This window comes from Pimephales promelas, chromosome 18 (assembly GCF_988280905.1).
Source record: "Pimephales promelas chromosome 18, fPimPro1.hap1.1, whole genome shotgun sequence".
Taxonomy (NCBI): Eukaryota; Metazoa; Chordata; class Actinopteri; order Cypriniformes; family Leuciscidae; genus Pimephales; species Pimephales promelas.
In genome coordinates, this window is record NC_142786.1 from 29,728,065 (window position 1) to 29,982,581 (window position 254,517).

General features: G+C 37.1%; 17 protein-coding genes, 1 long non-coding RNA gene and 5 other non-coding genes across 44 annotated transcripts; 17 read left to right on the plus strand and 6 right to left on the minus strand.

Annotated features, from left to right (window-relative positions):
* Positions 1–10,732: 10,732 nt before the first annotated feature.
* On the minus strand, positions 10,733–12,303 carry med10 (mediator complex subunit 10). The gene is made up of 4 exons (XM_039680509.2): positions 12,054–12,303; positions 11,773–11,856; positions 11,454–11,556; positions 10,733–11,094 (listed from the first exon to the last, which is right to left on the minus strand). Exons 1-4 carry the CDS (start codon positions 12,173–12,175, stop codon positions 10,999–11,001), a joined length of 405 nt encoding a protein of 134 aa, XP_039536443.1. The 5' UTR covers positions 12,176–12,303; the 3' UTR covers positions 10,733–10,998.
* Positions 12,304–13,165: 862 nt separating this feature from the next.
* Positions 13,166–19,494, plus strand: ube2ql1 (ubiquitin conjugating enzyme E2 QL1). Its single transcript, XM_039680956.2, has 2 exons — positions 13,166–14,190; positions 18,825–19,494. The coding sequence occupies exons 1-2, from the start codon at positions 13,483–13,485 to the stop codon at positions 18,954–18,956; spliced, it is 840 nt and encodes a 279-aa protein (XP_039536890.1). The 5' UTR covers positions 13,166–13,482; the 3' UTR covers positions 18,957–19,494.
* A 17,145-nt stretch (positions 19,495–36,639) lies between these two features.
* Positions 36,640–52,480, minus strand: nsun2 (NOP2/Sun RNA methyltransferase 2). The gene is made up of 19 exons (XM_039680957.2): positions 52,250–52,480; positions 51,831–51,988; positions 51,315–51,419; positions 51,122–51,227; positions 50,555–50,626; positions 50,338–50,422; positions 50,040–50,232; positions 48,585–48,659; positions 47,389–47,519; positions 46,538–46,611; positions 46,302–46,432; positions 44,979–45,075; positions 44,323–44,531; positions 43,831–43,923; positions 43,227–43,362; positions 42,395–42,475; positions 40,591–40,729; positions 39,262–39,301; positions 36,640–37,300 (listed from the first exon to the last, which is right to left on the minus strand). Exons 1-19 carry the CDS (start codon positions 52,331–52,333, stop codon positions 36,985–36,987), a joined length of 2,325 nt encoding a protein of 774 aa, XP_039536891.2. The 5' UTR covers positions 52,334–52,480; the 3' UTR covers positions 36,640–36,984.
* A 389-nt stretch (positions 52,481–52,869) lies between these two features.
* On the plus strand, positions 52,870–59,815 carry srd5a1 (steroid-5-alpha-reductase, alpha polypeptide 1 (3-oxo-5 alpha-steroid delta 4-dehydrogenase alpha 1)). Of its 2 annotated transcripts, XM_039680493.2 has the most exons (6): positions 52,870–53,287; positions 53,426–53,592; positions 54,190–54,291; positions 55,533–55,683; positions 56,458–56,531; positions 56,914–59,815. In XM_039680493.2, exons 1-5 carry the CDS (start codon positions 52,977–52,979, stop codon positions 56,522–56,524), a joined length of 798 nt encoding a protein of 265 aa, XP_039536427.1. In that variant the 5' UTR covers positions 52,870–52,976; the 3' UTR covers positions 56,525–56,531; positions 56,914–59,815. The 2 variants fall into 2 exon arrangements, with proteins under 2 accessions (XP_039536427.1, XP_039536426.1); XM_039680492.2 differs by having other exon boundaries at positions 56,458–59,815.
* Positions 59,816–60,470: 655 nt separating this feature from the next.
* Positions 60,471–77,437, plus strand: tent4a (terminal nucleotidyltransferase 4A). Of its 8 annotated transcripts, none has more exons than XM_089123369.1 (13): positions 60,471–61,902; positions 65,909–66,032; positions 66,126–66,172; positions 67,018–67,138; positions 67,285–67,392; positions 69,405–69,533; positions 69,778–69,991; positions 71,217–71,343; positions 71,434–71,540; positions 71,832–72,013; positions 72,990–73,099; positions 73,209–73,364; positions 75,087–77,437. In XM_089123369.1, exons 1-13 carry the CDS (start codon positions 61,208–61,210, stop codon positions 75,109–75,111), a joined length of 2,145 nt encoding a protein of 714 aa, XP_088979495.1. In that variant the 5' UTR covers positions 60,471–61,207; the 3' UTR covers positions 75,112–77,437. The 8 variants fall into 8 exon arrangements, with proteins under 8 accessions (XP_088979495.1, XP_088979497.1, XP_088979498.1 ...); XM_089123371.1 differs by having other exon boundaries at positions 73,209–73,262; XM_089123372.1 differs by having other exon boundaries at positions 73,209–73,262; positions 75,090–77,437.
* A 5,683-nt stretch (positions 77,438–83,120) lies between these two features.
* Positions 83,121–139,652, plus strand: adcy2b (adenylate cyclase 2b (brain)). Of its 2 annotated transcripts, none has more exons than XM_039680915.2 (25): positions 83,121–83,672; positions 96,815–97,012; positions 104,754–104,915; positions 113,896–114,045; positions 116,822–116,970; positions 117,968–118,079; positions 118,633–118,760; positions 121,533–121,691; positions 122,013–122,145; positions 124,253–124,429; positions 124,547–124,581; positions 124,747–124,827; positions 125,868–125,937; positions 126,094–126,191; positions 127,419–127,503; positions 132,782–132,919; positions 133,695–133,805; positions 134,555–134,745; positions 135,246–135,330; positions 136,320–136,478; positions 136,609–136,755; positions 137,550–137,657; positions 138,741–138,855; positions 138,976–139,100; positions 139,200–139,652. In XM_039680915.2, the coding sequence occupies exons 1-25, from the start codon at positions 83,313–83,315 to the stop codon at positions 139,350–139,352; spliced, it is 3,429 nt and encodes a 1,142-aa protein (XP_039536849.1). In that variant the 5' UTR covers positions 83,121–83,312; the 3' UTR covers positions 139,353–139,652. The 2 variants fall into 2 exon arrangements, with proteins under 2 accessions (XP_039536849.1, XP_039536848.1); XM_039680914.2 differs by having other exon boundaries at positions 83,257–83,672; positions 124,547–124,590.
* Positions 139,653–139,767: 115 nt separating this feature from the next.
* cfap90 (cilia and flagella associated protein 90) lies at positions 139,768–141,806 on the minus strand. The gene is made up of 3 exons (XM_039681179.2): positions 141,607–141,806; positions 140,277–140,393; positions 139,768–140,137 (listed from the first exon to the last, which is right to left on the minus strand). Exons 1-3 carry the CDS (start codon positions 141,763–141,765, stop codon positions 139,961–139,963), a joined length of 453 nt encoding a protein of 150 aa, XP_039537113.2. The 5' UTR covers positions 141,766–141,806; the 3' UTR covers positions 139,768–139,960.
* A 1,133-nt stretch (positions 141,807–142,939) lies between these two features.
* On the plus strand, positions 142,940–151,771 carry LOC120485061 (uncharacterized). The gene is made up of 6 exons (XM_039680584.2): positions 142,940–143,208; positions 143,702–144,226; positions 145,048–145,109; positions 145,296–145,426; positions 149,158–149,324; positions 150,166–151,771. Exons 2-6 carry the CDS (start codon positions 143,756–143,758, stop codon positions 150,334–150,336), a joined length of 1,002 nt encoding a protein of 333 aa, XP_039536518.2. The 5' UTR covers positions 142,940–143,208; positions 143,702–143,755; the 3' UTR covers positions 150,337–151,771.
* On the minus strand, positions 151,324–166,866 carry atat1 (alpha tubulin acetyltransferase 1). 7 transcript variants are annotated; one of them, XM_089123375.1, is made up of 12 exons: positions 166,048–166,866; positions 164,392–164,452; positions 164,203–164,294; positions 164,006–164,063; positions 163,777–163,890; positions 162,619–162,720; positions 162,246–162,291; positions 160,139–160,213; positions 158,294–158,513; positions 154,230–154,333; positions 153,911–154,132; positions 151,324–152,316 (listed from the first exon to the last, which is right to left on the minus strand). In XM_089123375.1, the coding sequence occupies exons 1-12, from the start codon at positions 166,137–166,139 to the stop codon at positions 152,234–152,236; spliced, it is 1,269 nt and encodes a 422-aa protein (XP_088979501.1). In that variant the 5' UTR covers positions 166,140–166,866; the 3' UTR covers positions 151,324–152,233. The 7 variants fall into 7 exon arrangements, with proteins under 7 accessions (XP_088979501.1, XP_088979503.1, XP_039536513.2 ...); XM_089123377.1 differs by having other exon boundaries at positions 153,911–154,111; positions 166,048–166,808; XM_039680579.2 differs by lacking the exon at positions 153,911–154,132 and adding an exon at positions 160,623–160,668 and having other exon boundaries at positions 166,048–166,761.
* A 119-nt stretch (positions 166,867–166,985) lies between these two features.
* On the plus strand, positions 166,986–169,715 carry LOC120485062 (uncharacterized). 3 transcript variants are annotated; one of them, XR_005623844.2, is made up of 9 exons: positions 166,986–167,364; positions 167,795–167,851; positions 168,089–168,151; positions 168,358–168,412; positions 168,629–168,686; positions 168,901–168,943; positions 169,035–169,098; positions 169,276–169,326; positions 169,504–169,715. It is a non-coding gene; the product is annotated as an uncharacterized LOC120485062 (long non-coding RNA). The 3 variants fall into 3 exon arrangements; XR_005623843.2 differs by having other exon boundaries at positions 166,988–167,364; positions 168,353–168,412; positions 169,509–169,715; XR_005623842.2 differs by having other exon boundaries at positions 166,990–167,364; positions 168,353–168,412.
* On the plus strand, positions 167,949–168,015 carry LOC148971004 (small nucleolar RNA SNORD52). The gene has a single exon (XR_016147488.1). It is a non-coding gene; the product is annotated as a small nucleolar RNA SNORD52 (small nucleolar RNA).
* LOC148971005 (small nucleolar RNA SNORD52) lies at positions 168,218–168,284 on the plus strand. Its single transcript, XR_016147487.1, has one exon. It is a non-coding gene; the product is annotated as a small nucleolar RNA SNORD52 (small nucleolar RNA).
* On the plus strand, positions 168,493–168,559 carry LOC120485472 (small nucleolar RNA SNORD52). Its single transcript, XR_005623896.1, has one exon. It is a non-coding gene; the product is annotated as a small nucleolar RNA SNORD52 (small nucleolar RNA).
* LOC120485473 (small nucleolar RNA SNORD52) lies at positions 168,763–168,829 on the plus strand. The gene has a single exon (XR_005623897.2). It is a non-coding gene; the product is annotated as a small nucleolar RNA SNORD52 (small nucleolar RNA).
* LOC120485471 (small nucleolar RNA SNORD52) lies at positions 169,140–169,208 on the plus strand. The gene has a single exon (XR_005623895.2). It is a non-coding gene; the product is annotated as a small nucleolar RNA SNORD52 (small nucleolar RNA).
* Positions 169,716–171,287: 1,572 nt separating the features above from the next.
* On the plus strand, positions 171,288–175,394 carry c18h6orf47 (chromosome 18 C6orf47 homolog). Its single transcript, XM_039680588.2, has 2 exons — positions 171,288–172,919; positions 175,223–175,394. Exon 1 carries the CDS (start codon positions 171,941–171,943, stop codon positions 172,889–172,891), a length of 951 nt encoding a protein of 316 aa, XP_039536522.2. The 5' UTR covers positions 171,288–171,940; the 3' UTR covers positions 172,892–172,919; positions 175,223–175,394.
* Positions 175,395–177,617: 2,223 nt separating this feature from the next.
* Positions 177,618–180,315, minus strand: ppp1r11 (protein phosphatase 1, regulatory (inhibitor) subunit 11). The gene is made up of 3 exons (XM_039680595.2): positions 180,182–180,315; positions 179,330–179,438; positions 177,618–179,042 (listed from the first exon to the last, which is right to left on the minus strand). The coding sequence occupies exons 1-3, from the start codon at positions 180,269–180,271 to the stop codon at positions 178,861–178,863; spliced, it is 381 nt and encodes a 126-aa protein (XP_039536529.2). The 5' UTR covers positions 180,272–180,315; the 3' UTR covers positions 177,618–178,860.
* A 404-nt stretch (positions 180,316–180,719) lies between these two features.
* Positions 180,720–198,473, plus strand: vars2 (valyl-tRNA synthetase 2, mitochondrial). 4 transcript variants are annotated; one of them, XM_039680591.2, is made up of 30 exons: positions 180,720–180,946; positions 181,337–181,553; positions 181,636–181,717; positions 181,895–181,995; positions 182,729–182,850; positions 182,955–183,021; positions 183,111–183,208; positions 184,187–184,268; positions 185,162–185,281; positions 185,367–185,475; positions 185,568–185,656; positions 186,966–187,056; positions 187,729–187,856; positions 188,070–188,173; positions 188,408–188,489; positions 189,193–189,269; positions 189,918–190,005; positions 190,125–190,221; positions 190,871–190,941; positions 191,047–191,172; positions 191,384–191,488; positions 192,620–192,688; positions 192,772–192,850; positions 192,954–193,081; positions 194,937–195,089; positions 195,200–195,436; positions 195,514–195,625; positions 197,158–197,345; positions 197,437–197,586; positions 198,205–198,473. In XM_039680591.2, the coding sequence occupies exons 2-30, from the start codon at positions 181,341–181,343 to the stop codon at positions 198,280–198,282; spliced, it is 3,246 nt and encodes a 1,081-aa protein (XP_039536525.2). In that variant the 5' UTR covers positions 180,720–180,946; positions 181,337–181,340; the 3' UTR covers positions 198,283–198,473. The 4 variants fall into 4 exon arrangements, with proteins under 4 accessions (XP_039536525.2, XP_039536527.2, XP_039536524.2 ...); XM_039680590.2 differs by having other exon boundaries at positions 180,764–180,940; XM_039680592.2 differs by having other exon boundaries at positions 180,765–180,940; positions 190,128–190,221.
* Positions 198,474–200,205: 1,732 nt separating this feature from the next.
* mgat1b (alpha-1,3-mannosyl-glycoprotein 2-beta-N-acetylglucosaminyltransferase b) lies at positions 200,206–209,942 on the plus strand. 2 transcript variants are annotated; one of them, XM_039680826.2, is made up of 3 exons: positions 200,206–200,558; positions 206,242–207,146; positions 209,093–209,942. In XM_039680826.2, exons 1-3 carry the CDS (start codon positions 200,549–200,551, stop codon positions 209,792–209,794), a joined length of 1,617 nt encoding a protein of 538 aa, XP_039536760.2. In that variant the 5' UTR covers positions 200,206–200,548; the 3' UTR covers positions 209,795–209,942. The 2 variants fall into 2 exon arrangements, with proteins under 2 accessions (XP_039536760.2, XP_039536761.2); XM_039680827.2 differs by lacking the exon at positions 200,206–200,558 and adding an exon at positions 202,375–202,462.
* Positions 209,943–214,195: 4,253 nt separating this feature from the next.
* On the minus strand, positions 214,196–224,231 carry ddx39b (DExD-box helicase 39B). Its single transcript, XM_039680736.2, has 11 exons — positions 224,128–224,231; positions 223,110–223,338; positions 222,896–223,023; positions 222,720–222,812; positions 221,344–221,527; positions 220,479–220,597; positions 217,181–217,312; positions 215,577–215,686; positions 215,343–215,487; positions 215,102–215,249; positions 214,196–214,754 (listed from the first exon to the last, which is right to left on the minus strand). Exons 2-11 carry the CDS (start codon positions 223,336–223,338, stop codon positions 214,738–214,740), a joined length of 1,305 nt encoding a protein of 434 aa, XP_039536670.2. The 5' UTR covers positions 224,128–224,231; the 3' UTR covers positions 214,196–214,737.
* A 6-nt stretch (positions 224,232–224,237) lies between these two features.
* On the plus strand, positions 224,238–225,748 carry polr1h (RNA polymerase I subunit H). Its single transcript, XM_039680737.2, has 5 exons — positions 224,238–224,378; positions 224,483–224,602; positions 224,847–224,950; positions 225,053–225,162; positions 225,601–225,748. The coding sequence occupies exons 2-5, from the start codon at positions 224,485–224,487 to the stop codon at positions 225,623–225,625; spliced, it is 357 nt and encodes a 118-aa protein (XP_039536671.1). The 5' UTR covers positions 224,238–224,378; positions 224,483–224,484; the 3' UTR covers positions 225,626–225,748.
* A 169-nt stretch (positions 225,749–225,917) lies between these two features.
* gtf2h4 (general transcription factor IIH, polypeptide 4) lies at positions 225,918–234,199 on the plus strand. Its single transcript, XM_039681249.2, has 14 exons — positions 225,918–226,057; positions 226,443–226,558; positions 227,246–227,350; positions 228,205–228,336; positions 228,413–228,598; positions 228,695–228,803; positions 229,394–229,462; positions 229,626–229,709; positions 230,765–230,933; positions 231,028–231,158; positions 231,269–231,316; positions 232,952–233,030; positions 233,623–233,684; positions 233,785–234,199. Exons 1-14 carry the CDS (start codon positions 226,055–226,057, stop codon positions 233,893–233,895), a joined length of 1,404 nt encoding a protein of 467 aa, XP_039537183.2. The 5' UTR covers positions 225,918–226,054; the 3' UTR covers positions 233,896–234,199.
* A 1,391-nt stretch (positions 234,200–235,590) lies between these two features.
* Positions 235,591–243,537, plus strand: sh3bp5lb (SH3-binding domain protein 5-like, b). Its single transcript, XM_039680466.2, has 6 exons — positions 235,591–236,045; positions 236,281–236,343; positions 237,520–237,648; positions 239,816–239,977; positions 242,145–242,318; positions 242,797–243,537. Exons 1-6 carry the CDS (start codon positions 235,800–235,802, stop codon positions 243,403–243,405), a joined length of 1,383 nt encoding a protein of 460 aa, XP_039536400.2. The 5' UTR covers positions 235,591–235,799; the 3' UTR covers positions 243,406–243,537.
* The last annotated feature ends 10,980 nt before the right edge of the window (positions 243,538–254,517 follow it).

Here is a 254,517-nt window from a genome sequence, read left to right on the forward strand (position 1 = left end):
AACAGCAATCCCTGTTACATTTAAAAAAAAGTCTAAAATCCTCTGCATATTTAATGAAATGCGGTATCCATATAGCATTACCATAAAAATAAAAGATATTAACGTAATTGTTCTAAACTGGTTTTGCTTCAGGATCCAGACATTAGACATCAGTATGCATATATCACTCAAAAGTCTATTATGCTCCATTTATTTGATCAAAAGTACAGTAAAAACAGTAATATTGTGAAATATTACTACAATGTTTTCTATTAGAATATATATTAAAATATTATTTATCCCTCTGAATTTTCAGCAATATTACTCCAGTGTCACATGCTCCTTATGAAACAAGATATCATATACTATTGCATACTATAGTATACTATATACTATAATTTTTATTATTATTTTTATTGTATCAGTCACTATTTTGCCATAAACTAAACTAAAGCTGGCTTAATCTTTAAAAACAGTAATAATTCAATAGAGGTTAAATTAAATTTTTACCAAATCTCAAAATAAACATCCATTTTTATAATGTGCATTATATTGTCGTGATGACAATTCACTTTTAGCATTTATTTTAGTGCTTGATTTTTATCATAGTCAGGTATCAGTCTGAATTTTAACATCATGAATTCTTAAAATCAGTGGAAAAAGCTGGAAAATAACCAATTTTAAATTCAAAACTAAATTCAAAAATACCATATTGATCACCCACTAATCTAAATGTTGGATGGCATGTGTCCCCCTCAATAGCTACGATGGTTACGTCCCTGCTTTCACACATTTTAAAAAATGCTGGGTTGTTTTAACCCATCTTTGGGTCAAATATGTTCAAACTCAGACATTGGGTTAAAGGGATAGTTCACTTTGAAATAAATTTTTGATATGTTTTAGCTTACCTCAAGGGCATCCAAGATGTATGCATCTTGGTTTCCACAGTATTTTCAATTTTGATATTTTTCGGTCAAACCGTTGTTGTCTATCAGTCATATAATGGAGGTATGGGGTCCACGTCAAAGAGCATGCACAGAGAAGTCAAAATTAAACATGATTGAAGGATACACATTAGGTCATCAATGTGTACTTACATTTACGAGTCATTCAATCATGTTTAATTTGGACTTCTCTGTGCTTGCTCTTTGACGTGGACCCCCTAAACCTCCATTATATGACTGACAGACAACAACAGTTTGACCGAAAAATATCAAAATTGAAAATACTGTGGAAACCAAGACACCTACATGTTGGATGCACTTGAGGTAAGCTAAAACATATCAAAAATTAATTTCAAAGTGAACTATCCCTTTAAATGTTTAACCCAACATTTGGGTTTGTCTATATTTGACCCAAATTTTGGTTAAAACAACCCAACATTTTTAGAGTGCAGTTTTAGGAGCCAAGAGAAATGACAAGGTGATTCATGCTCCCTCCTCCCTTCCAGCTGAAGGCATAAAGACTTGATGACATTCAGATCTGCACAGAATTAAACTGAGGTTGCCCCCCTGCACATCCTCCCTGTGGGACACGTGTGCAAGTGCGTAAAGACACAGAGACGGGCTGTACTGATGATCTGGGGGGCAGAGAGCAGAGGAGACAGAGATTAATTATCTTCAAATGACCATGCATAAGTCACATCTGCTGCACCTAAAGATCCCGAGGCACGAGCTGGATACAATGTGCCTGTTTCAGACTGTTAGACATGCAGGCGTCCATATCCTCCCCCAACTCTATTCATGCAGGGGTCCCTGAATCATGATGGGTGACCCCCCTGCAAACCTCAACCCCCAAACAACAGCAAACAAATCATTTGAATTAGATTTTTTTTAAAGAAGGAAATGTGAGGGTGCTTGCAAATGCAAAACTCACTTCTATAAAACCCACAGCTAGACTGTATTGACACAAGTAAAATCTGGCTTGGAAAATAGTTGCACGACTTTTGTCAATAAGCCACATGATTTTGAGGTGCATTCATCTTAAGTACAAATGATGCATGAGTTACATGACTCACATTTAATATTTAGGTGTCCCCCTCCTCCACTGTCTTCCAGGTCTTTAAAGTCTCTCCAGGTTTAAGTGGTATAGTCGATGAGGTACAGTATATGTTGCAATTGAGGTGTGTGTATAAAAACACATTCACACAAAAACACACGTGTCTACAAAGGGGAACAAATGGCAAGACAAAGGCAGGGTTGTGCCATAGAGTTTTATGGGGCTTGATGTACGTCTGACATTGTCCTTTCAGGACCAAAGGGGACATTCTGCTCACATAAGCGTCTGTCTTACGACACTGTGGAGTTATACATAAAATAAATTAGCATCCAGTTGGCATTTATAGCATGCTAATTACGACCCCTTCTGCTAGAGACTTCTAAATTAAAATCAGAGACATATTGTTCAGAGAACAAATGAAATTGTTTTAATGAAGGGAAAGAAATAAATATAATTTCATTTACATTTGCAAATATGTAACATGAAGATACATATGCACCATTTAGGTACAAAAGTGTACCTTTTGAAAACATATTTGTAGCATTAAGATACCAATAATATGCACCCTTTAGGTACAAAAGTGTACCTTTTGAAAAGGTACCGCCCCAGTGACGGCTTTTGTAACTTTTTTTCTGAGAGTGCATCTTAACACTTCTTGCCACCACCCAGCAAACAAATTTAGGTTCTGGGAACGTTAGTTTTTGGTTCCCAGAACATTCCTAGAGCTTTCCCTTAAAGGGATACTCCACTTTTTTAGGAAATAGGCTCATTTTACAACTCCCCCAGAGTTAAACTGTTGAGTTTTACCGTTTTTGAATCCATTCAGCCGATCTCCGGTTCTGGCGGTACCACTTTTAGCATAGCTTAGCATACATCATTGAAGGGCATAGCATACTCATAGTATGGCAGTGAAGTTTCCTGACTATTACGCAGGAATGAGAGTATAGGTAACACAGTCTCATCCCAAGAAGTCATATAACTGACGTCTTGGGACGTCTTTTGACCATACGTCAATATCCGCCTTTTTAGGGCCCCGTTAAACGTCGGTAGATGACGATCCCGGGCCGTCATACAACTGACGCTTTACCTTTACGTTACCAAGGTGACGGGGTAGGTTTAGGGTTAGGTTTAGGTCTGGGGTAAAGTTAGGATCCGACAACGTCATCTACTGACGTTTAAGGGGGCCCTAAAAAGGCGGATATTGACGTATGGTCAAAAGACGTCCCAAGACGCCAGTTATATGACGTCTTGGGATGAGACTGCGCTGATATAGGTCCTAGCCATATCAGCCTAAAAAATCGCAACTTCACATTTTCCGTCGGTCTTAGTGCACAATGTAACTACAGAAGAGTCAAGTTTTAAATAAAAAAAATATCGAAACACTTTGGTAATTTCTTTGGGAGAAATGCTAATAGTCTTGTGCACTTCAATGATGTATGCTAAGCTATGTTAAAAGTGGTAGTGCCAGAACCGGAGATCGGCTGAATGGATTCAAAAACGCTAAAACTCAACAGTTTAACTCTAGAGGAGTTGTAAAATGAGCCTATTTCCTAAAAAAGTGGAGTCTCCCTTTAATGTTCTTGTTTGGTTCCCAAAAAAATAACCTCATGGGACCATTCGGGAACGTAAGGGGAACGTTCTGTGTTTGCTGGGCAGTTACAAAATGGACAAAAAGTAGTAGTAGTGTGTAGCTTCTACTGCTGAACATAATCATGTTGGAGGAAATAAAAGACAAAAGCGAGACACTCTATCGGCAATGGTGTTAGGAGTGGATCTTCATGTCCTTAATTGTAAAAACAATCATATGAATTCATACCAAATCACCACCATGTAAAATAGTTACGTTTTCTGTGAGATCAGGTTGGATGCTTCACACCATGTGTCTTGTAAGTGTTCGCATTGCATCAAGTTTGTGCAAAAGAAGTGGGAATATTTTCAGTGAATGACAACGAAAAGTCTGTATATCACATGATTTTGTAAATGGGGTCTGACATTATCAATACCCATTCACTTCACTAATTGTATTGAAAAGAACAGAAAAAAAGAAACTGATGACATATATAATGGCTGAATGTTCATAGATTAGGAATCATGGGAGGGTGAAATTTTCTTACTCGCTTATTTGCACATACAGAACCACGAGACCTTGTATTCCCTTTAAATCTTTACACATTCATTGGAGAGAAGAGAACAAGTCAGGACAACATCCTGAGAATGCCCTTCTCCTTGGATATCACACTTGGATCACACTAGGAAGTGTGAGAATACTACGCATCCAGCAGAGCTGCACGGAGGACGAGCAGCACACAACCAGTCGACCCCATATTAATTATCCAGCTGCCAACATTACTCATCTGTAAGTACCTGTGTGAAACAGGGATGGGCACTGATAGATTTTACATTGGTGCAACAAACAACATAACACCATCATTACTCCTACAGGAGGACAGTGGTTAAAACCTGAAAGCTGTCAACAAACACCACTAATTAAGCCTGAGGGAACTCAAAGAGCTGCGTAAGCCTCTGTGCTCTTGCAATGCGCTAGATGCTTGTCAGGAAATCATGCTGATTGTATATTAAATAAGAAGCCCTGGGGCTGAGGGAAGATAGACAGTGAGGAAGGGAAGAAATTAGGTTTGAATCCCAACGGGCCTGTGATATTTCAAATGAATGCTGCAGGATGAGCAAACCAAAGCCTCTCCTTCTTGGAAAAGGGAAGGAGGTTTCTAAAAACAAGCCTCACTTAAATGTCTTAAAGGTGCCATCTGTAAAAATTGAGGTTAAAATATCCCAAAAATGAGCTACACGCATCAAAAGATTGAGAAGAAATAAGGTTGATGATGTCATTAAAAAACTGACACGTTATAGTGCTGCCGAGATATTAATCTGAATTAACATGCTAAATTACTAGCCCCGGCCCGGCAGGTGTCGTAATACCAGTTTCGACCATGGGAGGCGGTATGCGGGCGGGCAACGTTAGCACCAGCCAAACTGCAGTACACGAGTGAGTCGCGCTCGCGCCAGCTTGTGTTTACTTGAACCTGACGTCAGTCGTGTGGAAAATACAGCCCACTACTACATTTCAGTTCAGGGAAGAGTTAAAAAACAATAATTGGTCGATATTATGCATGAGGAATACATTTTGGTAAGTTGTAGCATACTTTATCTTTTAACAGTGTTCGTGTTCTTTTACCATTAGCTAGTAGAGATGATCGGTTCACGTGTGCTAGGGATCTGTCGTGTAAAGCGCCAATACTGTATTTATTGTTTGAATTGCATAATAAAATGAACAGAATCTGAGAGCTGAGATCGGTCTCCGTGTCCTTTTCTGTGCATGACAAAATTGATGTGTGGCGTGAGAGTGTGTGAAAAGTGTTGTGAGAGTTGGCAGCTCTGAAAGACGCTAGCGTGGTCCACATCAGGGAATGCTGTCTGTCAAATTAATTCAAACTAATGATAAAAAATGTAATATGAACAAATCGAATATCATAAAACTAGAAATAATAGCCTGGGCTTTAATTTTCCCATATCGTCGAAATGCACCGACTTGTCTATGAGACGGCCCTTATAATTTAGTATTGAGATGTTGTTCATTTAGTCTCTAATCTCTGAAAATCTCCAAATGCTCCACGTGAAACTGCGGTCTTCCAACCTTTTACTATCGTGTCAATTGATTTGATTAATATGCACGAGGGAGACAGAGCAACACAGCACTCGCCCATATTGTTTGAAGACATGAGAGAGCGCGTGGCCGTGGAGGTATTTCTGGAGGTATACTGCCCCCATCTGGTATGGAACATGTTGTATGATTTGATTTTAAATCCCAGAGGGCACCTTTAAAGGGAGAGTTCACCTAAAAATTCAAATATTGTTTACTAAGGGGGTAATCCATCAGCCGGAAGTTGAAGCCTCGCGGGAGCCGCCATTGTAGCAGAACTTCACCTGCTTTTAGCGTCCCATTGACTCATTCCATTCATTTTGGTGTCACTTTGACAGCGAATAATTTTACATCTGAGGCGGCCAAAGACTTCATTTGTCCATTATTTGTTTCTAAAGAAACATGAAAATGCTCCATTACTTGGTATCTTAAGTTACGGCCCCGTAGAAGCAGTTTTTTTTGTAAAAATAGGCTAACGATTGCATCATAACCATGGGACTTTCTGTCGCACAATAGAGACATTACCGTACAGACAGGAGGAGAAGCTCGCAGGCAATCTTTTACTGTCTTTGAGGCAATCGGGGGACATGGAGGCACAAAGTCAAGGGAGAAGCCCATAGATAGAGAGTCCATAAAAGCAACGGGACAAACGGACAACGGATTTGAGGAATTAGGTGATTCAGATTTGTCTTGGCAGATTTACAACTGTCAGACTGTCATCACACTCAGTTTGAGCCTGCGCAGTCGCTCAGACATCAGACAGGAAGTGCAATAATCAGGATTCAGTCTTCAGAAATCAATGGGGTCGCTGTGTCCATTTCTTTTACTGTCTAAGGTGTTTACTCACTCTTATGGCATTCCAAATTAGGCAAGACAAGTTCAACCAACTAAGCAACTGACTTGTCGATAACTACAAAAATGTTGCAATACTCTTCCCAGATGGCAAACTGACATTGAATCAACGTGGAAACATGACATCGAAACAACATTGATCTGACATTGTTTTGCTCATCGAATTAACACTGAACCAACGTCAGACGCGGCATTCTTTCAAAACTAACGGAAAATCAACTTGAAATCAACGTTGATTCAACGTTATGAAAGGAAACCAATTTTCGATTTTCATTTACTGTAGCTTTGAAGAATGCCGCGTCTGACGTTGGTTCAACGTTAATTCGATGAGCAAAACAATGCCAGATCAACGTTGCTTCGATATCATGAGAGACGTCGTTTCCACGTTGATTCAATGTCAGTTTGCTGTCTGGGTTAGCAGCACTGCTGTAGCTAGCATGCTAATAGCACACCATGCTTTAGCTGTTACACAGTTTGCAGAGTAAATCCTTTTAGAAAAGTTGCATCTTTAAATCCATCCGCTTTAAAGTCAACAAGGAATTAGTAGTGAAAATCTGAAAACTTAGACTGCTGTTCATTCTCTGAATACGTCATTTTTATAACTTGGCAGAACAGGAGGTGCGCTAAAATCAAGCCTCGTCTACTCTTTCTTCTCAGTTTTCTCTCATTTTACTCAAAAAGTAAAGTATTTGGTTGGTTACACTTTATTTCGATAGTCACGACTCACTTTAGACGTTGTACTAATTATAAGTAACTTTTCAACTACATGTCAAGTAACTCTCGTTAGAGTATTAGTATATTATAGTAGACTGTCAGTAGACTGTTAGGTTATGGTTTAGGTGTTAGGCTTTGGGTTAGGAGAATAAGTTTACTTGTAGTCGCCAAGTTACTTATAGTCAATTGAATGTCTTTTGGGGGACCAACAAAATAAAGTGTTGGCAGATATTAAGCTGACAGTCTACTAATACTCTAATGACAGTTAGTTGACATGTAGTTGAAAAGTTACTAAAGTGGACTATCAAAATAAAGTGTTCCCATTTGGTTCATTGCCTTTAAAGCATCACTGCTGCAAACATAAACATTCTGACAAACATCTTTTACCATTGCGTTGTTTTTTAATGTTCATCATGGTAATTGTGTTTGCGTGTTTTGTTCTATCAATTAATGCCTTACGTATATACCCCAATTAGAAACAAACAACCAATTACTCCAGTTAAACCAATTAATCCAGTTACTTGTTAAACCAATTACTTGAATCGTCATTAGGCAACTACAGATTAGTTAATATTGAAAGTATTTAGTTTGTTTCATGAACCCCACAATAATTGAATGATTTTTTTTTTTAATGTGGGAAAGAGCTGCAGGAAGATTCTTAAAAAATGTCTCATTTTGTATTCTACAGAGAAACAGCAATCTGGGTTAAAATCAGTATAATGACATCACTTACATTATGGTTTGAACTATTCCATTCTAGAAAACATTTGCATGGATATGTAAATGTTTAGCAATGTAAAGGTTGTTTTTTTCTCCAGTGAAAGGGTGAGATACGGGATCGCATGATCTGCCTTGGCTTTGTGCCTTGTCGGGATTTAATGAGGAAAGGATTGAGAGAGCAAGACTTGCATCTCCATGGAGACCAGAGAGATCAACAGCCTTGCCCTTTCTCTGAGCAACCCTCAAGGCTACACTTTCTACCTCCAAATGAGTCCACGTTCCTGGCACGGGAAAGTCGTACGCACTGACCATAAAAGCTGAACACCCACCAAGGAAACTTCCACCCTACGAATTTACGTATGAAGTGAGTCAAGTGATGTTAAATTTAAGGTTTGAGATGTTCGCTGCTTTGATATTAACATGCACGTCCGCACTTGCACGCTAAAACCTGATCCATTTCAGCTAATTCAGAGCTATTGCAACCTTTGACCCTAAAGGGCAAAAAATAAATGACAAACTCAAACACACATGGGATGTGCAGTTTGCTCAGAACATATGTGTGTGTGTCTGCTGAATATGCATCAGTTCCTTTTCCGACACATGCGCCTCCTTTCTCGTCCCCTCATACGGTGGCTTTTGTCTTCGTCAGTGGCAGGCGGGGTAAGTTGCTATGGTGACGACTGCAACAGAAGGCTGAGGGGTTTGACTTCCTCATGACCTTCACAGAAGGGGGTGATTGTCCTTGAATAGAGCCAATGCTCTCCTTCATGTGGAAAGTGTTTAATCAGAAGGAAAAGATGATCAAACTGTCCAGAGTTCTTCAGGATTGCAAGCACAACTGCAATCACAGTCGGTCTGCAGCATCTTTCATTAGCATTGCAAATCCATTAGATAATATTATCAAAGGTAGCGAAGGGGTTGCCGCTTGTGCTGGCGTCATGCAAAATGAGGGTCAAAGGAACATATTTGCTGCGGGTTAAGTCTCTAACAGTCGTGGTCTAGTGGTTAGACTGGAAGTCAGATTGGAAACCTGAAGGTTAAGGGTTCGATGAGCAAGTCACCTAACCCCCCAATCGCTCCCCAGGTGCCTGCACAGAGGACAAATTCTGTCCTGCAGTTCATTTGTTGCTGAAACATTTTAAATCCATTATTCAGTGAGGACAAGGACAAGTCATTGAACTGAATGTTTGTAGTATTGTTGTCAAAGAAGTTGTTTGATTATAAATTGTTTTGTATATATTTCATTTTGCTGCCTCACTTGGCAAGGACACGCCTGTAATTCTCAGAACGGTTTCTCTACCGGATAAAGAACAAATTAAAACAAATATTAATGATATCGTAGCAGTAAGTCATAGTATTAAATTTTGTACAGAACACTATTTAGGCCAATAGAACGAGACAGCTAGAATGATTTAGATGTTTTAGAATGATCACAAGTCAAAACTGCTTAATTAATGATATATTGTTAACTTCTTGCGGATATTGAATCACTAGAGTTCAATTAGAAGACGTTGAAGAGGTGTTTGTTGAAATGAAGGTCATAGTACAGAGAAAAACATGATTCATCTCATGAGTCACAAGATGATTTCACCCACAATGTTAAGTCTCTGAACAAAGCCTCCAGGTTGCCCATGCACACCACCTCTCAAAGACATGCTAAGATGGGTTTTTTTGTGCAACACTACTGCGTATGTCCTCTCACTACAGGTTTTGTGTTAGAGTGTTTACAAAAGATGAACTCTAAGAAAGAGGGCAGCTCAGAAAATGAAAAAGCATGATGACCTTGTTCCACATACATTCTCCCCCTTGTCGACCAATAATGTTTATCCATCTCTAAAATAACTTTGCATATATTTCTTGTAAATAGACTGGACATATTATTGGCATGGTAACACTCTAAAAAATGCTGGGTTGTTTTAACCCAATTTTGGGTCAAATATGGACAAACCCGAAATGTTGGGTTAAAAATGTAATGTAAAAATTTAACCCAACGGCTGGGTTAGTCCATATTTGACCCAAAGTTGGGTTAAAACAACCCAGCATTTTTTAGAGTGAATATGAACACATTTTTTGACAGTTTGAGCCGTTTAAATTTTGAAAATGTATAAACATAATGACATCACGCACCTGCCTGCTACATTCTTGTTGTATTTCATACTGTTTGTCATTGCATTATACATTTCCCATATGTTCCTTTTTTAAATAGGCAGAGCATACTATTCAGTGTGCAATGTACTATATTCCAATCCAAACATTGGCTAAAAGTCTTAGGGGAGTCCTTTTGTGAAGGGGAGTGACTAATCGTACAGCAGATGTTCTGAGTTTGTACAGTCTTGAAAGACTTAAAGCCTTACAAAGGAGTGACAAAACCACCACCGATTGGACCAAAGGTACTTCAAACACATGTTTAAAACTCCAGTCTTTGTTGCACCAGTACAAAGCTTTCCCCTACTAATGACCTTTCAATGTTCAGAAGAGATATTCATAAAGAACGCCTCGAATTTGTCGATACATGAAAGACGGTCCTTAAATTGTCATCTAGGGTAAAGTCCCACTGTAAGCTCCCATTCATGGCTCATAAATAATGTCATGTGGTTATAGGAGGACACGTACAAATCAATTCCATCACCACGGCACCAGACAAGTAGTGTGAGATTACATGCATGGTGAAAAAGGGCATGCCAGAAAGTAACTTGAGCCACTAGAGCCAATGAAACCGAATAAACACCCGATGACGGTTATATGATAGCTTGCTGAAACGTTTATAAATTCAGATCAAAAACAACATGGTGGATATAACAGAAAGACTAGTTGTTGTGATCACACAAAATAATCATTTATTCAACTGAAAAATAAAAAAATGATGCTGCGAAAATTACAATGCATGAAAAAAGAAGCTTTTCTCAAAATATCCCTCCATTTTCAAATTGTATTCTTGTGAATTACAAAGGCAAATACAAAGATGAAAAAGCTGTAAAAATTTGCATATTTGACTGATGAGTTGAACCTTAAAAAACATGTTATATTAATATCAACATATGTACATCTTGCGTTTGAAGTGTTGTGGCACTGGTAAATCACGAAGGAGGGTCATCTCCATGAATGGCCTTATATTTAGCCATCTCTTCGGGAAAAACCTTTCCCAGCTCCGAAATGAGGAGGCTTTTAAATTTCTGGAGGGAATAAAAGAAACCACAAAATATTGTAAGAGGGAGAGATTTGTGCCTTTATTTACATTATTTAAAACATATCAGGAAATTGTCTGTTTACAGCAGAAATGTATAAAGCAAAAAACTGTAGACTCTAGCAAAATATATATATATATATATATATATATACACAAGGACATATATTATATTTATATATTTACATATTTATATATTTATAGACCAAGAATTACTCTAATTACAATAACTATAAGCACAGAGTGGTAGCATTATTATAAAATACTAAAATAGTCCTTATATAACAAATAGCCTGCTGGCACTCCCAAATGAGTCATTCATTGTGTTAATACTGAACCAATACTCACTGTCAAGGTGTCAATCTTTCCTTTGACCTGCTCATTTTTAGCCAAAGCTCTTTCTAAGCACTCCTTGGTGTAGAGTTGAGGGTTACGACCCTGGTCAATATACCTGTGGGCACAATTCAAAACATCAATATCCAATCATAGCAATTCATGTTTATATGCAGATATGATATCTCATCTTTTTTTAAATATAGCAGGTCAGTTCATTAAATTGGTACATAGAAGGAATGGGTGTAAAAGAAGGGTATTTTTAAAATTAAATTACAAGAGGATTCAAGAAATATATTCTCAATGTCTCTCCATTATGAAATGTAATACTCACTCAAACACTTCCAACGGTACGTTGATATCATGAAGCTGTTGTCGGCATTTCTCAATGTCCTGCAGTCCTGTGATCATAAAATTCCTGAGGAAATAAATAACCTAATCGTTTAACGTTACAGGCTTCACTCGTGAGTCGTGACTGAATGGGACAATATTCCAGATATTGAGCCAAGGAAGTCTACTGCTAAAAACATCGCTATTACTTAACTTACTATTTGTTTAAACCAACATATTGTGTTGGATTCGTGTTCAAACAAACAGATTAACGTTACAACTCACAGTTTCTGATTGAGTCCTGTTTGACTGCTGGGCTGAAAATCGCTGACAATAATTCCCAGCTGTCGTATGTTTTCGACGAATTTCTCGAGGTGTTCCTCGAGATTATCGAACTTTTCGGCCATAACGTGCTGTATTTTTAAATAAAGGTTAATTTTATCAAGCTAAAACTATACATTTATTGACAAAAGACGAACATCAGTTCAAGCAACGCAGCTTCCATGACAGCGCACTGCTTTCCGGCTGCGTTTCATCCAATAGCGAGAGAGAATGGACTGTAACCCTGGTAACAGAATCCTTCGTTGTGCTGTAAAGCGTTTCGAATTGCTGCAAAATCATTGTTGGAAAAAATGTTCCACAAAATAATATTTTGGATTTACTCTGAAACCATTTCATTGACCAGTCTGACTGTATCACGCTAAATATGATTCAATATGTTACATGGATGACAAATAATGTATTGGTTGATGATAAACACAAATGATTAATGCAAAGTGGTGCACTTACCTTTTCAATGTGAGGTTTAAGTGGAGCGATTCATTTGAAGCTGATTAGTCATAAACTCGACCTCTTCCCAAACCAAACATTAGGACAAAGATGCATTATTTATTGAGATTTGTTTTAATGCTGATAGCATCTCATATAATACAGTGATTGTAGAAAACGCCAGGGAGAAAACAAACAAATACACGAGGCTGTACAATGACACTAAAGATTGTTTATTTGTACCCAACAACACACATAACATAAAGCAGGAATCATTTAAAAAAAAAAAAAAACTAGAAGAGATTAATTTTATATTTAAATTGTACGTAAAACCAAAACACAAAAACACCAATAATAAATAATAAACAAATGCAGAATAGCCGAATATGAATTGTCTTATAACAGAAAAAATGTACTAACAATACAAGCGTTAATAATATAAACGCGTTATTTATCCACCAGCATCCAGACAAGTCCAGCGTCCAAAGGCAGGATTGGCTAGAACGAGCTACTGCCAGTCTGTGATTGGACAGTTTAGAAGTCAATCACATAGTTGTTGCAACTCCAGCAAACAGTGATCGGGTCAAGGGCGGGACTTGTCGGTCGGAATACTAGTGTTAAGAAAAAACATAACTCGTACTCGTGCAGGACCCTTGATTACTCATTCCGTCCAGGTACAGCGGAAGCCAACCGACCCGAGGTGCTCCGCTCCCGCTATTCTAATTCTTGTATGTGTGCGCCAGATTATCGGTTCATTTTCTAGCAACGTTATCGCGCCTCTTGCAGCAGCCGCGGGTGTGCAGCCTCACAGGGAATTTTAGGAGTAGGAATGCGTATTAAATCTTGTGTTTCAGTGCACTCGCGGGGAGAAGTGATGCATTGAGGACGAGCTGCTTTGCGGGCGTCTTTTTTCCGAGCTCCATTACACGAACGACGAACCATCACAATGGCTACTCTTTTGAGAAAAATCGGGCTCATTCGACTGCACGACCGAGACACGGAGGACCCGAAGCATCACCACCAGGGCTCATTGAAAGGGACCAAAGGCAACCAGAAAAACAACAACACGAAGCACTGCAACACCAGCAACGAGACCAACAACATCCTCAGCACGCCCGAAATCAAAGCCAGGCGCTTCGACGTGTCCGGCAAGGACAAGCCAGCCGTCAAACAGGACAAACCGAGCAAGGACACGAAAGAGAAGCAGCTAACGGCTGGCAGTAAGGCGACGAGCGGCTCCGTGATGCCTCCGCCGGCGGCGAACCGACAGCACTGCACCCAGGTGCGGACGCGGAGGCTGATGAAGGAGCTGCAGGAGATCCGGCGGCTCGGCGACAACTTCATCACGGTGGAGCTGGCGGACGATAACCTCTTTGACTGGAATGTCAAGCTGCACCAGGTGGACAAGGACTCCGCGCTGTGGCAAGACATGAAGGAGACCAACACCGAGTACATACTGCTGAATGTCACCTTCCCCGACAATTTCCCTTTCTCTCCGCCGTTCATGCGCGTCCTCACGCCGCGGCTGGAGAACGGATACGTGCTGGACGGCGGCGCGATCTGCATGGAGTTATTAACGCCTCGCGGCTGGTCGAGCGCATACACCGTCGAGGCCGTGATGAGGCAGTTCGCTGCCAGTCTGGTGAAAGGACAGGTGAGGATGTGTTATTGCCGTAGCAGCGTTGATTTCTTCTCATCTCATGTTTCTTGACGCCATCCTCCATTTTGGCATCGGCGCACAGGTGAAAAAAAACATGCAACGTCCATTCACTCTGTTACATATGTAACTACAAAGTAAAACAGAATATAACATGCCTTCATGTCATTCGATTCCAGACCGCCCGGTATGGTTTTATTTCTACACAAGACATACATCTTTTTCCATACATCAGTTCTTTATGGCGTCAATGGTTCTGAACGAACCATGATTGCATGAAGAACATACAATCTTTCAATTGTATGTTCTTCATTCATGTTATTCAATTAATAAAAGGTTCTTCCTGTGAAAACCATTTGGATCCTTTATTTTTAAGAGTGAATATATAAGTAAATGGTGGCTGAGGCTGTTTTTATATTCCACGTCACACGAGTTTGGACAAGATGAGAATTGTCATTTCTATCTTCAGCATAGAACCATTGTTATCAAGAACCGCTTTGGCCCTCTATATAGGGTGCTTAATTTGGCTGTATGGGTCTGTGGGGATTATTAAAGTTCGTGATGTTCCATTGGTGGTTCTTCTGTATTGGTTCGTCCATTAATAGAGCAAAGCGATGACTTCTTGGATTTATTGAAGTGCTAGGACATATGTGATTCACTGAAGTACCATTACAAGGTTATCACATTGCACTATAGTAACTTAAAAAGAGTCTCTTTTGTCATCAGACACCATAGACACCTTTTATTTTTAAAGAGTATAAAGTGTGGGTTTTGTCTCCATCGATTGCTCTTCTGTTTTATAGGGTATTTCCTACTACATTGCAAATGCTACACCTCCCCTACACCTGCATTTAAAAATAAATAAATCTTCAGTCAGTGTATACATACATTATCTCCATTTTGCTGTGGTTGCAACAACAAGAATTATAATCCGGTGCTATTTCGGACCATTTTTCTCAAGAGTGTTCTGCAGCCTGGATCTTAAGTAGTAATGTGATTAGGTGGGTCCATAGATGGGTCACATCATCATTAGATATTCCTCTTATAAGGATGATTGTAAAGACCAGCGTGGGTGATGGAACTGGATGAGAATCCATAATGAAGCTAGAGACTAGCCATTAACCCTCTGCTGTAAATCTAAGAGGAAAGACTGGTTCATCTACCCTTACCTCAACCTGTCAAGAGCTCTATAATGCCAAATTCATGATGAGTCTGAGGCAGCGGTGACTAGATAACAATTTTCCCCAAATGACCCAAAGCACCCAAGGGTAATTACAGTTTTAGCTGCCACTGACACACAACAGACCCCCAATTAATATGCAGCTATTGTATTCTAAAAGGAAAGGACAGGCAACATTTTGCCTTTTGCTGCAGAGCATTCGTGGGTTTATCGTCGTTGGAATTAATAATTTGGAATTCAATTTAATAATTTCCTCCAGCTTTACTGAATCGTGCATTAATTCGCTTCATTCACTTTTACTTAATGTGCTTTGACAATCATTTTAATGTTAAGTCTTGTTATCTTAAGCGTTAACGATGTAGGCTCTTGCAATACCAAGGTCATGTTTGATTCCCAGGGAAAGCAAGAATTGATAAGAATGTAAATTTTGAACTTGAAATGCAATGTCGCTTTGGATAAAAGCATCTGCCAAATGTAAATGTTACATTTTTTAGTACGTCGTCTTTGGTTTTGGAAGATATTTCTGCATACCAAAGCTCAGAGATTTGCCGTTTTTAAGGCTTTTCTAAATCAGAATCCCACTTTATATTGATGTCCATTCTAACATTTAGATTAATAATTTGATCAAATGCATGTGATTTTACACTTACTGTAATGCTTAAGACCATAACATGCATTGACCAATAGTCTATATGTCATGTGTCTCTAATCAAGACTATATTCTGCCTTACTTTAAGAGATCAACAACATTATTCCTGCTTTGCGTTGGTAAATTTACAGACAACTTTCCTTTTGACATGAGGCTGTAAGCAGCATCAAACAGGTGTACCCTTCATGTGATGCTATGATGCAAAGCATCACTGTTTACTCTTATCTGGCACATGTCGGTGACATAATCCCTACCGTCTGTGTTGTCCCAGAATGCACAGAGGCCGAGCGAGACTATTGACTGATCTCCATTCACAGGATTACCCATCCGGCACTTCACACGGGTCGGGCACTGCATTGCACTCTATAACACACCAAACCAAAATAGCATAGGGAGACGTCAGTGATGCCCTTAGCATGCTGCGGGGAAAACGCTGATGCAAATAACCTGGATTAACATTGGCACGACTCCCCACGCATTCTCGCTTTCGTCCCTAGCGCTCTCCACCATTGCCTCTCAAGCGTGAGAGAAGTGATTTCTAAGAGAGACTGTAAACACAATAAAGCTTAATTAAGGCTCCATTGGCTCCTTTTAATCCAAAAATCACAGGCTTTTCTGAGAGGATAGGGCTGGCTTTTCTCGATTGAGCACAGGCGGTTACTTCTGGGCCATTAGATCTCATCCTGACTGATAGAGCCTGAGGGAAGAGCTGGCTATTTCTGTCTCACTGTCCCTGCTGTCTTACATCAGCATTGGCACTAGACTGACCTCCGTCCTGGGGCATCTGAAAGCACATCCTTTTTGCTCATTTAGTGGATGCTGGGTCTGTGAGTTCTCATACATAGTCTGTAGTGGCATATTTGGATGGTTGTGGTTTGCATGCCAAACCTAATCCTTCGACTGGTCTTAAAGGAGTAATTTACCCCAAAATGTATTTATTTGGTCATTGATTTCTATGGAAAAAAAAAATGATTTTAGAGCAGCTTAGACGTCCAATTTTGTGGAAAGGAATTTTGTGGATCTATCTATCTATCTTATCCATCCATCCATCCATCCATCTATCTATCTTATCCATCCATCCATCTATCTTATCTATCTATCCATCTATCTATCTATCCATCCATCTATCTATCCATCTATCTATCTATCTATCTATCTATCTATCTATCTATCTATCTATCTATCTATCTATCTATCCGTCTATCTATCTGTCTGTCTGTCTGTCTGTCTGTCTGTAAGACAAAAGAAAGGGGTATCCCATTTCTTTGCCTTGTAGCATTAACTTTGAAATCATCACTTCAGGGAGAAATGTCACACTATGATAGCTAGATGTTTGACTGTGGGATGCCACAATCATAGATGTACCATTGCATAATTTCTATTCACATTATCCTTTACCAGTGATCAAAATGGCTGAACCTGGTGTTAAAATGGTCTAGAAGCTTGTTTAAATAATTCAGCCTGAGGTTTTATCACGCACAGCCTCTTGATTTACTGTGTCTTCAAAGCTCAGAGCAGTCGGCTTTGAAATTGAAAATTGGGAAAACATCTGAAAATGGAGCACCAGGACCATTTAATCACACCATAGTCATCCGCACATCTGCTTCTGCATGTCAGTTACACAATATATGAATAAACAGGTAAATAAATCTGCCATCAGACTACACACACCTTTACCTCAACTCAAATTTGGCAGAATACGGATTTAACCATCTTTGATTCTTTATAGCAAACCTCAGATGGCTTTTCTGGGACTAAAGGATTCACTTAAGTACAATCATATAAATGTTTATAATTTATAGGGTTAAATTAGTTTTATTTGCACATGGGATAGTGCAATTGCAAATAGCTAATTCAGCTCAAAACATAGCATTGGTAAAATTACAAGTTGACATGACATGCTGACCTGCTTAACATTCGGAAAGACCACAGTGTTGGATGTCTTACGTATAGTTGTTTTTATATTAAACTGGCAAGAAACCAATGTAACAATTAAATTACACTTTACCTGTAAATTGTTGGACATAAATTATATTTGACAGGAAATATCACAATTCGTTAAGATCATTGGTCATGTTGAAGAATGATGCTTTTCTGCTTCCAATATAATACATCTACGTATAGTGTGTCTCTCTGTTGCAGGTAGATGTGTAATAGCTGAGAGTCATTTAGTTTGAACAAAATTGAAAAATCTGACTTTATAGTGCATATCCAGGAATCATAAACGTCTGACTTGCCTGTTAAACTATAAAATAATAATGAGAGAATTCCAAGACCAAAGCAGATTATTCAGGTGTCCTCAAAAAATCTCAATATCAAAAGTGCTTCAAAAATGTACTAATTAAATAATATTCTCTAATAACATAATATTCACCGCAAAATTGATCTCAGAAGTTTAGATACAATTTCTTTTACATGTTAAAATTTTTTTTTTTTTTTATTTATACATATATGTATATTCATAATATATTTGTTATATATTCAGCAGTTATACACTGATATGACTGTGAAGTATTCATTTTTAACAATATTCATATCCAACTATCCAAAAATGTTCTATAAAGTTTAGATACAATTTGTGTATTTCGTGTTCATATTTACATCATTTATAATATATTTATAACATATTTGGCAATTTGTATGCTCAAATGTATGCAATATTCTTTTTATTTTATGATTCGAATACTGTTTTGAACACCTCATCCAAAAATTCCATTTCCAGTGTTCCTTTTGAAGACATTTTAAAAATGTCATTTTGACAGATTCAAATCTTGATTTCTCCAAATGTGGTTTTCTCTTCAGGGTCGTATCTGCAGGAAAGCGGGCAAGTCTAAGAAGGCCTTTAGTCGCAAGGAAGCTGAGGCGACCTTCAAGAGCCTCGTCAAGACCCACGAGAAGTACGGCTGGGTGTCCCCTCCCGTGTCCGACGGCTGATGTCAGCATCTTGGTTGGCTTATTTCAGTTGGGTTTTCTTCTTTTTCATCATCAAACTTAACTAGCGCATCATATCTTACACAACAACGTGGCACATTCACCATCACCCCGTCCTTCACTCGTCTTCATCGAGGTGCCATGGATCTGACACTCGCTGCGACATCACAATTACTCATGAGTGGGCGTCACTGCAGCTACATACAGCTATGGACTCTGGATATTATTGAGGCTCCAAACAAAGTTAAATGTGCACCAATCCCACACCCTCACTCTATATCCTCGTTTATCCGTCCGTTTTGCTTATTTTCTTCGCCATCCATTCCAATCCCTATTTCCTTTTATAGCTGACAATGCATTGCACTGAACAGCATCAGACTTGCCCTCTTTTACATGCAAATGACTTTAACACTTAATAGATAAGCAGATCATTACACTACATGAGGTTCGGTTTTTCTGGTTTCCTCCTCATCGGCTGTGCTGTTTTTCACAGTTGGATGCAACATGATGATTGTAATTTATGTAGAGCTGTGCTCTTTCTTTTCCTCTGTACGCGTGGCAAAATGTAGACATCACTGTGTTGCGTAGCTGGTCATTGATTTCCAATGGGGAAAAAAATACTCTAGGTCTTTGTTCAGACAGGCAGCAAATATCTGATTTTTCAAATTCAATTGCTTTTTGAAGTCTGACCAGAAAAAAAAAAGAGATGAAAATCCAGTTTACAAACCCATATGTGTTCAAATACAATGAGAAAGTCTGGCTTCATGCTAATGCTTACATCAATACAATGGCAACCAACATAATCTGAACAAACACCAGATTTCATTACTTAGAAAACAACAGGACTGCCCGTCCAACAGATCGGATTTGAAAAATCAGTCAAGTCAAGTCTTCATTGCTTATGCAGAGGTCAAAGAAAATATATGTGAACCACCTCTATTGGTCATTCTATTATTTGTTTTTGGAGAAGACCAAAAGCTCTTAATTCTGATGATTTAGATACCAGATGGCATTAACGAATGTCGACGTCCCAATGGGATCTTAGTATTGGCGACAGAGAGAGGCATGTGACAGACATGGTGAGATGTTGAGTGTTCATCGTGGCATCTGTCCCCATGGAGCTCTGAGGGACAGGACAATGCCGACTGAGACAACATGGTGAATTACGGTAACTTGGCACCTTCACATGCCGATGCCCCAAACACGATCAAACATTAATTGTGCTGATTCGCTCGTACTATTTTGGCTCATCGATCGATACGCTCGTGGTTGTGGGCCCTGATTCATCCGCCTTTCACTGACTCTGCATCACTGTGCTGTGTGCTTGATCAATACTAGACTAGAACAGCAAACAAGACAAAATGGCCGACAGCCCTGGATATAAGTTCTCATGACTGTAAACATCGCTCTCGAACTACGTAAATAAACGCACATCTCAGTTATGACTTAAAACTTGGACTGGTTTTAAGCTGTTGACAAGAGTCAAATGAAGAAGGACAGAGGTGGAGAGGGAGAGAGACGCTGAGGGGGCGACGACTTTGTTCAGAAACCTTGAGGAATGAGGACGGCTCATTGATGCTCCGAGAGAGCTGAAGCTCGACACCTTGATGTTTATTGACTTCTCCTTCAAATGTCAGCGTGAATCCAGAACGGCTCAGACCGCAACTTGTGAGCGATGAGATGAGTGTTTATTTAAGACCCCACCCCACCCATTGTGCTCTTCATACGGTATGTGAAATACAAATGACACATCATGGGTGTTGTTGACATATGAAGATTCTGTCATTTTCTCGCCTTATATTCTTTCTTCAGTGAAACACTAAAGGAAAAATACTGAAGTGGGTACTGGCTGCTCTTTTCCATTAAATTGTCCATCTCGAAAATAGTCTTTCGAAGCCATACAATATGTTTATGAGAGCAAAGGCCTAGGTTAAGAACTAAGAAAGTATTGCTCTTCACTGTCCGTGTCCATTCAAATATTGGCACATTTAAACTCCACGAGTCAAATTTGATGTCACTGACATGATAAATCCTGATTTTGAAATTTGAATATGTGGAAATGAGGCGTATGAGGAGATGAAGATTATACAAGATCCCATTGGGATTTTGTTGGCCACCCAAAGTTACTAGTCTTCAGAAGACTAAAATATAGCATTCGCAACTGTTGACCAACACTATTATACTTTATGGTGATTTATGTTTGTCTTTTTTTGAAGCTTGACAGCCCAAAACATGGAGAACCACCACCTACAGAAGAATGTCGGATGTCAGTCATACTGGTTTGGAATGACATTAGGGTGTGTAAATGATGAAGGAACTGTCATTTTTGGGTGAAAATAAAGGTTTGAAAAAGTCCACCCTCAAGACATTGTTATGAGATGCTGTTTCATATGATATTTTGAAGGTAGTCTTCTCCTGACATTATGTGCCAAATGCTTCATGTACTTTGTCACCATTTCCTTGTGTGTTTTCCTGTGTGTAACTGCTGCGCTCTCAGTAGAAAGACTGTGTGCTATTACTGACGATTTCAAATGTTAGACGAGAAGCTGCTAATTAATTTAAAACGAGGACGAAGACGCTGATGTATAAATGATAAAATAGCAAATGCTGATGCCCTGAAGGAGGGAGGCGGCGAAACAACACTGTTGATCCGTTACTGATATATTTATTTCTGTCTAGTAGCTTTTTGTGTTATTGATATTAAGGTTCTCTAACGTGTAGTGCTTCAATCCGGTGGAAAGCACTACACTTTGCTATATACGATGATCATTTTATCCTGGTCGTCGAAATAAACAAAAAAAAAACACGCTGGTTACTGGACAAGCTGTAATTCATGTTCGTATCACTGCAGTGATTGTAAAATCATGCGTAAACCCTCGTGGTTGGCTTATTGCAGATTTCTGTCTAGTCGCAGATGGTATCTCTTATCATTACTGAAGTGCATTTGGTCTTTTCCAGACACTGTTTGGACATTATTGAGAAGTGGTCGTGTGTTTTCCTATTTAGCGAGAGGAGATACTATACCAAGGACTTATTATAACCAGTCAAAAATATCGCGAAATTGGATGTTTTCCGGTTTAAAGCATAATTTTGTGATATAGTTTAGATCAGTAGTTTGCAGAAACTAACTAACAGAGTTAATCGTCCAAATGAGTGAGATGATTCTGTTGTATTATATCTGCATGTGGTCTGTGATTGTTAGCTAGCTAACTTGTTTTCTTTTTCTTTCTTTTTTTTTTTTTTAAAAAAGCAAGAAAGTAATGAAAAAGAGCAGAAGCCGCTTCTTTGTATTTCTTTTCCCTCCGTTGGTTCGGTTTGTCCTAATTTTCTTTATTAATGTCCTTAAATGTCAAATTGTGTTCTATGAATGTGTTTTAATTTATTTGTAGTTTGCCAAAATGAAGATTTTGAAGCATGTTGCAGGCATTGTCACTGATGATAAAAAGAGAAAGAAAAATAAATGAAAAAATATAATATATGTGTACCTGAATTGAAAGGAGTCTGGTATATGTAGTGATCTCAGGCTTTCACAGGGTGAAAGGTAAAACTACAAGACAATGTGTTTTCTGCACTGCATAAACATCATGCCAGGATGTGGTCAGAGCAAAACCAAACAGGAATGTGCAATAAAGGCTGTAGGCTGATTCCACCCTGGAACAATTTTGTGTTTGTCTTCCTTGCTCTCTAGGATCTCTGCGGTCACTTAGGTTAGGGACATGCGGTTTCGTTCTGCGCAGTGGGTTCGAGGATATCAAATCACCCATGACGGTGAATGATAACACCAGCTTCTCACCAAACCCTTCAATGCAGTCCACATTTCACCTCATTGAGACCATATGTACATTAATATCTCTCACTTGTTGTCACAGTAATAATATTACGATATAACAACTGTTCATATTTGTTTATGTTTAAAACCCCTGAGGTAACAGCTCATTGCTATGCAAGAAAAATAATGATCTGCAATGGGTTCTGCACAGTGATATGTCTACCAACTGTTACTATTTTCTGAGTTTTAATACAACCAACCCAATTGTGATTCAAAACTCGGCCAATCAGGGCCAAAACTAGCCCAGTTGTGTACAAAACGCGTTCTGGTGTTTAAAATATTTCATCCCACTGAGGTCGCGTCAACCTGCGAACTAAAAAAACAACCCATGGCAACTGTGTAAAAGTATAGGTATAAATATGTTGCTACAAGTATAGCTCAATATTCCACACACTTTAAAAAAATATTGTTGGTTTAACTTAAAAAAGTAAGTAACCTGGTTGCCTTAAAATTTAAAGTTGATTGAACTGGAAAAAGTGAGTTAATACAATGAAGGAGAATGATTTAATCATCAGAAACTCAAAATTATATGTTATCTGAACTAAATAAATTATTTAAGTTGATTTGACAAAAGAAAAAAATGTTGTGATTACTAATCATGAAAATATTTTTTTTACACCACAGACTGGCTGCTGTGTCGACCAATCAGAAATTAGGACTGCAACTATATTTTATATTATACTGTATAGTGTGTATATCACTATATATATATATATATATATATATATATATATATTTATATATATATATATACACACACGATCATAAACGGTGTAAAAATGTAAAAAAGAGAATGACAAAATATCATTTTAAAAATAGAAAAAAATTATATTTTTGACCACTTGGAATTACGAGTGGAAAAAAAAGTCTGAATTGCAATAGGTATATCCTTCCAAGTGTGGAAAAAAAGTAAGATAAAAAGTAACAATGTACTTTTTTTTTTTGTCTGTGGCGGAAACAAGCTTCCAAAAATAGCCTAAAAAAACCTTTTTGGTTAAATTTAAAAAGTGAGTAACCAAGCTGCCTTTTAAATTTTGAGTTAATGGAAATTAAAAATTTTATACCATGGAGGAGATTGGTTTAATCAACAGAAACTTAACATTATGTTATCTGAACCATATAAAATATCTTGATTTGACTAACAAAAAATGTGATAAATCACATTTAAATAGATTTCTTTTAACAGTGTATGACCCTAACATGTTTATGAAAGGCTTAGAAAAAGGCTCATGCCTTTAATCTGCAATCATTTCATGTATAGGTGTTAAGATTGACTTATTACACGGTTAAATAATAAAAATACTTCAACATACATTTGAGACACACAAATCATCAACTAACAGAGACTTGGTGGAGGAGGGCTGGGGGTGCCCAGAAACACGGTTGCATGTTTACATGTAGCACCACTCAGCACCACTCACACTTCCTTCAGAAAAATGTAAATCTAGTTAGAAAATAAAATTAGCTCATGTCCCAGGTTAAATGTTCTCAATCGGCCTACCTGGTAAAATAAAGGTTAAATAAAAATGAAATACAGTTGGGTTGCAAGATCCAGGAACAGTCTCTACCGGAAGTAAGGACAGGTCTAGTCCCCTGTCTGCTCTGCCTTGGGCACAAGGACACTGATAAGTTAAGTGCGTACGGGCAGGTCATGAGGTCCGAAAACATTTCTCACCCAAACAAAACACGTGAGCCAGACAAAATCAAGCCCCACCGTACATTTCCAAGTTCGAGTTTCTTCAGATATATGTCACAATAGAGAAGAAAAGACTATCACAGCTTATATTTCATGCCTGTATTCAGTTTCTTTTTCCATGTAGCATGTAGTTCAACTGCTTACTTTATCTGAAGGGTGCTATTTAGATGAACTAATTTTGTTCTCTTAAGAAATGTGCATCTTACCTAACTCTTTAAATAGCTTGCCCAACACTAACAATTCTTTTAAGACCATGTCTCCATGCGTTCACGATAAACATAACGATTAAAAAGCCATACTGCATACTGCTCTCCCTCAAAGACTAAAATGGTTTATTTGAATGAGAACAGATAATCGATATGACAGAGAACATTTCATGTACAGCATTAAAGCCCCCCTGTACCCCCAGATCGCAATGCAGACCAGACTAGATAGCCAAATTCACTTTAAAATGCGGTAAACAAACACGGCTGGACAGCAAACAACTGATAGGCAGCAGACAATACAGCTCCAGCCTTATTTTCCAGCCCTCTGAAGGTTTCTTCTTCAAAGAGCAGACAAGCTCAGTTGGCTGAGATAAAGGAGTGGGTGAATTTCCATTTAAATGCTGTTGGGTGGTGCTAATGTGGTTTGCAGTGTTGCTGCACGTCCCAGAAGACAGTCACAATTCTGATTTCCTTCTGACCTTTGGGCCATGATGACTGTCACGGTCGGCGAGGCGTTATGAGCAATGAGCGTGTTTCAAATCACACTGCTCTTTAATATTCATACTAGGCCTTCAAAAAATTCTAGAAGCAGGCCAGAAGATCTGTGCAACCCCCACCCGAGTAATCATTGCTCATAGTGAAGACATAAGCTACATTATTAATGAAAAAGGCGTCCATCCATTTACATGAGAGGCGAGCAAAGAGTGGGAAGTGAAGTGAGCCTATGGGAAATATTTTTTTTTATTTTGTTTATTTTATTCTTCAAGTAAGCTTAACTTAAGTGAAATGTTCTAAATTAAAATATATATGCATATTTATCTAGTAAAAACGTTGCTGTGGAACGCATTGCAGCAGTCTCTGCAATATTAGTGTCCATGGAAATCTCTTTATTAAAGGAATGGCCCTGGTTCAACACAAATTAAACTATTAATAGTACTGCATGTGATTAATTAGCATAGAAAATTACTTAGGCACTCAGTTTAGACAACAGGAAATTTGTTTTCATTAATATACATTTAAGCAGAGCCAATTCAGAGGCTTTAAAAGCAAACTGGTGCAGCACATTTTTTAAAGCATTTATTACACAATTAAAATGTGTTTATTTTAGCTTTGGAGTTGTCTACATTTTCCTTTTAGCAGGGGAACTGCTGTTCTAGTGGTTTCTGGAACGTCATTTCTGTGTGTGGATGTAAAAAGTCAATCTTTTGTATCCTTGCATATATCAGGTTACAGCATCCATTGACTTTCAATAATTGAAATTGGATACGACTTTGCACAGACAACGTTACCAAGTGATTTTTTTTTCACATTTAGTCTAGTATACAGTTTGTACTACTTATAGTATACTACACTATACTATAGACTACTAAACTAAGAAGAATTGTTCTGAAGACTGGATTAATTGAAATCAAATATATAAAAAAATACAGTAAAAACTGCAATATTATAAAATTGTATTACAACTTAAAATAACTGTTTTCTATTTTATCTAAACCCTGGTCAGCATGAGAGACTTTCAAAAAAGTCATCCCCAATACTTTCAAACACAACAAAACCAAAAAAACATAAATTGAAGTCACCATTATGGTGATCGGTGTTTGTTTTAAAATTACGGTTTTCTCCTTCCGGGATTTTGCTTGTTAACATCAGGTGTCTTCAATGTTGACAATATAAAATAAAGATAATATAAAATAATTAATCTTTGACGTCTGTCTGTTATTCAGATATTATTTATTTTTTTGGTGTAAACTTTACTCATTTTAAATGGTTAACTTTTAAGGAATAATTTGATTAATTATTACTCAATTCTAACTTGTTACATTTATTTAATAATATTGCTTGTAATCTGTTGCCACAATTCTATTGATTAGATAAAGCATATTCATGTTTACAGTGCACAAAAGGTGATGTAATTTAGCAGAATGTTCAAGCTTCTCCTTTTGGACCAAGAGCAGCTTTGGTCCCTATTGACTTTCATTATATAAGAAAGAGCAGCTTTCACATTGTGCTAAATATCTTCTTTTGTGTTCCACAAAAGAAAAGTCATAGAGCTTTGAAGCCACATGATGGTGAGTAAATAATGACAGATATGTTTGTTTTATTTAATATTATATATACGCTTACAATTTACATACAATTTTCTTTGTTTTTGGAATAATGTTCACAGATTAGTCATTCATAATAAGACCAGGAACACGCATAAGCAAATATGAATGTATGCCTTGTCTAAAATATATTGATATTCAGTCTTGTTAGCTAAATGAAGCAGTATTTCTTCCTTTCTTTTCTTGCTGTCACCAAACAGCAGCCACATGCGAGTGTGCATTTAGTCATTGTCTGAACGAGACCTCTATATCCTACTCTATAATATATTGATGTGAATGTGTGAGAATGTCCTGGTTGTATAAGACTGCAGCGAGGAAACAGATCGACAGCGGGGCAGAGATGAAGAGCGCTAATGTCACCATGCACTGCAGCGTGAGGATAGACTGGCTGTTGATACGCATGTCTAAACCTGCGCCCTCATCTCAGACTGCGGCTGGCGTATTATGTAAGCGCATCGTCTCTCTCTCTCTTTTTCTCTCTCTCTCTCTCTTTTCCAGTGTTCTCTCTGAGCCAACAAGCTAGCAACCTTGTGAATATTTCAAGACTGTTGCGTCAACGCCGGTGTAGCAGATTGTGGTGGACTGTAAATGTTTTATGACACAGTGCATATGGGAAAATGTATTTTTAGAGCCTTGTTGAAATCATGAACGTACTGTAACTATGTACATCTCTCTTTTTTCTAGCCAGGATGAGGACACCGAGAGTAATAAATGAGTTGTTTTCCCGCTGCATCATGCAGGAAGTCTCGCTCAAGGTGATTCCACGATTCTTCAGCTTTCTGAAGGATTTCCGTGATTTATGAAATGCAGCAGTTTGGGTTGGAAAAGGACACAGAGGACAGGAAGGAGGGGGATTATAATGACATCACACAGGCAGAGCTAGGACACTATGATCTAGCGATGAGTGATAACATTTATTTTCTTTTTTTTTATCTGATACCAAGTACAAGACAAATTTTGAGAACAAAAATTCCTGTTTTCTGAGAGAGTATAAGCGTATATATATAATACTAAATAAAACAAACTGTCATTATTTACTCACCATCATGTCGCTTCAAAGCTCTATGACTTTTCTTTTGTGGAACACAAAAGAAGATATTTAGCACAATGTGCAAACTGCTCTTTTCTATATAATGAAAGTCAATAGGGACCAAAGCTGCTCTTGGTCCAAAAGGAGAAGCTTGAACATTCTGCTAAATTACATCACCTTTTGTGCACTGTAAAAATGAATATGCTTTATCTAATCAAGAGAATTGTGGCAACAGATTACAAGAAATATTATTAATTAAATGTAACAAATTAGAATTGAGTAATATTAACCAAATAAAAAGTTAACCATTTAAAATGAGTAAAGTTTACAACAAAAAAATAAACAAAAATATCTGAATAACAGACAGACGTCAAAGATTAATTATTTTATATTATTTTTATTGTATATTGCCAACATTGAAGACACAAGCAGAATCACGGAAGGAGAAAACCGTCATTTTAAAACAAACACCGATCATCACCATAATGGTGACTTCAGATTATGTTTTTTTTTTGTTTGTTTTTTTACTCATTTTAAATGGTTAACTTTTAAGGAATTAATCTGATTAATTATTACTCAATTCTAATTTGTTAAATTAAACAAATAATATTGCTTGTAATCTGTTGCCACAATTTTTTTTGATTAGATAAAGCATATTCATTTTTACAGTGTGTTTCACAGAATAAAGTCATAATGCTTCCTTACACAACTGAGTTAAGGCTGCTCTGTGCCTGCTCAAAATTGCCAAGCCAAACCTTATTTAACCAAGTGGAACATGTTGGATCAACATCTTTGTTGATCCTGGAACAACAATCCAATAAACCAATCAGATATAAGGGACAGGTTTACAGTTTCAAGTCAAGTTTAAGCTTAAAAGGTGTCTTCATCAGTGTAATTCACCAACCATTTCCCTCTGATTTTAGGGATATATAACTTGTGGTTATGTTTAGGGGGGATATGGTTAGGATTACATTTTCAGACATGAATATAGTTCCAGGATCAACAAAATATGCAGACCCAGGAATGCATCTCTGTAAAATCAAGACATGCCAATGCCACACTCTAACCCACTTCAGCCCCATGTATCAAAGTATAGAATTATAATTAATACATTTTTACCCTGAGCAGTATTAAATAGTCGTCAAGACACCTAAATGCGCTTCTGTGCCATCTTTTCAATATATATTTGGCAAGTATAGGTTCAAAATGACATGACGGTGAATAAATGATGAATGATTTTCATTTTGGGGTGAACTACCCCTTTAAATAAATCTAAATGGCAAATTATTAGATGTTTTGATTATTTTCCATTTAGTAATCGTAATCCAGTCCAAAGGAATAGGAGGACATTTTTTGCTTTAAATTTCAGGGTAGATAAATAATAAGACTAATAAATCATATTTAAAAACCTTAGTAACTATCAACATTATTACGTAAGGATTCAACCATCCAAACAAGCTCAGTTCAATATGTGTAAAACATATATTGAGCTGCTAATCTCAGTAATCTTTGCACCGTTTATGAGAAATGGACAGTGGTTTAACATGGGCGAAGGAGTTCATGCACACTGCACCTGTTGATATGGAGGTTGCTATAATGCTTCTGTCGTTTAGTTGAATAATCTCTGCATGTGAAGGACATAATCCAGGGTAATGCAGGTCAGGATAATCTGGGCTGGTTATATTGGGCAAATAATCTCACTGCATCAAAGTGCTGAGTAAAATGATTCTGCTCTGTAATCTTCAATGTGTTGAGTCAAAATGGAGCTCTGAGTAATGTAATAGGCTTATGTGGCAGTTTTCCATCTTTATATTTTAGATCTAACGTTAACGTTGAGATCGAACACTATGTGTTTACTGATGTACATACTCGGTTCGTAATAACACAGCCATAACGTGTTACACTCACTTCTTCTGGAGGTGCAGCAGGGACATGATTAGTTGGTACTGATTCTATTTTCAGGAGCAGCTTCTTAGCAAAACTAGCTTATACTGACCCTCATTTATAAAGCAGTCTGGTGAGATGATTCGCGCAAACATGAAAGCATTAACGTTGCTCATGGGGAATATTCCCTAAGAAAACAGGTCTCTAAAATAGTCTCTACCAGTCGATCTACGAATGCCGATCCAAGTGCGCTGGTGAGATGTGAATAAGGTGATAAGGTGAGCGCGAACAGTACTGTAGTCTACATGTACATATTGAAGAGAAGAAAACAGTTCGTGTTTGTGTTTCTTCCAGAAACAACGGACCATATGAGATTCTGCACAGTTCAGTGCACTTGGATCGGCGTTCGTAGATCGACTGCTACAGACTATTTTTCAAAGCTTCTTCCTGTATTCGCAAAGTTGACTGTGTGTATAAAATATCTTCTTATTAAACTGTATGGACACTGACAAAGTTCTGAATGCTGGAATGTAAGGACCCTTATTATGCTACCGAGTTACTGTGGGGCTATTTTGAGCCTTGTTAGTAGTAATAACAAGCGATTTTTATTTGTCATTACTCTATGCCCTATATACTAGCGTTATAGGCTAAACTGTTTTTAGAGATAAAACTATTTACATTCGGCAATCATGAAAACAAATCTCAGATAACGGTTGACTAGGTTACAATGTGTAATTAGACCAAAGGTTCATTTTGCACCGGAGTTCTCCTTTAAATCGCCTCAGATAAGTTTTGGGTTTTGGGGTGCTAATACAATGCTAAATCATAAATCAGATGTCATTCAGAATCATTCATTTAAAAAGAATATTCTGTGGAAGTCAATGGGGTCCATCAACTGTTTGGTTACCAACATTCTTCAAAATATCTTCCTTTGTGTTCAGCAGACGATTTGTCTGTTTGAAAAAAAACTAAGTGTGAGTAAATGATGGAAGAATTTTCATTTTGAAGTGAACTATTCCTTTAATATGTTAGTGGAAACAGTGATGCATTTTTTTTTCAGGATTCTTTACTGCCACTATAGATAAATTGAATGCATCATTGTGGAATGACCATAGTTTTAACCTCTTTTGAAAAGTAGAGTACATATATAAAATTAAAAAAAAAAAAAAACCTGGAAAAGTAAATTACAATATGAAGCAACAGCCTCTTCAGAGAATCAAGACTGATGCAAAACCTGCAGTCATAATAAACCCTCATGCAAAAAGAAAGTCGGTTTCAGATTTTCCTATGTTAGTTCAGGTGAGATATGAATGAATGCAGCAATACATCATCAGGACATGACAGCATGCAAACTGAACTCCAGACAGAAGTGCAGAAGAAAAACCATGACAACCCTTCGTCATTCATCATCTCTGTGTACAACAAAAGATTTCTTTGTAGCTCCCGCTCCACTTTTCTCTTTTTGTAAAAGATCCCTTCTCTAAAGCCCATTGAAAATATCACCAATATCAGAACATGAACACACTCTTCATTTCTCTTAAATGGCTTTTGTGCCACCATTAGAGTTTGTCAAAAGGGTGATCAGTCTGGGGGAGACTGAAGGTTTGTGGGGTTGTGAAGCTAGATGTACATCCCCTCTGGCCTCCACCCCCAACCTGTTACTCCCTGTTACTAGGCAACACCTGCGGGCATGTGCTAAATAAAGATTAGCACCAGGCGAACTGCCTGGCAGCGATGTAAAGGCTTCTGAGACAAAAGCACAGCTCCTGCTTTCTTACAACTTTCAACGTCCACCTCAGTCTCTTTCTTAAAATTACAGATTAACAGCCAAAAGCATATGTTCTAGTTCCTGAGGCCAGAAGTGTGATAATCAGTTTTAACCTGCATATGGCACGTACATACGACAGTGTACAAATATGTCTACCCCACCCCAATTTGCAATGCCAAGCTTATAAAAATAATTTATAATTTGAGCTGTCAATTTGACGTCATTCCTTTCTGCATGGTTACGTCCGTAAACAAAAAGAAGACCACCAAACTACTATGAGTCTGATGCCGTTATCGCTCGTTGATTTCAAACGAATTACATAATTAGGGAATATTTGTTTTCTATTTGAACAGGGTTTGGATCATTAGTTCATGGATACCGAGATGGCAGAAAGCATATCCTGCTTGTTGTCTTTTTTTTTTTTTTTTTACAAGAGCATTTTGACTGCTAAAATGAAAAAAATTCCAAGAGAATGCGCCTGGATGTTCGTTGACCCCACAGGGCTAAACTTCTAGAAAGGTCTAAACAATCATCATCTGGAGAATCACCTGTCGTCAAAACCAAACCTTGAGATTTTCAACAAGGAAAAGTGACAGAACCATGCTAAAAAAGAGAGTAAATATCAGCATGGATTTTGAGAGGTGGTGCCAACTTCGAGATCTGAAGGGATTGAAGACTGATGCAGACATTTTCCCCCCACCCAAGACATTTTCGGAGTAGCTCCGTACAGCAGCTTTAAGTACTTATGAACAAGAACAAACAACAATCGCAGACTTTGGGAGCACAAAAGACGTCAGAAACTTATACCATATTGATTGATGGTTGAAAAGGTGTTGATATGTAGTTTCTAGCATGTTTTAGAAAGTAAAATGATCAGTATTAATCATTATCATGTCTCTTTTGAACATGTTAAAGTGGGATGTCTTGGAATATTTACGATTGGAGTCATGTGATGTTTGAACAGGTGTGACTGGGTGTACAGGGCGGAACGGAGTGAATGTGAAATGGGAGAAATGGGAGTGAACGTGAGAAATATGCATGGATATTACTGCTAAACGACTGAAAACATGGAGGAAAAATGTATCTAATCCTCACGAAAAAGCTCATCCGCCGGTGCTCTCATTCTGTGCTTCAGCCATTGCATAACCCTTACATTACATAATCCCAAATGTACATTCATGACAGAGGTTTATCTTTAGCACTTTTTAGCATGAGGCATCTTGGAGTGTCCTATTTGAGAGGAGGGGAGGGAGAGAGAAAAAAAACGGGCCCACCAACACCCCCGAACGTCCTGTTTTAGCAGCAGAAGCATCATCATGATAAGGGGGACGCTCGAGTGATGCTTCACCCTCTTCCCACATACGAGGTTTGCTTTGAATTTAAAATAAGAGTATGACAAAACCAAACATGAACGTGGGGGCGTTTGCTTCAGGAAATAGAGACATTTAAAGCTGGAGAATATCTTCCAAAAATCATTTTGTCTGGGGCTGGTGTTAAAAGATTTAAACCAGAGAAAACAATAGGGAAAACATGTTTTCAAGTGAATTAAAACTACCCAATGAAGCAGTGTTGTGTACTCGAGACTCTGTCTCGAGTCCATATTTTAATGGTCTTGGTCTTGTCATGTCTCGTGTGCATTTTGACTCGGAATTGACTCATACTCAAACATATTAGGACTCGGACTTATTCCCGAGTCCCATTCAAATTATGTCATGATTATTGCTGTATGTTAATATTTCTTTAAATTGTTTGATTGAAACGTCCAATGATTGCTGAGTTTCTTGTGAGCAACTGCGGATGACTTGAGACTATAACGTTCGCGGCACGCAAATGCAGCAGGACCCAGGTCAGATGGTCTCTTTGGTCTCGGTCTTGACTCGGACTAGACTCTTTTTGTTCTCGGTCTCGACCCAGACTCGACTCTCTTTGGTCTCGGTCTCGACTCGGATTCGAATCTCTTGGGTCTCGGTCTCGACTCTCTTTGGTCTCGGTCCGGACTCGACTCTCTTTTGTTTTTGTCTCGACTCGGACTAGACTCTTTTTGTTCTCGGTCTCGACCCAGACTCGACTCTCTTTGGTCTCGGTCTCGACTCGACTCTCTTTTGTCTCGTTCTCGACTCGGACTCAACTCTCTTTGGTCTCGACTCGGACTCGACTCTCTTTGGTCTCGACTCGACTCTCTTTTGTCTCGTTCTCGACTCGGACTCAACTCTCTTTGGTCTCGACTCGGACTCGACTCTCTTTGGTCTCGACTCGGACTCGACTCTCTTTGGTCTCGACTCGGACTCGACTCTCTTTGGTCTCGGTCTCGACTCGGACTCGACTCTCTTTGGTCTCGGTCTCGATCCAGACTTGTCTCTCTTTGTTCTCGGTTTTGACCCAGACTCGACTCTCTTTGGTCTCGGTCTCGACTCGGACTCGACTCTCTTTGGTCTTGGTCTCGACTCGGACTCGACTCCCTTTGGTCTTGGTCTCGACCTGGACTCGACTCTCTTTGGTCTCCGTCAGGACTCGACTCTCTTTGGTCTCGGTCTCGACTCGGACTCGACTCTCTTTGGTCTTGGTCTCGACTCGGACTCGACTCCCTTTGGTGTCGGTCTCGACCAGTTTAGCCAATCACAACACACCGGCCTAAACTAACCAATCTGAGGCCACTGCCTATTTCTGAGGGAGTGGTTTCATACAATCAGGAAGTCAGCCAGTCGTTCACATGACAGAGGAGAACGCGGCTGACAATAAAGGTGAAATTTATGAAAAATAAGACTTAAAAAAAAAAAGGAATACATGTTATATTGCACCCCATAAACACAACTATGCAAAGAAAAAAAAGCAGAAAACCACCCCTTTAAATGGAGCTGGTATGGGCATGTGTTATGCAAATGACTAACCTCGGTCACATGGTCGCTCATTTAGAATACTCAGAATTCAACAACATCAGAACATGGTTAGGAACAAATTGTTAGGAACAAATTGTTAGCTTTTAGTGAGAGTTATATTAGATCTCTAATGTGCTGTGCTGTGACATTCCCTGCATGTGGTGGTTGTGTCGGAGTGGTTAATTATGTTCGAGCTCTCTGCAGTGACCATAGTAACAATCTCCACAGTCTGTAGAATCACTGCCTTGTCTCTAGAACAAACCAACACGCCAGAGAAAAGAGAGGGTCGAGTCTGTCAGTCAAAGCAGGAGACCAGACAGCTCCTGTCAGTCCGAGAGAAAGAACACTAACTGATAAACAGGAAGTGAGATGGATGGCTGCAGGGAAACAATCACCATGAGCTAACGAAGGGAGATAAACTAAACAAGAATTCAACCCAAGACAGTCAGAGAATTAAAGGCTAAAAAGGGGCAAGATTGTGATCATGCATTACCTTACCTGACAACTTTGAGGGAAGGACTGTGAAATAATTCTGAACGGGATTGAACCACGACAGACAATACCCTGATCCTGATGAATCTGTGTGAAAACCAGAAGATGGATACTTAAGAGACAGATAAGATCTCACAGACTTGCCCACCCCATACTGCTCCGTGACATGCTCACAAGGACAGGGCTTTTCAAACCTGTCCTAGAGGACCTCCCGCACGGCACATTTTTTTTGTACATCTCCTTTATCTGACATACCCAATTCAGGTCTCTTTTAAAGAGGTCATGAGTTGTATGACATAGAAAGACTTTACTACCTTTCTAGGGCATGAAAGGGATAATAACATTAGTCAAAAGGGGATTTGAAATTAATCTTTTATATGTTTTAGCTTACCTCAAGGGTATCCAAGATGTAGGTGTCTTTGTTTCCACAGTTTTTTCAATTTTGACATTTTTCGGTCAAACCGGTGATGCAGTTTTAGGGGGTCCACCTCAAAGAGCATGCACAGAGAAGTCAAAATTAAACATGATTTAATGACTCGTATACTCATACAACGTATACTTTAATGATTTAAAGTATACGTTGATGGCCTAAGACACGAAATGAGCGGTTTGTGTGAGAAAACGAACAGTATTTATATAGTTTTTTACCTCTTGTTAACAGCCGTTGAACTGAACTGAATCAGAAGTCCAACTGAACCGAACTGAACCGTCTCCAGACGTTACGCCGGAAGTGATCTCTCGCGCATCTACATCACGCATTGTTTACACGGAGATTTCAGAAGTTTTACCTTTCACTAAACATATTTACGGGAAATCGCCGTGGAAGACGATATGACATGACATGTCATTCTATATAGATCAGCGGTCAGTTGTCATTTATTATCACACATTCAGAGAGTTTTCAACCAAACAATGTTTTCTTTTTTTCTTTTTCAGGCATTTAAATACACAAGTAACGTTAACTTACTACTAGCGAACCATTTATAATTTGAGGGGGAAAAAAACACTGATGTCTAAGCGGAAATAATAAACCCTTCAAATGTAATTTTGAGACATGTTATTTTTCCCCACAACAAACGCACATTTTAGCCTATAGGTAACTATAAAGTCTTCTCCCTGTTCACCAGCCACTCACTTTCATGTCTTTCGGAAGAAATAGATGGATTTAACTTACGTTACGTTACAATTAACAGTTACTTTTATTTTTTTATTTTTAAATCTGCATTGCCACTCTTCACATTCAACCAATAAGACAACCAACCAATCAACATCCAAGTTTGAATAAATATGATAATATTATATATTACATCATATTTTAAAAGCCTTCCTGATATAAATTAGTATACATTTCATTTACTATAGTAATTAACACTGAGACATTCATTTGTGCAAAAAGCACTAATGACTTAAGACTTGAAGCTTAAACTCGAGGACTTGCAACTTGACTTGGACTTGTCTGTCTTGACTTGGGACTTGAATGCAAAAGACTCGAGACTTACTTGTGACTTGCAAAAACAATGACTTGGTCTCACCTCTGTCTACAAGTATGTGTTGCTTTTCCCCTGTTGTCAGTGTCCATTGGATGTGCGCATCACAATCAAGGGAAAAGTTGGTAATTCAGTTCAATTCATACTATTTTCATGTACTTTTTTTCACCTTCTATACATAGTTTGTAGGTAAGAATATTAAGATGCAAGGCAAGAGCTGAGTTTGATACACTGCTAGCACATCTAGCCAGCACACTGAAAAGTGGCATGTACACACACACCACTTTAAAAAAAGTGCCAAACTATACTAAGATATTGACAAATGCCGTTTATTTCAAGTATTATAACAATCAATAAATTGGCATAATGTACAGTGTAAATCATGTACAAGTGTCTGAGAAATCAAAATGCACTGTAGGACTGAAAACGCTGTGAACGCAAAACGACAGTTTAGCAAAGTTGACTGAAAAGTGACTTAAATATGTCCCTTAAACAAATACAAAGCAAATTATTTAATCAATATTAAAAAAGCTCTGATAAAATAATTGTTTCCAAATCAGTTCTTCAGAGGTTAGCCAACAAGGTAGTCCTGTACACGTGTATAGTCAGGAAAAACAGTGAAGGCTGCAGTCCATTTTTCTCCAGACCATATAGATGTCTAACTCATAGGCCCATCACAAGTGCTGCCGACAGGTTCTGTGCTAGTAGTGTTGGACTCTGAACCGTTTTGCTCCGTTTCTGCACCTTCCGGTTTTACAAGATCAGACTCTTGACTCAGGCCCTCAGCATCTTCTGTGCTTCCTTCCAGGGTTTCTGTTGAACCGTCGGTCCTTTTCCCTTGTTTGTCACGGAAGACTTCCACCCCCACCATGCGGAGGTAATGAAGACGCTCATTACGTGGGACGAAAGCCCTGATGGACGTTTTCCCCCTCCATCCGCACAAATCTATAGGACACTGAGGAGCATCATGATCTCTGGAGAGATAAGAAATTAAAAGTTAAGGTTGACACAAGAGGGAAAAGAGCCAACGAATGAGTGACGAAGGGGAGGATGAGAGAAGGCAAGACAGAAAAGGGGGGAAGGAAAACAAGCTAATTATTGATCAGCTGCAGCGCAGACAGCGCCAGGAAACGGTCTGGAGTGTGACGGCGGCCGTTGGGGCACATTTAAGAGCGTCTGTGATCAGATGGATGGAAAAAGAGAGTGAAAGATGATCAGGCGCGCTGTGCTGGAACAGGCAGTCATGTTTTCATATAAGGAGCCAACAGCACGCTGCCAACAAAGGAGGATGACACCAGAGCGCCACGCTCCAAATCACGGTGACATCAGAGCTGCTCTCTGCACTTAAGTCACTCACTGTGAGAAAAGCGTGCTTTATGGGGGCTTGTATTAATGGAAAAATAAACTGGCATATTCAGATCGCCTTGATGGTGTAGGGCTAATTTAGACATGTTGTATTAAGCAAAAGGAATTCAAGCATTGATGCTCTGCAGCAAACATTTAACAACAATAAAATATACAGTTGTTTTCTGTAATTTTTGGTGTTAAACAACTAATCACGGACTAAGTGCATCAGTGCAAGTTCATTCTATGGTAACATATGCCTTGGCTTATTGTAATCTATAATAACTTTTACTTGCCACTGCCAGTTTTTTTTTTTTCCTTAAATGTTTGCCCCCTTGAAATAATTTCAATGTAACCAACATTTATAAACGACACTTCGTCCAACATACAACATAGCATGTTGTACATTTCTTCAATTTAATAAATCAATTGTATACGGTGTCTAGAAAACATACAGATCAAATACATAAATATCAAATAATTAAGTCAATGAAAAAATAATTTTTCAAATAAACATCCAAGTAAATAACAATAAATATCAAAATAAATAAAAAAATAATTTGATAATTATCAAAAACTAATAAATAAGTTTAAAATATCAAATTATTAGTTAAACAAATAAATAAACATATCTAAAAGAATTATGAGGTTTTTGCGGCATGTATATATTTTAGAATAATTTCCTAGATTTGAAACCACAATCGGGTCAGGTACATTTTAAACAAGAAATTAGTTTGCTGCTGTGTGTACCGAGCATGTCTCGTGTTGCGAATTAGAAATGAATTTTTGTTGCAGATTGCATTTACCGATGTTGGGTGTTTTTGTGTGTGTGATATGACTAGGAGGACACACTTTCCAGCTGGATTGACTAGTTTTCCACACAGTAAGGGCCATCAATGTGAAACATGACTGTCTGGTGGGCCAAACAATGAGCTTTCTGCTGAGAGAGACAATCAAGAGCTATTTATCTGTGAAGAGGAAGCCGGGTGCATGAGTTCAAGCCCCTTAATTATCAGACAAGGGGCGTAATGGCTACAAAGCGCTCAATCTCCATTCATTTGTCTCCTGACTGGCTGATGAATGGCAGGAATGCCATCGCAGAGCCCTCTGTGTACGTACAACACTGTAAAAGTTCCTGCCCACCTAGCCAGGCGTCTACCTAGAACGCATTTTAAGACTACAACTGATGAAGAGGTCGCTTCAGAAATAAAGAAAACATAGGAAACAAAGCTGCTCCCTGGTCAAAATCCGGCACGATAATCATGATTATTTCAGCGTAATGACAGCGCAAGACAACGACCTATTTGTAATATTGGCACTAGTCTCTCTCACTTGTGTATACTAGTAGCCTTTGTATTCCAAACCAGAAACTTGTAGGTTGCATTTTGATTAGAATGATGCCTTAAAAGCCAGTTCACAGAGCTATGGTCTGTCTGTCATATGGAAGAATGAGACATATACAGCAGACTAGATCAGAACTCAAGTCTAAAAGGTTCTTTACTCTTGTTCCAAAAAACACCACCAAAAAAAAAAAAACAACAACAACAAAAAAAACAGTATGGTATAATGAATTATAAACACAAGCACTTACTTTGGATCTGGTAAGTATCGTAAAACAATGCTGCCCATGTCTGGAGAAAGAGAGAATGTAAATTTCAGAAACATATTTTAACATTAGTGACGTTAGCAACGTGACAAACATCACAACTTTGTTGTCTGAATCCCTTTTATAAAGTTCAGCATCATCTTACAAAGCCAATGGTACTGGACATATTGGCAATACCAATTACTATGACAATTAATACATGACAGGATGTATTTGCATAATAATTTAGTTAACTTTTTTTTTTTTAAGTAATCCATCCATCCATCCATGTACAGTATCTCACAAAAGTGAGTATACCCCTAGCATTTCAACAAACATTTTAGTATGTATTCTCAAAGGGCAATTTAGAAAATCAAACTTGTATATATTTTAGAATAGTCAATGTGCTGCTTGCACTATATAATTACCATTGTCTGAAAATAACTCAACATACAGCCATTATTGTCAAAATAGCTGATAATAGCTGCATGTCATTTAACCACGCAAAGCCACATGATCTATTCATCATGTTCAAGCTTTTGTCAGCTTGACAGGACCATACTAATTTGTGTATCTTGTATTAGAGCAGGTAAAATTTGTGTGCCTTGCTGAGGAAGCTGAAGGTGGAGTGGCCAAGTATGTCCAGACCTGAACCCCACCGAGCACCTGTGGGGAATCCTGAAGCGGAAGGTGGAGAAGCGTCATGTGACTAACATCCAGCAGCTCCGTGGTGTCATTATGGAGGAGTGGAGCAACAACCCGTGCTGTCTGGTGAACTCCATGGCCAGGAGGATTAAGGCAGTGCTAGATAACAATTGTGCTCAAAGAAATATTGACACTTTGGACACAGTTTTGACAATAATGGCTGCATGTTGCGTTATTTTCAGAGGGCAGTAAATATATGAAGAGTTCAGATGCAAAAGCCTCTAAATGCCATTTGAAATTTTCTTTTTTAATGATGATTTATCAAACTTGTATATTTAAGTTCAGAAATTTCACATAAATAACAATTAATAGGTAATTATCATTGCCATTTAAGTGAAATCACTGAACTTAAACATACAAGCTTGATAAAAATGATCATTCTAGAAGAAAATTTCAAATGGCATTTAGAGGCTTTTGCATCTGAACTCTTCATATACTCCTACACAAGCAGCACATGGACTACTCTAAAATATATCCAAGATTCATTTCTATAGTATTGTCCCTTGAGAAGATATTTTTAAATGTTTGCTGAAATGTGAAGGGTGTACTTGCTTTTGTGAGATATGATAGCATAATGGCATCTTTAGAGTTCACTCATCTCAGCATTCAAAATGCATAAATAGCACTGACCAAGTTTCTTGGCTTGACTGTGAGCATCATCTCCAAGCTTTCTGAGGAAGGGGTTCTCCTCCGTGAGAAGAACCTTCACGTCCTCAACACTGATGTTAATGATTCGGGCTCTGATGTAGGGGCATAATGTGTAAATACCCTGGAGAAAGACATCAGCATAGAGTCAAGGATTGCACACACACACACACACACACACTGAGAAAAGCATGTAACCTCAGGATGATTAAGTCTAGTTCTAAATGCATTTCCATATCCTATTAATTCAGGCCTGGAAAGTAGCAGACACATTTTAATCCATTTCTTCATCTATGGGAAGATGGAATTAGTACACATACACATTCAGATAACAGATCTTACTCTAGTTAAAAATCAATAGAATGTTGTGGAAAATGGAAATGGACGCTCCCTCTAGAGCAGACAGAAAGGCAAGCTGAGGTTATTAACGGCATGTTGAGATTAACTCGTTTCCCTATAGACCACTGAACCTAGTTTGAGCAAAAAAAACATCTGAGACATCTGAGCATTGCTTTAATTATAGACAGGTTATTGCTGTACGACTTAAAGAACATATTGCAGGTTACATTTTTTTTAAATGACTATATAATCTTATATTAAAAAAATAAGGATTTAAAACGTTTTAAACTGACATACAGGCACTAATTTAGTAAAGTGAGCGTTAAGTGGCTTTTTTTTTCCAACATCGCGTCATTAAGCCACGCCAGGGAGCCTCAGCTTCGGCTCAGTGCAAAGTAGGCTGGTAATCAGTGAGCGTGAAGGTCGTAAGTCAGTGTATTTTAGGTAATTTTTATATTTTAATTTATCATCATGGTAAATTATTCCGTTTGTTGAGTTTGCAAAAACTCCGGCCTGTCAGGACATAGAGTCCACAGGTTTCTATAACAAGAAAAGGGTCAGTGCTATATATATATATATATATCTTTCGTGCCTGGTGCAGTTTGTGCAGGTGAAGAGACGGGATTTCTCAACCGTGTCGGATTCGAACAAAGCGGTCGTGTGTAGCATTCACTTCAGATCGGAGGATTATCATCCCGGCGATATGATGGAGTTCAACATGGGATGCCGAAACAAGAATATTGACCGCCGTATACTGTACCAATGGCATCAAAAAGTTTGATATAGATAACTTAGTCATGCCCTAAATAGAGGAAACTTGTAATTTAAAGCCAAAATTACTAGATTGTTTTAATATTCAAATCTTTAATTTTCTGTTCGTGTTATAAGCCAGGTGAAAAATATGTATTAAAAATGTACTCGTATGTTTTTAGTACAATAGAAACATACTCAAGGATAGTTTTTATACATTTAATAGTATAAATCTACCCTAAACATACTAAACATACTAATGTCGGCTGGCCTGATATACGATCGTAATAATCTGTCCAATATTGTAACGGCCCCGCCCGTTACATCACGCCTGCCATTCCAATTTTCAGACACGAAAGTAAAATTCTCACAAAAACGACTCCAGGAGCTTCTGTAGCGCATTTATAAGAATATTTTAAAGTCTAGTTGCTACATTAATTTTCTATACATTGACTTGTTGTGTCCTCTGAACTGCAATATTCCCTTTAAAGATTTTTGGTAAAAATTGCATGTGAAATTCAACCACTATACCTTGCAAAAATATCTTTGGGATTAGAACGCTTCTCAACTTTAAAAAAAAAAAAATAGATTTTAAAATATATTTTTTGAATTTTTTGGTTGTATGCAATGCACGTACGTTATTCAAACACAACTACTACATAAAGCATTATTTCCAGCAAACTATTTTAAACACACCCACCTCCTGCGCCAGTCTGAAAGCACAACCAAACTGTTCTCCATCAGTATTTCTGGACCAGACCTTAACTCCCGTGTTTATAACCTGCAGAAAGACAAAAAAATGTGAAAACTCTCCATTGACAACAGAATATTACTTTATTATTATTATTATCATTAATTATTATATATATTATGAAAGAGTACATTATTACAAGTAATAGTAACAACATTATTTTATGTATATAATAATAATACAAATAAAATAAAATGTATATATTAATAAAAGTAGTATTTAATTACTACTAATTTTATTAATGCCACAATTAATATTATTTCAGTATTATCATATCAGCATCACCAGCAATTACATGGCAGATACTAAGGGTGTCACGATTTCGATTTAAATTAATTAATCTCGAACATTGAATTTAAAAAAATGGAATCGGTGATGCTGCCACGATTCTTAAAAAAAAAAAAATCAGGACCCATAAATAAGTCCATAAAAGTTTGCCCTGATAAAAAATGCTGTCTCATAACATAAAATGATAAATTTTAAATTTGATAAAATAAGCAGACAGACAGACAGACAGACAGACAGACAGAGAATGCAAAGGACATGTATAACTGTTTACAGTGTGGTTCTTTGTTCTAATGTATCTCCAGTGATGTCTGTTTACATTAGCAGCAGATGGTTGTTTCATACTTGATGAATGTGAAGGCACTAGAGCACAGATAGAGATGAGATCATAGCGAGGCTGCTGTCCCCATCTGCCTATACGCCATCTTCAATCACTACTAGCACTGATGAAGGACCTTCAGAGAGAGAGAGTGTGTGTGTGTGTGTGTGCTCTTGCCTTCATTCTCTCACTATTGTTGAGCAGAACATTGCGGAGCTCTTTAGACACCATGTACAGGTTCCTCTTCTTCCCTTCGTGGGTTCGAGTCAACACATTAAGCATGGGGAAATCTGGAGACAGGTCATAGAAAGCTCTGGAACAGACAAAGAAATATCACAGGATAAAAAAAATGAGGGGGAAAAAAAAATGCACATATGCGCACAGCGCTGAACATGCTGCGACATATGGAGCAGAGGCGTTGTCTCCCACAAGTCAAAATGGCAGGTTGCCAGCGCTGTGGCACTGTGCATCTGTGTAAGAAAATAAATAAAATTCATCACAAACAAAAGACAGTCACAATGACTGAATGATAATGATCACATCATCCATTCATGCGATTGGTCACATAGGATGAACAGCGCAATAGATATTTGTACACACAAACAAAGCTCCAGCCTACTCAGAGTGTATATATATATATATTTAGGAATCGGGAACATGGGCGTCAGATGAATAAAACATAATAATAAAAAAAACACACAAGCAAGAAATGAGTGGATTTGTAAAAGCAGCATGTGTGTTGAGCAGAGAGGTTTTGTCCATAGAGAGGAGAGGCACTCACTGGATGGGAGGAAAGATGGGGTCATCCTCTGTCAGAAACACAAAAGGATCCTCTTTGAAGCCAAAGAGTTTCATCTTCTTTGGAGGAGGGGGGCTGGAACAGACAGAGCACTTCATGTCAATAGAAAGCACAGTAAGTGCAGAAGAATGTAACACTGTCCACCAGGGGGCACTGACATTGACACTACAAGTGAGGCCTGAATATGGCTGTTTGGAATGGTTGCTGCCTCCTTAGTATGTGGTCACATAATCACACAAATATTATTCACATGAAATTGTGCCAGTCGCAACTCGTATGGCATCAAGATTTTCTTAAATACTGCTTTTATTTTCCCATTAAGGAGCCATTTATAAGTCTTGAAACATTTCACTGATGCTTTATTAAATGCACAGCACAGAAAGAACAAAATTAATGAACAGCAGAGAGAACAATAGGGTGATTGAACAAGGTGCCGCCGTACGCCCACATTTACACCTGGCTAAGGACACTCACCCACAGATATTGTCTTTCTTGACCTCTGAAGGGTCAGGAGTATCTGGGACAGACGGATTTTCCTCAGCAGGAGTCTCTCCCTCCACTGCTTCAACAGGGGTGTCAGGAGACAAGCCGTCTGATGGAGGGACCTCAGCTGGAGACACCCCCATCTGTAGCTCTTCTGCGGGAGCCACATCACTGGAGGCGTTCACATCCTTATTACGAAGCTGCAGAGACACAGACAAAGAAAGGACAGAGACAAAGGTATCGATGAGTATACGCTAGCTAGCTTCCAAATTCAAATGCAATGACAAATAAGGTGGATTCATCCAAGAAAATTGGCTTTTTAGTAATTGAATTGTAAATGAAGAGTTCAGATGAAAAAGCCTCTAAATGCCATTTGACATTTTCTTCTTTAATGATGTAAAATATATTTAAGTTCAGTGATTTCACTTAAATGGCAATGATAATTACCTATTAATTGTTATTTAAGTGAAATTACTGAACTTAAATATACAAGTTTGATAAAAATCATCATTAAAGAAGAAAAATTCAAATGGCATTTAGAGGCTTTTGCATCTGAACTCTTCAAATATAAATGCACTCTCTTACAACTTCAATGCTCTGTTTGCATTTTATATAATATGATGTATAAAGTCTGCATTTTCTAATACCTTTGGGTAACGGCGGTTCCACGGCATAGGCTCCTTCTTGACTAACACAGCCACAAAAAACCCGCCAGTGTTCTGGTGATGAGGCAGTATTCTCATACTGAAAACACAAATCAAAGCACCATAACTTAAAATCAGTATAAATTGGGTTCACACAACCCTGTTGAGAGTTTACTCAACATTCGTATTGCTCCACTTGTACTGTAGTAGTACACTACCATCTGGTGGAGGGTTCTGGTAAAACACACTACAGGCCTAGAGGCTTGTGAAAAGCATTTTGCATCATATACATGTAATGTACATATACACTCACCTAAAGGATTATTAGGAACACCACACTAATACTGTGTTTGACCCCCTTTTGCCTTCAGAACTGCATTAATTCTATGTGGCATTGATTCAACAAGGTGCTGAAAGCCATTCTTTAGAAATGTTGGCCCATATTGATAGGATAGCTTCTTGGTTTTTGATGGAGATTTGTGGGATGCACATCCAGGGCACAAAGCTCCTGTTCCACCACACATCCCAAAGATGCTCTATTGGGTTGAGATCTGGTGACTCTGGGGGCCATTTTAGTACAGTCAACTCATTGTCACCAGCCTGCAGAGTGGTAACAAGGCATGATGGATCCATGTTCTCATTCGGGTTACGCCAAATTCTGACTCTACCATCTGAATGTCTCAACAGAAATCGAGAATCATCAGACCAGGCAACATTTTTCTAGTCATCAATGGTCCAATTTTGGTGAGCGCTTGCCAATTGTAGCCTCTTTTTCCTATTTGTAGTGGAGATGAGTGGTACCCGGTGGGGTCTTCTGCTGTTGTAGCCCATCCGCCTCATGGTTGTGCGTGTTGTGGCTTTACAAATACTTTGCTGCATACCTCGGTTGTAACGAGTGGTTATTTCAGTCAAAGTCGCTCTTCTATCAGATTGAATCAGTCGGCCCATTCTCCTCTGACCTCTAGCATCAACAAGGCATTTTCGCCCACAGGACTGCCGCGTACTGGATGTTTTTCCCTTTTCACTCCATTCTTTGTAAACCCTAGAAAAGGTTGTGTGTGAAAATCCCAGTAACTGAGCAGATTGTGAAATACTCAGGCACCAACAACCATGCCACGCTCAAAATTGCTTAAATCACGTTTCTTTCCCATTCTGACATTGAATTTGGAGTTCAGGAGATTGTCTTGACCAGGACCACAACCCTAAATGCTTTGAAGCAATTATCTAATCAGCCTGTGATTGGTTGATTAGATTATTGCATTAATGAGAAATTGAACAGGTGTTCCTAATAAACCTTTAGGTGAGTAAATGATCAAAGAAACTTGCCATCTCTCCAGTCTCATATCCGCCAGCTTCTCTGGGTCTGTTGGTGGAAACATGGTGGGTCTAATTTGGGTGTGTCGACTTTTTGGCACCTCTGACCAGTCAGAAAACCACTGACCCTCTTTCGTCATTACCTATATAAGAGCAAAGCAAGATTACACTATTGATCAAAAGTTGTTGTTTTTCGAGATTTTATTTTCATTAAGCAAAGATGCATTAAATGGCATAAACAGCATTACTTTCCAAGATGTTATTCCAGGCATATATTTGAGTCCTGGGAGATCTGCAGAGGCATCTGCCAACTCTAAAGCACCTGAGAAATAAACAGACGAGTGAAGAAGAAACCACAGGGGGGAGAAAAAGCAGAACAAAGTTGAGGTAACACGGCAAGGTTAATATGACCTGTCATTTATTTAATGCTTGAATGCTTGACCCAAACATATTTGTATTTTATATCAATGAAGATACACAACACATGTGATGGTGAACCATAAAAAACAACCATTTCAGTTACTTGGAACCAAATATATAACTACAGTAAATACACTTATTATTATCTGACTTTTAAATGGCTCCTAAATGGGAAAATATAAGCAGTATTTAATAATAATAATAATATTATTTTTATTATTATTATTATCTGACTTTTAAAGGGATACTCCACTTTTTTTGGAAATAGGCTCATTTTACCACTCCCCCAGAGTTAAACAGTTGAGTTTTACCATTTTCAAATCCATTCAGACAATGTTTTGATATTTAGAAGAATTTCAGTAACCAGACCGTTTCTGGTCTCATTGACTTCCATAGTACGAAAAAAATATACTATGGAAGTCAATGAGACCAGAAACTGTCTGGTTACTGATATTCTTCTAAATATCAAAAAACAATCGGCTGAATACATTCAAAAGCGGTAAAACTCAACTGTTTAACCCTGGGGGAGTGGTAAAATGAGCCTATTTCCCAAAAAAAAAGTGGAGTATCCCTTTAAATGGCTCCTTAATGGGAAAATAAAAGCAGTATTTAAGAAAATATGCAAAAAAAACCAAAAAAAAAATCGAATTCATGGGGCAGAAATGTTTCCTTCACGTACCTTCACTCTTCTCCAGCAGGGCAGCGATGACTGCTTCATCCTCGATGGGGTTCAGAGAGCAGGTGGAGTACACCATCCTGCCCCCTACAGCCAGCTGCTCCACACCTCGTACCGCAATCCTTATCTGCAGCCTGACAGGCAAGGAGACAAATTGAAAATATACACACTCACACTAGAGCACAACAAATTGCTCTTTTCTGCAACCACTGCAACCTCAGAATGGAGAGACAGCACATGCACACACACACACACGCTGACAGTGCAACAAAGAAATTAGATGCAACATCCTGTTTCAGTAATCAGGTACAGAAAACACATTACTGCTAATTCACTGCCACTGCCAAATTACACAATGATCATCACGCATCAAGACTTGGGTTTATCTCAGAGCATGTGTTCAGAATAGTGTACTGCTAACAGAACAGTATACTCTGTACCAGAGTTTCCGCTAGAAAAAAAATGTGACGTCAGAGTTTTTCGTTTTACGAACATTTTGGTGAAATGCCATTCAAATATCGCCTAAGTTAAAATCTGGAGGCAGGCTATGAAACTTGCTGTATAGAATACAACATGTTTATTAGCCTAACTTTCAAATAGATGAAAAAAAAACAGATTTATTTATTTATTTAAACAGGAAAAGATTAAGAGCAATCAGGCCTGATTCAGTATAAAACTGATTTTCAGCAGGTGAAAATCAGTTTGATCTTCTGCAGAACATGAATAGCTCAAACACAACAGAACTCCAAAATGTCCAAAACTCAAAAAAAAAAAAAAAAAAAAAAAAGAACATCCGATTTTACTATGGTTTCACATTCATGCCATTTACATTTAACGGAAAATATTAGATAAACAGAAAAAAAAAATTGCAGGTTTTTTGAAAGCTTTGTTCAAACGGATTCAGTGTTTTCTTTCTGTCATCTTAATTTCTTATTTAACGTTAAAAATATATACATTTAGTGTTGGCCAATTTTATGTTTTTTATTTCTATTATTCTATTGTTTTTCTCTGTTGTCACTGTAAGAAATGCTGCATGGAAATATAATCTTTCATTTTTTTTTTTTTTTATGAAATGCAAGGTGAAAAAGAAAGAAAAGAAAAAAACCATCATGATATACATCACTATATTTTGAAATAAAATTTCTCATATCGTGAAATCACCCACCCCAATATTCTGGACATAGCCCAAGTGGTCTTACCCATGGAGCTGCAGGCTGTTGCTGGTTGTCCATTTTTTCCACACGTCAATGTTTTTCCTCATTGTTCCATCTCCACTGTATAGATAAAGGTGCTGATTTTATTGTTTGCAGTTTAACTGTATCTCCATATCAGATCACTTCATGTGTCTGTCAGGCATAAAGCAGACTTATAATTAGTGGTTCTTCACAATAAAGCAAAGATGAAAAATTGTCATCACCACATTTATTTCCTCTAAGTAATTTTAAACCAGACTTGATAACTAAAGACAGTTCTAGTGGTCATATGAGATCATATGGTATTTTTAAAATCAATTACATCAGTGAAACTGATGGTTGGTTAACAAGGCAGCAAATTTCAAATCAAGGAAACTACAGTCCTATGGGCAAAAACACAAACCATAATTACACGTTTAAAGTCAACTTCAAATCATTTCATCGACGGACAGAAAAAGTTAACACAGCAAAACCAGACTGACCACACTGTGTGTGTGTGTAAGATGTTTGGCATGCTGGTACTGAGCAGACCTTATTGTGCTTGGCACCTGATTCTGCTGCAGGCCAAGTATAGACTCCACCAATTAGAAACTTACTCTGTTATATGATGTTACATGCTGGGAAGAGACTCACTGCTCAACCGAAAACACAGAGCATTGGCATTTATGTGTGCCTCTATTATTGTGATCACTATATTTACATAATCACAACATGTCTCTGTACAACAGCATTCTTATTTTTGGTATGGCAACACACAATGGCTAAGAAAATCTGCAGTTTTTGTGGTTTTATATGCATTTCCAACTTTGTTTAGTGTGTATCGTTGCTGTTTGACCATCTGACGACAATATTTAAAGCTACACTGTGTGATTTTTTACCCCCATCTAGTGGTGAAAAGGTATATGACCATCCAGTGAATATTAGTTTCTGTTCCTCTCAATTCCGATTTTGTTTTAACTCCTACGGTGGCCAATGTAGTCGAAGATTAACATGGCTTCAAGTTCGACCTCGTCCATGAGTGTTAACTCAAACGTAAACGCGACTTGTATTAACAGGTATGTCCCTCTTTGGCTAATGTACATTCAAGATGGAGGGGCAACATGACAACCCTTACCCGTATGTATTTTCAATGGCATATTATACACTCACGAGAATACTTTATTACTTGAACAATGTAAATATACATTAATGAGCACATATATTTTTGAAAGAACTAAGTGTTTTTAGCTAAGAGTAAAATAAAAGAGTTAGAGACAGTGTAGCTTTAAGCAACCGATAATTACATGTAAGCAAGTTTAGAAACCACCCCATCAGGTTGAATCTTCCGCAAAGTTTGCAGAAAGATAAACACAGCATTTTATGTTTTTCCTGATGGGCTTCTTGAGGCATTAAAACTTGCCGGCCGCAAAAAGATATTAAACACATTGGTAAAGCAGAGACTCTCATCATAAAATTCCTAACCTGCAGGGTACGTCACACAGGATCCGGTCATAAAACAGGACCTCCTTCTTCCCGTCCTGATCAAAGTGCAGACGTGGAATGTTAGATGCATCATGGTTTACCACCATAATACATGGACTGTTTAATCTCTTGGCCTGGTGGACCAGCAGGTAACAGCGCTTATTATCCACATCATTGGCAATTACAAAACCCTCTAGAGACACAAAAGAGACGGAGGACAACTATAAGATATGAAGATCATCTTACATCTGTATTGAAAGCATTATATATGTACACATACTAATGAGCAACAGTTTACCTGGGAAAGGCACATCCATATCAGAGTGAAGCATCTCAATTAGTTGAGCAGTTTTGGATCCTGGGGCAGCACACATGTCCAGAATCTGGTTATAAAATCCAGAGAGATCACAGAAATGAGACAAATTACTTTAAAAATGCTAGAGAAGAACACACATATAGAGAAAACATTCATTTGGCATTCAAGGAAACCCGTGATGATGTTGTTGAAGATGTACCTTATGTTGAGAATCGATTTTCATTAGAAGAGGAGGAATCATACTGACTGCTTCCTGTCTGCTGATATTACCCTGATGGAGATCAAAAAACATAATATATTTGCATTATTTTATTTTTTATAAACGCAAGGACACATTTCTTAATACTTCTTTAAAACTCAACTTTCATATAGACCTCCCAAACAACTTTCGGCTCAGCACAGCAGTTCACATTCAAAATATACAACTACCAAAACTATTCATACATGTCTCAAATCAACTCATTCTTCCATAACACTAGCAATGGTTGTTAACTAACAAACCCTGCCACTCATAAAAACAAATGACCTAAAAACACAAACATCCAGAGGCTTTATACAATGTTTTCTTTTGTGAAATTTCTTTACATCTGTAAATTTTGAAAAATTGACCCAAGAATGGAGAAATGTGTCAGCATCACCACACACCTGTAGTTAAAATGAAGCTCAGAATTATGATGATCGATTTTTCTCTCCCAACCTTAGTATACACACTTTTGAATATCTGCAGACGCACGCCTTGGAGAAGTGCACCAAAAATTGTATTTACCGATTCGGTTTCGCTGACCAAGAACTGGTGGAATTTCTCCAGGAGTGGAGACTTGCGTAAGATCTTTCTGCTCAGATTAGTGTGCCACGCAAGTTCATCAGGATACCTATAACACCATGAGAGTAAAAATCAGGTCTGAAATACTCTGTTCTACAGATTACGTAAAACACAAGCAAATTATTTTCCGTCTTACCAACTTAGGGGCTGAGGAGCCTCAATCTTCTGCCCATCCACCTCAAGATCTTGTACCTCCTTGAAGTATTTCTCTTTAAGAGTATGAAGAATTTCTTTTGCATGACTGATTATTTAAGGAGTAGAAAAAGGGAAAACATTATTGTTTAACTGCATCGTTCTCTTCCAAGAGTTTACTTCCAAGTCTTCAGTGCGAGACGCCCACAAAAACCGAGCGTTTTTCAGGTAAACTCACAACTTGGGTACAAAATAGCCTATTACTTATTCATTTTGATGTTTTTGAATGTAAAAACCAAGCGACCATCATAAGTTGACCTCAGACAACAATATAATAATATTTAAAAAGCCAGTTCATGACCCCTTTAAACTTTTGATGATTACTAAAATATGTTATAGGGAAAAGAGGTAATAAAAAAACCATGCCAAGTGTCTTTGTACTATACTAGGAGACTCACTGGCAGTTAACAGGTTTGTCGTGTAATGCAAAACGTTTGGACCTGCAGAAAATGTCAATCACCTCTTGTATCCTGTGATTCGTATTGTAGCTGGCAGTGGCTCCCTCATGGCCTCCATGAACTCCTCAAACTCTCCATCTGGGACAATCTTCAGCTCTTTGTAGTAATGCTCAAAGAGTTTGTTTTCCTTGACGATCTCAGAGTACCCAGCTCCCCAACCCTGCAAAACGTGCAAAGAGTATAAAAGTACTATCACTACCCACATCCCATTAACCACAATATTGCATTGTAATAATATATATATACCCACACACACACACACACACACACACACACACACACACACACACACACACAATCATTTTAATGCGACTATATGAAGTAACTTATTTACAATGTAGCATATGTTAAATTTATAAATGAATGTGCAGCATTGACACTGAGCAGAAAAGTAAGAAGCTAGAGCAGTTAGCAAACTCACAGCATCATCTCTGCTCCTTTTCGCCTCGGGTCTTCCATCTCTGAACTGCTGAGGTTTTTGTCTGTTTCTATTTCTTCTGCCCATGTTACAGACGCATACAACTCTGGATATAAACCTGCGTTGCGTGTTGTTGATTATATTAATACTGTCTAAGTAACTGTACTCCTCAGCTCCTGCTGAATTCAATTCACGTGTGTGTGACGCAGTCCAAACAAGCGCATATCCAACTGAATGAAAGACCCCTTCTTTGGTGTCCGCAATATTGCCCGACTGAAAGACTCGTTCTTTGCTTCTTTGGCGAATTTAAATTCAAAATACAGTAGTATTTATTTTAAACCTTTAACATTCAATCCAAATAAATGTAGTTCCATATAAAAATTACACAAAAAAAATCTGCATAATTAAAATGTGAGGATTCAGCAAAGGTTTCAACCGTGAAATCTTAAAAAAAGTTTGTTCTTCTGTATTTTTTTCAGAAACACTACAAAATTGGTTTTACATTTCATTTATATTTGTTTCTTGCTGTACTAACGTTATTTGTTAGAATTCATTTACTTGCATAATGAAGGCGTGTTTTATCCATGATTTTGACAGATACCCCGCCCATATACAAGTAACGTAACACGTTAGATGGGCGGGTCTCCCAGATTCCCATGGAGTCCGTTTGTGCACGAGAATGAAGTTACACACTTTCTTCTGCTCATAAGTATAATTTCCATAAGCAACTATGGACGCTATTCTAAAAATATTATTTTCTTCGGAGGAGGAAGAACGGTACGTTCTGGATTGTTTATCGTACTTGATGATGGTGATGGCGTTCATAACTTTTGTGACTTTACTCTTTGAGCACGTGCCATACGGCAGATATGCATCCAGCAGGTATGGATTCCCTGTAAATGTCAAGTTCGCCTGGTTCGTTCAAGAATTGCCGGCTTTTCTGGTGCCTTTGTGTTTGGTACTATGGAGTCCATGTGCAAAGCTAATGCACCTGCCCAACCAATTGCTTCTTCTCATGTTCTGTTGCCATTACGCGCAAAGGTAGGGTTTTGTTTTTATTGTACAACATATAAAGTGGGGGTGGGGAAAGGTCCATACATGTGTCAGTAAATTATCTTATATTGTTTTGCAAGTTGCAACTGGCAACTTTTTATTAGCCTAAACATGTATTTCTCCTAGGTCCCTCATCTACCCATTTTTAATTCGAGGAGGAAAATCAACACCATTCATCTCGTTTGCTCTGGCCTTTGTCTTCTGCATCTATAATGGGTACCTGCAGGCAAGATACCTGAGTCACTATGCAGATTACCCACCTGATTGGGTTACACATCCCTATTTTATCACAGGTAGGTGCTAGTGAGTAGTTGTTCACAGTGTATAAGTGTCATTGTCAATCATCCTACTATCTTATTCTCTTTCATATATGATAGAATCTATTGTTGATTTCTTTCAACCATTCAGACATTGTAATGGTCCTTTCTTCCTATTGTGAATTATAGACCATTTTGCAAGATGTAAACAAAACTGGTCCAGAAGCACTTCCTGTTTCAGTTTTTTAACACTACATAAAAGCTGGGATAAAATACAACCAACAGAACATGTAAAACTGAATCAAAAAGTTAAACAAACATCTTTAAGATTTTTTCTTTACAAGTGAAATAAAGAAAACAGTTACAAACTGAAACAGGAAGTGCTTCTGGACCCGTGCAAAATGGTCTATAATTCACAATAAAAAAATAAAAAAAAATTTCATGTGAATATATTGTAAATTTTAATTTATTCCTGCGATGGCAAAGCTAATTTTCAGCATCATTACTCTGGTCTTCAGTGTCACATGATCCTACTGATTTTCTGCGCAAGATCAATCAGATTTCTATCAATGTTGAAAACAGTTGTGCCGAGTGTTTCATATTCTGAATCTATTATGCGTTGTTGTGTTTCAGGTTCTTGTATGTGGTTCCTGGGATGGATCATTAACATTCACTCTGACCATATCCTCAGGAACCTTCGCAAGCCTGGAGAGACGGGCTATAAGATACCTAGAGGTAAGAATGTTTAGACTGACAGCACCATTTATGATTTTGAAATATTTTAGAGAGAGAAATGTCTCCTAAATAGTTCAATTGAAATGAACTAAAATGTTTTTTGCTTAGCATCTTTACCATGTTCCACATAATTATAAAGCAATCACAACATTTTGAACATGGCATCCATCTTTAGATTTTAGGAAAAGTCTGTTTTGACTCAATCACACTATTTAAATACAATTCATAAAATGTTCATAAAGGCACAGTGCCAATATGTATACCACCTGAACCATATCACATGCATTCAGCTCAAATGGGCGGTCAACGCTAGGGCGTCCTCTTCAGTGCTGGTTTGAGTGTTGACGTAATGCTAAAACATCTTTTGAATTTGGCTTTGACTCGGAATGAAAACAAAAATAGATGTCCTTGCTGGTCATGACTCATTTCCTCAGCAACTTGTCAGGACCAACCAGCTCTAGAGATCATAATCATTTGTGACATGCACTTCTATTTCTTTTCCTAAACACTCAGTCCATGCAAAATATAAATCATGTAAATCATCTCTTATTTCACTAACCTTTTCTTTTTTATTAAAAGTATTTTAAAGGGATAATCCACCGTTTTTTCATATTAAACTATGTTATTCCCTTAACTAAGACGAGTTGATGCACACCACCACTCAATCGCTCTGCTGCGCGAGACACTTTGATGGCACTTAACTAGCCCAGTTCATTCAATACAGGCCAAGCAGAGAAGCGACCAAACACCTCCACGTTATCCTTATTTAAATACAGTTTCACAAGTAGTGTAACTCGACAAAGGGAATAACATAGTTTAATATAAAAAAATGGTGGAGTATCCCTTTAAAGCAGTCTGACATCACAACTTCAGATGATATTATCAAAAAATATCATGCTTTTTTCAGCAAGTCACTCAGCCTTCATAAAAAAGTGAATTGACTGATAGAAGATGTTTTTTAGCCAAAACAAAGGGATTTTAAATTAGTGTGGTGTGTCAAAGTTGTTTCAGATCCAAAAGCTTGTTCTTGATTTATTTGATGCAGAAGTGATGACTGACATGATGAATCCGACATGCTTTATTTCTGACAAATTAAATCAGACAGCATGTTGGTCAGATGGTTTCACACTTTTTAGACACATGTGATTGTGATGTTTCACTGCTTTAAAACTGACTTGACATTTGTTTCTTATTGCTTTGCAAATTTGTTCCTTATTGCTTTATTGCTTTTCTGTTCATAGGGGGCATGTTTGAGTATGTATCTGGAGCGAACTTCTTTGGTGAGATTGTGGAATGGGCTGGATTTGCTCTGGCCGGTCACTCGGTCCATAGTGCAGCTTTCGTTATCTTCACTCTTAGTGTGCTGTCCAGCAGAGGAATGGCCCACCACAAGTAAGGCATTACAGTCTGAATCAATGGATTCTTTCTAAATGTGACTGAAATTATTTTTAAAAAACAACAACAAAAAATGCTTACAATTCTAATTTATTAATTCTCATATGTCTGATTTAATTCATAAGAAATATAAATATATATTTTAATAATATAATTGTTTTAAAAAAGATGAAGCCTGTTTAAGATCAGATCAGATACATTTTTTCAGATAAAGATTTTCTCCACAGTTAAGCACATTTCCCCCCCCCCCCCATAAATTGTAGATGTTTTTTGTGAGTAATTTTAATTTTCCCAATGATTATTAGATTCTCATTACTGTAATATGATATAATAAATAACTGATTTCAATTAACATAAAGGAATTTCAACAGCTACTACAATGACATACTGTTTAGTTCACCCAAAAATAAAAATTATATCATTAATGACTCATGTCGTCCCAAGCCTGTAAGACCTCTGTTCAGCTTTGAAACACAGTTTTAAATATTTTAGATTTAATCCGAGAGTTTAACGTATAACGTATTTGATAAAAGGTTATAAGGGTACATGAATTTTAAAACAATAATGAAATGCACAGATAAATCATTTATAATAAACACTACAATATTACATATAAAAATACGAATGATAAAATCTGATTTCATAATGACTTAAAATAATATTTTATTATTTTTTTAGGGTGAATTATGACCTAGGCATGTTCTATAATAATAAATATTTTGATATCAGTATGACAGATTGTTGTTTGAAATGTGCCATTTCATTTTACAGGTGGTATCTGACAAAATTTGAAGACTATCCAAAATCAAGGAAAGCTTTAATACCATTTGTCCTCTGATCCCGTGGTAAGCCCAGTGGCCACACTCCCACAGTGTTTCAAAGGAAGTGGTGTTGTAACACACAGAGACTTTGAGCATTACACAAACTCAATTTTACAAGACACATTTTTCTTTTAGTTTTATAGCATTTTACAATTATGAAGTGCAAAAACAGCATTACTGTGAGAGATCTCACAATGTCACACGGTGGAGAGCTCAGATGAGATGCATATGGCAGACAGCTGCTACCATAATGCAGAACTTGCCTATTAACTCTTATTACATATTCTTTAATCTTTAACGACACAAATGGATCTCTAACTGCTGCAATAGTATAAAACTCTCTTGATATTTTAATGACAATTACAAAAGAATAAATAAGCATATTTTGTTACCTTTTGTGTTTCAGACAGTGCCACCTTAAAGGGTTAGTTCACCCAAAAATGAAAATTATTTCATTAATGACTCACCCTTATGTCCTCCCAAACCCATAAGACCTCCGTTCATCTTCGGAACACAGTTTAAGATATTTTAGATTTAGTCCGAGAGCTTTCTGTCCCTCCATTGAAAATGTTTTTACGATATACCTTTGTCCAGAAAGGAAATAAAGATATCATCAAAGTAGTCCATGTGACATCAGTGGGTTAGTTAGAATGTTTTGAATAGGGCTGTCAAACGATTAATCGCGATTAATCACATCCAAAATAAAAGTTTGTGTTTACATAATATATGTGGGTGCAGTGTGTATAATTATTTTGTATGTATTTATATATATATATATATACACACACATGCATGTGTATTTAAGAAAAAAATATTAGTTATATATATAAAATATTTATATTTACATATCATATAAAATATATATAAATCTATATACAGTATATACATGAAAATATTTCTTAAATATATACAAGCATGTGTGTGTATTTTTATTTATATATATATATATATATTTAAAATAATTATACACAGTGCACCCACATATATTATGTACAAACTTTAGTTTTGGATGCGATTAATCGCTTGACAGCCCTAGTTTTGAAGCATGGAAAATACATTTTGGTCCAAAAATAACAAAAACTATGTGTTTATTCAGCATTGTATTGTCTTCTGGTTCTGTTGTGGGCCGTGAGATTCACGTTTACATGCCTTGGGTATTCAAAAAAAATATTATAAAATAGATTTGTTCTTGTTATATTGTTTATAATGATTAGATTTAGGAATACTTGAAAGGTTGATGTCTAATTTTAAAAAATGAATGAGGGGAAGCTAGTGAATGATGTCCTGGGTCGATAAAGTCACTCAGTCGTTTTTTTGGAACCCTGTATCGGCAAAACTTTTTGACTTTTTGAACTGTGCTGCAGGTCATGCTGGATTCAAGGTTATTTGAGGAAGGCCTCAGAAAAGGTGACGGTACATGATTTATCTGTTGCAAGAGTACTGAGTACTGCAGGTGTGACTATATATCATTTTACACAGACCTAGGCTGCATCCGAAATTGTTTGCTTTCTGAGTAGGTACTTCTTTTTTGAATGAGTGATTATTTTATGAATGTAAAAAAGTAAATTCTATATAGGATGAAAAATAATCCATACATTATCATGTTGTCTTTGTCATTTATTCACTGCTATTGACAACTCCTCTTCTGTGGCCTCATGGGATAGTAAAGTGTCCGTTGGATGCACACTTCAGAATCTCGCCAGTAGTAGGTCATATGGGTGCTGTTTGCCTACTTTTTTATGAATACTGTGAATCTAGAAACACTACTCATTTAATATTCTGATTTTCACTTACTATATAGTAGGGAAGTATGTGATTACAGGTTCAGCCCAAATCCAAAATGTTCAGCCCTTCATGTTGAATTTGAGTCAGAATGTTCCTGGTTACTGTAAAAAGAGTGTTAAAATGTTTAGTGTTTTGAAAGGAGATTTCAAAAGTGTAATGGTTTTATTTTTTCTCATTGGAAGATTTAAGAAGGTGCATTTAATGAATTCCATCAGAGGCAGATTGTGTAAATTGTCATAGCAAGGAATGGATTTGACTGTCTTAAATCTTAACACAATTAAATGCATCTTCTGTCAAACCGTTTTTTCCTCATTACATGAAGCTGTCGAAATGTATTAAGCTCAATAACCAAAAGTATCCCAAGACCGAATGCTGCTCTCAAAGAAAAAGAACTGCATACATTGCCATAAAAGGAAAGCTGTGGTTATTTGTTATTCGAAATGCCTGAATATATGGTCGTTTTTTTATGTCATTGTAAGATAATTACTGTATGTTTATATGCAAGTCATGCTAAATTTACCATAATACTACTATCTTTACTACATCGAATGTACAACAATATTGTCACAGTCTCATGGATTCTTCATTCCCAGCTACAACTGCTTTTGTATAAGTTATGCTTGTAACATCATCATTTACCATCGCTGACATGTTTTGACATGCTGCAGGTGGGCTCTCATAATACCTTCAGGCACAACGTATGAAATATGGCAAGTTGTGTGTTGTATGTCAGCAGGGAAAGTGTTCATTTACTATGGAATGTGGAAGGTCATGTAAATTGCTTCTAAATATCCCGTTGTCTGTTCTGTAATACTGTGTGAAATAAGTATTTTATACAATTGTATAATATACCTTATTATCCATCTTTTTAATAGTTCAGCTCCTCTTTTTTTTCCTTTTATTTCAGCATGTGCCTCAGACATACTTGAGGCAAAAAAATATCCTAGTTTAGTCCTCTCAGATGTTCATGGTCAATCTGTTGGTTGAGTCAGGTGGGGCAGTGAGCAATCTGTCAGACTTTTTTTTTTTTTTTTTTTTGGATAAATAACCCCAGCCCCAGGCAAAGCAATGATGAAATCCCCCTGCAGACCACATTGCACGCATACATGACCTTTTGAAACACAGAGCAACCCCCTCACTTGGGTTTTAGCTTTTGAGTAATGCTTGTTATAACACTGAAGAGCAGCAGTATGCACAATCTGCTGTATGGATTAACGATCTCTGCGTTTCTGCATGTGCCGTGACAACAATGAGCACACAAGATGTCTGTTCTGACCGTGAGGGGCTTCCCACACCGTACACACATGCTGCACGTGAGCTGAAAGCAAAGCACTCCTTGCGTAATCACCGTGGGAGGAGCTTATCTGCTCTCTTCAGCATGTCAGATTACGATTTATTATTACCAACAGAGAACCCCTGTTCTTTCCTAAAAAGCAAGATGGCAATTTAACATTTAGGCTTGGCTTTTATTTCCAGTCTTGCTGCTTAATGTCATTTGGAATAAAAGGAAAATCGATTTCAAATTAGAGTGTGAAATTGTTTTACTTCCTTGAAATGATTGCATTATTTTTCAGTTTTATCAGACTGGCATTGCTTGCTTTTGCATATTTCTGCGTACATCTTTTAAAAAATTAATTTACGGGACAGTTCACCCAAAAATAAATTCTGGTAACCCGACAGTTGACGGTAGCCATTGACTTTCATTGTATTTTTTTTTTCCTTCTTACTATCGTCAATGTTTGATTATCAACATTATTCAAAATATCTTATTTTTAGTTCAACAGAAGAAAGAAACTCATAAAGGTTTAGAACAACATAAGGGTGAGTACATGATGACAGAATTTTCATTTTTTTTTTGGGTGAACTATCCCTTTAAGGATTTGCTTACCATTGTATTTACCATTAAAATATTGGTTTTCAGCTTGATCAGGAACTAATTTTTTGTTAATAGAAGAATGTATCAAACAAATCAGATTAATCATAATTATTAAAAAATGTATTTATTGTTAATACATCAAAACAATTAATTATGATTAATCTCTAGATTTTTTTAAGGCCATAGTTTCTATTGATAAAAGTTCTCTTTTGTTTTTTCTTTTAAGAATTTCAGCAAAAGTAGGCCTACAGTTTTAAAAAAAAAATCCGTCTAGACCTTCGATTACTGACTTGAAGTTTGATTACCTTGAAGTAAGATTAGCCACCAAAACAGTTTTTATTATCTCAAAAATAGTCAAAAACAGACCATTTACATACTTTTAAATAGTAGATGTCCACTTATTTTTGCATTTTCCACAATATTTGACAATGCAACATTGTATAATATAAAATACCAAAGCAACTTTATGATATGAAAAGATTCTAGAAGCTCTTCATGAGCTTTTATTGCGCACATCAACAGGAACGCGGCCATTTATAATCATGAAGCTACCGTCGGACTCGTCACTGCTCACTGAGCGCGCCGCTGCGTTCTATGGTTTTATCGCGTCGCCGCAGAGTCACGGAGTAGACCCAATATTAATTTAGGTTGTAAATTCAAATGTGTCCTCGCTTGGATGCCGGTTAGAAGGGTGGGGTTGCTGAATAGGCTCCGATTGCGCCTGCTCGGTGAGGAGTTGTTGTGGGGGTGTGTGCTGCTCCGATAGTTTAAATCCTACACATGCGTACTGGATTTCGGGGTTCAAGGGAATATACGCCATATTGGAAACACTGTATAGTTTAGCTAACAGTTTAGCTAGCGGGGGGAAAAGAGCCACTAACTGATTCCCGTTGTGGCGTTTGACACGTCGTTATTTTCCCTGTCGTCTCGCGCAACCCAGTTTACAGGCACATTCTCGCAGTCCGGACTCAAACTTATCCGCTGAACGGGGGGAAAAGGCGTTTGTTTGTTTGACAGGGCTGTTAGAAAGACAAGTTGAATGGATCCGAGGGTCGCTTGGATTCAGCCGGAACAGAAAGGTCCTGCGAACGCTTTATGGATGCGTGTGTGGGAAACGTCTCAGGTAAACCGGACTAGCACAGGTCAGCACCAGAACCACCATCACCACAACAACCACCTCTGTGTCAATTATCCTGCGTATGACGTTTATAAGACTGTAGCGTCCAATGCGAATAACAGCACTATCATTAAAAACAACAGCACTGCGATCCCGGGTAGCGGCTCTGTGGCTCACCCGTTAAATGGAAACACGGGAGACGGCGATATGACCCAAAAGACCGGCTCGGTGGTGGATTTGGCGTCCAGTTGCTCTAAAATAAGGACTACAAGCGCTAATGCGATCGCTGGGAATAATATGAACAAGGGCCATCAATTTTTTACTTGCAGCGAGAACGTGTTGAATAATGTCAACCATCAGCACCATCCTCCTCATCTACGGCATTTCAATCAAGAGCAGCAGCAGCATCAGCAGAGTTGCATGAAGCGCCACCCGTCCCATCCGGCAGCGATTCACACCCACCATCACCACCACCATCATCCGGGCCGGAGGAAAAGCGATAATAAGGCCAGCACCTATGGGATAAACTACTTGCTCTCCAACTGGACTAGTAACAGCAATTATGGGAACTCCGGCACGCCGTGGAAGACGAGGAAATATAACCCAGGGGTTGACGGGTGAGATGAGTTTGATTTATAACAGGAGCAGCGCTCGTTATAATGTTACGCTATTTTTTCCTGTGGCCTTTTGTGTGTAATAAAGTGTCACTGGGCCTTTTACTGGGACATTAGCTTTAGCACGATAGCTGGTAGTCCCATGTTTGGTGGGTTGGGTCACTTGTGGAATGTGTTATGTGTGAGTGTGACTGTGCGTGTGTTAGCAGTAGTAGGCTAGCGACGATGTCCGATTCGTCAACGAATCGTTCTTTCGAGTCGGATCTCTTCCGGTCTGTACGATTCATTCACGAATCCTTCGGAGTTACGTTGTAGGTTCACCCACTGATTCGCTGAATTAAGAAGCATAGATGTACATTTTATTTAAGATATTTTGCACTGAATCATAGCAGACACACGTCATATTGCAATAAACATTCTTATTAATAAGGCTTAAAATTGTAGGCGTTTTGGGACGTTATTAAGTGCAAAAGGCAGGTTCAGGGGGAAAAAAATGTTAATTTTCTCTGTGAGCGAATTTGATTTTATAGCCCATCTTATATAAACCTAACGACAGATCTACTGTGAGCTGCACGATAACCGATAATCGCGATTATTTTGTTCAAATTAAAATCGCGATTATTCTCATTCGAGAAATGTAAGTGTGTATGAGTGTAACGATACCCTCATGTCACTATTCGATACATCTCACTGAACTCACACACGAGAAGCTATTTACTATAGACTACTCCGAGACATATGGTAAAAGGTTAACAAAAAAAATTACTGTTGATTAAAATGCTAAATTTGATTTACATTGGGGATGGAAATGAATAGACTTGGACTTAGTCCAGGTAACCCAATGAATGGGACAATGGTTAAACCAGAATAAAAATATTGATGATTCTGAAGCTGAAAATACAGAATGTATTTTTTAGATGAATATGCTTGCACTCTGTCACTTGCTAGATATATTTAATATAACGTAGCACACTTTTTTTACTGGTAACATTTATTGATTATTGATTTACTGATATTTTGCAGTATCAGCAGGACATACTACCCTATTAGTATTATATTCGACATAATATATAGTAGTTTAATGTAATACTGACAACTAAAACTCTGTAAACTTGAATTATTTATTTATTTATTTTGTCACACAAATGTTCTTTTTTGGGTGAATATCCACGTTACTAATTGATGCATTTTTGTGTTGCGAGATATTATGGCACGATATATTTTTACACTCCTAATATATAGGCCTTTATGTGTATGTGTGTGTATTGTTAATTTTTACAGATGATATTGTTTTTTTTTTGTTTTTTTTCAATGAACTCATTTACAGCTGCATCCCCAACTCCAGCTACTGTCAAATGTGCAGTTCTAGGAGACAAACATGTAATATTAAATGGTGAAATGTTCACCTGTTTGGCAAATGTTTGTCATGTTCTAATCTGATGATAAAACCTCAATCCATAGTTTTCAGTCACGTGGCTGTTGTGGAGCCCTGGAGCGCAAAACCCAACAAGCCTATCAATTTTTCCATCTCAAAAACACAAATATGTGAACAAGATGCAAGTTTTTTGGCACTTGTGATCCATGTACAGCACCTGCTGCAGTCCTTAAAAACATCTCGACGTTCTAAAATGCTTAACGTGAAAAATAATTAGGATGGGTTGCACCAAGGATTAAAGGATTAGGGCTAGTTCACTTCAGAATTAAAATTTCCTGATAATTTTCTCGCTCCCACGTCATCCAAGATGTTCATGCCATTCTTCCTTCAGTCGAAAAGAAATTTAGGTTTTTGAGGAAGGGTTTTTCTCCATATAGGCTAGTGGACTTCAACAGGAATCACCATTTTGAAGGTCCAAATTGCAGTTTCAAAACAGCTTCAAAGGGCTCGACACGATCCCAGCCGAGGAATAAGGGTCTTATCTAACGAAACGATCGGCCATTTATATGTAAAAAATAATTAAGATATTAGTTTAACCACAAATGTTCATCTTGCATTATGTAATCACGTTGAGAGAGCCCTTTGAAGCTGCTTTGAATCTGCAATTTGGACCTTCAAACTGTTCTACCCCCACTGAAGTCCACTAAAAGGAGAGATATCCTAGAATGTTTTCCTAAAAAATAATTTATTTTCTACTGAAGAAAGAATGATCAGAATTATCAGGAAATTTGTATTCTGAAGTGAACTAATCCTTTAAAGTGCGGTAGATCAAAAGATTCTTGAAACAAATGAGGCTGGGACTGTGTCTCTCAACCTTGTGAGTTGCCTATCTAGTACTAGACAGCATTTTTGTGTATAGGTGCAAAAGGCTGTTAAGTATAGGCTGCGTTTTATAATTCGTAGCAGTCTGTTTGATTTGAGGTTTTTTTTTTTGTTTACTCCCAATTATTTTGTTTTGTGAGTTAGCCTGTAAGTAACTATAAATTAGCTTAGTTTAAATTCAGAGACATTGGTTCAGGATAGACTACAAGTGTTGAATGAGAGAGAGAGAATTTTAAAAAAAAAACAACTAATAAAAATCTTCTCCGCTCATCAAAGCTCCCCAGATGTTCTACATTGAGGGGAACCAAATGTCAAGGTTCATGAATCAATTAATTACACTCACCTAAAGGATTATTAGGAACACCATACTAATATTGTGTTTGACCCCCTTTCGCCTTCAGAATTGCCTTAATTCTACGTGGCATTGATTCAACAAGTTGCTGAAACCATTCTACAGAATTGTTGGCCCATATTGATAGGATAGCATCTTGCAGTTGATGGAGATTTGTGGGATGCACATCCAGGGCACGAAGCTCCCGTTCCACTACATCCCAAAGATGCTCTTTTGGGTTGAGATCTGGTGACTGTGGGGGCCATTTTAGTACAGTGAACTCATTGTCATGTTCAAGAAACCAATTTGAAATGATTCAAGCTTTGTGACATGGTGCATTATCCTGCTGGAAGTAGCCATCAGAGGATGGGTACATGGTGGCCATAAAGGGATGGACATGGTCAAAAACAATGCTCAGGTAGGCTGTGGCATTTAAACGATAAAGTGTGCCAAGAAAACATCGCCCACACCATTACACCACCACCAGCAGCCTGCACAGTGGTAACAAGGCATGATGGATCCATGTTCTCATTCTGTAAACGCCAAATTCTGACTCTACCATCTGAATGTCTCAACGGAAATCGAGACTCCTCATCCCAGGCAACATTTTTCCAGTCTTCAACTGTCCACTTTTGGTGAGCTCTTGCAAATTGTAGCTTCTTTTTCCTATTTGTAGTGGAGATGAGAGGTACCCGGTGGGGTCTTCTGCCCATCCGCCTCAAGGTTGTGCGTGTTGTGGCTTTACAAATGCTTTGCTGCATACCTCGGTTGTAACGAGTGGATATTTCAGTCAAAGTTGCTCTTCTATCAGCTTGAATCAGTCGGCCCATTCTCCTCTGATCTCTAGCATCAACAAGGCATTTTCTCCCACAAGACTGCCGCATACTGGATGTTCTTCCCTTTTCACTCCATTCTTTGTAAACCCTAGAAATGGTTGTGCGTCAAAATCCCAGTAACTGAGCAGATTGTAAAATACTCAGACCGGTCCGTCTGGCACCAACAACCATGCCACGCTCAAAATTGCTTAAATCACCTTTCTTTCCCACTCTGACATTCACTTTGAAGTTCAGGAGATTGTCTTGACCAGGACCACACCACTAAATACATTGAAGCAACTGCCATGTGATTGGTTAATTAGATAATTGCGTTGAAAAAATTGAACAGGTGTTCCTAATAATCCTTTAGGTGAGTGTATTTAACCCATTTTAATTAACCACTGCACTAAATTTTGCATTTCACCATTCATATTCCATTTTTTTTTGTTTCGGTAAGTTTTGAAGTGATTAGGGTTACCTACATAATGGGTTGCCTACATATCTATAAAAACAAATCTCAAGATTCTTGTTTCAGGAGTTTTTTATGTGATGGCTTCTTAATGAAATTACTTAATTTCCATAATTTCCTTCCTTCTTTTTTCGAAGGTTGCATGAAGAAATCATGGACTTTTACAATTTTATGTCTCCTCGTCCCGAGGAGGCCACCATGAGACAGGAGGTGGTGGACAGGATAGAGTCAGTCATCAAGGAGTTGTGGCCTACCGCTGATGTAAGCAAACTTGGAAATGTGTGTGTACTATATAAATATACAATTATTAGTCCAAATATACAAACGTAATTGTTTTTACTTTTATGTACTTAGGTCCAGGTTTTTGGCAGCTTTAGCACTGGACTCTTTCTCCCAACCAGGTAAATGAACATGTGTGTTTGATCTTGCATATTGACACAACAGTGATATTTTGAACAGATCCCTAAGCCATTTTGTGACCTGTTGTTGCTGTACGGTCATAACACTACTCTCAGTAAGATGACTCTCAAGAAAGGAAGGGATGTGACCAAATACATCACAATCATAGCGTGCTTGCCTTTTTTGGCTCTGAGTTTTCTTTCAGGAACTGAGCAAACATTTTATCATCAATTGCAAATTGCTAACTCTATGGCCCAGTTTCACAGACAGAGTTTAGATTAAGCCAGGATTAGGCCTTGGTTCAATTAGGACATTTAAGTCACAAAACAATGGCAGTGAATTTAAGATTTGTCAGTGCAAGTTGCTTTCAGTTGAGTTAAAACAGCTCCGAAACAAAGGGACAGCAAACAAGGATAAATATCGACAATTTGAGAACAAAGTATAATTTGTTCAGTTTTGCATGATATAACTTATAAGCGATTGTTAGATTTAATCAGTGTGATTTACTGATATGTCAGAACCAGAACAAAAGTGGATTTTTCTTACTAGTTCAAATGACATTTTCCAGTGAAAATTGTTATGTTAGTCATACTTCCAAAAGGAATAATCTGTAAATTCTAAATGCAAGTATCCACACCGGCACCTGCACACTCTCCTCAAACATCGTGTTCATCCACACTGTGCCGTGTCGAGGGTGTCAAAGTACAACTCGCGTAAAGTTTATAATTCCGTAAATGACTGCAATTGCAGATTTCGAACAGAGATGGCGACAAAGAGGATAACCTGCGGACTGCAGATTTAACAAATTGCCTATATGAAAGATTCTGTCTGGTTCTTTTTACCGTAGTGACATTGACCTGGTGGTGTTTGGGAAATGGGAGAAACCTCCCCTGCAGCAGTTGGAGCAGGCCCTCAGAAAACACAGTGTGGCAGAACCCTATTCAATCAAAGTTCTCGACAAAGCTACGGTATGTATCTCTCCCTCTTCTGTCGATTTGAGATTTGCTAAAGTCAGTTTAACTGTTTAATATGCAGAGGTTTTTTTTTTTTGTTTTTTTTTCTGTGAGTTTCTTGGCAATTCATTATTTTCTATTTATATCTTTGAATTTTGAAGGTACCAATCATCAAACTGACAGATCAGGAGACTGAGGTGAAAGTGGACATCAGTTTCAACGTGGAGACGGGCATCAAAGCTGCTAGCTTCATCAAAGAATATGTGAAGGTAATCTTTAGCTAATTTTTGAGTGAGTCAGATATTGTTGAATATTAAGTATTCCCAAATAAGCAAGCCAGAGGCGACAGTGGCAAGGTACCAAAACTCCATCAGGATGACAAGGGAGAAACCAGGCTCAGTCGGGGGGCCAGTTCCACTATGGCCAAAGAACGAACACGGTGTCATTATGATTCAGGCTGCATCACATGTCAGAATTTAGATAGGTAGCATTCAAATATTCATCCAGTTCCTTTTGCTTGAAGATCAGATTCGACATGCCGGTATGGAGCCGAAGCTGGCCATAGGGTCTGTGTGGAGGACCTGTCTAGTTCTTTGCTGAGGATCTGTGCCGATGGCTGTCGTGTCAACGAGGCCTTCACAGGGGATTGTCTAGTAGACAATCAGGGCTGTGTTTTGGTCGCGTCTAGGTGCAGATCCACCATCTGATCTGGACCGGATCCGGCTGACTACGGTAACCTCGGGATAAGGATGAGAGACAGAAAGACTAACATTAGCATAGACGCTATTCTTAGTACATTGTACATTGGGTGTCATAGCATAGGAAGTGTTCCTCAGTAGTCTTGATGTTGTGAAAAGTGGTGTTTTCCAACTGACTACTGAGTTTGTGTGTGTGTGTGTGATGCTGGTTATGACGTGCTGTTTGTCCGAAATATGGACGAGGGGAGCAGATTTGTGTGATATGTAAAATACTTATACAAATGCTTCAATATTTTTTCAGTTCATTTGCCACTGAAACTGCTAAATGGCAAGACGTAACTTTACTTTTTTTTGGATCCTGTTTGTATTTACATGTTCTAGGTCTAGATTTACTAGATTCTCTTGTGTCAGTCTTACAGTGTCATTGTTTGACTAAAGGAGCGAGGAGGAGGGGAAAGCATAACTTTAACATCTGTCAGCAATGGCGGGTGAGCAAAATGTTGGAAAATGACAAAAAAAAGATGTTGAAATTGGTATAAATCAAGGAAGACTTTTCTTTTTTTTTTTTTAAGTTCGAAGATGTTTTTGTTAAAAGCCAAACTAGGTAGCGCTGTCTAAGTTTGTTTTAGGCACAGGTGTTTGGGCCAATATGCCAAAGTGTTTAAATATATCATAAAACAAATTTCAAAATGGCAGACACAGACAGGTGGTTCATCCCCTCCTGGCAAAATAATATTTTGGAACGGCACCACCCACAAATTGTGGTGCTGACGAAGTGTACCAAGTTTCTCTTTGATAGGTCTAAGTATTGCTGGGATATAACATTTAATCTAAATTTGGGTTGACTTCCCATCATAACTTTTGAAATAAAAGTAAAATATTAATTTATGTGTGGCTCGGTCCAGGGATCATCTGAGCCAAAGGAAACTACATGAATGCAATACATTTTAAAATGACTATTACTGTAATGGGTGTTAATGTAAGGTCGGGTGAAATAAGAATTTAGTTTATATGACAAAAGAAAAGTGAATTATTTCTAAATTTGGTCTGAAAGATCCCAAATTTGGTCAGGGTTTTATTCAAAACCACCCCAATAAATATGCCAAATTTCATCATTCTCCTATCCATGGTTCATAAGGGTGCCATAAACTCCCACTGGGAAGGAATAACAAGAATACTCTCAATTAGACGCATCTTTAGAGAATGAGACCCCACAGTCTTTAAGATGATGTCGATCTTACATGGAGGAATGTGAGAATTATTGGCCTGTCTCCAGTTATCATAACACATTATCTCATGTAAATATTTTTGCTGCTTCTGAACAGCTGGATGTTATCTCTGGTGAAAGACAGCTGCATATGCACTTGCCATGTTTTAGGCTTTTGAAAGACTTCACAGAAACGCGTTCGATATTCCTGATGTCAACATGTTTTGACACTGTTTTCGTAGAAAGACCAGAATGGTGAAATCTTTGAAATCTCAAGTGGTCACGGAGTCGCCTTTGAATTGCTTCTTAATGCCTGGTGTTAACTGTCTTTTTCATGTTTTAAAGTCTTAAATGTCTTGTTTTCCCTCCCACACAGAAGTATACCGTGCTGCCTTATTTAATCTTCGTGCTGAAACAGTTCCTGCTACAGCGAGACCTCAATGAAGTCTTCACAGGAGGAATCAGCTCCTACAGTCTCATACTGATGGTCATCAGCTTCTTACAGGTGCAACATTTAGCAGACGTCTAAGTTCTCAAGCATGTTTCGACATTTAAGCGATGGGAAGAACCATAGTGTTTCACATCAAAAATAACTTGTTCTTGTCTTATTTGGAGATCCGTCTTTGTCAAGCATATTTTCATACCTTTGTTTGACCTCATCAGCCATGCTAATTTAATAAATGACTGTGCCAAGCAAATAAAGCGAAATGTCTCGACTTGCCTGCTGAATTTTGGTTTTACACTTGCAGTTACACCCAAGAATTGATGCCAAGAATCCCAACATGAACCTTGGCATTCTGCTCATTGAGTTCTTTGAGCTGTATGGAAGACACTTCAACTACCTGAAGACCGGCATCAGGATAAAGAATGGTGGTGCTTACATGGCTAAAGAGGACATCATGAAGGCCATGAGTAATGGCTACAGGCCCTCCATGCTTTGTATAGAGGACCCTCTTCTTCCAGGTAAAATGTACAAGCTATTCATTAAAAATGCTCCATTTAATGCAAAACCTAGTGAGCTTCTTACTATCTAGTAGCTTCTGAGGCAGCGTCCTTTCTGAATTGAAACCTTATAAGTGACCAGTTTAGCTAATTCCTTACATGAAGCACACCGAGACTGATCACGCAATTTATTTCAATAGAGTTTGGTCTAGCATGTTGCTACGGTAACACCTTAAATGATTTCTGATTGCCCATAATATTAATGCGTAAGAGGTCAGGGGAAATAGCAGATTTGTATTTATTTATTTATTTATTGATTTGCGTGTGAGAATTTGAAGAAACAAATTGGTAGGGCTGGGTATTCACAAGCTTGCAATTCGATATTGATTCATTTAGATGTATATCGTATAGTACATGGCAAATTGATCAACTATTGAAAAATTATTATAGTAATGTATATTCATATCAATTCATATTCCTATAATAATTAATATGAAGGAAAGTTATCAAAAACTAAGCTTATTGTGATTTATTAGAAGAGGCGGCAAGTTGCGCTACAATGTTGTTCATTCATCTGATGAAAACAGCATAGACTAAAAGATCTATTCTTTGGATTTAAGAAGCAGTATCGTTTCTTAAAAATCAAGAAATTAGAAGCATTAAAGTAGTTCACTTTTGAAAAATTTTTGCTGATAATTTACTCACCCCCATGGCATCCAAGATGTCCATGTGTTTCTTTCTTCAGTCGAAAAGAAATTAAGGTTTTTGATGAAAACATTCCAGGATTTTTCTCCATATAATGGACTTCAATGGGGACCAAACGGTTCAAGGTCCAAAAGACAGTTTCAGTACAAACTGCAAACTGTTCAAATAACTTTAAGCGATTCCAGACGATGAATAAGGGTCTTATCAAGCGAAACGATCGCTCATTATAAAACTTAAACTTTTTTTTATTTTATTTTTTTTAAACACACATGGTCGTCTTGCTCTGTTCTGTGACGCACATTTGTGACTCTCCTGTTCGAACTCGTTCATCAAAATGAATGAATCTTTTTCCGAGTCAATTCATTTGTTTCGTTCGTTGAATGAACCAAATGATTCGGAAAAAGATTTGTTCATTTTGAAAATTAGATGTTCTATCTCATTGTTTGCATTATTGAATTTCTTTTAAACATGTGAAAAAGTAATTTACTGCAAGTTGTTTGGTCAAGTATAAAGAACTAATTTTCTTTGTGTGGCTGCTCAGGTAATGATGTGGGCAGAAGCTCTTATGGTGCCATGCAGGTGAAGGAGGCTTTTGACTATGCGTATATAATACTGGGTCACGCCGTCTCACCTCTTGCACGTTCTTACCCCAACAAAGACAGTGACAGGTACAGCTCTCATGGACAAAAAAACATGTTCACCCTAATTCTTTCAAACTTTCAGTTTTAATTAATCAGTCATTTATATTGTCCCCTCAGCACTTTGGGCCGCATTATTAAAGTCACCCAGGAAGTCATTGACTACAGGGAGTGGATCATAAAGAAGTGGGGTGGCAGACACAACTCCCGCTTGGAGAGGACTCCAGGTACGTCTCAATGTGAAGAATTTCTCTGAATACATTTATTGACTGCAGATACTAGGTGGATTTCTTCTGTTTGTTTTTGATTGTACTTCTTAATGTCTCCCGGTGCAATAAGTTCTCATTGTTAAGGCATTAGATAGTCACTTATGTCCAGGGGTGGAGCGTGTTCCTAACGTTTTATTTACAGCATTTTAATGATGTCTTAAGATATTGCAACTCCTTGCAGGGCCACATAGATCCTTAAGAAAAGCCAGTTCCAGCCAGTCCTTATGTTTTGATGGCTTTTACATGCAGGTCCATCTCATAAAGACTCAGTGGATCAGGTGGAGACGGTCACGCTGCTGGGTGTAGGTGTGGAGGACCAGCAGCAGAGGGACTCTGTGTCCCCTCACAGCGCAGACTCTCCCATGTCCCTGTCCAGCCCTCAACAGCACTCGTCTGCCTCTTCTGCGTCCTCGCTGTCAGGCAGCGATATCGTAAGCAGCATCCTTCATCTGTGTCCATACTTTAACCCTATAAAGCCTACTCAAGTGTATCGTATTTATGCCAAATTATCCTTTCATAATCTGATTAAGTTAAAACTTTTAGCAACTAAAAGGACTTTAGTGTAATTATAAAAGTCAGTAATGCTTTCACAGAAGAAAAGACGTGTACAACGATCTTAAAGGAGTAGTTCACTTTTAAAAAACTTTTGCTGATCATTTACTCACCCCCATGTAGGGTTGGGTATCGAGAATCGAGTATCGATTGGAACCGAGACTAACTTTTCGTTTTTCCCGGAATCGTTCAAAAGTAAAAACTTCGATTCCTAGTTTCGATATTCACAGTCCGGCGAGCGCAAGAAGAAATCGCTGAACAACACCAACGAAGAAGCGTCTACCGGAAGTGTTGGCATAACCACGCGAGTCGAACATGAGTAGCTTACGTCGACGATCCAAAGTGTGGCTTCACTTTTCTAAAAATAACGAAATCTCGGCAAAATGCAAAATTTGTGACAAAAGGAGTATTTTTACAGAAGGAGTATTTCCTTCAGAAAGGCCGTTGGTTAGCAAGGTTAGCTAAACTTTTTTGACCCTGCCTCTTAAAAGAATCGGAATCGAGAATCGTTAGGAACCGGAATCGAAACAAGGAATCGGAATCAGAATCGTTCAAATTCAAACGATACCCAACCCTACCCCCATGTCATCCAAGATGTCCACGTCTTTCTTTCTTCAGTCGAAAAGAAATTAAGGTTTTTGATGAAAACATTCCAGGATTTTCGAGGTGGATCAAGCGAAACGATCGCTAATTAAAAAAAAAAAGCTCAAATGATCAAACTACATAAAAAAAAAGGTTATTTCATATGTTAGACTTTACAGGGCTAATATGCGTTAGATTGTCATTCCCTCTCACATAACTGATTTCTGCTCCTCCAGGACTCTGACTCCACACCGTATGTCACTCCACCTGTAGCCCCCTTCCCTCTCCAGATTCTGCCGCCGGGACCCCTGTCATCAGCGCTTCAGATGGGCACGGGCAAAGCCAGCATCACGGCAGCACTCACCATGCCTCCGGCCACCCAGGTGAGGGGCGATTTTGGTTTGGTAGCCAGATTTTTGTGTGATGTGTGATGATGACGATGACACTGGCATGTTCTTGAATCCAACTTCCCCTCTCTCTTGGTTTCTGTAGGCGAGAGTGCCAATCCCAGGCAATCTTCCTCTCCACGCTCTACCTGGCAGACAGGTGTGTATGGCAGATGGACCACCCCCATACCTCCACATGCCCCCCCCTGCAGTCCCCCCAGCTCCCCCCAGCCCTCTACCCAGTCCCCACCATCATCCAAAGGTAGGATGTCCCATGTGCGCTCTCCTCTATATGCTGTATCTTGACAGTGAGCCCAACTTTCCCTCCTTCATCCAGACTTCAGACTAGCTTAATGACAGGATAAGGTAAAATTATGAAATTTAATGCCCACATTGGTGTTATGGGAAGCATTCAAAAAGACTTTAATCTTTCATCAATTTAATAACTTGCTCTGTATGTATATATTTTTGTAATTAATATTAGAGAAACATTACATTTAAATTAAACACTTTTCATAATAAATATCATTTAATTTTTTTTGTCTTTAGCTGATCACATACATGAGGATTCCATAATTCATTCACATGTTGTTCTTTTTTTTTCTTTTTTTTTTTTAAGATGCGCCAATCCCTTTCATACATTTAGTAGGTAGGGTTTTAATGTTCAACAAGGATGCATTTAATTGATCAGAAATACAGTAAAAAATGTATTGATTTCTATTTGATTATTTATATATATTAGGGCCGTGCAAAAATTAATTGCGATTAATCGCATCCAAAATAAAAGTCTGTGTTTACATAATATATTTGTGTGTGCTGGCCTGTATATAATTATTTTGTAGATATAAATGCACACACATGCATGTATATATTTAAGAAAATGTGTTATTCATATATAAAATATTTATATAATACAGATTATGTATATATATATATATATATATATATATACACACAGAATTTAAGCGCAAATAATTCTTAAATATATACATGCATGTTATTCATATATAAAATATTTATATAATACAGATTATGTATTTATATATATATATATATATATAATTTAAGTGCAAATAATTCTTAAATATATACATGCATGCATAGGTATTTATATATACAAAATAATTATATACTGCACACACAAATATATTATGTAAACACAGACTTTTATTTTGGATGCGATTCATCGCAATTAATTTTTCCACAGCCCTAATATATATATATATATATATATATATATATATATATATATATATATATATATATATATATATATATTTTTTTTTTTTTTTTTAATGTCATTTAGTCGTCAGCAGCCATTACTCCAGTATTCAGTGTCACGTGCTCCTTCAGAAATCATTTAATCTGGTGATTTTCTGCTCTAGAAACATTTCTATAAATGTTGAAAACCGTTGTGCTGTTTAATATTTAGATGAATTTTGTTCATATCTTTTGATAAATAAAAAGTTAAAAAGAAAAGCATTTTGAAATGGATATTTTGTAACCTTATCAATGTCTTAATGTAATTAAACGCTGAACTTTAGAATGGTAGTGCATTTGTATTTTAAATTATGTATATTTAAAGGGGTCATGGACTGGCTTTTTAAATTTTATTATATTGCTGTCTGAGGTCAACTTATGACGTTCGCTCGGTTTTTGCATTCAAAAACATCAAAATGAAAAAGTAATAGGTTATTTTGTACCCAACTCGTGAGCCTACCTGAAAAACGCTCGGTTTTTATGGGCGTCTCACACTGAAGACTTGGAAGTAAACGCCCACTGCTGTGAGTGGATAGCTTTTATTGGACTAACAAGGACGTTTTCAGTTCTGAAACTTACAGGATATTCTTATAATATGATAAGCTCAAGGAAAATTTGATTTCTCACTTCATCACCCCTTTAAATCCAGTTTTTATATTTTTCTGTGCCATTTTTTTCAGATGCTAGCATGATTGTAAGTTCCCCTATCTTGCCTTCTCTCCAGCAGACAGGTCCCAAGTTCCCTCTGAAGGGCTTCCACAATCCCGCCGTGGTGCACAGTCCCGTCCTTTCAAACCGAAACCACATTCAGTACAACCGCAACACCTGGCGCCGCAGGAAGAGAGACAGTCTGCCGGCTAGCGTCAGCAGATAAAGACGACGGCGCTCCCATTGGTCCCATCTTAAAATGATGAGAACTCATTTAGCCCTCCTACTGATGGTGTGAGCACAGAGAGGCCAGCGGTTGAAACCCAGCTCCTCGTTCAGTAGTTGTGGTGATGGTGGTGCTAAGTAGTTCAGTCTGCCACTGAATCTGTGCATGTATATGTTGAGACTTTTGTTTTTTGACCTGTGTAATCTTCCTGAGGAAGCTTCGAGAACAGGAACTGTTTTTTCGGTCGTCTACTCCACAACTTCCAGGTTGACAGGTGAAACGTTCCTTTTTTGTGCGTGTTTCATGCTTCACATTTTTGGTCTAAACGTGACACCCTTCACTTGTGGGACGAACTAGATTCAGTGGATTTCAAGTGTTTGTTGTATCGGGTGAGGATGTGTGTGTGTGTGTGTGTCGCTGGCTTCAAATTCTGCACTCAACATGCTTCCAGAGACCCCCACCGTATTGACTGTATACATCACGCAACCTTTACTTTTTTTGTGCAATAACTTCTTAATTTCTGTATTTTCCTTCACTCTGGAAACATATTTAATTTCTTTTTTTTTTTTTATTGTTTTTGTGTCCAGCCTTTTTGTTTGTCTGTTTGTTTTGTAAAAATGTTTTTATTTTTGTAATGGTTTTAATTTTGTTCATCGTTTACAGATCCTGTCAGACAGGCTCCTTGTGGGGGAAAAAAAAAGTCTGTTTTAAAATAGTTTTTTGAGAGTTTATATTCCCTCTTCCCCTTTTCCTCGGCATAAATTGCACCTGGACGAGAGCAAGTTAAAGCAGCCAGTTTAGATCTCGCAGAACGACTTTCCACTCTTTACCAACAGGTGTCGCCATTTCTCACTTTCTGTGTTCCACATTGAGCTTCAGAATCTCAGCTGTTGCTTTTATTTGTCTCGTTCGTTTGTGCCATTGAGGCTGTTGGACTCGGGGTTTATCAGATTGAGCACTCGGTCCTAATGCGCTTTCATTTATGTGTGTGTCTGTCCTTTTTAAGTCACTATAGGTAAGTGTGAGACGTGAATTATTTTAGGGAAGCTCTAATGAACGTGCGAGAGGACTCCAGATCAGTGCAGCTTTATGCAAGGTGCCCTTATCGGACCTAGTTCGACTTCTGAACGGGCACCCGAATCAGACTAGCGGAGAAAGGGAATTTATTTTGATTCCTTTCTGGAATCTTGACGTGCATTTATTGCCAGGTACTTGCGCTAATATATGCCTTTTTGGTAATAACCTATTCGTGTACTGTATTGAATTGAATTTTTTTTTGTGTTCCGTTTGTATATGGCACACTAAAACTGTATTGCTGTTGCTCAGAACGTCACAGGCATACAGGTTATTGTTACTATGCAAGTGGAGTTTTGAAATCTCTTCCTGTGTCCCTCATGATGGCCATTTGCTTGTAAATCTTGTCAAGAAACTAAATCTCGGAGATCGACGCACATGTGAACTGTTCCTGTATGCGAGTTCAGACTGTTTTAATGGTGGAAAAACACCTGGACGTCTTGTCTGGAGTTTTTGCAATGCAAATATTTCCTCCTGGAGATCAACCGGACTACATTTACTGCTGTTACAACGCTACAACCATGTCCTGCAGTCTATATTGAATGACTTTGACTTGTGTGATGTGTTTTACAAAGTCATATCTGATACAGAGACTGTGGATTGTCCTGAACTCTTGACTCACCCGCCTATCAATGCAATAGCTAATAGCAGTTTCTGCTTTTAGATAGAACCAGCATCTTTTGCGAAATGAGTCAGACATTGAGGCAACTCTCCCCCTCCTTTCAAATAAGAACCTACTTCATTGGTGATTTGTCTAAATGAAAATGGCTCCGTTTTTCCTGAGTGAATCTGTAGATGTGTTGGTTGGAAAGGTGGATGTATTTCACTCTGTAATGGTTTGACCCTTTTGAGGTGATGTACTGCTTGATACAGTGTGACACTCCTCATTGAATATCAATGATGGATTTTAAATGTAACTTTTTTTCTTTTCTTTTTTTTTGCTGAAGTCTGTCATGTCGCAGTGGCCAAAAGCACTGACCTGAACTTGTCAATCCGTATACTGAAAGCCCTCAATGTGGCCGCCAAGCATCCAAGAGGTCAGACGGAGGAATTGTTTTTGTTTTCCTTCAATATTTTTATGTATTTTTTTTTTCTATTTTATTTTTTAAATAAACATCTTAAAACCATGCATGCAGTTGCTTGTTCATTGTCATAAATCATGCTTTACAGCTCAGCACTGAGCTGTTACTGGTTTTACCACTAGATGGTGAGCTTGCACTTCAGAGATCTTCTGGTAATAAAACCCAAAGGAGAGTTGATAAATTGCTAATAAGTCTAATAAGGACTTCTACTCTCTTACTAACAAAAGAGAGAAGTTCGCTTTGAAATGAGTTCTGGTTGGACTCAATTGTGCTCCTGTCACTTGTAATTCTTTCTGCTCTGACAGTGGACTTTGCTTAATGGACCAGACGATGATGAGGAGGAGGCCAAATCTTCAAAGATTCATTGGAAAGCTCTCATCTATCAGCGCAGGTGCACAAAGATAAGTCTTTTCAAGTCTAGACATGATTGCTGTGACGTTTATTTGTGACATGTATTTTTAGCTGCAGGGATAAAACACAAAGCAGTTAATTAACTGATGACACCTGAATTTCAATTATTTAAATTTCAACAAAACAACCATCCAACCAGATACCATCACTGACTGTTGTTACTTAGTATCACTGACATAAGGAGTGAAAAGAGTCAGGATAATTGCCTCGATATCCAATAATCCAATTAATTCTTCCTCGTCACGCCACCGGTTTGAACGTGGCAACCTAAAAACAAAAGACTTTCTCGAAGGAGATTTCAGGAAATTGCTGCTGTTGCTCCCAAATAAGAATTAGCTTGTTACACACACACACACACACACATATATATATATATATATATATATATATATATATATATATATATATATATATATATATATATATATATATATATGTTAACTGAAATAAAATAAAATATAAAAAACTGTATGTACTGAAATAACTAAAACAAAAACTATAATAATATCCCAGTGGAGTTACAATTACACTGGCATGTTACTGTTGGAGGAACATACTTTAACTTAAGTTTAATATGCTTACTGATATAATATTTTATTATTAAAGAGACGGTTGGCCTTACATATTATATATTAGAATATATTATAGTAACCAGACAGTTTCTGGTCTCATTGACTACATAGTAGCCTAGGCTATATATTTTTTTTTCCTACTATGGAAGTCAATGAGACCAGAAACTGTCTGGTTACTGATATTCTTCTAAATATCAGAAAATCGGCTGAATGGATCTGAAAACGGTAAAACTCAACTTTTTAACTCTGGAGGAGTTGTAAAATGAGCCTATTTCCAAAAATAAAAAAAATAAAGTGGAGTATCCCTTTAATTTCAAATCAAACCTAACTGAAATTGACTCATGATTCACTGGGGAAGTCGGTTGAGAACACAGTAAAGATTCACTGATTCATAAGCAGGTTCAGGTTCATGAATCAAATGATTCATTACAATGAACCAGCTCGTAACAGTCATTTTTTGGGGGGGTGAATCGGACATTGTGGCTCATGCTGTGTCTCCTGCAGGAAACACTGACACTTTACTCCACCTTGTGAGTTGGTGTTTGATAAAACCCAATAAAACCCACAAAACGTTTCCAACTCTTGCCAATGGCAGCTAGATTTGAAATGATTTTTAGTCACAGCCTGCAAGCTTATATTACATATTTAATTGAAAATGGCATTGTTTTCCTACCACTTTCCTCCGTGTTGTTCATTTCTGAACATAAACAAATGCATGACCATGTTAAAATGGCATCAAATTATCCAATTGCAACTTTGAAAGAAACATGTTAGCCTACATCAAAACATGATGTGAAATCACGAGGAAACATCAACTGGAGCGAACTTAATGTTAGGGGTTAGTGAGTGACCCAAGGAATGCAATTTGCTTCTATTAGCTGCTAAATTCTGAAGCAGATGTGTTTGCCCGTGCATAGGCCTGGCTATTCTAAAGAAAGGTACAAAAGTTTGAGGTTGGTTGGATTTTAAATGAATGCATCAGTGCATGTAGAGTTGCAATTTTAGCATTACTGGTGTACATACTCATAAGAAACAATCCATGATGTGACTGCCTTACTATGCAATATGTGCTTACAACAGAATATGCACATATATTAGAAAGCTAATATATTATCACACACATTGTTTCATTATTCCCTGCTCCCATTCTGTCTTCTCCACCCGGCAGATGTTATGCATCACTTCACAGTTACAGGAAGAAAAGAAATAACCACTGGGACATGTTCAAATTACCTAAGGTGTGTCTAACAAACAAGAAAATGTATCCTGACAAAATGCTTCCAGCTACCCGCCTCATTAACTCTATTCTGAATTCTTCCTCCTCATGTTGTCTTGTTGGCCTGTTTAAGATCTATTTTTAGCTCTTTGTTGAGAACTTTGGAGACACCTACCTTTTTTACTTTCCTAAATGTCCTAAACCCCCCAATCAAATGGTCAGATTGTTTCCAGCCCTTTTCAGCTTCCACAATGGTCGGTTTAACAATGGTTTAGCTGTGGAATTTGCCTCTTGACCTTTGTATGGATCCTGATAGATTGTCTGACTTCATTGACCTTTCAGCTTTCATGTGGGCTTTCTGTCCATATCGAGAGGATGCATCGTGCAGTGACTTGTAATGACCAGTAATGATTTGGGGGAATGTGAGATTACAGGCAAATTCTGGTTCGAGCATCTTCAGATTCCTGCAGTCTGTCCTTGCAGATAAGAGGCTCTTCAGGCAGATTATTACTGAGATGGAAGACTCAAGTAGGGAATGAAGTATTAAAGAACATGAGAAGTTAGACTTTCAAACCCACCAGACATGGTGCTGTGACTCCCTGTCTGAATGACTTAAGCTGCTGCTTTCAAGAAGTTCACTCAAAATGTCATTCATTCTCACCTTCATGACCTTCTAAACCTGTATGGTGATATTTTTGAATTTACAAATTATTATTTACGAATATTTATGCAGCTCTTCACAATTAGCCTACAGTTGACTTTATTAGTAGGCCTAGTCCATAATACTTATGAGCTCATTTCCAAATCTTCTGAAAAATAGAATTAAGTGAGGTGGAAAAAAATGGAATAAGTCATATTTCACTTATAATCTTCCACGCCAGAAAGCTCTTTAATCAAAAGCAGTGACCGGTGTCAGTGAAATTAACTCGTGAAACAGATCAGTGATTACATTGTCCTTTGAGCCGTTTTTTTTTTTTTTTTTTTTACGTCATACTTAATTGGTTCATGATTCAGGGCGTCACTAGGCCCTTTTTCGCCTAAATTTATGCAAAGCCCCCCTAAAAATTTGTGATAAATATGCTACACAAATTCGTGTATTTAACCCCCAAATCTCCACCTCAAATGTAGGACTGATTATAGGCTAAAGCCCTGTCCACAGCCCTGGATAGGCATCAGATTCAGAAAGCGCTTTATCCCAAGTGTGCTTTTTTTACAAAACTGAAAAGCCTAATTATCAGTCAAAGCTCAACTTTAGGAGGGGAAGAGATAGGGCAAGAGAACAACAAAAAGAAGAGTGTGATGCTGATGAGGAGAGAAAAATAATCAGCTGCCCACTGACATGGTTTTATCAAAAAAAAAAAAAAAATGCCTTCAAAACATCTTAAAATGGACATAATAGTTCAGAGAATTCAAAATTTTCAAAAACTACCACAACTCAAATTCAGGACAGTGATTATAAAACCCTGCAACTGCATGGTAATGAAAATGAGCATTAGACCCTAAATTAAACTTTTACCTTGTTTTTTTTTACCCTCATTGGGGGCTAAGCCCCCCTAAAAGGAAAATCCTAGAATCGCCCCTTCATTCTTCTCACTGGCTCAAATTTACAATAACTGCAGTTTTCTTTCCTGTGTTGTTAATGTATTTCCTGTTAAAAAAGGAAGTTTTGGGAGATATTTTTTGTAACGTAGCTGATAGTTTTTAGTTGCGTCATAATTTGTTGATCTGATGGAATTAAAATCGAGGTATTTCTACACCATTGAGGACATATTTATGAATAAAAATAAGTCCCTTTAAGAACTAGGTGTTTCTCTTTTCACAGAGCTCTTGACCGGTGCGGCTGATGACTCAACTGAAGCAGACAATTTATTGTCTAATTACCTCTCAAGAGTGTAATCACAGTCACCTCCTGCAGCTTCAAAAGACCTTCTGGAATGCAGCACGATTGCTTGGTATTAAAAGAGTGTCTTCTAAGAGACTTGCAGGTAAAAGAGAAACAGCTGGTGACGATGTGTTCCTGGTTCTTTTGTTGGTCCCAGAACAAAAGTCATGTCAAGTCCTAACACTATCCCTTGTCCTATAGCCATTAGCTACTTCTATTATCAGAAGGAAATGATAGGCTGTGTGGGAGGGTGAGCAAAAACAGCTTGACTGTAAAGCTAAACCTTGATAGGAATGCTATTCCAGAACTGTCCTTGGTGACAGTAGCTATAAGAAAACGTTTTACTATGTTTCCTATTTCCTCTTCCTTCTTATCAAACAGTCAGTTGTCAACGGTTTTTCATTCATTAATGTTTTTATTTTTCTTATTGTAAGTGTCTCCCCATAGTAAATTAAAGAGAGATCTCTTTAATACCTCCATTGTTTCTCCAAGACTGCAATGAGATTGCATAGAGTGCAAATGAAGACTGTGGTTTAAAGGAGTATTTCACTTTTAAAAAATTTTTTGCTGATAATTTATTCACCTCCATTTCATCCAAGATGTCCATGTCATTCTTTCTTCGGTCAAAAAGAAATTAAGGTTTTTGATGAAAACATTTCAGGATTTTTCTCCATATAATGGACTTCATTGGGAACCAAACGGTTTAAGGTCAAAAAGACACTTTCAGTGCAAACTGCAAACTGTTCAAAGGGCTTTAAATGATTCCAGACGATGAATAAGGGTCTTATCAAGTGAAACGATGCGTCAATTAAAAAAAAAAATAACAAAGTTTAAGTTTTATAAGCTCAAATGCTCGCCTTGCTCTGTTCTGATCTTTTTTCGTGTCATTTGGTTCATTCAACGAACGAAATTAACAAGTTGACTCGGGAAAAGATTCATTCGTTTTGATGAACGAATTCGAACAGGAGAGTCACAAACGCGGATCACAGAACAGAGCAAGGCGACCATTTGAGCTTATAAAACGTAAACTTTTTTTTAAAAATGAGCGATCGTTTCGCTTGATTAGACCCTTATTCATCGTCTGAATCGTTTAAAGCCCTTTGAAGTTTGCACTGAAACTGTCTTTTGGACCTTGAACCGTTTTGGTCCCCATTGAAGTCCATTATATGGAGAAAAATCCTGGAATGTATTCATCAAAAACCTTAATTTCTTTTCGACTGAAGAAAAAAAGACATGGACATCTTGGATGACATGGGGGTGAGTAAATTATCAGCAAAAGTGAACTACCCCTTTAAGGCTGCTGCTTCTAAGATTTTACTTCTGCAAAATAAGACCACATTGATCTTTCATTGTCTCGAACTGTTCTTGGAAATTCCAAGATTCTCAAAAGTCTGAAATCAGACGAGAAGTCAGAGATAAGTATGAAGTTGAAGTATGAATTTTTCTAAGCTAACCACTTAATACATAACATAAAATCAGAAAACACATTTTCATCTGGGTGTCTGATCAGCCATTAAATTCATATCACTGAACCTGCCACACGCTGCATTGGAGACATTACTGCGCCTGCTGGATCTCTGTCAAGCACACCACTCCCTTTCCTCTCTCCTCCCTTTTCCTCTTCGCTTCCCTCCACATTCTTTTGAAGACTTTCTCTTCCTCTCTCCAACACACACACTCCACGAAGTCACTTCTGAGAGCCTCGCTGTCAAACAAACACTGGTGTTCTGCTGTGCTCTCTCTCCGTATCTTTCTCTCTCTCCTCCTCCTCCTCTCACACGCTCTCTCGTGCGTGCCTCAGTCGCTCTCCGCTGCTCAGTTCATCATGTTGGCTGGAGAATGCTGCGTGCGGCAGCGCTCTCTCTCCTGCCCTGGCGCGGGACACATCTGTCCCACCCGCCACCGCTGAGCACTCTTGCAGAAGAGGACGAGCCAGAACGGCAGCAGCAGGAGGAAGAGGACGAAGACGAAGTCTCGGGGGTGAGCGCCGGGGTCCAGCCGGACCACATGTTCCAACAGACAGTTTACCTGCTGGACGGTCCGGAGGACATGGTGTCATCCGGGGGGCTGAAGTCTCCGGACTGGGTGTACGAGTCCTACTACCGGATGAGCCAGCAGCATCCGCTCATCGTGTTCCTGTTGCTCATCGTCATGGGAGCGTGTCTGGCTCTGCTCGCCGTGTTTTTTGCCTCTGGACTGGTAAGACTCTGTTCTTTATCCACCTACTACCTACTATTCTTTTTGGACTTTTCTGTCTTGAATTGGACCACATGGTTCTCTACTGGATTCACTTATAGTGGACATCATGTTGTGATGAATCCAAAACCTGAATTTTTGTGCTGCCAAAATCCTTTATGTAGTTCCGTTCATGGTTTACAGGATGAGGGTATGCCGTGCAACCCATCCACGTTGGCGTCTGATTTTGCTTGCTTACAGATGAATTTGTGCCAAAATAGCATACACTCTTGAAAGAAATGGGTCTATTTAGAACCAGAATTTGGTTCCATCCCTCGCTTCATATATGGAACTCCAAAATGGTTCTATATAGAACCATTTGTTTTGGTAAAAGGTTCTATTGGCTAAGTACGGAACCCCAGGGTTCCATATAGAACCCAGAGGAACCCTTTTTTAAGAGTGTATTGAACCTTTTAGGGGTTCCAAATACGTAGCGCTGATAGAACCTTTTAGGGTTCTATATAGAACCTTTTCTTCTAAGAGTGTAGAGTTTGTTTAGACACTTATTTTTGACAACAACAACAACAAAAAACATGAGAAACACTTTGTCTTCCCTCTTAAAAGTTGATAAGCCAGGTTATTTTGCTTCTTTAACTATACACAATTATGTGGTTGTTTGCATTTACCATGAAACATAAAATGAGACATTGACAGAAGGAGTTCTGCACTGTAAAAAATATTTTCAAGATTTGTTATCACAACATATTTTCTTTGGTCAAATAAACTTTATAATAATTTATTTAGTTGAGATAACTTATTATTTTGAGTTTCTGATGATTAAATCAATCTCCTTCATTGTATTAACTCACTTTTTCCAGTTCAATGAACTTAAAATTTTAAGGCAACCAGGTTACTTACTTTTTTAAGTTAAACCATCAATATTTTTTTACAGTGTGGTCACTCTTTTCCCTTTAATTACAATAAATGTGTACTGAGGCATTCAAGCTTCAAAAAAGACAAAAGTACCATAAAAGTGTCCCTTGACTTTTGTAGCAATACCATAGATTTCTGTGACTAACAAAATACAAGTCAGTATTTGAGAAAAGTCAAGATGCCCAATTTCTGAGTAAATTGTTCGTTTGAGTTATTTTTAGTGTATCATTTGGTCCAGTTCACAAAACAAAACTGTCTGAATGATTCATTCATCAGTCAGAAAAACACGCTTCACAAATTCAGTTTTCGAACTGTTAACAAATCAATGGGGAAGATTTGCATAAAGCTGTCACATGGCTTTAGTTTTCTTGGAATATCAGTCCTTAAAACCACTTATGTCAGTTTTGAAGCTTGAAAGCTTCAGCTCTCATCCATTGTAATTGCGTGGAGAGACCAGCACATTTTTCTGAATTTATTCTTAGGTAGGCCTATTCTTCAAGTTGCAATGACATGAGAGTGAGTAGACAATGACTAAAAGGTCATTTTTAGGTAAACTGTCCCTTTAAGATGTTTGTGTTTTTTTGGAATGCTATTCATCTTTCTCCCTCGTCCCACAATTGTGGTTGTGGTAACGCTGCATAAATGGGGTTTTGGTCTATGAGAGAGTGTTTTACTTTCGTGTGGGGAGTGCAGCACTCTCTCTGTGTCTGTGTGTGTCTCCTTTTCTCTCTGTGGCAGATTGTGTCAATCTCTTTGGTAAAGAGAGCTGTTTCTGTGAGCTGCACTTCTGCAACCCTCATTTTCACCTGCTGTTTCACTCGTTCTCTCTCTCTCTGACTCTTTCTCTCTCACCAGATGCTCAGTTGTCGGTGTTTACGTGTAATGAGTTTGTTGATAATTGCAGTCGGTGCATTTGAACTGCGCTGTCAACCCTATAACGTTGCAACAAAGTAAGAAAGTAATTTCTGTGCATAATTAAATATAACGAACTTGGCCATTTTATTAAACTAGTTAGAAGAAGACGGAACTCTGTTTTGGAATTAAAACTTTATTGATTCTTAACGATTTGCACATCACTCCTCAGAGATGGGAAAACTATATTTGGCAAAAAATCGACTTGTCCTTGGTTACGTGAACAACTAGTCAACTAATCGGCTTTAGAAAGCCCTGTGTAATTAGGGGTTTTGGTTCAACTGGTCCTAAAAGATGCATTTGTTAGAGTTACTTTTCCTTAGTTACACTGTAAAAATGAATATGCTTTATCTAATCAATAGAATTGTGGCAACAGATTACATGCAATATTATTAATTAAATTTGACAAATTAGAATTGAGTAATAATTCTATAAGTTAACCATTTAAAATGAGTAAAGTTTACACCAAAAATCATAATGGTGACTTCAATTTATGTTTTTTTGGTTGTTGTTGTATGTTTTACTCATTTTAAATGGTTAACTTTTAAGGAATTAATTTGATTAATTATTACTCAATACTAAATTGTTAAATTTAATTAATAATATTGCTTGTAATCTGTTGCCACTATTTTTTTTTATTTAGATAAAGCATATTCATACTGATCTTTTTGTTGTAGGAAAATAATACTTATAATCAGCAAGGATGCAGTGAACTGATACAAAAATATAAAGCAGCTCATAATTAAGAAACAATAATACGAATTGCTGAAAATCTGCATGTTAGAATGATTTCAAGTGACACTGAAGACTGGTGAAAAGTCATTTCAAAATATATTAAAATAGAAAGTACTCTACATTGTAGTATTTGACAATATTACTGTTTCTCCTGTATTTTTGTCCAAATAACTGCAGCCTTGGAGCGTAAAAGACTAAAAAATCTTACCAACCTCAAATTTTGAAAGTGTTAAAAAAATGGACAGAGCAATTGGATGGTATATCGGGGTTAAAATGCTTTTTAAAAAGTTTTACTTGATACAGTGTCTTAGAAATGTTGGTATATGTACATCAATAGCAGGGGTGCCCAATCCTGCTCCTGCGGTCGACTGTCCTGCACAGTTCATCTTCAACCCTAATCAAACACACCTGCCTTTAATTTTCAAGTGATCCAGGACAATAATTGGTTGCTTCAGGTGTGTTTGAGGATGGGGATGAACTGTGCAGGACAGTCAATCAGCAGTAGTTTTATATTTGGTTGCATTTTATTTTGTGATTTCAGGTTAGAGAAATAAAGCCCAAACCGAAGAGAGTGAACCATACTGTTTTATGATTGGGGATTGTTAACACAGTCCAATCTGAGATTTTTTTTTTTGGAGGGCTGGGATCAAAAGCATAGACTAAAACCCACCAAAAAAATGCTAATTTGAAAAAAAAAAATCTACTTTGACGGCTGTCTTGATCATCCCTAGACCCCATTTTTTTCAGACGGTAACATTTTGCTCAGTGCTCAGGGACGACATCCTTCATTTACGCAGAGCCTGTGGTGATATCACTCTCTTGTGGTTTAACTGCGGGCATGTTGTTTTGAAACGCTGAGGCTCTTATCTTGGAAACAGCAGCCTGTTTTTACACAGACTGGCTAACGGGGCCGGAAAATGTCACGAAACACAAACTTTGCTTTATCGTTGTTCCTGCGTCCGTCGTGCATTTTTGTTTCAGTTTTGGGCAGGAAGTTCTGCCTTCTCCCCTCTGAATGCTTATCTTGTTTTTTCACAGCAAAATCTGTCTAAAGATTGTGTCGCTGCTGCACTGTCTTGAGAGATTAAAGATTGATGGAGTTGTGCGAAAACACGGCTGAAAACAAGAACAAAAGTTCACTCGATTAGAATAGACACATTAATCAGGTGCAAGCCACGAAGAGCTGGTTAATGAAAGTAGTTTTCCTTTTTTTTTTTTTTAAAGGAAAACATTTATATTTTTCTGATGGAATTTGCACACATTTTTTTAATATCTTGAGATGTTGAGACATTTCACTTAAAGGGATAGTTCACTTTGAAATTAATTTTTGATATGTTTTACCTCAAGGGCATCCAAGATGTATAGATGTCTTTGTTTCCACAGTATTTTCAATTTTGATATTTTTAGGTCAAACCGTTCTTGTCTGTCAGTCATATAATGCAGGGCTATGGTCACCACCTCAAAGAGCATGCACAGAGAAGTCAAAATTAAACATGATTTAATGACTCGTAAATGTAAGTACCCGTTGATGGCCTAAGACACGAAACGAGCGGTTTGTGTGAGAAAACGAACAGTATTTATATCGTTTTTACCTCTTGTTAACAGCCATGTCCAACTGATCTGAATCAGATGTCTAACTGACATCTTCTTCCATTGCGATTTCCTGTATATCTAAATATGTTTAGATCTTCACAGTGAAAGGTAAAACTTCCGAAATCTCTGTGTAAACAATGAGTGACATACACGCGCAAACGATCAATTCTGGAACGTTGGACATGTTCAGTTCGGTTCAGTTGGACATTGGACATCTGATTCAGATCAGTTGGACGTGGCTGTTAGTTTAATCTTTAGTTAAAAAACATCTTCTGATTAGCAAATTGGTAACTTGAGCGAATAATAATCATTACCATTAGGCTATGCTGTATGCAACACACTTGATACCATCTTTATGAATAATGGTGAGACAAAATGGACACCTTTTCCCTCACATCCTGATGATAAGACTGTTACTAACAAGATATAATCTCTAATGGCTTTCCATTCTAATCTCTTCAAATTACACTAAGAGCCAAATCTTGGAAAAGACTATTTGAAAAAGAGCCACATTGTCTAGATGCCTCAACAGCAAACACAAACAAGCCCTTGTACACATTCCTGATCAATAGTCCATTTTCCAGTTAGTCGATCCATAAAGAAAATCGTTCTACTCGGTTACACCTCAAAATCATTTATGCGAAGTGTGATTGTGAATCTGGATGTAGGTTTTGAAGGAGATCAGGGCAGGGCAACGTTGATAGAAGACATTATAAAGCTGATGCCAACACTGCAGAAATGATAATGTGGAGAGGGATGAAGCGAGCATGCAGGTTGATCAGTTGGATGAGCTATGGAGATAACAGCAATGGGTACTTTGTTTGTGCTAGCTGCAGAATCCTGGATCAGTTGCAGAGGTTTGACAGTGCATGCCGGAAAGTCTGGATAGGACAAGAGCTTCGACAAGGAATTGTGTAGCATGGACTGATATAGGAAGGCCCTTATCTTACTAATGTTGTAGTATAAGGCAAATCTGCAGGACCGGGCAGTTCTAGCAATGTGGTCTGTGAAGTTTAACTGTTCTTCAATCAAAACTCCAAGATTTTTTGCTGTCCTGAATGGAGTTATGTTACGTTATGTGTATATTTAAAAGTATAATTAAGTATTCTAAGTGTACTTGGCTTGTACAGAGAATGTCTAATTGAAGAGAATTGGCACTGGCTGGTTACTTCTGGGTTCTGGACTGGCTGCAGTAACACGTCTCTGTCCATGCGGGGGCGCTCGCGGTCGAGTGTAGAATGAATGGGAGTCAATGGGGTTTCACCCCCAGAAATCCACTTTTCTCAGGATGTAATTTTTTGTCAAGTAATTTGAAAGTTGCATTCAGAAGGGAGGGCTAAGATAATACACGCATTTTTAAGTTCACTTATCTGTTCTAAAAATCCACACAATTCACACAATAGCAGAATGCTAGCATGTTCCGGCCAACAACAGCCTAACCTGTAAGAAATCAAAAGGACATAACTACTCGTTCATTCGACTTTTGGCCTATAATCTATATTGAACTTGCAGAATCAACAATAAAATCTATGTTAATTTAACGACAAGCAGGGGAAAGAGACAAATTAACCGTTTAGCCCCATAGACTCCCATTCATTCTGCTCTCGCCCGCGATCACCTCCAGTGGAATTCTAATGGAACTGCAACCAAGATGATACACAATGGGGCTAATAGGAAGTGCCAAGGCTCTCCGTTAGACGGGCTCTGGCTTGTAGTTGTTTACTTTAGTTGGTTTGATTTGCCAATTAAATACTTTTTTTATAAACTTGCATGTTTTGGCATTCAATGCAATAGACTTGTTTGAAAATATTGATTTATAAAGAAAACAGAGAATAAATGAAATAAATAATTTTTTTGAATTTACTTCAAATCCACTGAACTCTTTCACTGCCATTGACGGAAACGTACTCAATCCATGTTTTCACTGTTGTATGGTAGAGGGCGCTATTGCACATCTTCTGAAAGAGTACAGAATCTCCCGTTCAAAACACAGCCGAAGAAAATACAGAAACAAGCGATAAAAGCATTGCTAGTCTAACACAATCAAAAATTAAAAACATTACCGAAAGAAGTGGTAAAGACGTATTTGTAGTATATTTAGCATAAAATAAATAAATAATAAATACTTTATCTTTATTTTATTTTAAAGCTGAGGATAAATATGGGAACAGAACTGATGAGCAAGTTGTAATAGATGCTTTTGTGTCAATGCTTTGGAAGAATAATTAAAGTATGGAAAATGCATGACTCCATACTCTTCCAAAAAATACAGGTGCACAGCGGTGGAATTATATACACGCATTGCAAAATGTAGTACAATAATCAATAATTTACTTATTTTATTTTTGCACTGCAGTCATGAGAAAGTGTAGCTCATGTATTGGGAGTTAAAAGACATGTATGGGTACGATGTACCCATTTGCATTCTGCTGACGGTCAGTGGCACGTTTTGGATTTTTGTCCCATCAGCAAGTCTGCAGGGCTGCGAAACCACAGTAAACAAACACAAACCATCCCTAACTCACATTAAACTGAGACACTTGGACAAATGGACAGGAAGTGGCTGTGGAAGGGATAGTGCTGTAACAAAGAACGCCCATGTGTGCATCTCTTTGCCTTTGTTGGCCCTGCAAAATGGAGTTAAATGGACTTAAATGGGCTCAAATGCACAATCAGCTCTGGCCCTTGGTAGCGTGAATAAAAGAGACTGATAGGAGCCAAGTCTAAATCATGCTGTGAGGGATGAAAGAGTGATGAGAGTAGAGGCGAGTGGGGAATGGGCCTAAAACAAGGACTAATCATGTTTTGCAGTGAATCGGTACCTTGATGTAGACATTTAATTATAATTGTTCTAGAAAGAGGAAGGGGAATGTCAGATTTTTTTTGTAATTTTTTTTTTTTTTGGGGCATTTATATTATATTCCATTATTTTTCTCTCTATTAGTATTTTTATTCTTGTACTGCATTTTATCAAAAAGCCCTTCTAGGGACTAATGCTGTAAATTAGCTTTGGCTAAAAACATTGATACATGCATCAGATCACTGTCAAAGTGTATCTATGTTATCTGTATCTGTCCCTATCTAAATAAACTATAAAAAAATAAAAATAAAAATAAAAAAAAGATGGGTGTACATTGTTGGTGGTGTTTGATATGGCAAGCAATTATATTGCATGTTGGAAGGTAAACAAACCCTAAATATTAATCCTTGTAGTGCACCTTGCATTATTTATGCTATATAGAGATCATATGGTTTGATCAAATGGATAAAGATTCTGGACAACAAAAATGAACATACTCTGTTTATTAATGTTTTCACTCAATATTTGTGCAGTTTTTGGAGGATTTGCAGATTTCTAACTTTCATTGATGGGGATAACATGGATAATATTATGGTTTAATGTAAAATCATTGTGTGTGCATTGTTGCAAGTGTGGCACTTTATTTCTGTCTATGTTATCTTCTGATTTTGATGATAAATTTTGTACATTTAGGCTATGCGGGGTCTCCATGTCACAGTGTCTGGTTGTGTTTCCCTGGGTTGTCACTAGAGGTCCTCGTTATCATGGTGTCTTTCACATTTGACTTCATTTCCCAGCATTCTGTCTGTCACTGTCACTCATCAGTTCATTGCACTCAGCTGTTCCCCATAATCATTGTTCCCAGCTGTTCATTGTTAGTCTTGTTAGGTCTGTGTTTATATTCCCTGTCTGTGTCAGTATATGTATGGAGTTGTTAGATGTAATCACACTTTATGGTTGGTTTCTTGTCTGTTTGTGGTTTGTTTTGGCTGACTATGGATTTGAACTACCCTAAAATAAAATACTGCTGCAATTGGATTATTTTACGCTAACATAAAAACAGATATCATTTCAATATATATATATATATATATATATATATCTTTTTTTATTTATTTTTTGAGATTTAGAAAGTGTTTAGAGCCATAGAAAGTTTCATACCATTTGGACAAAGTGAATATTTTTTAAATTTGGGTAAAACTCATTTGCGGGTTAATAAAACCCCATTTAAAAACACATGTAATTCAGAACAATGGAATCAGACTTATTTCCAGGTTTTGGCCTACAAAATTGTATCATCCCTGCGGTACTCTATTGTCTTGGGCTAGTAACAACCACCCAGAACACCTTTGTGATGCCAATTTTTTCACATTAAATTTCACATCGCAGTTTTTTCTTCCCTTCCAAGTTATAATTAATGTTATGTTATTTCAGTGCATTAAAAAATTACAGCAGGTGTGGGTACTTGTCTGTCTGTCTGTCTGTGGTTAATGGAAACAGAAAGGGTGTGTTCCCTGAGAGTTCATTGAGATTCGATCTGCGTGCCAGAGTTCCCTTGAATTTGTAGTACTCCCTGGGGTGTCTCATCTAATGGCTGGTGAGTCATACTGTGGTATATTACAGTGTATTTTCCAGCTCAAAGCTCTCTCATCATTCACAAAACACACACACAGTCATCCATATCCATATCAACACCATATTACCGACATCTAGAGTACCAGTATGAGCCACACACACACATCTCAAATAAATAATTACTAAAACTGAATTAATTTTTAAAATTAGAATGCTTTTAATGATGGCAGGAGGATGAATTCGATTCAAACTGAAATAAAACCTCAATAGTCATATGTCATCATGATGAGACATCTCCAAAAAATCTGCATAGATAATGTAGTTATAATGTAGTTATTAAAATTCTCCCCTTTGACTGTACCCTCCTGCTGCGGCTTGGTCTATTTCTGTCCCTGTCTGCAGTTGATAAACAGTATGTATGTGTGTTACTTTGAGCTGCATAGAAAAATACTGAATGGTGACGAGAGTTGCAGGTAGAAAAGACTTTATGAAAGGTCGTGGTGACATGCAAATATTTCATACAGGCTTTGTTTGTCTCTTTTAAGTCAGCTTGAAATTAAATTGGCCGCATATACTTTTATAAAAATGAACATTCTCTCATCATTTATTCACCCCCATGCCACTTTGTTATTGTTTACTAAAACTAAAGCTATTCATTGCAAAATCTTTATTAGGTCCTTGAAATTAGGCTGCAATTAAATATAAATACTACATGAAACACTTAAACGAAAGCATAATTGGCAGACGACAGTCAATAGCATCACACACAGAGCGCCTGTGAGTATAAAAGGGCACCTGAGTTACACATTATCAACTTCTTTGTATGAGGAAGACACACAGGCAAGCCCAAGGTATAACAATAAGACGAAGCAACCTTTTCGAAATAGAACTTTGATGCGGGGTCTTGTTATTAACCAATACCCACTACGCAATACTGATGGAAAGCCAGCCTCACTAGACTGTGAATATGCACAACATAGCGGGCATTGCATATATTAATTAAAACCGTGTCAATCCCATGTGTTTATATGGTGGCGCTACTCCCAAAGCCAATGCCAATGCAATACTTATACAATATGCCTGACATAGCCGAGACTATGTGGGTTATTTTCCCTTTAGAGCTCTGTTCTCGGGCTGAGGTTCTGGGGGCATTTACTAAGTAAAAAGAAATCGCTTTATACCACTAACAAGGCTCAAAATAGCCCCACACTAACACAGTAACATAATGAGGGTCCCTGCATGCAAAACGAAGCACTGAGAACTTTGTAAGTGTACAGACCGTTTAATAAGAAGATACTTAAAGACAGTTCACTTCGTGTATACAGACAGGAGCCATCTTAGAAAATAATCTCGATAAGTCGATCCCCGAACGCCGTTCAGAAGTTCGCTCAACTTCACACAGTTCAGATCACTCAGCACGTCGTTCGTGGTTCGACTTGTCAAGACTGTTTTCCAAAGATGGCGCCGCCTGTATACACGAAGTGCAAGTATCTTCTTGTTAAACGGTCTGTACACTTACAACGTTCTGTAATCCTTCGTTTTGTGTGTATGGACCCTCATTATGTTACTGTGTTAGTATGGGGCTATTTTGAGCCTTTGTAAAGCCCTATTCACATGGGATTAGTATTATCTGGTGACCTATTGTAATTTGTAATAATTGCGGAGTTTGTCTGAGACCTTAATCCCGTGCGAATCGGCCATGTCTGTAATTTGTAAAGTAAAAATTCCCCCGCAAATTACCTACTATATTTCGTCGAACACCGAGGTCCTGTGATAATATTAGTCCCGAATCGACATCTCTGTGATTTGGCCGGATCGTATATCATTTTTTTCAAGGTTTTTGTTTCATCTTTGCCTTTTTATTCATCTTTCGCGGAGAACAGAGGCTAATTTGGAGTGTTTTGATATTATTTTGGGTGGGGGGTCATATCACTAGTACAACTATACAATTTACAGAAAGAGAAAGCTATACCATCAGAAGAGCAAAAACAAAAAGAACGATTAGGTTAGGATTAGGATACGGTAAGGACAATTCTTCTGTTGATTATACAGCTAGACATAATAAGGACAAGACATTTCAAAGCTATAGCCTAATGATATCATATCCGGGAGCTAAGTCAGTAAATTCGAGTAAAATCACAGGCTTCGCTTATCCCATGCGAATGCGCCACACGAAATTCAGATGTGGGTGGGTAATTTCAAATTCACACGTGGTCCCCAGGTAATACTAATCCCATGCGAATAGGGCTTTAGTGGTATAAACTAGCGATTTCCTTTTACTTAGTAAATGCAAATACTAGCGTTATACGCTAAACAGTTTTTAGAGACAAAACTCTTTACATTCGATTATCATGAAAACAAATCTCAGAGAACGGTCGACTACTGTAGATACCGATGTTTTATTAGACCGTAGGTTCATTTTGCACCGGAGTTCTCCTTTAATAAACCGTAATGTTTGTATTACCTTAGAATGAGACATTTATATACATAATCGTGGACACCCCCTACTATGAAGATCGACATATTGTAATGTCATGTTTCTACCTTACCCGACAGCGAATGAACTGCGCTAAAGTGCGCATTTCGTCACTACCTTGAAAGAGAAGCAGCTATAAACACTGAGTAGAGACTTTTTCCTTGTTAGTGGTGTAAAATATGTAATTGGATTGTTTTATGTTGCTTAGTTCTTCTCCCTCGTTGTGTTATGGCTTTCCTATGTGGGGATCAATGTGCTGGTTACATTCATGAGCTGATAAGTACTCATGTCATTGACCGTAAAACAGTATGTTACTGGAATCACCAACCCGTTGATCGTGGTTAATTCAATCTTGGAAGGTTTTAGAGCCCAATTTATACTTCTGCGTATAAAAAAGCATGGACTCTTACCTTATAGGCACGTATAAATAAAAGCGGATCCTGAAGACAGCAAAGGCTCAGGCACCCTTTTATACTCACTGCTGCTCTGCGTGTCGTGTGACATCATGAATTCCAGTCTGCCAATGATTATTGCTGTTAATTTCAGGAGCCTCAGACTAACTTGTGTTAGTTCCTAATGGAAATAAGACCGTACGTGCATGCCTCAGACACCGTTCCCTATAGCTTCAATGCCAAGATGCAGCGTTTAGGTTCCACTTTGAAAGGGAACTAGAAATGTAGCCTAGCCATATAGTTAAAGCTATATAAAAAAGCTAAATAGTTATTATTTTATTTAAAATAGACCATAAAATGACACTGTAAAACCTGATGAGTTAGTTCAACTCAAACCGTTTGAGGAAACCGATTGCCTTAAATGATTTAAGTTTATTAACTCAAACAATTTAAGCATAACAAAATATTTGACTTGTTTCCAAGTAACTCAATAACTTATTGTTAAGATAACTTGGGTAAATAAAGTTAATAGTACTAATTAGTTACTATAACTTAAATCTATGAAGTACACTGTAAACCCGAATAAGTTGGCAGAACTCAAATCACTTTTAATAATATAAACTTAGTTAGCTTTAAAAGCTAATCTGCTGACATAGTAAATGCTAACATATTAGAAATAGTATGTTATAAGCACTTACAAGCACAGAAGCACTTGCTCTATGAGCGTAATAATAGAAAGGGATAATTTGCTCTCAAATCAAGCTGAATGCACCACTAAATTAATCTAAATAATAATAAAATCTAAATTAGCATAACATTAATCACTACTAAATCTCACACTTAACATTAATCTTACACAAAAAAGCCATTATATTGCACTTAATCTTAGCATTTACACTCTCTTTCGAGTGCCATCAGCAAAGCATGCTGGGAAATAGATACCAGCCATTTCTGTTAAACTTAAGTTCGTTTAAATTAAAATAAATAATTTCATAAAACTCAAAACAATGAAACAGTTCACTTTACTTAAAATATATCAGTTCTGTGAACTTGAAAGAAAAAGAAAGTGCTAAATACTCATAAAAATGAATTTGACTGAACTAATTAGTTGAATTTAAGTTTGTCCTACTCAAACCAATTAATTATTTTGACCGTTAGGGTTTACAGATATAATTTTTCATTTAAATTAATCAGTGTATCTGGTTCACAAAATTAGTCAGAATGGTTAATTCAAGTTGGACTTATCTGATTCTCAAGTTAAACTCAATCTGGTTTCAGCTCACGGGATGAAGCTTGACTATCAGAGCATAATTATGTAAATGGGTTGCAAGTGTTATTTCATGTTGTATTTAATGTGCATTCATAATTTGATTACATTTTATGAGCACAAACCTATTTTCTGTAACACGGAACCCTTAGCAGCTTGAGTGCAAACGTTTTTTCGAATGTAAATTGTCAATATGAATTAATAATTCAACAATAAAAACAGTACTATCACACTCTGACAGAACCATTAGGTTAATGGAAAAGTTTGGGCAAGCATAATAGACTGAACTCTGGTCGACTCAAGTGCCTCTGTTTCTGTTTCACAGTTCTTTGAATTGAATCTTGCTGTAAATGTGCGAGTGGACGTTGTCTTGACTTTTTTTAATCTGTTCTTTTTCAGCATATCTCAATAAAATGTTTTCTTCTTTACCAGCTAGTGAATGCATGAGTGAATGAACCATGAACTGTCATTGTGTTTCCACAGGACATGGAGGACCACATGGCCTTCATCATGACTGTGCCCACAACTCTGGCCATTTTTCTCGCCATCTTCATCCTCGTCTGCATCGAGTCAGTCTTCAAAAAGCTTCTCCGCCTTTTTTCCCTGCTCATCTGGGGCTGTCTGGTTGCCATGGGTTACCTCTTTATGTTCTATGGTGGGATCATCTGTCCATGGGACCAGGTGAGACTTGAGTGACAACACTTTCACAGCAATCCATTTCAGTCTTCAGTCATTCTTGTCTTTGTTCTTCAGTGCCTGCCTTTGACCTCTACGGCTATCGCTCCTAATTTAGATTTTATCACCAGAATCCAGTTTTCGCATGCATAAAATACAACTTGCGTCAGTACGATATATATGTAGATGTGCAAGTAAATTGCTTGGATGGAAAGCGCTCTACAATCATGCAAATATTCACTAACATGGTGTCGTTTTCTTTCAGTCATTTGCACAGTAATTCATGAATTTTAGTGAGTGAGCTGTTCTGCGCACTGAATCATTCATTAGTTCATTGAACACCACTTAACACATGAGTCTGGCTAATGACCGTGACACAATCTTAACATAAATGCATGTCTTAGAGTAATTATGACAACCGGCACTATTTTTGTCTGCCTCTGCATCCATAAAATGAATCAGGTATTAAATATTGCTTGCCTTGTTCGTAAGCTTTGCTTTTTTTACTTGCTCTGCCCTGTTAGAGAGAAAGAGGTGCAATCAGCTCAACAAGATGGTAAAACATCTACAGTTTGGTTTTCTTTCATAAACAGCTCTTGAGTTATGGTGTTACTGAGGAGAGATCGGCTGTTCGGTGCTGTAAATGTACCTCACCATGAGTCACCCGTGCTGTTTGCTTGATGGGACTTAATAACTTGGATAGGCTCAGTGATCTGGAAATGATGTGATATGCATGTACCAGTAGTACTACACAAAGTGGATATTATGGATCAAAGGCAACATTTCACCAGGAGCTACTTCAGTAAGAAATGGGTGGCACCTACATGACATCCATTTTATGCTGTCGCCATAAATTAGGCCCACTACCCTGGAGAGATATCATCAGAAGTAAGGTTATGGATACCAAGAGTCTGTTAATGAGTGACCTAAAGCTGTAGTTGTGTTCTCTTAATAGCTGCTTTGCTTTGCACTTAGCTTTTGTTTAGTTTTAACCCAATTGGTTCCCTCAAGTCGTAAAAGCCATGTGACCAGGAGCATTGCTAGACATGTACTAGAAGATCTGGACTACAAATCTTTTTTCTAGACAGCCCTTTATGGTTTACTGTCACAAGGGTAAAGGTAAATTGTCTTTGACTTTGTTGTCCATGGGTCTTTTAAAGACAAGCCACAATTTTGGTAAAGCGACCACCATCAGGGCCTGTGGCTCTGCCTCTGATCACCTCGCTCCGTCTCGTCACTTCGACCTGTCTTAGCTCCTCCCTCCTTCGGCTCCAACAGAAACTCTTAGAAGAAATGGTTCTATTTAGAACCAGAAATGGTTCCATTCCCCGCTTCATATATGGAACTCCAAAATGGTTCTATATAGAACCATTTTTTTTTTGGTAAAAGGTTCTATTGGCCAAGTATGGAACCCCAGGGTTCTATATGAAGAGTTCAGATGCAAAAGCCTCTAAATGCCATTTGAAATTTTCTTCTTTAATGATAATTTTTATCAAACTTGTATATTTAAGTTTAGTAATTTCACTAAAATGGCAATGATAATTACCTATCAATTGTTATTTAAGTGAAATTACTGAACTTAAATATACAAGTTTGATAAAAATCATCATTAAAGAAGAAAATTTCAAATGGCATTTAGAGGCTTTTGCATCTGAACTCTTCATATAGAACCCAGAGGAACCCTTTTTTAATAGTATATAGAACCTTTTAGGGGTTCCAAATAGGTAGCGCGATAGAACCTTTTAAGGTTCTATATAGAACCTTTTCTTCTAAGAGTGTACGGCTCCACCAGCTCAACTGGGCCATGCTGTTCAAGGCTGGCTGGTGTTGTGTTGGTACTGGAACTGGTGGATCACTGTAGTCTTGCTAAGCAGTGCCAACTGTTAAAACTGTTGAACCTGAAGTCAAGAATCTAGTGGCATCCACAATCCTATTGTGATGAGCAGATACACAAGTCTTTTTATCAGGGCACTGTCATATAAATAACCCCCTCAGGTTGGTGCAATATGGGCCAACAACGTGTGACTGAAGGTTTAGTTCTAAGAGGCAACAGGCATCTAATGGAGGAAACTGAACAAACAAAAAAAACCCTACTAATAAGACTTCACATATGTGACGGGATGAACTAGTCAGGTTCAGGCGAACGGAATAAGCTACCACCTAATTAGGACTCAAAGGTCTCCAGCAAAGTACTAATTAGCAAAGAGTCTAAGTCTAAGTGAATGGCATAGTAGCTACATCTACAGTATTTGAAGACTTAAAGAGCTCTATTAGGCTTTATCCTATTTAATTTCCTGTTTTTGACTGTAGCTTTTTAAGCTACACACTATTCCGCTCTTTGAGGTGAAACATCATTACTGTAGTCACACAGCCACATTGCTTGAGTGCTAATGAGCTATATACTTGCAGCTGTTTTGCAACACTTGTTTGGAAAAACTATGGAGTCCCAGACATTGTCACCAGCATGGGTCAAGGTACTATTGCAGATGAAAAGCCTTCACTGTTCATCAGAGGTCTGTAATGCAGGCATTATTAACCCACAGCAGCAGTTCTCCATTAAAAAGCCAACAGCCTTTTTGTGTTGTACAGAAGAGAGAACATAATTGAGGTCAGAGCCAGCAGAGAAACAAAAGGCAGCCATATTCACTTTACGCCAATCTTTCGCAAACCACTGAAAATACAGAAAGCCCTGCAAACCCTCATTTCCCGCATATTGGTGTTGACAGAGATGCCGATTAAAAGCATTATATGAATGATGTTTAGGAATAATGGGGAACTAATGAAGTGATGAGAGAGAAGGAGGCAGACCTTGAGTCACAATTTTTTTTTTAAATACTTTCTAAGAAGAAGGGCAAATAAAAATTGCCTCCTTCAGATAAGCTGGCAGAGTAAAGTCTGTAAATCAGCTCTAAGATGGCACAGAAAGCATGTTGTGAGACATGCGAAGCAGATTTTTTCAGCATTGCAGACTAATGATATGTGAATACACAATCTTTGATACTGACAGGTGTGCATGCCTGCATTGAGTAATGTTGAATTCTGGTAGAAAATATTGGTTGTAGTGCTCTAAATTAGAGAAATAAATTTATGAGAGTGTATATATCAGAAAAAAGGTACAAAAGCTGTCACTGGGGCTGTACCTTTTCAAAATGTACACTTTTGTAACCAAAGGCTGCATATTGGTACCTTAGTGGTATATTTAAGCACCTAAAATGTATATATTAACACCTAAAATGTACATTAGTACCTAAAATGTACATATTAGGACCTAAAATGGACATATTTGCGCCTCAAATGTACATATTAGGACATAAAATGTACATATTAGCACCTAAAATGTACATATTAACAACTAAAATGTACATTTTAGCACAGTTTACAGCTTTTGTACCTTTTTTTTCTGAGTGTGTGTGTATATATATATATATATATATATATATATAAATAATTGTTATATAATAATTGTTATATATAATAATTGTTATTATATATATAGGTTCAACGTGTTTTTAGTTCAGAGATGCTCTTCTGAATATCTTGGTTAGATTTTGGGACAATTTTTGTTGTGGGTCCAAATTACATTAATTGGATTCAGTACAATTCATGAAAAATCACACTGTGAAAAACAAAAAGATCGGGTAAAAACAGTAAACCTTTAAAATGAATACTTTTCACAAATTAAAAATAAATTTGAACAAATTGACCCGCAAACATAAAAATCCAGTATTTACAGCAACTTTTTTATTAGTCAAACTGACCCACAACATTATACAAGGGATGATTACCTGGCTTTAAATAGCAAATACATTTTTTTTACAGTTAATATTCTTGTACATTGTATATTTTAAGTGATCACTGATTTTTTTCCCGCTCATAACAGAACGAAACAATTGAGATTAACAATGTAAATATAAATATAAGTCAAAACATTATGAAATACAGATAAAGACTGTGAGAGAAACATACCTCTTTGAACTATGTAATGGCAAAAAAAATTTATGATTATTTTTAACGAGAGGAAATAGAATATTATTAATATCAATAATAAATTTCAAATATTTTTAGTCAAGTAAAACTTTTAAAACAATTATTGCATTTCACAAACAAACCTAGGCCTATGTTAAATCTATCAAATAATGTTCAGTATGTTGTTAATAATATCAGTACAGTAAGTCACCTAATTAGCACTGCCGTCACTGATATCTCAAATTTGCAGTTTTATACGGTTATAAAAAATTGCTGCATTGTCACACCAATTGTTTAATAATTTAAATGTTGAGTTACACTTTTGATGGCCCCTTTTAGACATTCTGTTGACTATAAGTAGCATTGCACCTCAACTAACTCTCATTAGAGTATTAGTAGAGTTAGGGTTAGGTGCAATGTTATTATAGTTAACAGAGTATCTAATGGGGACCATCAAAATGAAGTTTAACCATTTCACCCCCTTTATTTCAATCCTTTCTGAGTCCTGGAAATGTGTTTGGGTCTGTATTTGATGACAGGTCTACTTATGTTTTATGTTAATCATTCTTTTAATGGAAGGCTTTCAGATTATCAAATTATTTCCATTTGCTTTTCTAATACAAAAGGAGTGCAGGCTTGTTAACCGGACATTACGATCCCTGTAGACCACATAATCTTATTCACTGTGAAAAAGCAAACCTTCTAAGTGTATCTTATGAATTTACTACCATCTGTTTCCTTAGCAACCTTTGAACAATATGATTTGCATATGTTATTATTAAATTGTATGTGATGATCTTATAGCAATGATATATGAACACAATATACCAGATCAATATAGCAATAACACCATGATATAAAATCTGATCTCTAAAGTCTATGCTGAGAAGACAATTTAAGGTGATATATATATATATATATATATATATTGTGTTACATTGTGTGTTAGAGCTGCACTCCTTATGACATTTGCTAGTACTGTATATATAAATATATATGCGTATACAATATCTGAATTTCCTTTCATTTATGATGAAAATTATCATTTATTTATGAGAAATATGCAATTGCCTATTTCAGTTTATAGTGTTATTTTAGTATCGTTGAGATAGTTTTATTTATTTTTTTTTTAAGTTTTTTTTTTAAGTTATAAACACGTATTGTTATACTAGTTGAAGCTCTCTTCACATCCTGATAGCGATTAATAAGAGAAATTGTCTAAACATTAAAAAATGTAAGTATGTCTTCTGTGGAAGTCTCAGGATCAAAAACCGTTCGTCCAATGATTGCTTTGGGTCCGAATGCAATGATTGGATGTCATACCTGCCTGTCAACCTGTATTTACATACCTCCGAGCACCAAGCTCTTAGAGACTTTATATAGACAATAAACTCCTTGAAACTGCAGACCCTAGCTTTAATTTTTTATAGCTTTTATTTGTACATTATCTGTTTCCATTTTAATTTTACTTCAAGTTTTAGTCATTTTGTTTTGTATTTTACTTTCCATTTTTATTAGTTTTAATATAGATCTTAATTTTTTTTATTTCAGCTTTAGAGTTAGTTACCGTATTTTAGTACATCAAGTTAAATTATAAATTATTTTTTTATGTTTTATTTTTAGTTAAAGTTTATTGTATTTCAAGTGCCAATTTTTTTTATAGTTTTAGTTTCAGTTTAATAACCCTGATCCAGGAATAGTTCAGCTGAAAATGTATTTAAAGAATCACGCTGGATGATTATAAAATCTTTTATCAACTCAAATAATCAGATTCTCTACAGGGTCACATTAATAATGAGCTAAATTATAATTAGACTTGTTAATATTTTAAAATATCATCAGATTGGATTGATGATATTTGGATTCTTGGCTTTGAGTCGGGCAGCTGAAAATTTTTATCATCTAGCGCAAATGGGAAATCAGTGATGCGCGGTCCAAACCTATGCAAATCGAATTGGCAGGTACTGCATGTTTGTGATAATTCATAACTCATTAATACGAGCAAACCACTCCAAATGAGATCTGAGAGTTTCACATAGCTCAACCCAGCTGTGACTGTATTTGCTCTCAGCCAAACAAGTCATGATCAAGACTGGCTAGAAGAAAAAGACCTTCGCCATGAAAGAGTGGCATCCAAAAGTCTGAGTCACAATAAAAATCTGGGGTTCAAAATCTAATTTAAATTTGAAAATAGGTCAATTTTATCATTGATCTATCATTTTGATAATGTACAATGCTTGATTTCTGCCATGTCCCTGACTCTAGTTGCCAAACGTGCTGGGACGAGGAGTGAATATTTGGGATTCAGCTCTAAAACCTGGGCTGATCTAGTATAAAACTACTGAATTGAACTGCCAGTCTTAATCCTGTCAGCAGATAGACCACAGCCCTAAGCAGGCATGGAATTGGCAAGCAATCAGTTCATTGGAGAAAGTAGCCATTTACCCTGCCAAGTCTTGAGGCTGAACTCTGACACTTCAAAACTTCAGCAAAAACTCTTAACTATCCAAGCAATCCGAAGTTAAAGTGCGAGACGCCCCGGCCCGAGAGCCCATCAGAGCATTCTGTCTGCTAGGGGATTCTCTATCCTTCACAAGCCAAATGAAACCATTTCTGACATCTTTTCTGATCCTCCTCTGTATCGGACAGAGTGGAAATGGCGATCGATAGGGCTCAAGACATGTTGTGTTTGAGTGAGTGACCACGCCAGAAATCCATTAGGCTTTGTTGCCGTCCAGTGCCCTATCAGCCACTCCTCCAGTGCTGTATTGAGCCCTCACTCACTCACAAAAAATAAAAAATAAAAAACAGCACTTAGTGTAAGAAAATGTGAAACATAAGTTTTAGAATATTTATGAGTGTGTAACATTGTTCAAGCGTTAAAAATGTGAGGAAACGTGGAACTAAAAGACTACGGATCATTTAAAGGGGACATGCATGCAAAGCAGGATTTTTCTTGTTCTTTTGAAATATTTACATTTATTTACATTTATCCATTTAGCAGAGGCTTTTATCCAGAGACCTTCAAAAGAGACAGTGCTGATTCTGAAATCGTTCAGAATAGTATAAGCATATACGACGCAAAGGTCACTTTTAACACTCTACCTCAGACAATTATGGACATTAAGCTGCAAAAACATGTCATTCAGATGTCATCATAATCTCACATATTACTATCCACATTTACTTTTACAAATTTTCTGGCCCAGCTTGTATAGTGACACTAAAGTGAGCTCCACTTAAGGCATTACGTCCCGAAAAGGGCCAACAACTTTTATCATCGTGCACTTTCGACAACTTTGTAAATTCACATTCACAAACAGCTATATTACCAAAACATTCTCATCCCAAGGCGTCATCTAACTGGCGGTTTTGACCGTCAACATCCGACGCTTTAGGGCACCCTTTAGCGTCAGTTAGATGACGCGGGTACCTGTAGGTTTAGGTCTGTGGTAGGGTTGGGGTTAGACCACTAGTGTAGTGCCCTCAAGCGTCGGATGGTGATGCATTGTCAAAAGCGTCAGTTGGGATGATATTTCACACTGCATGAAAAATAATATTCTAAAAACCATAAGAAGGACACTTTTAACATTCAGAGAACCTTCAAAATATCATTGTGTTTATTGAGAACATTAGCAAAACAAAAAAAAGAGTTTGAACATTTGTTTTGTTTTTTAGCTTATAGCTAAATGCAGTGTTTATCCTGAACTGATCTCTGTCCTGTATTTCTGAACTGGAGATGTTAAATGGCGGACTAATGCTCTTTTAACTCTGTTTGCAGGTGTCATTTTTCCTTTTTATTGTGTTTGTGGTGTACACCATGCTGCCGTTCTCCATGAGGGATGCCGTCATCGCTAGTGTCCTCACTTCAACCTCCCACACACTAGTGCTCAGCATCTGCCTCTCGAACACTACCGACCACATGGAGGCCCTCGTTTGGCAGGTAAGTGTGTGTGTGTGTCATTCCAGTTGATTTGGTACACTGAAATTGTGTGGGCTGAGAAAGGAACAGCTAGTATCTAAGAATAAACGGCGACAGTCTTTTAGCACCAGAATGACACAAAAGAACCAAAGAATTTGTTCTATAAAAAGTTTTCTGAAACACAAGAATATATTAGAGAATGAGAGTCAGAGAGAGAGCGAGTGAATGTGGAAGGATGTCTCTACTCTGTTTCCTGTAAGGGTGGTCAGGGGGGATGGTGTTTCACCATGACCCACAGTAAATGGCTTTGATGACTGTGGTTTTTATGGGAGAGCACACTTCCCAAAATCCTCTAGCCTGGTTGTTTTACTCATCATGTGGCCTCCCGACGTAAATGACGCACATTCTTGCAGAAATAACTGGCAAACTTTGTCCATCCGGTGTAATTCCACAAGGTCAGCTTTTTCAGATGTGTGTCATTTGGTCTTGATCTTCTTTTCTTTATAGTCCCTGTAAAGGCAATTCTAAACGCATTATAAATGTTACAAATGTATTGCTAAAACAAATTATTAAGACTGTGAAATGTAAAGTACTGAATTGCGGAGTTAGACCGTTAAACAGTTTTTCACCATTGATATTTTTTGGGCGGGGCTAAAACTGTCACGGTTCTGTCACTACAGTTCTGGTTATTCTTGGTTTTGTGACAGAGCTGTGACATGCCTGGTCTTGTGTTTGTTATGGTCTTGATGGTTGTGAGCACATGGCTATCATGTGATTTCTGTGTGCCATGTGCTCTTGTTAATGTTCTAGCCCCTCCCATCTTGTTACCTCGTTATTGGTTTATTTGTCCCACCTGCTTTCCTTCAATTACCTCCTTGTTTGCCTTCCTATTTAGTCTCCCTGTGTTTGTTGTCTGGTGCTCGTTCGTTGTTAAATGTTACCTGAGTTTTGAGGTGTGTTTGCTCTGGTTCTGCCGTGTTCTTGGATTTTTGTAGTTAGTTCATGAGACCTGGATTTCTTTGTTTTGTTTGTTTGATTTATGTTTTATTTAATTAAAACATTACTTCTCCTCTGCATTTGAGTCCTCGCTCCATTTCCCACAACCCACACGTAACAGAACGAACGAGCCATGAAGAGGACTCAGCGGAGGAAGAGGTCGAGGGGATCACCTGTTCTCCCATTGTCATGTCCTTCATATGAACGGATGGTGAGATTTAAGGAGTTGATCTCTCTTCGGCAATCGGAGGCAAATATGGGGGACTTTGCCCAGAAATTTTCTGCAGCAGCAGAGGGATTAAATCTTGGTGATGCAGCTCTGAAGGATCTTTTTAACCATGCCCTTGATGACCCAATCCCTTTTGAGATTATGAGAGATCTGGGGGAATTTTCGTTTAAAGAGTTCTTAAGACTCTTGGAACGTCTTACAGATCCTCCTGGTTCTGTGAGATGGGAGAGCACTTCTTTGATGGTCCAGGAGGTCCCGAGTCCGGTGGTGGTGGTCCCGAGTCCGGTGGTGGTGGTCCCGAGTCCGGTGGTGGTCCCGAGTCCGGTGGTGGTCCCAAGTCCGGTGGTGGTGGTCCCGAGTCCAGTGGTCCCAAATCCGGTGGTGGTGGTCCCGAGTCCGGTGGTGGTCCCGAGTCCGGTGGTGGTGGTCCCAAGTCCGGTGGTGGTGGTCCCGAGTCCAGTGGTCCCAAATCCGGTGGTGGTGGTACCGAGTCCGGTGGTCCTGAGTTCGGTGGTGGTGGTCCCGAGTCCGGTGGTGGTCCCGAGTCCGGTGGTCCGGAGACGGAAGAGGAGAAAGGCCGCCTCAACGACTTGTCCGGTGGTGTCTAACACCGAGACCATCCCGGAGGTGACGGCCGCCCTGACGGCGCCGCCCAAGCTGCTCGCCCTGACGGCGCCGCCCAAGCTGCTCGCCCTGACGGCGCCGCCCAAGCTGCTCGCCCTGACGGCGCCGCCCAAGCTGCTCGCCCTGACGGCGCCGCCCAAGCTGCTCGCCCTGACGGCGCCGCCCAAGCTGCTCGCCCTGACGGCGCCGCCCAAGCTGCTTGCCCTGACTGTACTATCCATCAAGCCTGAATCTGTTCAGCTCAGGTCTACGGTTCCAGAAACCGTTCACGTCACGTCTGCTCAGACGGAGTTGGTTCATTTCGTCGCTGCTCAGCCAGAGACTGTTCAGGTTCCGTCTGCACAGTTAGAGACTGTTCACGTCCTGTCTGTTTGGCCTGAGATGGTTCCTGTTTCTGACCTGTTGCTTGTTCCTGGACCAAAGTTTGTTTCTGTCCCTGTGTTTGTTTTTGTGGCTGTGTTTGTTCTGGTGTCTGTCACTGATCCGAAGCCTGTTCCTGAGCCGGGGTCTGTTTCAAGGCCAGTGCCTGTTCCTGAGCTGGTGTCGAATCCTGATCCGGTGTCTGCTCCTGAGCCAGCATCTCCACCGTGGCCACCCGAGGGGTTGTCTCCGCCGTGGCCACCCGAGGGGTTGTCCCCGCCATGGCCGCCCGATGGACTGTTTTGTCCTGGCTGCCCGATGGTCTGCCTACTCATCTTGGCCACCGTGCACAGCCTGGTTCACCTTGATCCTTGCCAGGACTCCTGAAAAGCTTGAGGGTCCTTGGCTTAACCCTCCCGTCCCTCCCTGGTCTAGTTTTGGACTTTTGTGAATTTATTTACTGTATATTGTTTTGCTCCCTGTTTGCACCCTTACTTTATTTGATATCTGTTTTTGTTTTGTCTGTTGTGGTTTTGGGTTGTGTCTGGTGTTCCTGTTTCGTTTTGTGTCTCTCTTTGGGAACGCCAGGTGGCGTTCCTTTGAGGGGAGGTAGTGTCACGGTTCTGTCACTACAGTTCTGGTTATTCTTGGTTTTGTGACAGAGCTGTGACATGCCTGGTCTTGTGTTTGTTATGGTCTTGATGGTTGTGAGCACATGGCTATCATGTGATTTCTGTGTGCCATGTGCTCTTGTTAATGTTCTAGCCCCTCCCATCTTGTTACCTCGTTATTGGTTTATTTGTCCCACCTGCTTTCCTTCAATTACCTCCTTGTTTGCCTTCCTATTTAGTCTCCCTGTGTTTGTTGTCTGGTGCTCGTTCGTTGTTAAATGTTACCTGAGTTTTGAGGTGTGTTTGCTCTGGTTCTGCCGTGTTCTTGGATTTTTGTAGTTAGTTCATGAGACCTGGATTTCTTTGTTTTGTTTGTTTGATTTATGTTTTATTTAATTAAAACATTACTTCTCCTCTGCATTTGAGTCCTCGCTCCATTTCCCACAACCCACACGTAACAAAAACAGGGCTCGATGACGCACTGGAGTCCCTGAGCTCGTGGACACGCCCCTACTTGATGACACACTGAGGCTGGCCCCTCCCCTAACAATAGAGCACACTTAGAGCAATACTTTAGCCTTCAATATTTTTGATGTTTCACATACTAATTTAAATGTAATAATTATTATACTTACAATAATTAATAATAATAACTAATAACAATTACATACTTTAATTTTGCTGAAATTCCACTAAATATCAACCTTTTTTGCATTCATATATATATATATATATATATATATATAAATCCAAATCAACAAACAGCAGGTTCCCACTCTGACAACATGTTGACACACAACACGTCCTGCCATAAGAACAAGATCCTTTGCATGTTGTCATAAAAGGTCAGTGTGTGTTAATTCGGCCCAAATGGACCCGAAGAATTTAAATAAATTTTTTTTTTAAATCACAGCTTCCTCGGAATGGTCCGAAATTTGGTGACTTTGTTGGTATTTGAACACCCAAAAAAATTGGGGACAGGATGTGAATAGTCTAAGTGGTTGTAAAAAGAATAGTCTCACTTGGGGTGTTCGGGTCCAAATGGACCCGCAGGGAAAATGTGTGAAAATACTGAGTTTGTCCACCAGATGGCATCCATCTCATTTCAAAAATGGCTTTTTTGAGGCCTAGGCTTGACTCTAAAATGAAATACAGCTTTAAAAATGTTTTTTTATATTTTTTCTATTATGTATGTGGGGGGAAATTTTGTCATAATTATTGCATTAATACTAATTATAGTTTTTTTTTATTTTTGAAATTTTCTCAAAACACCAAAAAAGAAAAGAATTTTTTTCAAATAAAAAACGAGTTAAAAAAAAATCATAATTTTTTTTTAAATATGAATCCTGGCCTTTGGGTCCATTTGGACCCGAACACCCCGAGTGTGAATTAATTGTAGCCTACCTTATTTCCTGGACAATAACAGTGAAAATAGCCAGGACTCTAACGTATGTGTCTATGCAGAAGATGACCTTTAAACATGTATATATATATATATACATACAGTGTGTATATATAATTGGAATTATATTTAACTGTATATATATATATATATATATATATATACACTTTTGGGCTTGGTTGGACAATGTCCAACATACACTGTTGGACATTTAATGCCACCCATATTGAAACATTACTGAGAAAAATAAACTTGAGTAATAGGTGTGACAACTTGCCCCAATCTTCCCAATGTATGCACTCACTATATCTCTTTTTAGCTTTATAAATACACATAGCTGATATGTACACTGATTGCACTTCCCTTCACTTTTTTGTTTGTTTGTTTGTTCTGCTACTGTACTAAAGAGGCTTATGTAACTCTTAAATAATTATTCATGCCTACCTTTCGATCGATTTTCCAGAACCTTTATTTTTCCTAAGCAGATCTCAAGCAGAAATGTATTTCAGACCAGACCTAAACACAGTGCATGTTACCAAGGCAACACTCTAGTCACATGGTCCACAGAAACACAAAAATACTGGCTGTCATCATGTTGTGTTCAAGAGACGGGTGCATTACATTCAAGAATTGAGTAGCGGAGGGACATAGGATGTGGTCTTAAACTTGTTATCAGTTCAATTTAAAAACCTTAAAAATAATCCTCCCTGAGATCAAACACTTAGACCCCAGTCAGTCGTCCACACTGTTCAGAGCTTCATTAAAACCAACCTTTACGACCCTTCACATTCAGCGTTCACAGTTAATCACGCTTCCGCCGCTCACATTAGAAGCGTTACGACCTTTTTATGTTAGGTACCATCAAGAGCTCCAGGTCATAATGTACCTTGTTTGTTAGAGCCTTTAAAAGCTTTGTACGTCACTTTCGGGACATTTACTGCTGACTTACTTAAATGAAGGTCTGTGAAAAAATAACAAACAGGGTCACATCTGTCTGGGTCACAGACACAGTTGTGGAGATGATGTCACATGCCAGTGTTTTGTAATTAAGCTATAGTTCCCCACCGACCCGGCACTGTGCTCATTCTCTGGCCTGACCTCTTCCTCTCGTTCGGTGATTACAGCCAGAAGAAGTCTGCTCTCGAAGGACCTGTTCTATAAAACTCTCCCGGTGAGATACAGGTGTGTCTCATGGCAGGTGGACCAGGCCGGAAATAGCACACGCTTGGAGAGAGAGAGAAGACATGCTTGTTGTGTGGTCTTTGGTTAATATCACTTGAGAGCAGAATATGTTTTTGTGTCATTTCCAAACATATAATATTATTTTATACAAATTAAATTAAAAAATTATATTATTATTAATAATATTATTGAAATGTTTCTTATTTAAATTATTAAATTGTTATTAATGATCTTATTCATTTATTCATTTAAAATAGTTAATTATTTGTTATTTTGAGCTAAATCCAAAATCAAGCTGAAATTAAATAGAATGTTGGATGGAAAACGTAGAAATTAGTAGTAAGTACTAAAATGACGAAAACTAAAATTAATAAAACAATTTTAAAAAAGCTTAATAAAAATATGAAATTAAAATAAACTATGACAAAAGTGTGTTACACAATTACTAAAACTTAAAATAAAATTAAGATGAAAATTGAAAATATAAAAATAAAGTTCAAAAAAATGAATAAATTCTTTAATAAGTGCTAATAAATTAACACGGATTATGAATTATGATAAATATGTGAGATTTGGGGAAATTCGTCTTTATGCAAAACGTCATTTAATATTTGTATTTATTTTATATTTATTTATTTTTCAATTTTGGGATAAATTGTAACTTGGATGAAATTAGACCTAGTCAGACAAAGAAATCAGTTAAAATTTATAGTTCATTTTCATCACCCAATGCTGTTATACACAATACAATAAATTATTTGAGATGCTGTGGAAATTATACTGTGGTGAGACTTTACTTTGAGAGAAAACAATATATATATATATATATATATATATATATATATATATATATGCTGTGTATATATATATATATACTGTATATATATATATATATATATATATATATACAGTATATATATGTATATATATATATATATACATACAGTGTGTATATATAATTGGAATTATATTTAACTGTATATATATATATATATACACACTTTTGGGCTTGGTTGGACAATGTCCAACATACACTGTTGGACATTTAATGCCACCCATATTTCCTATGAGCAACACACATTGGTCTGGAACACATTATGTAAGCGAAGTGGAGTAGAATGACAGCAGTTTCCCTGCCTGCTCAAAGTTTATGATAATCTCTGCATTGCAGATATTCAATGCTAAATGATATTGTCTTGGAATCGTGTTGAAAGCTGGTTCCTGTTTCACTGAGCGTCACTAAGTCACTGACCGATTCCAACATTTCAGTCCAGCCAGAGAGAGTTTCAAGGCAAATGTGGTTGTCCTCTAGTATCTCAAGTTAATGCTCAATTAGTTAAGATCAATTTCTAGAAGCCAAACAATGTACCTTCGGATGGCGGGAGGTTGTTAAGAAGCTTTTTGTTGACTGTGTTCCTAATTGATGAAGAGTGTTGTGTAATTTCCTGAAGTGGATGATGTTTAATCTGCCAAAAATGTCAGCGAGTGATATTATAGCAGCAGGTTGTCAACTAATTAAAATGGCAGACGCCTTTGCGCAGTCTGGGGTGATCCTTAAAGGGATATTTCATCCAAAAATGAAATTTAGCCCATGATTTACTCACCCTCAAGTCATCCTATGTGTATATGACATTCTTCTTTCAGACGAAAATAATTGGAGTTATATTTAAAAAAAAATGCCCTGGCTTCATTTTTGGGTGAACTATCCCTTTAAGAACCTCTTCTGTTCTTACTCACTGTACTACTCTAACACTAATAAAGCTCTGTGCTGATCTCAAACGCATGTGCGGAGGTTGCCATGGAGAAGTTGCAAATTTGATGAGTCCAAAAGAGGCTCAGACTAGATTGACAAAAATGGGGCAAATTAAAGAAATGTTCCAAGGCTCAATGTAAATTAAGCTTTATTGTGACTTCATTTCTGGTATTCTGTTAATTACCACAAGACAATTATTTTGACTCATGCCTCAATCCCCTTTAAAAAATGCAATTACTGTAAGATGCTTACTATGGAAGAACATGGGAGCTTTCGTACCTAATAAATATGTATGACATATTCATTCATAAGTTTTATTAGACTCATTTGCTATGGGTAAATCTCAGTAAAATATTCATAAAATATCTGTTTTATATTTATTTATTTATTTGATATATATATAATACAATTCAATTATTCATTTAAAATTCATTTAAACCTATGTTTTGTTAAAGATAACAGCACCATATTCAGCACTGCACTGATATTTGTTCACTCCTTCAGCTAGAGGCTGTTGAAAGCTTTTTGTGGGCTGAACTGAATTCACTTTTTCTGAAGATCAATATCTTTTGAATCAATGTAGTGACACATCACTCTCAAGTTTCATATACTGATTATATCTTTCGCTAATGCGCTTACTTCTGCCATTTGAAACTCAAAAGCCATTTGGTTGCTGTGCATATCTTCTTAAAGTGTCTGTGGTCTGGCAGTAATGTGTTCCTGTACCTATGAGGAAATGTAATGCATTCATTACTTGTTTTATACTGTATGCCAATGTTGTATTGATTACACGCTGAGTCTCCACATTAATTCAATGCTAAATATTAAACATATCCATTACCGTTGTTAGGAACTTAGCTAACGGAAATATTAAAAATCAATTATAACTTGTGATTAATTATAAATATTTGGGTCAGTTAATTGGGTTAATTTGACATGGCTAAATTAATTTTACAATCAAGTAATCAGTTCGTCCAACAAACTCTTTTGATTATTAATTTATTCTAAGAAAATGGTATCTTCCATGGCCACAGAAGAATAATTATTTTTTTAACATGTACAGCGCTTTGAGCCTGTAGCAGGATAAAGATCATAAAATAGCCTTTGTTTGCAAGCAGTGAATCAGAACCAAATACATAAAGTATTTCAACATGTAAGACAAATTCACATTGTCAGAATTTTGCACATACATGCTGTGTGTGTGTGTATATATAAACTTAAATATCATATTGTTTATAGATTGATGTAAATGACCCATTTATCAATCTGTCAGTATAGATATATCATATAGTTTATAGATAGATAGATGGGTGATGTATAAATTACACTGCAAAACAGACACCTTAAAGCTGATTTTTACCCCCATCTAGTGGTGAAAAGGTATATGACCATTCAGTGAATATTAGTTTCTGTTCCTCTCAATTCCGATTTCGTTTTAACTCCTACGGTGGCCAATGTAGTCCAAGATTAACATGGCTTCCAGTTCGACCTCGTCCATGAGTGTTAACTCAAACGTAAACGCGAAAGGCGAAGCTTGAATTAACGGGTATGTCCCTCTTTGGCTAATGTACTTTCAAGAAGATGGCGACCGACATTAGAATCCCTCACCCGTATGTATTTTCAATGGCATATTTTACACTCACGAGAATACTTTATTACTTGAACGAAGTAAATATACATTAATGAGCACATATATTTTTGAAAGAACTAAGTGTTTTAGCTAAGAATATACTAAAAGAGTTACACAGTGTAGCTATTCATTTTTTAAGAAAAATGTCTTTAACATCCAGAGTACAGAGCATCTCTGTATACCCCTGACTAAAGCTGTTTGCGTGTCTGTGTAGATCCTGGCTAATATCATCATCTTCATCTGTGGAAATGTGGCGGGAGCCTATCACAAACACCTGATGGATTTGGCTCTTAAACAGACGTACCAAGACACCTGCAACTGCATCAAGTCTCCCATCAAACTGGAATCCGAGAAGCATCAGCAGGTACGACTAGAGGGATGAACAGATTGCCTGTACCACGTTGCTTTCAAAGAACAGATAAACAGTGCCGAACTGTGTGGTGCACGGTCCTTCAGGGATAGGGAAGTCAATGTAGGCCTCGTTTGGGGAGGTTTCGGATAGGTTTGAGCATGAGTCATTCCTGCAGCTGTATTGAAGAGATCATTATATCACCACAATGGGTGGCTAATATTTGAAGTCGGAGGGGGCCGAGAGTTAAATTTGTTTTCCCCCTCAGCACTCTGTTTCCTGTTGCATACGGGTGGGGCGGAAGTCTGTTAGGCCCCCTCTTGCCTTAGTTTTGCTCATTGTTGTGTTGTGTGAAATAATGAGAACGTGTTGGCTATGGCTGAGTGAGTGAAATATGAGCAGAGAGATAAAGGCAGATCGCTGGCGGCTCTTCTGCTCCTCTCACTCTGTGAAATATCTGCCTGTTGAGCACATGCCCTCAAGCTTCATCATTCAGTGTTATCAGAGTTAAGGAAAGTAGGCTTTCCTAATTTGTATGTATGTTCTGTGTACTGTGAGAATGGATCTCTTCAGTCAGTCCATCATCAACTGTCGGTTCTTTCTGGTGCAGCTTTTCCTTCATTCACCTCCTGCAGGGCTGCTCACTGTTTGGTCAATCCAATCAGAACATTAGTACAGCACAGACCATCAGCCTAATTGCATATGCCTCATTTTACATTTCAAGGGTGAATAAAACATCTTTGAATATATATTTTGTCATTAGAACAGTTCATGTTTGAAAAAGCACAACACAATATTTGCAAACCCCTAAACTTACTCAAGAATAATGCCTTAAATCACGCAGTTTATTTGATCTTGAATACTGAATATATTTATACAGTATGTTCATTAAAGTAAAACATGGTTAAAAAACGTATTTATATCACCTGGTAAAAGTATATGTATATATATATATATATATATATATATTAGGACCGGGCAACGATTAATCGTGATTAATCGCATCCAAAATAAAACTTTGTGTTTACGTAATATATGTGGGTGCACTGTGTAGAATTATTTTGTATATATATATATACACACACATGCATGTATATATTTAAGAAATATTTGCATGTATATACTTTATATATATTTATACATAATTAATATTATGTGTGTAAATAAGTATTTGATATATTAAGAACAGATTTTTCTTAAATATATACATGCATGTGTGTGTATTTATATATACAAAATAATTATACACAGTGCACCCACATATATTATGTAAACACAAACTTTTATTTTGGATGTGATTAATCACGATTAGTCATTGCCCAGCCCTAATATATATATATATATATATATACTGTGCATATATACACAGTATATATACTGTGTGTGTATATATATATACACATAGGAAGCAACCACCTAAAAATCCCACTGGACCCCTAAGCAAGCCCACAGCCACACAATGTTACATTCCCCATTTACTTCAAACTAAAAATCTCTTAGTGATATACTGCATATGTAATGTTCATATGATTGGATGTCCAAAAATAACATCCAATTTTGCAAATTAATATTTCTGCACTTTAACAGAGCAGAAATCATATTAATTTATACTGTAGAGAAAGAACCACAATGAATTAATGACATTATTTCCTTTAGCAATCACGCTAGCAGACCGGAGGGCCTTGAACCCATTAGTGTGGACAACTTGCTTTGATTTGCCTCTTTAAAAAAAAAATAAAAAAATAGTCCTATAATGGATTTCGCTTTTTTTCTGCTGTCACAATCTGCACATGGCACACACCCCATTATTATTATTATTTTTTTTTATTTTTTTATTTGACCTTCATAGAGCAGTGTGTCCTTTAAGGAGAGAAATAAAAAGAAAATGAGAAAGAGTGACCCGGTAATAAAACGAGAAATGAACAGACTTTTAATATTTCCTATTTTTCATCATTTTCTTCAGGTTATTTATTCACTGTAACCCTGCGTTAACCCTCTTTTAAGTGTGAATATTTGCTTAACCCAGGGTCAAAAATTTACATAAATAGTGGTTTACCAATATGTTCAATGCCAATATGCTATCTGAATAACCGGTTGGCTGAAATAATATTGTTTTTATTATTTCAGCCAACCGAAATGTTCTTGAGTAGAATCACAAATGTTTCTTTTACAATTAGGGTAGTTCATGAGACATCTGTTACAATGATTCAATCTGTTCATCCACCTCAGTTTTAATTTTTCTCTCATTTTCTCTCTCACTGCACCAGCCATCCATCATTTGTAAACCAAAATAAATTAATTAATTAAAAGAAAATTAAAAAGTGCTCAAAGATTAGGGCTTTGTTCTAAATAACATACTGGTGAAACTCAAAAAATTAGAATATCAAGCTAAAGTTATTTATTTATTTCAGTAATTCAACTATATGGGGCAACTAATATTTTATATAGACTCATTAAATGTAAAGTGAGATTTTTCAAGCCTATATTTGTTATTCTTTTGATGATTATGGCTTACAGCTTATGAAAACCCCAAATTTAAAATTAGAATATTGTGAAAAGGTTTTCAAGCCATAATCATAAAAATTAAATAACAAATTACCTTTTGCACGATACTCTAATTTGTAGAGTTTCACCTGTACTACCATACTACTTGTACATATATGTAGCATTTATCACGGTTTCCACGAAAATATAAAGCAGCACAACTCTATTCAGTATTGATAATAATTAATGTTTCTTGAGCAGTAAATCAGCATATTGATTTGCATATCCTCCTCTCTACGACCAATAGGAGCGCCTCTTGCTGTCCCTGCTGCCCGCCCACATCGCGAGAGTAATGAAGGCAGAGATCATTCAGAGGCTGAAGGGTCCTAACTTTGGCCAGGCCGAAAACACCAACAACTTCCACAACCTCTATGTACAGAGACACACCAATGTAAGGTAGGACTTATGACACACACACTAGCGCACATATGCACTCAGCTGATTTATTTTAGGAAGTCTAAAATATATATATATATATTCCCTATACAATGCACCTGCTCTCCATTGAGCTGTCCTACCCTCAATAGATCCTGTCAAACCATCCTGCCCTCTTTCAGTCTGCACACAAAAACAAGCTATTCATCAACCCAGTTACAAGTAGCTCTCCTCTAAAAGAGCCTAGACACTTTTGTATGCCTCTATTAAAAAGTAAAAGAAAACACAATCTTCTGCTATACCGGGCAAACAGTTGAAGAGGCTCTTCATCAGAACGCAAATGTAATTTTGTTAATTGCATTGAAGGACAATTAGTGCTTTGCTGTTTTTAAAGCAATACTGCTATCTGCTTCAAAGCGGTCCTCCTTCCCCTAATATCCTTTATGTTTTTCCAGTAACTCTTTCTGAAATGTTCATTGATGCATAGCAAGTTAATGACTTTAGGAGTGAGTCATTTAATCATTTACTTGATTCGTTTACGTCGAGTCACTGAATCTTTCACTCAGCGATTCACTCAAAAACACTGATTTATTCAGGAATGCAACGAGTTACTCTCTTTATGAATAAGTCATAGAATGAATTACTTATCCAATTTATTCAAAAATACATAATTATTCTTGGTCTTGAATCACTCACTCAAGTCATTAATTAATTCAGGTCAGAGATATAACAGTTAAAAAAAGACAAAAAACTGCTAAAATTGTATCTGAAATGTGCGTTTATTAGTATAATTTTTTTTTTTTTTTACTTTTGTATAAGAGCTGTATAACATAATCATGTTGTTGGTTTAAATATCAGCAGTGTGTTTAAGGATGTTCATATATTTGTAAGACAAACGCTTAAGAAAATGATAATCTGTAAGTTGTGTATTATTTCCAGTACAAAAAGGTAAATAAATTCATGCTCTTTAACTGTTTGCATAAGTCTCCTTTTGAGTTTTCTCGAACATTTTCCACAGCATTCTGTATGCAGACATTGTTGGATTCACGCGTCTGGCCAGTGACTGTTCACCTGGAGAACTGGTCTACATGCTCAATGAGCTCTTCGGCAAATTTGACCAGATAGCCAAGGTATCATAAGTCCTAACAGGCATACACTGTAAAAAAAATATTGTTGGTTTAACTTAAAAAAGTAAGTAACCTGGTTGCCTTAAAATTTTAAGTTGATTGAACTGGAAAAAGTGAGTTAATGCAATGAATGAGAATGATTTAATCATCAGAAACTCAAAATTATATGTTATCTGAACTAAATAAATGATTTAAGTTGATTTGTAAAAGGAAGACATTTTGTGATTACTAATCATTTACAGAACTGGTACAGCATTACAGTTAGTGCAGTAGTGGCGAAAAGTGATGTCGGACTAGTTAAACTTTGTAAGCATATGGCGTAGTTGTGCTTAGAGTCAATAGTTTTATTTGTGATAATTCAATTAAACATGCTAAATTGTGCGGACATCGCTTTTGGCCAGGCTGACATACAAGGAAATTATGAACACATGCAAAAACAAAGAGAACCAACAAAATATGAATTACTGATTATGTTGTATTGAGTGTGAGTTTTTTATTCCTGTACAGAATGTAATGTCTTTCTGTAACACTGCTGTCTAATTTTGGTTTGATGCAGGACAACGACTGCATGCGGATCAAGATTCTGGGCGACTGCTATTACTGTGTGTCAGGCCTGCCGGACCCTTTGACCGACCATGCCAATAACTGTGTGAAGATGGGGCTGGACATGTGTGAAGCCATCAAGTAAAAGAACACGCTGTCTTTTTCAAATACACATAATTATTCCACAGCTCTCTGATAATTGATTCTAATTGGTCAATCACAGCTACATGCACTAAAATATATTTGTTCAATATCCTCTAAATGGACTAATTGACCTTTGTTTCAGGAAGATTCAGCTGTGCTATTTAAATGTCTGTGCAGACATAGCAGGGGCGGAGTGGGACCAAAAAATTTCAGAGGCCCCTGGGCACAATTAGGGACATTTCAAGGACATTATAATATGGCGTTTACAGTTTTACAGACTTTTGTTGTACTATGCTGTAGTAAAGTTCATAAATCGTCGTTCTTTCCCATAGGAATTTGTAAAACTATGTTGGGTGGACCTCTGTGCCTCTAGGGGGGTTCTCGGGCATGCTCCCGCGCAAGAAAATTTTGTACATTTTAATGCCAAATAATTATTATAATAATGAAATAATGATTTATACAATTATTCCTGTGATGTAAAATCCATATAGCCTATAAATGTGTACTATATAAATCAAAATGAATATTTCAAAAGTATATTTTAGCCTACATTTTACACTATAATATACGAAGATTTAAATATTTTTAAATTTTTAAATTAAATGTAAGCTTTTATTTAGGTGTAAACACCAGATAACCATGCTGATCATCCAGCACAAAATATAACGCTAGAGACCTTTATGTTAGTTTGTACATTTTACATCTCATATGTGTTAGGAAAAGGGAAAAGAGAGTTCGGCAAAAGGCGGATTCGAACTCTGGTCGAGCGCATCAAAAGCTGCTTTCAAGCACTTCACGACCTACGACCTACAGGCACTTAGTGCAAATATACGCTCCGTTATCGAAAATGTACGAAAAATTAATTTTTCCGTTATGGCCCCAATTGTACATTTCAGACCGGCCCTCACAGCCTCGAAACACTACAGGCCCACCTGGGAAACTCCCGACTCTCCCGATTGCCACTCCGCTCCTGAAACATGGTGTAAAATTCAGTCTTAGACAAATTTCACCAAATAGGCAAATTTAACCAAAATTTGGTAAGGCTTACAATGCCTGAGGTTGCTAGCATGTGAGTCATTTCTCGGAGTGTCCCATAAGCCAATACATATCATGGTTTATTTTCAGATGCACGTTATCCCTTACAAATTTTTCCATTTCTTCATTAGAACTTAAAGACCCTTTGAATAGTATCTACTGCAAAGTCCTAAAACCACAACACATGAGCTTTTTGTCACATTATTCCCTTTCATCATCTACCAGGGACCACTTCTGCGTCTTTTTTCCCCATGGTGTCTGACTTCTCAAGCACTACTCTCTGAGGCTGAAATAACCTGCATACTCAATACGCTCTGATGTGTGATATTGTTGGAACCCACACAATCTCCTTTTCCTATCTCAATTTTTCCAGTCCCTTTCACGATTCCTCACCCATTCTGCTGCTCTTCTACTACACATTCACTCTCCGTAATGTTACTGAAATTTTTGTTACACACCCACATTCATGCATGTGCACACCAGGGGCGTAGCCAGAATTTTATTTTTGGGGGGTCCCGTCTTTAAATGAGGGGGCAACATTATTTATATATACTGTATATCAAGTTGATCTTTCCGTGCTTTTTTAAAAAAGTGTAATATTGTACTTTGAGTTTGAGCGCCTGCCATTGTCACGGCATATTAACTCTCACGCAAAGATGAAGATGACAGCGTACGTTACGCGCAACACGTTATATAAACAAATCAAGTTTGAAAATAAGCTGCATTTTACCGCGCAGCATTTTGATTGGTCAATCTATCAATCCTAATAAAACGACTTTTTTTCTTTTTTTTTAAGCAATCAGAAATCTGAGGGGACCGGACATGTAAATGAGGGGGCCTAGGCCCACCCATGCCCCCTCGTGGCTACGCCACTGGTGCACACACACAAATCCATTTGAGGAGGTAATTGAGAACCCTCCTGAGTATTTTCCAACATGGCGTAAAATGAACGCGTTCACAGTGACGTTCATCAGGCTTACAGTAGTTCACGTTCTCCCAAAATATGAACAAGCTCATTGAACGCGTTCAGGCCCAACACTGGTTATACCACACATTAGACTGGAAACAATAGCGTAATCCAACATTAATATTCATGCTGGCCCTAAACTGTTCTTTCCAACTGGGAAATCGTAACATTCAAGCTGCCTTATCTAAAACACAAGATGTTCTGTGTGCTGAATGAATATATACACGGACACCAGACACACTCCCTCAGAAAGCAACACGTACCGCCACAATCCTGGCACCTTCTGATATTTAATTTGCTATAAATACTTCTGGTGTTAAGTTCTGGTAAGATGGTACTGTTTCAGTCGTTTCAAAGGAAGGAGGGAGAGACTGAAGTGTGTATGTGCTGTAAAAAAATCTTCATGACACTGGGAGAAAACTTGCTTTATTTACATATAACATAAGTGAGTAAATCAGTCAAGAGTGTCCAATATTGTGTTTATTATGATTTTAGTATTACATTTATCATAACCTTTTTATTTAAAGGTTTATGCTTAAAATTAGTTAAGTTAGTAGACACATTTTAATTCTTTTTATTTTTAGACTATTTCAATAATGACTGTTAATCGATTAAAAATGTATATCGAAATAAAGACATCACATGCTGATTAATTAATCAAATTTATCACAAACACAACACGGAAAAGCTCTAACACTAATGTTGCAGATGTGTAAATATACTTTTTTTTTTAAGTTTTCTGCAAACTTTTAAAACGTTTATTTCAGGAAGGTGAGAGATGCCACTGGGGTTGACATTAACATGCGTGTTGGAGTTCACTCTGGGAATGTTCTCTGCGGTGTGATTGGCCTCCAGAAATGGCAGTATGATGTTTGGTCACATGACGTCACCCTGGCCAATCACATGGAGGCGGGGGGTGTACCTGGGTAAGATCAGCATAATGACTTTTGTTTTTCCCCATTTCAGAATTTTCACATATTTGCTATAAGTGCTATTATGCTCATGGAGGGTTCTTGACGTTAATAGAAATGCTCTTTTGAAAGCACAATGAATGTGCTTTTGTGCTACTAATGAATGTTCTGTTGAATAACCCCCAAAAATAGCAGAAGTGCAAATTATTTTTCATATCTTAACTCTATTGTCTCTGCAGGCTTTGGAACATTTGTGAAATACTCATATAATGCACCTGTTTTTGTGAAGTGCCCTTTCATTTGCCAGCCTGTAATAGTTTGTGTGCTCCTCTCCAGACGGGTTCACATCTCTTCTGTAACACTGGAACATTTGAATGGGGCATATAAAGTCGAGCCAGGCAACGGACTAAGCAGAGATTCTTACCTGAAAGAGCACGGCATCATCACGTACCTAGTCATCAACCCGAAGGTAAAAAAGTCACACATGCAATCCAGCTTTCACAAGTTTATAAATAACTAGCCATTTACATTTTACGAGGAAAATAATGGTACCAGAGTGAGCTTAGAGGTTTAGAGCAAATTCATTTTTTATTTATTTATTTATTTATTTTATAAAAAAATCAGCTAATAATAATTGTGGCAACATAAAAAAAATAATTTACATTTTACAATTTATGCATTTGGCAGACGCTTTTATCCAAAGTGATTTCAAGGTACACATTTTGCATTCTTATGAGTTATTGCTTTCCCTGGGATTCAAACCCATGACCCTCGAGCTACAGAAAAGCTAGAAAGCTAGCTAATGAATAACGAACCAAATCACATAGAAGCACAGAGACATTTCTGTGTCAGGTTCCTCTCGTTTTACGTCCCCGAAAGAACGTGAACATGTAGATTGAACTTCATTTTTCCTTCTTTTAGCTGTTTGTTTGTTTATTTGTGAAAGCTAGCTAATGAATAACCAATCCATTTATTACCCATAAAATGAGTTAAACAAACGCATTAATAGCCAAACAAACCTTCTGAATGACATTTAATGATCAATATGTCTAACAATATGCCTAATTATGCAGCTACTTTGCTAATTAACATTGTTTTCAATTCACCTTGAGCGCCAATTAGCATAATTACACTAGTTAGACTTTCCAGTTACACAAATGTGACTTTGTGGTAATATATGACAACCGTGGAAAGACTGTTCATCAAAACTCAAGTTCAAGAGAATGGGCATCAAGACCCAGAAGATTCCAGAATATCCATCCATTGAGATGTGTGTGGGCTTTTCAGCCCTCAGATATCATATGGCCTGGTATAATTTATTCAAATAACAATGGCTATTGTATTATTTATCCAGTGCTTTATTTACTTTTCAACAATGCGTTTGCTTTGCCCGAGGTAACAAAAGCAGCAAATCTTTCTCATAAGAGACTTGTACATTTATTTCTGTTCGGTTTGAGCCTCTCGGCCCTCTTATCATAACAACCCACTGCACACCCACTCCCTTCATATTCCCAATATGATGACTGAATTTGAGTTTGGAGGGCTTTTGCTTGTTTGTTAGTTGTTCTCTTTTCTTTTTTTTCAACCTGTTGTTTAGCTGATGCCTGTAAGCTTTTTTTCTTTCTTTTTTTCTGATGAACTGAACCATGGCCTTCGAGTTAAGTTGGTGTAAAGTTGACCGTATATATTGGCTCTGTTATCTTAAATACTATAGCAGGGGTTTTCTACCTTTTGGTGTCAAGAGACCCCGTCCTAAAATACATTTTCATCTGTGTATTTAAAAGCCCCCCATTCCCATTTTCAGGTATAAAACCCCATTTGTGATATTGTGTGATGACAACATTATTTTCATTCAAATTAATTTTGAGATTTTGGGCTTTTGTGTTTTTTCAGACTTGTGAAAAGAAAACATCCAAAATACACTTTTAAGTGTATATTTTATGGCACATTATCTATTTGCGTCTGTAGATATCAATTACAGTACATATATTTAAAGGCTGTTTTCTGAAAATGAGTGTTTTCTCCTGACCTGTACTGAGGCAGAAATATCCACTTCAGCCGCACGTACATACACCAAACTTAACAGGTTTATTCCTATTTATAATCTGAATATATGGCTGTTGACAGTATTTTCTGATAATAAAGTGATAGATATCTAAAACACCCTCTGTAAAAACCTTTGACTCTAATGTTGTTTTAGAAATGTATGCAAATGAGTACATTTTCATTTAGATAATGCCTCATTTGCATATTTAAACAACATTTCAGAAAAAAAACCTTAATAAATATTTGCAACTCTTAATGTAATCAATCAACTGAGGACATGAAGTGATATCTATTGGGGAGTCTTGCGTCTTCTCATAGGATAAGGACACACAGTCTCATGAATAATTATCAGACACAGATGGGTCATAAATGTATTATAATACAAGAAAACATCACATCCTGTGACGACACGAGGACACATTTAAACTGGGAAGTTGAAAATAGGACAAAAAGGTTTACATTTTTGGGAACGCCCTTTAGCCTGTAACACATCCATTTAAACTTGTACTTCATGTTATGGTGTTACTTAGGCAGAAAAACGGAGTCCCCTGCTTCCCCCTCGTCTTCGCACCACTCTGGATGGAGTCAAGATGAGGGCGTCTGTCCGTATGACACAGTACCTTGAGTCCTGGGGAGCAGCCAAACCATTTGCTAACCTCCACCATCGAGACAGCATGACCAATGAGAACGGCAAGATCAACACACACGTGAGTTGACCTGAGCACATGGAAAGAAAACAGTGATTCTGATTCAAGATTTTAATGGTGATCAGTCAACAGCTTGAACTTAAAGCACTTAATAGTGCTTTTCATTGTTTCTTACAGGACGTGCCGTTAGGGCAATTCAACTTTCAGCAAAGGTCCGAAAGGTCTGTTTTTTTTTTTCCTACTGTTTATTGCTTTATAACAAAAAAGAGCCAAAATGTAAATTCAAGTGAATAACCTTTTAGAGCATTGACCTCATTTGCATTTCTATGGTAGTTTGAAGTCTCTCTCCCTCCTTTTTCCTCTCCAATCCCTTTCAGAACAAAATCACAAAAGAAGAGATTTGAAGAAGAGTTGAATGAAAGAATCATTCGCACTATTGATGGCATCAACTCACAGAAGTGAGTGTCCACAATGCTCTACATCTTATCCATATGGAGGAACTCATGAATTATCTGCAAAATATCACAAGAAGAGTGTCTAATTTATACCTGGATTTTTTTTGTAAGACATGTAACATGCAAAACAAATATGTGTTAACCTATTTGTTTAAATAATGAAAGCAAAAAACATAATTGTTAAATAATTAATTAACATGGATGGATGGATGGATGGATACTGTAGGATTGATAGATAGATAGATAGATAGATAGATAGATAGATAGATAGATAGATAGATAGATAGATAGATAGATAGATAGATAGATAGATAGATAGATAGATAGATAGATAGATAGATAGATAGATATTGTAGTGTAGATACTGTAGATTAGATACTGTAGATTAGATAGATAGATAGATAGATAGATAGATAGATAGATAGATAGATAGATAGATAGATAGATAGATAGATAGATAGATAGATAGATAGATAGATAGATAGATAGATAGATAGATAGATAGATACTGTAGGATAGATAGATAGATGGATAGATAGATAGATAGATAGATAGATAGATAGATAGATAGATAGATAGATAGATAGATAGATAGATAGATAGATAGATAGATAGATAGATAGATAGATACTGTAGATTAGATAGATAGATACTGTAGATTAGATAGATAGATAGATAGATAGATAGATACTGTAGGATAGATAGATAAATAGATAGCTAGATAGATAGATAGATAGATAGATAGATAGATAGATAGATAGATAGATAGATAGATAGATAGATAGATAGATAGATAGATAGATAGATAGATAGATGGATAGAATACAAAACGTAGTTACATAAATATTAGTGGTCTCAGATTTTGGACCCTGATATAACAATTATTAAAAAATAACATTATAGCAATTATTTGTCTATTGTAATTCACGTTCAGAGCATTTCCTGCATTAGTGCCACCAAAGAAGCTATTATAATAGTGATTCACCTTGACAATGAGAATTTAATTGATATAAATTACTTTATTTATGCTTTCTTTCCACCAGACAGTGGCTGAAGTCAGAGGACATTCAAAGGATATCTCTGTTCTTTCACAATAAGACACTAGAAAAAGAGGTACATCCCTTCTTGAGGTGTGGTATATGCCACTGGATGACTAATACTCTAGGTGCTTCATTGTGAAGAGAAAAACACATCAGAATCAAAGCAAAGATTAATAGGAAAACCGTAAGAGCTGAGATATTTAACTTTTTTTCTTTTTTCTTCTAACAGTACAGGGCCACGACTCTGCCAGCATTCAAGTACTACGTCACCTGTGCTTGTCTCATTTTCTTCTGCATCTTTATAGTGCAGGTTTTAGTCTTGCCCAAGTAAGTACCATCTCGTTGTATGTCATTGTCTTTCGCAAGGCAATTACGCAGACAGCCACTGTCTCCCACAGCACTTAGACCTACTGACACATAATAATATTACAACATCTACACAATTGAAAGAAAATTAGTGCTGCGATAAATAATGGCATGATGTGGACATCAGTGTCTGTCTGAAAGAGACTGCCCTGAGCAGACAGTTATAGATTCATTTTTAATCAGAGGTCAGTCTGGGTTGGAAATGATGTCTCCTTTTGAATGAATTCAGAAAAAAACTATGCAAGACGTCACCCTATTGTGTACTGCTCATGTTGACTGTGAACACATTCACAAGAGCCAGAAGCACAATGGTTTTCTCAAACTGTGTTCTCTCTTTCTGAAATTGATTTCATATCACATTAATGGTGATGTTTGGCACTACAAAGACTGGAGCTAAACGTTTATGTTCCTTTATTCAAAAACCATTTGAGTTAGTGATGCCTGCTTAGGCTATTCAAATCTAAATTCTAAACCCTAAACTTCGGCATCATATTTGCCCACACCTTTTGCTCGATGGATATATTATGAATGCGACCTTAAATCATGCGGCTTAATGAGAGTAGATGTTCTGTTATTTTTCCAAGCAATCAAACATATGATTTTTACCTTGCTGACAATGAAACGGGTGCAGTGTTGTTATTGAAAATGGTTGTTGGTAATGGAAATAAAAATAAAATATAAATATTAGATGAAAAGCTTCAGCTTAAAAATCTTAAATGAACATTTAAAATAATGCCTTAGCAATTAACTGAAATAAGTTTAAGTAAATAATACTAAAATAACACTGATCTGGGCCATATCACGAGAGCAAAAATTCTCTCGAGATATTCCCAGTTTAGTGTTATTTTCATATTATTTATATTCTCTTGTAGTATTTAAGTTGTGGTAAATCTGTTACTGTACAATAAACAACGACATTAAATACCCTAGCAATGGCATAGCAAAGCTTATTAACCTCATACCAACTGACTGCATTAGCATAGCATTGTTTTGCACAGGCAATCACTTCCAAAAATCCTGTTACTTATTAAAAAATCTATCATTGTTCAAGCATGCCGAGCAACAGTTTTTATCTCTATATGTGGCATTACATCTATTTCTTCTCTTTTCATGTCAGAGAATGCATAAAGATTGGATGTTCGTGTGTCACTTGCTTTAGAGTATCGCTAATGATTTCGTCTCTCACAGAACCACCGTCCTTGGAGTATCATTCGGAATGGCTTTCCTTTTACTCGCCTTGATCCTCGGCGTTTGTTTTGCTGGTCACATACTGGTAAGTGGTAAATCTAGAAGTAAATATAAAGTAGCTTTCTTTGAGAGTGAATTAAGCATATTGTCTTGTTGTTTCGTAGACATGCTACACGTCTATTTTCCATGGAGGAAATAACTGTATACTGAAATGTCATTTTATAAGTCGATCTTCCCTCACATTTGAGACCCTCATCTTGTTAGAGAAAATGTCATACCGGGAGGAAAAAAACACCATATCAAAACAAGATAGAAATTTTCCTGGTTTTAGCCGGAGGAACAACAGAGAGCGAATTGTCTATAATCAAATTATGAGCTACTTTGGACCTGCAGAACATAAATGGCTTAAGCAAATGTCACCTGCATGTCTCTCTATTTTCTTTCTCTTGCTCTTTCTTACTTAATGTATTATAAAAGCTTAGAATGAAATGGCATATTCAACATTCATTTTGTGACTTTCATATTCCACCCCAAGCTAAAAAGAAATTAACCAGAAATTATGTTTTCTCAGTTTTTGTGACCATTGAAGTGTATTATATTTCAAGTAAATTCTCCCTACAGTAATGCAAAAAACAACAACAAAAAAAAAAAACATGGAACCATACCATTCCAACTATAATTGAAGTAACCTGTATTGAGGCATCTGAGTTATATTTTTAAAAGGTATGACCTTCCAAAGTTCTTGAAGGATTTGCATGCCGTTCACCCACCAGCTTGAATTGATTTGTTCCCAGTTGGTTAATTAACCAAGAATTTATGATGATAAAAGTAGGCCACACTGAATAGAAACCTTACACTTATACCAACCCATTCCCACCCCTCCTTTCTTTTGGTTCTTTTTGTGTGTGTGTGTGTGTGTGTCAAGAGAAAAGCAGCTTGAGTGATGATAATTTGACTGAATTGTTTGTCATCTATTTTTCATTCTGGATAGCAATAAAGTCAAGTACCCACAGGTTTGGGGATTGTGGGTATGGGAGATCATTTTATGAAGCTCTGTGTCATGTTGTGTGTACATTTTATAGTAGTAGTCCATGAGCCAGAGCCGCAAATTTGGTCCACCTGTATTAGGGATTGGACGATAACCGGTTTCACGATAAACCGTGATAAAATGTACTGACGGTTAGTATTATCGTTTAAAATTTAATTATCATTAAAACCGTGTTTGATTATCGTGATATTAATAACTCACTGAATCCTGTCGGCCAGTCTGACGCAGGCGCGCAGCACGCAATATTTTTTTAAATTACTATTCGAGAAGGAATGGTGGAAGGCAGTGACCGTGCTCAGGAGGTTTTTCAGCCTTTTAAAAGGACCAAATTTGAGGTGTGGTCATATTTTGGGTTTTAAAAAAACTATTAAAAATAACTTTTGGAAATAACAATCACAGTCCTGGACAGTGAGTGAGCTTACACATTAAGATAATATCGGATTTTCTCCAGTCATTGTTAAAAAACAAGCTAACAATCCTTGCTAACTAGCGTTAGTGAAGCGGCCTGACGGATCTTTCTGCCTCCACCTAAGCTCCGCCCACAAAAAAACGTCACCATGTTTACCAACTGTAAAAGGGTCTATAGAATCTTGCTTAAAAACTGCATAGAGAGGCTTGTTTTATTTGTGGTTTGTTGATTTTCAATTATAAAACTTGTTGAAATGTTTTCAGTGTGAGCATCAGTTCTTTTTGAGCACTTTCATAAATTTTTTACAAAACCGTGATAATATTGATAATCACGATTATTTTGGACACTATAATCGTGATATGAAATTTTCATACCGTCCCATCCCTAATCTGTATCATCTGGGGCCAACTCGATAGTAAGTCAGGCTAGCTGTCCAGTTGCCAGTCCTTGGGCTTGCCTTCAGGGAGACCACCACAACCTGACCACCACAGTATGTGGGGAACTTACCTTCAGGGAGGCCGGGTGAGGCCTACTACCATCTCAAGTGTGAATTCGCCTTCAGGGAGGCCTGAGAAGCCTTCTCCCTGATAACAACTGGTAACTTTGAGCCCTGAGTCCGGGTGATAGTTCCAAGGTGGCCTGCTAAGGCCAGCCATCTTGGGACTCGCCCATCAGGGAGGCCTGTTTGGGCCTACTGCTACAAAGGTACACTGTTGGGAACTATACTACACCAACATAACTATTGGGTCCATCCACAGGATACCTAATATGGCTACCTGGTAGTGGCTATAAAGTATGTCCTACAATTTTGGGATTCACCTCCGTGGAGGCCTGTCTACGGCCTACACCCATCAGTGAGTCAACTGCCCAAACCATTAAGGCCAACCACGTTTTTTTGTTTTGTTTTTTTAAGTAAGCTGGCCTATAGCACCCTCTAAGGGGCTGGCCATTCAAGGGGGACTGCTGAGGCCTACTACCTAACGGTGCACCCTCCGTTGGCAGAAAAGCCAGTGCCTACAGCATCCTGGTGCCCATGGCAGTGTACTCAGCAAGAGAGCTAGTACCCTTAAAGCAAGGGGAGTACAACATAATCAACTCTTCTTCAAAGGTGGCCCCTGTAGTCAGAGGCCTACCATCTGTACGCATGGGCTCATGGCAATGCTCTGGCTTCAGGGGAGCATACTGTGACAAAAGAAGAAGTGAAGCTAGAACTTCCCACTCGACCCAAGCCGGATAATAGAGAACTGAAAGTGAAGTACTCAGACCTACCCTGTATCACTGGAGATTACTCCCACCTCACCCTGAGGTTTACTAGGGTGCGGGCCTGCCAGCGGCTCTAGGGATGACAGGAAATTTATCTGTGTCCAACCTAGGGGAGTGGGGCTTGTTTGTGAGCCAAACCACCTACAACCAAATGCCTGAGCAATAGCTCAGTGAGGTAAGTGAAGCATAAACTAGCGGCACAGATCCGTATGGTAGTTCTGCACGGCAGGGTCGGGTAAATTACACAGTCTACGTGAGGCGAAAGACGGCCTAACCCTGCTCAATAAAGACGCACTGTACTAGGCCTAAACCTTACTAGAAAAATTGTTATTATTATTTCATACAAGGGGCTGCAGAATTGCTCAGCACACTGAAAACCCAACAGAGCTCAAGGGGGCAATGTACTCAGGAAAGAAGTCAGACGGACATGTGGGCTGGCCATAAGATCTATTTGAAACTCTTGCGTCAGTTAAAACTCCAAGTAAAATATCCTATGAGAAAGAGACCCACTACGCTACCCTAAGGTGGCTAACAGTCCAAGGACTAGCAATGGTTTCACATCACAAGAGAAGCCCATACAGCTGATGCTTCTTCCTATCATTCTAGCCACCTAAAGTAGAACTTACAAAAATATACTTTACCTGAGGACATTGACATGACCCCATATGTCTATACAGGGAACAAGGTATGTAGAGAGATACATTTTAGTGTTCTTTGTACAATCCCAAAAAGCCCATCAGGGGTGCATTTCCCGAAACCATCGTTAGCCAACTATGGTCGCATGTTGGTCGCAATTTCCATTGAACTCTTTTGGTAACGACGGAAATTGCGACCATAGTTGGCTAACAATGCTTTCGGGAAACGCACCCCAGCACGGATCTCAGCGGTATGTATGTTCTGGATACAGCTGAGCACGCCTTCGCCTCTTTGAACTTTCCAACCACCTCCTCCACGGAGGTGCCGAAAAGCTCAGACGGCGAAACCAGCAAATCGAGGAGAAATCCTTTCTCTTTCTTCCCGATGCCAGCCAGGTTCAACCACAAATGTCTCTCCCTGACCACTATCGTCGCCATCGACCGGCAGATTGTTTGGTGGCCCGGAGGGCGGCACCTCAGGGGCCCCACCCCCTGGTCGAGATCCCCCAGTAGATTGGCCTGGTATGCCTGCAACTCCGCCATGATGTGCAGGCTAACACCGGCCTGTCCTGCTGATATGTATGCTCTGCCATTCAACTGGTAGGGTTAAAGCTCTCAGTGTCGATTGTACCATCAACGCATAACCACGCTGTCCTATCCCCTCAACATCAGCCAGACTAGCCCGCTGATGTTGGTGGATACAGGCAGAGTATGGGTTCTTCCATGCCCTCTCGATCTCAGTGTGATATCGAGAAGAAATGAAATCCTCACCTGAGCTGGTGGTTCTATGACCGGGCTCTCAGCCTGCCCGTGGCGCCATTCGATAACACCAACCAGCTCAGCATACATGGGGCAGGGTGGCTGAGAAGATACAGGGTAAATCCTATTATCACCACCCTCATCAGCCATCTCCTGTTCGCTGCCGGACTAAGTTTTCCTTTTTTATGAAATCATCCATTACAGCTTACCCTCGTCAGCCGCCGCATTGTCTGAGAGGATTACACCCTTTTAAAGGCGCTCAACAGGCTTCATCTGAGAACCTGACACCCAGACGCTGAACTCCCTTCTCGAGAGACAGACGAGAGCAGAGAAAAATGCTCACAATTTGTACAGGCAGTTCCCCCACGCCAGTCCCATTATGGAACCGTCAGGAATCAATCGCTGTAAAAATAGAGATTAGCAGTGCGACGTCTGTGGTCTGTGCAGCTTCAGGTTTATAATGGACACGCACTGCTGTGGAGATGCTCTGTGTATTTCTACCGTAGTTTTGGGTTTCCACCTCCGACGTAGAGCAGTGTAAATACACTTCCCTAAACTTTGTCTCATTTAGAGACCAGAGACCAAAGCGGGGCTGTCAGAAGGTCTGAGATCTACCGTATCAGCAGAGCAATCACGTTAATGCACATCAGACTAAGATTATTTTCTGAAATAGTGACTTTATTCTTGTAATAGCCTATTAACTTTATGTCATCAGTGTGAGAGTTCGCACAACTATGAAAGAGGGGTTAAGGTTATCTTATAGTAGTGCTGTTGTTAAATATTAAAAGCCTTTTTTTTTTTTTAGTGATGATTGACTGGCAAGAGGGTTTTATGCTGGGTCTAACTAGCAGTATGCTAAGATAGTATGCAAAGCATTAAGCTCACTAACCAAAGACTAATTGAAAACACAAACAGAGGGAAAAGATGTCTTAGCCAAAATAAGGAGGTTCGGACTCTGCAGGGGAATAGGATCTACATCCAACCATGTTTCAGCCACATTTTTAGGGAAATAATGGAAGTAAAATGAATTCTGATTGGCGTTTCATGTTGGCTTCTACTCAAAGTTGATATAGATGCCTATTTTTTTATCATAATATTCAATCACTCTGAAGTCATGTTTATTAATGTGTCTCTGACTTGTGGGGCACAATCATAACCTTGAGCATTTGGAATAGAAGCAGATATGCTAATGACATTGGTGGGAGTTAAAGCTTGTTTTTGTTTTTTTTGTTTACTCTTGTTGCCGTAGCAATGGGGCAAAGCAGCTTCCTGCACAATGCCCTGGCTCCCCAGCTCCTCTAAAGTCATCACCAACAAGCCCTGGATACGACTTGCACTCACCATGGCAACCACTGCACTTATTCTAGTCATGGCCGTATTCAACATGGTGAGCGTCACAACTGCCAAATACCTCGTCTATAAGCTACATTGATCTGCTTTTTAAAATAAGTGACATTTTTTTTTATATTCACACATAATTCATTATTGTTCATGACCATGTTCAATAAGAGAAATGTTATCTGCTTGCTTGTCAATATTAGCCTGCTAGCTGTATGGCTTGGAAGTTTAGGGAACTCTTTAGAAATAATGATAATATTAAATATCTCCTTGCCTAGGATTTCAAACCTCTTGTGACCTATAACCTATGTTTTACAAAATTGAATTATATATATATATATATATAAAGAAACGAAACCCAAGACCATGTGACTAAATACTTGGGTTTTTCAAGTTAATGTCAATTGGTTTCACAAGTCAAAGTCCAAACGTTAAGCTGCTCAGCTGGGCTTGTTAGAACATTGATATTTAGTTATCTAGTCGTGACATTCAACAAAAACATTTTGGGCCACATCTTTTATAGATCTATTTATATATATATATATGTAATAATTGAATTTTTTTGATTAGCCGGCATCTTTTCAATTAAATCCTGCAGCAACTGGACAAAAAGTTGGCAACTGGTCATCTTTATTTGCTTTTCGCATCTGCTTGCAGCTCATTGTTTTTTTTTTGTTAAATTTTTCTCTCATGTAAAAAATCTGTAATGAACTCCTATGAAACATATTTGTTACAAAAAGCAACAGATGTGTTTATCTAGGAGTGGTGGTGTCTTTCTGCTGGAATGCTCTAAATTTTATTTTCTCCATCTGTTGGGTTTTAAGTTTTTCTTAGTTGAAGATAGAATGATAGCATCACTCAACATTTCCAACAGCAGTATGGATGGTCCAGATGGTCGGACCACTTACTCCTCAAACAACAAGTTCTACTTGCCAGTAAGTTGCAACAAATCTTATCTCATGCCTCGGTAATTTTCTTCTCAGAAAAAAAAACTGTGTGAACTGAATAACCTTCTACAGTCCAATATGAAAATATATTGTAAATCATTTGCCGAGATGTGGGGTTCAAAATAAAAAGTTCTCAGTGTTTTAACAGATGAATCATGAGTGTCATGAGAAGCCAATTTGACTCACTATTGCATTACTATATAATAAGTCACTTTATACTGTGCGTGATTATGTATGGCCACTCTGTAATGATATTTCACAGCTGAAATATATTACTGGAAAATATAGTTATGCACTGAGAGCTATGCAGTGCTCGTACGAAATTAGATTTCTACAGATATCAAGATGCTGGACAAAAGCATCCTCGAGCATTTTCCTAGAATGTTACATTGGTTGGGAAATAAGATTCTTGGTGTATCCAGCCTCTTTTTGAGCTTTTCTAAGGATCACACATTTTTATAAATATAATTATTTCTCTATTGTGTTCTTCTACACTGATTGATTTACTCAATTTAATTAATAGTAAAAGTCCATCAAATTGAATTGAATAATCCTTATGTAACTTAATCAATGAGTCGTTAATCAGTTTTTATTAAATTCAATTTGACGGAATTTTATTATGAATTAAATTCCTAAAAAGAAAAAAATTGAAAGTTCAAAGTTCTCTTTTTTTGTGAGACTGAATGGCCCTGATGGATGTATAGATGTGAATCTAACTGCATGTCTCTGCCTGGCAGTATTTTATCTACAGCTGCATTCTGGGATTGATCTCATGCTCCGTGTTCCTGAGGATCAACTATGAGCTGAAGATGATAATTATGCTTGCTGCTGTAGTGGGTTATAATATCATCATTCTCCAGACACACGCCTCCATACTGGATGATTACAGCACCGTCCTCTACAGAGCCCAGCGTCCTGTACATGACCGGTACTGGATTCCCATATAATCCCATTTACAGTGACCCCTAAAAATCTCTAGCGTCATTTATTTGTAGATTCCTCTTGGTTTAATATTTCAACACATTCTCATCCCAAGACGTCATCTACCTGACACTTTTGACCATACGTCAACATCCGACGTTTTAGGGAACCCTTTAATGTCAGTTAGGATTAGATAGCGTCATCTAACTGATGCTGGCTGGCTTTGTGTAGATTAGGTTTTTTTTTTTTTTGGATGAATGAAGAATGAGAAAATATATTTTTTATATATAAAAATACATATATTTATATATATATATATTTAAATATATTTTTTCCTTTCCATGCCTTCATTAGGCATTCATAAACGTACAACATTGACTTTATGAATCTGAATAGTGAACAGTGTTGCTGAGAAGTGCGTGTCCTACTCGACACACAATAGTTTAGCCTTTTTTTTGTGTCATCTTTGACCTTTTAAGTTTTCAATTTCTTTTTGTTCCCCCTCAGACCGGGTGTTCTTAAAGATTTGAAGACCATGGGCTCCGTGTCCTTGTTCATTTTCTTCGTCACTTTGCTTGTACTGGCGAGACAGGTGAGTCTCTCAATCTGAAATATACAAAAAGATGTGCTTCAACTGCTTTCATACTGAGAGAGAAAGCACATTTCTGCTTTTTAAGCCTTCACAATACTGTGTTCCATAGACTTCCATTGTAAGTGCATTGTTAATGTGCATCTGTATGTAAAACAGAACTACTTTCCTTTAATTAATTGAGGTCATTCGGTTGTGAAAGATGCCTGAATGTTAATCCAATGACAACAGAGATAACCTAATAATGAAACAGTCACTCGTCAGCCTAAAATGTGAATTTTTCTAGTCATATTATGATTAAGCTCAAAGTATTGTGGCAGCACAAATGTGTTCCCAGTTTCCAAGGCTTCCGTTAATCAGCTCTTGATGTACAATAGCTTCCCTTGAAAAGGGTTTTAATAATACAACTATAAGAAATACTTTTTTTTCTTAGTACAATCATGAAAGAATTGTATGTTTTTCAGTCTGTATTGAAGACTTTTCACAATCTGTTCAGGTTAGATGACGGTCGTCAGACTTCCTTTTTTTCAGTGTGTTCTTTCAATTTATCTCTAGGTAGGCTAATAGATGTGTCTGATGAACTCTATTTTTGAATTGTGCAGTTAGGCGAATTCAATCAATTCATAAATTCAAGTAATAAAGAGTTGGGCTTGATCAGATGATAGGTTAGCCGGGGACTGATTTCTCTCCAAAGCAATTGAAAGTAAGCAAAAGCAAATATAGTCTAGGTGAGAAAAACAGTTCATAGGCTACTCAATGCCTTTCAACTGAAATGTTTTCTGTGATGAATGTCTGCCTGAACAGAAGGCTCCAACTCAGAGAAAATTGAAGCAATTTTTCATGATAGCGACCCTTTGTGCAAGAAAAACCCATAAATATATAAGATGAAATGTTCTTCTGTGCATATGGTTATGCTTTGTTTGTTATCTTGAAAGCCAAATACGGTGATCAGATGTGTACCATCTCTTTACCTCTGTGTCCTCTTGTAACAGAATGAATATTACTGTAGGTTAGACTTCCTCTGGAGAAACAAGTTTAAGAAGGAGTGTGAGGAGATTGAGACCATGGAGAACCTGAACCGGGTGCTTTTGGAGAACGTTCTACCTGCCCATGTGGCGGAACATTTCCTGGGTCGGAATTGGAAGAATGAGGTAAGAGGCGTTCAGATGTTTAATTTCCCAAATGTATAAACTTTTTTTTTTTTTTTTGGGGGGGTCTGTCTAGTAGTTTATTAGTCATTTTCCTCACCAGATATATTTTTGTTTGCTGTATTTTTGATAGGACCTCTACCATCAGTCGTACGATCTGGTGTGTGTGATGTTCGCGTCCATCCCAGACTTCAAGGAATTTTACACAGAATCTGACGTTAATAAGGAGGGGTTGGAGTGTCTCAGGCTCCTCAATGAGATTATTGCAGATTTTGATGAGGTACACTCACAGCCACATCCATATTTTGATTTTATTTTCAGAGGCACTGTGCAAAGTTAAACTTAACAGTTTACCTAAAAGAAAATAATTTTGTCAATTTCCTCACCTTCAAGTTGTTCCAAACCTGTTTGAGTTTCTTGTATGAATTGAGTGGTTTAGTTAAAACACATCTATGTAGAAACCCTGTCACATTTTATGAATAGATTGTATTTAGGTTTATTTACATATAAACGTTCAACACACTTCAGTTATGGTAAAAGGAAGCTCAAGCGTGTTCGCTTGATGTGCGAAAACCAATGAGCTTCATTCTTGTGTAACGCAGGACGTTTGAGCGTCCGAAAGAGGTTTACTGATCAATAAAAACCTAAATTCAATCTGTCCATTGCATGATGCGATCGAATCTCTTCAGAAAATTTGGACTAAACCGCTCAATTAATATGGATTAGTTTTACGATCTCTTCATGACCTTTTTGAAGTGTTAACGTTTCAATTGCATAGCTGTAAAATGGAGGGACAGAAAGCTCCCAGATTTCATCAAAAAGATCTTCATTTGTGTTCCGAAAGTCTTACTGGTTTGGAAAGACATGAGGGTGAGTAAATAATGACAGAATTTTCATTTTTTGGGTGAACTAACCCTTTAAGAGTGATGTTCGCCAGCACCAAATGCATTAACATCGTCATATCCATCAATCCGCTAAAACTATTCCAAGAGATGTCATGAATGAAATGTATATTTTTCTCCTCCAGTTATTTTTTCCTAACTCTAAACTTTGATTATTTTTTTTTCTCAACAGTTGCTATCAAAACCCAAATTTAGTGGAGTGGAGAAGATCAAAACTATTGGCAGCACATACATGGCTGCTACAGGACTGAATGTGACCCCTGGACCGGAGTACGCACAGGTACAATGTTAAAGGATTAGTTCACTTTTAAAAAAACTTTTGCTGATAATTTACTCACCCCCATGTCATCCAAGATGTCCATGTCTTTCTTTCCTCAGTCGAAAAGAAATGAAGGTTTTTGATGAAAACGTTCCAGGATTTTTCTCCATATAATGGACTTCAATGGGAACCAAACGGTTCAAGGTCCAAAAGACAGTTAATAACAGTTTCAGATGCAGCTTCAAATGTCTTTAAACGACACCAGACGATGAATAAGGGTCTTATCATGCGAAACGATCGGTTATTTCAAAACTTATTCCAAAAATGCAACTTTTCTAAGGACAAACGCTAGCCTTGTGAGGCACGTTTGTAACGTCACGTAATACGTAATTACGTTCAAAAGGTCACGGGCGACGTAGCCGGAAGTACAGAATCAAAATCGTCCGACATCGTTGTTTTACCTTTTAATTCCTTTTATTGTAAACGGCGTTTGAGTTAGTTTGCACGTTCAACCTATGCGTTCAACTTGTAAACACTGACTCTGTACTTACGGCTACGTCGCCCGTGACCTTTTGAACGTAATTGCGTATTACGTGACGTTACAAACGCGCCTCACAGACTAGAGCAAGGCTAGCATTTGTCCTTAGAAAAGTTACATTTTTGGAATAAGCTTTGAAATAACCGATCGTTTCGCATGATAAGACCCTTATTCATCGTCTGGTGTCGTTTAAAGACATTTGAAGCTGCATCTGAAACTGTTATTAACTGTCTTTTGGACCTCGGACCGTCTGGTTCCCATGTAAGTACATAATATGGAGAAAAATCCTGGAATGTTTTCACCAAAAACCTTAATTTCTTTTTGACTGAGGAAAGAAAAACATGGACATCTTGGATGACATGGGGGTGAGTAAATTATCAGCAAAAGTTTTTTCAAAAGTGTACTAATCCTTTAAGCTCTTCTAAACTAATCTTTTTGTAAAGGTTGCACTGGATTGATTGTGGTGCTGCTAACCCGCTTGATTTGTGCTTGAGGTGTGTTGCCTCAGAGTCTCAGTTCTGAATTTCAGACAAGTTCAATGATAGTTTCCCGTTCTTTTTCTGAAGGAACATGACCGGCAGTACATGCACATTGGAACAATGGTGGAGTTTGCGTTTGCTTTGGTGGGGAAACTGGATGTCATCAACAAACATTCCTTTAATGACTTTAAACTGCGAGTGGGTAAGCAGGACCTATCAGCGCTTTCACACCCAACAACATTTTGAGTCTCAAGATGTGGTAGAATTCATCACACGTTCAGGGCGTTTGAAATGTTTCCGGCCTCTCTCTTTCTCTCTCAAGGAATAAACCATGGTCCAGTGATTGCAGGAGTAATTGGAGCACAGAAACCACAGTACGATATCTGGGGGAACACTGTAAATGTAGCCAGTAGGATGGACAGCACAGGCGTGCTTGGAAAAATACAGGTAGATTCTTGTTCTGACCTACTTTGTGTGTCATTTGCATACCCGGTGAATTATTAATGTTTTTTCGGAGGATCACATCTAGCTTGCTTCATTCTTCAGGTCACTGAGGAGACGAGTCGTATCTTACAGACGTTGGGTTATATGTGCTCCTGTCGTGGGATCATCAACGTGAAGGGCAAGGGGGATCTCAAAACCTTCTTTGTTCACACTGAGATGACACGATCTTTATCACAAGGGAATGTAATGCCTTGAACCTCAGTCACACACCAGTCAGTCGTTGACTTGGTAATGATTAAAATCATGTACAGTGTAATATAACATTGGCCTATTTTAGTGGAGCTCTTCAGCATTCTGTTTGCACCACATACACTAGATTATTTGCATTGCTTTATAAGTAATGGATGGCTAAGAGGCTCTGTGTAACCGAGACCTGTAATTGTGTGTTGCTCAATACATTATTTAAAGCAGCGGACGTTTTTGTAAAATAAAGACATTATAAAGGTGGCCATGTTTTGATGCTATCATTTTGTTATCCATTAAAATTTATATATAACGTCAAAGTGTCTGTCTTTGTGATGGGTTTCGCAATGTGTTAAAATCACAAAAAGAAACGACAGAAACGAGTCAAAGAAAAAAAAGGGTTATGACGTACCCATATTTGGCAACATATCATCTCTTAGTTTTTATTCTATTGATTTTTAAGCAAGACTTGAGCATGTTTTTTTTTAATACGTATACTGTATAAATGTTAGTAACACTCATTTAGTGCATGTAGCAGACATACAGTAAATGCACAGGCATTTATATTAACATTTACTGTAATGTGCGCTCAAAGATGTGACCATAAGTAAGAGACACGATTAGACGGGTGTCACAGATCCATAGCCTTCCTCCACAGTCCAGGTGATCCCATTCTTGCTGTAGAAATCAGAACGAATGTGAGCAACACGAGCAAAGCTCCGTCCTGAGTCTGACTGTAGTGGAGAATATTGGCCATACTCTGATGACGACAGAACTGGTACAGGTCTAGATGATTCCTAAAATGGTAGGATGAGATCGAACGGAAAGGGATTACGTCTAGAATGGGTTCCTCTAGTGAGCATTGTTTTAAAAAAAGAACAACAGACAACGCATAAGCCTTCATGGATGGATCACTGGGAGTAAAGGAGAACACACCTCACTGAAGATGTTTAGGCCTCGGGATTTGGCGTGCACTCTGTCATCTCGGTGGAGTTTGTTATCATAGCCTTCAGTGCTCTGATGTAAACAGTCATATAGAGACCTCTCCGGGGCCTACAAGGAAATTGACTAAATCAGTTTAAGAAAATGTTATTTTGAAAATAAATGTACAGAACCGACTTGGTACAATGATATCAGAAAGTAATACCATGGCACATTGATGTACCCACAAGCTATTTGAGATTAACTTAAAGAGATAGTTCACTTTGAAATTATTTTTTGATATGTTTTAGCTTACCTCAAGGGCATTAAAGATGTAGGTGTCTTTGTTTCCACAGCATTTTCAATTTTGACATTTTTTGGTCAAACCGGTGGTCTGTCAGTCCTATAATGCAGTTTTAGGGGGTCCACCTCAAAGAGCATGCACAGAGAAGTCAAAATTAAACATGATTCAATGACTCGTGAATGTAAGTACACACTGATGGCCTAAGACAAGAAACGAGCGGTTTATGTGAGAAAACGAACAGTATTTTAGTTTTTACCTCTTGGTTTTTACCTCTTGTTAACAGCCATCGAACAGCCGTTGATTTATAGTTTTTACCTCTTGTTAACAGCCGTCGAACTGATCTGAATCAGATGTCCAGATCATCTGAACCGAACTGAACCGTCTCCAGACGTTACGCCGGAAGTGATCTCTCGCACATCTATGTCACGCATTGTTTACAAGGAGATTTTGTAAGTTTTACCTTTCACTAAACATATTAGATATATCGAAATCATATTCAATTGCGATTGTTTAATTTTGACTTCTCTGAGGTGGACCCCCTAAAACTGCATTATAGCAGTGACAGACAACAACGGTTTGACCAAAACATGTCAAAATTGAAAATGCTGCGGAAATAAAAACACCTACATCTTGGATGCCCTTGAGGTAAACTAAAGCATTAATCAAATTAATCAAAAATTAATTTCAAAGTAAACTATCCCTTTAATGTATGAATGTCATTGCAAATTTGGATTTGAAAAACCCCAAATTTTAGGATGGTGTCTAAAAACCTAACGCCATTTAAAGAAATATCTAGATAAAAATACGTTATTAGTTAAAGTTTAGGACCATCATATATATATATATATATATATATATATATATATATATATATATATATAATTTGTGTGTAGGCTATATGTCTTTTTACCCGATAAATGCTACCAAAATATATATTGTTCCAGCATCATTTATTTGTAAATGGATATTTTAGCAGCGACATTCAATTGGGGTTGTTGCTTTAAAAATAGAGAGAATGCCAAAATGAGCACTAGATCTTACCCTGGGGCTGCAGTTGAAATAACGCATTTCTTTGGGCTCTGTCCTTCTGGCTGGTATAAAGCTGAATACAGACAGAGAGGAAAGTGGTTTAGACTTCGCTTCGGATAAAACGTCCATTACAACAGTCGCACTTTTATCACTGGAGAGCTGAGGTAACATTTCTACACACGGTGACCACTCGGCGTCTGCGGTTGCTTGGAAACCTCAGGAAAACATCAGGTCTTGGAAGAGATAAAGAAATGGTTATAATCACTGATCTATATAGAATGTGATCAGTGATTATAACATGAAAAAAGACAAAGAAAGCAATTTGGAAGGACAAGGAAACAGAACTAGCCATTTTTCAAAACATTTTAAAATGTGCCTCATCATTAAAAAAATAAATTACTATTTTATTGTTTACTGTATAATATAAAACATAAATTAAACCGTTTTGAATGTGTCAATTCATTTTTCAATTTAAAGTGATTTATTAATTTATTTACATATTTAAAACAGTATATGCAACAAAATGTGAACATAATATTTGATAAGAATGGAATTAGATTTAAAGTAAAATTCCTGACTAAAATGAACATTGTGTTGTATAACCACTCCATCTACTGGACAAACGTAGATTAGAAATGCAGAAAATTCAACGTACCAAAATAAAAGTCCCTCATAAAAAGTCTCTCCTCTCTCTTAAAACGAATGATTTTATTAATGTATTCATTCTAATTATATAATATTGTTTAAAATAAAATGATAAAAACTAATAATAATAGCTCATCCCATCAAAACGGGAAAAGTTTTCATCATTGTAGTCCTATCAGTAAATAATATGCATGACCTGTAGAGATCGCTCTTCGACTACAATCCATGGTACAATCGTGGCATTTTTAAACACCTGTTATGATCAGAATTTCTCAGTAATTAATATAATAACATATGATAGTATAGTAATACAATTTACAAAAACAAAAACGTGCTTTTTATTGTTCAGGGGGAGGCGTTATTTACTGTCAACCAGCTCTACTAGCAGCACATACCTTTGTAAAAATACCATGGTAACCCTGGTTTACGCCCAATAATAATTACTACAATTGGAGTTAGTAGTTAATAACTTAAAACAATGGGATATATGGTATCTTCTTCAAACAGTACTAGAAGCTTACAGAACCCACACGTGTTAAATCTCTATGACATGTGGCGGCTTTACCACAGCGCGTTGTTGTAGTAATATGTAGCAACTGTGGTATTTTACCGTCAACTATAGTTACCATGTTGAACCTATAAGTGATGCAAACACGCTTGTGTAATTATGCTACTCAACTTTTCAAGTATGTAGGGAGGGCAAGTCCAGACCAGACTGAACTATGGGTGTGATAAAAAAGAAAATGGGCGTTGCTTATGTCATTCACGAGTAAAATGATAAGAAGGACAAGCAAGAGACAAGATTTTGACGGCTAATGTCATACAGAAAGCTGTCTTGCTTCGGATCTAAGTGTGTGTTTTCTGTCTAGGGACTCCAGCTGAAAGACGAACCGACGCCGAATCTTTTGGATATAAAAAGACCTATACATGGACTTGTCATGAAAAGACCAGAAACTGATTTATCGTAAGGTATGTTTATAACCGTCAAGAGCTCAGAGATGTCACGTTTCGTTTGTTTACACCCATGGTTGACACGCATCGCTAAGACGCGACGCGTAAACTGAAGTTCTACTAAAATAAACGATTTCGCGCACTTGCAGTGTAAATACTAGTTGATTGTAATGAGAGCTTTTTGATTTGTCGTGTAGCGTCTTTCATGTAAGTTAACGCTAGTCGTGAGACGTCTAGGCTAACTTGTCGTGAGTTGACACGTTTGTTATAAATGTAAAGCAGAACTTTGGTTTTATATATATGTAGTTAATATATCATATAACCATAGGGTTATATTACCAGACTAAGTAGTTTTTAACAACAAACACTAATACTCTAATGCAAAACTTTGAGAATTTTTTTTTAGAGATTTTGCCCTATATTCAAATATAGAATATAGACAGACATGATAAGCTGAATAGATTCATACAATTTTCACTAATTATTTTTGTCCATTCTGTTCTGTTTTTAGGCCTCTGGCATTTTCTCCATCTTCCTTTCATTCTTTCTTTTAAAACCCAGCATAATGATGCGTAAGTACAGTTCAGTGGGTGCATTGTTGGAGCTGGACTACTTGCCCTGGGGACAGGTGGATAAAGATAGGACCCCGGGCACCTCGGATGATGATGATGATACGGTTGGGGCCTCAGCATCCTATCCTTGCACCCCAGATGCAATGTCGGGAGGTGATGGAAAGGGGGGGCTTAACAGAGATCACAGCATTAGTGTGGAAAACCTGGTCGGCTTGGAGAAAGAATCTGGTTTACTGGGGGTTACGAACCTGAATGATAGCTTTAAAGCTTACAGTGACAGCCAGCTAGCTCCTAATGCCAAAGGCAGCTTTGAGAGTATGGGAAAGTGTGATACCATACACTCTTCGTCATCCTCACTGAAGTCTAACCATATGTCCAACTCCCCAAAACCTCATTATCACCGACAGCAAGCTCGGGCCAAACTGGCTGCTGCTAAAATACACCTTAAAAGTTTGTTTGGACAGGTAAGTTTGGAGACTTTTAATGAAGTTTTTTTTTTTGCATAAAAATCTTTAATGTGTTTACTTTCAGCTGACATATTGACAAATTGATTTTATCAGGTCTTTAGTCTAAAGATTTTTGCTCCAGTCAACATGTTTACTGGCATCACCATTCATCAAAACCTTATTGATTCATTTATAATTGTTCACCCTTTCTAACTCATGCCAAGACCTTTGCAATGTCATATATATATATATAAATTGAAAAGGGGGTACTTAAACATCGCAGAATCTTTATTGTTGAGCCATTTTTATGTTTTCTATATTACATACATGTATTTCACATAGATTATCAGCATCAGGGCTTCAGCTCTAGCATACAATACTGTTTATTCAGAATTTACAAGCCAAGTGTGATGAAGTGAAAAGTCTGGAGTGCTTTTGTATTACACAATTAGTTAAGTTCAGTTTGAATCAGTGCTACCCCTTGAGATATAATGTTGCTTTGTCCAAACAGTGAAAGAAGAAGCAAACTCCAGAAAGGGGAACTGAATGTTCTAGTGCTCTATAAGGCAATCACACTATTGATGCATAATGTTTGTTTTTGTTTTTTTTATCTACAATATTGTTGCAAGTACTCACAAAACTTTCATTCTCTAGAATATTTTGTCATCTGATAAATCTGACATTGTCAGAATGTTTTCCGTGACGTAACGCCTTCATGACATTTAAGTCATGGAACATTTGTGTAAATTTACACTTCCTTAAAGTCTCAAATCAAGTCAGTTATCTTCATGGCAGTGTTATGCATTGCATATCAGTGACCTCTTATTTTTTCACACAAGGGTTCACCGAACTCCTCGCATTCAAATTTGACAAGTGCAGAGCAGAGAGAGAACATAACCAGGTAAAATCAGTCATCTCAGCAAACGATCAAGACATATTTCCATATTTTGCTTTTGGCCTGTTCTCCGTCACTTGCAAAACGAAACAACCCCTCCTTTCATTTTTTATTGTTACTGATTCCACACTTTTTTGTTGTTGTTGCTGGATATCTTTGTCGCATATCCTCTAACACTCTTGTTTCTCTCAGTGCTAAAGAGAGGCGCTCCCGAAAGCCTTTCCTCAGGCAGTGGAGTCAGGTGGGCCACGCCAAAGCTCAACTCAGCAGGAAGGAGATGGAAAATTGGGCCAACTCCCTTGATGCTTTGCTGGACAGTAGAGGTGAGCGCTCAGTCTTTTGTTTTTAAACTGCTTGACTCGCCAGGCAGCTGGTCAAAGGACGCTTGCGAGACGACATAGCAAGCTGTTGTTCGACTAACTTTGACCTGGAATGCTTTTCTTAGAAATTGAGATATTTGTGGCCAACTGCCCGCCCATGCTTGAATGCTTGTTTTAATGAAAATAAGTGCAGAGCGGACCATATACTGTCTGATATCGTGTAGTTTTTTTTTAATATACAATACTTTTTAAAGAAATGACAACTTCAATTCAGCAAGGATGCATTAAATTGATCAAAAGTGGCATTTACAGTGTTACAAAAGATTTCTGTTTCAAATAAATGCTCTTCTTTTGAACCTTCCATTCATCAAAGAATCCTGAAAAAACAAAATCATGGTTTCCACAAAAATATTAAGCAGCACAACTGTTTTCAACATTGATAATAATAAGAAATGTTTATTGAACGGCAAATTAGCATATGGTATAATTGCAATAAAGCCGCTTTGCCATCACATGTTCGAGGCCGTTCACAGTCACACAGAATGTGTTTTTCCATTCCACTGCACTATTTTTTACAGTATTTTCTATGTAAAACGGACGTGTTTGACCGCTCGCATCTCACGAATGACACGGCTTTATTAAATTTGTGGCGCTGAAGTTAAGTTCAGCTTTTTATAAATGCATCTCGAGACCTTGCGCTTTTTTTTTTGTTTCATTGACCTGCGTCTTGCATTTTTAACTGCAAACATGTTTTCTGTGTGAGACGACCCTGAAATACTTCAAGCGAAATCTAATAATGAACTGATGTGATGTCATTTCGAACAAAATCTGGCCAAATTAAACTTTGGGAAGTTTGAAACAGCCTGCCATAGCGAGCTTTCTGGAAAAGTTTGCTACGGCCGTTAAACACCTTTGCACTCCCATTGGTCCATGGCGATGATGTAATGATGGAGACTCTGCCTTCTTTCATGCTTTTCCAGTTAATTTCTTCTCATAAGTCCGTAGAGGTCAGATGTCCGTGAGTAACACGCTGGAGAGCCGCTTTATAGTAGAAAATTAAGTTGATTTCTGATAAAACGAGACACTGTTTTTCACGTTTAATACGGTAAAGCTGCTTAAATTTAAGCAATCTGTTAAAATGCTAAATAAATAAACGTGACTCTACTAGAGTGCCGAAGTGCAGAACTCGTGCAAACACGTTGCTACGATGATCAGATGCTTTTCTTAGGCTTTATTAAAAATTTTCTCAATATTTTGTTATTGAGAGGAAAGTGCGCAGCACATATTTACATATTCATCTAAATGTCGCTATCAGCAGTGTGGCCGGCATCGGATGTTCGCTAACAGTAGTAAATTACTGGTAACCTATAAGCAGTTTTCTGTGAGTATATAGGGGCCTTCCCGTTATACTGTTTTTTGGTTTAAAAAAATTCAACTTTTTAGCGGTTATGTAGGTTAGTCTGGTATGTGCTCAGACGGTTTCACTACAGAACCACAGAATTGTAATATTACATCGTTGAAACACCCTTAAAACTGCTTCCTCTTAACATTGAGGAACCACTTTCCTGTGAAGCTTCAGGCACGGGTTTCTGTAGAATTCCCTATCGACATAAAATGATATGAAGAAACGAGATAACGGTATAATAGACTTTTTCCCTAGAGGTTGAGAGGCCTGGCGGACAATTTCACTGATTAAAGCACCAAGATTTTTACATTTTCCGAAGGAGATGTGAGTGGTGCTTGTCTATATAGGGCATGATGGCAGGATTTTTTAGATGGTTGTAAAAAAATTGAGACCAGCCATGAGGAATCTTGATATGATTCAAGTCCCTTGAGTGAAAGTGGAGGTAAACATTGTTAGTCAGATCTCTTGGGAAAGTAGTACCACTCCTCTTCTTAGAAGGAAAACACTGGTATAAGTGTCTTTTAAAAATGAGTCATTTGTAACTTTGCGTTGTGTATTGTATTTTTTTGTATGGATGGACCATGAGTCTGAATAAAAGGGTACTACTACTACATAGTAGATTAGTTCAGTTTAGTTCTTACTGTAAATGGTTTGGGGCAATAATAATATTTGCCATCGAAAGCACCACTAGCTGACCTCAAAAGTGAGAATGACATGAAAATGTAAGCTTACATTATTAGTGCAGATTGTGATGTATAAACAGTGGTATACTAACTAATAATGGACACGGTTGCCTTGACACCAGATGTCATGTTTCCAGTAATTTGTTTTATTATTATAATTAAAAGGACTTAATGATTAACAGCATCTTTGTTGGTATTATCCGCTTTATCCGCTCACCCATAACCGGAAGCAGTTGATTATTGTGACACCTCATAAAATCTAATGATGCGCTGATACACACGTAGGACATTTTGCAGACTGTTTGGACAAAGGAAAACATGGAATTTGAAATTCAATCCATTTTGTCACTGCTATAACTAATTTGGAAACTAATTCTCTCAACACTCCTTTATAAATCCCATTTTCTTCATGAGGGAACTTTATGTAACTGCTATTAACATTTTAAATTATACATAATAATTTTGACAATCTGTTAAATTTATGTTCAATGTATTGTGTAAGATTATCATACATTTATTTTAATTACCAAAATTAGTATATTTTAATCTGTTAAAATTAGGGATGCACGATATATCGGCCAACATAACGGTATCGGCCGATATATGTTCATTTTTAATGTTATCGTTATCGGCCTGGTAAGAAAATGTGGCCGATATATTAAAGCCGATAAATAATGTATTATTCCCTTCAGCTGAGACACTTGTTGACAACACTGTTTATGTTTTTGAATTTCTTGAAATATGATTGAAATCTCTTCAAAAAATGAAAATCTGGTTCGGGACAACATGTGCAACGCAAATCTGTCATATCGGCTGAGAACGTCATTATAATTGTGCGTTTGGGACATGGATTTAATTGTGAGACTTTTGTTTTTGTAATAAGGCTCTCAAAATTAGATAAAAAATTTGGATTTAAGTTTATCGGCCGATATATCGGTTATCGGCTTTCAAATATAAAGAATTATCGGTATCGGACAAAATTTTCATAACAGTGCATCCCTAGTTAAAATAAATCGTCCAGTGTATTTCCCACATTACAAAAAAGCAACAAATTGTGACACCAAATAAGCAACATCCTTTTGACTCTTTCTACAACACGGTGGAAATAGAAGTAAACAAAAATTGCATTCCATTTTTGCAATCATAACACAATTATAGTATGATAGTGCAATTAATTGAATTTTTATAAAGCTTTTTATCATTTTATGTTCAATATTTGTGGCATGCCAGCACATAGGGTCATGCTAGTGTAGACTATACAGCATTTGAATTGTGTGTGGTGGGTTTGTTTTGGTGTCTGGACTGGTGGGAACACCAGTATGTTGTAACGACAGAGCCCTGTCCCTGTCCTACGTCTATTTTCTCACTTCAGAGTGTCGCAACCCACGGGTTCACGGGTTTTGAGAAAATCAGAGGGCAGGAAGGTATGTGGTGTGAGATAAACCCTCAAGATTTTAACATCCAAAGCTATTCCTTCTCTGATTTCTGATGCAAGTGCTACTGTATGTGACGTGTGTGGGCGTATGGCAGAACATGCATGTGAACGTGTCATCTGAGCCTCTACCCCTCCCATTTGTAAACAGAAATAGCTGTTTTTTCCAATGTTGGTAAAGGTTCTTTCTCCTCTCTTCTCACGTATCCTTTAGTGGGAGTCACAGTCTTTGAAGCGTTCCTGCGATCCGAGTTCAGTGATGAAAACCTGCAGTTCTACTTGGCCTGTGAGCAGTACAGGCAGTCGTCCAACAAATTCAGCCTGCATAGGAGGGCAAAAATGATTTCTGAGACTTACATCCAGCCAGGTGCTCCCAGAGAGGTAGATTTATCTAAATTTAGCTGTCTGATTACTGTGTAAACAAATTTCACCCAAGCTGCTCTTTCTCATACAATGTAAATAAATGGGGACTGGGGCTTCTGAACTACAAAATTGCAAAAAAAAAAACAAAAGCCACTATAAAAGTACCATAGAAATAGTCAACAACATGACACGTATATTATATTCCAAGTCTTCTAAAGTCATTCTGAAAATCGTGATTAAGAATTTTTGTTTCAATTTTGGAGCTTGACAGTCCAAACCAATGTAAATTTCTGCCCTTTCCTCTCACAAATCTGTTATAAGACTTTTAGTATAATTTTACTTATTAATAATGTTTTTGTCATTTTTGGAGCTTGACAGTCCTAGTGACTTCCTTAAAGCTACACTGTGTGATTTTTTTACCCCCATCTAGTGGTGAAAAGGTATATGACCATCCAGTGAAAATTAGTTTCTGTTCCTCTCAATTCCGATTTCGTTTTAACTCCTACGGTGGCCAATGTAGTCCAAGATTAACATGTTAACTCAAACGTAAACGCGAAAGGCGAAGCTTGAATTAACGGGTATGTCCCTCTTTGGCTAATGTACTTTCAAGATGGAGGGGCAACATGGCGACCCTTACCCGTATGGTATTTTCAATGGCATTATTATTATACACTCGCAAGAATACTTTATTACTTGAACGAAGTAAATATACATTAATGAGCACATATATTTTTGAAAGACCTAAGTGTTTTTAGCTAAGAATAAACTAAAAGAGTTACACAGTGTAGCTTTAAGAATGTAATTTTTGATTGAACTACTCTTTCTTTATTAGCTACGTATTTCTTTCCACCACTTTTAGGTGAATCTGGACAGTAAGACGAGAGAACTGACCATAGAGCTCCTCAAAGCCCCCTCTCACAATTCCCTCTCACATGCCCAAAAGCGTGTGAAATCCCTCCTGGATATGGACTGTTACCCTCGTTTCCTCCAGTCGGAGATCTACTTCCAACTACTGAAGGATTCGTACTAGAAACAGAATTGGACGGAGTGTCCAATAAGAGCGAGGTCGTCCTAAAACTGTACAGACATCATGCCTGGACTGTATGACAGGAGACAGCAAACACTTTTGATGAAAACAATAATCGTAACTACTGAGGACCGTTTCAGTTAGATAAAAAGGGATGATGCGATTGTCTTGAACTTGAATGCGTCTAAAAGGTATTGCTATGGGGATTGAGGTGCTAACATTTTACAAGTTTGATTTGGGCTTTTCTCAGTAGCTAGACTGAAAACATTACAGGCAGATAAAGACGACTAAATGGCGTGTTGACAGGCAACAAAGGGAAAACACGTCTGGCGAGAATGGGCTGTTCAGTGAAAGGCCCAAGCACTCATTGGGTGACATCAGGGTCAAACCATTTTCTGACTCAAGACTTATTTCTAAAGTTAAATGGATATGTAAACAAAACGTCAAGATCCCACTGACAAAATTAAAAAAGGGAGTTATCTAAATAAGCAATATGAACACATTTGTGAACAAACATAAAATGTTTTAAACCTTGTGCATTAGCATAGTGGTGTAGTGGTTACAGATTTCACATTTCAGCTGTACACATTCATTCATTTGAAGAAAATGTGACAAAGAAATGGAAATCAAAAGTCTGCCACTAAGTTTGGCCCAATGATTTGAGTTTTTTTTTTCTTAAATCAAGTAGTGTGAACTTTGTTTGTTTTGTTGTTAACTGTAGAATTTGTGAATGTGAATTGAATGTCACACATACTGAAGTTGTGAAATGTGGCCTGTTGACAGGTTTAAAATGTGGAACCTGCTTAAACAGGAATGGACGCCAGCACTTAAACCATTCCAGTAAGCACTCACACATTTGTAAGGCTTCAAGGAAATTATCCGAGAAGCACTATAGTCTTATTACTGTGCACCAACACCAAATACACATTCAAAATCACCTCATAAAAATGTCCACTTGAACATCCAAGAGGGAACTTTTTTTGAAATGGATATTCCAGCTGAACATGCATCTTGAAAAATATCCGGCTGTCCACTTCAGATTGCAAAGATGTGAGCTTCTGTATGTACTTACACACCCTTTTTAGTGTTAGTTGATGATGTCTACTGTGACTGAGACGTTTAGACGGTACATGTATCATAACTTTAGACATGATATTAGGAGCTGCATGCACTAATGTCCTTGGTCAAATGTTTCCAAGGGTTTAATCTGTTTGTTTAGAGGTGTAATATAAATGATTTCCAGAAGGGATCGAGGTAATTATGTGATCATTGTATAAGAATGAGCATCAGCTTTACTGTAAAAGTATTTGTTGTTTGAAAGCAGCGATCTAAATGAATTGAACAGAACAAATTTCAACAATTTCATTTTATTTTCCATGGAAACAAAATTGTACTTTTGCATAGACCTGTTTTTGAAAGCAGATTATAAAACTATATATATATATAAAAAAAGCACAAGCCATAAAATGTATTGCTGATGTTTTTTTTATAAATAGAACTGATTTAAAAAAAAAAAAAAAGTCTTACAACCACAAATCCAATGGAGTTAAAAATAGCTGCTGATGTTATTTTCATTGAAGGTCTTTTTCACTTTTGTGGTTTATTAAAAAATATTTAATTCATTCCCCCCACTTCCCTTTATTATTCTTACTTCTATCCAAGCTTCTTTTGCAATGTCCAACGGATATTCCTGTTTCAATGGTGTCCTGTCACCACGGTCGCGTGCTGCGATACTCTTGCTTCTGCCGGACCCATTGCGCCGTACAGCGGCTCTCCCCAACCGTCCAAGACCATCCGCCACTCGAGATCTCGGCCGCTCCACCTTTCCTCCGGTCCTCTTCTCTGTTGTGTGACACTTTGGCCTTCAGGTCGCTGCATCGCTCTCCATTGCTCACAGATGCTATGGAGGCCTGCTCCTGAAGATGACCTTTAATGGGGGCAGCAGGTGTAGGAAGGGCGACAACCTGGCCTTGAAGATGCGTTCTGGAAAAGAAGATGAAAATCAAAAGTTGGAGAGCAAGAAAAAGGAAACTCGGCAGTAGAGATGATTTCAGGACAATGAAATACTAGGTCAGGGCTGAGGAGCAAGTGAAATTTGTATCAAAAATGAATGTATGAGAAATGAAACTATTCCATTTCCACACATACTCCATTTCCTATCACTGAGTCATAACTAGGCCCACACAGAACACACTTCCCCACACATTTTCTGCACTGAATGTAAATGAAAATTTGTAAAATGCCACACTTCAGATACAATACACACGGTAGACTGATCTGACAGTACTAGACTCTTTGTGGCAGGTGATAGCATTATCATATTTGACAAAAATGAATAATTGAACACACCATTTTTTACATTTTCTGAAGAAAATGTGAATAGTTTGCCTTGGCAAAACTTACTGCCACAATCCCTTTTTCAATGCAATAGAATTTTTCACCCTTTTTTTGTTCATCCACCAAGCAAAAAACAAAGCAAAAAAACTGACGTTTATTGCAAACAAAATCTATACAAAAAAAGAAAAAAGTATATATAGCTATAAATAGCTTGAGAAACTGTTAAAACATAAAATAATTGTGAAAATAGCACGTTTATGGAAATAATACATGTGCAAACTAAAAGTATTGTTTTTCAACAGTTAACTAATACATTAAAATGTATAATAGTTTAGAGTTTATATTAAATGCACTTGAGGCTACCACTTGTACTTTATATGTAATTTCATAATTATGTCTTTGAAAAAATGAATGGCAATGGAAGATGATTTCGATATATCTAAATATGTTTAGTGAAAGGTAAAACTTCCGAAATCTCCGTGTGAACAATGCGTGAGGTAGACGGACGCGCGAGAGATCACTTCCGGCGTAAAGTCTGTAGACGGTTCAGTTTGGTTCGGTTCAGTTGGACATCAGATCATTTCGACGACTGTTAGAGGTAAAAAAAAAAACTATGTAAATACTGTTCGTTTTCTCACACAAACCGCTTGTTTCGTGTCTTAGGCCAGGTGTACTTACATTCACGAGTCATTAAATCATGTTTAATTTTGACTTCTCTGTGCATGCTCTTTGAGGTGGACCCAACTGCATTAAGATATGACTGACAGACAACACCGGTTTGACCAAAAAATGTCAAATTGAAAATGCTGTGGAAACAAAGACACCTACATCTTGGATGCCCTTGAGGTAAGTTAAGCTAAAACATATCAAAAATGAATTTCAAAGTGAACTATCCATTTAAGTGAGCATAATCCGTTTAATTATTATATTATCTGCAACTAACGTTACAGATTGATATATATATATACTTTAAAGATTTTAAGTAAACTACAAGTGCACAATTAACTCAGGAACTTTTGTCCTCCAAAAAAAAAAAAAAAAATCCATAAACAAGCATGCAAGTAAGAGACGATGCAGAAAATTTGAATACTCAGGGTTAAAGGTTTGTTCATCAAATCTTCAACCCATGTTTGAACTGTAATTACATTGATGTTTGGTTGAGCAAGCCTCAACAAACAAATTCAGCAGTGCTTTCAGTGGAAATCTGTAGGCGTTGATTCTGTGGAGGCCTAGTCATTACCTCTTTCTGAATCCCTGGTGTTTTCTTCAGTACTCGCTTCCAATTGCACATGTAAATAATACAGAGAGCAGCACCAGAAGAAACTGACTCTCACAAAGGTTATGTGAGAAAAGCCCGACCTTTCTGAAGTGTGTTTGTGTTCCACTGCATCTGCCTTTGCCCCTGAGTCACACACTCTCTCACAGAGCACTGCTTTCAGCCCTGAGGAAGCACACATGACAGCTACTAATGGTTTACTAGTGTGGTTTCCTGCGGACCATCGCAACTTTTCATGTTGCACCATGGTAAATGGTTGATTGCGGTTCAAATGGTGCATTACCTGGACGCTTCAGGCCGTTCTGCCGTTCCACCAATGATTGCTCGAGGTCTCGGCTGTTGAAATGGCGACTGTAGAGGTTGCTCCTGGCAACCAGACCCTTGTGGCTACGGGATATGAGGAAATGGACAAACAACGGCGATAGAGGTCCAAGGAGAATACAGAAAGTAGGGTAGGAGAGTGAAAACAGATAATAAATAAAAGAAAAAGAAACAAATGTGACACAAATAAAAACTTAATTAAACAAATGCAAACTTAAATTCAAAACTCAAGTATTGTATAAAAACAAATTCCAGTGAAAGAGGACACAGGCAATGATTGTGTAATGTGATGGCGGCTTTTTATATATATATATATATATATATATATATTAGTGTTGTCACGGTACCAAAATTTCAGTATTCGGTACCGATACCAGTTAAAATTCACGGTTCTCGGTACCAATTTCGGTACCAAAGCTTAGTTTAAATTTACATATATTTAAGTGTTTATCACGGTTACAAGTATGGAAACTGTACATTTGTATTATAAACACTTTAGAAAAAGATTAGATAAAATGACCTAAAATAAACAATATTATACACTAACACATTTTTAAAGTTGTTTGTAAAGTTTTAATCCATTATTTATTTAATGCACAATGAATTAAGTGAACAAACATTAACAATCAGGTGTTTGTAATAAATAACATTTTCAAACATTAATTAATGTTGTAAAAATATATTGTTCACTCAATGCGTTGATAACCAAGTAATGTTTATGAATGGTATCTTTGTAGCATTACCATAAAACATGTTTTATTTGACTTGACTGTCCTTTTATTAATCTAAAACTGAATTCATATTTAATTTTAAAAAGGCTTTTTAAACCTGCTGAGTTATAAAGGCAAGAATACGGCTAGAACTGGCACTGACATTAAATGACAATACTAATACCATAGTACTCTGGTGTCGGGTAGATACTACTGTGCTCATGTACTCGTAAAACTACCCCGAAAGCACTTTAGAGGACGTTCACATGTCGCGCGTGTTTTTTAATTATATTTTTGCGCGTGCTTATTCTTTCCAAAGCGCTTGCTCTCACGCGGCGTCTGTCGTTGCTATGCAACGCCAACGAGTTTTTATTAGGAGCGCGCTTGAATCACGCCTATATTTGAAATTGCGAATTTGCATGTAATCGGCCTCTTATAGCAACGTGACATTATTAGCCTAATCCAAATTATTTCCATATGTGGCTCTTTCCTCCTTTCGTTTCAACAAGTGGATTCAGAGAGAGAGAGCCATATCAGCGTTATAAAGAGGACGCAACTGTGCACGTTTCAGACATCGCGTCTAGAACAGAACTGGACGAACCTGGTATTCGGTACCTAGAAAAGCTGGTACCGTAACATTTTTTTTTTTTAGTACCGACTTGGTACCGAAGTACCGAGTTTTTTGACAACACTAATATATATATATATATATATATATGTATATATCTCAGAACAGACTAACAAATATGTTGCAACGTTAATGTTGCAAATTAGCATCAGATTTTGTTTTGGACCTCAGAGCTGCAGTCAAACGCAGTGGCTAGTATTGCTTAACTATTGTTCCTATAACTATTCACCACAGAATAAAAATAATTCTTTTTTAAAAAGTTTTTTTTTCTTTTTTCTAAGAATTGCAATCTTGTAATTCAGACTTTTTTTTTCTCACGATTGCGAGTTTACATCTCGCAATTCAATTCAAGGGATATAAAGTCACAATTGCGAGTTATAATGTCACAATTGCAAGATATAAACTTGCATTTCTTAGAAAAAATTTAATCTTTTTTTTTCATTTAAAATTGCACTTTATATCTCAAGAAAAGAAGTCTTGAAGTCGAGAATATAAACTTGCAATTGCGGGGGAAAAAGTCAGAATATTACGTTTATTTCTCACAATTGCGATTTTAAATCTCGCTAATCTGACTTTATAATAGAATTACGACTTTGTACTAAGTATTACATTTTGCGTAAGGATAGCATGAAACAAACTTTTTCTGCATAAAAAAAAATTAAAATAAAATCACTATTGCCATTTACAGTGCATTGAAGTAGGGCTGTCAAACGATTAATTGCGATTAATCGCATCCAAAATAAAAGTTTGTGTTTACATAATATATGTGGGTGCACTGTGTATAATTATTTTATATATATATATATATAAATACACACACATGCATGTATATATTTAAGAAATATTTTCATGTATATACTGTATATAGATTTATTTGTAATTTATATTATTTGTAAATATGTAAATATTTTATATATAAATAATATTTTTTTCTCAAATATACATGCATGTGTGTGTATTTATATATATACAAAATAATTATACACAGTGCACCCACATATATTATGTAAACACAAACTTGTCTTTTGGATGCGATTAATCGAACAAAGACGAACTAAGGTAAGACTAAGAGGTAAGGTATTTTTGAATTGCATTTGAGAGGTGGATCACTGCTACATAGGCTGCCTAAGGGATCGAAACTTGACGGCCCAGAAAAAACTTGACGGCACAAAAAGTATTCTCGTCGCTTGATAAATGTATAGTTGAGCCACTGTTGTCACATGGAATATTTAAACATTTCTTCATTGACTTTCTGGGATGTCAAGTTTCGATCCCTTAGAAGCCTATGTAGCAGTCTCTCAAATTTAATAAAAAATATCTTCATTTGTGTTCCGAAGACGAACGAAGGTCTCCTTTAATACCCCCTCGGAAACCCTTTGTAACTGTAAAAGACGTTACATGTCTTACTGACCCCAAACTTTTGAGCAGTAACATATATATATATATATATATATATATATATATATAATACACTGATAATGAACAACCACTGGTCAAGAGCACCACCCTGAGGCCAAGACAAATGTCTGGTTTGAAACAAAAGTGAAACCAAGGTCCTGAGGAGCTTCATACCATTAATTGTAGAATCTAAAACATAACAAGTCAATTCCAACAATAATTTATTGACTGAATTGAATAAATGAGAATACCTATAATAGTTTCAACTGCTTTTATTATTTGCTACTCAGGACAGAGGATGTTTGACAGCTGAGGGTTAACACTAAACTGATCTCTAAAAACTTAATCTATATTCTAAAACACTCCTTAGAGTGAAGGGTACGGAAAAGACCAAAAGAGATTCCAGTTTAATTACAAATGTGTATTATCAAATCATTTTACAGGCAATCGTATTAATTATCCATACACTCACAACAAGGAAGAAAGCAAAATCATCCAATAGTAATTCACCCAACATTGGAAAAATCTTTCATTACGTTTTCAAACCGTAGGCTTTGGAACACACAAATTATTCTAAAGAATCTTCACAGGTTTCTGCAAAATTCTCGTTTGAGTTCCACAGAAAACTGAACAAAAGTTTAAGTAAATAATGACAGGAGTTTCCATGTGTGGGTGAACTTTCCATTTAATTGAAACTAGCTAAGAAGTTTTAGACAATGACGTTCAAAACTGAGGGTCAATGAAAGCTGAGCCTAGATCTATTTAAAGAGCTAGCATGGTGTGTGAGAACGAGGAAAAGAGAGATAAAATGTGTTTAAAAAAAGAAAAGTTCAAAGTCATCAAATGAGGGGTTCAACAACACATGTCATAATTCAGGGAAGGCAATGTTTAAAATGAGCATGTCAAGGAAGAAGAGAAGAAAGAGACAGGAGGAGAGAAATGTTTAGCGCTTCTCCAAAAGAAAACAGTCAAGGCCGCTTACGTGTTAGAAGAGTAAACAGACAGTGTGTATCTGACCTTTATGCCATACACAGTGATACACTAATGATGCACTAATGAGCTGAATTAACATTCTTGCCGCTAAGTCGACCACAGGAAGTGGCTCATAGTGAACATTAACGGCCTCAGTGTCTCTTCGCTTTCATTCCCACAGAGCCAATGCTCTCATCCACCAAAATAAGCACCAGATGGAAAAAGCCAAGAGGATGCAATGTAAATATTTGCAAGGAAAAGTACTGGATTTAGACTCGAGTATGTCGTAACTGGCCGTGAGGTGTCGTTGAGATGTACCTGGTGCGTTTTGTCCTGCAGCTGTCGTTGAGTTGAGAGGAAGGGGTCTGACCCTGCAGGAGCCCCAGGGCCACGACGGGACGTTGGGGGGCCCGGCTGGGGGAGGATCCCACACTGAGCGAACGGGATTGCGGAGATGATGGAAGCAGCGGGGGAGAGTGGGGGGGACCCGCTGGGCGAACAAAAGGCCAGGGGAGAGCCCTCTGCTCCTCCCGTACCACTGTGGAACAAAGGAAGTGATGTCAGCAATAGGGATGGGAAATAGTAATTCGGGTTCTGATTCTTTTAGTGTCATTGGTTGAGGTATACTACACGCTGCTTTGTTTTTAATTCAATAAATATAACTGGCGCGTAAGAATCATTCATTCGGAAATCGGACTACACTGGTGAACGTTGTGTGTTTTGATTCATTAGAACTGACTCATTAGAATCATTTGTTCGGGTACCAGACTTCACTGAATGCACTGTATGTTTCTGATTCATAACTGGTGCATAAGAGTCATTCATTCAGCAATCGGACTACAATTGCATCCAAAATAAAAGTTTGAGTTTACATAATATAAGTGTGTTTACTTAATAAGAGTGTACTATAATTATTTTGTATATATAAATACACACACATGCATGTACATATTTAAGAAATATGTGCATGTACAGTATATATTTATATATATAATTTAAATAATATATAAATATTTTATTTATAAATAAATGTTTTTTAAATATATAAATATATATATATATATATGTGTGTGTGTGTGTGTATCTATATATTAGGGCTGTCAAGCGATTAATCGCGATTAATCGCATGCAAAATAAAAGTTTGTGTTTACATAATATATGTGGGTGCACTGTGAATAATTATTTTGTATGTATATATATATATATATATAAATACACACACATGCATGTATATTTAAGAAAAAAATATTATTTATATGTAAAATATTTATATATAATATAAATTATATATAAACCTATATACATGAAAATATTTCTTAAATATATACAAGCATGTGTATGTATTTATATATAAAATAATCATACACAGTGCACCCACATATATTATGTAAACACAAACTTTTATTTTGGATGCGATTAATCAATTGACAGCCCTACTATATATACAAAATAATTATACACAGTACACACACGTATATTGAGTAAACAAACTTCTATTTTGGATGTGAATAATTGCAATAAATCATTTCACAACCCTACTACAACGATTGATCTATGTTTTGATTCACTAAAAATCATCACTCAATCACTCATAAGACTCATTCATTCTGGAATTAGATGACACTGGTTGTGCTATAAGTTTCTATATCACTAAAAAAGAACCGGGCCATTTGTTTAGTATTAGACTACAGGTATCGTTGCTGTCTATTCAATAGTGATACAACTAAAAAGTAGCACACAACGACTTTGTTCGCTTTAATGTGGACCGTTAACTCAACCAAAAGCCATTCAATTCTAGTATTTTAAAGAATGGCACCAGCTCTGAATAAGAACAGATTTTTGATACCCAACTCTAGTATATTTGATTTACAAGTGACTGGATTTGTACATGGATTAAGATTCTCAACATAAACAAAATCAGTTTTCTAAAGTAATTGTGAGAGTCCTTTCCACTGCTGAAATTAACTTCTAAGGGCTCTAAAGTAACTTATAGACCGAATCAAGACATTCAATGAATAATAGGAGGCCTGTTTGCAGCTGAAACTATTTATTACAGCATCTGGATGATGTCAGTATTCAGCTAGTTGGTGTAAATGTCAGCTACTAGGAGTCTGGATGTGCCAACTGGTTAAATATACGACATGGAGCCTATGAGTAACCCACCTTCTCTTTCCATTAGTGAATATGGTTTGATCTCTCCCTCTGGCTTTTTGGGGGGAACTTTTCTCAATTGGACCGCTGTAAAAAGACCATTGTGGTCAGAAAGAGCCAACAGAAACAAACGGTGTGACTGAGAATAAGTCTGGAGTACAGCAGGCACACTCTACACTCTTCACAGATATTCATCTAAATAAATATCCATGGCCATAAAGCATATATCGATTATCATTACGCTGCACTTTAGGGAAAACATATAGCACTTATCTAATTGAATTTTAAAGGGGAACAGCAACGGATATTGTAAGGAAGTGAGTTCATAAGCAATTAATGTGGGCAGACATTATGGGGATCCGGTTGAGTGCAAAGGAAGGGTATAGTGAGTAGACTCTTTCCTAAACCATGGGGATACAATAAGGGACTATTAAAAGTATGGTGGAAGCAGGGTGACAGTAAGGGGAGGGGAACAGCAGAAATTCAATGTCCTTACAAAAATCCATACATCCCCTGATCCGTCAGAGGGGAGGAAGGTGTTCCTGGGAGAGTTTCATGAGACAAAAGTGCTTGAACAATGAATGTTTTAAGTTGCTTGCACATGTTAAACCTGATCTAGGGCGACTACCAACTATAAACAGCATGATCTGGGCTTGACAAGCCACTTATACACAATAAACATACTGAAAACGGTTGCCTAAACACGAAAATGCCATTTTACAGAAAACAAAATAACAGACTGTGGTTTAAATCAGGAAATAGACTTGCCTCGAATATAGATGCACTAAAAATATAAAACAATAAAACAACCAAAAGAGAATGCTAAAATGTCAATGTCAAAGGTTCACAATCACATTAAATATGCATTTTTAAAAGGAAATTGCAGTGCTTGCAAGGCAGCAAAGTAATACTGTTAAAGTTTTAGGTTCTGGGCTCTTTTTGTTTTGCAAAAAAATTCAATCTATAATCATCTACCAGGCCAGGCCGTTAATTATAAGGAACATGCCATGCAAGTGTATTTGTACGAAGGTCTATTCATCTAACCCTAAATGATGTCAGTGAACTCAGTGACTTGTTAACTAAAAAAAGAAAATAAATTGTTGATTTTCACCATATATATATATATAGACCATTTTGCTAGATGTAAACAACACTGGTCCAGAAACACTTCCTGTTTCAGTTTGTAACTGTTTTCTTTATTTCACATGTAAAGAAAACATCTTAAAGATGTTGTTTAACTTTTTGATTCAGTTTTACATGTTCTGTTGGTTGTATTTTATCCCAGCTTTTATGTAGTGTTAAAAAACTGAAACAGGAAGTGCTTCTGGACCAGTGTTGTTTACATCTTGCAAAAATAACCCCAAAGCCAACACACCGAAGAAAATTTTAATAAATAAATAGTCTTGACGCAGCTAGAGTTTATGAAGTTACAACTAGTGTTTTTTTTTACCAATTTGCAGTGAATAACAACTAAATAATACCAGCATCATATGATGTTCCAGTTTTCCAGTTTTATTTATATATTATTAGATATTTATTTTAATGCAAGTAATTTTGATGTTTAGTAATTTTTGTTAGTTTTTAAAAATAATTCTACTTAGCTTTAGTTTACTATTGTTATTATCCATTTTAGTTCGATTTTCAGTTAGTTGGCAGTGCTTTAGTGTAGGGGGTTTATCAAATATTATTAACATATATAACTGTTTTTTTTTTGTTGTTTTTTTTTTTAGTTAGCATTAACAACACTTTTTAAAATAATGCAAAATATATTTTCATCCTCCAAAAAATATCTATACTCCCCACTGTCAGGTGTAGCAGCAAACAGTTAATACTAAAACAACTAAAACTCAAAAAAACAATAGATTAATACCTAACTTAAAATGATCCATAAAACAAAGTTTGAATAGACTCTGTATGTTAAGCAGTTCAGGCTAAATTACTTGTAGGAAAAAAAAGTAAAAAGAGGAGGAATTTCAATACAATGCTGCCTTGCACGTACTGTAATGAAGAGAAGGGGGGGTTGTTTTCCTTAGAGAACAAGCCACTGAACACTGGAACAGATCCAGAACAACATTCCAAACCCACATAGGCTCAAAACAGTTATTTATTCAGACATTACCTGATCTACTCTGGAAGAAGCCACCAAAAACCACAAAGTTATTCACCTGACAGGAGCAAGTTTGACAGGAGAAGAAATGAAGACATGTTAGACAAAGAGTTTCATTTTAAAAACCTTTGTATGAAGACTATTGTATGAAAACGCTCACGTCATGGACATAATCCATATCAAGGTTTATATCTATGCCATAACATGTAGTCTGATGAAGTTGGTTTCATTGACAGTATTATTAGGTTCAGTTATAAACTGGATTTCTGAAAGTGTCCCTTTTCCGGAATATTACTGGTTCAAAATCTCACTCCACATAATATCAAACATGCTCTGATTAGCTGTGACTAATATGTGTCATTCAGCAATTTCAGGTGACTCTTACCTGCGGAACGCTGTTTTTGAGATCAAAGTGCTTTTCTAGAAATGACAGGAATTTAGGCGAAGGTCTATCGTACGCCATCTGCTCAGGCTCCACCCGTTTGTGCTGTTGAATCAGAGAATATGATATCTGTGTCGCAAAAACCACTCGTTTCGTGTCTTAGGCCATCAGTGTGTACTTACATTTACGAGTCATTAAATCATGTTTAATTTTGACTTCTCTGTGCATGCTCTTTGAGGTGGTGACCATAGACCTGCATTATATGACTGACGGACAACAACGGTTTGAATGAAAAATTTTGGATGCTCTTGAGGTAAGCTAAAACATATCAAAAATGAATTTCAAAGTACTGACCTCGTAAATTCTGTCATCATTTACTTACTCTAAATGTAACCTATATGATTTTTTTTTTGAGGTTGTAATAATCTACAAAAGTAGATATTAGGCAGAATGTACATGCTGCTCTGGTTTTCACACAAGATAAATAAACAGCATAAAAGCTGTCCATATGACTAATGTGATGCATTCCATGTGTATTCTCTGAGAATTAAAATAATTTTCTGAGAAACACACCAAAATTTAAGTTATTTAAGTTTTTAACCAAAATCTTATCCACCATCTTAAATCTTATTTGTACTTCTGCTTATTTAACCTTGCCATGTAGCACTAACAACGTCGTTTTCGTCACTGACATCAAAAAATGATTGGGCAAGTTTGAAGATGTACATGTGCAAAAGATATTTGACAGCTATGGTGAAGGAGGAATAAAGGATTGAAGTTAAGCCAGGATTTTACATTTAAGTAGCTTGCCTTAGAAAAAAAAAACATTACTGCTGTGCATTTTGAGACAAAACAATAGCACTGACTTATTTTAAGGACAAGGGCAAGTTGCTTTCAGTTAAAACAGCTTAAACATGCATTTTAGTCTGAAACTAGGTTTAAGCCTTGTCTGTGAAACCAGGGATAGTGAATGAATTATATGGAACACTTTCATGATACTATAATGGTGCCTTTTGTTGCTTTGCACTTGTATGTTTTTGTTGTATGGAAAAGATAGTATGAACATTCTTTAAAAAAAATGTGTTTCATGCAAGACATAAAATGCCATGAGGAAATTATAAATAAACTAGTCTTTTAATAGATCAGACCGCTGACACTCACTTTCAGCATGAAGTCAAAGAGTTCAAGCCCGTAGCCATGTCTCTGCATGGTCTCTGTCACATAGAAATCCAGCACACACAATGGCTCGGTCTCCAAATGCGCCCCCCGTTGGTTCTGGAGGCAATTACAACATACAGTGAGTTGATGCATCTGCTTTAAAAGGTGTGCGCTCGGGCATCACGCATTAGGCGAGATTTAATTACAGAGTCAATAATGAGGGAAGACTTACAAGTAAAAAGAGCTTCTTGTAGCCAACCTTCAGAAATCCAACTACAACACCCCTTCCGCTGGGAAGTCAAAGATTGTTATTAACAGCAGAAGTGGATATTCACATGGAAAAACAGGAAGAAGAGAGGTCAGTTATATTGACATCTAAACAGATTAAATCTAAAGCTGGGTGGGGGGGGACAGAAATAGCAAGCATACCCGTTCTGTTCCCCATCTTTCAGGAGGTAGAGATGGTGTCTGTTGGTCTGGAGCTTTGCAGCACTGGTTATAGGTGCTGGCAGCTGCTGGGCCTGAGTTACACACACACACACAACATAATGACAGACTGAAACTGACAGTGAATGACATCTGCAAGCTCAAGAAGAGACAAAGGACACTCATTATCACCTTAGAGGAGGCTTTTCCCAGCTCATCTATAACTGTGGTGATTTGAAGAATAGGATCTGGTCTAGAGAACCAAAAGAAGAAGGTATGTTAGAATTCACACACAAAGAAAATGTGAATCAGCATTCATGATTCCATAATGGATGTGTGCCTGTTTACAATACACAAGTTTTTGGATTTCACGTTTTATTTGATCATATAGCAGTGTAATAAATTGACAGGTTTTTCAATAGCTGATTCTAATATCAAGGATATACACCGATAATTTAAAGTCAGCATGAAATGGAAATTGCGATAATCTCTTCTTCTCTATTGTGAAGTGTTTCCGAGCGAATGGCTTCCCTAATAACCAGTAAACACGTCATCAGAGAAGAGAAGAGATGCTGTTGCAAGTTGGAGGGGAAATATTTTAATTACAGATTATGAGCATACATGAATTTAAAAATAACGAGGTGCATGGATAAATAAAGATAAAGTCGAAAAAAATAGATAAAGTCGACAATATTTTCATATTTAACAAGTAAATTTGGATGGGACACATTGCCTTTTTCTAAATAGCCAATATGCTATTGTTTTAATACAGTTATTAATCATGATCAGCTATTTGCTTGTTTGTTCCATGTGGAGGAACATGCTCATTCTAGACTTGAGTAATAGTTCTTTTATGTATTTGTTTATTTGATTATACCAGAGTAAGATATTAGGGCCTTTGAGTATTCTCTTGGACAAAGGAGGGCCTCGAGACAAAAATAAACTGTTTTCATCTGATTAGACTAGAATAAACAATTTGGTTTCATTGAAAATACATATATTTTTTTACAATCTTTAACAGGCAAGTAAGAATAAACAGTAGATTACCTTACAGTTAATACAGAAAGAAATAAAATTGTAAAAAATAAATAAATGTAAACTCAGTATTGTTTAAATAAAATAATTTTTGGTTTTAAAAATTTAATTGCATTTAAAATATTTAATTCTATTTATTGTAATGTATACTGTAACATTGAGTGATGGTTAAGTACACACACAAATTCCTATATCTTAATTATTAATTAAGAATAATACTATCTTAATATTAAAAAGATTTTTTCCTTGAATTTATGGAAGTTATGAAGTTATGGAATTTGTTACACGTTTCCATCAGGAATGATCAGTTTGGTTTAAGATTTTTTTTTCTATTTTTTAAGTCAAGTTTTTAATATTATGTGTTATTTTTTATTATTATTATTTTAATGTGTTGTAGCATCTTCGATGGGCGAATTATAAATGGTAGTATCTATCTATCTATACATCCATCCATGGCATTGTGTGATTATGATAATGTAATTATAGTGAAGTCTATGGCTGTCTTGCTGAATCAGTATTGTTCAGATTAAACCAATGTCAGATTTAAACAGATTTGTTCTTAACTCAGGGCCGCATTTGCATCATCTGACGTCCAGCTCTCCAAACAGCAATCATTTTATCATTATATGAAAAAAAAGATGATAAAGATGACCTCGTAAAAGATTACATTTAGCCTAATAAAACACCCCAGACTGGTAGCAGTCTATAGTAATGCACAACTGTGTCAACCACTGTAACAAGACAAAAGCAGTGAATGTTGCACACCCCCCAGCAGATTACATCCACCCTAGTTCACATTAAAACATACATTACCTGCCATGTGCTTTCCGACCTGCACTCAAGTTATTATCCAGCACTGAAATTCTCTCGGGAAAAAGCGCATTTATGTCGAAAGGGAAATCCATTGTAAGGACAGGTCTGAAATCTTAAAACAATACTCTACAAATGCTCTACTGCAGATTCAGATGCATTTATCACAGTGGCAATCGATTCTCAATGCATCACTGGCCAGCACTTAAAATACCAGTTCCACATTAGTGCCGCTTCAGTAGTAGGCTTGTTTAGATGCATAGATGTGTAGCGGTGTTATCAATGATTCCTCTGTCCTCCCATTGTTTGTGTCACTCCCTTCCGTTATGTTCTGAGCGAGATGATGAGCGGCTTGAGCGCCGTAGTCCTGTTAAAACACACGCCTGCAGGATTCAAGACGCCAAAATACCACAGAAGTCTACCAACATCTGTAATTATTGTAAAGGATTGTAGTTATAATTCTGAAAATGTAAATAAATAAATACATATAGACACAATAACAAAAAGCTGCGGCTTTAGAATATTTATTTCCGTTTCCTCTTGGCAACGGTGCACAACTTTGTGCTGCATAGCAACGATTGCAGCCAGAAGTCAAATGGCCATATAAACAATAAACATTACAATTCTTCTACCCTTTTATGTATAGTTTTTTCCCCTTTATTTGCTATATTATCACCCTGCAAATATTCTTTGACAGATTTTTACAACAATTTTTTAGTGATTTCTGCTTTTTGTCTGGCTGTGCTTTTTGTGGCGTGAAAATTGAACAGATCTCCCATATCTTTAAAATTTAATTGTAAAATTAAAAAAAGACGAAGAACAATAATATGAAATATGTATAAAGTTTCATGCACGAAAATGTGCTCACATTTTCATTCAGGCAGATATTTCGCTACCCTGCCTGCAGCATCATTAGGACCCTCTTAAATTTCTTTGCGTGGACGTTGCGCGATTCTTGTCGTTCTGCGGATGTTGGTTGCAGTCTAGTTGCAGTATTATTATTAGAGATATCGTTAGTGATAAACGGACTTTATTTTTTTGTGCTAAATACGAAAAACATGAGTTTAAATTCGTTGTGTAAGTTACGCCGACGGCCCGTGCGTGCGTTAACGCTAACCAAAGACCTGCAAAAAGATAGGCTCTTATGGCCTCGCCCTCGTGGTCGCAGATAGATAACGTTGTTTATAGTCCAGCTTTATCGAATATGACTTGAGAATATTATGTTCATCGTTTGTAAATGTTTACTAATCCTGAATATAGTCGTGTTAGAGTCGAGAACCAAATTACAAAGAAATGGACCGAAGTTGCAAGAATTTTGCTGTGAGTATGAGACATTTTCATTTTCTTTCAGGGGTTTTCAAACTGGAGTCCGTGGAAGAGTTCAGAAAAAGGCAATGTAAAATAAATAATAGTAATCACAGCAATTATAAAAATGTTATGAGCTAAAATTAATAATTTAATCAATTGGTTAAAATTGAAAAGGTGAAAATAATTGGGGTATTTTATGTATACAAATATAAATTTGGCTTTTAATTTTGTAGGATGTTCATATTTGGTGGTCCGTAAGTTAGCACTTAAAAGATTGAAAGCCCCTGTTGTCCATTATTGCATGTAATGATGAATCATTTGACTAGAGTCTCTGAATTACCCATGAAGCTCTTTATAGTTCACTGAACACATGCAGTACAGCTTGAGATTGAGTAAAACTGACTTGGATTTTCCTAAATGTAAATGTATTTTTATTTTTTAGGTTGGGTGGAAACCGACATTGCCATGTTAGCTGATGTCAACCATTTACATCCAATGGGTAAGAAGTCATTATGCCAGTGAAAACCTCTAACAATTAGTCTTTCTTTTCAAAGGAAAGCAAAGCTTTCTTTTCGAAGGATAGTCCATTTATTGCATGTAATGATGAATCATTAGACTAGAGTCTCTGAATTACCCATGAAGCTCTTTTTAGTTTACTGAACACATGCAGTAAAGCTTGAGATTGAGTAAAGGTGACTAGGATGTTCCTAAATGTCAATGTCAATTGCTTTCACAGGTTGCATGAGTGAAACAGATGTTGCCACCTAGCTGATGCAACCATTTACATTACATCCAATGGGTAAGAAATAGTTTGTCAATGCCAATCTTAACAAGTCTGTCTTTTCGAAGGAAAGCATATATTGCATGTAATGATGAATCATTAGACTAGAGTCTCTGAATTACCCATGAAGCTCTTTATAGTTTACTGAACACATGCAGTACATCTTGTGATTGAGTAAGAGTGACTTGGATTTTCCTAAATGTACCTTTTTTTTTTTAGGTTAGGTGGGAGAAACCGACATTGCCGGGTTAGCTGATGTCAACCGTTTACATCCAATGGGTAAGAAATAATTTATGCCAGTGAAAACCTCTAACAATTAGTCTTTCTTTTCAAAGGAAAGCTTATTGTTCATTATAGCATGTAATGATGAATCATTAGACTAGAGTCTCTGATTTACCCATGAAGCTCTTTATAGTTCACTGAACACATGCAGTACAGCTTGTGATTGTGAAAAAGTGACTAGGATGTTCCTAAATGTCAAAATTACCTTCACAGGTTGGATGAGTGAAACAGACGTTGCCACCTAGCTGATGCAACCATTTACATCCAATAGGTAAGACAGTTTGTCAATGAACACCTTTAACAATTAGTCTTTCTTTTCAAAGGAAAGCATATTGTCCATTATTGCATGTAATGATGAATCATTAGACTAGAGTCTCTGAATTAACCATGAAGCTGTTTATAGTTCACTGAACACATGCAGTACAGCTTTGTGATTGAATGGAAGTGGCTTGAAATGTCCCTAAATGTCCAAGTTATTTTTACAGGTTGGATCCCAAAAGGATGTTTCATGTCAACAGTAGACGACCAGTAAGAAAACGCATTTCTTATTCCCATGAGCCATGACTTTGCAATGTGGTCCATGATGATCTCTAACATTTTTTTTTCTTCCATTTTTAAGGTTTTCAATGAAGGATTTGAAGCCAAGGTAGACATTAATGTCTTGAGTCCATGAATCTAAAAAGGTTGGTGTTATCCTAGCAGAGCTGATCTTTTGTTAGTGATGTGCAGTGATGATTCAATAGACTAGAGTCTCTGATGAAAACATGAAGCTCTTTACACATTTCTCTGAGCACAGCTTTGGATTATAAACATGTATTTGTAATTAAGATCTCCTGATTGACTTTGGCTTTTTCTTTCAGGTTGATGTGGTGCCAGAATAATGTGCCAAAGATTGGTGAATGTGCCAACCCGTAAGTACTGGTCCAGTAAACCTATCTTTGATTATAGCTTGTGTTAATGATGAGTGCGTAGTTCGGTTCCACTGAAAGTCAATGAAGTAACTTTCTCGCGGCGCACTGAAACACTGACAGATAACTGATACACTTTTTATTGTTTTTGTAATCCTAATACATTTGTTTTCTTTAAAGGACAGGAGTTGGTCGTGGCAGAGGAGTTGTGGCCGGTCAGCGGGACAATGTCAAGCTTCTCTTGTATTGTGTATCAGTTGAAACTATTTTTTCATTGTTGTTTTTTATTTTATTTTTAGTATCTGCTTGTTTTTCACTTTCCAATTCTTTGTAAACGGCGTTTTCTGAATTAATTTACTTTTACATTTAAAATAAAAAAAATTACAGCTTGATATTATGTTTTGTTATGTTTTTTTAGTTGCATGTCCATCTTTATACATCTAATTCTATGCCTCACCGTATTCATGTTGCTAGATCAAGGTTAAAAAATGGTTTAAAGGTAATTTGTATAGTAGCACTCATACCACACCCTACCCTATAGCAACACCTTGTAAATTTATATTAAGATAATTTTGCAATTGGCTTTATGCACAGCTTCACTACTTCCTGAATTTCAGTCAGCTCCTTGTTTCCTGTCTGCCATTATTGGCCAAATTGATTAATTCAGGTGTGCTTGACCTCAGTAGTCATGGCAACAATAATCAGACACACCTGAATTAATCAAATTGGCCAATAATGGCAGACAGGAAACAAGGAGCTGGCTGAAGTTCAGGAAGTAGTGCAGCTGGGCATAAAGCCAATTGGTCAAACCTTTCAAGTATGAATTTGGTTCTTTATGAAATATCTCTCCAGTCAGATTAAAAAAAATATATATAATTTGAGATAATCAGTTTGTATAGCGACCTGAGATGTTTTGCCAAGGAGTCAAGCACATCACACTTGCTGTTTGATTGTATCACAAAGGACTTTTATTATGGAAACCGTTGTTTCTCTTGGTTGTGGCGTTCATCATATTTGTCTCTCTACGTTTGTTTGTTTTTTGCGACTAGTCTACTTTGTGACAAACGCGCACGCTCTAAAAAACTGTATACTTTAAGTTTATACGGACTGCCAAACATCTCCAAAGTAAAGGTCATTGGGTCAGTGATGACACTGTAACCGCTTTTGTTCTTCACGTTCTAATGCGTAATGACGCTATATTTTTGAACGAATCTTTTGAGTCGGATCTTTTCAATGAATCTTGAAACTCATTGTTTGACCTGAGAACAGTTTGAAAGAGACTGGTTAAATTCTTAAACTGAGAATGGTGGATGGATTTGTTTGTGCATACTTGTTACTATATGAAGTAAGTTGTATGATACGCCGGCTTCATATATAAATGCATTCGTCTTATTATATGAAGTAAAAGTAGAGTTATACTCCGGATTCGAAAAGGCATAATAATAGTACAATTCTCATAAACCTTTCATGATACACTTTAAATAGTTGCCTCTCAGGGAAAAAGGCTTGGTTGTCGTTTTGAATAAAACCCTCTCCAAATTGCATAAATGTAATTGTAGTGGTATACTATTTATGACCTTGCATCAGATTCGTAACGAACAGCAATACATGCGAATATATGTGGTTTTATCGAGACGTTTTTTTTTTCTGTCAAAAATCCAACGAGAATCACTCACTTTTTTGAGACATTTGAAAGAATCGATTCGCATGAATGAGTCAGTCACACTTCCCATAGTCCATTATTAAACCAGCTCGTGCACACTCAGCTTTTATTGCATTTCTTTTTTCGTTGTCTCTGTCAAAAGCCTGGAAATCTTCTGGAATTACACCGGACTATATAATTTCCCATTCTTTCGTTTAATTATTATTTGAAACATTTATGTTTGTGCAGGGCGGTAGTGAACAGGAATGTGAAGCTGGCATCGATAAGTGATCTGAACTGTTTTTAGCAACTGAAGCAGAGCAGCGACTGTGATGTACCGAAGATGTAACTGTAATTTATTATTGTAGTTACATCAAACATTTGATTTCGGAGGTATGTCTGATTATCCAGTCAATAGCGTTTCGCCGTTCGACATCGACACAGTTTAGCGCTTAAAGTTTTGTTTAAAGAGTCGGTCTGCTTGTTCCGACCTATGGTTCCGACGCCGTTTCGCCCGAGGAAAAAACTTGTAACGTTAGAGCAAAAAAATGTATTAAACCCTCCTTCCACAGTGATGTATATTTTTTTTGTTTTTATTATAATTTAATTAAAATTAATTTTTCTTCTTATCAGAGTAATTTTCAAGGGTGTGGCCCTAAGTTATGTTGTGGTTCATTTGCTCTAATACAATCACGCCTTAATACAGGTCGGTTGAGGTGTCGTTGCTTGATGCCTTGTACGTTACGTGTGGCATTGTACAACTTTACATGTTGTCTTTTAAAGGGGCACTAACCGTCGTTTTTTTATTTTGTAACTTTTAAGAGGTACATGTTCGCATTACTGCTTAATACTATAGTTGTTTTGCAATTTAAAAGTTAATTAACAATTCATTAAAAATATTAGCATTTTCACACATTGACACTTTATTTATGTAATAGTTTTTTTCTTTGTGCGTATTAAAGTAATAGTGCAGACATGACAGCAGTTGTAGGGCGAGTTTGGGGGTGGGTCAGTCCAGCAAATCTATACACGTCCTGGGGCAGTAAGACCAAACCAGAGAAACCAGTAACAATGGACAGTCAGATTGAAAGCAGATGGGGTTTATGGGGACTTACTGCTTGGGTTTGGAGGGGCAAGAACACCAAAAAGGACCAAAAGACACTCACTGAGGAATTCTGGGAGACCGAAGAGAGTTTTAAGCCATTGGAAGTAGAAGATCTTCGGGCGTTTGGGCCTGCTGTTGAGCCTGAGAAAGCAGCAGCCCAAAGCTCCTCACGCTGGTGGTGGAGAATGCTTCCATCCAGATACTCTTTTTGGCCCTGGTGGTCGACGTCCACCGGGCTACGTCAGCAGAAATGTGCCGGGTGGAATGAAGGTACATGGGACTGTGACGAAGTGGACGGGGAATCAGACTACGGGACACCCCCGCCATCCCCCACGCCACTGTCTCAGCAGCCATCAGCAGCATTCCGCTTCTTCTCTCGCTCGTGGACTGGGGAAATTGTGCCTGAGCACTACAACATTTGCTTTAATTTCCTCCGACACCTCTTTGATTTGTTCGTGGTGGGCTTCCTGAGTACAGTATCCCCTCCAACCAAGATCATTTTGGATGTGCTAGGGGTGCAGGGTGCCCTGAAGCTGTGGCTCCATGGGATGGCCATGTTTCTGGTGGCATCTGTCGGGATGGCCGGACTGTTGTGGGCGGTACAGGAGTATCTGATGATGTTTGCTTTGATCTATGGTATCGTGCAAGCCCTGGTCATCTCTGTGAGCGTACGGCAGAATGAGGCTTTGGCAGAGGGGGATGATGGGAAAGGTGATGATGAGGTCAAAGAGGGCGAGGAGGAACAGGACGACATATGGGAGCAGAATAAGCCACAGCAGACCACTGACGAAAGCAAAAATGGAGTTAAACAGAAGAGTTGAAGACTTAGGAAAAGTCAGGTAAAACTGGGTAAGTTGCCCATGGAGTCTGATGTTTTCTTGATTTGCTTTCCTTTTATCTAATTATGCATTTTACGAATCTATCCACTACTAATCACAAACCTGCAAGTATACTTCAAAATATAACTCAAATCTTGAGGCTTGTTAAGGAGAGCTGTGCTGTTACTCTCGAAACCAGGGATTCTAAAAATATTATTGCCAGCCCAAAAACTTTTGCCTAAAATATTTACGTGTACTTCCTTTTTAATTTAATATTTAAAAAAACACATTTGCATGTTCACAGTTCTCTAACCTTGGTTAATTGTCTCGTGACATGCAGGTAAACAATTAAAAAATCAGTAAGCGTCATTTTGATTACTTTTATTTACATTTTTTACTTTTTCTAAACATTCATTTGTAAACCATGTCGTAATTAGGCCTATGTGATGACATCCTGTCCTCAGACTTGGAATTATGCGCAACACTATCAATGGCAAAAACGAATCTGCAGTCGGACTCGTCAAGCTGAAAATTCTGAGCTTGCAAGTTGTAATTACGAGTTGTACGAGGACATTCACTTTTTTTACAAGTGGAAATTTTGTAATTACTGTAAATCCGGCATGGCGTGCACTTTCGCAATGTGCAAAAAGGACACTAGTAGTTGCTTGACAAAACACTGGCAACATCCCACAACACCATGGATTGTAATTTTTCAACCACAGAAAAACAAGCTTGACATTTTCATAGAGCTGTGAACCAGCTTGCGGTTTTAAGTCTTACATCATTCTCGGCTGATATGATCTCTGGGGGAGGAGGACAATCTTTGAAAATGCATGATCCCAAACAAAGACTGTTTATGGGGGTGTAAATAAATTACTAGTTCTGTTATGAAACTTTAAATGGCAGGCTGATGGGTCCTTAACACAAGCTGATGATATTCAAAGCATTAACTACTTGGCACCAGCTGATTGGTTCATGTCGCACTTCCGATAGTTGATAGAAATTATAAATTGACATTGTCTTAAAAATAATAATTTGATTTTAAACTCTTTGAATTGATATGTTTTGACCTCTTTGGCTATAAGGGATAGTTCACCCAAAAAACGTCTCATCGTTGAATCGCCATCATGTTGTTTCAAACAATGGCTTTCTGTGCGACTTTCACACAAAAAGAAAATATAAATCCTGTTGAATCCAATTTTTTCTTTGCCATGCAATTGCAACAAATGTGTGTATGCAAAATCACCTTTCAAAAAGCATCAAGTATCATGAAAGTAGTCTATATACAACTCATTTTATATATCTAAAGTATTCTGAAGTCATACTATAACTTTGCAACAGACAGACCAAAATTGAAATCCATATTCCCTCCAGCAAAGCTCAACATCAGGGTAAATTTATGGCAGGATTTTCAGTTTTCAATTTACGGTTCCTTTCAAGTTAAAGGAGTAGTTCACGTTAAAAAAAAACTTTTGCTGATAATTTACTCGCCCCCATTTTATCAGTCGAAAAGAAATTAAAGTCTCTGTAAAGGCAGTTCTACAAAAAAGTTCTAAACACATTATAAATGTTGCATATGTATTGCTAAAACATATTACAAAGACTGTGAACTGTGAAGTACTGAAATGTGGAGTTAGACCGTTAAACAGTTTTTCACCATTAGCAGTTTCACCTAATATCACCGTCGACAGCTTTCCCGCTAGTGGGTGTGGTTTCAGCAGAGCCAGCGGACACGCCCCCAGCGTTTGAGAACAGAGATAACTGCTCATTTTTTCAAGATTTTGATAGCTTATTTTATGTACTTGCCAGCTTTTTTATCATTCAAATTTGGCTGGGTGGCTTAAAAACAAATTTTTCTGTGGTGTGACAAACTCAGAACACATACTTAATTTTGACTTTACAGGGACTTTAAGGTTTTTGATAAAAAACATTCCAGCATTTTTCTCCATATAATGGACTTTACTGGTAACCAAACGGTTCAAGGTCCAAAAGACAGTTTCAGTACAAACTGCAAACCGTTCAAAGGGCTTTAAACGATTCCAGACGATGAATAAGGGTCTTATCAAGCGAAACGATCGCTCATTTAAAAATAACAAAACAAAGCTAAAGTTTTATAAGCTCAAATGCTCGCCTTGCTCTCTTCTGTGATGCGCGTTCGTGACTCTCCTCTTCGAACTCGTTTATCAAAATGAACGAATCTTTTTTCGTGTCAACAAACGAAATGAACGCATTGACTCGGGAAAAGATTTGTTCATTTTGACGAACGAGTTCGAACAGGGGAGATTCTCATATTGCATAATGCAACTGTCATTAATGTGTCTGTTTCTGCCACAGGTTGCTGAAATACTGATAGTCCAGTACCATGATCTCTCAATGAAGATTTAGCCACTTCAACACCGACCACCCACAACTTCCACCAACTTGAGAGCGATTGAAGAACATCCTAAATATACCAGCGCATCTTCCTCTCCACCAATAGGTTTTTTCCCTCACTTTAAAATGTACTTTTAGTTTTCCCAAAAACAATTTTGACATAGCACACCAGCAGTAGAAGTGAATGAGTAAAACACTAGAGTGATAAACAACATCTGCCACAAGACAGGAAGTCATCTACAAACCCGAAGAACCAGCTATGATTGATTCTGAGACTTAAGGTGGAATATTGCATGATTCTGAAGGCTCATCCGGTGAATCGACTAGTTGTTTATTCCAAAACATTCGTTTTATTTTTAGATGGTGATCAACACCTTTACAACTGACATCTGCATGTGTCACTTTATTCGTAGCTCGATGTTGTCTCTGGACTGTTCATTTCTCTAATGTGCTCTTCCGTGTAATGGATTGAGTTCATCTTTTATTCAGCCCATTAGTCCACTCACAGACAAGCTTGGTGAACTTTTTGAGCGCAATTGTAAAGGAAATGGATGCAAAATTTGAAAAGAATACCTTTTACATACAGCAAACCTCTACACTTTTCTTTTCATTCATTCGACCCGTTGGACTTCCTTGCGTCATTAGATCCACTGTGCTTGACATATATTTATGTATGTTTCATCACAGCCATTAACTGCACGTTTTGATTGATTTCAAATGTATTGTCGTTCTTATTTGCTTCATTTATGTGTCGGTTGATTATCATATCTTTTGTGCCTCACGATATCTGGTACTTTGGCCAGTTCACAGGGAATTATGGGTAATGATAGAAGTGATTTTGCACAGATGCATACTGAAAGCTTAATATGTAATGCTTTGTTGCACAAACGTGACTCTCGCTTGTAAGAATAGCTTTCTCCTTCTGAATGTGTCCCAAAAATAGCATTTTATCTATGCATGATACTATAGAACAACAAAAACCTTTTGAAATGCTTTTCTTTTTTCTGTTCTTTATGGTACTGACTCATCAATTTCTTGGTTGTTCATGTCAGTTATTTAAGCATTGAAATGTTGCGCTAGATTTGTTGGTTCACTGCAATTTTGAGCAATGGAGGAATACTTTAAAATGTGTTTTTTATGTAAGTTTCGAGTCCATTAAAGTGCGGGCCACTGCTGAAACCAGGCGGCTGTGAATAGGAATGTCAGCTGTAGAGTGAAATGGATTACAGCTCAAGGATAGATGTATCTAGGTTGTGGGATAGAGAGATCTACATTTACAGCTCTTAAGTGCTGCACACTGAGTCTTTAATAGTCCTCACAGCTCAAATAAACTTCCCTTTCCCACATTTCATGTCTGGAGTATGTCTATGGTGACTTTCTTCAAAAAACTGCCACAGGTCGGTTTGTGTGAGAAAACGAACAGTATTTATATAGTTTTTTACCTCTTGTAACCACAGGCACAAAGCACCCGCGAGAAAACTGAGAAAACTGTTCGTTTTCTCACACAAACCGCTCGTTTCGTGTCTTAGGCCATTAATGTGTATTTACATGTATGAGTCATTGAATCATGTTTAATTTGGACTTCTCTGTGCATGCTCTTTGAGGTGGACCCCATATACCTGCATTATATGACTGATAGACACCAACGGTTTGACCTAAAAATATCAAAATAGAAAATACTGTGGAAACAAAGACACCTACATCTTGGATGCCCTTGAGGTAAGCTAAAACATATCAAAAATTAATTTCAAAGTGAACTATCCCTTTAAAAACATTGATCCACAGCTCCATTCAATGCTGGAAATGTATATTAAAATTATGATTTGTCATTTTAAACATGCCTGTTTTTTACCAAAGCATCTGATATCTATTAATAATTGATTATAATATATATATATATATATACACACACACACACACACAAACATAACATTCTATAATAAGAATAGATTATCTATTAATAATCTGGTAACACTTTACAATAAGGTTCATTATTTAACATTAGTAAATGCATTAACTAACGATGAGCAATGCATTAGTTACAGTGTGTATTGATCTTTGTTAATGTTAGTTAATACAAATACAGCTGTTCATCGTGCGTTCATGTTAGTTCACAGTCCATTAACTAATGTTAACTAATACAACCTTTGATTTTAATAACATATTAGTAAATGTTGGAATTAATATTAACTAAGATTAATAAATGCTGAAGATGTATTGTTCACATATTGTACATGTTAACTAATGTAGTTAACTAATGAACCTTATTGTAAAGTGTTACCAATAATCTATTAATGTCTTACATAAATGTACATGTACAACAAAATCAGGTAGGGAGTCAAACATTGACGACACATTCAGGTTGCCGTTAAGTATTTAATAGATATAAAGAACATAACTTAACATCTGTTTATTCATGTTAAATCCACTCTATGACCTTTGCTATGTACATAAAGGTGTGTTCACAGTAAAGGGACGACAGATGCATGTGAATGCTGGGATACAGATGACTGATGCGATGGTCCTGATGGGAATCGAATGTAAACTGTATCTGACATCGGTGGAGAGATGATGCTATGTGCATTTTGTTCTTGGCCAGCATTCAGTCATGCACCTTCCCGTGCTCTTTATAACCACATAAGTAATCCTTAAAGCTCAAATCAAACTACTATACATCATGCAGACAGCATGCACCTCTCCCACTTTTAGCTGATGAATAAAAGCAGCCATCGTGAGGCACCTTCTCAATCACACACACCAAAACATTTTCCCCTGGGTTTCACATGAGAATAAAAAGGTTAATTGCCAAATCTATATCTATATTTCACCGCTGCTTTTTAATTGACTTCAGTATTGGGTAATGATCAAGGTCCCATTATCACCTCACATTCAGAATGAATTTAAAAGTTTCTGTCCACTTTACTACGTTTTAAACACATTAATGTCTTTATATGTACATGCCGAGTTTCTTACTGGCCTGATTGTCTGAGGGGAGCCCGACTAAAACTCAATCAAACTTGTGAAAACTAATGGAGGTGATTTAATGTGCCCCTGTAATTATATTCAAAGGGTTGAGTTCCTGAAATCTGTCTTTTTTTTAATTCACTATAGCACACGACACATTACGCTTTAATTTCCTCAAGTGATATGAAGAAATATTGCTCCTAGAAATGTGACACAGCAAGATATAAAATGTATTTTTTATACTGCAAATTCGCACAGAGGTATAACCTTCCCGAATTACATAGATAGGTTTTTAATTAAAATATTGTTTGTGGACACATAACCGGTAAGATCAAGTGGTTAAACACAAACAAATAACTATAGATTTCACAAAAAGAAATAAAAACCAATGTCATATGTACAACAAATTTCCCGCAGCATTCAGATCACAAAAAGGGTTTAGTCTTCCCCAAGTCATCACACTAATGACCACGAGGAAAACCAATCACATTGCATTGCTCTACAAGCTTTCATTCATCAAAAAGCTTTTGACACCCAATGATGGCGTGATGTAATTCAGTGTGAGTGAGGATGAGGGATTATGAATGTAGTGCCGCCCGTTACCCTTCCCTTCATGCCGACTCTCCCACTAACTTCTAGCGAGGGTTTGTTCCCCCAGAACTAGGTGGCGCTGTGGTCCCACCACCCTCCCTGTGTTCATTGTCTCTTGTCCCATGTCCCAGAACACAATGCGCACTTCCGCAGCCTTCCTCGTCATCTCCATCACTTTCCGAGGAAGACTCACCGAACTGTCTTGGCTTCTCGTAAATACAGCAACCTGGACATATCAAAGTGTTTTTTAGAAGAAAGTGACAGCAAAAAGACAAATCAGCTGAGGACGTTCTATTTTAAGAAATGAAACATTCGATCCGCCGCTTTAAACAGATGCAGGTCGTTCTAAACCCAATTTTTAAGGTCAGCTATTTTAAAGCAGACTTGAAATGACCCAGATCTGCCTGTCCTACACCAATTACTAAACAGATTTTTATGTTTTACAAGAAATTCTCAATAGATAAACAGACTGAATGATCATCCATTATTCAGACCACCAGATCTGTGACTCACACTTTGAAGACCTCCGGCCCAGATGTTCATTGTCCACCGTGTCACTGGACCACTCCACTTTCTTTTCTGTCTTCCTTTTCCTGAGCTTGATGGTCAAGCTTCTTCCCTCCTGAAACAATCATATGGAGATTGTTAGGGCACGTTTACATGACAATGTTGTCAAAATGATCCCTGCTCCCATCATGGATCCGCGAAAACTATTACAAATGCTGTATGGCACAGCCATTGTACTACCAATGAGACACTATTATAGTTTTTATTAATATTTTGAATTTTAATTGCATAAATATTTTATATACTTTTCATTATCATTTTAGAGTTGTAGTAATTTTCTTATGCGTTTTGTCCTATATATTAGTTTTTATTCATTATTTCAGTTTTGTTTTTATTTATTTTTTGTATGAGAAATGTTGGCACGTTTATTTAAAATGTATTACAGTAACGTTTATTGTTTGTTTGTTTTATAATCGGTGCTATTCCCAGGACTTTTTGAGTAATTTCACAATTTTTCTGTATTTTTTGAAGCCAGTAACTTGTAGTTGTTGTAACTAATGCTAAACTGAAAAAGGCGTTTAAGTTACCATGGTAACTACCGTTTTCAGGTGTATTTGTGCTGCGATTGGGATTATTTTAAGATCATAACACACACTGCCAAACCAGTTGAGCACATAAACCCTTCTGAACATGTTGATTACTAAACACTAAACAGGCCTTGATATCTAGCTAGTCTACATGCTAACTAAAAAACGATTAACTTAGTTAATTACAAGAGGTCTCAGCTCTTGTAACTGAATTATTCCGAGCAAAGTGTGGTTAGTGATGGTGTCCACTTCAGTAAATAGGGCAGGATACCTGCTGCGGTGGAGGCGGTGTGCCCGTCTGAACCTGAACAGTCTCCGTTATCGTCTCACTCGTTGTAACGTTACGCTGGACCTCCGCCATAGCACTGATGAAACCAGAATAAACCTTCCCAGAGGCGTTCGATCGATGAAAGTCTGGCCTCAATTTAGAGAATATTAGAAAACAAATATTCAGTTGTTGGATGTTGTGTCAAAATGTCGAGCTAGTCGCTGTATGCATCTGAGATGAATGCATGAGATGAATTTGGACTAGTCTAATCACTCCTCGGAAGGACACATTTACGGACGGACCAGATTCTGGAAAAGTTGACTGTGTTTCAAAAAACTAGTGAGCTGACTACCTAGACTGAATTTGTGACATTATAAATGTTTTTTTAAGTCAGCTCAGCTGATTTGTATATATAAATCAATGTTTACTCGAAACACATCAAAATGTTTACGATTTCAGACAGAGCAACGCAATCTTGACGCATAGCAACGCTGTCTAGATAGACAGGTCTAGGCTTTTGAGTCGCAACCGCTGAGTGTTCCTCTAAAAACTATCCGATAGGAAACAGCGGACGCTACAAGAACTTGTATATCGAGAAGGAAATATAATCCCCTCTAAATGAATTTTAACTGTTCGCAGCGTTTTGATTTTTCACTCATTTGTGTTTTTAAGTCATACCGAATTTAAAAACCTAAATATATCGTTGGAAAAAGTCAATGCCGTATCCGCAATATGTCTGCGCCCAGTGATAGCACACATCTAGTAAGGGTACCTTCCTTTTTATCTGTCATTTTCAAAATGCTGTTTTCTCTTATGATAAGATTACGTGTGAATTCTGTAAAGGATGCCTTTCACAAAGTTGCAGTACGCATTTATTAATAAAATTTTCATAAAGGCAATCTTTTATTGATTGCTTAAAGCACTATCAAGCACCTTTGATCCTGCATGTTTGTTTCATGTATTTTTTTTGTACGGTACTGAATACTGTAACGTTACATGGCAAAAAATACCATGGTGTCATGTCTAAAATAATGTTTTATTACTCAATAATTTAAATGTGATGCACAAATTACATTATTGTTAACAATTATTTAGTCTCTGCGTGTGTGTGGTCACATTTTGTTTACAAGACAAATTTTGTTTGTCTTCTTACACTAGTTCCATGCTTAAGCGCTCCAAATTTCAGGACATGTGGAGGTCTGTGCATGTGGTTTCACCCAGAATCTGGAGCAGAGATCTACAGAAAGTCTGGAGCACATGGGCTTGCGGACTCTGCTCTCAAACCCCATCCAACACGCAGCCTTCACATCATCCAAGGACACAAGCGGAGAAAGCCAAACGCAGACGAGCACGGGAGAAGGCCATACTCAGTAGTGTGGGTTATGCATAATCAAAACAGTGCACATTTCATATGGTTTAAAAACCATTCAAGCCTTCTAACCCTTTAACCCTTATAGGATGTGAATGGTGTTGAACTGAGCTGGTCTGATAAAGAGAAAATAACCTACAATGAAGCACTCTTACCTGGAGAGATGAAAGGTAACAGAATGCTTTTCCTTCTTCTCTTCATATTATTTCTTGTGTTATTGTGCATTGATGCTCTGTTTTTTCCACTGATGGGGTTTATGTTTGACTAATGCATTTACCATATTATAGATGCCTGTGCTATCATCCCTATCTGTAACTCCCATGTCTTCCAAACATCCTCTCTTTTAGACACCACTCTGCCCTTCCCACAATCCTACAGCCCAGAATATGTGGAGTTTGGCTGGTATCAGTGGTGGGAGAAACAGGGATTCTTCAGTCCTGAGCAGCATGTAACGTATTATAGATTTATATGCATTATTATCTTCTTCAATAATCTGATAATCCAATTTGATAGTCTGAAGTCTAAACTATAAACAATTTGTCTAAAGTATGTCTGAAACTTTTTATTACCAGCACTTTTGCTTCTTTATTTTGAATTCATATAAATGGATTTATTTAAAATAATGATTTATTTATTTATTCAGCAAGGGCACATTCAATTTATCAAAAATTACAGCAACAACTTTTATAATTTATATATATATATATATATATATATATATATAAATTCCAAATTAATTTTGTTTTTTTAACTTTCAAAGAATCTTGGGGGGGGGGAGTACTTTTCACAAAAATATTAAGCAGCACAACTTTTTTCAACTATTATGAACTATTATAATTAACAAATGTTTCTTGAGCAGTAAATCAGCATATTATAATGATTTCTGAAACAGTGAGGACTAGAGTAATGATTCAGCTTTACCATCACAGAATTACATTTTAGAATATATTCAAATAGAAAACATTGATTTTAAATTATACGAATATTTCACCAAATTACTGTTTTGACTGATTTGTTTTGAGCATAAGCTGTGCCGACTTTGTTCTTTTAGTAGAGGGGATGTATTATTGCACGTTACATGCTTTTTTGACATACTGTACATGTATTAGTGTTCTTGGTTTTTGCACAAATTATAATGTTTTTAACCAAGTTTTTTTTTGTGTGTTTGTCTTATTCTTCAGCGTAAACAGCCCCATTCTGTTGATAAATATTTTTCCTTATGTATTCCACCCCCAAATGTGACCGGCACTTTACATCTCGGACATGCACTGACAGTGGCTATTGAAGATGCTTTGGCTCGCTGGTACCATTTCAAGATCAGTAACATAACATACATCAATAATGTAGAAGATCTCTATAAATGGACACTTTGTCAGAGTCCAATATGTTATTATGTTTTAAATTCAGGCGACGAATGCAGGGCTACAAGGTGCTATGGGTTCCAGGCTGTGACCATGCTGGAATTGCAACACAGGTATCCCACCTCTACATCTGTTAATGATGCTGAGATTTTATTGTCTATGCGTATTAGCTGTTCAGAAAACTCTCTGATGTGTGTGTTAGTCTGTGGTGGAGAGGAAGCTGTTGAGGGAACAGGGGAAGTGCAGACAGGACTACAGTAGAGAGGAGTTCCTCAAACAGGTCTGGAGATGGAAAAATGAGTGAGTCTTTGTCTCTCCTTTTTTGTTGTCCTTCTTTTCTTTATATATCTATATGGAAGCTTGTTTCTACCACAAAATAAAAAATAAAACGGTTAATTGCGACTTTTGATCTCACAATTCCAAAGTTCCAATTAAAAGATCTCACAATTATGAGGGGAGAAAAATCAGAAGTGCAAGTTATTAACTCGCAATTGTGAGAGAAAAAAAGTCAGAATTGCACATTTATATCTCACAGTTTGCCAGATTGTGAGAAATAAAAGTAAAAAAATAAATAAATCCTGCAATTTCAGACTTTATTAGTCACAATTGCGAGTTAATATCTCACAATACTGAGAAAAAAGTCCGAATTTCAAGTTTATTTCTCACAGTTTGCAAGATTGTGGGAAATAAAGAAAAAACGTTGTGAAAAATAAACTAGCAGAGTATGCCATCACAGTATCATAAAGTCTGAATTGTATATATCAATTCTAAGTGTATATATCATAATTCTAAGGGGAAAAAACCAAGTCAGAGTTATAAATTCACAATTGCGAGAAAAAGTTAGAATTGCCGTTTTTTATCTCACAGTTTGCAAGAACGCGAGAAATAAAGTCCAAAACCTGATTCCTGCAAATTAACACTTTATAATTAGCAATTGCATATTTATATCTCACAGTTGTGAGAAATAACCTCAATAAATTGAGTATCATATTTTTCTCAGAATTTCAAGTTTATATCTCAAAATTCTGAGAAAAAAAGGCCAGAATTTTGAGTTGTTATCTCTCAACTGCAACAAAAGTAAAAATTGTGTTGCAATTACCACATTTTCTTTATATCCGATTCTATATATATCAGAGTCTTTCAGTGGTTCAGTTCAGGGTCTGTATATGGAACAATTGCAACTATTAAATTATCCGATTCCATACGGTAACTGTTTAGGGATGTCTTTTTTTAATTCAACTTTACAGTTTGGCCTTCTGTCTTTTCTTTTTATTTTAGAAAAGGGGATGAGATTTATCATCAGCTGAGAAAGCTAGGTGCATCTCTTGACTGGAGCAGAGCCTGTTTTACGATGGACCCGGTAATAAAACATTGGCTTTGTTACTGTATTCCTGCAGTAAATAATATACTTAATATAATTAATATATGTAAATAATATATTATACATTCAGTTCACACTTTTAATATTTTCTGATACTTAATTACATTTAATTGCATTTAAATGAAAATATATTATAAGTTACATTTATATTAAATACAATTAGCTGATCTTTATAGGGCTTTTTTTAGACCCAGTAAAATTGAACAGAAGTGCCCCATTGTTTGTAATATTATAACTACTTTGTCTTTCATTCATGGTATATTAAAATATACTGTACTTCAATGTCATTTCTGTTGAAACTTGTAATATCACATTTGTTATGATTAAGCTGAATTGTAGTACATTTATAATATATTAACTTTAAATGCAATATTGAATAATATTATAATATAATATTATAATTTATAAAAGTAATTTATATGTGCTTAAGTATGTATATCAACAATAGATTATTAAAACTATTGATTTTAAATGTAATTAAAAGTATTACAAAGTCAATGTTGTAAGTGTGTACCATTTGTTCCATTAATATAGTATCTGCAAGTACAGATTTGTTTAAAATATACAGTAACACTTTATTTTAATGTGACGTTGTTCTAGTAATAACAGTAAATTATGCATAATTACAAGTAACTAACCTTAAACGTAACTCAATTGTAATTACATGTACTTGATTTATATCGCCCAGTACTTATTTGAGTATAAAGTATGTAACCAAATATACTTTTAAGTTTTGACGTACACATTCAATACTCTTATTTTCTTGAGGGTTTTCATTGTGACGAATGAACCAGGTCTATTATCGACTGCAATCTCAGGACACATTTTGTCTACAAAATTGTATTAAATATATATGTATATTGTCTATATAGGGTTTCAGCAGTGCTGTGACTGAAGCTTTTGTCAGGTTGTGTGACTCTGGGCTCATCTATCGTTCCGAAGGTCTGGTCAACTGGAGCTGTGCGTTAGAGTCAGCCATCTCAGATATAGAGGTGCATCACTGGGCCAAACAATATCTGACAACACAAGCAATTCCACACATTTGTTGTAGACTAAGGCATGGTTTGATGTGTTAAGGTGGACTCAAAGGAGCTGTCTGGCAGGACTCTTCTGTCTGTTCCCGGCTATCAGCAGAAAGTGGAGTTTGGCATCATGGTTACATTTGCTTATCCTTTGGAGGGACAGGGTAAGTGGACATGTTTCAGTTTGCTCGATTTCTTGAGATTTTGTTTGACCCGTTTAGTTCTAAGGTGTGGTGTATTCATTTATTTTATTTAGAAAGAGAAGTTGCCGTTTCAACCACTCGTCCAGAGACGATGCTGGGAGACGTGGCCATTGCTGTTCATCCCGATGACCCTCGATATAAAGTAAAGTTATAATGGTTCTCAATGGATTTTCTTGTCAACTGTGCTTATGTTATGTGAAGCCTGAATTTTACTCAATTACCAATTGTAGCTATGGGTAAAAATTATTTATTTTTCTTTTAAGCTAAAAATCATTATGATATTAAAGGGATACTCCACTTTTTTTTGGAAATAGGCTCATTTTACAACTTCCCCAGAGTTAAACAGTTGGGTTTTACTGTTTTCGAATCCATTCAGCTGATTTTCTGATATTTAGAAGAATTTTATTTTTTTTTTTTGACAGGGACAGTATACATTAATTATCATTACTGCAAATGTACTAGAATTAGCCAAAAGGCTATTTTTCATCCATTGTCCCTGGACAGATGTTAATAGTCTACCTTAAAAAGAAACAGCAGTTAAAACTTTACAAGGAAAATACAAAATATAAAAACAATAAAACAATATAAATCGCTAAATCATTTAGGTAAATACAGTGTACAAATTCATTATATTATCAACATTTTGGCAAAATATAAATGTTGACAACAGTTACTCAACAAGGACACAGATGGCAGCACGATCAGGTAAGGATAAATTATATACTTATTAATGCTGACATGACTGGTGTAATATGAGCCAGTTTTTTAAGTGCTTTTTAAACAAAGTGTAAGTTGTAAATTCTCTAATATTCTGAGGAACAGAGTTCCATTCTTGTGCTGCTGAAACCGAAAAAAACATGAATATCAGTAACCAGACAGTTTCTGGTCTCATTGACTTCCATTGTATATATTTTTTCCTACTATGGAAGTCAATGAGACCAGAAACTGTCTGGTTACTGATATTCTTCTAAATATCAGAAAATCGGCTGAATGGTTTTGAAAACAGTAAACTCAACTGTTTAATTCTGGGGGAGTTGTAAAATGAGCCCATTTCCAAAAAAAGTGGAGTATCCCTTTAAGTAAAGATCATGTTCCATGAATATATTTTGTAAATTTACTACCATAAATATATAACACATTTATTTTTGTGAGTGAATGTAGCACAGTCGCGAACATAAATGGACAACTTTAAAGGCGATTTTTTTTTTTTTTTTTTTTGCACCCTCAGATTCCAGATTTTCAAATAGTATCTCAGCCAAATGTTGTCCTATCCTAACAAACCATACATCGATGGAAAGCTTGTTTATTCAGCTTTCATGTATACATTTCATGGCTGTACTTCTGTTCAAAGTAGAGATGCTCATTTTCTGGGCTATCGTGACCTAGAATACTGAATATTTTCATTTTACAACCAAAGCTCAAGCCCAAAATATGAATTCTTTTCACTTCAGGATCTTCATGGCAAACACTGCAGGCATCCATTCACTGAGCGGTTATTACCTATTGTCCCTGACTCTATGGTGGATATGACATTTGGCACAGGTATTTCATTTGTTTATTTACATTTACATTTATTCATTTATCCAAAGCGACTTACAATTGCTATATATGTCAGAGGTCGCACGCCTCTGGAGCAACTAGGGGTTAAGTGTCTTGCTCAGGGACACATTATTGTCTCACAGTGGATTCGAACACAGGTCTCTCACACCAACGGCATTATGCATAAAATTTTTGGAGATGAGTGGTTAATTTGTCGTTAAATGGCCCCTTTCCACATTTAATTTCTATACCCCATTTGCTACAATAGCAAAAGCTCAAATCTGTGATAGTGTTTTCCAAAAGAGACCAATATTTGGACAATTTTCACCTTGACTGTTCACATTGCAAAAAAATCAGTTGAGAATACAGCCTTAATCACTGTTACCTCTGTTCAGTGAATTTTTATCGTAAATATAGTCTTTTTAACAGGAATTCATTCACGTCTTGAATTTTTTGTTAGGGTGAAATATTTCCCCACAGGCTTTGCACGATATTGGTGACATGGATTTGTCACATTGACCAACAGAAAGCTGCTTGAACTAAAAGTGACTTTTGTGCGAGCGGTGCTTCACAACTACACTATTGTCAATGGACAACGGACCTTTTTTGCCTGATAATCTGATGCAATTTCACTATTAAAATTTCAGCCCCAGTCTTTCAACTTTGCCTTCATAGGTGCTGTTAAATTGACACCAGCTCATGACCACACTGACTTCCTACTCGCTCAGAGACATTCACTCCCACACCTCACTGTGATTGGAGGAGATGGGACCATGACCTCAGTCTGTGGCCAATGGCTAGAGGTACAGACATCATTTTACATTTGACCTTTACTAACTCTCTATTGTGACCAATATCCGAGGTGATGTCGTTGCAAGTTATTTTGTTTAAGGATTATGATTATAAGGGATCATAAATAAAAATAATTGTAATGTACACAAATAAATAATTTCAGAGGTAATAGCAAAACCCGACATGTGGGTCATTGGATGGATGAGCATGTTTCTGTCTGTCAGGGTGTTAAACGCTTTGATGCTAGAGAACGAGTAATTACTGCACTGATGGAGAGGAATCTGTTCAGAGGAACGAAGGATCATCCCATGTCATTACCAATCTGCAGGTAAACCACTGTAAATTAGACCCCTAAACCAGTCAATTCTTCCCAAACTTCTCAATACTGAGAAAATTACAGGCTGCTGAATTATCATCTGTCTATATTTCAACACACTTTTGTGTACTTAGGCAGACTCTTCCTTTAAAACATTTTTGGCAGCATTTTTTATTATTATTAGACTATAAAATAGCAGTAGTCCTTGACATTATGTCATGTCTTGATTTTATTCCTCCCACATAGCCGCTCTGGAGATGTCATTGAACCATTGCTGAAGAAACAGTGGTTTGTACGCTGTCAGGAAATGGCCAAGAAAGCAGTTCAAGTGAGTGAGTGTGTTTTAAATGTGCGGTTGCATTAGATATAAATTGTGCTGGTACGCTAAACCAACACAGTATGTGGGACGGATACAGTTTTTCAGTTATGTCTTACACATAATTATAATAAAGCTAATGATATCATTTAAACAGTTAAATTTGAATAAAAGTGACTGTGAAGGCATTTATAATGTAACAATAGATAATTATAGGTAGTTTCAAGTAAATGCTGTTCATTTTTACATCAAAGAATAATCAAAAGATTAATAAAAAAAATCCTGAAAAAAATGAATCATGGTTTCCACAAAAATATTAAGCAGCATAACTGTTTGTCAACATTGATTATAATTAGAAATGTTTCCTGAAGCATTTTAAGATATAGTAAAGCAGAAAATGGATGTAAAATATTTCAAAATTACTGGATTTTTGAGACGTCTTTCAAAAACATTGAAAATATTACCTTCACCAAAGTAATCGAACAGTCATCCACATTTAATCCTGGTTTTGTTTACATGGCCTTGAATTAACATGCTTGTGGTTTAATTACTGTCCCTGTCAATATTCCCTCGATTCATCAACAGCTTTACTGGAAAACATATTCCTGTTACTGGTCAATGATGGTGTACAAACCTTTGCCATTGAAATTTGATTATTCTTTTTGATGATTTTGTTGATTCGCACACTGACATCCCATGTAAATACTCTTTTTAGGCAGTGGAAGAAGGGGATCTACAGATTACTCCTCACTTTTATTCAAAAATGTGGAAGAGCTGGCTGTCCAACATCAGGTTAGCCTTATTATATCCAAACCACATAGATCTTTCTAACATATGCAAATGGACTATTTTGTAGGTTGTCTATTTGACTTGTCAGTGAGTCTTAAGGAGACCCTATATAAGTAGGCTGGTTTAGGGTCATGTCCATATGAACAGTTACACTCTTCTGTTGATATTCTTTCAATTACATGCTTGAATAGTATTTTTTATAACTTCCTTTATTTTTTTAATTAATTTACTCTTTATTTCAGACCAATGGGTCCATATCAAAAACAAACAGAGTAGAACAAGAACAATACATACAGACATCAATTTACAGACAACATACACATTTCTCTTAAAAAACATATAAGCTTTCATTCCACTGCCTCCAGAAACAGGAAAAATACCTTGTATCACTTAATGTGATATTATTTAGCACCATTATGATGCTATTTTTTGAGTCACTCAGCCGACACATAAAACTGTACATATACCTCCGTAATAAAGCATGTAGAGTGGGAACACTGTTGGAGACAAACATCTGGCTTGCGCTTGTCCACCTCGGGACCCTAAGCAAAATTCTAAGCGCATCATTATATGCCACCTGGAGCTTTTTCATTTTAGCTCTAGAATATTTACACCACAAGTGAGCTGTATATTTGTATTTCCACCTTGCAGTGATTGGTGTATTTCCAGACAGCTTTGGTGGGGTCATCAGATTCCAGCCTATCGAGTGACTCTGCAAAACTCAAAGGACACAGAAGAGGTGAGGGACAGGGACTATCATAAAATCTGCATCTATAGCCCAAAGATGACCTTTAATGTACTTGCTCTAGCATAATGCGTCCATGATTAGGCCTTGATCGTATTGTTGACTGCCTCGAGCAGGAGCAGTGGGTCTGGGGCAGGAGTGCTGCCGAGGCTCGGCATCGTGCGGCTGTGAAGTTTGGGGTGAATCCCGATGACATCACACTCACACAGGGTGATTATCATAGAGTTGACATGAATCACACGTCTGTTTTGATGATTACTACTCATAATCTAGACTTCTTTCAAAGGTTTGGCCTCTTATGCTCACCAAGGCTGTATTTACTTATAATAATAATAAAATAATAATAATATAATAAAAAATACTGATTATTATTATTATTTAAAAAACAACTGTTTTCTATTTTATTATATTTGAAAATGTTAGTTATTCTTGTTATGGAAAAACAGATATTAAGGAATGGCAACTCATTTGAGTTGTTGTTCCAAAACCGTATAATTTTTGTTCTTCCGTGGAGCTAAAAAAAAAGACATTTAGCTGAATATCCAAGCTGATCTTTTTAATAAAATAAGGTTAATGGTCACCCAGGACTGTCAAGCCCCAAGTCAGCTTTGTGTGAAAAGAAAACAAATGTAAATTATTCACTGAAAGTTAAATAACTCACTGATATGTTTTTTAGTTTCAGACACAAGCTTTCAAATCTCATTAACACACATTCAAATTTCACATCCTGTTCTCAGTAATGTGTTTTTTGTATACAGCTGATCATGACACCCATAAATGCATTTATTTAAATCACATGATTGAAGGCTGATCTTAAAATGTATTACTTATGAATCAACCTCGTGTCTGTCTGTTTCAGACCCAGATGTGCTGGATACTTGGTTCTCTTCTGGTCTCTTTCCATTTGCAATGCTTGGCTGGCCTGAGCAGGTTCATTTTATAGTCAATTTTTCTCTCACCATCATGAAAAAAGTAAAACACCTTTATTTTAATATGTGAAGATGAACATACTTTGATATGACTCTCTATTCTCAGACAGAGGACCTAAACCAATTCTACCCCAATTCCATTCTGGAAACAGGAAGTGACCTCATCTTTTTCTGGGTGGCCAGGATGGTTATGCTGGGCAGAGAGCTGACAGGCCAGCTGCCCTTTAAACAGGTTGTGTTGATGGCTTATTGCTGAGCTCGTAACTCTAAATGTCATATCGTAAGGTTGGCAGGAATTGAAAATTTTATATTGCGATGTGCGCCTAAATGTCACTAAGAAATGTTACCATCTGTTTTGCCATCAAAATGTCTTAAAAGTTTAGTGCAGCTCTGACTCATTTATTGCTTTCTCTCTCTCACTTCTCCATCACTGTGTGAAACAGGTGCTCTTTCACTCTCTGGTGAGAGATAAATATGGGCGGAAGATGAGTAAATCTTTAGGAAATGTCATTGACCCTCTTGACGTCATCTCAGGGATTTCTTTGGAGGTATACTCATATATGCCTGAAGGCCTATTTCAATCATGTGCAAAACACAAATTATGTTGTACTGATGCATTTACTTTTGAAACAGGAAATTATGGGTTATACACTATTGGATTCGTGTCGAACTCACGTAAAGTTGATAATTGCGCAAATAACTGCAACAGAGATGGCGACAAAGAGGAAAAACTTTAAAATATTGAGTTTAGTCTTTTTTCTTTTCTTTCAAAACTATTTTTTTTTTTTGGACAAAATAGTATTACATTTTAATATTAGCAATTTATGGGCAATTAGCAATAACATGAAAATAGCTATTGGCTTATGATATCAGCCAGAATTGTAATATTAGTGAATCCCCAACTAAAAAAACCTGGACTAAAAGCCTTAAAATTGCTATTTTAACAGAGAAATCTATTTTTACATGAAATTTTATGAATAATTGTCTTTATATTCTGTGAGAATAGACCAGTAAATGTTATCGAAAACTATTAATCAAAATAAAGGTAATAATAATAACCAAATATAATATAAAAAGCGTAAACTTAAAAAGTTTAGTTGCCTTCTCAACTAACTGAAAAGTTGCAGTACTAAAATGACCGTATTCACTTTGTAGCCCTTAATCCTGTAATTGTGGACAAATGTGGGCACAGAGGTTTCAGGTGTGATCCTGAAATGAAATGTAATATCACTGTCTTCGATAAAGTTTTGTCTATCCATTTATGGTGTTATTTTTTATTTTGGGGGTATTTTTGAATTTATTTACTTCAAAAAGTACCATATTTTCTATGTATCTTATACATTTCTATGTATCTTATACATTATTGTAGTTTCATACCATTACACTTGATTTTGTATGCCTGTATTTTTCCTCCTTTCTCTTTTTAGTTCCTACAAACACTAAATTCTCAGTATATTAATACAAAATAATAATTCAAATGTATTAATGAGTATAACAAGACTTTGCACAGCTGGCAGTGAGCAGCTATTAGTCAGATGTCTTTAACCAGGCCTCAGGGCAGAACTGACGCACAGCCAATCCATAGTGAAATCTTAATATCTGAAGCAGCTAACGTTCTAATCACCACTTTGTCATGAGGACTTCATTTTCTTGTCGGTCACATTCTGGTTTCTCTGTAGAGACTTCAAGAGAAAGTCAGAGAAGGAAACTTGGATCCGAGAGAAAGCGTTGTTGCCATGGAGGCTCAGGTCAGTGTGAGGCTCTCCCTATTCCAGTGATCCAGTCGCTCCCGCTGTGCAGGTTCACCTCATTTCCTGTGTCCTTTCTACAGAAGAAAGATTTCCCTAAAGGGATTCCAGAGTGCGGGACAGACGCTTTGAGGTTTGCTCTCTGCTCTTATAAAGCCCAGGGTAAGTCGCCCTCATTACAGAGTCCTGTAATCAAACCTTACGATCAGAATTACCCAAAGTTCTTTACTCCCTCCGCTGATGTTTTGTTCAAATCCTGTCTCAGGAGAGGACATCAGCCTGTCTGTGTCTCATGTGCTGAGCTGTAGACATTTCTGTAATAAGATGTGGCAGGCGGTGCGCTTCACCCTCGCCACGTTGCATGATGCAAGTTTACCGACATCATTAGCAGAGGTACGGCAGCAAATATGTGTAACAATAAAACAGCTCGTCGAATCGGATCCAGCTCACTGCATAATACCAAAATATCCTCCTGTTCTGAATTCAGGTTCTAATGAAGAAAACTCTTTATCTCATGCTGTATTTGGTCCTATGCTGTTTCACATTCTTTCTTCTGCTTTCAATCAGTTTAATGAGATTAAATGATAAAGGAAGAAGAACAGTGCCAGTGCTAAATTACTTGTTGGAGCAAATGGCAGAAAATCCATTTGAAGGATGAAGTCATAGATCTTCACTGAGATTATCAGTTGATAACCGTTTCCTCCACGGTGTGCTTGTGTTAGTAACAAAATCTACTGGCAGCCTGTTATAGTGCACATTTTGATATTTTTTTAATTACTTTTAAAGGAGTAGTTCACTTTTGAAAAAACTTCTGCTGATAATTTACTCACCCCCATGTCATCCAAGATGTCCATGTCATTCTTTCTTCAGTCGAAAAGAAATTAAGGTTTTTGATGAAAACATTCCAGGATTTTTCTCCATATAATGGACTTCAATGGGGACCAAACGGTTCAAGGTCCAAATGAGAGTTTCAGTGCAAACTGCAAACTGTTCAAAGGGCTTTAAACGATTCCAGACGATGAATAAGGGTCTTATCAAGTGAAAAATAAAAAAATAACAAAGTTTAAGTTTTATAAGCTCAAATTTTCGCCTTTCTCTGTTCTGTGATGCGCGTTTGTGACTCCCCTGTTCGAACTCGTTCATCAAAATGAACAAATCTTTTTCCGTGTCATTTGGTTCATTCAACGAACGAATTGTCTCGGAAAAAGATTTGTTCATTTTGATTAACGAGTTCAAACAGGAGAGTCACACAGAACAGAGCAAGGCGACTATTTGAGCTGATAAAACTTAAACATTGTTATTTATTTATTAAATGAGCGATTGTTTCACTTGATAAGACCCTTATTCATCGCCTGGAATCGTTTAAAGCCCTTTGAACAGTTTGAAAGTGTCTTTTGGACCTTGAACCGTTTGGTTCCCATTGAAGTCCATTATATGGAGAAAATCCTGGAATGTTTTCATCAAAAATTTCTTTTCGACTGAAGAAAGAATGACATGGACATCTTGGATGACATGGGGGCGAGTAAATTATCAGCTTTTTGTTTTTTTTTTCAAAAGTGAACTACTCCTTTAAGGAGTGAATACTTTTATTCAGCTAGGATGCATTAAATTGATCAAAGTGACAATAAAGAGATTTATAATGTTACTGAATTAAATGTCACATAACTTTCTCAGGATTAAACAAATCCTAAAAATAAATGTTATCCATAAAAATTGTAAGATGTTTTCAACACTGAAAAGAATAAGAAATGTTTATTGAGAAGCAAATTAGCATATTGGACTGATTTCCGAAGGATCATGTGACACTGAAGAGTAATGATGCTGAAAATTCAGCTTTAACAGCAGGAATACATTACATTTGGTAACACTTTACTTGCAGGGGTGTGCATAAGACTGACATGACACCTTCATAACCATGACATATGTCTTGGATATGAAGTAGGGTTTATGAATGTCATAAAGTGTCTTTCGCTCAATAATGACATTTTAAATGCAAGTTTGACATTGTTAAAGATGTCTTTGTTATGACATCTTGACATAAACCATAACATAGTGGTTGGCTTTGACATTGGCTGTCATGAGGCCATTATAACTGTGTCATGACTTTTTTAAAAATCTTACCAACCCCAACATTTTTAACAGTACTGTACATTCAGAAAATTGACCGAATCTGTAAATTGACTGCTAAATATCAACATGGTTGGCAGACTAATATTGATTTTAGTGTTTTTCTCAATTTGTCTCTCAGACCTATCCTTTATCCAGCATGGACAGGTGGATATGTTCGCGTCTGTACAGCACAGTTCAGCAGTGTGAGCAGGGTTTCGAGAGCTTCGAGCTCCACACGGTCACGTCTGCACTGCACTCTTTCTGGCTCCACAGTCTGTGTGACGTCTACCTGGTGAGTATGATCTGCACTGCAGTGCTGTCATGATTTGATGGATCTAACAATCATCGATTGATGAGTTTCCTCCCTAAACTGGCTTTTTGGTTCCTCTCTTACTCCTTCAGGAAAGCATCAAGCCGGTGTTGAAATGTGAAGGCTCTGGTAGTGAAGAACAGAGAGTTCGAGAAAGGCAGGTGGCCACGTCTGTGTTGTATCACAGCGTGTCCGTCTCTCTCGCTCTCCTCTCGCCCTTTATGCCGTTCCTCACAGAGGAGATGTGGCAGAGACTCGTGCCTTATGGTGACTCTGACAGGACCTCTACCAGCCTGTGTGTGCAGCCCTACCCAAAGACCTCACAGCTGGTGAGCCAGTCGGAAACACAAACACAATTGTATTTTTGACACAAAACAACTCTTTTCAATCTCCTCCTTCACCACAGGAGCACTGGTACTTTCCTAAGGAGGAAGCAGACTTCTCTTTGGTACAGGAAGTTGTCAGAGTGGCGAGGTTACTGAGGGCCCAGTGCCAGATGACAAAGGAAAGACCTGACTGTGAGAAAATCTCTTTTTTTTTTCTTTTTTTTTTACTTCACGCTAATGTTTTAGTTTTGGTAGCTGTGTTTAGAAAGGCAAGTATCACTACTGAAACTCTGATGAAATATTTTAACATTATTTGATATACTCTTATAGTATATTTTGAATTAACATTATATACACTACCGGTCAAAAGTTTTAGATCGGTAAGATTTTTTTATGTTTTTAAAAGAAGTCTCTTTTGTTTTCAATATCATTACTGTTGCTGATTACACATCAGTTTTCAGTGTCACATGATCCTTCAGAAATCATTCTAATATGCTGATTTTATGCTCAAAATACATAAATTATTATTTTCAATGTTGAAAACAGTCGTGTAGCATTTTTTTCCCAAAAATTCTATGATGAATAGAAAGTTCAAAAGAACAACATTTATTTAAAATATAATCTTTTCTAACATTATAAATGTCTTTACTGTAACTTTTGATCAATTTAACTCATCCTTGATGAATAAAAGTATTTTCTAATTTCTTTCCCCCAAAAATAAAAAATAAATTCTTACTGACCCCAAACTTTTGAATGGTAGCGATTAATTACAAAAACTTTCCATTTCAGATCAATTTTGTTTTTTTGAAATTTCTATGCATCAAAGAATCCTGAAATAAAAATGTAAAAAACTGTTTTCAACATGGATGATAATCATAAATGTGTCTTGAGCATCATATAATAATTTCTGTAGGATCATGTGACACTGAAGACTGGAGTAATGGTGCTGTAAATTCAGCTTTGATCACAGGAATAAATTACACTTCACTCTATATTCACATAGAAAACCGCTGTTTTAAATTGTAATAATATTTCACAATATTACTGTTTTTTTGTATTTTTTATTAAATAATTGCAGCCTTGGTGAGCAGAAGTGACTTCTTTTAAAAACATAAAAAATCTTACCGATCTAAAACTTTTGACCGGTAGTGTATATATTTTTTTCTTCAATTTCTTTCCTCTATTGTCCAATTTTGGTGAGCCTGTGTAAATAGTAGCCTCAGTTTTTAGTGCCAGACAGGCTGGTCTGAGTATTTCAGAAACTGCTGATTTACTGGGATTTTCCAAGAATGGTTTGAAAGGAGAAAATATCCTGTGGCTAAAAATGCCTTCTGATGCCAGAACTCAGAGGAGAATGTAAACCAGACTGGTTCGAGCTGATATAAAAGCAGCAGTAACTCAAATAACCACTCGCTATAACTAAGAAATGAAGAAGAGCTTCTTTAATCACACAACACGTTGAACCTTGAAGCAGAAGGGACACCTAACACACCGGTGCCACTCCTGTCCGCAAGAACAGGAAACCATGTTACGTTCAAAGTCACTTAAATCATCTTTCTTCCCCATTCTGATGTTCAGTTTGAACTTCAGAAGATCATCTGCAGATCAAATGCATTCAGTTGCTACCATGTGATTTGCTGCTATTAGTACCTAATAAAGTGGCTGGTTAGTGTATAGTAGATTAAATCTTTCATCATGTGATCTATAATAGTTGTGTCTTCTAGTGTGGGCAGTGTGTGGACCAGATCAGGCTGAGACTCTTCTCCACTTCAGATCTGCGATCTGCACGCTGGGCCGAATCTCAGCGCTTCATCTGCACTGTCCAGAGGGAGGTTTCGCTGACTCCCCTCCACCTAAGGCCAGTGCTGTAGGGGTGGTGGATCATTCCATCTGCTTGCATCTCAGTGTTCAGGTAATGCAGAGTAAGATTTTCCTTTCTAATGTATAAGGATGCTTCTATATATACACACTGCTGATGTCTCATTCTCTCTCTGTCAATGTAGAGTGGTATTAATGCTGACAAACAGAGAGCTCTTCTCTCTCAGCGCAGAGAAAAGCTGGCTTCCAAACTCAAGCAGGCCCTTGCTCGGACATGCATACCCAACTACACTGAAAAAGTACCTGATAAAGTCAGAAAAGAGATGGAGAATAAGGTGAGTTCAGAAGTTCACAAAATCTGTACAGACCATCTTACACAATGAAGCCTATTGTAGGACCTTTTCTTTTTGCATTGTGACATAATTTTGTCATTATAATTATGTAAACAATTACTTATTATTTAAATTGTAATTGTAATGTACATCATGCTAATATTTGTTGCATTAAATGTAATCTATATATATATATATATTTGTATTAATCTAATGATAATTTTGAAAACTTTATTGGTAAATTCCAGAGGTTAAATATGACATGGATTTTCTTTGTAAAATTCATCCACCTCTACATGAGAAAGATATTTGCAAGCCAAATATAAATAGCCAGTCGACCGGATTTCTGTTACTTGAAATGCATGAGGTTTCCTTGCAAGCCTCATTGCACACTGTTTTCACTCACTGTTGAAATTCCATTTTCAACAGAAAACATTATTTATTTTGTGTTATTAAAGTTCAATATGAGATTATGCACATGAATTGATGTGCTTTTGCGCATGCACTTCATGCTTCGTTCTGTATATCCCATGAGAAATTTACATTCTTGTCAGTTGTAAAATATACAGTATGTAGCTGAATAAGGAGCTTTCATGCATTTTTGTGTTCTACAATAACCAGATCACAGCTATGGAGAAAGAGCTGAAGAACATCGAGGACCAACTTTTGGCTTTGGATGAAATAAGGAAAGAAGTGTAGTGGACACATTGAACCAAATTCTAAAGCCATCCAAAACCAGATGGAAAAAAATACTTTTTTCTTTTTGTAAATCTGATAAAGATCCCTTGAAACAGGCAATGAGTCATTTAACGACAACAACAAAAATGTCTGGGTCATATTTATGTCGATGTAACATTAATGTAAAATAAATTACTTACCAAATAACTCAATTGGTGAATCATTTTACTTTTGTGTACCTTTTTTCCATTTTATCAAATTCTGTGAAATACATAAGAGGACAAAAGAGGTTGTTCAAGATTCATTTCATTTTTTTGTAAATAAATACAAAAAATTTTGTAAAAACATTTATGCTTTATTAATTAACCAGTTCTGGAAAATAATTGAATAATGAATGAAAATAATGAATGTGATCTATTTATATAAGCAGCCTGTTTTAGGACCATTAGGATATATTATTTTATTATGTTAGGCAATCTTATACATTATGCTAGTGTGTATATATATATATATATATATATATATATATATATAGATTGTCACAAAATTTCACAATTTTAGATTTTTGCAGTTACATTTTTATAACAATAACGTTATCTCATGTTATGCGTTTATATTGCTTTCTGACCTTATCAAACACAAGCATGTTTCAAAACAAGACAATTCTGTGTGTTGGCTGTAGGTGTCGTCATTGTTGATTGTGTCATTGCTGCCTGAGTATCTCAGCAGGGAACTCTTCTTCATCAAATCCTTCCTATCAGTTGCATTCTCATTTAGGTCATCCTCTGTGTTGTCTTCAATTTAATTATTCCTTCTAATCTATTCTACTATATTTGTTTTTTCATCGAATGAGTCATACAAATGGTCAAAGGGTATTCTGAACAGTAATGTGTTTTTTTTTTCTTCATTGTGCTGAAAATGAAATAAGAGCAATGACCAAGAGATTCATATTAATAATAAGTCATGAGGAAATATCAGGAAATATCTGGAGTAACAGTGGACAAGTGGAACCAACAGTGGAAAAGGTCAAATTATTACAGGTGGAGGAACAGACCTGCACAGCACAAGACTGTTGGTTTTCATTTGAAGAACTCTTAAAATCAGAACTTAACACAAATATTGAGCTTTTAGATGGCAAAAAATGGGGCTGGGGGTGAAAAAGATGGTGAAAAATGGTGAAAAAGACCAAACACCAATCTATGGTTAAATAGTAAAATATTTTCTACATAGTAATTGTCGCATTATACCTTTTTTGCAAATTGACTGATTTTGAAATTGTGTGACCCATTGTCATTTAGCACGCACATCACCGGGAAAAATATGTCTAGGACTGGGATCTCTGGGTGCTCGACAAAGGACATAATAAAAAACAGAAAAGAAAAGAAAAAATCATCACACTTAAGGTTGTTTGGTTGTTTTTCATAGTATGATTTTTGGGAATTTTATTGTATCCAATTAGAGTGTTTTTTTTTCAATCAAGGGTAGCCTAACTGTGGGATTGGGAATGCTGGTTTGTTTAAAATATACATTTACATTTCAGTTCTAGAAAATGTTTACTTTTTTTACATTACACTAGTAATAATAATAATGATGATAAATAAAATAATAATAATTATTATTATTATTATAAATAAACAATAATTATTATATAATAATAAATAATAATTATTAATATTAATAAGAATAGTAATAATAATGATAACGTTACAATGCAAAACAAATCTCTAAAATATGCTAAAAATAAATAGGCTAGCCTATGTATTTCTTAATCTTGTGATATTTATTGCATGTAACAATCATTGAGCTGCCCATCACCACCTCGCGACGGTAGCTAAGGCATCTTGTTGCTAGGGAAATGGCGAAGGGGAGGGAAGCGCGAAGGGGGCGGGTCATACTTAATGAGTCAATCCGGAAGTGGAGAATCGCTTTGACTACAAACACACAGACGAGCGGCGGCGTCAAATGAAGCCCTCCATCAGTGCAAAACTGCAAATAAACGGACGTTTAAACCACAGTCCTAAACCGCACGTTCTCACCTCGCTAGCTCAGACCGCTGCAGACCTTACCGGATGTGAAACACGGAGCGGGATAGCACACACAAACACTCGGGTAGAGATTGAAATGGGCGACAGCTGCAGGAATGGAAAGAGACGAATGTTGACAGCGGTGCCGAGTGAAGGCGGCCGATGAGGATGATGATGAAGAGTGAAAAGTGAAGCTTTCGTTCTGACGGCCTGCATCTCTTCGGTCACGGCCATCCCTCCGTTGAACACCATCCTGTTCAGAGATGATGAAAGGTGAGAGCGGTCGTGGTTTGTGTAAGTGTTAGCCACTGTTATATCAAATACCACTGTGATTTCCCCAGTGTGAATGCGAAACTGTTTCAAAGACTTGAATGCATCTATGAATACATCATTTTTAAGAGGACACTCATATTTTGGCATTAGTTTCAGCTTCAGGCAGGTTTAGTGCATCTCTTTCTGGGGATCAAAAGGGAAAGGCGGTCCATTGAACCTTTAACATCATGTCAACTCAATAGTGTGTGTTCTGGACCTTCTGCTAGTGTTTGTGATGACAGACTTCAGCTGTGCGACTCACATTTTACCGGTCAAGCATGTTGTGCAAGTTAAACACAATGCCACGTCATCTTACACTATAACAGAGACTACTTTACCCTCAGACAAATATATGTGGATCAGTTGTGTATGTCGTGTAATTCTTTGTTTCTTAAGCGCTTTTAGATAAATTCTGTTTGTTGTCCCTATTAAGGAAACTTATTTAACAACTAATTAAATAGAATAATATAATGTAATGTAATAGCCTTTGCAAATAATATGTAAAATGGAAGAAGTTCAATAGTAAATAAATGTAGGCTATGTGTCCAGCCAATCAAATTCCAGGACCAGCATTATTTTTGTTGACTAAAACTATTAAAAGTCGTTTGCGTTAGTCGAAATTTCATTGAAATACAGTTTGAAAATTAGATGAAAATCTTAAAGTAAAGAAACAAAAACAAGGAAATGTTGCCTTTGCAATAAACTGAAATAAGTTTAATTTAAAGGACTAAAATAACTTAATCAAAGCTAAATAGAAAAAATTGACAAAAGGCAAATTAAAAATGCCATAGCACATAACAAAAATACTAAAGCTTAAAGTAAAATGAAACTGAAAACATAAAAATAAAAGGAAATTCAAAATTTGAGTAAATACTATAATAAGTATGTAAATGGAAGTTTGTTTTCGCCATGGAATTGCAACTTTTTATCTTACAATTCAGACTTTTTCCACATTTTACTTTTTATTTTAAAATTCTGACTTTATAACTCGAAATTTCAAGTTTTTTACGCAATTCTGAGAGAAAAAGTCTGAATTGCCATAGGCCTAACCATGCAATTGCGAAAGTTCAGAATTGTGAGAGAAAAAGTCGTTTTTTATTTTGTTAGTCAGTTTTTTTTCTTGCACTTGCGAGTTTATAGCTCACAATTCTGACTTCTTTTCTCAGATTTATGAGAGATAAACTTGCAATTGCAAGTTATAAAGACTGACCGAGTTATAAAGCCATGAATTATTGCGAGATTAAACTGACTAACAAAAATTAAAAAAGCTAATTGCTTTTTTTTCCAGAATTGCTTGTGGCAGAAACAAGCTTCTATATATAAATAATACTAAAATAACCCTAACCAGAACTTACTGTATTCATCTATATTCATAATAAATGAAAATGTGATTGTCTGCAAACAGTTTAAGGTTTCAAAATAACCATATTTCAAGTAACCCTAACTGTAGCACTTCTATAACAATAATTATAGTTTCCATAGTGCATTTTATTCTTCATTTATTCTCCCCTACATTTCTAAAGTTCAAAGGTCTACTTCCTACATTTTGTGGTTAGAACTATAAAACAGCTAAACTTCCATCTTTTCAGATTTCTAGTTCCTACATTTCCTATGAACAGTAAAACAGCTGAACGTCCATCTTTATAAATGAACCTTTCAGGATGTCACGTGTTAATGCGAGTGAAGGAGGGTGTTAAAAGTTCTTTGGAGCGTTAACTGGCAGTGTTGGCTCTTTGCATGGGTACAGTCCCTCCCTCCCCTTTCCTTTCTACTCCCCTCCCCTTTCGCTCATCTGTTTCTTGCTGATCAGCTCCTTGTGAATAGTTTGGGGAGAGACGGGGAAACATAATCTGCTCTGTGTCCAGGTAATGCTTAACAATACGTCTTATCTGTTCCACACGATCCACTGCCAAATGGGCAACTTTTGGACATCTTGTTTTACTTTGTGGTTGATTTGTTCTTGGACTGTGGTCTTCATTATCTCTTGGCGTCTCTTGCTTTTTTTGTATATATATAAATAATGTTTTACCGTTTTTCTCATCTTTAAATGCACAAATCTTGTCTTTTACCTGTTTTAAAAATCGTCTGTTTAGTGAACGCATTTGATTCCAGGTGTTTTTGATGAAACTTTACGCTTAAAGCATGTATGCAGGCAGGACTGGGATCTGTGTGTAATGTTTATTCCTCAGGAAAAAGCATGAGGCGAGTTTTAAACCCGTCAAGGCCTAAATGGTTCCGTCTGTCCTGCTCATTGTAGATTCATGAGTGTTAGACTTAAACATCTTTACTAAGGGTTAAGTGGAGATTAGTTACTTGCTTGCAGCCAGATTACTGAGGTTATTATTGGCACAGCAGACACCTTTCCTGTGCAAAGCACTTTATTAGGTGTTTTTTAATGTCTGTTGTCACATTGTAACTTTTAGGCTGTTTCATTTAACCCTTAAGCAGAATTGCGTTTGATTTCTGTTCAAAGTGTTATCTGTGGTGTGCATAGGATGACGAGCAGTCGTATGACCCTGTATTGACTTTTGTGTGCGGCTCAGTGTCAGGCAAATACAATGAATGGACTTTGTCAGTTTATTTCACTACTGAACAGTATCTGGCTAATCTCAGAAAGGGAAGCAGGTCGTTTTTAGCTGTAGATTTCCTGTGGAACGATTTAGCTTCTGCTTCAGATGCAGATTGTTAAATTTTTGTTAACCTTGTTTCTTTCCATTAAAGGAAACATTCTGTCATTGTTAACTTGCTCTCATGTAGTTCCAAATCCAAACCCATCTGAGAGATTTCTGTCCCTCAATTGAAATAATAGGTACAAGTAGAGCCAGACCGATATATCGGCAGGCCGATATCAGGCATTTTCCAACCTATCGTTGTCAGCAGTTATAATGGCCAATAAATGAATATTTCAAAAATAAAATAAAAACGGACGAAACGCGTTCAAACATGTCATGAGTGTTGAAGTTGTATAGTTGGTCCACCAGAGGGCACTCTACACTGTCTCTATTGGCAACACTTGTTGAGTTGGTCACGATACATTGCTTGAATAACAATTAAAAGATCATCCCCATCAGTTCTCTTAACTCAAATAAGCATGACAAAATTTGTGACTATCACTTCCAGTTTTGCTGCTGTTCAATAAGCCGAGATAGAAGTGGAATCAGCTAGTAATAGTTGCGTTACGTTAGTGTAGTTGACTGACTGTCCTTTTAACTTTTGACAATGTGACTGAAGTATTTGTTTAATAGCGCGTGACCGTTATAGCAATGAGACGCATCATCTCTCCTTGGCCTGTTATATTGAATATGTATGTTTTACAATTTGCAGTATGACGTAATCCATTGCTAAATTATGGCTCATCGTAGACTAGCTAACCACAAAGCGATCTAATACCACGATCATCAGTCTGTTCTGTTGTGACAATAAAAGAAACAAGTTTCTTTTTAAAATGCATAGTTAAATCTCATAAAGAACTACAAAATAACTAATGTTAGGGAAATCTGTTAATGTTTAGTTGCGCGTTTCTGAAAAAAAAAAAAAAATAGCGGCCGATATATCGGAATATCGGATTTTAAAACCAACAAATATTTGTATCTGTATCGGCCTTCAAAATCCTTTTTCGGTCGGGCTCTAGGTACAAGGTAGCAATGTTTCAAAACTAGATAAGGTAGGAATGTCCTTGATTCATGCTCAAAATGCTAAAGCAGTATAACGACAGCTTCAAAGAAAGCCACAATAAGCCCACAGATCAGTTATCTATCCATCCTGACGGATGACCGCTATAATGGAATCCCAGTGATATACCAAATTCTGTTACCCATCGAATTGTTACCGACTGTACACATAATGTAGTGATGGTAGGATTAGGATTAAAGGGTTAGTTCTGTAGTGTATATTGACTATAAGCATGAATATTTGCTTGGGTAAAACCCATTAGTTGAAATCACAGTTAATTAGATTATTAGACTGCAGATGACCTTTGCACGTGTATTTAATCTCAGGAATCAATTCTGTCAGCCAGAATTTCAGTATCCAGTGCTGGAGTCCACCTGGATAATGTTGTTTTTCTTGCGCGGATAGTGCCTGCAGAATTTTGGGCCATCTTTCATGAGTGCCAGGGGTTTTGTGTCTAATGAAAAAGTGCTTACTCAAAGCATATTTATGACCTCCTAAATCCACACAGGAACCATTGGGCAATGCCACGTTTCTGTTTTAGGAGGGGGGGCGGGGCAGATGCTCAGTTCTTCCTGGCTGGCAGCTCGCAGAGACTCTTTGCCAATGACAGACTTCTGTTCATTGATCATGACACATGGTAACATAAAACCACACTTGGTGCTTCAGTGAATTGTGAAACTGACATCATATAGAACGAATCTTTACGAATTTCACTCTTGGGAATTGTAGGCCTCTTTTAAAAGGAAATTCCTTTCTGGTATACAAATTACGTTGGTATGGCCCGCTTAGAAAAGTTAGTTAGTAGCCTCAGTCTGCCCCTGCTGCCAAAAGACATGTGGGGTCAGCTAAATGGGATCCAGAATTTCTCTAAAAACACAGGAGGCGGCTCTAGCGTGGTGATTTTTTTTGGTTCAGTTCACCCGAATGTGAAAAAAAATCATCATTGACTGTCATGATAATTATGGAGTGCTCTCTCTCGCAATGATGGCGCACGGCGGTCTGATCAAACTGTCAGATTTAATTACTCTGGAGTGCCCTCAGCCTGCCAAGAGCTGGGTTTGCATATAGTTTTCAAAGCATGCTGGGAAGTTTGTACTTCCTAAAGCCCTCCTGTGGATGGAGGTGAATGAAATACTCTAATTTGTGTTCGAGATGAAGGCAAGCTGTTGTGGAGATGAAACATTGGGCGAGACCGTTAGTGAATGAAAGATTCAAGGGTAATCACCACACTGGGATAAATTCTTCTTTACCATGGCCCAATGTTTCTCATCCAAACATCACCACAACATGATGTGAATGAAAAAGAGCCATCGCATAAGATTGTGGTTGATTTGTGGTTAACTGGCTTCAATGGTTGATTCATCATAACTGCAGTCAGCAGGTTTTCTGACAAACTGTCAACATCTGTTTTAAGGACATATACTCCCCAATGGTAATGGAACTTAGACTGAGTTAACACTGAGACTGTATAGCCTGTCTGCTTCAAGGTTCAACGTGTTGTGTGTTCAGAGAAGCAGTTATAGCGAGTGGTTATTTGAGTTACTGCTGCCTGAACCAGTCTGGCCATTCTCCTCTGACATCATAAGGCATTTTCGCCCACAGAACTGCCACTCACTGGATATTTTCTCTTTTCAGACCATGCTCTATAAACTCTAGAGAGTTTACTTGTGTGTGTGAAAATCCCAGTATATCAGCAGTTTCTGAAAATACTCAGACCAGCCCGTCTGGCACCAACAACCATGATACGTTCAAAGTCACTTCAATCACCTTTCTTTTATTCTGATGCTCAGTTTGAACTTCAGAAGATCATCTTGACCATGTCTACATGCCTAAGTTGCTGCCATTTGATTGGCTGATCAGATATTTGTGTTCATTAGCAGTTGAACAAGTCTACAAAATTGTTATCTGTGATATTTATTTTTGGGTTTATCCTCATCTTTAAATTTATATCTTCCTTTTCCCCGTTTTATAGCATTTTCCTCACTACAGTCCCTCGTGTGGTGTCACTGGGCCATGGTTCGCAAGAAAGGATCTCTTATTTTGTGTGGAGCATTTCTGTTTGTCGCCTGGAACGCCTTACTCCTCCTCTTCTTATGGGGGAGGCCTCCCATCGGCCGACTTGGTGAGGGAGGCGGAGCTGAACCAGGGGCCGGAGAGGAATGGGGAGCAAAAGTGGGTGGAACTAACGGATTGGCCGGTGAAGTGATCAGATTGGCCGAAGAAGTTGAATCGGAACTGGAGACTCAGAAGAAGCTCCTCAAACAGATACAGAGTCACAGGGAACTATGGGAACAGCGGAAAGAATTGGGAAAGAGGGAATCTGAGGACACAAAAGACGAAAAGAACTTTGAGCAGCCGAAAAAACCTCAGCAGATTCCTACAGTTCCTCTAAGTCATAAAATTGTAGATGACACAAAAACTCTTCCGAAAAATACACAGACTCTAATGGTTACGCCACCTCGGCTGGTCACGAAGGAGCAGAAACTGGACCAAGAGAAGAAGCAAATTTCGGAAAATGAAGTAGCCCCTACTAAGCCAAGCCCTCAGATCATTATCCCAATTCTCGTCATTGCCTGTGACAGAGTAACAGTGAAGAGGAGTTTGGATAAATTGATACAGTACCGCCCTTCTGCTGAGCTTTATCCAATCATTGTCAGCCAGGACTGTGGCCATGCAGATACGGCAAGGATGATTGGCTCCTATGGCAGTCAGATAACACACATCAGCCAACCGGATCTTGCAGACATTCCAGTGCGACCTGATCACAGGAAGTTCCAGGGTTACTACAAGATCTCCAGGCACTACCGTTGGGCTCTGAACCAAGTGTTCAATGTCTTTGCTTACTCCACAGTGGTCATTGTGGAGGATGACTTGGAGGTAAGATCATGAATATGTTGTCATTTATGACTAGTACTCAATGTTGTCACATTCCTCCAGCATTTGAGCATCATTATATGTTAACCAGGTCTGAATAGTACCGTATCTGAAAGTAAGTCACGTTTTTCCTCCACGGAGAGGAATTTTGACGAGCTTTTCTCTCGCTCTTAGGGAATATTTTCATTTGCACATTTCTGAACCCTTTCCTTTGAAATTCTCACAGGTGAACTGATTACCAAGTCTAATATGCATTATGCACCCGAAAAACCCATCAATAGGACAGTGGTAAAAGCTCCAGTTCTGCTGCCATGTGTTCTCTAAAGGAAGGGATCAAGGTCCTTGTTTAACTTTGCTATTCAGGCAAACATGTTTTTAGCATACTCTCATCATTACTGTGTCCTTTGATGGCTGTCGTGGCCATGTTGAATTTACAATTTTTGTTGAAATAGCAAACCGTCATGCTCAAGGTGAAATGGACAATGATAAATAACATTTATCCATGAATATGGCATGGACAAATCTTTTAAAAATATATTTTAGGACACACTTAAAACACGTACTCTTTGTATACAACTCTCTATACGTACTCTTTTATAATTTCAAGAAGAAGAGAAAATTAAATAACCAAGTAAAAGTAATAACATACTCCCCTTACATCTCGACTACATGTAAATGTATGTTTTAAAAAGAAAAATTAATCATCCTTATGATTTTGGGGAATTGCACCACATGACATTTTACAACCTGAATTAAACATGTCTTGTAATTTTTTTTAGAGAATAACATAACTTTCTTTAATACATAGTCATGAGTGTCTGCAGGTAGCCTGGTAATACTTCGTAGTGGCATCATTGAAAAGTGTTTTCTTTATCGCGAGGGGGCGCTTGTCTGAAGTATAAAATCATCCGGTTATTCGGTTAATCGCTTGGTTATGCGCCAGCTCAACCGTATCGAACGAAACCTGTGAGCGAAATACCGGAGCGCACATGGCTGTGAATGACTTTTGTAGATTATGTGAAGTAAATCTACGCAACCACGGCACAATCGGGGCCTCTAAACTAATATGGAGAGAAGAGAGTAGAGAGAAACAGGAAAATATTTGCAGCCAACTGTCAAAGTTAGGATTAGTTCTGTTAAACACAGCTCTTTATTTATCTCGAGTCTGTCAGAAAGGCTGCAACTTAATTGCAAGATTACAGCATGAACTGGAAAAGAAAGGAGACACTGACCTGTCAAAAGGGTGTTAAACGAGATAAACAAGACCGAGATACTCCCTCTGTCAGACTCGGAAGTACGGCCACAACATCACCTCCTTTCAAAATGTTTAACAAACACTCTTCTCGGTCGGGCTTCAGTTTACAAATGCCAGGAATATTCTCCACAACAGAGCGAATATGTCTCCATTATCCGCGGTCGTTTTTGTTTTCCCCAAACGTCATCTTAAATTCGGCGCTAAGCCTCTACGTCACTGCTCTTAGCCCGTCCTCTGTTCGTTGATTGGCCAGGGTGTTTTCAGGCCGGAGGAAAACAAAGAGATGTGTTGATGTCTCAGACTTAGTTCAGAAGCGAAAATAAATAGTGGAAGTACGAAAATAAATAGTGTCAAGGTCAGCTCTGTGATACTTTCCTGTTTTCTGCATGCTGGTTGCACCAGATCTGGTGGTCGCCGCATGACTTTGATTTGGTGGACAAATATTTTTTTATACTAGTACTTGTATAGTTATTTAATTAGCTCTACTGAGCATCATAGTTAAGCAAGCACCATTGAGATTACCTAAGGCCCCATCTCATATTTTTTACATTGTTATAAAGAAGCCAACTGGTGGAACAAACTGACAGGACCTTGAGTGAACTGGCCATTTCTGTCCAGATAGTTTAGAAATAGTTTCTTGTTCATTATTACTTGATCTTAATGTCTTTAAAACTGCTCTTATTTCATCTTACAGGTGGCCCCAGACTTTTTCGAGTATTTCCGTGCGCTCTACCCCATATTGAGTTCGGATCCGACTCTGTGGTGCATTTCCGCCTGGAATGATAACGGACGGGATGGGCTGATCAATCCGGGCGAGGCTGACCTCCTTTACCGGACAGATTTCTTTCCTGGCCTTGGATGGATGCTTTTGAAGGAAGTCTGGGCAGAGTTGGAGCCCAAGTGGCCCAAGGCATTCTGGGACGACTGGATGCGGCAACCCGAGCAGCGGAAGGATCGCTCGTGCATTCGTCCCGAGATCTCGAGGACTATAACTTTCGGCCGTAAAGGAGTCAGTTTGGGTCAATTTTTTGACCAGTATCTGCGCTACATAAAACTCAATACTGAATTTGTGCCTTTCACTAAACTGGACTTGTCCTACTTGGTCAAGGAGAAGTACGATAAAACTTTTGAAAAAGAAGTGTATAAAGCCCCTTTGGTGAAGGTGGAGGAACTACAACAAGGTGGAAGCCTGAAAGGTTCTGGGCCATTTCGAGTTCAGTACTCCAGTAGAGACAGCTTTAAAGTGCTGGCCCGCAACTTGGGAGTTATGGACGATTTGAAGTCAGGGGTTCCCCGTGCCGGTTACAGGGGCGTAGTCAGCTTCATATCCCGTGGACGAAGAATTTATCTGGGTCCCCCTGAGGGCTGGACTAAATATGACACCAGCTGGAGCTGAGAAGGATGAGGTTTGGACCACAAAAGACAAGAAATTGAAAACTCACAACTATTATTACAAGTGAAGGAGAGAAACGCCCTCTCAAACCAAAGAAAACAGAAGCAGGGTGTAAAACGTTGAGAAAAGCTAAGATGTGAGTATAAAATAACTGCTGTTTTGTCTTGGAAAAAACTTCCAGGGATGCTGGGAACAGCACAAAAGGTGGTGCATTGTATTTGCGCAGCAATCATGCAACAATCTTCCCTCAGAGAAAATAGTGGAGTTACGCTGCAAACAGCTCTTATGCAGAATCGCTTGTTATGATATGAAGAAAAATGATCACATTTTTTTATTATTACTTGATTTTAGTATTGTTTTGCTTCATCGATTAAGATCAATGCAAAAGGCATCCAAGAGGTCTTATATTTTATCTTACCACAGTGTCTTTTGGGAGAATCTCACGATAACTCGCTTTTAACTCCAAAATCAAAAGAAAAGAATATTTTTATATTTGCATACATACAGAAGAATAATTAAGCCTGTTCTTGGGTCCATTTTTTGGGGGGTGGGGATTTAAAATAGTCACACAACCCCCACTTTGTCATTAATTTAATGATTTGGAAAGTTTTACTATATACATATATATATATATATAGTAATACTGCATATTTTAAAATGGTAATATCTTTTTTTGCTTTAAGAAAAAACAACTCAATATCCAGATGTTTCTTGACAAATATATCGTGAGATTCAGCCTTTGAAAGACCAAATCTGAGTGTTAAAATTCCATTTGTCTAAGTTTTATTAGTCCCTGACATAATTATAAATGAAAATTGTGTATAATTGTTGTCTAATTTGATTGATGCATTCATATAAATGCGCAGACTTGTTCATTTGACTTTATGTAGCACCATTGAAACTATGAAGTTCAAGCTTGTGGCAGAAATTATTCAAGGCTTGTGTAACTGACATACCAAATCTCTGGACGACATCTCTGCTGTGCCATTCTGTTGAAGTACTGTACTTGAACTTGTTTTTTGTTTTAACTGCTCTTCCTGGCCTGGGAGAGCTCTTATTGTTTTTTTAAAGATGTTGTAGGTTTGTTGCAAAACCAGTGGTCATAGAAAATCTCTTTACATGTTCTTACGGATGAATGATCGGATTTTAGTTGGCCAGAGATGGAAACATTTTAATTAAATGTACTGTATTTAAATGTTTGGGAGAGAAATGATCTGATGTTAATACTAATACAGTATGAAGAAGTGTGAAACCACTGCCTGACATGTTTATAACTTTATTACATTGAGAATAAAACAGACTATTTTGATATTTGACCGTATATGCTGTTTTTATTTCCTGTTTTATATCTTTATCTGTTGACTTCCTTCCAGGGATCATTTGTCCAAACCACCCACATCAGCATTGAATCAGGCGCTATTGTGACACCTGTGACGTCTCTGTCGCTCCAGATTTCCTTTCTCATTCCTCTTGTGTCCTGTTGACTTCCCGTCTCATGGTTCTCTGCTGTTGACTTTACTATGTTCTTTTCCTGTTCTTTACCACCAGCAACTTTAGAAATGCCAAAGGATGTGTATGTTACTGATAAGACGAATTGGGCATTCATTTTGTGTTTTAAAGGGATAGTTCACTTTGAAATTAATTTTTGATATGTTTTGGCTTACCTCAAAGGCATCCAAGATGTAGGTAAAATTAAACATGATTTAATGACTCGTGAATGTAAGTACACACTGATGTCCTAAGACACGAAACGAGTGGTTTGTGTGAGAAAACAAACAGTATTTATATAGTTTTTACCTCTTGTTAAACAGCCGTCGAACTGATCTGAATCAGATGTCCAACTGAACCGAACTAAACCGTCTCCAGATGTTACGCCGGAAGTGATCTCTCGCACGTCTACGTCACGCAATGTTTACACCGAGATTTTGGGAGTTTTACCAGAGCCCGTCTAACGGAGAGCCTTGGCACTTCCTATGGGCTATATGCACGCATAAGTTCCGCATTTGACGTAAGGATGCTCGTCCATTTCCGGTTGTGGAGATTTAAGCGGAGGAGAACCGAGGAAAACGGGATTATGGCAGAGTCTTCAAAATTTACTGTACTCCCGTCTTTGAAACGAAACGTACATACGTTTGGATGTAATTTTATATATAGTTATGTTTATTTAATATAATTTTAAAAAGAAGCATAATTAAACACAACGAGGGTCTGTTTTATCTGTTTTTGTGACTAACGTTTCTTTATTATAACCATGGAGTATAAAATTCAATATAAATTCTCGGTATTACATTGGACTCTACGATCGGCGGAAGTTATCGAGCATCCTTAATCCTTCACCGGAAATACCGCCGTGCATAGAGCTTATTAGCCCCATTGTGTATCATCTTGGTTGCAGTTCCATTAGAATTCCACTGGAGGTGATCGCGGTCGAGTGCAGAATGAATGGGAGTCTATGGGGCTAAACGGCTAAATGTGTCTCTTTCACCTCGTCTGCTTGTCGTTAAATCAAAATAGATTTTATTGTTGATTCCGCAAGTTCAATATAGATTATAGGCCAAAAGTCTGAACGAGTACTTGTGTCCTTTTGATTTCTTACAGGTTAGGCTGTTGTTGGCCGGAACATGCTAGCATTCTGCTATTGTGTGACATCACATTTTTGAACGGATTTTTAGAACATATAAATTAACTTAAAAATGCAATTTTCAGCTGAGTGTATTTTCTTAGCCCTCCCTTTTGAAAGCAACTTTCAAATTACTTGACAAAAAATTAAATCCTGAGAAAAGTGGATTTATGGTGGTGAAACCCCATTGACTCCCATTCATTCTGCACTCGACCGCGAGCGCCCCCGCATGGACAGAGACGCGTTACTGCAGCCAGTCCAGAACCCAGAAGTAACCAGCCAAAATTGATTAATTCAGGTGTGTCTGATTATTGTTGCCATGACTACTGAGGTCAAGCACACCTGAATTAATTAATGTGTCCAATAATGGCAGACAGGAAACAAGGAGCTGGCTGAAATTCAGGAAGTAGTGAAGCTATGCATAAAGCCAAATAGACATTCTTTGGTTCGGATCAGGTGGACTTCTGATCCAGATAAGTTCGACGGCTGGTTAACAAGAGGTAAAAACTATATAAATACTGTTAGTCTTCTCACACAAACCAATGTGTACTTACATTCACGAGTAATTAAATCATGTTTCATTTTGACTTCTCTGTGCATGCTCTTTGAGGTGGACCCACATACCCTGCATATGACTGACAGACAACACCGGTCTGACCGAAAAATGTCAAAATTGAAAATACTGTGGAAACAAAGACACCTACATCTTGGATGCCCTTGAGGTAAGCTAAAACATATCAAAAATTAATTTCAAAGTGAACTTTCCCTTTAATAGCCATTAATCTAATCTGAATCTACCATGATTGATTGATTGATTTGATCATATAGCTACATCAGCTCAGATTCAATGAGTTTCAAAACTCATTAAAAGTAAATGAAAATATTTTGAAACTTCAATGTGTGTGTGTGTGTGTTCACAATTGACAACTGTTTGAAAGAGCTGATGTCAGACCTCTTTCAAGCCACTCTGATGGTGGAAAAGGGAAAATGCATATCTGGGAACACTTCTTAAAATTTTTTACTTCAGAAATGGTGGTTCTGGGACAATAAGCAGCCAGGCTCAAATCTTGTTTTAGTTTTGAACTACTTGGTTATTGCAAACAAAACTAGGTCGGCTTATGAAATGCTATGCTGGAAAAGCCCCGATGCGGTGAAGACAAGTTCTGTGGTTACACTTTATTTCGATAGTCACTTTAGACGTTCTACTAATTATAAGTAACTTTTCAACTACATGTCAAGTAACTCTCGTTAGAGCATTAGTATATTATAGTAGGCTATCAGTAGACAGTCAGGTTATGGTTAGGTGTTAGGCTTTGGGTTAGGATAATAAGTTTACTTGTAGTCGCCAAGTTACTTATTGTCAGTTGAACGTCTGTTGGGGGACCAACAAAATAAAGTGTTAGCAGATATTAAGCTGACAGTCTACTAATACTCTAATGACAGTTAGTTGACATGTAGTTGAAAAGTGACTTATAGTTAGTAGAATGTCTAAAGTGGACTATTGAAATAAAGTGTTACCAAACATATATGGACAGATGCAATCCAGTGGGCTGTTTTTCAAGCATTCAAATCACCCGCATATACACTCTTGTCTGTGCAAACACACAAAAAAAAAACAATCAGGTGCACATGGATAGACATCAGTGGACTGTGCTGATGACAAATTACATTACACGAACAAGGGAAATTTGAGTGTTCAGGTATCAGCCAAAAGTTTTGCGATCTGCTTTTGAGATGTGAGAAGTGTGAAAACGCAAATGTTTAAATAATTAAAAAACAGTGTCTGTAAATTAAACATAGTTTATTTGGTTTAACCAGCATTGATAGTTAAACAAAGCGTCCGTTGGTCTGGCAATCGAACGAACACTGAATATATTTCATTAATACCTACTTTACTGGTAACAAGCATTCAGGATAACGGCTAATATCTTTAATAACTTTCAAATAATTTTACATCAATGCAAACTGTATGGTTCATTATAATCCAATGATAAACTCCTCACACAAAAAACAAAACAAAAAATATGCCTCTTCATTATAAATAACTAAAACGGAATAAGGCAAACGGGAAATTATTCATATTGAGAGGAAAAATAATAAAATGTTAAATAATTTGTTTCCCTTTTCAACAAGCAAAAACAGAACTGACCTACTGAGGAGGAATTAAGAAACCCACCACATTTAGGATAACACTGTGATATGATCTGTTCAAGTATACACTAACACAATAAATCTATATGAAATAAAAACTCTCAGTTGCTACCAAATGCTACAATGCCATGCAACGCATCCTCCGAAAAAACTGCTGCCTGATGTGTCGTCTTCTTTATCGGGTTTGTTCAACTAGGAGAAATAGATGCACAAGGAGAAATCACGTAAGTGCTCATGACTGCACAAATAAAAAAAAAACCTTTTAAACCTTTTTTTACATTACAAAAAAATCTGGACAATTTCAAAATTCACCGTCATTAAAGAAATAGTTCACCCAAAATTTGAATTCTGTCATTATTTGGTCTCGCTCATCCAAATGTTCTCACTTTGTACCTAACTTAATTCACTTTCTTTATAAGGAAAAGAGCAACCTAGAATTAACAAAATCTTCTTTTGTGGATCATAAAACAAATCAATTTAGTGTTTTTGTGAATTAACCCTTTAAAACCAGCCTGTAAAGATGAAATATTAACACTCACTGTACGACGAGATGTCGATCTCCTCTGGAAGCTCGCTGATGTTCACCTCAAACCTGTCCTGAACATCGTTCAAAGTGCGCGCGTCAGACTCATCTGACACAAAGGTGATGGCCAGACCTTTGGTTCCAAACCTGCCGGCTCTAGCAACCTGAAGGAATGAGAAAAGTTAAAGCTAAATCCATTTACAGCCCATTATGTGGCTTTGTTTGACATAAGCCAATGTCACATGAACTGAACCGACCCTATGCAGGTACGTGTCCGAATCTTCAGGCATGTCGTAGTTGAACGCAATGTTGACCCTTTCGATGTCCATACCTCGGCCAAACAGGTTTGTGGCCACCAGGATTCGTCTCTGGAAATCCTTAAATTGCTGATATCGAGCTAGTCTGGGATAATAATCAGACTCAGATGTGACACGAGTCCCCAAAAATCCTACCATCTCAAGTATAACATTATATTGTGAGAATTTTTCTACCTTTCATCTTGAAGCATCGCTCTATGAATGGCAATGGCAGGGAAATTTTGCTCCACCAGCAACTGAGCAAGAGCGATACAACGCTGCACCGATTTAACAAAGATCACCACCTGCAATACTAAGCAGCTGTAACACCGTACCAACCAAGTTTCATCATTAAAATGACAATACAACAAATTTTAATGGACAAATCCACCCATTCACTTTTTTTAAAGCTTAGGTTATTCTTTTTGTTCACTTGGTGAAAAAAAAACCAAAAACATTGTCATCCAGCAAGCCAAAAAAAAAAAAAAGATAGAGCTATTAATATTGTCTATATTAAGTATAAGAAAGTAATAGTGAATCTATAGGCCTAAATATATAATTCAGTTAATAAAACATGACAGTAACAACTCTTTTAATGTCACAAACGCTTAATATTTCAAATAAATGCTGTTCTTTTGAACTTTCATCAAAGAATCCTATATATTATTATTTTTTAAATCAAATTGAAACCATGAACTTTAATGTTTAATAATATTTCATTATAAAAATGCAGCCTTAATGAGCATTATAGACTTTAAAAACATTAAAACATGTTATCAACCCCAAACTATATATAAAGAGTTCAGATGCAAAAGCCTCTAAATGCCATTTAAAATTTTCTTCTTTAATGATGATTTTTATCAAACTTGTATATTTAAGTTCAGTAATTTCAGTTAAATAACAATTAATAGATAATTATCATTGCCATTTAAGTGAAATCACTGAACTTAAATATACAAGCTTGATAAAAATGATCATTCTAGAAGAAAATTTCAAATGGCATTTAGAGGCTTTTGCATCTGAACTCTTCATATAATAAATACATTGCAAATAATCATGTTATTTCTAGGTTTAAAATAAAATCCCACATTTTCATTGTAGTTTTGACCAATCTTTTATCCTCACAAAAGTTTACTTCAATGGTTCCAATCCAGAGTGTAGTTTGCATTTAAGTTGTTTTAACTAAACCTGTATTCAAATGGTATTTTGCATTACAGCCTGTGAACGACTAGAGTGCAACGTTTATTAGACAGTGGAAAATTTTGGTTTGAATAGTTTTGCAAACTTAAGCGGTTAACCCTAGTATCTTTTGAGTCACTCTAGATTTGAATGGATTAAAGGGTTAGTTCACCCAAAAATGAAAATTAAGTCATTAATTACTCACCCCCATGCTGTACCAACCCCGTAAGACCTTCGTTCGTCTTCAGAACACAAATGAAGATATTTTTTATTAAATTTGAGAGGTGGATCACTGCTACAGACTCGAATCTTGACGGCCCAGAAAGTCATTGAAGAAAATGTTTAAATATTCCATGTGACAACAGTGGCTCAACGATAAGCTTATCAAGTGACGAGAATACTTTTTGTGTGAAAAATCAAACAAAATAACGACTTTATTCGACTATTCGAATAAAGTCGTTATTTATTCGACTATTCTTTATTCGACGAACGAAGGTCTTACGGGGATGGAACAGCATGGGGGTGAGTAATTAATGACTTAATTGTCATTTTTGGGTGAACTAACCCTTTAAACGTGGGATCTTGACTTTTGTGTGTGTCTTGGTGGACTCTTGAGGTACCTGGTTAAACTCCAACACATCCAAGAGGTCAAAGAGCTTCCTGTTCTTCTCGTTGTCCTTCAGTTTGACGTAGTACTGCTGGAGGCCGTGAAGCGTCAGCTTGGTCTCATCGTCCACAAAAATTTCCATCGGCTAGGACAACCAGTGGAAGCAGGGGGAGGTGAGGAGGGGTGGGAGAGGAATGTGCAGGTTCAGGGGGTTAAGATTGTGTGAAGACACACACAGGAAAGTTGACAAGACGTGGGAGGTGCAGATCATAGTGTTACAAGGGTGTGAAAGAGGAAGTGGTTGTGATGACAGAGTGACGGCATGGGTGGAATGGGTGTCGATGTGGACAGGGAAAGAAAGACACCAGAACACAAAGGAAAACAAGGACAAAAGAGGTATAAAGATTTTAGAAAACGACAATGAGAAGGAGAACATGGTGTTAGAAAGGAGAGAGTTATGAAACAGCAGGAGAAAGGGAGGGAAGAGAAGGGATGGAGGTTAGACTCACCCTCCCCTCCCATCCCAAGCCAATGAGGAGGCAACACACACACACACACAGTCTCAAACACGTTGATAAATGCTACCCTGCTGACCTAGACTATATTTAGCTCCCATTTTCAAGCCTAAAATCATATCTGTGCAATTTCTAAATAAACGTTCAAAAACTACAGATCTTTTGAGAAACACAAAGTAAAACTAAAAATTTATGTGCAGTTTGGAAATGACATGAAATTGTAAGGAGTTTTAAGTAGTATAAAGTCAACATGAAATCAAAACTGACCCTTATTTGCTTTCCAAATACACATTCCTGCTCTTAATGTGGTTGATTGTATGTCTTAATGTGGATCTTTTTATGAATGTTTTCCATGTGTTTTATGAATCACGTGCATGCGTTTCATTATTTTTGACCTTTTTTTAAATTATATAAACACAATTTTAATTAAAATATAGAATTTTTTTTCCCATTGGATGGAGGCAGATCCAATCAAAAAATAATGCATAGATATCCTCAGCTTACTTTTTTTTTTTTTTTTTGATAATCTGTTTTACTCAGATGTGCATCACAATACGAAACATCAACCACTACTTGGTTTATGTTAAAAATAACCAAACAGATATTGAGTCATTAAGGCTGTGTTCATACTGTCAGTCCAAATCCTGATTAACCTGATTAAAGGCTATTTTCACAGTCAGTTTAAATCCAATTATTATTAATAGGACTTCAAACCACATTGCTCGAAACAGATTTGTAAAAATCGCATTTAATGTGGATTTTTTTTTTTTTTTTTTTGGGCCGTTCACACAAGCTAATTATAATCAGATTCCAACCAGATATGCACACAAATTGGTATTTGGACGGAAAGTCTAAATAAGGCCAACTGTAGTCTAAATAACATGTATATGCTAGATGAAACCGTTCTACAATCAAATTATCTAAGTTCCAATTCCACATTTTCAGTTGTTGACAGTATTGACGTAACTTTTAAAAAAATATGAATAATTGCTTTTGTTAAAGTGTATTTAAAGCTGCAGTCCGTTTCATTTCATGTTAACTTTAAACACTCATCCACATCCTAACATTGTTACTGCAACACTATGTAACATTTAGCAGTGGGAAATCAATTCAGAAGGCCAAATTCATTCATTAAATTAAATATACAGAGAACATCCTCAATCTGATCTATCTGTGCAGGTGGGACACGTTTTAGGATCTGGTCCACTAATATAAGGGTTGTGGGAAGAATAACAAATAGTGGTGGCCAAGTAAAAGTTACTGAGTTCATAATTATTTTCTATCACTATTAGGCCCTTAACAAAAGCACTATACTGCACCTTTATTAGTGTCTAACACACATCTTTCCACTTACCTTAGATGTTAAAGCAAACCTGTCAATCAATCCTCCTGGTCAGTCTAAAGTTTATTTTACTATATTGTCTTTAACCAAATATAGCTTCAAAGTGGATTAGGCTGCATCTGAATATGAATACAAATTTTGTATAGTAACTCTCACTAAATGAGTATGTTTGAGAGTCATTATTTTAAACGATCTTACGGTGCAACATGAATTTGTTCATGAATATTTAGAAGAGCCACGTCACTTAGACCCCTCAAGTCATTCAGATTTTTTTTATAGGTGAAAAAAAGTTGTGTTTTACTATTCATGGTTTCTGTTTGAGTCCCGGCTTTCAGTTGCTCTTTGCCACCTAACCGTCTCTATCTAAACCCGCGCATATCTCCTCTCTCCACTAAGTTTCTTCATCATCTCAACCCTCTCGATCCAGTCTTCCGCAGCTTAATCCTCCCTTTCTCTCTCTTGTCTTGTCCCTCACACCCGCGCAAGCTTTCTTCTCCGTTTCGGGCCAGTTTTATTGCCTCGATTTTAACTTGGAAACTTTCTTTTTTTCTTTGGGGCAGATGAGGCCTGTCAGCTGGATTGATGAAGAGATGTTCCATCATTGGCTGGTCCACCTGAACTCATTAATGCCACCAATAGTTTCGCTTTATTCCCCAGAGGATTTCATTATGCTGTTTGCTTTGTTAAAGAGTAATTAATTGCAGCCCTGGAGTGCCACTTTGTCGTGAATCTAATGTAGTTTTTAGCAGCTGGCTTGCTTTGTTAGACCGACACTTTATCGGTTAAAGTTTTGTGCCCCTTGAGAGTGTCTGGCAGCTGGCAACAGAATTTTTGAAGCTCCAACAAGTGCTTCTTTTAATTAAAGGTTACTTGAGGACAAATCTCCAGGCTGGAATTACAGTCAAGCGGGAACTAAAGCAATTTGTCTTGATGCATTGATACAGAGAGTGGAGTATTATTTTAATGAGGGATTTTGTTAAGAGTTGTGCCTGTTTTTCATAATTAACTCCCTAAATGATATTTAAACATGTGTTTATGCTTTGATTTATGGCCCTATTTGAAGATACACTACATCCTTCCCTTAAAGACATCCTCTTATTGTGTTTAAAATATATTAAATGGACTCTTCATGACTTTAGCAAAGGTTGTTAAAGGATCTGTTTAAATTTACAGAGGATTGAGCCTGATGGATGGTGCAATATCTGTTGGCCAAACAGACGGGTGACCGTGTTTGCCAAATGCCGACACAGCACTGCCAGCTGAGGTGAGGATTAAGGACTTAACATCTTTTTTGCTGTGCCTAGTCTGTGATTATCAAACGGGCAGGAAAGTGGGGCATTTAGTGTTACGATGTGTCAGGGAGGTCGTAAATGGATCTCTTTCAGGTGTATATGAGGTGGTCTTGTGAAGGGAAGGAGCTGTTGACATGGTAGAAGTAGGAGAGGCGTAATTACATCTTGCATGAACTTTCTACAGATGGGACGGATCTCTTTACTCAGGGTAGCACTGAACATCATGACTTGCTTCTCGTGAGGGGTCATGCGAAAGATTTCCTGGACATCCCGCCGCATGTCTGCAGGAGACAGTAGAAGATAAATTCATTTACAGTGCTGGTCAGAATTATTTGACCATAGAACCCATCCCGTTTGAAGTTCCAGCAGTCTTTTCAAACGGTCTATGGACATATGAAACAAATAAAAAAAGCTAATAAAGATAAAATCAGATTTTCTCCAGTCATTGTTAAAAACAAACTGACGTTAGGGAAGTGGCCAGTGGGATTGTTCTGCCTCCACCTAAGCTCCACCCACAAAAAAAGTTACCGTGGCTAGGGATGGGCAACGATTAATCGCGATTAATCGCATCCAAAATAAAAGTTTGTGTTTACATAATATATGTGTGTGTAGTGTGTATAATTAGTTTGTATATATAAATACCCATGCATGTATATATTTAAGAAATATGTGTATGTATATATTTTATATATATTTATTCACAATTAATATTATATATAAATATAAATTTTTGATATATTAATAACAAATTTTTCTTAAATATATACATGCATGTGTGGGTATTTATGGTATTTATATATACATATAAATTATACACACTACACACACATATATTATGTAAACACAAACTTTTATTTTGGATGCGATTAATCGCGATTAATCGTTGCCCATCCCTAATGTTTACTAACTGAAAAGGGGTCTATTAAGACAACGTCTGAATTTTTGGATAAAGAAAAGTAGGCAGTACACGGTAAACTGCACACTATTCCATTCCAACACATCCATAGTTCAAAAAGAGATTGCTCACCAAGTTGCTCCAGCATCTTATCGCATTCATCAAGGATGAAGTGCTTGATGTGTCGCAGGTTGAGACTCTTGTTGCGAGACAGAGCTAAAATACGTCCAGGAGTTCCCACCACCACATGAGGGCTCTCTCTCTTCAGCACCTCCTCATCCTTCTTTATAGATAAACCCCCAAAGAACACTGCCACCTGGGGGAGAGAGACAGCGTAAGCAAACACATGAGAGAAAAGTTTGACTTTAAAATGAAACTCCTGAATTTACAGTGACGTGGCAAACAATACGGGTAAGTGTATAGAAAAGTAAGTGTAATATTAATTATATTATGGAAACCTTTTACAATGGAAAAATATTTTATTTCCACCATTTTAAGGGATACTCCACAGTAGCAAGGCTGTGTTATCTATGTATCATTATATATGAGGAATTTGGTAGACATTTTTGGTGCTGTATGCAAAAATATATTTTGTAAAATTTGATGGTTGTGTTAAATATTTTGACAGTACTACATTAAGTTCAGATAATTATGTCAAATTGATTGACATATGCATTCTGCATATCAGGTAGGAATCAGTTGTCTACATTAATGGTGTGTTGAAAACGTTTTAAAATTGAGTGTTGAGAAGAACAAAGAGAAGACCAACGAGTTGATTATTGAATTTAGGAGATGGAGATAGTTCAGTCTTCTAAATATCTTGGTGTCCATTTGGACCGTAAATTAAACTGGAAGTGAGAACAGTGAGGTTGTGTTCAAGAAGGCACAATCAGGATTATTCTTTTTAAGAATCATGAGTACTTTTGGTATTAGTAGGAAGCTTCTTCGTGTCTTTTATCGAGTAATCCTGGCCAGTGTTTTGTTTTATGCAGTGCTTTGTTTTGAGGAGGTAGGAGGTAGTTTGACAAGGTTCGGTTATTGGATTCACTTGAGGTCTCGATGGCAAAAGAGAACAAGGGCAAAATTAAAAATGATTTTGACTTATGAAGGTCATCCCGTATTTAATACTTTTGGTGAACCTAAAAGTTAATTTATTGAGACATTAGGAATGGCTCTGTGTTTTACTGAGCGATTTATAAGGTCTTTAATTCCTGTTGCAGTGAGGGTTTTTTTAATGAAGCTGTTTAATTATTGTATGGATTTATTGTGCTGTAATGTTTAATTGCTTGTGCTGTTTTTGATGTGTAATGGTGGCAAATGAGTTTCCCATCAAGGGGATTAATAAAGATTTCTAACCTAATGATGTAATTATTTAGGTTTGGTTCCAAAACTTGTGTTGAATAATGAAATTCATCAGATTTTTATAGAAAGTGTTTGAAATTGCTATATATCAAAATTAGTCATTCTAAAACAAATATGAAAGGGGTTCAAATAGAACATCTTCCTACCTTGACACTCGGCATGTATTTGGAGAAGCGCTCATACTCTTTGCTGATCTGGAACGCCAGTTCTCGAGTATGACACATCACCAACACTGATACCTGGGTGAGAACAATTACTGGTCAAGTCAACAACACATAAAGCACACTTTATGTCTTAGTTCTTTGTTTTCAGAGCATTTTACCTGACCGGTCACTGGCTCCAGCTGCTGAAGGGTGGCCAACACAAAGACAGCCGTCTTCCCCATTCCAGACTTGGCCTGACATAAAACGTCCATCCCTAAGATCGCCTGAGGAATGCATTCATGCTGAACTGAAAGAGGAAAAACACAAATGTATTCATACTAAACTTAAACTGATATCAAATGACCTTATATGAGCACATGTAGAATTGCTCACCCTCAGATGGATGCTCAAAGCCACAGTCTACTATAGCTCTCAGGAGTTCTGGTTTGAGAAGGAAATCCCTGAATCCTGAGGAGTGGATGGACACGTATGACCCTTTGACCCCTTCTTTCCTGATGGATATGACACTGTCGCTGTGTCCAAGCCCTGTATCTCCAGCAACGCCATCAACTTCATCCTCCTCATAGTCTAACAGCTCATTATCAACGTCGTTCTCCGTCATCTTGCAGAGAGACAGGAATAAAACGGTAAATGCAAAAATATAATCAAACTGCCTCTTCCTGTCAATCATTATTATGTATGATATTATCTGCTGCTATTTTGTGTGTGTATTATTTAACACAATTGTCGTTTTATGTGTGTCTGTGCTTATATATATTTTTTTAATATACTATAATGATACTTATAATTCTATTTGATAACATCATAACATGATCATAAATAACATTGGAATCAGAAATGTATGTCGGTATTATTTTATTCGATTTGATAACATATACAGACTCAGCTTATACAGCTTAAAACTATTGCTAGATATTACAATTTATTAAAAGTTGTTGTTTTATATTAAGTAATATGCATGCAATTAAGGGGACAGGTCGCTTTAAACTAAGAAACTATCGCCTGGTTTTACAGACAGGGTTTAGATTAAACCAGGATTAGACATTAGTTCAATTAGGACATTTAATGGGCTTTTATAAACCTGCCTTAGAAAATACTGGTATGCATCTTGAGACAAAACAATACACTGACATATTTTAAGATATGTCAATGCAAGTTTTTTTTTCTTTTCTTTTTTTCAGTTAAACAGCTCAATAATGCATTTTAGTCTGGAAATTGTCTGTGAAATCGAAGGAAAATTAGCTTATCCGTTTAGCCCAAGATATCCAACGCGCCAAATCATACACTAGTATGACACAACATTCCTGTGTGTTTTCTAACGGAATATAAAGGCTATTATCACTTCCTGTGTTGATTGTTAATTTTATTTTAATGAAATAATAGCAGTTACCTCGAAATGCTGTATGAAGCAGTTGGATTTTTCACTACACCTGCTGCTGCCTGCTGGATATACGTTCGCAACGTCATCAAAAAGCGACGAATTGAGTGTTTTGATGAAGGACCCAACATGTGAAACTGCCTTGAGACATTTCAGTTTTTAGCGAAGAAATCGTGTTATTGTTATTATTAAAACTAGAGTAGATATTGCAGCACTCTCCCCCCTGGCAAAACTTTAAAACTATTGTATTCGAACTTTGATAAGTAAGTTCTGTTTATGTGGACACGTGTTTAACCAGAAGCCCTGGTTTTGAACGCTGTGAATGTGGTGTGTAAAATAAATCTCTGTAATTATTTTTTTTTCCTAGCAATGTCATGTTTTAAAGGTGACCTCGACTTTTGCCCTGAATGTGGAAACATTCTCCCAGTGCCTGGCAGGGAAAATACTATAACCTGCCCTCGATGCTCTTTTGAAATATCTGTTAAAGGTAAGAGAGATCTTTTTTATGTCATAAAATGTAATTTATGGCAGGGGTTTTCAAACTGTTAGTCGGTGAAGTTTAGAGAAAAACTATAACTTTAACTAAATACATTGTATTAAAATAAAAATAGATTAAATCAATTTATTTATTTGTGTGAAAACATGAATGCATGATCTTACAACACTTAAAGTTAAAAAAAATGATTTATGAATCAAAAATGATTTAGCTGTATGGTCTCTCTCTCTCTCAGAATTCACAGGTCAAGTTATTAAGTCGTCGGTGGTGTTTAATCCTTTGGATCAGAGCTCTATTGCTAGTGACAGTGTGGAAGATGCTGAATTAAAGGGACCAGTGGTAAGTTATTTCAAAAAACAGTAATTAATTCTTTAAAACTATTAGTTCTATTTGTAATGATCATTCTGACCAGTTTCTCATTTTCTGCAAACGTTTCATTAGATTGACAGGAAATGTTCTCGCTGTAATAAAGAGGGAATGGTGTATCATACAAGACAGATGAGATCTGCAGATGAAGGGCAGACAGTCTTCTTCACATGTATACACTGCAGGTAATTATGCACCCTAAAGGGATAGTTCACCTAAAAATGAAATGTTATTGCTTACTCACCCTGTTCCAAAACTGTATGAGTTTAATTCTTCTGTTTAACACAAACTAAGATATTTGGAAGAATGTCAGTAACCAGGCAGTTGACAGCACCCATTGACTTCCATAGTATGAAGAAAAATACTATGGAAGTCAATGGCTACAGCCAACTGGCTGGTTACTGACATTCTTTAAAAATATCTTATTGTATGTTAAACAGAAGAATGAAACTCATACAGGTTTGGAACAACATGATGGTGAGTGAAAGATAACAGAGTTTTCATTTGTGGGTGATTTATCCCTTTCTCCCACAGACATTTTTTAAGTGATTATAATTGCCACCAGTTCAGTCTGTCAGTGTACTGACAAGAATAAATATATTCATTTAATTTCTCTGTTACAGGTACCAAGAAAAGGAGGATTCATGAGAAAATTACCTTTGCTGCTGCTGTTGTCTTTTACAGTTATTGATTGAATTTAAATAGTATTAAATATTAAAAATGTTTTTATTTGTTCACAATGTTAATTAATAATAAAAAAATATAAAAATGTGTGAGTCCTTTTTTGCTGGAGTTTATATTATACAGTTTACGTTTATAATAATTAAAAAAAAAAGAGTCATGCACAAAAACACCGAATATAAATCCATATTTTTATATAAAAGTTTACACAAAACTACACTTTACCGAAAAGTCTCCCCCATGCATGGCACGTGAACCAATCAGACTGCCCGTTTCGGTGAGCACGTGACCATTCAACATGGCTTCACGCAGTATCCACACTGGATCGCTTGTGAAGAAATGAAATGATGCATATCATTTAATGCACTGTATTGTGCTCCTTGACACACGTAAAACATGGTAAGCCTACTGACTATATATTAAATATATATTTAAAGCGAAAGGTACATAGTAGATTTTTTTATTTTGTTTTGGAATGTTTCCTAAATCCATTAACGATAGGACAAAAGCCTCAATGGTTCTGTTTAAGGTGCCTTCACGGTATTCGTTGATGTTTACTTCTGTTTTTAAATGCATTTAGTTTATTTTTTTATCCATTGAACGCCTCAGTCACAGCTTCCTATGTGCTAAAAATGTCTGAACAATTTGACACACTGTCTTATATATTAACAGTATGACGCTGTATTTAACACTCATAATTATTTATTATTGCTAGTTTTAATGCTAGTCATCTTATGCATCTTTTTGCTAGTATCTCCTTATTCATCTGTCTGCCTGTTTACAGATGAAGTTTCGGGTCCAGCTGCAATGCAAGAACTTGCATGAGTACCTAAAGGAATTGAGCCCTGAGGTCCTCGACAAGCTCTACAATCACCCTGCAACATGCCTGGCTGTATACAGGTCCATCATGCTTTAGTGTTTAAATATACATTCGTATTGACATGAATGAATGTTATTTGAGTAGATAATAATATATCAATGAAGTGACAATGTAAGTGACATTTTAACTTTTCAAGCCACAACATTTCTTACAAAGACGCCTGTGACCGTTTTGAATTATAACACAACAGTTTTAGTGCCACTTTGTTTATCTAATCTAATAACATTCACAAAATTCATATGTGGCATAATTGGTCAAATACTTTTCAGAGCCCAATATATTATACAAGGCCATAAATTGCTGCATAGTTGGGGGTATTGAGTAATTGGTCTTAAAATAATTAAAGGATTAAAATGGATTTAAGAGAATAACAAATATGAATTGCAGAAGTTCCAGGTTTATTGTAGTTATGATTATGAAGTAATCAATTTAAGCTATTTACAAATTAAATAAAAATGCAAAATGTTTCTTGTCTGGTCATATTCAGTTATGGATTACATGAATCATTTACATAACATATTGTGTATTTTCTGTTCAAAACAGTGAACTTAAATTTAAAAAAAGTTCAGTAGGTGTGCATCCTCTTGATATTTCTGTCGGTCACGAGAAATTTGGCCATTTCTAATTATTGGGGGGACTTATCCCCTTCAATGCCTGTGGTGGTTATGATCGTGATATAATACTAAATCTCTCATGTTTGCATACAGGGAACTTCCAGCTTTGGGAAAGAATTACGTGATGCGAATGCTGTTTTTAGACCACCCACTTCCACAGGCTGCAGTTGCGCTGTGGGTTAAAAAAGACAGTCAAAAGTAAGTACAATAGTTAGTTCTATCATTCTAATACAAATCATTATATCATATTTGTGAAGGATCATGTGACACTTCAGACTAAAGTAATGGCTGCAGAAAAGTGTTCATCAGCATTGCTATCACAGGAATAAATTACATTTTAAAATATATTAAATATATATAATAATATTTCGCAATTCTATGGATTGTACTGCATTTTTCATCAGATAAATGCAAGTTTGGTGACCCTAAGCCATATTTTGCCCTTTCACAGAGTGTGTAATTTGTTTTTGGAGTCTACTAGAATATAATTTTCTTACTTGAATGTTATATTTTACATTGTTTCAGTCTGCCAGGAATGCTCTGTTTAGTTACTGTCTCTATGAAAACCCCCTTCTGAAAAGCTCAGTGTTCTCTGATTGGTCGGCTGGACTAGAGTGTTGTCAGTGTTTCAGTTGTCATGCCCCTCACTATAACCACAAGTTTCAACGCTATTAACGCAACTCAACAAGGCCTATGGCCTTTTTTTGCATATGTCTTTAGTGGGAATTATTTATTTATTAATTTTTAAATGTATTCTAGAATTTATTCTATTTATTAATTATTAAAATTAGGGATATTGTAACATGCACGCCTTTGGAAGAAAACTCGAGTCATTTCAGGGAGTTCAGAAACAGTGACTATTGATATAGAAAATAACTCCCTTTGGAGTGACTTTGTGTTTTGTAAACATGTAAACCTTTTTCATGCTGAATTAGCAACATTACACACTAAAGAAAGTTGAAAGTCATCTTAATTTTTTTTACTGACCACAAATTTTGAACGGCAGTGTCATAAATCTCTTTCTTGTATGTTATTGTCTTTGCTTTTCCAAGAGACCACGACCAGTGTGTGTCTGTGTTAACCGGGCTACGGCTCTGGCACAGTCAGCAGCTTCAGGGTGGACTCCAAGGCTTTGTGCTCAACCCTGTGTTTAAAGACAACCTGAGAATTGCACTGCTAGGCGGGTGAGGATCACAGTTTTAATTGAGAACCGTCATACTGTTGCAGCAGACGGTTCACATTCTCTTTTATCCTTGCCAGTGGTAAATCGTGGGCAGATGAGGGCGGCAACCTGGGTCCCGATCGCCATGCGAGGGATGTTGAGAGTCTCGACCGGTACGCCATGGAGCGTTGGGAGGTCATCCTTCACTTCATGGTGGGCTCTCCTAGCGCAGCCGTCAGCCAGGATCTGGCCCAGCTCCTCATTCAGGCTGGGCTCATGAGGAGGTAGAGCGCAACATCCCTCCATTGATGCACCAAAGTAGGTCAAATATGATGGGAAGACCAAAAAAAAAAATCTTGATCTGATTTTTCCCCTCTCAGCGAGGTTGGTGATGCTCCTTGTATCACATCAGCAGGGTTTCAGTTCCTTCTGCTGGACACGCCATCTCAGCTGTGGTACTTCACCCTGCAGTACCTCAAAACAGCACAGGTCAGTCTGTACATTAAATATCCCCTACATTATGATGATTCACATGTACCCAGTTGAAATTATAAAGGACATTTATGTGCTTGCCAAAAGTGCAATAACAGCGAGAAGCTTCCGAGTCCTGTCAGAGAAAGATAAACAACTTAGCATGGCACAACTGTGTGTTTGCCTTTTTAACATTGAAAAACATGGCTTTCTTTTCGGTTTGCTAACTTGACTTAACAAAAGTTGAGAATTTTAAGCTGCATCCCAGAATTGTGTCTATCATATGAAAACATACGGCCTCATGCCAATTCCTTCAATAACTAGAAATCTGGATAAGAGAACTTTGCAAAGATTGCTGGGTTAGAGAGTTCCTGCACACAACACTGAATATGAAAGTAGTTGGATAAGAATGTTTGCATGGCAATTGCTCTTCTGTTTGGTGAATTATTCAAGACTTGCACCTCAAGGTGTTTACATGATGGCTTTTCATTCCAGTTGAGCTATCATTCTGATTGCACATAGTTATTAGGCTGCATGTAAATGTGGTTGGCGTGATGGAAAATATGACTCCGCCTCTTTATTAATGGTCTAATCTCTCTCCTTCATAGTCGAGAGGAATGGACCTGGTAGAGATTCTCTCCTTTTTGTTCCAACTGAGTTTTTCCACTCTTGGTAGGGTGAGTACTGCTTTTACTATATCAAGAATAACATATGAGTCATAGATAAAAGACATTACTTAATATAATTAAATTAAAGAAGCCATTTTCCCATAGTCCCTTAAAGTAGGATTGGTCTCTTGGTTAAACCTATAATAGGTTTTGATTGTTGTTTTTCTTGCAGGACTATTCTGTGGAGGGGATGAGTGAGTCTCTGCTCACATTTTTGCAGCATCTACGAGAGTTTGGTCTGGTTTTTCAAAGAAAGGTTTGTGATCAAGGAGAAATTACTCTGAGTAATGCATATGTACCCGGCTCTAGTCGACTACCCGACTTTTCGACTCTAGTCGAAATATGTACAGGATTTGGAATAGGATTTCTAGGAACTAATCTCAAAGGATCCTTGCCAAAAAATAATTTAAAATGTATTTATTTATTTATTGGGGGTCTTTTTTGAAAATAAGACTCACTATGACTGCATTTTATTTGATTCAAAAAAATACATTAAAAACAGTAATATTGTGAAAAATAAATATTTAAATAAAAATAAGCAGCTTTTACTAGTTTTCAGTGTCACATGAGCCTTCAGAAAAATATGCTGATTTGGTGCTCAAGAAACATTCCTTATTGTCGTCAATGTTGGAAAAAAGTTGTACAGCAATGATATATAATATCATTTGTAATTTCTTTGATCAATAAAAAGTAAAAAAAAAATAATAATAATAATACATTTTATTTGTAATGTGCCTTTTCAGATTCAAAGCGCTACAGTATAGAACAAAACAATCAAACATGAGGATAAAAAAATAAAAAATAATACAGTTATAAATTGAAAGCTCGACTAAAAAGATGTCTTAAGAAGACAGAGACAGAGAATCAGCATCCCTAATAATTGTAGGTAATGTGTTTCATAACTTTTGTGTGTTTTAGGAAAAGGCCCTTCCCCCCCATGGTTTTTAATTTACAACGAGGCTGACACAGAGAGTGTCAATAAATTAACAGCATTTAATTGAAATAGAAATCTTTGTGAATGTAAAACATTATAAATGGCTTTTCTGACACTTTTGATCAATTTAATGCATCCTTGCTGAATAAAAGTATTAATTTCCTTTAAAGAATTATACTGACCCTAAACTTTTTAACTGTTCTGTGTTAATTCTGTATATGTACACACACATATGTATGTATATATTAATTATTAGGGACTTGATCAATGCCCTGGGAATTTAACATTCAATCTAAATTCTTTGAATGATTTGTATTGTAAAGTTTAGTTTACAAGCAATTGCACCAGTTTGCATCATTCCCTGCATCTATTCACAGAGGAAGTCAAGGAGGTACTACCCTACGAGGTTGGCCATAACTCTCTCTGCAGGAGTCACATCAAGCCCTGCCTCTGGGTCTGCCTGTTCTGCACAAGGAGCCATACCAGGAACAGGGGACACAGGCTTCATCATTGTAGAAACAAATTATCGAGTATATGCCTACACAAGTATGTCAGACTCCTATTACACTCACTGACATTTCTGAAAGGCATTGTGCTTCACAAGATCAGTCAAAATGCTTCTTCTATCTCTGTCTGACAGACTCTGAACTCCAGATTGCATTGGTAGCTCTATTTAGTGAGATGCTGTATCGGTTTCCTAACCTGGTTGTTGCTCAGGTAACCAGAGAATCAGTGCAGCAGGCCATCAGTAACGGCATAACAGCACAGCAGGTGAGTGTTGCATGCAGCCGCTGTAACTCTGAAACTATTGCCCTGCAGACTGGCTTTTCCTTTTACTGAAAGCGTGAAGCTGTTTTGACATTTATTTCATGATTTTTCAGATCATTCACTTCTTAAGGACCCGAGCACACCCAGTAATGCTTAAACAGGTAATTGCTAACAGGTTTAAATGTTATCATTGTGCTAATAAGAAGAGTTTAAATAAAATGTAGCTTTAACTTTACAAACTTGGTGTAGTTTATTGCAATACATACAATAAACATACATATTAAAATTATTTGTAATTAATTATTAGAGGGATAGTTTACCCAAAAAATATATATTCTGGTATCATTTACTCACCCTCATGTCATTCCAAACCTTTGAAACGCGCATGAAGATATTTTTTATGAAACCTGAGAGGTTTCTGTTCATCCTCTAAAAGTCCAGGTAACAAAAGGTGTAGTGAAAACTAATCCATATGAATTGAGTGGTTTAATCCAAGCCTTGTAAAGAGTAGGGGTGTAACTATGCCCTCATTTCACATTTCGATACATATCACGATACTGAACTCGCGATACGATATTATTGCGATACACCAAGAAAGGTTAACAAAAAATGCTCTGTTGATTAAAATGCTTACTTTGGTATTACATTGTGGGTTCAAATGAATAGGTTTGGACTTGGTGCTGGTAACCCAAGGACAATAGAGACACTAGAATAACAATATTCATGACTCTGAAGCTGAAAATACAGAATTATTTTAGAAGAATATGCTTGATCTTGACTAGATATATTTAAAATAAATGTCGGCCACTTTTTACTGGTAACATAAGATATTTGGCATTATCAGATTCAGGACCCACAAATATTCCCCCATTGCATTATTATACATTATAATCAACATTATATATAGTATTTTAATGTAGTACTGACACAAACACTCTGAAAACTTTTTCTCACAGTCATTTTTATTTCGGGGGAACTATCCACGATACATATTGTCATTATTCACGATATATTGCCACTATCCACGATTCGTATTGTTGAATTTTTGTATTGCGATATATTGTGGCACGATATTTTGTTACACCCCTAGTAAAGAGATATGATTGCTTAATGATTGCTAAATAACAGATTTAATTTACAGTGTATTAATTTACAATCCAATTCCAAACATTGATTGACATATATAATATAAATATTGAAGCTTGTATGTGCATCACATGCTAGAACAAACCTCACTGGTTTTATTACATTGTGCATTACCATATTTGATGCTATATATATATATACACACACACACACACTAGGGCTGTGCAAAGATTAATTGCGATTAATCACATCCAAAATAAAAGTTTGTATTTTGGTTACCTTTCAATGGGGGGACAGAAACCTTTTAAAGATATCTTGATTTGTGTTTCAAAGATTAACCAAAGTCTTTTGGGTTTGGAACGACATGAGAGTAAGTAATTAATGATGGCATTTTCATTTTGAGGTACTGTTTCTTTAATTGATGATAATGGAGAATTATTATAATTGTTTTTAATTATTTCAAAGTAAATGCTTATGGATTGTGTGTTTAAAACCCTTTTAATAATTTAATCCCATGAATAAAACATGTTTATTAATCCCATTAGATAGATAGTTCCCCCTTGTAGTTTTAAATGTCCCTTAGTGTGTCTCATTTGTGCAATATTGCAATTCTTATCATGATTCATATCAATTCTTATCACTTTATACTGTTATGCAACTTTTGCATGATCAATGCATGAACATGTTTCCGTGTGTCATTCTGTCTTCAGACCCCCATTCTTCCCCCAACCATCACAGATCAGATCAGACTGTGGGAGCTTGAGAAAGATCGCTTACAGTTTACTGAGGGTGAGTGTGTCTTTGTGAATGTTTTTTGACCTGTTCTTTGAATTTACATTTCTCATTAATAATCTATCTATGTTTTACTATGTTTTTTCTTTGAATAAAACCATTTGATATTATACAATTATTGTATTATGTTAGTAATTGTAATGATAATTAATTACAAATGTAAATGATTTAAACAATAGAGTGTTTCAGTTTCATTTAATGGAACCTCTGGGAATGGATATATATATATATATTTTTACATGAGGAGTGCATTGCTCGTTCTGAATCTTAGAACAGCTCAATGCGGTCTTGCATTATTTATATATATATATATATATATATATATATATATATATATATATACATTATCTTGATATTACTACAGCATTGAGAATTTGTTTCCACTCCATGGGTGACCTGCAGGGTTCATTCTTTCAAATGTAAATATCAGACTCTATAAGAAGTGTGTTTGTGAGATGTAATGCAAATAAAAAATTAGCATTGGAATAAGGTTTGGTGTAGGCAGGGGGTCAAAATCACCATCTGAAAATATACAGACGTCTCAGTTATGCATTTTGTGTCCTTCAACTACACAGTGTTTTTCTTTCAGGAGTGTTATACAACCAGTTTTTATCCCAGGCTGATTTTGAGGTGTTGCGGGACAGGGCTCAGGTAAAAAATAGCAGTTTTTTACTTGGTGTACTTGATAAGCATTAGCTGTCTCTCCTGCAGTAACGAACAGAGTACTGACAGTAAAGCCTCTGTCCTGCAGGGTTTAGGTGTGCTGGTTTGGCAGAACCCCGCTCACAGGGTCATGATGGTGACGCCACATGGACACAGCGAGGTTAAGAGATTCTGGAAGAGACAAAAGAGCCATACATAAAGGAAGTAAGGAAGAACAGATCTTTAAGACCACAAGATACTTCATTCACTTGAGAATGAGACTGAGAATTAAAACTAATGGATGGAAAAGAGGATCCATCTTTAATGAGGACTATTTTTTTATTTTTAAGGTTATCTGTTTAAAAAAAACTGTTTCTATACATAGTTCAAGGCTTTTTGCTGTTTGTGAGACAGTATGCGCATTATTATTCCCTTATTGACTTGTGCTTTTGTAGTGTCTTTCTTTGCTACATGTTTGTGTCTGAGGGAAACTACGGACTAAAATAAATGCTGTTTACACAGAATGCTAATAATGTCGTTTGTTTGATAACATGGAAATTTAGTCCATGAAATTTACATTTCAGTAAAATTAATTGGATGATGGAGGGGAATAAATTATAGTCTTAATGGTGAATCTCACAAAAATATGTTCACCAGGTAACATTTTTGGAAGATAAGTAATATAAAAAATATATATAATTATAACTTGAAAACATCAAAAGAAAAAAGTAACGTTGCATTCCATCTAAAACTGTTTTTTTTTTTAAATAGTATATTTTATATTGATATTTCAAGTTATACTTATTTTTGTAGTACATAAAATGGTAATTTAATCACTGCTGTCATCAAATAAATAAATCCAAGAAATAACAGAAAATTTCACTTAATTTACAGTAACTTGAGGTAAGCAGCAAAGCATTTGTAAATCGACAACACGCACAAACTTAAGGCGGATGGGCAACAACAGCAGAAGACCCCACCGGGTACCACTTATCGCCACTACAAATAGGAAAAAGAGGCCACAATTTGCAAGCGCTCACCAAAATTGGACGGTTGAAGACTGGAAAAATGTTGCCTGGTCTGATGAGTCTCGATTTCTGTTGAGACGTTCAGATGGTAGAGTCAGAATTTGGCGTTTAACAGAATGAGATCATGGATCCATCATGCCTTGTTACCACTGTGTAGGCTGCTGGTGGTGGTGTAATGGAGTGGGGGATGTTTTCTTATCTCTCACTTTAGGCCCCTTAGTGCCAGTTAGGCGTTGTTTAAATGCCACGGCCTACCTGAGCATTGTTTCTGACCATGTCCATTATGGCCACCATGTACCCATCCTCTGATGGCTACTTCCAGCAGGATAATGCACCATGTCACAAAGCTCAAATCATTTCAAATTGGTTTCTTGACATGACAATGAGTTGTCTGTACTAAAATGGCCCCCACAGTCACCAGATCTCAACCCAATAGAGCATCTTTGGGATGTGTGGTGAAATGGGAGCTTCGTGCCCCGGATGTGCACCCCACAAATCTCCATCAACTGCAAGCTGCTATTTTATCAATATGGGCCAACATTTCTAAAGAATGCTTTCAGCACCTTGTTGAATCAATGCCACATAGAATTAAGGCAGTTCTGAAGAAACACTAAGGTGTTCCTAATAAACCTTCAGGTGAGTGTATATTATTAGGCGGAAACTTTGGTTTCCATGGAACATGTTTATAATGATCATCCTGGACAAAAACAAAAAGGCAGCTAGAGAGGGAGAGAGAGCAAGAAACGGGGATGGAAAGAAAGGTAGCGTTAGTTCCGTTTAGTTGTCTGGCTGGAATTCTGGCTCTATTTATGAGTCCTGAGCAACTGCTGTTTAAGCTGAGGCTGTGATTTCTGCAGTTAACGTTAGCCGTAAAGCTAGCTGTTCAGCCAGCCCGGGTCATTCTACGCTGTCAGCTCCACTGCATGACGCTACCGCTGCAAACACGCCTGCGCCGTTAAATGACGCTCATTCAACGAATATGTAGCGCGTTATCGTCAACTCCTCGGGTAAATATGTATTTATAGGCATGGCAAACATTTAAGCGCTTATTTATTCCGGTTTATAAGAGCAAAACGGGTCATTCTCAAGGCCACGGATGGAACCGGGGCAGCAGCGTGAGAACCCCCCCGGATCCGGGGAGCCTGAGTCAGTGGAGTGGAGAGAGGAGACCGCCGGGGTAGAGGCTGAAAAGAGGGACGACACCCTGAAAAACAGAAGCGGGGACGGAGGAAACGAGGAAGTTACGAGCAAAACCGAGAACACTGAAGTGGTGGAGAAAGATAAGAATGAGTTTGATGAAGATGAGGGGCAGTATGAGGAAGAGCTGGACCCCAGGATTCAGGTATTAAGATTTGGAGCCATAATAAACTTGATATTATGACAGGTGCTTTGAACTATATTACAATATTCACAATTTGCTTCAATTAATGGTTTATAATGTCAAAATAATTTAAAATGACTTGTTTGTCTGTGATTATGCTTGCTAGTTTGTATTCATTCAAATTCTTTTCTCTGTATTTTAATGCATTATTGATAATTGAATGTCAGCTATCTCACCTCCCTTTTCCATTTGTCAGGAGGAGCTGGAACACTTGAATCAGGCCAGTGATGAGATCAACAGACTGGAACTACAGCTGGATGTGAGTAATGTGTGTGACACAACTACTGTGTCTCAAAATATATTAGGCATAATTACATGCAAATAACCCTAAACCAAAACCCAATCATACCATAACCCTGTAGTTAGTAGTTAATATTGCTCAGTACTTAAGTTTATAATTACACTGCAACAGGGACACATTAAAATAAATTGTAACTGAGGTTTGACAATAGGTGTTTTGACAATAGGTGTATTTTAATTATTCTATGCCATTTTAAAGTTTAAATAGCGTGAGTAGTGTTTGGTTTTCACACACACAAAAAAAAAAAAATCCAAAAAAGACCTGCACAAATACCTAGATAATGCACACAAAAATTGGAAGTCAATAGGGCCTATCAAGTGTTTGGTTACAGACAATCTTCAAAATATCTTCTTTTGTGTTCTTAAATTATTAAAGAATTTTCACTGTGGGGGAACTGACCCTTTAATTAACCGAAAAACGGAAGTGTGCAATGTTGGACACTTCATGCACTCAACTGTTGCAGACTTACTTATACGGAGGAGGGGAAAGGGCCATGAGACTCTAATATCAAAATAACCTTTTCACATTTATACACTAGATTGTAGAAGCCATGCGTAGTTGTATGTCATTTGGGACACAACTAATATCTTTATTCAAAATACACATTTGATGCCCTAAAATGAGAGAGCCTGAGAGAACTCTTCAATCTCAAGAGGTATAATATCTCGCAATCATGTCCTGATCACTTAATACTTGTTCTATACCTCTATTTTGTGAAGCCTAAATTGAAAGTTTTTAAAATTAAAACTTTTTTTTTTTCCGGTCTGTATTTTCACAGTGATCTTGCGGATTTATGAATGAAAATCTTCCCGGTCTACTGACATTTGTTAAGAAGACATTATGCTCTAAACATTTAATTCCGAATGAGAACTGGAAAGGGTTAAGATATGGAAAGGGTTTTCTTATCTCCTTTAAAATGCATTTTGGTATGCTATTCCTAACTAAGATTTTGTTGCATTTATTATTTGCGTTTAATATTGTCTGTGTGAGCGCTGTTTGGGTTGCAAATCATCCCCACCAGTAGATAACACTAAACTGCAGTTATATGTTTGTAATACATGTTTTACTCATCGTGCCAAATTATGCATTGTTTTTCCCACTCTTTCTCATTATCTCTGTCTAACGCTCCTTTAGGAAGCGAGATCCAGCTACAGGAGGATCCTTACAGACTCGGCACGCAAACTTAACGCTCAGGGCTCTCAGCTGGGAGCCTGCATTGAAAAAGCTAGACCTTACTACGAAGCCCGGAGACTTGCTAAAGAGGTAGGTGTGTGTGTAAGAGAGCAAGAGAACATAATATTGTGTGTTTGAGCTACATATCCTATCAGATGAGTTCAAGATGTTTTTGTAGTTTGCTGATTCATTTCCATTCTCTAATTATTGCAAGAAATCCTCCCGCTGAACCAGAAGACATTTGTCATTGCAGTGGTCATTATGGCAAAAGAGTTGGTGGGTTAATGTGATTAACCCTGATAACACGAGATGTGATTTGCACATCACTTTTCATTAGCGTTTTTGCAGCCAATTTTGAATATGTAATTGAGTTGATGAAAATCGTTTAGCTGTGGCTAGAGAGTAATTGGAAACAGTTGAACCGGCAGCACTGAATTGAAACTTTGACTTGGCCGTAAGCCCGTCTCATGAAAAACTGTAAATAAGTTGGAGTGTGAATCGTGGATGAGTAGACAAGCCAAATATAAATGTAGTGTTTTTTTTTTCCATATTGATAAAGGAACCGACACAGTATTCGACAGTGTTTTTGATCATGTGCATAGATGCTAGTTACTCCGCCTTGAACTGGGTGAAGAAAATATTTTTTACAAGGAGGTATTTTAATAATGCAATAATTCGATTTTTATTTTGAGAACACTATCATACAGTGTTTCCTAGGGGTGCACGATATATCGGCCACCATATCGGTATCGGCCAATATTTGCTAATTTTTCGGCCTGATAATAAAATTTGGCTGATATATTGAAGCTGATAAATAATGAATTATTTCCTTCAACACTTGACACCTGAGACACTTAAGATGCGCACTGTTCAACGTGATTGATCTTAATAGCTTGAAATATGATTGGAATCAAAAAGGAAAATATAGTTAAGTGCAAAATATGCTGTCATATCGGCTACATGAAATTATAATGAGAACATTATAATTGTGTTAGGGGACGGATTTTAATTGTGAGACTTTTGTTTTTGCAATCAGGCTTTCAAAAATTACATAAAAATTGGATTTAGATTTATCGGCCGATATATCGGTTATCGGCTTTCAAATATAAAGAATTATCGGTTATCGGTATCGGCCAAAATGTTCATATCGGTCCATCCCTAGTGTTTCCCATAGGATATTGTGAGACCCCTCTTTCTGAGTGCAGCCTCGGCCCGTCTAGGGTGGTCCAGGCTGGGGTCATGCTAATGCTAATAGGCTAATATAGGCCTACATTGAAGGTCGGCTTTAATAGAGTGACGCATGTTCTACCGTGAACGACCACTGTTATGATTGGCTATCGTCAGTGCATTTTTGTTTTTTATTAAAAATTTTTTTTAAAAGTATTTGATTTATAATGTTAAAAACGTCATCATAGTTGGTGAAAAGGAGTTTTTTATTTTTTATTTTCTTTTACTCAAAATATTTTAGTAATATTTATATTGTGCATATTATGTAAAATAATGGCTACTTCAGTTCAATTTTCAGGTAGTGTTAAATTTACACGCACATTTCCGATGATGATGATATTCATGACTATCTTAACAATACAAAAGGGTTTGACTTCATTTATTCATTCATACAGACAATATTCAATTCCCTCCAGTAACAGTTCGACAGTTCTTCAAGAGTCTGCTATTAAATGTGGTTGTCGATGTGTGAACGTAGCCTAAGTCAGATATCATCCTTGGCAAGGATGCCATATTTCCATCAAGTTAACCCAATGAAATATGGTCTGCCATTCTCAGTTCCTGACTATTATCGATTGGCTTGGATGTTCTAATTTGTGTTCAGCAATTTTCACTGACCGCAAGCCAGGCTTTTTGAGCTAGACGGTTTTCAGATCCAGCCTTGTGTGCGAGATGATTGTATGTCAGCTTTTCCCACCTCAAATCCAATTGGCCATTTCTCCCACTTTATTTAAAATGAATGGTTATGGTTTGTGGTTTGTGAAGTGTTATACAGTTGATTTCTCTCTGGTGTTTTATTTTATTATATAACAAATAATATTGCCGTAGAATTCCATACTAATGCCACATCCTTTAGCTAGTGTTTTATTACCTAAATATAACCTGATATAAAGTTTGAATAGATTTGCAGTCCCCATTCACTTTATGGCTCTCTGTAAGGTCAGCATCCGATCCTCTGGTTGGCTGCATGTTTACAGAGCTGAGTGATTGATTGCTGCACATGAAATATGATGGATGACCTCACCCACAGGCTCAACAGGAGACTCAGAAGGCGGCGCTAAGGTATGAGAGGGCTGTCTCAATGCACACGGCTGCCAGAGAGATGGTTTATGTGGCTGAGCAAGGTTTATTGGCTGACAGAAACACTTTAGACCCTACCTGGCAGGAGATGCTAAACCACGCCACAGCCAAGGTAAGACACAGTGACTCAGCATTGCTCTTTGATAATTACAGCAATTGGCAGTGGCATAAATTTACCCAAAAACACAAGTGCTCTTATGTTTATAACAGGTCTTAATTGCTAAAATCAATCCCCCATAGACACAATTATAGATTTTGCTCTGTCAAATCTCAATGTTTCATATTAAAATGTGCACAGCTGGTTAGTGTGGATTGTAATAGCAGCATGGCTTTCTTTGATTGTCGCAGTGGGGACAATCAATAACGCTGATGAATGCACACCTACACTTAAAGATCAAGGTTACACATCTTTATTTTATTCTAGCCCTGCCAGTAAAATAGAGCAGCATTTTTCCGATGTTCAATCACCCCACAGTTTTAGTTTTTAGTTGGGTTGTCACCAAAATTTCAGAAGTCGATACCAATGCCAGGGAAATTTCAAGGTTCTTGAAAATGCTTATATACTAATGAACACAGACCTTTATTATAACACATTGCCTCATGTTTTTCAATTAATACAATAAAGAACACAAACAAACTATATGCATTAGAACAAATACAAACAATAGGACAAAGTTACAAATGACGTAAACACATTGTAAAGTTTATTTGAATCATTTAAGTGAACAGTCAGTAGTAAAATAAAGTACAGAAATGTATTACAAATACAACAAAATGCTTAAATTGTTCAAATTAAACATTCAAGTTAATATTCAATAATAAAGAAAATAGATAAATTGTAAACAATAGAAATAAAAAAAGTTCCAAATTAAAGGGATAGTTCACTTTGAAATTATTTTTTGCTATGTTTTAGCTTACCTCAAGGGCATTCAAGATGTAGGTGTCTTTGTTTCCACAGTATTTTGAATTTTGATAATTTTAGGTCAAACCGTGCTTGACTGTCAATCATATAATGCAGGTCTATGGTCACCACCTCAAAGAGCATGCACAGAGAAGTCAAAATTAAACATGATTTAATGACTCGTAAATGTAAGTACACATTGATGGCCTAAGACACAAAATGAGCGGTTTGTGTGACAAACAAAACAGTATTTATATAGTTTTTACCTCTTGTAACCACAGTCACATCCAACTGATCTGAGGGCGCGGGCGCTTTGTGGCTGTGGTTACAAGAGGTAAAAACGATATAAATACTGTTCGTTTTCTCACACACGCCGCTCGTTTCGTGTCTTATGCCATTAGTGTGTACTTACATTTACGAGTCATTAAATCATGTTTAATCTGGACTTCTCAGTGCATGCTCTTTGAGGTGGTGACCATAGACCGGCATTAAATGACTGACAGACAAGAACGGTTTGACCTAAAAATATCAAAATTGAAAATACTGTGGAAACAAAGACACCTACATCTTGGATACCCTTGAGGTAAGCTAAAACATACCAGAAATTAATTTCAAAGTGAACTATCCCTTTAAGTAAACTTGATTTAGGTTTTGAATTAATCATTAAAGTAAACTGTCAGTAATAAAATCAATTACAGAAATAAATGGCAAGGAATAGAATAATATGCAATGATGCAAACAGTGCATTATTTTTTCAAACGAATCTTTAAACTAAACAGTCAGTAATAAAATAGGACAAAGAAACAAATTCTCTTTGTAATCTTTAACTTCTAGCTCATACTCTGAAATGACTTTTCCCAAGTTGTAACTTTGGCCAAATAGTAATTCAAGGATTATTTCTGCAAACTGGCCCAGCCCCATTCTGGTTTGTATTGTAATGACCACTTTTAACAATCTATTCAATGTCTTACTTTGAAATATGTCACATTAATGGAATACATTGGGTCGTTCAGGCAATTCATGTTTGTTTTAAGTAAACTTTGGCAGTTTTCAATTTACCATTTAAGTAAACAGTAATAAAATATATAATAAAGAAACAAATGGCCTACAATAGAATAAATAATAAAAAAATGATAGAGCAAAGATACAAATAAATTTAACAGTGAAAGTTTCTAAAAAATCATTGTCAAGTAAAAATTTTGAGAAAAGCATTTGACATTCACACTGACGACAAATTGATATTGTTACATTTTCTTACTGATTATTGACAGTGGTGATCTGATATTGAATCTTTGTCAAATATTTGTATGAATGATACAGAAAGATATGAGAATATATTTGATTTAATGTCTTTCATTTGACATGTTGCTGTTTTCAGGTGAACGAGGCAGAGGAGGAGCGTTTGAGGAGCGAGAGGGAGCACCAGCGTGTCACTCAGCTTTGTCAGGAAGCAGAAGCACGTGTGCAGACTTTGCAGAAGGCTCTTAAGAGGGTCATTATCAAGTCCAAGCCTTATTTTGAGCTCAAGGCTCAGTTCAACCACATCTTAGAGGTATGCATCAGAGACTGGCCTTCGCTTTAAAGGTATTCAAGGTCTGGTGGCCATATTGATTTAAGGAACAAAATTAAATCCTCTATGAAATGCAAACTAGGAATGGAAACTTCTCTTACAGCATACAAACTAATCATTTTAGTTTTAATATTTTTTTATAAGTAGCTTTAATAATATCAGCCAAATCACAGGAGTGTCCAAACTTAGTCCTGAAACACATCTCGAAGTTTTTAGTAAGCCTACTAAGACCTTGATTTGGAGCTGAGGAACAGGATTGGACACCCCTGGCTTATCATATCAACCTGAATTTAAAGAATAACAGTGCATCCCTAAATATATATATATATTTTTAAATATCTGATGGATGATCTGTTTATTTAGCCATTATAATGCCATCGATGTATTTGGTGTAAATAAATGTCAAAATGTTTTTGTTTTTTTTATCCAATGTGCTATGCTTATCCCCACTCATTAACAGGAGCACAAGTCCAAAGTCGTTCAGCTGGAGGAACGGGTGGCGAAGGTGAAGACCCGATATTCTGTCGCGCTTCGCAACCTTGAGCAAATCAGCGAGCAGATCCATGCGCAAAGGGGACGCATTCGCGCCACCAGAGAGCGCAACAGGGTTCGTGGGGGGCGGAGCTCTCCAGTCGGGGCGGAGTCTGAGGGTCTAATTCAGTCAGGGGCATATGCAGGGGTGGTGGCCAATCCTTTAATGGATAATGACTGGGCTGATCAAGAGAAAACCCGGCAGTGGGTGGAGAAACACAGGGAGGCGGGGTGGGGTCATAGAGAGAGAGTGGAGAAGGCGGGGTCAGACTCCATGTCAGTCATAAGTCTCCAAACCATCGCCTCCGATCTGGAGAAGTTCGATTCTGTGGAGCACTTGGGCGACCTGAGTGATGTCGGGAGTATAATAGGTGAGGAGAAAGAAACGGAGAGCGAGAGAGGATTTAGGCCTGAAGACAGGATAGTGGCGAGAGAGGTGGCGAACCTTTCGGGACAGGATGCAGATAAAGTTGCCTCAGGGACAGACAGACAGCGGGAGAGCTTTGTGAAGCAGCACCACAGAAGTGTTAGTTTGTGAGAAAGCAGGAAATTAGAGTTGTCTGTTACTCCACCTCAATCCTGGTGGGCTAAAGCTTGCCTGCAGGCTTCCAAACGAGACCCTCAACTGACTACAAATGAATCAGACCGAAAACACTCCGTATTTGCTTAAAGGTGAAGTGTGTAATTTCAGTGCTACTAGTTGAAAAAACAGACTCTTTTTAAACAGGTTTCCCCGAAACACTCTTGGTTGCATAAACAGATGGTCCCACCCCTTGACTTATGCCATTGGCTGAGCCGATGTTTCTGTGTCGGGCTGGCTGGGATGCTCAAAAAGACTTTGCACTTTTCAAGGAAATCATTATACAAGTGGTTTCATTGTAGTTGCCCGTTCGGTTGAGATCGGAGAATGTGGATAAAAATTGCACACTTCATCTTTAAAGGGTTAGTTCTCTTTCGTTCATCTTCGTTTCACAAATGAAGATAGTTTGGTAACACTTTACTTAAGGTCTTTATGTATAATGCATTATAAGCGTATTTTTTAATGCATTAATTATGCCTCGTGATGCACCTTATAATTAGGGTTGGGTATCGAGAATCGAGTATCGATTGGAACCGGGACTAACTTTTCGTTTTTCCCGGAATCGTTCAAAAGTTAAAATTTCGATTCCTAGTTTCGATATTCACAGTCCGGCGAGCGGAAGAAGAAACCGCTGAACAACACCAACGAAGAAGCGTCTACCGGAAGTGTTGACATAACCACGCGAGTCGAACATGAGTACCTCACGTCGGCGATCCAAAGTGTGGCTTCACTTTTCTAAAAATAACGAAATCTCGGCAAAATGCAAAATTTGTGACAAAAGGAGTATTTTTACAGAAGGAGTATTTCCTTCAGAAAGGCCGTTGGTTAGCAAGGTTAGCTAAACTTTTTTGACCCTGCCTCTTAAAAGAATCAGAATCGAGAATCGTTAGGAACCGGAACCGGAATCGGAATCGGAATCAGAATCGTTCAAATTCAAACGATACCCAATCCTACTTATAATGCATTTCATGATCTCATTATTAATTGTTAATGTAATGTAAAACATATATTTTTATTGATTTGTCCATCTATTGACAGCCCATGCAAACACCACTTTGACACTGAAGTTCATAAATTGATAGAAAAACTAATCTAAATGAATTGAGCGGTTTCTAAAGTGGCACGATTGCTTTTTTTGATGTACACATACCAGAACCAATGAGGTTTATTCTCGTATGTTACACAGCACGTTTGAGCTTCCATAAGAACCAATGAGGTTTGTTCTTACGCATCACAAGTACGATTGAGCTTCTGTGTATTTTCGCTTATCAATGTTTATATGTGAAAAAAAATCAGACTGTTTATCATATAGGGCCCTATCACACATTCGGCACAATGCAGCGCCAGGCGCGATGCAAGTGTTTTTTGCTAGTTTCAGCCCGACGCAATTATCATTTTCATGTCCTGTGCCACGTTGTTTAAATAGCAAATGCCTTTGGGCCCCTCTGTGCACCCATGGGAATGCTGGTCTGAAAATGAGGCATTGCTATATTCAGGCAACTGAAATAGACTGCACCATTGACCAACTGAAACCTGGTCTAAAGTCAATGGCGCAATATATATATATTGTTATTTAAAGAGCGCGTTAGTAATGTGTGCCTATAGGCGGGTCCACAACAGGCGTACAATTTGTCCCGTAGATTCATAAGGATTCGTTCTAGGATCTCTTTATGAACTTTGAAGCAATAAATTGGTAGTTGCGTGGACTGTCAAAGAATGAACAGACATCAGATTTCTTTTAAAATATCTTCATTTGTGTTTTAATGATGAACGAAAGTCCTGCGGGTTTTGAACGACATGAGGATGAATAAATGACAGATTTTTTGAACTAAACCTTTTAACGGCGCAAAATATGGAAGCCAATTTCTACCTGAGAGTAAAAAATTAAATAAATAAGAAATCAAGTTACAATTGTGAGATATGAAGTTGCAAATTGCATTGTTAGGTTTCAAATCCTATTGTAAGATATAAATTCAAAATATAGATAAATAAGGTTGTGAGATATAAAGTCATGTTGGGCTTCATTCTGAGTAATTTGCTTGTAAAATGAACTTTGCCAAAAAAAACAAAAAAAAACCCTCCTCTGGATTCACAAGCGCAATGTAAACCTCAGATTTGATGGTTAAATGTGTGTATTTTAAAGAATTTCAATCATTTGTAAATAGGGTGTCGTGTGTACGATCACTTATGATTAGCATAATCCTTGCCCATGAATTACAACATACAGAAATGTTAATGGGTTCTTTGACCTTTTTTTACTCAGGTTGGCTATTGCATAAATGTAAGCGACTAATTGGCCTTATGCTTTAAAATGATTCAATAAAAGTGTTCGTCTTGCAGTCAAATAATGCTTATGGTCAGGATAATAGTAATTTAAAAGGGTAAATGGATTACATGGCTGTTTTTAATCATTTTTGTTTATCAATTAAACTTATTGGTCAACTAATTAATTTTGCTATCAGAAATTCCTAAACGCAATTTTTGACAAAATTCTAAAAATATACAGTGGAGCGCTTTTATGAACTTCTAACTTCTGTTGATGTTTCATGAATGAGGCCTATTGTGTGATACAAAGTTGCAAATTTAGATCTAAAATTGCAATTAATAGACTTAAATTCACATTTGCATGATTCACAACTTGATTTAGCGTAATTCTAAAAAACAAACCTACCATTTTGTAATGGAAAGGTGGAAACAGGCTTCCATAACTAGCAACCGCATGGATCAAATGAGAGGAAATCATCCCTAGGGGTGGTGACTAAGATTTAGAAATCATTAATTAATTCATTTTGAGGAAAGAGAGTAATAATACACTTACATTGATTGATGCGGCATTATTGTAACACTGCACTAAACCAGACGGGGTTCAGATGTTCTCTGCAAATTAATGAATATCAATAAGGAGGGGGGGTTGAGGTGGTATTTTAGTCAGTCTGCTGGGATTTATAGTTCTTATGCTCTGATTTCTGTTTCACTGTCGGCCAGGGGACTTCACTCAATGAGAGAGATAGACAAAATGATCACTCACATCTCTGCCTGTTACCACAGAAAAGAGAAATGCTCTTACAATAGAGGTCTATGGGTACTGCTGTACACTTCCCTGAGAGGCTTCCATTGTTACTTTACGCACATTTCAGTTTAGGTAACTGAAAGCCAAAGTCAACAGTCTTTTCTGTGATTATAGATAATATGACACTGATGCTGTTAATAGATCTTCACTTGTATGTAACCTGGATTTTTCCTTTATAAATATTGTATTTAATTCCCATCTCCGTAGATATTTGGAGTATTGTTTTCATTTGGTATTATTTTGCGCAACAGATTGTGGCATTTATGATATATTTCAGATCCAGAGTACTGTTTTTATTGATTTAGTTCTATTTGAGAGATATTAGATTTGATGTCGATTCGGGAATCTAAGAGGGTCTTGTCTTAGCAGAAAGACAAGACCAGAACCTGTTTACAAGTGTTTTGCAAAAAAAGTTGAGTAAATATACTGACAGTGGAATGACTGAATGATGCGAACCTGATGACGTAACTGTGTTTTGCAGATATACACTTTAAAAATCATGTAATATGCTAGCTGTTTGAACAAGCCGTGCTGTGGACAGTACTGTATTGTTTGCAAGTTTACATCCTTTTCTGTTTTGTTGATTTGAATTTGTTTTTTTAAATGTAGTTGTTGTAGTTTTTTGTCCACAAACCCTGTAAATCCATCCTTCTTGTGTACAGATTCCTCCTCATAGTAAATAGACGATGCTCTGTAGAGTTAATCCGGTATGCTGCTGTCTCTCTCCATTCACAAGGTCACATGAACTCTATGTATATACAAGCTGATGTTTGATGAATACAAATAATCTCTACGTGACTGATGATAACTTATTCTGTAAATGTTAATTTATTGCACAGTTAGAAATATTAAAACTTGAATTTAACACCTATGCTCTTTTTCTCGTGTAATTTCACTTTAAACCGATGAAAGAAGTGTGATTGTTCTTTTTAGGTACTTGCTACATCGTAGTAATAGTGATGTACGATATATGTTCATTTTTAATGTTATCATTATCAGCCTGATAAGAATATTTGGCCGAGACACTTCAGATGCGCACTGTTCACCTTGATGGTTTTAATGGCTTGAAATATGATTGTAATCACTTAAGTGCAACATGTGCAGCGCAAGTCTGTCATATGGACTTGAGAACATTATAATTGTGTGCTTTGGACATGGCTTCTTATGGTGAGACTTTTAGTTTTGTAATCAGGCTCTCAAAAATTATATAAAAATTTGGATTTATATTTATCAGCCAATATATTGGTTATCGGCTTTCAAATATAAAGAATTATCGTTATCGGTATAAGCCAAAGTTTTCATATCGGAGCATTACTTTGTGTCTCTCAATTGTAAATATGTTTTTTTGTGACACAATTTAACATCTTTTAATTCTGACTTTATAATACAGCTTTTTTTTATTTCTCATAGTGAATTTGTCTTCCAGTTGTGACTTCATAGACTTGTAGAGCCAGACCGATTTATCGGCCGGCCGATATTAGGCATTTTCCAAACTATCGGTATCGACATGTTATAATGGCCGATAAATGAATATTTCAAAAATAAATTAAAAACCGACGAAACGCTTTAACATTGTCATCATGAGTGTTGAAGTTGTATAGTTTGTCCACCAGAGGGCACTCTACACCGTCCCTGTTGGCAACACTCTTGTATAACGCGCCTCACAGTTTTGCTGCTGTTTAATAATTACGTTACGTTGTTACCATAGACTGTAAAAAAAGATGGACGACGCCCCTTCGCTCTTTTCCATCGGAGAGAACTGAAGCCGCCAGTGTCTCGATATGACGCTGACATATTGGAACTAGAGTCTGCGCACTTGCGTGTTTCGGGACCAGTCATGCGCAGTCGTAAGTAGGAAGTAAAGCCGCGAAATCAAGGCCGCGCCCTCATTCTCGCTGAATCAAACGCAAGCGCACGCCCCGCACTTCTTCTCCAATGATTTCTGCTGCTGATGTCTGCAGAACCTCGTTAAAATAAGGTAAATACAACTACTAACCACATAATCAACATTATTAAAAAAAAGTCCGCTGGTGCTTCAGTGACTACCTCGCACAGAGAACCTGGCAATCACAGCTGTCAATCATGATATCAGAGCACCGTTTTTATCATCACATAACTAGCTAAAAACAAACTTATTTTAAAAACGAACACTTAAGATTACATCAACGTGATAGAAACTACAGTAAATGACAGAAACTATCTTTTGAAAAAGGATATGTGAAGTGTAATTTAATTGTTTAGTCGGTCTCGCGTCCCATTGAATAACATGGGGAGGCGGGGGTTATGAGCTAGACTATTTCACAAGATGTAAACAACACTGGTCCAGAAACACTTCCTGTTTCAGTTTGTAACTGTTTTCTTTATTTCACATGTAAAGAAAAAATCTTAAAGATGTTTGTTTAACTTTTTGATTCAGTTTTAAATGTTCTGTTGGTTGTATTTTATCCCAGCTTTTATGTAGTGTTAAAAAACTGAAACAGGAAGTGCTTCTGGACCAGTGTTTACATATTGTGAAATGGTCACAGGTGGGCGATCGAGACGTTTTCACTTTTGAGGGCTTGTTTGGCTCGCTTGGTTGTTACAGTGTAATTGACTGACTGTCCTTTTAACTTTTGACAATGTGACTGTAGTAGAGATGCTTTTAATATGGATATTATGCTAATTAAAGTCCCCGTGAACCGGAAGTTGCAAACGATTTTTCTCCCGTGCTGTGACGTATTTCCAAGTGAAACGGAATATAGACGAATCCGACGAGCGAGTTCCGGGCAAGATGGCGGAGTGAGTGCATGTGCGCGTTGGAGCTGTTCACCCTCAGACATGAATATTAGTGAATCATAGTTACTTTAAATTTGTTTTTGGAGATACATTTACGCTGAGTTGAGTGCACCGTCTCTATTTATTATTAAACTTGTATCGTGTAAAATTTTCGCCTCTTAACGTCACACGTGAGGTAAACCTCGGCTAACGGCTTACCTAGCTAGCAAACCACTACAGTCAGCAGCATGCAGGTACCGATGGACAATCCGCTTGTGAACAACCTACACGACTACTGTATGGCGGATGTTCCGGTGATCTCCCTCGGGGACCCAGATTTCCCCTCTCTCCCCATAACTCCTTCCTCAACTCCCTCCAAACCTCCCGCGCCAAAAAAGATGAAGTCGCAGCGCTCCGTGGATCTAGACGGTGAAGATATTGTGCAGAGAATCTCAGTCATCTTCAACACGAGAATCGACTCTCTGGAAAAGAGTATGGAGAAAATGATTTCCAACAATACTCTAAAGATTGAGGGGCTAAAGAAAACTGTTGATTTTGCCTGCGCTGAGATTCGGGAAGTGAAAGGTAAAGTGACACACATTGATGACCGAGTCAACATGGCGGAGAAAAAGACGATACTTCTGGAACAACGAATCACTGAGCTGGAAAATTATTCGCGACGTTGGAATCTGCGTCTCTACGGTATGGCTGAAAACGTAGCAGATCAAAACATCCGCCAAGAGGTTATTCACATCTGCCAGTCTATCCTGCCGGAGCACAAGGCCAAACTCCCTGATGTTATTGATTCAGTGCATCGTCTGGGACAACTAAAGAAAGGTGCCACCAAGCCTCGGGGGATAATTCTACAGTTTTGTGCTCGTATCTACCGCGACGCTGTATGGAAGGCTGCGAAGAAGTCCACCTTCCTGCAGAACAACAAGCTACGTTTTGCCGAAGACCTGTCCCCAGCCGTCAGAGAGCGAAGAATGCTGTTGTGGCCACAGGTGGCTAAAGCGCGAGAACAAGGGAAGGCTGCTTACTTCGTGGGAGGTCGTGCTTTTGCCAACGGGGCTGAACTTTTTCCAGTTACCTGAAAGTGGTAAACGTCACACCTGTTAACATGTGCCTTAAGTCGAGTTAAGCCATAATATCCCTAATACTTGTTGTAAATGTTTTTCTAAGGGAAAAATTGAGCACTTTATAAGAATTGTGAGCACTTTAATGACACTCAACTTAACATACCTTCAAGACAACTTTTATTACTCCTGTTCAATTATTTGCAATAATCTGTAGGCTAACATTTTATGTCTATTGATTGCTAATAACTTTGTGTTAAGTTGTCGTCTGAAAACCTAGATATCTCCTTAGTTTTCACTGTATCACTAAGTTTTGTTTTGCACCTTTCAGTTAAGTGGTGCAGCTCCTTACAGTATGGTTAAAGTTTAATTCAATCCAAACTTTACTTTTTGCATTGTTCTTTTTGTTGTTGTTAATACGTCTTTATCTATCATTACTCTTAATGCCAGGGGGATAAGGAATATTGTTAAGCGCAAGGCGTTGTTTTTGTTTGTCAAGCAGCACAAATCCGATTTCTGTTTCATTCAAGAGTCACACTCAGTTCCAGAAGATGGTAGATTATGGAGATCCCAGTGGGGAAATGATCTGTGGCAGGCTCACGGGTCTGAACATTCTGCTGGTGTTGCGACTCTAAAATACAACTTTCCAGGAACTGTTCTTTTATCTGTCAGTGATACTTCAGGTCATTTTATTTTCCAAGTATTAACCATTGAAAATTTTACTTTGATAGTTATCAACATATATGGTTATAATTCTAACCATGAGAACGACATATTGCTTGGAACTTTAGAGAAGCATATACAAAATTCCCTTAATAACTTTCCAAATTCAGGTATAGTAATAGGGGGGGATTTTAACATGATTCTGGATCACAATAATGACTGTTGGCCTCCACGTGTTTCCACTGCAGTAAATGCTAATTTAACTTTATTTATGCAAAAATTTAATTTGGTTGATGTATGGAGATTTAACAATCCTAACATAAATGCTTTTACTTGGAGTAATAGAAGTGCCACCAGACGTTCACGATTGGACTATTGGTTAGTTTCTAATCATTTAAATATTGACAAAATTTCAGTTAATATCATAACAACCCCATTAACAGATCATAATGCTGTCTACATATCTATCCCATTACAATCTGCCCCTTCCTCAAGATGTAGGAATGCCTACTGGAAATTAAACAGTTCGCTTCTAAAACGCGATGAGGTTAAATCAGACATTAAGAAACTAATATTGAAATTCTGGAATAAAGCAAAGTCCGAGGGTGCTTTTGGTAGCAATTGGGAACTTCTGAAATTTAAAGCTGGCCAATATTTTAGGAATTATGGTAGTATGTTATCTAAAAATCGTAAATTGGAGGAAGAAAGAGTGATCTCTAATATATTTACCTTTTACCAGAAGGATCCTGCAGATATTTCTGAAGAGGAACGGTTATCTTTAATTTCGGAACAACTTAAATTAAATGAGATTTACTCCAACAAAGCAAAAGGTGCCTTTATAAGGTCAAGAAAAAGGTGGATTGAAGAAGGGGAGCAGAACTCTGCCTATTTTTTCGGCTTAGAAAGATATCATGGGAAACTTAATTTAATCCAGCAACTTAATATTAATAATACTGTAACTGATAATCCGAAAAGTATAGCTGTTTTCTGTGCGGAATTCTATAGAAATCTATACAAATCCAAATATTGCCATCAATCATCCACTACTTTCTTGAACTCTCTGATCGTCACTCCAATCTCTCAAGATGATAGGAAACTCTGTGATGACCCTATAACTTTGAAGGAAATTACTTTTGCAATTGAACATTGTAAACATAACAAATCTCCTGGAGTTGATGGCCTGTCTGCAGAATTTTATCAGGCTTTTACACAAGACTTAGCGCCCTTTCTGCTTGAAGTAATATTAGAAAGTATTGAAAAAGGTTTTTTACCCCCCTCACTGACCCAAGGCTTAATTACGTTAATCCCCAAACCTAAAAAGGATCCACTGTTTATAGACAATTGGCGACCTATCTCTTTACTCAACACCGACTACAAAATTTTTGCCTCAATTATTGCAAAACGTTTAAAAAATGTTTTAGACCCTATTATTGACGAAATCCAATCAGGTTTCATGAGTAATAGACACATCTCAAATAATATTCGGCTTGTCTTAGATATAATTGATTATTCATTTTTATGTCCTGATGAGAGCGTTATCTTTTTCTTAGACTTTTATAAAGCCTTTGACACAGTAGAGCATAATTTTATATTTAAAACCCTTGAGAAATTTGGTTTTGGGGATTTTTTTTGTAATGCTGTTAGAACGTTGTACTGCAAAGGCAATAGCTCTATCAAATTAAAAAGTGGGACATCACCGAGATTTGAGCTGCAGAGAGGCATCCGACAGGGCTGCCCTGCCTCCCCTTATCTATTCATTTTGTGTACTCAACTTCTTTCCACCCATATTAAAAATAGTGCTTTAAAAGGAATTTCAATTGCAGATAGAGAAGTTATTCTCTCCCAACTTGCAGATGATACTACATTATTTTTAAAAAATGCCAGCCAAGTACCAATCGCTATCAAAACAATAGAGTTATTTTCAGCAGCTTCTGGACTTTGCTTAAATCTGAAGAAGTGTGAACTTTTTTCCCTTAAAGAAAGCGATACCTCCCAGATTTGTAGCATACCGATCAAAGATAAGATCACTTATCTAGGTATTACTATAATGAAAAATGAGGAGGAAAGATGCTCTGTAAACTTTAATTCAATTAGTGATAAGACAAAGAAAAAGTTAAATCAGTGGCTGCAGAGGGATTTATCCTTGAAAGGACGAGTTTTGTTGACAAAGGCAGAAGGTTTATCCCGTCTTACGTATGCAGCTATCCCCTTATTTGTCAACAAAAAGCTTTGTAATTCAATTGATAAGTGTCTTTTCAATTTTATTTGGAAAAACAAGACTCATTATGTGAAAAAATCTGTTATTATGAATACTTTTGAACGTGGTGGTCTAAACTTTCTTGATTTTACAACCCTCAATTATACTTTTAAAATAAATTGGATAAAGCATTTTCTAAAAAATCCTACATCTACCTGGAATTTTATTCCTAATTATATTTTTTCTAAGGTTGGTGGTCTAGAATTTTTACTTTTATGTGATTATAAAATAGAAAAAATTCCCCTAATTTTATCGAAATTCCATAAACAAATGCTCTTAGCATGGTCATTAATCTACAAACATAATTTCTCCCCACATAGGTGCTTCATCTGGAATAATCAGCTTATTAAATTCAAAAATAAATCCTTATTTTATAAAACTTGGTTTAATAATAACATTTTTCTAGTATCCCAACTATTAAATGATAATGATTTATTGCTAAATTATTCTGAATTCCTTCGCATTTTTGGCATTCCGATCACCCCAAGAGAGTTCGCAATTGTTATGGATGCCATCCCTTCTGGTATCTTAACTCTCTTAAAAAGGTCTGGAAAACCTGTTTGCCTACCAGCTTTGGACCCAAAGTTAACCTCAGTTGGTAATATTTGTTTCGCAATCACAACGAGGAATAATAATAGGAATATTCGCTCTTTATTCCAGAGAGATGTCACATGCATCCCTAACGCTGTTCCCTATTGGTCTAACTTTGCTGATAACCTGAATTGGGGGATTATTTGGACCCTTCCTTACAAATACCTCCTTACGAATAAAGTAAGAGAAATCACTTTCAAAATGATACATAGGTATTATCCTGCTAAGCAATATCTTCTAAGGTTTAAGCTTGACATTTGTGTTGACTGCTCTTTATGTGGTCTAGTTCCTGAAACAATGGTACACCTGTTCTGGCAATGTCCCTACACCATCAGTTTCTGGAAAGATCTGTCTCGATATATTTCTATTAAACTCATTGCTGATTTTTCTTTGTTATGGAGGGATGTGCTGTTTGGTCTCCATGCTGACAAAGGTAAAAAACAAAAAGAAATATACTTAATTAATCTATTGATAATTTTAGGGAAATATCATATTCACAAAGCCAAATTTAGTAATTCAAAACCTTCCTTTATTGTTTTTGGTAGGGAGACGGAACAGTATATCAAATCCATTTATGATTCACAAAATAAGAAGGCTGCTAAAACCATTCAGTTATGCTCTTTCTTTAATGTATTTATTTGAAGCTTCCCCTGGCTCTG

Coding starts and splice junctions, on each gene's coding strand:
- c18h6orf47 (XM_039680588.2), top strand. CDS start 171,941: ATGACAGCAGTTGTAGGGCGAGTTTGGGGGTGGGTCAGTCCAGCAAAT.
- gtf2h4 (XM_039681249.2), top strand. Junction 228,804..229,393: donor AGTACCTCAAAACAGCACAG/GTCAGTCTGTAC, acceptor TCTCCTTCATAG/TCGAGAGGAATGGACCTGGT. Junction 231,159..231,268: donor ACGGCATAACAGCACAGCAG/GTGAGTGTTGCA, acceptor ATGATTTTTCAG/ATCATTCACTTCTTAAGGAC.
- nsun2 (XM_039680957.2), bottom strand. CDS start 52,333: ATGGGCAGAAGAAATAGAAACAGACAAAAACCTCAGCAGTTCAGAGAT. Junction 51,989..52,249: donor AAAGGAGCAGAGATGATGCT/GTGAGTTTGCTA, acceptor CACGTTTTGCAG/GGTTGGGGAGCTGGGTACTC. Junction 50,423..50,554: donor AAATCGATTCTCAACATAAG/GTACATCTTCAA, acceptor TTTTATAACCAG/ATTCTGGACATGTGTGCTGC.
- ddx39b (XM_039680736.2), bottom strand. CDS start 223,338: ATGACGGAGAACGACGTTGATAATGAGCTGTTAGACTATGAGGAGGAT. Junction 223,024..223,109: donor CTTTGAGCATCCATCTGAGG/GTGAGCAATTCT, acceptor TTCCTCTTTCAG/TTCAGCATGAATGCATTCCT. Junction 215,687..217,180: donor ATGTGTTGGAGTTTAACCAG/GTACCTCAAGAG, acceptor TTAGTATTGCAG/GTGGTGATCTTTGTTAAATC.
- mgat1b (XM_039680826.2), top strand. Junction 207,147..209,092: donor TTGTGGAGGATGACTTGGAG/GTAAGATCATGA, acceptor TTCATCTTACAG/GTGGCCCCAGACTTTTTCGA.
- atat1 (XM_039680577.2), bottom strand. CDS start 166,139: ATGGATTTCCCTTTCGACATAAATGCGCTTTTTCCCGAGAGAATTTCA. Junction 164,064..164,202: donor AAAGATGGGGAACAGAACGG/GTATGCTTGCTA, acceptor TTGACTTCCCAG/CGGAAGGGGTGTTGTAGTTG. Junction 158,514..160,138: donor TTCACTAATGGAAAGAGAAG/GTGGGTTACTCA, acceptor TTTGTTCCACAG/TGGTACGGGAGGAGCAGAGG.
- LOC120485061 (XM_039680584.2), top strand. CDS start 143,756: ATGATGCGTAAGTACAGTTCAGTGGGTGCATTGTTGGAGCTGGACTAC. Junction 145,427..149,157: donor TGCTTTGCTGGACAGTAGAG/GTGAGCGCTCAG, acceptor CGTATCCTTTAG/TGGGAGTCACAGTCTTTGAA. Junction 149,325..150,165: donor AGCCAGGTGCTCCCAGAGAG/GTAGATTTATCT, acceptor CACCACTTTTAG/GTGAATCTGGACAGTAAGAC.
- med10 (XM_039680509.2), bottom strand. CDS start 12,175: ATGGCCGAAAAGTTCGATAATCTCGAGGAACACCTCGAGAAATTCGTC. Junction 11,857..12,053: donor ACAGGACTCAATCAGAAACT/GTGAGTTGTAAC, acceptor TTATTTCCTCAG/GAATTTTATGATCACAGGAC. Junction 11,095..11,453: donor GAAAGATTGACACCTTGACA/GTGAGTATTGGT, acceptor TATTCCCTCCAG/AAATTTAAAAGCCTCCTCAT.
- sh3bp5lb (XM_039680466.2), top strand. CDS start 235,800: ATGGAACCGGGGCAGCAGCGTGAGAACCCCCCCGGATCCGGGGAGCCT. Junction 237,649..239,815: donor CCCGGAGACTTGCTAAAGAG/GTAGGTGTGTGT, acceptor CCTCACCCACAG/GCTCAACAGGAGACTCAGAA. Junction 242,319..242,796: donor AGTTCAACCACATCTTAGAG/GTATGCATCAGA, acceptor ACTCATTAACAG/GAGCACAAGTCCAAAGTCGT.
- tent4a (XM_089123365.1), top strand. CDS start 61,208: ATGGATCCGAGGGTCGCTTGGATTCAGCCGGAACAGAAAGGTCCTGCG. Junction 67,393..69,404: donor TCATCAAAGAATATGTGAAG/GTAATCTTTAGC, acceptor CCTCCCACACAG/AAGTATACCGTGCTGCCTTA. Junction 73,100..73,208: donor CCATGCCTCCGGCCACCCAG/GTGAGGGGCGAT, acceptor TGGTTTCTGTAG/GCGAGAGTGCCAATCCCAGG.
- cfap90 (XM_039681179.2), bottom strand. CDS start 141,765: ATGTTACCTCAGCTCTCCAGTGATAAAAGTGCGACTGTTGTAATGGAC. Junction 140,394..141,606: donor ATTTCAACTGCAGCCCCAGG/GTAAGATCTAGT, acceptor ATTTCCTTGTAG/GCCCCGGAGAGGTCTCTATA. Junction 140,138..140,276: donor GCCTAAACATCTTCAGTGAG/GTGTGTTCTCCT, acceptor CTACCATTTTAG/GAATCATCTAGACCTGTACC.
- polr1h (XM_039680737.2), top strand. CDS start 224,485: ATGTCATGTTTTAAAGGTGACCTCGACTTTTGCCCTGAATGTGGAAAC. Junction 224,603..224,846: donor TTTTGAAATATCTGTTAAAG/GTAAGAGAGATC, acceptor TCTCTCTCTCAG/AATTCACAGGTCAAGTTATT. Junction 224,951..225,052: donor CTGAATTAAAGGGACCAGTG/GTAAGTTATTTC, acceptor ACGTTTCATTAG/ATTGACAGGAAATGTTCTCG.
- vars2 (XM_039680591.2), top strand. CDS start 181,341: ATGCTTAAGCGCTCCAAATTTCAGGACATGTGGAGGTCTGTGCATGTG. Junction 181,718..181,894: donor CTTACCTGGAGAGATGAAAG/GTAACAGAATGC, acceptor CCTCTCTTTTAG/ACACCACTCTGCCCTTCCCA. Junction 193,082..194,936: donor TACCGACATCATTAGCAGAG/GTACGGCAGCAA, acceptor TTTGTCTCTCAG/ACCTATCCTTTATCCAGCAT.
- srd5a1 (XM_039680492.2), top strand. CDS start 52,977: ATGGACGCTATTCTAAAAATATTATTTTCTTCGGAGGAGGAAGAACGG. Junction 53,288..53,425: donor TGTTGCCATTACGCGCAAAG/GTAGGGTTTTGT, acceptor TATTTCTCCTAG/GTCCCTCATCTACCCATTTT. Junction 55,684..56,457: donor AGAGGAATGGCCCACCACAA/GTAAGGCATTAC, acceptor TTCATTTTACAG/GTGGTATCTGACAAAATTTG.
- adcy2b (XM_039680914.2), top strand. CDS start 83,313: ATGCTGCGTGCGGCAGCGCTCTCTCTCCTGCCCTGGCGCGGGACACAT. Junction 127,504..132,781: donor GTTTTGCTGGTCACATACTG/GTAAGTGGTAAA, acceptor TTGTTGCCGTAG/CAATGGGGCAAAGCAGCTTC. Junction 132,920..133,694: donor TCATGGCCGTATTCAACATG/GTGAGCGTCACA, acceptor TTGGGTTTTAAG/TTTTTCTTAGTTGAAGATAG.
- ppp1r11 (XM_039680595.2), bottom strand. CDS start 180,271: ATGGCGGAGGTCCAGCGTAACGTTACAACGAGTGAGACGATAACGGAG. Junction 179,439..180,181: donor CACCGCCTCCACCGCAGCAG/GTATCCTGCCCT, acceptor TGATTGTTTCAG/GAGGGAAGAAGCTTGACCAT. Junction 179,043..179,329: donor GGGCCGGAGGTCTTCAAAGT/GTGAGTCACAGA, acceptor TGATATGTCCAG/GTTGCTGTATTTACGAGAAG.
- ube2ql1 (XM_039680956.2), top strand. CDS start 13,483: ATGGCTACTCTTTTGAGAAAAATCGGGCTCATTCGACTGCACGACCGA. Junction 14,191..18,824: donor CCAGTCTGGTGAAAGGACAG/GTGAGGATGTGT, acceptor TTTTCTCTTCAG/GGTCGTATCTGCAGGAAAGC.